Source organism: Entelurus aequoreus, linkage group LG08 (genome assembly GCF_033978785.1).
Source record: "Entelurus aequoreus isolate RoL-2023_Sb linkage group LG08, RoL_Eaeq_v1.1, whole genome shotgun sequence".
Classification (NCBI taxonomy): domain Eukaryota; kingdom Metazoa; phylum Chordata; class Actinopteri; order Syngnathiformes; family Syngnathidae; genus Entelurus; species Entelurus aequoreus.
In genome coordinates, this window is record NC_084738.1 from 44,356,176 (window position 1) to 44,604,563 (window position 248,388).

General features: G+C 40.9%; 17 protein-coding genes and 1 long non-coding RNA gene across 35 annotated transcripts in view; 9 read left to right on the forward strand and 9 right to left on the reverse strand.

The window, feature by feature from the left end:
- plekho1a (pleckstrin homology domain containing, family O member 1a) overlaps nt 1-2,626 on the forward strand; it is an 11,777-nt gene extending 9,151 nt beyond the window's left edge. The window contains exons 9-10 of one of the 2 annotated variants that reach the window (XM_062056549.1): nt 316-428; nt 502-2,626. In XM_062056549.1, coding sequence (XP_061912533.1) covers nt 316-428; nt 502-1,144 — 756 coding nt within the window. In that variant the 3' untranslated portion in view covers nt 1,145-2,626. The remainder of the gene's footprint in view (nt 1-315; nt 429-501) is intronic. The other variant, XM_062056550.1, reaches the window with a different exon arrangement.
- A 7,076-nt stretch (nt 2,627-9,702) lies between these two features.
- anp32e (acidic (leucine-rich) nuclear phosphoprotein 32 family, member E) lies at nt 9,703-18,796 on the reverse strand. Of its 2 annotated transcripts, none has more exons than XM_062056551.1 (7): nt 18,611-18,796; nt 15,603-15,752; nt 15,407-15,529; nt 11,730-11,895; nt 11,535-11,662; nt 11,005-11,050; nt 9,703-10,926 (listed from the first exon to the last, which is right to left on the reverse strand). In XM_062056551.1, the coding sequence occupies exons 1-7, from the start codon at nt 18,662-18,664 to the stop codon at nt 10,847-10,849; spliced, it is 747 nt and encodes a 248-aa protein (XP_061912535.1). In that variant the 5' UTR covers nt 18,665-18,796; the 3' UTR covers nt 9,703-10,846. The 2 variants fall into 2 exon arrangements, with proteins under 2 accessions (XP_061912535.1, XP_061912536.1); XM_062056552.1 differs by having other exon boundaries at nt 11,571-11,662; nt 18,611-18,795.
- A 569-nt stretch (nt 18,797-19,365) lies between these two features.
- On the reverse strand, nt 19,366-29,292 carry gabpb2a (GA binding protein transcription factor subunit beta 2a). Of its 4 annotated transcripts, none has more exons than XM_062056560.1 (8): nt 29,004-29,292; nt 25,298-25,405; nt 25,061-25,228; nt 24,765-24,959; nt 24,529-24,682; nt 24,281-24,454; nt 24,091-24,209; nt 19,366-20,679 (listed from the first exon to the last, which is right to left on the reverse strand). In XM_062056560.1, the coding sequence occupies exons 2-8, from the start codon at nt 25,403-25,405 to the stop codon at nt 20,353-20,355; spliced, it is 1,245 nt and encodes a 414-aa protein (XP_061912544.1). In that variant the 5' UTR covers nt 29,004-29,292; the 3' UTR covers nt 19,366-20,352. The 4 variants fall into 4 exon arrangements, with proteins under 4 accessions (XP_061912544.1, XP_061912545.1, XP_061912546.1 ...); XM_062056561.1 differs by lacking the exon at nt 29,004-29,292 and adding an exon at nt 28,823-28,841; XM_062056562.1 differs by lacking the exon at nt 29,004-29,292 and adding an exon at nt 28,631-28,746.
- A 655-nt stretch (nt 29,293-29,947) lies between these two features.
- On the reverse strand, nt 29,948-31,139 carry mllt11 (MLLT11 transcription factor 7 cofactor). Its single transcript, XM_062056566.1, has 3 exons — nt 30,991-31,139; nt 30,398-30,546; nt 29,948-30,311 (listed from the first exon to the last, which is right to left on the reverse strand). The coding sequence occupies exons 2-3, from the start codon at nt 30,539-30,541 to the stop codon at nt 30,219-30,221; spliced, it is 237 nt and encodes a 78-aa protein (XP_061912550.1). The 5' UTR covers nt 30,542-30,546; nt 30,991-31,139; the 3' UTR covers nt 29,948-30,218.
- Nucleotides 31,140-31,515: 376 nt separating this feature from the next.
- cdc42se1 (CDC42 small effector 1) lies at nt 31,516-36,248 on the forward strand. Its single transcript, XM_062056565.1, has 5 exons — nt 31,516-31,671; nt 32,628-32,782; nt 35,309-35,413; nt 35,483-35,554; nt 35,634-36,248. Exons 2-4 carry the CDS (start codon nt 32,648-32,650, stop codon nt 35,549-35,551), a joined length of 309 nt encoding a protein of 102 aa, XP_061912549.1. The 5' UTR covers nt 31,516-31,671; nt 32,628-32,647; the 3' UTR covers nt 35,552-35,554; nt 35,634-36,248.
- Nucleotides 36,104-44,457, reverse strand: LOC133655920 (bcl-2/adenovirus E1B 19 kDa-interacting protein 2-like protein). The gene is made up of 14 exons (XM_062056564.1): nt 44,443-44,457; nt 44,198-44,244; nt 40,258-40,303; nt 39,990-40,058; nt 39,852-39,926; nt 39,728-39,769; nt 39,565-39,651; nt 39,344-39,496; nt 39,069-39,278; nt 38,897-38,999; nt 37,943-38,074; nt 37,757-37,843; nt 37,590-37,688; nt 36,104-37,520 (listed from the first exon to the last, which is right to left on the reverse strand). The coding sequence occupies exons 3-14, from the start codon at nt 40,262-40,264 to the stop codon at nt 37,496-37,498; spliced, it is 1,089 nt and encodes a 362-aa protein (XP_061912548.1). The 5' UTR covers nt 40,265-40,303; nt 44,198-44,244; nt 44,443-44,457; the 3' UTR covers nt 36,104-37,495.
- A 6,019-nt stretch (nt 44,458-50,476) lies between these two features.
- mindy1 (MINDY lysine 48 deubiquitinase 1) lies at nt 50,477-55,596 on the forward strand. 6 transcript variants are annotated; one of them, XM_062056554.1, is made up of 12 exons: nt 50,477-50,606; nt 51,463-51,893; nt 51,967-52,209; nt 52,280-52,518; nt 52,582-52,639; nt 52,707-52,771; nt 52,850-53,008; nt 54,465-54,567; nt 54,637-54,779; nt 54,876-55,064; nt 55,133-55,261; nt 55,338-55,596. In XM_062056554.1, the coding sequence occupies exons 2-12, from the start codon at nt 51,668-51,670 to the stop codon at nt 55,413-55,415; spliced, it is 1,632 nt and encodes a 543-aa protein (XP_061912538.1). In that variant the 5' UTR covers nt 50,477-50,606; nt 51,463-51,667; the 3' UTR covers nt 55,416-55,596. The 6 variants fall into 6 exon arrangements, with proteins under 6 accessions (XP_061912538.1, XP_061912542.1, XP_061912540.1 ...); XM_062056558.1 differs by having other exon boundaries at nt 50,491-50,606; nt 51,521-51,893; XM_062056556.1 differs by having other exon boundaries at nt 50,508-50,606; nt 51,518-51,893.
- A 964-nt stretch (nt 55,597-56,560) lies between these two features.
- On the forward strand, nt 56,561-64,295 carry psmb4 (proteasome 20S subunit beta 4). The gene is made up of 8 exons (XM_062056567.1): nt 56,561-56,718; nt 57,145-57,271; nt 57,345-57,424; nt 57,498-57,644; nt 63,531-63,612; nt 63,679-63,795; nt 63,864-63,952; nt 64,180-64,295. Exons 1-8 carry the CDS (start codon nt 56,594-56,596, stop codon nt 64,190-64,192), a joined length of 780 nt encoding a protein of 259 aa, XP_061912551.1. The 5' UTR covers nt 56,561-56,593; the 3' UTR covers nt 64,193-64,295.
- Nucleotides 64,296-68,261: 3,966 nt separating this feature from the next.
- Nucleotides 68,262-77,254, forward strand: rfx5 (regulatory factor X, 5). Its single transcript, XM_062056573.1, is given in 12 exon segments — nt 68,262-68,522; nt 68,525-68,594; nt 69,637-69,670; nt 69,749-69,831; nt 69,905-70,025; nt 70,160-70,199; nt 70,202-70,274; nt 74,155-74,233; nt 74,395-74,593; nt 74,667-74,746; nt 74,817-74,939; nt 75,017-77,254. Coding segments are annotated over 12 exon segments (1,731 nt in total). The 5' UTR covers nt 68,262-68,473; the 3' UTR covers nt 75,797-77,254.
- Nucleotides 77,255-77,508: 254 nt separating this feature from the next.
- On the forward strand, nt 77,509-88,715 carry LOC133655926 (phosphatidylinositol 4-kinase beta-like). Its single transcript, XM_062056569.1, has 14 exons — nt 77,509-77,950; nt 78,400-78,862; nt 78,926-79,353; nt 79,426-79,851; nt 83,306-83,533; nt 83,591-83,821; nt 84,747-84,841; nt 84,908-85,012; nt 85,078-85,201; nt 85,275-85,388; nt 85,487-85,638; nt 85,716-85,848; nt 85,930-86,050; nt 87,544-88,715. Exons 2-14 carry the CDS (start codon nt 78,415-78,417, stop codon nt 87,723-87,725), a joined length of 2,787 nt encoding a protein of 928 aa, XP_061912553.1. The 5' UTR covers nt 77,509-77,950; nt 78,400-78,414; the 3' UTR covers nt 87,726-88,715.
- Nucleotides 87,926-95,181, reverse strand: LOC133655928 (tyrosyl-DNA phosphodiesterase 2-like). The gene is made up of 7 exons (XM_062056572.1): nt 94,903-95,181; nt 94,601-94,728; nt 94,327-94,473; nt 94,150-94,241; nt 93,963-94,081; nt 90,059-90,229; nt 87,926-89,982 (listed from the first exon to the last, which is right to left on the reverse strand). Exons 1-7 carry the CDS (start codon nt 95,032-95,034, stop codon nt 89,707-89,709), a joined length of 1,065 nt encoding a protein of 354 aa, XP_061912556.1. The 5' UTR covers nt 95,035-95,181; the 3' UTR covers nt 87,926-89,706.
- Nucleotides 95,182-95,233: 52 nt separating this feature from the next.
- Nucleotides 95,234-115,581, forward strand: LOC133655927 (acyl-coenzyme A thioesterase 13-like). Of its 2 annotated transcripts, XM_062056570.1 has the most exons (5): nt 96,205-96,270; nt 97,155-97,649; nt 97,844-99,153; nt 113,195-113,272; nt 114,381-115,581. In XM_062056570.1, the coding sequence occupies exons 2-5, from the start codon at nt 97,330-97,332 to the stop codon at nt 114,518-114,520; spliced, it is 1,848 nt and encodes a 615-aa protein (XP_061912554.1). In that variant the 5' UTR covers nt 96,205-96,270; nt 97,155-97,329; the 3' UTR covers nt 114,521-115,581. The 2 variants fall into 2 exon arrangements, with proteins under 2 accessions (XP_061912555.1, XP_061912554.1); XM_062056571.1 differs by lacking the exons at nt 96,205-96,270; nt 97,155-97,649; nt 97,844-99,153 and adding exons at nt 95,234-95,478; nt 95,558-95,699.
- LOC133655925 (uncharacterized) lies at nt 105,256-108,087 on the reverse strand. Its single transcript, XR_009827065.1, has 5 exons — nt 107,041-108,087; nt 106,302-106,850; nt 106,070-106,174; nt 105,905-105,977; nt 105,256-105,805 (listed from the first exon to the last, which is right to left on the reverse strand). It is a non-coding gene; the product is annotated as an uncharacterized LOC133655925 (long non-coding RNA).
- A 2,478-nt stretch (nt 115,582-118,059) lies between the features above and the next one.
- Nucleotides 118,060-126,070, reverse strand: LOC133655103 (tyrosyl-DNA phosphodiesterase 2-like). The gene is made up of 7 exons (XM_062055017.1): nt 125,551-126,070; nt 125,250-125,377; nt 124,976-125,122; nt 124,802-124,893; nt 124,615-124,733; nt 118,722-118,892; nt 118,060-118,645 (listed from the first exon to the last, which is right to left on the reverse strand). The coding sequence occupies exons 1-7, from the start codon at nt 125,680-125,682 to the stop codon at nt 118,370-118,372; spliced, it is 1,065 nt and encodes a 354-aa protein (XP_061911001.1). The 5' UTR covers nt 125,683-126,070; the 3' UTR covers nt 118,060-118,369.
- Nucleotides 126,071-130,479: 4,409 nt separating this feature from the next.
- Nucleotides 130,480-131,884, forward strand: acot13 (acyl-CoA thioesterase 13). The gene is made up of 3 exons (XM_062056588.1): nt 130,480-130,637; nt 130,717-130,901; nt 131,600-131,884. The coding sequence occupies exons 1-3, from the start codon at nt 130,554-130,556 to the stop codon at nt 131,757-131,759; spliced, it is 429 nt and encodes a 142-aa protein (XP_061912572.1). The 5' UTR covers nt 130,480-130,553; the 3' UTR covers nt 131,760-131,884.
- Nucleotides 131,872-137,772, reverse strand: lg08h6orf62 (linkage group 08 C6orf62 homolog). The gene is made up of 5 exons (XM_062056586.1): nt 136,366-137,772; nt 136,118-136,294; nt 135,919-136,044; nt 134,995-135,129; nt 131,872-132,845 (listed from the first exon to the last, which is right to left on the reverse strand). The coding sequence occupies exons 1-5, from the start codon at nt 136,492-136,494 to the stop codon at nt 132,720-132,722; spliced, it is 693 nt and encodes a 230-aa protein (XP_061912570.1). The 5' UTR covers nt 136,495-137,772; the 3' UTR covers nt 131,872-132,719.
- Nucleotides 137,773-137,779: 7 nt separating this feature from the next.
- Nucleotides 137,780-142,709, forward strand: gmnn (geminin DNA replication inhibitor). Of its 2 annotated transcripts, none has more exons than XM_062056583.1 (7): nt 137,780-137,921; nt 138,161-138,246; nt 141,552-141,656; nt 141,708-141,873; nt 141,934-142,016; nt 142,084-142,194; nt 142,403-142,709. In XM_062056583.1, the coding sequence occupies exons 2-7, from the start codon at nt 138,175-138,177 to the stop codon at nt 142,556-142,558; spliced, it is 693 nt and encodes a 230-aa protein (XP_061912567.1). In that variant the 5' UTR covers nt 137,780-137,921; nt 138,161-138,174; the 3' UTR covers nt 142,559-142,709. The 2 variants fall into 2 exon arrangements, with proteins under 2 accessions (XP_061912567.1, XP_061912568.1); XM_062056584.1 differs by having other exon boundaries at nt 137,785-137,921; nt 141,723-141,873.
- Nucleotides 142,710-144,168: 1,459 nt separating this feature from the next.
- ripor2 (RHO family interacting cell polarization regulator 2) lies at nt 144,169-243,019 on the reverse strand. 6 transcript variants are annotated; one of them, XM_062056575.1, is made up of 23 exons: nt 242,979-243,019; nt 174,899-175,022; nt 170,049-170,204; nt 169,896-169,974; nt 169,797-169,820; nt 169,473-169,526; nt 160,577-160,726; nt 160,309-160,372; nt 160,058-160,101; nt 158,661-158,786; nt 158,433-158,581; nt 156,540-156,669; nt 156,186-156,332; nt 155,304-156,011; nt 155,050-155,240; nt 151,536-151,698; nt 151,335-151,467; nt 150,381-150,533; nt 150,134-150,304; nt 147,008-147,210; nt 146,846-146,929; nt 146,629-146,719; nt 144,169-144,694 (listed from the first exon to the last, which is right to left on the reverse strand). In XM_062056575.1, the coding sequence occupies exons 1-23, from the start codon at nt 243,001-243,003 to the stop codon at nt 144,594-144,596; spliced, it is 3,270 nt and encodes a 1,089-aa protein (XP_061912559.1). In that variant the 5' UTR covers nt 243,004-243,019; the 3' UTR covers nt 144,169-144,593. The 6 variants fall into 6 exon arrangements, with proteins under 6 accessions (XP_061912559.1, XP_061912558.1, XP_061912563.1 ...); XM_062056574.1 differs by lacking the exon at nt 242,979-243,019 and adding an exon at nt 228,800-229,080; XM_062056579.1 differs by lacking the exon at nt 242,979-243,019 and adding an exon at nt 204,598-204,879.
- Nucleotides 243,020-248,388: the final 5,369 nt, after the last annotated feature.

Sequence of the window (248,388 nt, forward strand, 5' to 3'; positions counted from 1 at the left end):
GAGAAGGTGTGTCCAAACTTTTGGCCTGTACTGTATGTGTATATATATATATATATATATATATATATATATATATATATATATATTTGATGTGTGGGGGCCCTTTTGGATCCCCGAGACCTTTAGTCTGTTTTTTAAACGGTCATTGTTAAAAAAAAAAAGTATATATATCAAAAGCAATGTTGTTATGTTATATCTTTCTTGTTAAGGCCCCAATTACTTCACATCAAATATTCCATTTTGAAAGATGTTATAGGGAAAATAGTGCATATTTTGTTATTGCCATAAAGCAATTGTGTGCCTTTTGTCTGCCAGGAGCTGCAAAAGGCCAAAGCAGAGCGCGAGCGAGGAGGTAGCTGGTCTTTGGTAAAGAGTGTGGAGTCCCCTCGTCTTCATCACCTCAGGGGTGCAGACTCGCCTCATTCCAGGTTTGACTGTGTCTCATGACTTTATGGGTATGTGGGCGAGGACAGGCGTCCGACGTTGTTGCGTGTCCATCAGCAGGTCGTCGGGGTCGCCGCGGAGCAGGAGCAGCGATTCACCCCGACTCAGAGGGAGGGAGTGTCGGCGGTCCAAAGGCAGGAAGAACAGATGCAAGGGGGCTGACTCGTCTCGCTCCAGAGGGTCCAGCTCGCCCGCTAAAGCCATTGAGTCTCCTTGCCGGAAGGCTTCCCCCAAACCTAAAGAAGGCCCCAACATGGATGAGGCACCCAAGCTTCTGGAGTCTCCCACATGCGTCCCAAGCCCAGGGAGCATCGCAGCTGATTGGCCAGCCGAGTCGTCCTCACTCCACAGCGGCGATGAGTCGTCCTGTGCTAGTCAGCCAAACTCAGAGAGCACGTCTGAAACCCGGGACATGAGTCGACGCCTGTCCCCGCCGCCCTCCCTGCTGAAGGAGGAGGGGCTAGAGAGGAGGCGCGCTGAGGCGGAGCGCCTCCTGGTGGAGGCCATGTCGTCCTGGCAGGAGGCGCAAGAGGTGCTGCAGGAGGTGAAGGAGCTGCAGAGCCAGACGCTGCGACGCCAGCGCAGGAAGACCTACCAGAAGATGAACTCCATGCCCACGTCACCCGAGGTCACCCACGCGACCACGGTAGAAGCCAACGTAGCGACGCCGGACACGTCGCCCGAGGACGAGTCTCCCTAATCCCGACTTGAACATTTCACTGTTTGAGCACTGTGACGCTGAGCGCGGCTTTGAAGGCTGCAGAAGCACAACTGCACTTGTCTTTCTAGAAATTTCTAAACGTTTTTTCCAATTTTCTACTTGACTCAACAGGGAAGACAGGAAACGATGTCCTCCAATCGTCCACATGTTAGGACCATCAGGGAGATAAGCAATAACAGCAACATGTCTTCGTCAGTGTCATTCATTGGCTGTGTCTCAAATGGAACACTTCCGCCTGTACACTTCAATAAGTATGTACTTACTTCCTCAGGGCGCACATTTTGACAGTGTAGTGCTGTCCCAAATCCATCACTTACATTGCACACTTGATGGAAATAATGATTGCAATACTTACCTGCTACTTCTTCTCTCCTTTTCAATTGTGAATTGCAACCACTCGAGTTAGTCCCTCCACTTCTGCTATGTAGCCAAGACTAGTGAGTCTATTGAGTGCAGCATCCGGCGAGTACTCACCGTGCACTGCATTTTGCTGTACCTCACAGTGTGAACGCACTTATACACTTAAAAAACTAGGGCTGTGTTCAAAATCATGCACTTACACACTTACTAGCAGACCAAAATATGTATACTGTGTACTGACAGTGTAGTGCTGTTCCAAACCCATTACTCTTGTTGCGTACTTAGCAAAAATGACGATCGCAATATTTACCCCCTTCTCTCCTTTTTAATGGTGGATTGCAACCACTCTTGTTAGTACCTGCCAGTCCGCGACACAGTAACTATTGATGAGTGTCCAGCACTGTGCACTTAGACTGTTTTGAGTGCTCTATCCGGGTACTGACAGTGCCAAACAGTGCATTTTGCCAAAACACATTTTTGCACTTGATAAAATGAAATACTTCAATCACCGCACACTCACCATTTTGAGCGCAACATCCAGGTACTGACAGTGCACTGCATTTTTCCGTACTGTACGGAAGTGCGCCAATTGAGGCAGCCATTGTTTTGTTTACTACCTTCCTTCTTCTAAAGATCGACGATGTCACCAAAGACGTGCGAAGTTTCATCCCCAAATTTCAAAACTTGAATCGTGACTCTCCTGCCGAGCAACACAACAATGCAACCATCGTCAGTGACACGTCTTTATGCAAATACAAAACAATCAAATATCCAATAAAAAGCATTCAGACTAATAATGATATGCGGACGCCTTGGCTGAGGTCTTTTTCTCTTTCCTGTGCATCTTTTTCACCAACAACCAAAGCACACAACTTGTTAATAATATGGGATGTTACGAGGTATTAGCACTGATTTCTGATGTCAGCACCATTTCCTGTTCCTCGGTTGTGCGTGTGTGTGTGTGTGTGTGTGTTTGTGTGTGTGTGTGTGTGTGTGTGTGCAACATGAAAAAAATATCTTTGGTCTTTTTCTGTGAACAATATGGCTGCACGTGACTTCCTGTTTGGACGACATGCACAATAAATAACTCGCCAAACTGAACGAATGATTCCTTGCTTTAAAACACACACACGCATGCACGCGTGTGCAGGTCAGTGAGCAGAGTAGCAGATGTAGGCCAGACAAGCAACATCGCTCCATTACACCTCAAACACACTGTGTGTGTGTCATTATGTATGCATGTGTGCACATTTCTTGATGACTGAACTGTGTGTGCGTGGTAAAGGAGCCGTCAGGCCACTTCCCTTAATTCAGGAAGTGTTCGTCATGTGACCATCATACTGCTGTCAATCACAGCAAGTGTCAACACGTTACAAACAATGAGCAAATGCAGCGTTAAAAATAGCTGCTACATTAGCAGCGTTAGCGTGCACTAGCATGTGCGTGTTTACGGGGTCATGTTTTTAGTGAGATGAAGCAGTCATGTTCACATGAGAAAAGTCTAAATTATTCACACTGATTCTTTCCCTGCATGTGGCATCATCAGCACCATCACATATTTTATTTACACGCACACACACGCACGCACCTACATGTTCCAGGTCAGTGTTAAGAGTTTGTTCTCTCATTAGGCCAAGTATGTGTGTGTGTGTGTGTGTGTGTGTTGGGGGAGGGTTGTGTTGTTACATTGTGAGTCAAAGCCCTGCAGCATCTCTTCTAAACCTCTGCATCACTCTCCTTTTCTTCTGTGTGTGTGTGTGTGTTATTGTGTGTGTGTGTGTGTGTGTGTTGTTAGCTAGCTAGCAACAGAGCTAAAAAGACTTCCTGTTTGCTGTGAAGTCACTGTGATGTAATCAACACGATATGTGTCATACAAAACCTTTTAGGTGGGGGTTAAATCATTGGCATTGTTAGGCCTATTTTAGGGGGGCTCAAGCCCCCCTAAAATATTCTTAAACCCCCCTAAATAATTTGGTGTTAAAAAAAAATACAAAAAAACTCTTTTTTTTTTCTTTTTTTCCCTACAAATACATGCCGACATATTCATTATAAAGTGGCCTGATTATGAGTTCAAATAAATAATCATATAACCTGTCATTATTCACTCAGTTTCCCCTCACTTTATAGCGTAAGGTAGAGAGCCCCTTTAGTGAGTCGGTATCCAATCCATTCCACTTGTTCATATAGAAAATGCCCACATCACTCAAAATCCAGTCCGCATTTTCTCTGCGACCTTGCTTGCGGTCCTGCAGGTGTACGAAGCACATTAGCACACAGCACTGCAGAACAAGAATGTGAACGGATGCAAAATGGACGTAACAAACTTTTTCAAGAAAGTAAGTATTCATCACTGCCTGTAGTAAAATGTATTAGCTCCACTTTACACCAGGTCTGTGTTTGACAAAAAGTTACATTCTCGCTCTAAAACAATGCTGCTACTTAGTTAGCTAGTTAGCCTGAAATGCATCATGAAGGTCCTGGTTATTTATAAAGTTAAATGTGCACTCTTTTTTACCATTTGCTATCTTTGGGGTTACTTCCTTCTGGAGCATCAGCTGTGTTTCTCACTTTACACATGGAGGAGAACAGGAGCTGAGCTCATTCACGTATGACTATATCAGAGGTGTGGACTCGAGTCACATGACTTGGACTCGAGTCAGACTCGAGTCATGAATTTGATGACTTTGGACTCGACTTGACAAAATGTAAAGAGACTTGCAACTCGACTTAGACTTTAACATCAATGACTTGTGACTTCACTTGGACTTGAGCCTTTTGACTTGACATGACTTGCTACTTTCCCCAAAACCCAAAGATTAAAAAGTTATTTGGGAGCGCGCCGCTCCGTATTTTTCCTTTTCTTCGTCTGTGTCTATCAGCGTGTTGTTCCTGTCAGCTGGTGTGCGCTCAGTACAACAGCCAATCAAATTAGATCTACGCTATTTTCATCCCACAGCTCTCATCCAATCAAATTGCAGGACAACCAATGAAGAAGAATTGTCAAACAATGCGGCAGTGAGAAACAATTATGCCAAAGTTAATTTCGTTCGGGTATTAAAACTACAACTCGGTCAACAAAAAACGAATAGCCCTATGCAAATCATGCAGTTGGAATATTATAGACGGAGACGTAACAACTTCCCATTTCGTTCGACATTTGAAGATGCACAAAGAAGGGTAAGTTTTGAATGTAAGCTAACGTTTATTGGCTAAGTAACGTGACTTTTATTTGCTGTGTAGTTAAATCAGTGAGGCTGTAAACTCACTGCTAACGTTATAACCATAGACATCTTATAAGGGTACGCAGCATCGCGCGCTACTCCCTACAGGCGCAGACGAGACGCGGGGCCGCCATCTTGGAGTGGTGATCCGCTCCACTAGTGCAATTCATTTGGCAGGAGCAATGAACTGTCAGCGCATTTAATTCATTTTACCTCACTGAATACCACTGATTTTCACGCGCTTTTTTGTTATATGTGTAGCTATGATAAAGGACACATGTTTTGGCGTGTTTTATTATTCATAGTTTGCTTAACAGTAATATAATATTCTTATACGCTATAAGTGACCAGACGTCCGAGATCAAAACTGGGAATATAATCCCAGAGAAAGGGGAAAAAAACGGTCAGCTATTTTTAAATTGAAGAAATAATATGATTAGGTTATATATACATGCGTATATCCTACATAAACAATGTATGAATACATTAGATATCTATACATCTTATAGACTGTATCTCTGTTGCTGCAGCAGCAGAGAGTTTATTCTGTCTTGACACTTTGTATTGATATTTTGTATTACATTCTTCCCTTAAATGATCATGTTTACAGTCATTGTTTTATATGTATTTTTTATGTATGTCGCTTTGGATAAAAGCGTCTGCCAAATACTTCAACATAAACATATATAAACACCTGTAAGTCTTTATATCAGCTAAAACCACCAATCTGTTTCACTGGATTCAGAGTAAAACCAAATTCTGTCTTACCCAACAATGTTAGTATTTGAATATTGTTACTTGAAGACTTATTCCTGGTTACAATTATACTGTTAAGAAAGTATTGTCTTATATTTTGCCTAAAATGAGAATGCATCATAATCAGTGGCGGCTGGTGAATTTTGTTTTAGGTGGGGCTGAAAGTTTGTAAACCAAACCCATGTAGGGGGGTCATCCTCCCCCAGAAGATTTCTTTGTGATTTTCACATACAAATATTAAAGATCTTTGCTCCTTCTCAACTCTGTGGTAATATTATTTTCATAAAATACAACCAATAGTACATTAATGTTAAATCTTACCTGTGAAAAGTAATCACCCGATTTCTATTTTCAACAGTCCGCTCATTTGAGTTGGAAAACGCTGAACACCATCTTTGTTTTCTACCTGTCAACTGTCAGTTTAGGCTGCTCGCCGGCTCCTCATCACCACTTCAAGATGGCGGCCAAATTGCTCGTGTCACAGCAGCCAATGCTGCGTCTACTTATAAGATGTCTATGGTTATAACGTCATTGCAAACACGGCAATATGTTGCGTCCACTGCAGTTCGCTACCTTATTCATACTTTTTGTCAAGTGATTTTTTTAAGCAGGGTTGCATGAGGTACCTATACATAACGTTACGTTAGTCAATGTATCACACACAGTAACGTAACGTTAGACGGCGATCAGCAGCACCGCGTATTTTAGCCACCTACAAAAACACAAACATAGTCAAATAAAGGTCAGTTAAAATGTATACTATATTAAGAATATGTGAACGTATTGCATAGGGCCCTGACATCTAAAAAGTACAACTCTGTTCATTGTTTTGTTCATGTTTTTGTTATGTTTTTCATATGTACGCACACATCAACACACATACAGTATGAGATGAGATCAATGAGATAAGGTAAGAACAGGATAGAAACTGCTGTGGAACTACCGGTAGTTACAATGCAATGTGCCAAGGAAATACAATGTTAACACTTTTGTGCAAATAAGTACAGTTGCACTTGTTTTTTCAAATGTGTTTATTCTGTAAAGGAATGAGTTAAATGTTTAAAATGACTGGATAATAGTGCTATTATGAAGTGCAATGTCAGCACTATTTTTTTTCCTGCAATTTCAAATGCACTTGTTTTAATAAATAAATACAGCGTTTTAAAAGCATACACAATCTGTGTAAATATATTAGTCTGTGGTTAAAAGGACTTGAAAGGACTCGAAATTCAAAATGCAGGACTTGGGACTTGACTTGAGACTTTCCAGTCTTGACTTTGGACTTGACTCGGGACTTGCCTGTCTTGACTCGGGACTTGACTCGAGACTTGAGGGCAAAGACTTGAGACTTACTTGTGACTTGCAAAGCAATGACTTGGTCCCACCTCTGGACTATATATATATTTATATAAAAAAAAAACAGACACCATCTTTGTAGTAATTTTTCTCCTGCGTGGACTTCCGTCTTCCTTTACAATGAGTGAAGCTGCACGAAACCTTGTGTCTGCAATTGTAAATAATTTAGTTTTTAAGTTTTGTGTTTCTTGTAGAATCTATATAAAGTAATATACATAAGTCTATTGTTAAAATAATGAAAAAAACATCATTAAATATATTTGTTTTATTGTATTGTTACATTAATAGCTGTTGTATTATTGTAGGATGGCTTGTTAAACATTTCATAGGATTTTCAGAGGGAGGAAAAAACAAGACATTTAATATAAAATGTAAAATGAATAAATACATAAAAAGAAAAAGAAAAAAAATGGTTAAAAGCCATCGTCCCAGGGAGCATTTCATTTCGTCCCGTGCATTTTTTTTTACCGTCCCCGGGATGACGAGACTACGTTAATCTCAAGACCTGGAAGTTACATTTTATTGTTTGCATTATTTGTTTCAGCATTGCACTTTCAAGATGGTCCCTCAGCTCTTTGACAGCTTTGGCTCTTTTTCAGATCAGCAGACGGACTCTAAGTCTTTCTTATTTACAGTATATATAAACGTTTCTCATTTCTATTCAGACTTCCATATATATTTAATTTCCTTAACGGCTTGCCATAATATATATATATATATAAATATACTATATATAAGCCAAATTATCCCGATCCAGATATTACTTTAATTCAAGTAATTAAGTAATATTTCCAGGGCTTGAATTTACAACCATTTTAGTCACATATGTGCCCAAAATGTAATCTGTGCAACTTCAAAATATTTGGGAACAAACAATTATTGTATTGTGAGCTAAAGTCGTGGCATTAGCCTCTAATTTGTGAATTAATAACATAGAGGCTAATGCCATGACTTTCATTGTGTTTCAGTGTATCTTGAAGGATCATGCAAGTAATTGTTTCTTGTTGATGCTGTAAACTAAATGTCACTGTGCAAACCCATGTTTGTTGTTGTACTGAACACAGATTGAAAATAAACCGACTGAAATAATAATAATAACAATGAATAATTTCTAAGTCTTTGTTAGCCTTTTGTGAAGTTTTTTGCTCGTGCGCTACGTTCGCTCGCATCCTGTGCATCTCCTGGGGGATAAGCCCCCCCTGTCCTTAAAAGCTAGTGACGCCCCTGGGTTAAATATTGTAGGCAACACAAACGCACACGTGTACGGAACAAAAGTGAAAGGTCAGAGGTCAGTGACATGATAAAGGTCTTAGCCACACCTGCTCTTTGTGTTTCACTAAAAATGTGTGACTTGACCGACACCTGCTGGACAAAATGGGTGCAGCATAGAAGCTATCTGATCGATATCCTCAAATATATGTTTTTGTGTTTTTTCACTGTTGTGTGAAATAAAAGGGAATACATGTACGGTGTTAAACATGTTAAATTGTCTAAACTTTTCCATACATTGATAAATGGTCAGTTGTCTCTATTTTATCAGTATCAAGTATTGCCCGGCTTAACTACACCTACTGATTAGGGAGCGGTCAAAGTCCTGTCAATCAGTCACAGGCTAATTACCCTTGGCAAAGTTAATTAGCATTAGCATGAGAGCCGGGGGAGTCGAGAATGCTGCGTGTTGTTGCGCAACTACATGGACGTTACTTCATATACTGACCAAGTGTTCCCTCGCCACTACGATGGTATCCACCTGTTATGTGCCGGAAGCCCTAAACCTGTGGTTCTTAACCTTGTTGGAGGTACCAAACCCCACCAGTTTCATATGCGCATTCACCGAACCCTTCTTTAGTGAAAAATAAAATGCTTTTTTAAATTGTAATTCAAGACAAAGTTATATGTTTTTGGTAACACTTTAGTATGGGGAACATATTCTAAGTAACAAAGCCTTAATTTAGAGTTATTTGGACACTAGGGGAACATATTCTAAGTAATAAAGTCTTAATTTTGAGTTATTTGGTTAGGGTTAGGGGGTTAGGGTTATAATAAGGCCATGCCGAATAAGGCATTAATAAGTACTTAATAATGACTAGTTAAGAGCCAATATGTTAATAATTTGCATGTAAATAAGCAACTAATTAATAGTGAATATGTTCCCCATACTAAAGTGTTACCATGTTTTTTTATTGGTGCATAAAATGAACCGTGCATGAACATCACCTTGTTCAAGGAACAAAACCAACACAGTGCATAAACTCACAACAAATTACACACCTGCAAATCAGTGTGACTTCTGCTGTTGCCGCATCCGTAATACACAGATAGGGATAAGTTTGTATTTACACGATGAGTCGGGTGTGTCTTGACCTCCGCCGAACCCCTAGGGTTCGATCGAACCCAGGTTAAGAACCACTGCCCTAAACGAAGCCGCTTACAATCAGTGGCAAGGGGAACATCCTCATTGCTAAGCTGAAAGCAGGTAGCTTGACAACGCGCTACTAGCTGCCATACAAAATCGATGAAACTTCGGTTCCTACACGAGGGAAAAATAATGACAGTTAAAATGTCTATTAAACGCCAAAAATACTACATTACTTTTTTCCCCAACTACGAGGACACGAGTGACGCCGCCACTATCATCGTTAAGTGAATAACAACATTTGATGTTACAATTACAATCAACTGTTTAGGAAAGTCATGTTTATGAAAGGTTAATAGAAAGACCTAAAATGTGAACAATATTCATATAAATTGTAAAATAGCATCGCTACTTTATCAACATTCACCCACTGTGAGGTTATCGAGGGTTGACCATAGAAATGTCATTTGAACAAACATGGCAAAATGTTTTTCTTGAAAGTTCTTATTCAAATATTCAAATTTATTTGGACGTCAGTGTAAATGACAGGAAAGCAACAAGTTTACAGCATTTGAATCGCGGGAGAAGAACAAATGAAAACTAACTCATCCGTCACATCTGTAAAAATCTATAAATACTTCATCTCGTCAATTCTCTTAAAAATCTACTTTGCAGGATTAAAAGGTTCAATCGTCTTTGTGCCTGGCATCAGGTTCCACCCCCTCACCAATTATCCCGTCATGCTTTGCATAGCAATGACTGGACTCAACCTGATTACAATATTTTGTAACATATATATTACAATAATGTAGGGGGTGGAGCCTGAGCCAGCACAAGGGAAGTGTGACAGGCTAAACAACGCTAAATGCAAAAAAAAAACATCAAAAGTCCTAGAGCTGTAAAGTAAAACACACACTGGGAAAAACAACAACATGGTCGCTATGGTGACCTGAGCTAAAGCAGCTCTGCATAATTCTAAACGAGACGGGACAGGAATCATGTGATCATTTGGGCTAAAATGAAGGAAGATACTGATCCGATGAAAAAACAAACATGGCCCCCGATTGGGCGCTTGGAGTCCTGAAGGGGGCGCCCTCTTCCGCCAAAGACTTGATATGGCAGCAGAAAGAGGCGTCACATTCCAAGCTGAACATCGGGAAGACATGTCGACTGCCCGCTCAAGCTAGCCGCCATCTTGGATCTTTGGAAGTGGAAAGGTCGGGACAACCTCGTCCAGAAACATCAGCTGACTTTTGTGTTAAAAACAAACAAACAAAAAAGTCCAATTGAGATCCTAAAAATGTGTTTGGTTTAGTTTGTAAAAATAAAAAGACGATGACAGGAAGTGTTGACTTTGTGTCCATGGGAAGATCTCTGTCCTCCTTTCTAAACGGTTCCTCACGTCATCCATCTGATTCTGTTGAAGTTTGTCCCCCCCAAAAAAGAAAAACAAAAAAACAAAGAGAATACGCACCCCTGCATCGAAGCTCCGTGTAGACAAACAGGAAGCAGGTGGAAGGAGTGGGCGGGGTTAGAGAGCATGAAGATGTGATGCAGGAAGTGAGTTTCCTGGTTTGTTGTCTAGCTGGGGGACACACGGACACAAACAACACGAAGACGGCGGTGTAGCAACTAATCGTCCTCATCATCTTCCTCGCCCTCGTCGTCCACGTCTCGCTTCCTCTTCTGTCCCTGAACGTCCGCCTGCTCCTCTGCACATAGACAACATAATTGGTTGGACAGTGTTGACATGCATTCGCCTCTGAAAAGAACTGTGCTGCTTCACTCACCATCATCATCCTCCTCGCCGAAATCATCATCCTCGTCTTCTTCCTCCTAAGTGGAAGGAAGCACACCCTTTTAACATGCACACATGTGTACGTCCACTTTTAAAAAGATACAAAATAGGCACGCACACACTTATAAGACATACGCACACAACATGCACAAGCACGCAGACATTAAACATGCACAAAAACTTTGAACACCAAAGTACACAAACACACAGGGCTCTATGTGATAGGACAACACAAACAACCGTCAGCTCTACCAGGCCGACTCAGTTTACAGCACAGGAGTTGTCTGGGGGTCAGAGGTTGAAGGTCAGAGGCGGCCAGGGCTGCTCAACCTCGCCAAGGACAACCGAGCGAGCGAGCGGCAGAGAAGTGGACCCGATTGGTTGTCATAAGAGAGTGGATTACACCTGATTGACTCCTTCTCAGGAAATGTGTTTAATCGTCGTCTTCTCTGCCGACCGAGCGCAGGTGCACATCGGGAGGGGGCGGAGCTAACCCGTATGAGCCAAACCAGCGTTGCCCACCTGATCTCCCCGCTTCACATGAAAGCTCTTCCCCACCTCTCCCCCCTCTGAGCCATCCTCATCCTCGTCTTCGTCGTCGTCCTCATCATAGTCACCCGGCGGCCCCGCCCCATCCTCACCATCCTCGTCTAAACAAAAAAAGAGATTAGAGTGGAGTAGAGGGGAGGAGGAGCCGCAGCCGGCAATCCTCATCACCTTCGTCGTCATCTGCCTCCGAGTCTGGCGCCTCGTTGTCGTCCTGGTCGAAGCCGTCCAGGTAGGTGATCTGAGGCAGGAGCTCGAACACGCTGTCACGGTAGTCGTCCAACGACGTTATCTCGCAGTTCAGCAGGTCCAGACTTTGCAGGCTCTTCAAGTTTTGCTGCAATGTCCACAAAACTATAAATACGCCTTCGCAAGCATTTGCACGTGTATCGAATTAAATTTGTGCCTTAATTTTGGGTAGCAAAGGCACATTGAGAACATAATATATTTTGCAAGCACAGAATTCATTTTCAAAACATAATGCAACAAAAAAAAAGTATAAACTATAAATACATTTTGTGTTCAATAAATGTGTTTGCTATTATCTATATTAACATGCAATAATTACTGCCCTCTTGCAGTGTTATTTTTGTTGACTAAAAATTGTTGTCTTAGTCATTGTCAATGACCTATTTTCCCCTGACTAAATTAGAACGATAACAAGTTAAAACATTCAGAGGCAATGACGAAATTAATTGACAATTTAGTCGACGAATAAAATTGAGAAGAAAAAATTGACAAACGAAATCCAATGTAATTTTGTGTGGGACAAGTTAGGAATCTATCCAATCACAGTAACATGCAGGAGAGGGGCGGGTTTATATCACGACATGGCTTCAATCAAAACTACTAAGACACAGTGTTTGGATTTTTCACCGGGAAGCAAGACTATATTGTAGGGATGTAAAGATAAATAGTAATAATGATGACAGCGACAAAACTCCCAACGGTTAGTATTACGCTTTGAAATTAAAATGATGTAAAAACCGACAATGATAACTGAACTTTTATAAACTCACGGGCTACGGCGGACTTACTGGTGCCAGCTTGCTAGCTTAAATGCTAACATGAACTTAGACTTAAACTTCCTTTTTATTGTCATTCAAATTTGAACTTTACAGTAAAGTAAGAAAACAAGAGACATACGTAATTCCCTGTTAAAAACAACATACCCCATTCTAAACTTTTATAAACACATTACAGTCTGAGCAACTAACTTATTCAGTTGTGCACATTTAACCTACAAGCTGTGCTCTCTTAGCAAGAAATTATGATGATCGATCTTTCCTCAGAGGAAAAGACACGGAGGTGTTTTTATGGTGTGTTCAAGTACCGCTGAAAAGAGTAATACAGACAACGCCGATCCATAATTACAATAGATTTTAGATGTTACGCACTTTAAAAAATTTTTTAAATCTTAGAAAATGCTACTGTACAAACAAATACAGTACAACAAAAAGAGATTAGCTGTTAAAACAGATAAAACACTAAGACTAAAACTTCAGTGAAACAAATAGAAAAAACACTATTTAGCATTTTTTTGTAACAGTGTGTCTATGTATTGTAGTTATGCTTTGAGCACATACCACAATAATAATGATAATTGCAATAATTTTTGTCACAATAACTGTGATATGAAATTCTCATATTGTTACATCCCTATTCTGTATTGTTATACACATCCTTACAATATTTCTTCTACCTCTGAAAGATAGAGAAAACATACAAACACATTTTACCTTTGCAAGGTAGACAAAACACAAACAATGTGGCTTCATTTTCTCTGGTAAAAATACAATTAACTTAAAGCGTCTTCTGTAGGCTAATCATCAGGACATCTAGGCAACAGTAAGTAGGCCTTAACTAATATTTCCAAATGGCTCATACTGTACTGAATTACCGTTACTAGATAAGAAGCAAGACTGATTACTCTACAACTACTTTTGTTGTACGCATATGTGAGCTTGCCCGCCAAATTACAATAAAACTAGTTTGAAAACAATGCTAAATATCAGCTAAAACAATAACACACTAAGGTTTCGTGTAAAATGTACTTATGGAAGTATTCTTGGAGGGCAGGTCTTGTTGTTTTTTTAAATGCTCTGAAATAATAATTAATAAAAGTGCTTTCGAGACCACTTCAAAGATATGTTGTCCGTCCATCCACCCATCCATCCATTTTTTACCGCTTGTCCCTTTTGGTTGTCGCGGGGGGTGCTGGAGCCTATCTCAGCTGCATTCGGGTGGAAGGCAGTGTACAACTCGCCACCTCATCGCAGGGCCAACACAGATACCCGCTATACTTTATATTAGAGTCGTCCAAATGTACTGTCATTTTAGTAGACTAAAACTAAAATTAATTTGGATGATTAAAACTAAAATACATTTTTGTCATAAGACTAAAACTAAATTACCGGTAATAACAGCGGTCAAAATTAACATTGCTTTCTTGCATCCTCTTTCTCAACCTCTGGCAAACAGCATTAAATATGTGCTAAAAAGGCAACCAATCAGAACTGGAGAACTGTACGGTCTGATTGGCTGTTTGGTCTCCAATTAGATCGCTTCTTTCATTCTCCCAGGGGCATTGGTTTGCAGCTAATTACTTACATTAACTTTTATGGGTAACGTTTTATAATAATGAAGTTATTTTTGCACTTTTGTCTGCAATGATTAATTATTTCGATAAAATAAACTTTGATTTATATTATGTTGCTTTGCTTAATCGTTTAATGAGGATTGCAACAATTCATCTTTTAATTTGATTAATCTAATAGAAAAAGCTTCCATTTATATTCTGTTGCTCTGTTTAATCGTTCGAGTGTAACAAATAAACATTTTTTAGTATAGAAAACCTTAATACTGACAGTTTCCGCACAGCTTTTGCAACAGAGTGCACGAGAGGGGTGTGGTGTGTGGGTGCTGTGATCAGTTTGGCAGCAAAAAGTGAAAAAGGCTTTATTTTTATTAATGCACACATGTTGAAAGTGCAATTTCAATGTTGATTATGTGCATTTGTAAGAATAAAAATAATGAAGGTTATGACAAACAGACAAAAATAATTGTTATTTTCCTAAAATACGCAGTGTATTTTACCCTAACAAACAAATCAATGATTATTAAAATAATCAATAGCTGCAGCCATAAGTGTAACTAATAAAAATTTATCAAATACAGGTCGCATTAAGTGCCCAGAACTGTAAATACGCCGACAAGGTTTTCGCACTGCCATTGCAATAGAGCGCAAATGATGTGATTACTAACAGCAGATATATCTTTTTAATGTTATTCTTATTATAATGTTACATCTGTAATTTCAATGTTGATGGTTTGCATTTATTAAATTAAAAGAATTAAGGTTATTGTTAGTTGTGGTTTATTTAAACTATTTTCCCTAAAATACACATTCAGGCTAAAGTGTGTTTTATCTGATTACTTGGTAAATCGAACAAACTAATCGATAAATTAATCAATAGCGGCATCTTTAGTAACAAGCAATCTAATTGGAGACCAAACAGCCAATCAGAGCGCAGATTTATCCAGTTCTCTGATTGGTTGCCTTATTGGCACACATGTAATGCTGTGTGCCAACCCTAGCGAGCACAGAGCAGAAACCAGAGCAAGTGTAGGGGAAGAAAACCTCACGGTGCAGAGGCAGAGGAGGAGAGAGGCACGTACAGAAAGAAGTAATTTATGCACGGTAATATGGATATTAGCAAACATGCAAATACATTTTAGTGAAAATAAATGTATATCACTCAAACTATTATATTTGTTTTGCTTGAAATATAACATGTAAAATATATGTGTGCTCAAAAGGAAGGAACAAATATAAACTGTGCACTGACCAGCGCCTCCACGTTGCTCAGCTCCTTGATCTTGTTGTTGCTCAGGTTGAGGTAGACCAGGTTGGGACATTTCTCCGACAGAGTCTCGAAAGAACCCGACAGGTTGTTGTCGCTCAGCTCCAGCTGGAGAACATCGTCAAGACATTTGAACTCCACGGCAACATGAACAACATAAGACAACGAGAGAAGACGACACCTTGCGCAACTTGGGCAGCGTGGGCATCTTGGCCAGCGAGGAGAGGCCGACGTTGACCATGCTGAGAGCCTCCAGCTCTGTGAACTTGTCTGTGAGACCTTCCACTTCTCCACTCACTGATTGACAGCTGTCCACCACCATCTCAGCCACCTGACAAACAACAACTTCATGTGTGACGTCACTTTTAGTTAACATATAAAAACAAGTTTGGCTAAAAGAGGGATATTGTCGAAATTTGATTGATTGAAACTTTTATTAGTAGATTGCACAGTGAAGTACATATTCCGTACAATTGAACACTAAATGGTAACACCCGAATAAGTTTTTCAACTTGAGTCGGGGTCCACTTAAATTGATTCATGATATAGATATATACTATCAAATATATACTAACATCATAATACAGTCCAGTGTTTCCCATAAACTGCCAAGATACCTGTGGCGGTGGGGGCGTGGCTATGGGTGTGGTCACATGACATCATCGAGTAATTTGCATAATTTACTACAATGATATGATTTTCTCTAAAAAGGCTGAAAAATGTATACTTACTAATTAATAATAACAGTTTTGTTTTAAAAGTCCATCCATCCATCCATTTTACAATATAATTACAACACTTTATGTACATATTTATATACAGATTTGAACAATAAGTTATTCACTGAAATATATTTATTAATTGTGGTTCTTACAAAAAATATATCTTATAAAATATAAAAGCTAAAATGTCTCTTAAAGCTCTGCCCCTTTAATTAGTGCATACTAAATAATTTAACTTTAGCCTACTACTACAACCATGTTATTTACCAGCAACATAAAGTGAAACAGAGGCAGAGGTGTCCTGTCACAGTCAGTAACAAATAAACAGAAAACAGTAGTGGTCAAATACAAATAAGGCAACAAGAGAAGTATCCTACACTTCTCTTTTGTAAAGTAAATCTGAACAGCCTATATGGGCATCTACATCAACTATATGATTTGCCGGAGAAGCTGGACAGGACCAAAAAAATAAAAAAATATTATTATTATTTTTTTTAAATTTTATTTGTGGCGGACGTAATTCTTTCGTGGCGGGCCGCCACAAATAAATGAATGTGTGGGAAACACTGCAGTCATCACACTAGATAATCATCAGAGTATATACATTGAATTATTTACATTATTTACAATCCGGGGTGTCGGATATGGAGGGGGGGCGGGGAGGGGGGGTTAGGTTTGGTTGGTATCAACACTTCAGTCATCAACAATTGCATCATCAGAGAAATGGACATTGGAACAGTGTAGGACTGACTTGGTAGGACATGTACAGCAAGTAGTGGACATAGAGAGAGAGATCAGAAAGTATATGAAAAAGTGTCTACATTTGATTATTTACAATCCGAAGAAGTAGTATGAGGAAGGGAGGATGTTAGTTTAGGGTTGTAGTTGCCTGGAGGTGTTGTTTTAGTGCGGTTTTGAAGGAGGATATAGATGCCCTTTCTTTTACACCTGTTGGGAGCGTATTCCATATTGATGTGGCATAGAAAGAGAATGAGTTAAGACCTTTGTTAGTTCGGAATCTGGGTTTAACGTGGCTAGTGTAGCTCCCCCTGGTGTTGTGGTTATGGCGGTCATTTACGTTAAGGAAGTAGTTTGACATGTACTTCGGTATCAGGGAGGTGTAGCGGATTTTATAGACTAGGCTCAGTGCAAGTTGTTTTACTCTGTCCTCCACCCTGAGCCAGCCCACTTTGGAGAAGTGGGTAGGAGTGAGGTGGGATCTGGGGTGGAGGTCTACAAGTAATCTGACTAGCTTGTTCTGCGATGTTTGGAGTCTAGATTTGAGGGATTTGGAGGTGCTAGGGTACCAGGAGGTGCACGCGTAATCGAAGATGGTGCTTTTGTTGACCAGAGAGGAGATTCTGTAGAGGAATCTCGTTCGTTGGTTGACCTTTTTGATTACCTTGGTTGCCATTTTATCACAGGAAAGATCAGCCTCTAGAATGGAACCATGTTTATCATTTACTACGACGTTACAAATGGATGATTTAGCTGTGCAACTACTCCTCGGCGTGCGCGTACATCTGCTGTGCACGTGACATTGCAACTACTCCTCGGCGTGCGCGTGCATGTGCTGCCGGCGCCCCCCAATTGGTAAAACATGACACCCGCTGCTTTGTGTGCGCGCGCCACTGAAGGTTGGCTTATATAACCGCCACTGCACGCGCACACGCCCGCATAAAATGTCTGCCCCGTAAAAGAGGACGACTCCACGCCGAACCAGCAAGTGTTCTGCGTAGTATCAAAAGGTTCGGGTCGCTGACCAACCCGAACCAGCAGCGGTAGCAAAGCTTGGCGACGTCACAAGAGCGGCAGGCGAACGTGATAAAAAAGGCAGTTCTTCATCGGAAGTCAGGCGCGCTAATCCACCAAAGCGCCATTTTGATTCGCGTCCGCCCGAGGTGGTGTACTCGTTACTCGGTCGCGGCGTTACAGTCATGTATTTGTAAGGAAACCAAATCGAGCACGTCACGTCGTGCTCGCGTGTCACACGTCCCTAAAGGTCACGGATGTCCACTAAAGTGTGCCGGGTCGCGGTCCACCTCTGTGGACGTCAACGAGGGACAAAATGGTTCCGTCCGCTATGAAAATGTCGTCGTGCTTGTTCCGAGTTCGCGCGCAAAGAGAACGACGTTCATTTGGCGCAGTCAGAGGAAATGAAAAGTGAGACGATTCTAAAGTGTAGCGAAACATTCTTTCTTTAAGCGCCATCTGGTGCAAAATACTGTAGTCTAGTAATGGCTCCGCGGACGGGAATGCGCCGATGCCTCCATGTCCATCCGCGTTTGCCGCTTCAAGTCCGCCGTATTACTTGCAGAATGTTCGAGCAAACATGCTGGAAGTAACGTAAAGTTGGCGGGCAGAGTGCGGTCGGTGGGCGGGCTCCTAGTCTCAGGCTGGCCGTTCAGCTTGACCATCACATCCAGGACCACAACTCTTAACAAAAATTCGGATTACGCATGCTCACCTCCGCCGGGTTTCGGTTCCGCAACTCCAGGATGATCCTCTTCTTCATGTCCATCGTGAATTGTTAGTCAGCGGCGAGGCGGCAAAGTACAATAAAGTCCCCAGGACAAGAGCGCTGCTTGCTGGTCTCTTGATGGCTTCACTTTGCTCACTGATCCTCCATGATACCTCGCGCCCTGCCCCCTCTGCTGTGGCCCAGCCCTTTACGGCACGTGGTTGGCCGCGAGCTTCAGTTGAGCCGCTGATTGGACAGAGACTTGCCAGTCAAAGCTGAGCTGCCTTAATCCAAAAGCGCACCAACTGTCTGCGTAGACCTCGTTGGGAGCGGAGTTGTTTGCTTACAAAAACACCAATGCTGTATGAGATTTTGCGTCTTCGTTCAAGCCACTATAACGGACAATGTTTTCATTGACAATAACAGAGACAATCAATGACTAACGTCGACACTTTTGATATTAAACCTCACACATTGAAGTAGGCAGGACTAAAATGGCGACCGCTTGGCCTCCAGTTTCTGATTGAGCGAACAATCCATCAATCTAAAATGATGGTTGTACGGTAAACTGCGATACATGAATGGTATATCTTATGTTTAAATACTCAAGTGTTTATCCAACTCGAAGTGGTAAGATCATTAAAAGACATGTCACATCCAAAACTACACCACAGTGCTTTTTGCGTGGTGTTTGTGTTGACACAAGCCGAAATTTTAAAGACAATTTGCAGCATCCAAGGGTGTTATTAAAGAAGACAATGACGTTGACAAGTGTTTATATATCAGGTTAGCATTGCTATCATGGTGAAGCAGCCAGATACAGTTAAAAAAATACAACTTTTATATATACATAGAAAAAGGTTTGAGTTCATAAAAAACAACAGACTCAAATGCTGCCAAACAAAGAATTATGAAAATGGAATAAAGGAGGGAAGGCGCAGCAGGCATATCACAGGTAGTCCAGGAGGGACAAAACATTGCATTTAAATCAGTTAATTTTTCCTTCATGTACTTTTAAGCCTCAGTTTTTTTTCTCCGTCTTTTGTACATTTTGACACAAGTAAGACGACTTGAAGAATGGAGTTTGAAAACTGTAAAAGACACGTTGGAATGCAGATTTTTTTTTAAAATCATGATTGTTTTACAACAAATGTTCACTGATCAATTCAATGGACAAATTTTCAGTAACTGCTTAAATGTTCCTGCTGGTTTCCCCAAAGTTTCCAAATCTCCTTCCAAACAAAAACAATCAGTTCTGACATGGTGCAAATAACTGAAGGATTTAGGTTTGTTCCAGATTCACAGTTTTCTATCAGCATGTCAACAAAACGCAGAGTTGAGTGAGGTACTTTTATCCCAAAAGATTCCCATTGCAAAGTCCACGGTGACGCTTGGAATTCCCGCTTGACTTTTGGAAAACACAAAAAGGAACCAAAGTGGGCTTGTTCCATCCGCCAACACATTCAAAATTAATGATTTGAGTAATAGACAAGCGCTACCAAAGTACACGAAGCACAAGTGAGGTTAATGGAACAAGAAGTTTTGCAAGCATAGTGATATAAAGGTGTGAAACAGAAAGTTTAGCGCTAACTTAGCATGGATATTACTTCTGATGGACATGGCGGCGCCGAAAGGACGGCATCATGTCAGTCTGTCTTCACACCATCTTCCTGTTGTCGTCGTCCGTCTTTGACGCGTTTCGTTATCACTCGCCAGAAGCCTTTGTTCCCTTGTCGAACCTCCGTCTGTTACGAGCTGACCCCCGTGGGCTCTCCTCCAGTCTCCACCAGTGTCACCTGTCCCTCCTCCCCCTCCATGATGATACCCACCATCTCTCCCTCCTCCACCACACCCGCTGTTGCCGCTGTCGTTGTTGTCGTCGTGTCCTCCTCATCCTCACCGCCAACCACCTCCTCTGGGCTCACGGCCATGGCGGCAGTGCCATTGGCCTGGCTCTGGGACATTGCCTCCAACTTTACACGGTATTCCTCAGCCTCTTGCTCCTTGCGCAGCAGCTGCTGTCGATACTCCTGTGCCTTCCTGTTAGCCTCCTGCAACTGCCTCTGTAGCAGCTCCTACGTGCAACAATAGAACAACAAAATAATTCAAAAATAACCTGATGTGAAGAAAAATCAAGTAGTACACACACCCAGCCAATTGTGCCATGCTGAATTTGGGCGTGATTCCCCCCACCTCTCCTGGCACACGTTTATCCTTCAACGGCAGATTTGCTTGTCCTATCTTTTCTATTCTGGTGTTATACTGCAATTTTACTGACTTTGTGGATTGTATCCACTATTTTGGTAGAGGTTCTAATGGTAAAATCCCTCTGGTAATTGAGACACCCATAAAAGTGTCTATTTTTGACAAATGACTTGTACCCTTAAACCCATGTGAATTATTCACTCACAATACCATCCTGGTTTCAGCTTAAAATATACCCTCAAAGATCAATTATGTGCTGTCGTTGGGGTCCATTAAACCAGAACGCGCGTTAAATATAACTTACCCTTTTTACTTCAAATAATATCATAAAATGTTCTAAATGTATATGGTGAATACAGCAGTGGTTGGCAGACTTGCCAAGGCATCGTGGTTGAAGTTTGCGAGTTTCTGTCTTGTTAACAGTGAACAGTAACGTGACTCTGTCTTTAAATTGTTTGAATCTTTCTCTGCGTTGTGCTTTGTTCTTGCTAGAGTGTTGAGACTGCATAATTCTGTCTCATCGCAGTTGTACGGATGCATTTTTTATTAAGGGGACACGCGTCAATGATCCGCTTCAGAAACGACAACAAAAATGTCTGTTTTCTTCTTGACAGGCGGGGGGAAAAAAGAGCCCAGCAAAGCCGAACAGACGGAATCTTGAAAGTAAACAAACATTTGTACCATCTGCTTTACGTCACTGCTGGCAAACGGCAAGGTTTGATGACGATAACGATGATGATTGGTGACGTAAATGGTGGATTGTGCACCCACGTCACAAAATGGGTCAGGCACTATCCAGCAGTAGGTCGATACAGTGTTGATAGCCGATAATTTAGTGAAAAACAACACAGTTGACTCTGGTGGATGCAGAAACGGGCTAAAATCCGGGGTATGTGGCACGACCGCATTTTATAGAACATCGTTTTATATCACACTTATGTGTGGGTACGACTAGGGTTGGGTATCGAGTATCGAGTATCGATTGGAACCGGGACTAACTTTTCGATTCTCCCGGTATCGTTCAAAAGTTTAAATTTCGATTCCTATTTTCGATACCCAGTCCGCCGACCGGAAAAAATAAAAAAAAATAAAATAAAAATAAAATGTCCGCCGAACCGGAAGAAGAAGCCGCTGAGCACCAACGAAGAAGCGCCCACCGCCGGAAGTGTTAGCATAGCCAAGCGAGTCAGTCAAGCTCAAGCATGGATAGCGGGCGTCGGCGGTCGAAAGTGTGGCTTTACTTTACAAAAAAAAAATGAAATAACCGCGAAATAACAGAGCTCCATGTCCATCAAGAAACAAGTGGAGAGAGAGCTGCAGATGTACCAGGACGTTCCACCGATACTTATGTCTGACGACCCTGCTGCATGGTGGTGGTCCGGTGGAACCAACAAAAGACTTATCCTTTGCTGTCAGATCTAGCTTTGTCCTATTTATGCGTTCAAGCTTCTTCCACACCCAGCGAACGTGTATTTTCCACAGCAGGAGACACTATCTGTCCAGAACGCTCACGCATCCTGCCTGAGAAGGCGGATATGGTCATTTTCCTAAACAAGAACTGTCTCTGATTTTATACTGTACCTGCTGCTAATCTGGACTGGGTTTTGCAAGTTGTTTCTTATTGTTTATTTGCTTTTCTGCACCAGGTTAGCCCATCAGTGGGAGCACGGTAACATTTTTAAGTACCTGCAGCATCATACACTTGTGTGTGTAAATGTGTTTTCATGAGGTTTCCTGCAGCATCATACATTTGTGTGTGTAAATGTGTTTTCATGAGGTTTTCAAAAATAAAGCTCTCTTGAGGAAAGTGTACCCCTGGGAAAATGTATTCATAATTTATAATATTTATATTCAAGTTCATAGATTTGATATTTATATTCTAGTTGAAAACAGCCCTGTGAGGAATTTATAGTAAAGTTCATAAAAAATTAATAGAATTAAAATTGATGGAGAATGTCAGACTATTTCATTCAGAAAGACTGTAGGTTAGCTAGCTCATTTAAAATATCCTAAACTTTTTTTTGACCCTGCCTCTTAAAAGAATCGGAATCGAGAACCGTCAGGAACCGGAACCGGAACCGTTCGAATTCAAACGATACCCAACCCTAGGTACGACAACACAAAAGACGCTTTGTTTTATGAACACACCTGAGCCAGCAGAAGTACCTGTATTTCACATAATAGTTTGAAATATAAAAAAAGTATAGATACACACCACCTATGACAGATGGATTAATTAGGCTTTGGCAGTGAGAGAAAATTAAATATAAGTGTCACTTTTGCTTTGCCTCAAGAAACGCCAAACAAATTGGTACATCTCAACCGTTGACAATATCAGTAAAGCATACTCATATACAAATTGTGGGGTTGTTTATGTACAATTTACTTGTATAATTACGCAATATACATTATCGCTTCAGGGTGAATGAGATGTTTTCTGCTGGAAAAAAACTTGCATATTTTTAAAGAGTGAGAATGGTCAAATGTATACATTTGCTGGGTCACAAATGCTGAATCGTAAATGTATTCATTTTGTGCAACGGTCATTAATTACTTGCAAGAGGGATGATTACATTAATTAAATGAGACATCTTTACTATCAATATGGTGGTGGTTGAGCATATGTTGTATGAGTTTTGACTTTTGGATCATTTTCAGTCTTTATATTATTTTTATGATGTATTGTAAACCTGGATTATGTTTCTGTCAAGTCACTGCACTCGTCTATTGCCCTCTTAAATTTGTGTAGGTTTTTGTCAGGGACGAGTGCATAAAATTAGGCGCCATGTTTTCTAAGTCACCACAACCATACAACTCTAGTTGACCTTTCAGCTTGTTGGCTTCTTTTGTTGCTTCTGAACAATGATAACCAAAGCGAGAGATAGACTGGAGCTGGAACCAATCGATGGATTACAACAGTCAACTTTTACTGCAAATATTGAGATGAAATAGAGTATGTGAAGACAGTAAAAGTGGTCTGTACGTCTTCTAAACGAGTTGTATACACAAGAGATAAAACTTCACAATAATGGTAATTTTTCTGAAGGTGCACGTCAGTCTACGTAAAAGGGTTTGGAGAGCGAGGAGCGAGCCGGGGTAGCGTACACAGGAGTCATTCAATATGACGCATGCGTGCGTGGAATTGTGTCGGAAGACTATCTCTTCTCATCGTGTCAAAGGGGAGGACGTGTGACATGCCAAAGATGGCGGACTTCTTGCATAAAGTGGGCCCAAGTATGGTACGAGTGGCCTCACGTGAGTTTTCCCTATTCTTCACTCACCGTTTCTCCTGTGTCGTTGTGATTGTTAGCCACTTCCAACTTTCTCTTCCTGGAGGGTGGAGCCTGAGACTCCTCCGCCACCACCTCTTCAGTCACGGTGTTGGCGGGAACTGCCAGCACTACACACAGACACAGACACACACTTAACAAAGAGGAGAGGTAGTGTGTGTTGGATGGATACGCGTCATACTTTGCTGTCCATGCTGCATAGTGACAAAGAAAGGCTGCGACATCCCCCCCGTTGTTTGCAGATTGCCATGTTGGTCTGTTACAATGGTGATGACTCTCTGACCTCCTTCGTTGACAACGGTGGCATGCTGGATGTTGGAATCCAAAGCGTTGGCAGCCATCGCTTCCTCAGACTCTGCGTTAAGACAAAGACTAAAGTCACGCTCACGGCTAACTGCAGCTCAAGTGTGTGTGTGTGTGAGCACATACCTGTGCTGGCCTTGTTGAGCAAGTCGGCCAAATTGACCACGCCGCCCTGGATGGCAGGTATGCCCTGGATGATGAACTGCGGCTGGTTGGTGGTGTTGCCGGACTCCACATTCACACTCACCTGGTTCATGTTCACTTGGTTCTGCATGCCCTCCTGCACAAACACACAAGTGCATTTGAGAAAATGCTCAAATGCTACCGTCAGTGGTTAACGTTCTGCAAGGCGTTTTGCTCACCTGCAGAAGCAGCATCAATTCGGTGTTTTGGATATCGACGGCAATGTCGAATGGCGTCTTGTCGAACTTACTGAGCGCGTGCACATCAGCTCCGTGCTTGATGAGGGTCTCCACCACACTGTGATGTCCGTGCTGCGCCGCCCAGTGCAGCGCTGTCATCTTCAACATGTCTTTGGCGTTGATGTCTGCGCCACTCTGGAAGGATGCACGTAGTTGAAAAACCAGTGATACATCTTTTTTGAAAATGAACCCCCCAAGCTCCACTTAGGTCACGGGTCACGACAGCAGCGACTCACTCGGACCAGCAGCTCCACGATGATGGTGTGTCCCTCAGCTGCGGCCATGTGCAAAGGCGTCCTGTCCACCTTAGTGCGCGCATCGCGACTGACGCCAGCTCGCAGCAGGACATCCGCCGTGGAGTAATGGCCGTGTTGGGCGGCCAGGTGGAGGGGGGACGTCCCCAGCTGAGGGGCGGTCGTGTCGTTATGGTGGTGAACGTTAGGAGACGACTTGAAGTATCAACAGCGACTCACCCAGTCAGTAGTGAATGGAGCTCCATTGGCCATCAGGTTTCTGACCTCGTCATCCTGACCTTTCCGTGCCGCCTCCAGCAGACGCTTGCCCAGGTCCACCAACGACATCTGACACACACACGTACACTTTTATTTAACAGAGAACGCTTAGTGCGGTATTGGAAGTACAAAAACATTCCTGTGGATGTCATATGCCTCTGAAAAGAACTGTTTTTTAAAAACAAAATTGTACAAAGCACATGAATGATAACACTAAAGCCTTTCTTCCACTCATGGTTAAGGGTTAGGTGAAACTATTTATAGGCAAACAACTAATTTTAAGATGAAATAACAAAAGAAAGTACCCAAACGACCCTAATCAAAAGTTTACTTACCCCAGTGACATTGACCTGATAACATGCACAAAAGTTGACAAATAGGTTTTAATGGCTAATCAAGGTTACCGTCCTCACCTTTGGTCTATTTGTTTGTAATTAGTGTGTGTGTGTGTGTATGTAAAAAAAAAAGTGTCAGTAAGAATCTGGGCTTCTGACAGAGCCTTTTTCATCCAGTGCTGCACAGACATTTCTGGATTCTGAATCATGGGAAAAGGAAAATAATGATCAAAGGATCCATGACAAAAAGTAATTGAACTGCATAAAACAGGAAAGGGTTATAAAATATATCCAATGAATTGAGAATGCCAATCAGCAGTGTTTAAAAAGCTGATTAAGAATTGAAAAATGAGCGGTTCTGTGGAAACCAAACTACGGTCAGATAGACCAGCAAAGATTTCAGCAACAACTGCCAGAAAAATTGTTTGAGATGCAAAGAGAAATCCAAATAACTTCAGCTGAAATACAGGTCTCTCTGAAAAAGTGTAGTGTGGCTGTTTCAAGATGCACAATAAGGAGGCACTTGAGGAGAAACAAGCTGCATGGTCGAGTCGCCAGAAGAAAGTAGGGATGTTAACAATTAATCGATTTTCGATTAATTGCCGTTAAGAAATTACCCGATTAAAATTAACGATTTCAATTAATTGACAATTCCGTTCTGTCACGGTCGGTGCGGTGGTTTTCTGTGTGAAGGTAATGCTGAGTTTATACCTCGCTAGTCCACACGAGGGAGTTGTTGCTTATTGTACTTTTTCCAAGCAGCAACACCATCACGTGACCAGCCCTACATGTCCGCTGTACACATGAGAGTCCACATGCGAGAGAAGAAAAACAAACATGAAGCGACGCAAGAGAAGTGCTGTGTGGGAACATTTCACCCTAAAAGAGGACGATGCAACGTGCAAAATATGTAAGGCTGTTTTGAAGTACAACAATTCAACCAGTTCGTTAAATTACCACCTAAAAAGTTTACATGCCGCTGTGCTTGGAGGAGAGAGTGGAGGCGGAGCACGGCCAGGCCAGCCCTCCGTCGCCGAAGCGTTTTCCAAAAGAAAAGCGGTGTGTGATGACGCACGGGCAGAGGGCATCACCCAGAGGATTTGCAACATGGTTGAAAAGGATATGCTGCCTATAAGCATTGTGGATGGCAAGGGGTTTCGTGAGTTGATGAACTATTGTGAGCCAGACTACCAAATCCCTTCTCGAGAAACAATAACAACCCGCATAGAGGCTCGCTACAAAAGAAAGAAAGCCGAGCTGAAAGCACGACTGGCCAACACGCATGTAGCAATAACCACTGACTGTTGGACGTCAAATACAATACAGTGAGTGACATGTTTTTTCACTTCAGTTCTTGTCAGCCTCACCTGAGTCCAAAGGTGAAGTTCTGCAGCAGACTGCAACAGCCAACAGGCTTACTTATTTGCTGCCTGCTGTTACAATTTTCAGGGATGTCTTCCTTGTATTTTTTCAAGTTGACAGATAGGCATTAGGCACCTTTCCCAGTTCAAGAGGGATTATATAAAATAAAGCTAGCTATTATGGCTGCTGCCACTACCAAGTCTTGCATGTGTGACAAGACTAAAGTGCACTTTATATTATATTCCTCATGTTACAAAGATGACTTACTTTTGTATCAAATAAACATTTGATTAGGGAATACAATGTCCTTTGTATTTTATACCAGCAAAATTTTGATTTTGATTTTGTACCTTATTGAGGGGAAATCTCAGATGGGGGGAAAACGCCGCTTTATCAACTAATCGATGATCGATCGATAAGGTTATCAACTATCAATTAATGAAATAATCGATAATTTGCATCCCTAGAAGAAAGCCAATTCTGCACAAATGTCAAAGTATCCCGCTTACATTATGCCACACAGCACAGAGACAAACCTCAAAACTTCTGGAACAAAGTAATTTGAATATGATGAAAACAAACTTTTTACTTTTTGGCCACAACCATAAATGTTACATTTGGAGGGGAGTCAGCAAGGCCTATGATGAAAGGAACTGTGAAACACAGAGGTGGATCACTGATATGTTGGAGATGTGTGAGCTACAAAAGGCACAGGAAACTTTGCCAAAATGGATGGCAAGATGAATGCAGCATGTATTCAGAAAATACTGGAGAACAATTTGTGCATAGGACATTTTTGGTCATTTCAACATGACAATGATCTGAAACATAAGTGAAGGTTTTGGGGTGACCATCTCAATCTCTTGAACTCCATATCATTGAGCTACTCTGGGGATATCTCAAATGTGCAGTTCATGCAATACAATCCCAGAAATTACAGGAACTACAGGCTTTCTGTCAACATGAATGAGAAGCTTTGCCAGTTAAAAAAATTAAGAATCTCATCCACAACTACCACAAAAGACTTCAAGCTGTCTTTGATGTTAAAGGGCATTAACTGGGGTATGTAAACTTTTGATCAGGGTTGTTTGGGTATTTTCTTTTGTCATTTTAATTTAAAAGTAAAAACATTTGTTTGCCAACAAATAGCTCCACCCAACCATTACCATGAATGGAAGAAAGGCTGTTATCATTCATATTATTTAAAGAATTGCCAATAATCGTAAATTATCCGAGGGTATGTAAAGTTATGAGCACAACTGTTTATAACACACAAATCTACTAATAAAAACTAATTTTCCATAAACACCTGCCACTTTCGAGTAGCTGCTGGTTTGGAGTAAGACAATCTCACAGACATGAAATTGCAATGCTTCTTTAATCCCTAACGTTTCCCTGTATGAAATAGAGAATAAATAAATAAAAACGAACCAGGCTAATGCATTGGGAAAAAAACATACGCTTCGAACTTTGAATTCAAAAGTTAGCAACAGCTAGCGAGGAGAGTCGTCCGATAATGGAATCATATGGTTCCAAAGGGTGTGTTATTGCGAAAGACGAAGCTTTTCTCGCCGGACGGAGGAGCCATTTTACGCGCCTTGTGGACAGAAAAGAGTCCGCCATGTGCCACGTATCCCCTGCGCACTTAGCTTGTTTATAAATCACCAACATTGAATAATAGCGTGTCCACCAGCGCAAAATGTACGTGGCAAGACGGACAGGAAACCGTTTGATATAAAGTTGTTGGTTTTCCGGGGGAAGTCAGAGAGAAATTTCCTATTTTACACACCGAGAAAAAACTACTTCCACATCCGGTTAACTAGCTTTCTTCGAGCGCGCAACGTCGAGTCGCTTAGTGGACGTTTGTCTGACGAGGTTTTCAAGCGGTAAGATCGAATTGAGAGTCGGCTTTCGGCAAAAGGCAAACTAGAATGCGGTTTTATTCCGCAGGGGGAAGAGAAGTAACTTACCGCGTCCAGCTTGTTGGAAGCTAAAGACTGCTGCTGGGCTGCTAACGTTGGCAAGCTAGCTAGCAAGCTAAACGCCACACAAACTGCTCTGGGAAGGGCGGCTGTGTGTGCTTCCTTCCGTCTGTTTTTGCTGGGGAAAATTTGATCAAAAGCAATTATTAGTAGCGTTATTCATTGACTATATTCAAATGTTGGACATTAGGCGCCGCCGTCGCATGCTTGACTCCGCCAAATTGTTTTCTGGCCGAAGTAAGACGAAGTCGGGGTGGTACATGCCCGGATGTTGTGAGTGTTGCTTCCAAATTAAGAGTTGCTGAGCGACTTCTCTGTTCAAAGTTTGCGATGTGTAGTATAATTTAAAGCAACCACGTAGTGGCTACATCCTATATTGAAACGTAAACATTACATTAAACGTTGTTATTATTAAATAATACCGTGTGTCGACTGTAATTCTTGCAGTAGAACATTTTAATTTGAAATCCTCGACAAGGAAGTGTCAAAATTTAAACTAGCTGTTAGCGATTGGCCTTAGCATGCATAGTTAGCACGTGAAATACTTGACTTTTCAACTCTACAGAGTACCCGGTCTTTTCTGGGTATTGGACAATACAACCCGAGCTTAAACTGGTTTGAAGTTGGTTTTAAACTGTCGTTCTAGTGTTTATGGTGTAGCAATATGGCTGCTTTACGACGTCGGAGGTGAAAGTTAACCTCCGGGTGGGCGGGCTTTCTTTTGGAACCGAGGCTGACTGTGGATCAGTTTCTTCCGGGTCAACGAGAGTGCCTGGCGTTACGGCTGACCTCAGACCAGCAACTTTGGGGTGGAACCATCAAAGCAACATTGAAACACATAACTTCTGCTACTGATGACACCTAAATGCATTTCTGAATACAAATAAAGACGTTTAAAATGGAGTATGCAATGACCACCAGAAGAATTTTGAAATGAAAGAAAATATTTATTGTTGCCAGACTTTGGTACATTCCGTGTTTTTGTGTCCATTGGCTTCATGGTGAGGCCTGCTCATAGTGAAACACCAAATAAGCAGCTTGAAATAAATTAGACATACCAGCAACAAAGAGACACAAATATTGCAACTAGTTGCTCGTCATTCTTGATTTATAAAATATTAAGAATGTTGTGCAAATCAAGATCAACCTTTCTTAAGCGTGTGGTCACGTAGCATGCGAAAGCAAAACATGGCCAGTGGGATTTCACAGTAGCAGGTTGAGGTCGTCTAGCAGAGCATCCACGCTGGCGATGGGAGCCCTCCAGTAATTGAAGGATGAGAACTGGCTCAGCTCCTCCTGCACAGGCGAGAAGTAAACACCTTGACTGTGTGTGACCTTTGACGTCATCAGAACGCTTCTGTTTGAGCCTTGCTCACACGCACCTCATCTTCCGGCCCCATGCTGTTTTGGCCTCGGTGAGGACAGTTGAAGCCGACGTCCTCCAGCTCGTCCAGGTCAAGAGGCGGAATGGGCTGCCTCCAGAAAAGGAAGGACTCATATTGGCTGTTGGATTTCTCCATCATCATGCAATCTAAAGGACAAATAAATGTGTCAATACTGCAGACCTGCTCCCAAGTCAGTGTTCCCATTCTGCATACAGCTCATAGAGATGACACATTTCCACCATCGGTGTGTGTGTGTGTGTGTGTGTGTGTGTGTGTGTGTGTGTGTGTGTGTGTGTGTGTGTGTGTGTGTGTGTGTGTGTGTGTGTGTGTGTGTGTGTGTGTGTGTGTGTGAGGCTTGTACTACATTTAGGCGTTGGCCACTCAATTGGATGCCAAAGATCAGTCTAATTTGAAACATTTGATATTGGATTTATTTCCAATTCGAGACTCTAGATAACCAACTATATATAATCACACGATTTTTTCCCCCCGTGCTTATATTTTTTTAATTGTAAATAGTTCACAATGAATTCAACACATATGTCGCCAGGATGACACGAAATAGTACCCTGCCTAAAAATCCTCTTTACCTGTTTGAAGTGTGATAATACGAGCGATGTCTTTGTTCCTCCGCTGCTTTTATTTGCAGACGTTCGAAATAGATGCGGCAGGTTGATGAGATTGCCGTCAAGCACACTTGGACAAATATAACCACTTCCGCTTAAGAATTTCAGTACAAAAGACACGTCCGGATAAATACAAAGGCATAATTTTAAACCGTTCCTTCATACAATGACTGCAGAGGAACCAAACTAGTAAGAAAAAGATAGCAGTGAAAGGATTGTTCTTTGTTTATTTTTCGCCCTGTAATATAGCTTGTACTCTCATGTTGAACGACTCGATTGTTTCATGAAATGGAAACTCAATGCGTCACGTGTCGTCCTCACATGAGACACTGGTGCTTTTATTTGTATCTTTAATGCAATGACGATGTTTGGTTTATTTTCCCATGTCGTGAGGTGACGGGTATTTTTCAGTGGGACCGCTGCAGTGAGCACGCTGCGTCAACAGGGGGCGACGTTAGCCTATTTCACCCGCGCCGGTTGCTTGCCTCTGAGCTGGGAGGCGGGACTTCCTGTATGGAGCCGCGCCTTAAAAACGAAAAGACACTCACACACTCTCGTACTTGACAGTCTGTGAACACTCTTAGGACACTCTCAGTGGACACTACGCCCGGAAATACTTTTCCAGTTTGCCGCTTCTTGTGTCAGGTGACCTTTTCTTTCTCCTTCATTACTCTCCACGTAATGTACGTGTCAATGTAGCGAAAGACTTTAAAAAAAAAAAAAAATTTAATGAGCGTCATCACTTCGTTTGGTAGAACTCCGATATCAGTGTTGTCAGTCTATGTCTCTTGTGAGTGTAAAGGTTGTCTTTCTATGGCGGTTAGAAACTGTACTATTGTGTACTGAACGTCAAGATAATGAATTGAGGTAAAACAGAAGTAACGACCATATTTGGATGAGGGGGGCGGAGCTCCCGTGGTGCGAATTCATAACGGAGTCTTTCTTCACTACTGTCGTTGTTAGCCTCTTTGTAGTCTTCTTAGGTTAGCAACATGCTAAAATATTTCACAAGGTCAGATGTCCCAGACTGAAGAGTAATTGTTGCCATGGCGACGCACTTTCTACATGGCCACAGAATGTGAGTCAGCTACATGTCCACCTTTGACCCCGCCCGCTGTTTGTGGCGCAGTGGAGTGGATTTAACCTTAACACACACGTACTCATTTCAGTGACCAATAAAAAAAAAAAGTAAACATTCGCTGACTTGTCAATCAAACATCAGCAGAGCAGATGTTTTGTGAGTGAGCGGCATCAAGTAACTCCTTATTGACCCCTTTGCTTCCTGTTGTATGCAACATGTGACTGTGTGTTAGTCTGAAGACGACATACGCCACACGCACTTGTTCATCACATGACGAAGACATGGATCACATCCCTGCGGCGTTCGTGCCTGACATTCCTGTCGTCAAGCAAGAAGCTGCTTGTTCCTCACATTCCTGCTTTATCTTCAGCACTGGAGACAACCTGGCCTTAGATAGAGGTCAAAGGTTACACTCCTCCTGTAACAAGATGTGTTTGTGTGTTAATAAAATTATAGTGTGAGTCCTCTGTGGACAAATTACTTATTTTTCATACTCACTTTGTTGATTGTGTCGTTTCAGGCCTAATTTTTTTTGGCTGAATGCCCCAGGAGCGCATTCACACACAGGCTGCAGTTGTGTCCCCGGCCTGCAGGGCGGCAGCAGAGAGGCGGTGTGTTGGCATGAGTGACTTCTGGCACAAGATGGGATGCTGCGTGGTCGCCAAACCACCGCCGGTGAGACACGCACACACACCTTAGTGTCACCAATCTACTTTTAATGCTAATTGATATGTGAGTATTAGGCAGCAGTGAGGAAGCTTGTATTTTTAGTCTTCTCTTTGCTCTATTGTGCTGAAACAATAGACACACACACACTGACTTCACTCTCAGGAAGTTGAACTAACTTACCTTTTTTAGCATAGCAGCGGGGAAAACATTAACTGTTTCGGGAGTTTCTGCACATCCATGACGCTGGCAGACATGTTTGTTGACTTTTCTGGGTGATTGCTGATAACAAGACTTTTTAACTCTTGCATTCTGCAGCAAAACTAATGTTTGTCATTGCTGTCACTTTAGCTCCTGTTGCTAGCTTCAGTGGCAGTTTTGGCAGTTTTGTTGTGTGTCTTAACCACAATGTTGTCATGCGCTAAACTTTCTTTCGGTGGCTAACAACGTGGGGAAAATAATAATAAAAGGGTGTAGAATCCAAGTTAATACTGCCATGCTTTATTTTGAAGCGCATTTTGCACTGAACAGGAAGTTGTGTTAATATTTGAATGCTGTGTAACGTCATAGTAATTGTGATGCCGCACGCTACCAAGCAATAATGAGGAAGTTTGACAATAATGCCACATATGTCGACATACACGGAAAGATTTTGGTAGAAATGTAACAATTACAACACAGTGGACTAGGACTTGATGAGTTGTTTGGCATAGAATCAATAAAAAATTAACTGACTCACAAATGTGCCACCCAGTCAAGTACAACGTTTTTGATGAGCAGCACAGAGTCATACACAACATGTAAGCAAAAGTCTCACCAGGGCAAAGCAGATTGTTGTTCATGAATTCATTGCCATGGTAAGGACTAGGACTTGATGAGTTGTTTGGCATAGAATCAATAAAAAATTAACTGTGACTCACAAATGTGCCACCCAGTCAAGTACAACGTTTTTGATGAGCAGCACAGAGTCATACAGAACATGTAAGCAAAAGTCTCACCAGGGCAAAGCAGATTGTTGTTCATGAATTCATTGCCATGGTAACCACGTAATTACACGGTTATGTTAGTCCTGTCACTAAGAACCACCAATATTAACGTATATCGTATACACAAACGTATATTTATGTGCATAAGACACAGTTTTGTCCTTACTTATACACAGACTTTGTTTTTGTGTGATTACTCAAGCAACAGCAGCCACTTGAGTTTTTTGTAATGTGTAAAGAAAACGTAAAATGTTGCCTTAGTAGAAAAAGACATCCAGAGACTCAAATGAGGCCCAGATGGAGGCGAGCTCTCTTTCAGCCCACACGCTCTGACGTGTGGCCGTCGCCAAGCCAACATCTGATGTGATAACTGTCGGCCATGTTTGGAATGTTCTGTCCTGTAAAACACACATTTTTATTCTGCGAGAAAACGTTTAGAATGTTCCAAAATCTTCCACAGTGTTGTCATGTGTCCAGATGAGGTCACATCTGAAGGTGGAATAACGCTGTGGAACATAAGCCTCTTAAATCATTCCTAAATGTTACCATTGCAGCCAAGATGGTTTCTGGATGGGCACATGTTTCACCACTCCAGGATTACAAGACTTTGGGAACAAAATGGGGTTTTAATGAGGTTTTTGATGGATGCTGGCCAGAACTCAGTGTTTCCCAACACAACGCAGAGCAGCCACTTCTCTATTGACCATTTTAAAATGTGAAGTATTTACTGTTAAATAAGCACACCGTCCTACAAACTGTGTGTGTGTGTGTGTGTGTGTGTGTGGGTGGGGGAGTGGGTGTGGCCAGCCGGGAGACATAGTCTTCCCAACATGTCCTGGGTCTTCCCCGTGGCCTCCTACTGGTCGGACGTTCCCTAAACACCTCCCTAGGGAGGCGTTCGGGTGGCATCCTGACCAGATGCCTGAACCACCTCATCTGGCTTCTCTCGATGTAGAGGAGCAGCGGCTTTACTTTGAGCACCTCCCGGATGGCAGAGCTTCTCACCCTATCTCTAAGGGAGAGCCCCGCCACCCGGCAGAGGAAACTAATTTCGGCCGCTTGTACCCGTGATCTTGTCCTTTTGGTCATAACCCAAAGCTCATGACCATAGGTGAGGATGGGAACGTAGATCGACTGGTAAATAGAGAGCTTTGCCTTCCGGCTCAGCTCCTTCTTCATCACAACGGATCGATACAGCATCCGCATTACTGAAGACGCCGCACCGATCCGCCTGTCGATATCACGATCCACTCTTCCCTCACTCGTGAACAAGACTTCGAAGTACTTGAACTCCTCCACTTGGGGCAGGGTCAACTAAAAGTAAAACTACAATACAGTAAACCTACAAAGAAGTAAAACTACTACCCTGATGTAATAAAACCACTATAAGGTGTGTGCGCTACCATTTTGTATTTGTATCAATCATCATTATGATTATGTAGATGAGCAACAAGACTATGTGAACGTGTAGAAAACCATCAGGACTCCTTTTTAAGTTATTTGAGGCTCGTTGGAGCAGGACTAAATTACTATGCGTGTGTGTGTGTAGAAGAAGAGGAGAAGGAAGATTGATCGCAGTATGATCGGAGAACCAACCAACTTCATGCACCTGACACACATTGGCTCTGGAGAAATGGCAGACGGTCTACAGCCTGTAAGAATCCATCATTGACTGACTGACACAATCTTTAGTCCCACTCTAACTGTGTGTTTGTGTTTTCAGTCAGGCTCGGTTCAGGAGCAGATGAGGTCCAAAGGTCCAAACATGAACGGCAGGAACAGTCTCCTATAGCCGGTAAGCCTTCACGTTCAGTGTTTTTCTATTATGGAGAACTGGCCTAACACGATTATATTATTATTATATTTATTGACAGGACTGACACCACCTCCCTCTCCTCCGCCAGCGGTGGACCCTCGGAGTCCCGGTGTGACGTGCTGCTTTCGGGGCAGTCACAGGGGGGCCATTATGGCCGTGAGACAAGCAGGACTTCATGTCTCAGCGTGCCGTGCTCTACTTCCTGCTTCCATGACATGCCCTACATGTGAGCACTTCCACCACTAGAGGGCAGACAGGAAGAAGATTGAAGCGTGACGTCACTGGAGTCCACTTTACCCACAATGCCTTTTTTCTGCTGCTTGACACATGACAACTGTTGGTGGAAATGTTCATTCTTTCCTCCTTGTGCCAGGATGCACCCCGTTAGTCACATGACCTGGCAGCTCGGCGTCGCATCATTTCCTGTTGTTGGTTTTAACAATTAGCACTTTTTCAACTATATTTTTTACATCGAACATACAAAATGACAATTTAACTTTGGAGTCACTTTATTGATCGTGTCGTTTGTGCTCAAACAAAACAAATGTGTGTGAACTTTGACCGCCACAGAGACTGAACTTTACAGAACTACACTTCATATTTGCTTGCATAATGCCGTCCAAACACGTTAGCGCCACCCACTCGTTATGTAATAAATGTGATATTCCCTCCAGCTGTGTGCCTTTATTTTGAAAAGCAAACACGTGTGTGCCTTTTATGTCAAATGTGACTCGAAACATTAATGTGTGTGTGTGATTACGTCATGTTTTATGACTAACATCTGGACTCAGCAGAGCTGCTGTAATGTGAGACAGAGTTGTGTAAATACAGTTTATCGGGTAGGGACTTGGTTGAAGTTTTAAAGTGGGGGTGGAGTGTAACATCTTACGAAAACCTGAGTGCGTCTGTTGTCATGGAGAATGGGTGAGGCAAAAGCAATGGATGATGTGGTCGCTAGTGTGTGTGTACTACATCAAGTTTTATATTCAAGAAATGAGAACGACTTTACAATAAAACCATAAAAAAGTAAAATTACCCACTTACTGTAATAAAACCACAACAAAGACTACTCACCTAATGCAATAACTAACTTAAAAAAATAGGGGTTAGTGCGTGTGCCTCACAATACAAAGGTCTTGGGTTCGATCTCGGGGCTCGGGGTCTTTCTGTGTGGAGTTTGCATGTTCTCCCCGTGACTGTGTGAGTTCCCTCCGGGTACTCCAGCTTCCTCCCACCTCCAAAGACTTCCACCTGGGGATAGGTTGATTGGCAACACTAAATTTGGGCCTAGTGTGTGAATGTGAGTGTGAATATTGGGCGACATATCCAGGGTGTACCCCGCCTTACGCCCAAATGCAGCTGGGATTGGCTCCACCACCCCCAAGGGACAAGCGGTAGAAATTTTGGATGGATAAATAAAATAGGTAATTTAAAAAAAAAAAAAACTACCCGACTTTTGGTTTTAACATTAAACAAACAATTCAAACATCATTGAAATAAACTCGATACGCGGTTCTTGCTCGCTGTTTGTGGTGTAGCGTTAGTGTGAAGAAAAGACGGTTTGTATTCTGTGTTCCTGTTTATGGACTTTCCTCAGCAGACCTCACTTCCTTCCTGCCTGGCTCTTCCTGCACAGCCGTTGGAATCTCACACACACTTGGTGTTTTCCTGTGCTATGAATGGCTGCAGTGTTTCCTGCCTCATAATAAACATGATGGAGGTGTTGGCAGCTTGCACACTTTGCTCGCTTAAAGCGAGGAATAGTCTGTAAAACATTGTAACATATCCTCACCATATTGGTAATTACTAAGGCTGCACTTCACTGCCACGACACTTTTATTTGGAACATATTTCTAACACAAAACTGTCTTGATTAAGGTGACATTCTGTAAACACGACCACCATCTTGCCTTGGCTGTCTCAGCTGGATAAGCTGTGGTCATACCTGCAGGGAGACACCCTTCATCATTATCATCATCATCATCATCATCCTCACAGTGACATCATCACTCACAGTCTGACGCAGTCTGGAATCTGCACATGCTCAGTGGGGACCAAGGCGGCAAGATCCTGCAGGCTGCTGACGAACTGAAGCTTCCTGCTGAACTTTGAACTGAGGAAAAGGAGCGGGAGGAGGTCAAAGTTGGTCACAGTCCCCTGCTTTGAAGAGGGGGAGCGCACCTGATGAAGGGTTTGATGATGGTGATGAGCGCTTTGATGGACCAGGTAGGATGAACCACATACATGCCTTTTAGGTTCTTCCTTAACCTGCACACAAACACATGATGATGAAGTATGTCAAGTTTACCTCCCAGGTTGCTCTGACGCCCCCCTATGGACACACACTGACATGACACTAGAAAGCACCTCCATGCGATGGTGTGGTAACATTCCTTCAGCCAGCTGATCCCGGGAATTTTGTCTTTCTGTCCTCCAGCACAAAGATAAACTATCACATAGTTTTCGGCTACCATCAGGTCCAACGTTCCCACCAAGTACCTACAAAACATGCACGTGGATCATGCGTATGTGTGTGTGTGTGTGTGTGTTCTTGTATTTCTACCCTTCTTAAAACATCAACAAGGATAAGTACCTTCCATATGAGGACCAGTGAATAAGTTAGGACATAAATCATGGTCCCAATACGGAAAACCATTGCATCTAATAGAGAATGTCTCATTTTCACCCCTGGTGGTGAAATCTATCAAAATTAGGGTGGTCCCAAAAAGGAGGGATTTTTCAAATTGACGTATCCAGGGTGTACCCCGCCTTCCACCCGTGTGCAGCTGGGATAGGCTCCAGTGACCCCGAAAGGGACAAGCGGTTGAAAATGGATGGATGGATGGACTGTGTGTCGGTTTTAAAAGTGCTCCCCTCTGGTCAACATATGAAATAACAAGTGTGTGTAAAAATTTGAAGTGCTCCCCCCTCTGGCAAACATATGTAATAACAACTGTGTGTAAGACATTAAAATGAATTAATACAAATAAATAAATAAATAAATAAATATGTATATAGAGACATACTGTAATAACTTGAAGTGAATAATGAAGACTAAAAACCAATTACAAAAAAAAAAAAATTCACCAAAAGCTTACCGTTTTTATATTTGCATAGTATGTATATATTATTAATGTTGTAAATACAAATCTTTATATACCTAGAAAGGTTGGTCCTAAAGAGGTAGGCATTTTTCTGAGGTCTCAAGAAGGTAACAAATACAAATGTGTGTGTGTGTGTGTGTGTGTGTGTGTGTGTGTGTGTGTGTGTGTGTGTGTGTGTGTGTGTGTGTGTGTGTGTGTGTGTGAGAACATGACTGACCTGAACAGGTTGTCCATCACATACTGGTAGTTTTCCAGACCGTTCTCCGGCAAGTAACAGGAGGAAAACACAATGATGTCATTCATCCCGTCTCCATAGTAACCTGAGATGTTGGCAAAGGTGAAAGGTCACATCGGGTCTCTAAAGTATTGTGTGTGTGGGCCGGTCGTACCTCCATGTGACAGAATCTTGAGGAAAGGCTCCAGGACGCTCATGTTGACACGGCTCTCCTGAGGGGGCTCGTCCACGGTGAAAGCGCGCCACCTGGTGCCTTTGTTGTCCACCACATCCTCACGCTCCAGCGCTCCCAGTCCGCCCTGCTCGGAGTCCAGCAAGGACCCGGTATGAGAGGACGCCAACACACTGCCCCCCTGCACATACACTGAGAAAACACACAATGATGATGTCATCCTCGGTGACATCACACATGACCCTCTGACCCATCACCTTCCAGATCCAGGTCGTCGGTGGGGAAGCGGAGGGACTCGCTGTCTGACGGCGTCTCCATGGCGTCCAGGTCGAAGTCCAGCCCGCCATCATCTTGATCCCCAGGAGACGGCGAGAGGAACGCCGAGTGGAAGCCGCCAGACTCGCTGCGTCCTGAAGAAGACGAAGGTGTCAGTGGACAAACAAGACAAAGCCGCTGACCTTCATCATTGGGGCGTCACCTAAGGATACGCTGAGGGCCGGAGCTGCCAGGACTCTCTTCTTCTTCATGCCACAAGATATTGATATCGGCAGGGTGCTGGGACGCTCTGAGGACAGGAAGTAAGAAAATCAGACAGTTGAAAGCAAAAATAGACATTTGTCAAACGTGTTAAGAGGGTTTGCCTGCTGTCGCTCTGGATGACGTTTCCTCCCCAACTCCTCCTCCTTGAAGACCATGATGATGATAAGAGGAAGAAAAGGCGACATGTTGACATCTCACTGAGTCTTCATCACACTGTCTGCTCACCTGTGTCCTCTTCCTTCTTGTCTTCCTCCCGCTCCTCCTCTTCCTCCTTGTCTTCATCCCGCTCCTCCTTTTCCTCTTCACAACAATAAATCATGAAAGAGGTCAATCACCTTCACCTCTTGTCTGCGTGCTTCTAACCTGCTGAATCAGCGTCTCTTGTCTCCATGGCAACACTGCACCCCTGCACTGACGAGTCTTCCTCACGTTCTGTTTGATAGTCACTTCATTAGGTACACAGAAACTCGTCCTCATAACAAATCATATCAATTAAATTTAACCAAAGTGATACTTTGAACGCTATCATAAAAGTGTAATTGAACTACAATAAAGTACAAATAATATAATACAACTACAATACATACTGAAACTATATTAGGTAAAACCAAAATAAAGTAAAACTACCCACCTAGCATAACGAAATTACAATAGGCTCCAACTCCCGCCCTGCGACCCTGACAGGGATAAGCGGTAGAAAATGGATGGATGGAATACAATAAAACTACTTACCAAACATAATGAAATTACAATAATGTGAAACTGAAATAAAAGAAAACTTCTCACTTACCTCAATAAAACATCAAACTACAATAAAGTAAAACTACTCCCCTGGCACAATGAAACTACAATACAGTAAAACTACTTACCTAACATAATTAAACTACCATCGAGTAAAAATAAAATAAAGGAACACTCACCTAGCATAATTAAACTACAATTAAGTTAAAAACTACAAAAAAGTAAAACTACTCACCTGGTATAATGACTACAATACAGTAAAACTACTGAAGTAACATACTGAAATTACAAGTAAAACTAAGATACAGTAAAATTACTTATTGAACATAATGAAACGACAATAACTTAACAATGAAATAAAGGAAAACTTCTCACCAAGCTTAATCAAACTCCAATAAAGTTAAACTACTCACCTGGCGTAATGAAACTGCAATACAGTAAAACTATTTATCTAACATAATTAAACTGCAATATACTAAAATTAAAATAAATGAAAACTACTCACCTAGCATAATTAAACTACAATTAAGTGAAAGAATACAGTTAAGTAAAATTACTCACCTGGTATAATGACTACAATACTGTAAAACCACTTACCTAACACAATAAACCTATAATAAAGTACAACTGAAATAAAGAAAACTTCTCACCTAGCTTAATCAAACTACAATAAAGTAAAACTACTCACCTGGCATAGTGAAACTACAATACAGTAAAACTACCAATCTCACATAATGAAAGTACAACAGAGTAAAACTAAAATAAATGAAAACTACTCACCTAGCATAATTAAACTACAATTAAGTTAATATTTTAAATACATTAAATTACTCACTTGGCATAACGTACTACAACGCAGTAAAACTACTTAGACTTAGACTTTGACTTCCTTTTTAGTGTCATTCAAATTTCAACTTTACAGTACAGATAAGAACGAAATTTCGTTACATAAGCTTATGGTGGTGTAGGATAAAAAAGTAATAAGGTGCATATATAAATAAATAAATAGGTTACTGTACAGATAAATATATTGCACTTTTCCACATGCGTCCATGTTTATGGATGTATGTTATATTGTCTTTTTTATTCCTTACCTAACATATTGAAACTACTATAAACTTTTAAAAAAAAAGTTACAAAGTAAAACCACTCACCTAGCATAATGAAATTACAATACAGTATACTGTTTACTTAACATAATGAAACTACAACAAACTGAAAATACAATACAGTAAAACTAATTACCAAACATATTGAAATTACCGGTACAAGTAAAACTGAAAATACAGAAAAAAACGCTTAGTTCAGTTCAGTTCAGTTTCAGTTTATTTCGAACATGCATACGATACAACGTAATGCATAACATATTTCCAGTTGTTTCATTACAGCACGTCCGAAAAGGAGTAGGAAGAAGCCGAGCTTATTTAATCCTACCCCTTTTCATACCATAGCAATTTTATCCCATTTCCTTGTTCTCTGTAACAGAACAGTGAATAAATAAATAATATACCATAGTAAGTAAACAAATATTAAATACATGAATAATCTTTCTTTAAAACAACAACAACAAAAACAACAAAAATACAAAATAAAAAAAGGGTTCAAGATACTCATCATAATTATTGTTCTGTGTACTTTGTGAACACTTGTAGTTCGAACAGTCTCTAAAAGTAAAACATATTGGTGCTTTGTTTGACTTGTTTGGTTAATTCATTCCATAATTTAATTCCACATACGGATATGATAAAGGTTTTAAAAATTGTACTAGCATACAAATGTTTTAAATTAGATTTTCCTCTGAGGTTATATTTCTCCTCTTTTGTTGAGAAGAATTGTTGTACATTCTTGGGTAGCAGAGTCCAGTTTGCTTTATACATGCACCAAATCGTTGAATTTTAATATTTGTGTGTGTGATTCAATAAATAAAGGGTTTGTATGTTCTCTATATCCAACACTATGTATTATTTTGATAGATTTTTTTTTAACAACTTGAGGGTTCCCAGTTCAATCCCCACCTTCTACCAACCTAGTCACGTCCGTTGTGTCCTTGAGCAATACACTTCACCCTTGCTCCTGATGGGTCATGGTTAGGGCCTTGCATGGCAGCTCCCACCATCAGTGTGTGAATGTGTGTGTGAAAGGGGGAATGTGGAAATAGTGTCAAAGCGCTTTGAGTACCTTGAAGGTAGAAAAGCACTATACAAGTATAACCCATTTACCATTACCATTTACATGAGATTTCCAGTTAATTTTATCATCTATTATTACACATAAAAGTGTGTTTTATTTTATCCTTTCAATATCTACTCTGTCTATTTGTATTTGTGTTTGATTTTCTCTCCTACTGTTACCAAGTAGCGTTATTTTATTTTTTCTAAGATTCAAAGATAGTCTGTTTTTGTCAAAACATATTTTTAATTTGTTAATTTCTTCTGTTATTATTTGTATAAGCTTTTGTGTGTTCTCTCCTGAACAAAGCGCAGTTGTATAATCTGCAAATAATACTAACTTTAAGTCCTTTGTAACTTTACAAATGTCGTTTGTATAGAGATTGAACAATTTTGGTCCAAGTATTGATCACTGAGGTATGCCACAAAATATTTTCAGGTCTGTGGAAGTGTGTTCGCCTATCTTCATGTATTGCTTCCTGTTGGTTAAGTAGCTTCTAACCCAGTTCAAGACCAACCCTCTGATTCCATACCTTTCTAATTTGTTTATTAGGATGCTATGATTAAGTGTGTCTAATGCTTATATTAAATCCATAAACACTGCAGCAGCACATTCTTTGCTATCTTTTGCATTGGTACCTTACCTAACATAATGAAACTACAATAAAGTAAAACTAAATTACAAGTAAAACTTAAAATACAGACAAAAAAACTACTTACATAACATAATGAAACTACAATAAAGTGAAAGTACAATAGAGAAAAACTATTTACCTAATATATTGGAACTACAATAAAGCTCTCACCTCACGTAATGAAACTATACAATACTGTACAGTAAAACTACTCACCTAACATATTGAAATTACAAGAAAAACTAAAATATAGTAAAACTACTTACCTAACATAATGAAGCTACAATACAGTAAAACTACTTACCTAACATATTGAAATTATAAGTAATTCTAAAATATAGTAAAAACTACTTACCTAACATAATTAAACTACATCAAAAGGGAAACTACTAACCTGGCATTACAAAGTTATGCAGTACTCTATGGAAAAACTACTTATCTAACATAATGAAAGTATAATACAGAAAAACTATTTACCTAACATATTGATACTACAATAACGTGAAACTACAATACAGTAAAATTACTGGTTAGTTTATTGTACTAAGCATCTAGATCCTATCTCTAGTTATCGTCACACTCTTTACTCACTTCTACTTAATAAATATTAACACAAAAAAGGCCAAATAAAAAGCAAAATATAATTAATGTGTTATACTTGTATAGCGCTTTTCTACCTACAAGGTACTCAAGGTGCTTTGACACTATTCCCACATGGCAGGACCTGCCATGCAAGGCCCTAACCATGACCCATCAGGAGCAAGGGTGAAGTGTCTTTCTCAAGGACACAACAGACGTAACGAGGTTGGTAGGTGGGGATTGAACCAGGAACCTTCAGGTTGCTGGCACGGCCACTCTCCCAATCGCGCCACGCTGTCCCCCAATTGTTTGTTTGACGTGTTGCAGATCATTTGCTTGTCGTGCTGTAGACATTTTGTGCCGTTAAAAAAAGTAAAATCAGGCTGTATTTCTAAATAATTGCAATGTGTACCTAATGTAGTGTTTGGCGAGTGTGTTGTTGAGATACCTGCAGCAGTCCTTGATGTTGTAGTGACGGCTGACATGTTGGCTTCACTACACAAACAAACACAGACACAGAGTTGATGTTGTTAAAAAATATACACGGTATGTCGATAATAAGAGAATGTGTCTTGTTGAGGAATTGCACATCTGCGTCTTTTCAAGAGTTTTTTGCGGACAAGAACTTTGTTCGACATAAAAACCAACGATCACACAAAGTTTAACATTTTAAGAAGAATAAAAAACACTCACGGCAGCTCAGCGCTGGTCACCTCTCACACAGGAAACTGGCTGGCTCACCTGATGTGTCATCACTGTATGGGTGGACTCTGATGCCTCACCTGTGGGAGGGAGGGACTGGGGTGATTCCATGGCAACAAGACCAACCTAAAACATGTGTGTGTGTGTGTGTGTGTGTGTGTGTGTGTGTGTGTGTGTGTGTGTGTGTGTGTGTGTGTGTGTGTGTGTGTGTGTGTGTGTGTGTGTGTGTGTGTGTGTGTGTCAGTTGAACATGCTGAACAAGAGCAAACAAGTCAAAGTTATTCCGAGAAGGAACAAGATGGAAAAAAAGAGAAGTCAGGAGAAGACAAGAAGTCAACAGCAGCTGGTTTAAAGGTCAGCGTCATTAAAGGAGGAGCAGATCAAGTTTCAGCCTGCTTGTCTTATCAGAAGGTGTCTTGTTACTTGGGGGCGGAGCCTGTTAAAACCCGCCTTCAAAACGTCAACAGGTGTTGGCGTGCTAACAAACTACCATTGACCTGGATCAGAAAAACTTTGTACTTTGTCAATTTGCAGTATCATCCACCTCTTTGTGTTGGGAATATATAGTTTAAATAATGGTGACTATATACTCAAGGCTTTTGAAAAAAATTTTTTATAATGAAAACATTAATTGGTTCCTTCGATGTGAAAGAACAGCAACATCTGAACCTGTGTGAAGTTGGCCCCCATTTGTGCTGTAAACATTTTTGTTTGTGCCATTACGGTTTTTAAGTTATTCTGAAAAACATTTTCTGACTAGTGACATCATACTCCCCCCACTGCCTTGACAAAATCTCCCCAAACTTGTCCCATTCGCTTGTGCTGCAATTTTATTTCTTCCTAACTATATATAACTAATATATATTTCCATGCAGCCCCGTTCCACCTAGTACAGGGGTCGGCAACCCGCGGCTCCTGAGCCGCATGCAGCTCTTTGACCACTCTGATGCGGCTCAGCTGCATACTTGCCGACCCTCTCGGTTTTCCCAGTATACTTAACGACCCCCCCCCGCGCTAAAAGCAGTGCCAGCACGTCCCGAAATTTGAGAGTCTCCCGGAAAATTGAGAGGGTTGGCAAGAAAGACGCTATCAAGCGCCGTTCAATTAAAAGTCGCGGGCTGCACTAAGATTAAATTTCCACATAGAGATGCGTGCCGGTGCGTGTGTCAGAGACCCCTGGTTAACATAGCGCAAAGCAATTTAAGCTTTGTATGTGGTGTTTTTCATTTTAAATTTTCAAAATTTTTTTGTGGCTCCCATTGTTTTCTTTAATTTGTGAAACTTTCCAAAATGGCTCTTTGAGTGGTAAAGGTTGCCGACCCCTGACCTAGTAGAAACTTCCCCAAACTTTTCCCAACGCTTGTGCTGCAAAATATTTATGTCTATTATACTTTTTATGTTATTTACGTGTTATTATTCATAACCAACATTATTCAAATATCCCCAAACGCGTCCTATTCATTTGTACTACGTTTGTGCTACATTTTTGGATTTGTTTTTATTCATAACCAGCGAGCCAGGCCACTTTTGTCAAAATCTCCCTAAACTTGTCCAAAACGTTTGCTGCGACATTTGTATTTTGTTATGGGTATGGTTGTATAGTACAAACGAATGGCAGTGTTATTTTATTATTTGCAATTATAAGGGGTGCCAACTTCACACAGACAAGATCTAAAATGTAAAGAACCGTCCTTCACCGTAGAGTGGGAAGTTGTTGGGTGTTTTGCGACACGTGCGGCCTCTTTACGACAGCTGTCTTTTGAGAAGTCTGTTGAATGACCAGACGAAGGGAAATACTTTATAGAGTGATGGTGTTCATTCTCAACTCGCTGGTACAGCTGTCAGTCGTACTGGTTGATCTCACAGCATATATAGAAAAGAACCGGCTTGCGCATGCGCAGTACACAATAACAAATACGGTGGCTGCCAAGGTACAATATACTAAGAGAGCATTACGTGAATGCTCTACATCCCCCTTCTTTAGCTCAAAACACAAAGAACAAAACATTTCCTACGAACAACAATTTTCACAATACTCTCTGACAATGTTCCATTTTTTCTTTTTTCTTTTCTTTCAATACTCAGTCCTTGTATTTAGGGTTCGGCCTGACAGTGCGACCGAAACGTGTTGTGTATGGACTCTTACCAGAGTGTGTGGGCAGTGGAGATACAGGTACCTGGACTTGGGAAGGTTCAATGTCATGAGGGTCTTCAATGTCCAGAGGGTCTCCTCGTCCCTCATCATAGAGAGGAGGTGCTCCATAGACAGCTGGATTGAAGGGCTGCAAGTCGGCACTGTCAGGCTGATCTGGGGGTCGCTCGGCAACAGGCAACAGGTGTCTGCGATTTCTCCTGTAGTCCTTGCCTCCAGACTGGATGATGTAAGACCGTGGCTCTTCACAGATCTTTCCCACCGTGCCCATGCGATCGTACCCCCGGGGAGTCTGCATCCTGACGACTTCGCCCTCCTGCAGTGGTCGTAAAGGGCGGCTGGTCTTGTCAAAGCTCAGCTTCTGGGCGAGCCTCTTCTTCTGTAGCTGAGCTGTGACTAGTTGGGTGTTGAGAGGGGCTGGCTGCAGTAACTGTTTGCGGATGGGGAGGGTAGTGCGGGTCTGCCTTGACATTAGTCTCTGTGCAGGTGAGCCAAGCTGCGCGTCACGAGGGATATTCCTTAGGTTCAAAAGGTTGAGGAACGCATCTGTGCCGTCCCTCTTTGACTTCTCCATCAGTTGTTTAGCACTTTGCACTGCCCTTTCAGCCAAACCGTTGCATTGTGGGAACTCAGGGCTGCTGGTTACGTGATTTAAGTCCCACTGTGCAGCAAAATCTCTGAACTTCTGGCTCGTATACTGTCTGGCATTGTCTGAAATGAGAAGGTGGGGGGAGCCGTGTACAGAGAAGTGTCTTTTCAGCTTTGTGATGACTGTCGCTGATGTGATGTCCTTGAGAAGGTCGATCTCATACCAGCCAGAGTATGAGTCTACGAGCACCTGAAAATGCTTGCCATCCCATTCAAAGATGTCGGTTGCCACTATAGACCATGGTAAGTCAGGAACTGGATGTGGCTGCAGTGGTTCCTTCTGCTGATGGTGCCTCTGGCTGTTGCAAACAGAGCACGAGAGTACTGCTCTGTCAATGTCTCTGCTCATGTTGGGCCAAAACACTAGATCTCGGGCTCTACGTTTAGTGGACTCTGCTCCTGGGTGTCCTCTGTGCATAATGTCTGTGTAAACTGTCTGTAGTGACTGGGGAATGACAAGTTTGTGACCTTTCATGATGACCCCTTCCTCGATGATAAGTTTGTCTCTGAACGGGAAGAATCGACTGATGGACAGTGGTGCAGTGTGCTGTTTAGCAGGCCATCCGTGTCTGATAACGGAAGAGAGGGTCTGTAGTAGGTAGTCTTCTGCTGTGTGTTTCTTTAGTTCGTCTAGGCGGCTGGATGAGATTCGGCTGAATGACATCACTTCAAAGTCGTTTAACTCATTCACATGCTCAAGTGTGGACGCCCTGGGGGAGCGTGACAGAGTATCAGCCAGATACATCTGTTTCCCTTTTTTGTAAACCAGGTCAATGTTATATTTCTGCAGCTGCAGCATCATACGTTGAAGTCGTGCAGGCGCTGTGTGATGATTGTGACCAGAGGTTGGTGGTCAGTTTCAATGGTGACTGGCTTTCCGTAGACGTAATCATTAAATCGTGAACATGCAAACACAACTGCCAGAAGTTCTTTTTCAATTTGGGCATAGTGTGTCTCTGTTTGAGTCATTGTCCTTGACGCATAGGCAATTGGTCTGCCCCCTTATAGACACGCTGCCCCCAGCCCGTGTTGTGAAGCATCACATGTGAGCGTGACTGGTAGGTCGACGTTGTAGTACGACAGGACAGGCGGACTGGAAATACATTTTTTTAGTGTGTCATAGGCATCCTGGTGTTGCTTCAGTTAGCACCACATAGTGTCTTTGCGGGTCAGCTGATTCAGAGGGGAAGACAGCTCACTCAGATTTGGCACAAATTTTCCTAAGTAGTTGATCATGCCTAGAAATCGCTGTAGAGCCGTGATGTCTTCAGGAACAGGCATCTCTGTAATCGCTGTGGTCTTTTCAGGGTCCGCTTTCAGGCCCTCACTAGTGAACACATGGCCGACATAACTGACCTCTGTCAGGCGGAACTTGCATTTGAGGGGGTTTAACCTCAGATTAACCGTGCGTGCGCGGTCAAGCACCCTCTTCAGGTTTGCGTCGTGCTCTGCCTCAGTACGGCCTCCGACGATGATGTCGTCTACAATGATGGCACAGGGGTAACCAGCAAAAATCTGTTCCATTGTGCGCTGGAATACCTCGCTGGCTGAATTTATTCCAAACGGCATTCTGAGAAATCTGTAGCGTCCAAAGGGTGTGCTGAATGTGGTTAGCAGGGAAGACTTGTTATCCAAAGAGATCTGCCACAAAGAGCTTTTAGCGTCTAAAACGGAGAACAATGTTGCGTTCGCCATTTGTGATGCCACCTCCTCAACTGTACGCATCGGATGATGGGGGCGCTTTAAAGCTGTGTTGAGGTCTCTGGGATCAATGCAGATTCTTATATCCTTTGTCTGCTTCTTGTTTGTTGAATGACCAGACGGAGGGAAATACTTTATAGAGTGATGGTGTTTATTCTCAACTCGCTGGTACAGCTGTCAGTCGTACTGGTTGATCTCACAGCATATATAGAAAAGAACCGGCTTGCGCATGCGCAGTACACAATAACAAATACGGTGGCTGCCAAGGTACAATATACTAAGAGAGCATTACGTGAATGCTCTACAAAGTCCATCCATCCATTGATTGATTGCAACTTTTATTAGTAGATTGCAAAGAAAGAGAATACATTATATGAAACAGTACAGTTTACACAGTACAGTACATATTCCGTACAATTGACCACTAAATGGTAACACCCGAATACGTTTTTCAACTCGTCGGGGTCCACGTTAATCAATTCTTCTACCGCTCGTCCCTATCGGGGTCGCAGGGGATGACTGGAGCCTATCCCAGGGTCCTAGGGACGGGTACACCAACCTAACCCTCGCCAAACACAAGGATTTGGCGAGAGTCAGGTTAGGGTAGACCCTGGACAAGTCGCCACCTCATTGCAGGGATAAAACCATCTTATTTTAAAAAAAATAAAAAAAATTATGAAGCGTAAAGTGGTCACTAGCAACCTTGTTGTGCTAAAGTTTTTTCTTTTTTTTTTCTTTTTTTGCGTAAATTTTTTTATTTAACGACATTCAAACGCAAACAGTTGATTTGCATAAATTCTGTGTCCAAAAAAGGCTTTTGTGATAAAGACATAAATGAACCTCCATTGTTTGGAAAACATCTGCTGAATTGTCACTTATCTCTGCTGTGAACACATTCTCCACCTGTTTGGTCTGCTGTAGATGCTGAAAATAAACAATTTGCACAGTGCTTGGCTTCTCTTTAAACCAATTATTAATATTGTGCAAGAAGAACTGCCCTGCCTTTGCATGGAAATGAACACAGATATGTATTTTATTACTTATTTGACAGCAGCAGTGCACCCACTCGGCCGCTAAGGGACAGTATAACTGACCTGTCATCCGAAGAAGGCGGAAGTGTGTCCTACTTGTTTTATTTTATTTTATAAACCTTTATTTATAAACTGCAACATTTACAAACAATTGAGATATAATATTGCTGTGCTAAAGTCTGAATTGTCCTAACTTCAGTAGAACGTTACACAAACTACCTCAAACGCGCCAGTTTGTGACGTAGCTATGCTAAATAAAATGCCACTTCCTGTCGAGACCTTCACAATAATGTTATAATTAATCACATCATTCACCTGCTATGCTAATCTAATACCTAATATTACTAATGTGTTTAAGTGATATTATCTCGCTGACAGTCGGAGAAAACAACGCACTTCGTGTCGTGTCTGAGTTGCCCCATGCTGCTAAGTCAGACTCATGTCTTGACTTGAACTGTTTCCCGCTAATAAACCTAATTGATGTCCTTTTTAGTCCAAAAAAAATATTTATCACCTCGTGAGACTACAAGTTTGTCATCGACGATGCTTAAAGGGTTGACAGGGCTAGCTCCGCCCACCCGAGGAACTGTCAACAAACATCGAAGCGTGTCGGAAGTAAAAAGGTAATCTCAATCTAAATCTAAACATCGCTGCTCAGCTGTATTTAGATGTAACTAACTGAATTATTGACAGTGATCGTTAGCATGCCAGCGACGTTAAAGCTATTTCACGTGTGTCCTACTTTGAAGCGAAGCAAGCAAAAATAAACCTAAATGCTACTAATTTGCCTTTATGTTTAGAATACTATCATTTTGAATGTGAGTGTGTTTGGTTGTCACGTCGGGTTACCAACCAGGCGCGTTAGTTAGAGTAACGGGTCGTAATTTTGATGTTTTTATGTCTTTGAAGAAGCTAACTAGTTAGCCTTTGACGTTGAGACGTGATGACGTTACTGTCTGGTGGGGTAGGTGTGGCCTTGGCTGTAAACAGGAAGTGAACGCCAGCTCAGCAGCTAACCTGGCTAGCTTAGTTTGCTGTGTTAGCATGTAAAGCTAGTGCGGCTTGGCAAACTGGGGGGTTGTTGCCGGACAAAGCTGCTTATTGTTGAGCCGGGGTGGTGTCGACTGTCTTACCGAAGCCGCTTGGTTCTGTGAGGTTGGGACTTGCCAAGCAATGGCTCTGTTAAGTCATTAGCGGCTGACTTTGGTCTGGAGCAGCTTTGTTCCACTCAAAAGAGGTGACTTTCTTCGTCTGGGTGAAAAGTTCTCGGTAAGGACGTCATGGTTGTACAACATTGTTACCTAAAGTTTGGGTCTAGTTGTACCGGGAAAGTCTTGGGAAAGAAGCTTTCTCCTCCAGCTAGCAAAGTGCACCTTAGCAGAGCTTGCTAACAGTTTGTCATGGTCATAACTACATCCAAGATGTTTTTCAGTGAACAACATTACAAATGTCGGTTATTAATTAATGTTTTTTCTTAAGGACTGTGACGGCCGCAAGTGAAAGTTTTGAGTGTTCTTCATGAGTGTTCTGACAGAAGGCAGACGGGTGGAGATCGTCCGTGTGATGTTGGATCTTCATTTGTTGGCCTCAACATAAGTCCTGCTCACAAGTCTGAGGACTGAGTGGACAGTCTCATGAGACCGATTCCTGAGTAACTGCTCAACATCATTTTCGTCGTCCCAGCATGTCCCAGTCTGTCTCGTCCCCCGCTGCGACGCACGTTTCCACAGAACTTACTGTAACCACAACCACAGAAGGGTCAGAGGTCAAGGCACCCCTCACGAGCAGCGCCCCCGTCAGTATTCTACAGGAGGGGGCCGACCCAGTAGAGTTGACACAAAATAAACTGACACATGTCAACGACACGGAAGGAGATCTACAAGAGGTCGTGGCTACAGAAGGAGCGCTAGGTGAGAACAACTTGTTACAATGGTAACACCATCTTTGTCATGTTTCAGCGACAAACATATTGTCTGCCTGCAGGTCAGGACGCGGACGTGTTGGAAAGTTCTTCTGTGGCGACGGCCGACAGTTCAGATGAGCTGCGAGAGTCCAGCGACTCAGCATCCTTCTCCATTCCCAGTCTGGATATGTCCGACGGCCTGGCGGCTGCTGGAAACTGCCAGGAGGCGGACGACATCTTGTCCTCGTCCTACTCCGCCTTGGGGGCAGAGGGCTGCTCTCCGTCCAATGAGGTGGCCAGCCTGAAGGAGGACGAGCTGACAGGTGACAACATCATGGCAAAGATAATAAACAGTAGGCTTCCAGTTTGTGACTTTTTTCAACCTGTCCAAAGGGGGCACTGCCACCACGACGGCCCCTGCCACCACGACGGCCCCTGCCACCACGACGGCCCCTGCCGCCGCCACGGCCACTGCCACCGCCACGTCCTCAGAGACCAGCGCGTCTACACCGGCATATTACTTGGTGAAGTGGATCACGTGGAAGGAGAAAAAGACACCCATCATTACTCAGAGCGAGAACGGACCCTGCCCTCTGCTGGCCATAATGAACATTCTCTTCCTGCGTTGGAAGGTAACACAACACCACAAAAGCGATATTCTTTTTGTATAAGTGTGTGTGTGTCTTCGTGTGTAGGCCAAGCTTCCTGCTCACACTGAAGTGGTCACCACGGAAGACCTGATGGCTCACTTGGGTAATGTCATAGCCAATCAGCTGATGATGACACTGTAAGTCACCTCGCCTGTATGTACGCTTTGCAGGTGAGTGTGTGCTGTCAGTTACACCGAGAGAAAAGACACAAGGCGTGGAGCTCAACTTTCAACAAGTATGCACACATGCACGCACACACACGCTTTCTGCAAAAGATGTTCACAAAGTCAGTGTGTGTGTGTGTGTGTGTCAGAACATGAGTGACGCTATGGCAGTGCTGCCAAAACTGTCAACGGGTCTTGACGTGAACGTTCGCTTCACGGGCGTGACGGATTTCGAGTACACACCCGAGTGCATAGTGTTCGACCTGCTGGACATCCCACTGTACCACGGCTGGTTGGTGGATCCTCAGGTGACACGCCCACTGCCTGCCAATCATCCAGATCAGACTCACGTATAAAGAGGGTATGGCCAACTAAACAAGCGCCGTGACTGCTACCAAGGACGTATGCAGCTGTGCTCGGGATGCATGCAATTGCTGTCGTTATGACGTTAGTTTTTCCTGACAAAAAAAACCCCCATAATAATATGTCTATTTATAGTTTTAAACATACTGCAGCTCATAAACTTCGAATAAAACCTGATTTTTTTTTCGTGAAGGTCTAATTTTGCAGCCGTACTTGACGCACTCTGCTGCTACATTCCTGCAGTGTTTCGTGACCAGCAGGAAGTCTCACACACAACCGACGGTGCAATAAACGCAGACAAAATACACAGAACGACTTTAAAAAAAATTATTACCCTTATTTTGCCAAAATCTTCACTAGCTTTTGACCAACAATCACAGAGAAATTGTGACTTTTGTGTGAAGTTTGTCAACTATGGTGGCTGCCTCCAAAGTATTTGTGATCGCTGTATATATCACGCATTATGTATTATTCTAACTGATATTTATTTTCCGTAACATGCTCAGTGAATAAGTGTACTTTTGTAGTTATTTGCCAATATTTCTGCACAATACCTCAAGATCGGGTAACACTAACGAGCAGCACTGAATATGGAGTGATTTTAAGTCCATAACATATTTTGCTTTATTGATTATGAACATATTTTTTGCCAATTTATCTTGTACATTTATTCATGAGATTTCCAGATAATTCTATCTCAGGGTGTATGTACCCCGCCTACTGCCCGAATGCAGCTGAGATAGGCTCCAGCACCCCCCGCAACCCCAAAAAGGGACAAGCGGTAGAAAATTGATGGATGGATTATTACACCCAAAATGTGGTCTCTTATACTCTTTCAATGGCCGTTTATTTGTGTTTGACTTTCTCTTCTACTGTTACCAAATTGCAGTATTTTAGTTTTACTGAGATTTAAAAATAGTTTATATTTGTCAAACAATTTAATTTGTTAATTTCCTCTGTTATTATTTGTATTAGCTTCTGTGTGTTCTCTCTTACACAAAACCGTCGTATAGTGTGTTCACCTGGCACAAGACGCTGTAATTGGTGGCTCTCCAGTGTTGTTCGCGGACCTTCACTTCCCATATGTCGTCTTTCTTGGTTGTGGGGATAACAATGTAAAACTTTCCACAATTCTCGTGGGTGGAGCAGCCCCATGCTGCACAACAAGGCATTTATACATGTCGAAAAACTTGTAAAGCGCTGCAAACACATACAATCAGCTCAAAGTTAGTAGCATTCATGGCACCCTGTAGTCACATGAGTGCCTTTTGACCAATCATTGAGGAGATCGTTTGAAACCAAGTTGGCTATACTGTCTTTATACTTGACTCTGATCCAGATGACTTGTGAGCGCCCCCATTACGGCAGCCTTGAGTACTGTCTGTGTGTGTGTGTGTGTAGAGTCCAGAGATGGCCTCAGCTGTGGGAAAACTGAGTTACAACCAGCTGGTGGAGAAGATCATTGACTATAAACACTCGAGTGACAGCAGTCAAGTCAGCGAAGGTCTAACACTCACACCTGCTCAGGTTGTGGTTTTCAGTCGCTGTTTTCATGCCGTGTGCGCGTGTGCAGGGCTAGCGGCAGAGCACTTCCTGGAGACGACGGCGACGCAGCTGTCTTATCATGGCCTGTGTGAGCTCAATGCAGTGGCCAAAGAAGGAGAGATGTGCGTCTTCTTCAGGAATAACCACTTCAGTACTATGATCAAACACAAGGTGGGACAGACACAGACATACACACACACACACACACACACACACACACCCACAGAGTAAATTGACGTGCATGCTGTCATCCTGCTGCACCCCCAGGGTCACTTATACCTGTTGGTGACGGATCAGGGCTTCCTGCGGGAGGAGACCTTGGTGTGGGAGTCTCTGCACAATGTCGAAGGAGACGGAAACTTCTGTGACTCACACTTCCGGCTGTGTCATCCCCCTCAGAGAGGTTCGCCACCCGCCAAGCTGCCGCCATGTGACCAGCAGAGGCAGATTGACCAGGTGCCATGTCGGCAGGACTCCTGTGAGGTCTTTTTTAATGGCGGTTTCTAACTGTGTGTGTGTGTTAGGACTACCTAGTGGCCGTGTCTCTGCAGCAAGAAGGCGGGGCTTCAGGGCCCCTAAGTGACCTGGAGTTGGCCCGGCAGCTCCAGCAGGAAGAGTATCAGCAGCAAGGCCCCCAACAGGCAGCCCCTCAGGTAACTACGGCAACAATTGGCTGAAATATAAAAAGTCAGACTTCGTCGCCATGCTGACATTCTGTTGTGCTTGTAGGTCAGCGGTCAGGCAGCGTCACAGCCAGGAGGGGCCAGGAGAAGAGAGAAAGACTCCTCTGACTGTGTCCTCCTGTAATTTTACATCCTCCTCGTCATCATACACACTGATGCCAAACCTTAGTGCTTTTTTTCATAACGACTCCGTTAATGAGATAATCCTCTCTTTGTTACATCATCATCATCATCATCGTCCAGTGTTGGTGAAGATAACAATTCATGTCATTTCAAGGCGTCCAATAAAAGAGTTTGAATAAAGTGTTTGTGATGAATGCTTGTGGTGAAAATCACCATGGCAACCCACACAATGACAAATAGCAGTTAAGCAGAAATGGGTTTAGCTTCTCGGATTAGATTTTTTAGATACCTTTTATTTTTTAATCTTTTATTCGTACTGTATGTTATTTTAGTTACGTGCTTTGTTTTGTTGTATGCGCTATTTAAGTAAAAGTGCCTTGGGTGTGGCCTTAGGTAATTTCAGGTTCTAATAGCAGCAATTCCATTTGCAGTATACTAAACAAGACCGTAGTGGCAAAAGCAGGTATATATTAAATTTAATGATAACGTAAGAATTAGAAAACCGTTCTAAAAATACTAAAACATTTATGAGACAAAAGCTAAATCTATCATACATCTTGCATACATGTTATACTTGTATCTCTATGTATGGAGTTTAATTGTTTTTTTATCAGCTTTTTTTGGACATTGAATTTATGTAACTGATTTTTTTTTGCGCTTTAATTTTTGATGCATTCATTGAATAAATGTTCTTAAGCTAAATTTGTATTTAAAATCATAGTGTTTTAAAATTCAGTGTGTAAAAATTCAGTGTAGAAATATTGTCACATTCTCAATATGTGTGTCACGGAACTACACATTTCACATCTCGTTGGCTGGTTCTGAGGCAGAATTGATTGCTTTCAGTCCGACTTTACTGGAAGCAACACATTTTTCTGCACTGGCTTACACAGTTTGAAACAATATTTTACCAAACTGAATTTTTAAACACACAAAAGTTTGCGCACACATTTTTATTCAATTAATTTGTTGTTGTAAAAAATGTAATTTACAAAATTCAATTACAAAAAAATTCAGTTACACAAATTCAGTGCAAAAAGACATTAAACCTTCATAATTTACGACACAAACTGCACATAATTAATAGCTGTAGCTTCATTCTAACAGTAGACGGCGACACTGAGTCGTCTTAAAACCAACAAAATGGAGCCATGACGTCACTTCCGGAAAACATTCAACATGGACGGCAGCAGTTTAAGGCTAAATCTTTGGGAGAATGGACCAAAACCGGGCCAGTTTTATTCCTTCCCTGGCAGCAGCAGCATTGGACCGGGCGCAGGATGTGGTCCCGTTCGACACACATTGTGAGTGCTTCTGAATTCGCCCTCTCTTGTCGCCTTTGGGGCGCAATTTTAGTTCCCAGTTTCAGTTCGAGCGCCGCTGCTGTATCATCATGAAGTGACGCGGCTAACTGCTGCTAAGCTAACTGCTAATTTTCAGCTCATGGAAGACTCTACATCAAATTTTTAAGTCTCTAAAACGATACATTTGTTGTGTAGAACTTCAATATTAAAATAAAGGAATCTTTAAAATATTAATTATGTATTCTGTAATTTCTGTGCTATGGATTAGCCAGCTAATGTTAAATAGACTACAAAGTTACATTTACACAGAGGCCAGTGTCTTTTAATGTATGATTTGAAACTTAATAATGTATATTATAACCAATTTGAGTTGGGTATGTTCCTACTTGGTGGTACAGCTGGAAGACAATATTTCTTTCTCCCCAGGACCCCCATGGTTACTGGAACGTCAGTTTTAGGACTGAAGTTCAAAGGTGGTGTAATCCTGGCTGCTGACATGCTGGGGTCGTATGGGTCATTGGCAAGATTCCGCAACATTTCCCGCCTCATGAAGGTGAAAGTCTCGAGATGTGTGGCGTTGGTGTGGACGGCGACGGACGCGTCAGCTTGTGTGTTTGGTGTTTCAGGTGAACAACAGCACCATCCTGGGCGCTTCAGGAGACTACGCCGACTACCAGCACCTCAAGCATATCATTGAGCAGATGGTGTAAGCGTGGCAAATCCTGAAAGTTGAGCGAGCAAAGTCACAAAAGTGGTAATGCTGTTTTTCCTGAAAACAGCATTGACGAGGAGCTGCTGGGGGACGGTCACAGCTACAGTCCCAAGGCGGTCCACTCCTGGCTCACCAGAGTCATGTACAACCGCCGCAGCAAGATGAACCCTTTGTGGAACACTGTGGTCATCGGCGGCTTCTACAACGGGGAGAGGTGATCCAAATGAGCCCTGACGTTTTTTTATTTTGATAAGAGTCTTGGTTTCCAGTAATCAATTTGCCTTCAAGAAAGTCAACTTAGTTGTATTTACTTTATAGCGTGTGGCCTGCCATCGATGCTCAATTTACATTTCGAGACATGCATATGAACCAAGCTGTAGCAACATTGTTATTGTAAGAACTACTTTTCCAGGGCTGTATGCTTAGCTTTTTCACTTGTAGCACCGGTGCTACTAAATGAAAAAAAATTGTAGCACAAAAAACATTTAGTAGCATTATAAAATGTCTTCAATATCACCATTTCATTATTAACACTCAAACAAGGTACACATGTGCACTCATACATATAAACACAATGCTATCATAAGGCCTACTGTATTGTTCAGTTAAACGAAGAACATCTCTAAACTGTGATAGCACTCTTGGTAACACAAGTGTAGGGCTGGGTGATATAAATCTTAACTCCTATCCCGATAAAGCCCATAAATCAACCCATAAATGGAAATATCCGTTGACATAACTAAATATCTCCACCATGCCTTGATTAACAAAATTTGGGGACTGATGGGGATCCCATATTCACAAAAACAGGTACCAACAATTAAGAAAAGTAGGTTTTATATAATAGGATCCCAACTTAAGAGGGGTTTTGAAATAATAAAAAAGAAAAAGCCTTGAAAATAATAAAATAAAACTCAAATATAATCTCCACTATTCTTTAAAAACATTTAGCTATGCTCAATTATTCAGCTAACAAAAATGTAAAATAACAAAATGTAAAATAAAGTGCCTTGGTGTGAGAGGACATGTTTAAACATCAGCAGCAACATGAAAATAATTGACCTTTTAACAATGGTGTTTTCATAGGTAAAGATTATTATAGGATACACACACAAAGATGTTAGCCAGTAACACCAACAGGCCTACTGCTTCATGATGCTGTGTGACAGGTTGTGTTCTAAAAACTACAGTTACTCATTACTTCAACAAAAATGTGATTGAATTACTCTTTAATAAATGTAATTAATTACTATGGAAAGTAAGTATTGCGTTACTTAAAAAACTTTAAATATCTGGCATTATGCGGTCATATGACAGACTGCAGACACTGTCTTATAAAAGGCAGTGTCTGTTGCCTAGTTGCGTGAGACGTCAGCGAGTCCAGCTTGAGATGTTAGCTTAGCAGGTTGGCAGCTGCAGTTTGTTGGCTCTGGTGGCAGCTCTTTTTAATCTTTCACTGGTTTGTGTTACCTCTGCTTAGTACCGATAAATAGATTAAATGTGCTTTCATTGCTGTATGTTCTTGTCAACAAACGGGGTATTATTTGAATGGCAAGTTTGTCACTTCTATCATTGATTTGTTGTTCAATATACCTTCGACCGACGTAGTTACTAGCGCGCAGTGCAGTTTGTTTGTGCCAAGATATTCTTTCTTCCGTGTTGGGAAGGCCAAGTCCGCCTGAGTGCGTGAACTCGGAGGAGTGGGGCTGCCCGCTCTGCATGGCGCAGGAGGAAGCGACACACACAGCTCTGTGCGCACACAGTGATCAGTACTTCCTCGTCAAAGACTATTCCATTTGGTTATGGTCATGAGTTTATTTCAAACATGCTATACAGGTGATAAGGCTAGACAGTTAATCAAATTTTAATATTCATTTCGATTATGGCTTTATCACGATCATGAAAATATAATAATCGAAAAAAAACTATTCATGGACCGCGCCACGTGCATGCAAATTCCGGAGATTGTGACGGTGAAACAGATGTGGAGCGAATTATTGAAAACAGAGCACTTCTATTAGGAGTTTGGGATCTCCATAGTTGAGACACTGCTAGTATGCCTAATCACTAAATTCAACAAAAAAAGGGAAGTCAATGAATTGATTTCCGCATTTACATTACCGCTGACGGAGTCACATATTTGACCAATGAAACGAAATCCGCTGTTCAACGCAGAATATCCGGGAAATGTACATAAATGTACCGTAAGTGAAATGCTGTCATTGTGAGGAGAATACAAATTTGTTGGGGAAAATAACGCTCATTTATTCCCGACACACAAAACCGCCTCATCTTGAACTAAACAATGTGGAGACGGCCCCTTGAAACAGCGAGTAAACTAAGAAGCTAAAGCTAGCAAGAACAATCACAACACAACACATCTAATCTGCTCGTATTATTGTGAACAACATCATCGATGTAAGATCAATTTACAAATGGCAGTCGCAACTTGAGAGGTGCGCTTTATTTTTTTTACAACTTCAAATTGTCTCCTTACTTGTAAAGTTGACAACAGCACAGCACAATTTCTCCCTTCACAATAATTGCGGGGTCGGACCGCACTAACAAAATAAGTACTTTACACAAGCATAATGTACTTAAAACACTTATTGACTACGTTTACACTGCAGGTCAAAGTGGCCCAAGTGGGATTTTTTTTTTAGAGCTGAGTTTTATCTAGCTCACTGTTTACGCTGCAAGTAAAATGTGATTTTTATCAGACTCCAGTGTAAACGCGTACAGACCCCAATGCGCCCTCGACGTCACTTGCATGCATACTTCAATAAAGTGAAAACAAAGGAAGTTGATCGAGAGGAAGTCACTACTACTACAAAATAAAATAAAAGTCGCAACACCTTAAAAATGAGTGGGTTTTTTTTAAGGTGAATGAAAGTAATATAATGTATAAAGTGTAATATATTTGGGAGGGTTGTTATCGTTTTATGGCTGTCAAGTAGAGGAGACAGACGTCAGCTTGGATCTACGGGAGCTTTATTTTTCAACTCACATGTAAGTCTTTTAACAATCGCTATTCCCTCGGAATCAAAATATATATTTATTTATTACATAGTCTATTATTTGCGCACTATTGACTAGTGATGCACCGAAAATTTGGTCGTTTTAAACAGAAACTGAAATTTGATGAAATATTTATTTTCGCTGGCGACTGCGTCTTTCTGGCGCACACGAATGACATAGCTCGCTGACGAAAAACATCACATTCAGGTCGCACTCAGGTTGCATTGCGTTTAGACTGAAGTCACATTTGAAAAGATCAGATTCCAATCGGATTCAGTACTACCTCCTGATGTGGCCTGAATCTGATGCCAAAAGATCAGGTTTGAAGCACTTTGGAGCGTTTAGCAAAAAAAATCAGATGTGTCACTTGAGGGCAAAAAAATCAAATTTAATGTGCAGTGTAACCGGGGCCATTGATACATTTACACAATTATGCTTTGACCTAAAATACTGGTCAAAATTGTCCAAAGCTGTAATGCACCAATAAATGTGGGGATTTTTGCATTTGATGTGTATTAAAGTGCTCTCTGTGTATTAAATATAATTTGACACAAAAGCACACACTCTATGGTGGTAAAATAAGTGTAAAAGGTAAAAAACTGAATTTAAAATACTTTAAACGGAAAAACGAAATATTATTTTTATATTGCTATTTATATTTATTATTACTGCTATTATTTTACTTGCTGTGGTTTATTCGTTATTAATTTATATCCGTTTTTTTAAACAAAGTTGAGTTTTGGCGGTACAATACTCATATTTTCAAATTAATGAATAATGGTGTTATTAATTGTGATTACAATATCAATCCAAATAATCGTGACTAATATTTTTGCCATAATTGTTGAGCCCTACGATGAGAGCAGACATTGTAAGTCACTGTTATTTGCTGTTATTTTGAAGCGTTTAGCAATAGTGCTACATGAAGTCATCTGACAGTGGTAGCAGACACAGAAAGTACTCTCTGTTGTTTACAATGCATAGCAATGAACGCTACCGTTGCTATAGTTACGGTAACACTTACAATGACCAAAATGCTATATGACATACCTGCATAATGTACAGAAAACGGTGTTGGTTTATAGGGCTTCATAAACTGAATAGATGGTGTCCCGATTACCTGCATTGTTAACCGCCTCTTACTAGCAGGATTTACTATTTAAAATGCACAGATAATGTTCTTAATAGGGAAATACATTAATGACACTTGCATTCATGTTACCACTTAAGCTATCTAGCGCTTGCTTGCTTCTCCAGTTAATTAGCAGTATAACCATCTCTGCAATTTTATCAGTTTTATCAATCACATTTTTATCATTTTAATTTAAAGCAGTAATACTAACCGTCAATAGTTTACCGTGGTTTATCACCTTGTTACATGCCTAGTTGACATAAAATGTGAGACCAAAGGGATCATTTCTATGAAAAATTAGTTCCCCAATGTCAGTGGTTCTTAATTATTTTCTGTCACACCCCCCTAAGGGACAACGTGATTTTCACGCCTCCGCTGAAGTTAATGTTTATTACTCTCTGTATATGAACCTCACAGCGTTGGGTGCCCGCCCCGCTAAGAAGCACTGCATTAAACGGGCTGTTTGGAACTTGCTCACAGTGAAATTTTTCTAGAGCAGATAATTTTTTCACACCCCCTCTAAAGAGAATGTTTTTGTACATGTCAAGATATAGGCTATTGCCTCTCATGCCACACCCCACTTGTTACTCCCTCCGAGGTATTAATCAATGCTCAAGTTGTTCGTTTTTCTCACACAGACATTTATTTCAGCCACGCCTTCTTCTCGTAACAACGATGCCAACACAATGCCAAAATAATGCCGTCAGAACTAATAAATAAGAAAAACAGAACTTACAATTAGTCTGACATCCAATAACATAAAACACATTGATTTCACATACATATCAGAAAGAATCATGCCTCATTGGCCTCACAAACTCAGAGGGAATAAAGTTTCTTTTCAAGCCGAGACTCCATTAACCTCTTCCATCATATGTTTGCTGTCTCTTGCTGCTTATTCCGTCACATATTAATTGTCCCCCCAACAATGTCACCAAACCGGAACAAAAAATATGTTCCTCTCCAATTTACATGGGTTTTGTAACAAAAATAAAGTTAACATATTTAAATTACCAAAGAAAATACATTTTAATCACATTATATGTAAATATGAACTTATTTATACATTGTATTTATTTATTCTAACCAACAATGAAATTATATAACATATATACAATGTGCTTCTGTCAGCAGCTACACTACTAATTGAGAAACACTGCCATACATTAATTTACTTGTGACGGCCTGCCATTCCCCCTTGCTCATAAACACATTGTAATGGGGCTGTCTGTAAATGTAGCTTGTCACAACTCTGTATGCATCGTAACGCTGCTTATTCACACACATCATATGTAGCTGGTCTGCCAGAGAATAAGAAGACACAGCAGGAGGAATCTGGGGTAGCACACTTAGTCGGTATGGTCTTTTTGGATAATTTTGGGGACTCTAACATGAACGAGCAGTGAGACAAAAGATAATTTGTCATTCTAAAAATATTGTACCGGTTATTTGCTAATATTTTGGGTTTTTTCCCACAGCGTCCACAGAAATTACACACTGATCACAGCCAATTAGTTAAATTAGATGATAATGTAATTAGTATTAAATTGCAAGTTTTTATTTTTGACTAAGTAGATTACTGTGAAGTCTTTTTAATGCTTTCTATAATGAACATTTGAAGTGAAGTGAATTACATTTATATAGCGCTTTTTCTCAAGTGACTCAAAGCGCTTTACATTGCGAAACCCAATATCTAAGTTACATTTAAACCAGTGTGGGTGGCACTGGGAGCAGGTGGGTGAAGTGTCTTGCCCAAGGACACGACGGCAGTGACTAGGATGGCGGAAGCGGGGATCGAACCTGCAACCCTCAAGTTGCTGGCACGGCCGCTCTACCAACCGAGCTATACCGCCCCATTTAAAAAATGTTTTACTGGTGGAGCGAATGAAAAACAGTTTTCTTTAGTAATTGATGTATTCGTCATCAGTCGACTATTTTGTCTTTTCATAGTTTCCTTGGTTTCGTGGACAAGCTGGGCGTGGCCTACGAGGCCCCCATGGTGGCAACTGGCTTTGGTGCCTACTTGGCTCAGGTGAATAATCCATCCTCCAAAAGACAATTTTTTTGCTCCGTTAACATCTGACATATTTGTGTGTAGCCTCTAATGAGGGAGGCGATTGAGAACAAGGGCGAGCTGAGCAAACAGGAAGCACGGGAGCTGGTGGAGCGCTGCCTCAAAGTGCTCTACTACAGAGATGCTCGCTCCTACAACAAGGTGAGAAACACACACAAGTACTGTCAAAGTATTTTGTCAGCAAAATAAACATTTTCAAACTTTTCCAGTATGAAATTGCCATAGTAACAGAGGAGGGTGTCGAGATCATTGGACCGTTGTCTTCTGAAACCAACTGGGACATTGCTCACATGGTCAGGTAGGGATAAAGTTCACTCGGTCATTACTTAGTAAAACGTGCTATGTAAAAGCACATAAGACATTACATAAGGCTTCTTTTAATCCATCCATTCCTCAAAAAGTGATATGTCCTAAACTTTTTAGCTACTTTTTTAAAATTATATATATATTTGACGGTTATATACATTTTTTTTTACATTTTAAATGTATTGTAATTTAAAGTGTGCTTCTTCTGTTTGTCTGCAGTGGCTTTGAATGAACACAAGGGGGAGGCAGACGTCAAGTTTCTCATGCTACTGTTTTGTCTCAGAGAAAGATTCTTGTCACTTTTGTATTGTTGAAAATAAATGTGTGAAATGAAACACGGTATTGTTTTTGGAAAGATGTGTGTATGAATAAAGATTCAGTAGCATGTTATATGTATCAAATAAAACAATGTTTTATGCATTATATTATCATTACTAAATTATTAACATTATTATTTTTCATTGTTCTTGGTGTTTGTTGCAGGCCAGGCTGTTGCTATGCAGAATTCGCCAGATAAAATCACCTGTTTCGTAACTGGGCAGACCACAATGTTAGGCCCAATCAAAATAATCCCCGTCAGAAAAACATTTGCCATCAACGAATGGAGTCGAGCTGGATTTTGGTATCCGGGTAGGTTAGCGACAGCCCACCAATGGGAAAAGACGTCTTCTTTGTAGTCAGGCAGACATAACCAAGTCGGCCAATCACAAAAAAATCTCAAAGGCTTTTTTGCTGTATCTTGGCTCAGGTACTTTCCTTTTCTTTTTAAAAACTCTAATTCTAATACGAGTGACCGACCCTATTGTAATTTAACAACACAAATCATTGCCTATGGCTGGAGGTTATTTCTCAAGTAAAATAGGGTATAAAAACAAGTGTATTGGTTGTTTCGTTGCGTGCTAGCTTATGCTAACTGATATAATCGAGCTAGGCTAGTTAGCTCCTCGTTCCTATCGTCGTCGTCAGTCTGTAATAATGCTGCCCCTACTAAAATGTCAAATATGTAACCAGTTTGCGAGGCGTAAATGCGTCACGTCGGTCACAGAGACACACCGGAGTAACGCCTATGCTAGCATGTGGCGGCGGTATGCCCTCTTAGCCGCTTAGCCCCGCGCTAACTTTGCTCGTTTGGTCAAAAGGCGACACATGGCACCGGCACCTCGGAGCTCACACTCAGGGAACATGAGCACCGTTGCTCACTATAATAATAGTGTCTAAACATGCGGGGGCTGTGTGTGCGCCCGGCGGAGGCGGCTCGGTCGGCACAAGACCGCAGCTCCGCTCGGAGCCGTAAAAGAGGTTCACCAATGCCGCCATATGTCAGCGGACGGCGGCCTTTTGGCGGTTCACTTGGGAAGTCCTCTCGTTTCCTTTTCCTAATCCAAGATGAAAGATGGTGACATTTATTGTCATGTCATTATTTTTTATTTGACGCCAGGTGTCATTTAATGTGCTCTCCAAAAGTGTATTCAATTGATCAAATAGGTTCTATTAAAAAGGCAAGTTATTTTTTAAAGTTTGGACATTTTAACTAATTGGTGTCCAAAGTTAGCCCCAGGCGCCGTCTTTGGACCGCAACTCACTTTTCATTGGCCCTTATACGCACACAAGACAAATGCAAGATTAAAAACAACTGCATAAGCAAAATGCTAACACTTGACGGAAGTTTGTGATTTAGACTAGGGATGTCCTATAATGGCTTTTTTGCCGATATCCGATATTGTCCAACTCTTAATTACAGATTCTTATATCAACCGATACCGATATATACAGTCGTGGAATTAACACATTATTATGCCTAATTTTGTTGTGATGCCACGCTGGATGCTTTAAATAATGTAACAAGGTTTTCCAAAATAAATCAACTCAAGTTATGGAAAAAAATGCCAACATGGCACTGCCATATTTATTATTGAAGTCACAAAGTGCATTATTTTTTTAAACATGCCTCAAAACAGCAGCTTGGAATTTGGGACATGCTCTCCCTGAGGAGAGCATTGAGGAGGTTGAGGTGGGCGGGGTTGGTGGGGGGATAGCGGGGGATGTATATTGTAGCGTCCCGGAAGAGTTAGTGCTGCAAGGGGTTCTGGGTATTTGTTCTGTTGTGTTCATGTTGTGTTACGGTGCAGATGTTCTCCCGAAATGTGTTTGTCATTCTTGTTTGGTGTGGGTTAACAGTGTGGCGCATATTTGTAACAGTGTTAAAGTTGTTTATTACGGCTACCCTCAGTGTGACCTGTAGGCTGTTGACCAAGTATGCCTTGCTATTAACTTGTGTGTGTGAAAAGCCGTAGATATTATGTGACTGGGCCGGCACGCAAAGGCAGTGCCTTAAGGCACGCCCCCAATATTGTTGGCTGGGTGGAAGTCGGGAGAAATTAGGGAGAATGGTTGCCCAGGGAGATTTTCGGGAGGGCACTGAAATTCGGGAGTCTCCCGGGAAAATGCGGAGGGTTGGCAAGTATGACTGGTAGACGTCAACTGCTCTGTACTTCTCCCTACGTCCCGTCGTACCACTCCGTACAGCGGTGTTTAAAAAGTCATACATTTTACTTTTTGAAACCGATACCGATAATTTACAATATTACTTTTTAAAGCATATTAATCGGCCAATATTATCGGACATCTCTAATTTAGACTTGAAAAATATCCGTCTTTGACATGAGCCGGATGAAAAGGTACATTTTTTTGTATTTGTTTGGTAAACACTTACAATAGCTATGCTAATCTGTTGCTCTAAACAATTAGAAAATATTATAGCCGACATTGATAATAATGTTCCTTTTCATTCCCCATCTTTTTTTAAGTCGGCCAACTTTCTTCAGGGCTCATGTCTTTAAAGGCAACTGCACTTTTTGGGAAATTTGCCTATAGTTCACAATTCATTATGAAAGACAAGGACGACAAAAGTTGTGTTTTTTTTGTTCGCTTTCTAACATATGAAAATTGGTTCAATCTTGGTGGCGAGCAATGCAGCTAATGGGAGCAATCAATTCTACCACTAAATCATTTTGAATGCATTAAAAACAGTCAACAATACTTTTTTTTTACATTTCTTAACCTGTATAACAGCCAACTGTAGCAACATTGTTATTGTCAGAGCGAACACTGAGGAACTCTTTTTCTAGCATACTAACACATCGGCGTGTCACGATATTAGCCATAAAAGCTAACTATGGCAAGAGATAAGCTAGCTTCTACGTCAGCACGAAACATGTTTGAGTTTGCAATGCACAACTGCGATAGGACACCAGTCTGTACTGACTGAAAAACATGAACAATCACATAACAGTATTTGTAAAATATTAGCCCACATTTCATGTTTGTACACAGAGAGCCAGAGAGCCTATGTACTGTAGTTGTAATAACACGCATGATGTGCTGCGATTATCATGATCAACATTTACAGTGTAACTCACTCGATGGACAGTTGTTCATCTGATCTGGCCGGGGACATTTCCTGTTGATTTTGGATAAGCAATCAATTTATGTAGAAATAACATGGCTTCAAGTTCCACATTTTGCAGCTTTGTTTCACTTTCACTGTTTCGGCTTCTCTCTGCTCCAACGTCTCACTCTTCCTTTGCACTGCCTTCTAGAAGCAGTAGTTCATCCTCCATAAATCCATATTCAAAAGTATAAGGTTGTCAATCTTAATTTGTCCAAAAATAGTAATCTTTTTTGTTTGTTACCAAGTCTGCTATGATTAGAAAACACACGTGCGTTTTGTATCCGGAAGTAGGAACACACATTTGTTGCTGGAAGTCAGACATGCGCTGCTGTGGAAACGAAACAAAATGAGCAGAATAATTAGTTTCGGCAATGATTAAAATTACCAAAATAGGGTAAATATTGTACATATTACATATTGTTACGAATGTGTCTGTTACTACATTATATATAAACTTGCAGTGTGTACACAAAATGTTGATGAAGGGTTTTTATGTTGTTTTTAGAGGGCTTTAAAGACTACAACGGTTACTCCCATAAGCCACATCTTCCAAGCGTTTTTTATCATCTTATCACCCCCAAAAAAAGACGTGTGTTCTTGTCTTTCAAAATGATTGTGAACGATAGGCAAAACAAGGACGGACATGTTTTGGTTGAGATAGCTTAGCGCAGTGGTTCTCAAACTTTTTTCACCAAGTACCACCTCAGAAAACACTTGGCTCTCAAAGTACCACCATATTGATCAACAGTGAAATACGGTAACATACTAGGCCTAAGTATTAATTAAATAAAACAAGGCAGAGATTTAATTTAACAAATAGTGTTAATTATTTGGCAACTGTGACATTACACACAGTTTGAACAGTAAGTCTTTGAATATTTAAAACTGAAACACTAACCACTCAATGAAGTGATTCTTTAGATAGAGCCTACGTTGCACTAGTTGTACCCGTACCACAGTTTGAGAATCACTGGCTTAGGATATATTGACCTACATTGAATTGGTTTTTAGCATCTTTAATCTCCTCAGATGGTGCTTGTGAGCACTGGTTAGCGTTTCCACATGTTGGAGGAGCAGCTGCACCCGAGTGGAGATGCCTCCCTGCAGGAGAGGCAGGTCTGGAGGTGGTGGAGGGCGAGACGGAGCCCAGCATGCTGTTGCAGAAGCTCAAGACCAACATCTCGTACGTTATGTTCCTTGGTATTCAAACTATTAGAACTCTAAGATCCGGGCCCATGGCTTTTTGTGACCCTAAACGAGATATTGTTTGTGGTCTCATTTTAGTCCACTAGTGTAACACGCTAAGGGCTGACTGCAGCCTAGCGAGCATTGTAACACAGTCGTCAAAGTTTGCGGCTTGTAAAGGTGACTGTGGGTGTTGAGGGTTTACTGTATTACTCTGGGTGACCAGAAGTACATTTGGCTATGGAAGTGTGTGCCTGAAAGACACAACACCACCAAAACTGCAGTTCAAATGTGTTTATAATTAAATATTGTGAAATAATGTTTTATTGATATTTTACATGTTATGTAAATATTTGTATTTACTATAAATAATTACATATGAGCAATAAACCACACTGTGACAACTACAATTCAGTTTAATCCAATGTCTTCAATAGTCATGTGTTCATATTTCAGATAATGTCCAAAGTTTATATAAAAAGGTAAAAAAAATGTTTGATAGGTCCAAAGGGGGAAAGAAAAGTGTTTATTATCTCTGACTTCATTTAAGTCAATTCAAAACTGCTATGCCGCTTCAGCATTAATTTAAAAAGTAAACAAACATAAAAGTGGGGAAAAAACTGTGAAAAAACATATTTTCTTTAGACATTATATTTTTTAGGGACAAGGTACAATGTAATTGTAAATAAGACAGTCGTTTTAGAAATATGGCCCGTAAATCTGTCACTATGACGGGGGGTTTGAAGTTATGAGCTTTTGAAACGACGTTTAGCAGAAACAAAATATAACTATATCAATTAAACAATTCAGTCCATCATAGTAGAACAAGCAAACATGATTATTTTGATGATAAGATAGTGACGTGACCTGTTGTCGTAACCACGTGGTCCCTCCTGGTGGTATTGGCACTGAACAGTTGTATAGTCTTATGCAAGAATCCAGAGCCATTTGCTGTTAGAAGTAAAATAAAGAGATGTATACAACAGAACATGTTTTTTTCCAATACTGTTAATAAAAAATGTCCCTTCTCTGTGCGGCAGCAAGAGTGTTCAGACTAAAGTGGACCAGATTCTGGTAAGACTTGTCTAATTCCTGATCTGCGAGGTTGAAAGTCAAACCTCACCTCAGCGTCTTTGTCTTCTGCTTTGACAGCAAGATGTTCAACGTTTCTCCGACAATGACAAGCTGTACCTGTACCTCCAGCTGCCCTCGGGACTTGGTGCCGGCGACAAAAGGTCTGCTGCTTGCCTTGTCAGACACCCAAAGAAGTCATTTTCTGACTCTGTGTGTGTGTGTGTGTGTGTGTAGCGGAGGTGACTGTTCATTCACCACATCAGAGCAACTTCACACCTGCAACTGGATCCGTAGCCACCTGGAGGAGCATTCGGACACCTGCCTGCCCAAACAGGACGTCTACGAGACTTACAAGTGAGCACACACACACACACACACACACACACACACACACACACACACACACACACACACACACACACACACACACACACACACACACACACATGCCCGCAGCCACTCACCATACTGTCTGTGTCCTGTCCAGGCCGCTACTGTGACAACCTGCAACATCACCCGCTGAGCGCGGCCACTTTGGGAAGATCATCCGAGACATTTTCCCCAACATCAAGGCCCGAAGGCTCGGCGGAAGAGGACAGTCCAAATATCCTGTCTAGTGTTGCCATGGAGACTAGCCTAAGACATTAGCTGGCGTCGTTTAGATAGATAGGTCTTTATTGTCATTGCACAAGTACAACGAAACTTTGTTTTCAGCACAAACCCATTCAAGATTAGACAAACAAACAGTGTACAGGGTTACAGAACAGGAACGCTGATGCGGTCGCCACAAGCCGCCCCGTAAAAGATGAGGAAAAAGGTAAAACGCTGGGGAAGGATGAGTAAAAAAATACAATCTAGACTGGGCTCCTAAGGGGGCCCAGTCTGCAGTGGGAAAAAACCTCCATAGCAAAGCACATATACATATTACAACGTACATCCCGAGATATCTAGCAACAGAGGGAAGGGGCGGAGTAATGGTGGTACGCTGCAGCTTTCTGCGCTGACCATCCTTCCATCACCCCTATGGGATTTGCGTCGAGGGCGTTGGGTTGGGAGGGGGGGGGGGGGGGGGTGTATGTGTGGCGTATATTTTTGTGGATGCATGTTGTTTGTATGTAAGCCTACAGTGTGTCTCTGTTCCGCGGCCTTGATCTTGTGCAGCCGATAAGTCCAAAGTCAACAACAACAGGTGTATGTCCATGAGAGACAAAAAGGGAGTTTGTTGTGTCTTCGCTGCACTGTCCTTCGGGAGAGTCCCGAAGCCAGGGAAACAATACAAGTTAGAATGTTTTGTATGCGAGTGAAAATGAAAATTTTCTTTTCACTCTAAATTGTCTATGAGTGGTCCTCAAAAATCCCGCCAGGCAGACAGTCCGATGTTATCCAAATCACAAGAATGTCCACAGTTCTTCCCGCATCCTCCAATCATTCGTGGCAGCTTTGGGGTACTTTGTAGACTGCCAGAAACTTCCAATTTGTGGACAAACCAGAGCAACGCTTACTCCATGCAGCAGATGTCCTGTTGTCATAATTCCGAATAGGTAGATATCTTCACGTCCTCGACAGAAAAGGGTCGCCAGGCACGCGGCACTCCTTCTCCCAAGAGTCCGTCGCGTGTCCAGCAACAACCGCTCCGTCACGACAAACAGGTTCCCCCAAACCCAAGATCTTGTCAATTTCGTTGAGGCCAGTTAAATAGTTCCAATGTTCAGATTTGGAGAGCAGTGCAAAAAGAGGCAACAAGAAAGTTAAGACAAGACAAAGAAGCAAGTAGGAGAGATAAGGGAGAAGAAAGGGGAGCGTCCACCCTCGATGAGTGCTAGCGAGAAAGCTTTTTGCCCTCTTCTTTTGCCCTCTTCTTTAGACTCTTTCTAACCGGGTGGGCTTTCGTACTTGCTCGTAGTGTGTTCATACTGATAAGTACAGCAAAATGCAGTGCACTCCCATTACCACGAAGTTGTCTTCAAAACTAAGGATGTTCCAAGCGGTTTTATGCTTCTGATCCTCATACCGATTATCTATGAGTGATATCATAGGCTGACACCCATAGAGATCACATGTATTAACTTCAAATGTTTCTATTTATGGTGAGTGCCATTGCAGTTTAACAATATCAACACAATATTTAAAATAGTTCCCTATTCTCTTTTATTACAAACAATTGTTTGAGTATAACAAAGTCAATAGTACACGATAACATACAAAACCAAAAACAAAACAAAATTTATTTTTTTTTTAAATAGCGACCTAATCACTCTAGTATCAATCATATACTGATACCTTGGTATCAACATCACTAATTTATGGATCGATCCACCCTCCTCTGACATGTGCTATAGTGAGAGTATGGCCAACTAAACGAGAGGCACCACTCTAACACGGCACAAAAAAACGTTAAAAAAAAAAGTACACACAACGACCAAAAAAATAACTTATTACCCTCATTTTGTCAAAATCTTCATTAGCTTTGGACCAACAATCACAGAGAAATTGTGATTTTTGTGTGAAGTATGTCAGCTGTGGTGGCTGCCTCCAACGTATTTGTGCTTTTCCTGTGCTTTTAGACTCGGACAAACTTTATTGATCCACTATCGTCTATTATTACACCCTAAATGTGGTTTATTTTACTCTTTCAATGTCCATCTATTTGTAGTTGTGTTTGATTTTCTCTTCTGCTGTTAGACAATAGCATTATTATAGTTTTACTGAGATATTTTCGTCAAAACATCTCTTTAATTTGTTAATTTCTTCTGTTATTTGTGTTCTCTACTGAACAAAACGCAGACATTTTGTTGTGTGTTCAACTGGCACAAGACGCAGTAATCTGTAGCTTTGCAGTGTTGTTCGTGAACCTTCACTTCCCATACTCGTCTTTTTTCCGTGTTGCGAAGATGCGATGTAAAAGCTTTCCGCATTTCTGGCGGGTGGTGCTGCCCCATGCTGCACAACAGGGCATTTATACACGCCATAAAACGGACGAGAAACTGCTGCAAATTCATCGCATCAGCCAAATTTGGTAGCAGTCATGGCGTCTGAAACCAGGTTGTCCATATTCTCTTTATACGTGACTCTGAGGTGGTGTACTGACAGCTCCAATGCGGACGCACCAATAGTTGCTGTTATATTATCCTCTCTAAAGACTCATATTTTGTCAATTTCCTGCTAACATCTGCTTAGTTTCTGCTACAACACGGTTCCATCTACACTTCTTAAACTTTACTAAGCACTTATTCCTCTGTGTTGTTTAAAGCTATCTTATGGGCCAGCTTAGCCATTAGCATGCCTGCTCCTGGCTTGTGCTCAGTGTGTAACATGTTTCGGCTCGTCCTCCAGTGATAATGATACTAAATAGGGTACTAAGAAATCCAGTTTACTTGCCGTAATGGAGGTGAAGTGAATTATATTTATATAGCGCTTTTCTCTAGTGATTGAAAGCGCTTTTACATAGTGAAACCCAATATCTAAGTTACATTTAAACCAGTGTGGGTGACACTGGGAGCAGGTGGGTAAAGTGTCTTGCCCAAGGACACAACGGCAGTGACTAGGATGGCGGAAGCGGGGATCGAACCTGGAACCCTCAAGTTGCTGGCACGGCCACTCTACCAACCTAGCTATACCGCCGATTATTATTAGCTTAAGGGAACGACTCTTCCCGGTGTATGGAGACACATACCAGTAATTATCTGCTAGCCGCTTGTCAGCCGGGGGATTAAAAATAGGTATATTGTCAGCCAGAGGGGATTGGCGTTTGTAATCGGCATTAAAAAGCATTGACAGGCAACGGCGATCACATACTTTTTCAAGAAAAACTGGCTGATCGATCTGTACATCCTACTCAAAAAAGCGTGCAGCGTTAGACACCTGGCACCCTTAATAGTTGCCATTTTTGCTACAAGGCGGAAGGGGAGGGGCTAACGAGGGTGGTTTTAATTCACCATTAATACGGAGAGAAGAAAAAGTGAATCAATCGTGTGATGGTCATTTGCGGTAAGTGCACTGTGTCCTAATGAATCTGGAACAGCATTGCAGTTGCTGTCAGTTTGCACACTCCAGAACTAAGTACACAGTGTGCATAGTACACTTATTGAAGTGTAGTCACATAAGTATTTTATTTGACATAGAGTCATTACATCACAGAGTTAGTAAACGAGCTAGCCATACAACGCGTTACGCTCCGTTTTAGTGTTAAGTTAAAGTACCAATGATTGTCACACACACACTAGGTGCGGCGGAATCATTCTCTGCATTTGACCCATCACCCTTGATCACCCCCTGGGAGGTGAGGGGAGCACAGAGCAGCAGCGGTGGCCGCGCCCGGGAATCATTTTTGGTGATTTAACCCCCAATTCCAAACCTTGATGCTGAGTGCCAAGCAGGGAGGTAATGGGTCCCATTTTTATAGTCTTTGGTATGACTCGGCCGGGGTTTATTGTTAACGATGCTCAGGTCATGTGACGTTGATTCCATAACTGGTCGGCTGACACATACTGTTACAGCGGCATCAGGAGGAAGATGGTTCTCAACATGCCCCTGCTTCCCAACCTGGACCTGAAGAATGACCCGGTCTGCACACGCACACACACACACACGCACACGCACACACACACACACACACACACACACACACACACACACACACACACACACACACACACACACACACACAAGTACCCATGCTCACACACAAATCATGTTTTGCTGAAGCACCTCCTCTTCCTCTTTAGGCAGAGCTGACTGAGCTAGTGCAAACATACAAGCAGGAAGTGACGGACGCGGCGTGCAAGCTCATCTGTGATTGGGCACAGAAGATCCTGAAGCGTTCGTTCGACACGGTGGTGGAGATCGCTCACTACCTCATGGATGAGCACCTCGTCAACCCTCGCTGCAGCCAGGCGGAGCTGGTGGCGTCGGCAACGCTCGCTGGTTTGTCTTTTACATCTTCTCATGTCGTTTCCAAGTGGTCGCCATGGTGACCCTGTGTGTGTGTGCGCTGCAGGAGGTCCCGCCAAGCCTCATAAGGTCATCAAGAGAACGCCGTTGGCGCCCAAATGTGACAGCGACGCTGCTGACCACAAGGTGCTTCCCTTTGGGCCTTTCGCCACCATCATTTCCTGTCACTGCCGCTCATTACTTCCTGTTTCCATAGAGGGACGGTGGAGACACCGCCTCCTCGTTGGCTGGGAAGATTCCGGCCAGTGACAAGGGGCCATCCAAAGGGCTGTCGCAGGAAGCTCCGCCCTCTCCTGCTGCCTCCTCTCTGCGTCCTGCGGTAGGTCACCTGTTGTCAATCAATCCCTGTTTCTAGTGGCTGGCCTATTTGACGGGAGTTCTTACGACGTGATGCAGGTTGAGGCCTACATGAAGCAGTTACCCAGAATCCTCCCCCGGAGCTCCATCCCGGAGAAGGGCCAGCTAATGATCGTTCCTCAGGGCTGTTTGTCCTATGAGACTCGAGAGAGTGCCAACAAGCGCCCCCTAGAGGTGACATCAGGCACTTCATTCGGCGGATCCGGTGGCTTGGCAGCGCCCCCGGTGAAACGGAAACGAGGAAGACCGAGAAAACCTCGACCTGAAGACAGTTTGCCTAAACACTCCCTCCCCCCACAGCCTCCTCCGCCACCCGCAGCCCCACCCCACAGCCCCGTCATTGCCTCAGTGAAGGGCGGCGTCATCCATAAGGCTTCCTCTGCGCCCGTGTCACAGTCCGTGTTGGAGCTAGTGATCCAGGAGCCACCGGGCCTGGTTCTGAGCCCGGTTCCGATCACGTCAGACACCAGCCCAAGGCTGGTCGAGCACCGGGGCGTGGTGGTGCAGTGCCAAGCGGGCGGAAATTCCGAGCCGGACCGCCACACCCGCCCGCTGCTGCTGTTTCAGAGTCCAGGCAATGCTGGCTGGGAGACGGCGACTGCCGGGCGCACGCGTACTATGGTGGAGGTGATTCAGAAGACACCAAGACCCAACAACAACAACAGCGGCACTACACTACCTCCTCCCAGGCTGCAGCAGGAGCGTGGGGAAGTGGAAATTACGCTCACTCCGGTGGAGGTCAGCGTCCCACCGCCTGACCGTCCTTCCGCTTCCGTCAAACAGCAGCAGAAACAGGAAGAGGAGGGGCCTTCTCCTTAGTTTTGATCTCACCAAGCACCATCCCCTTCCCTATTGGTGGAAATCCCAGATTGGCCAAGCCAGTCGAGGAGGATGAATGAAGCCAGGCCTCGCTGACGGTCCATCAGCTTCCATTGCACTCAACACGCACTGTGAATCCCCCACCCCCGAACTACCCCCCGCCCCCACCCTCACCAAACTTACGCCATCGCACAGCCGTCCATTCGGAAAAAAAGAGTTCAGTATTGATGGACTTATTTTGGTACTACGGGTCAGAACCTTGTTAAGGTTCTTTGTTGCTAACCTCTCTGAGCAGAACTCAGCCTTGTCAATCAGCTGCTTTCTGTGTGAGTGTGTGTCTGTGTTTGTGTCAAAGACAACATCGCGCCCCTCCCAACTCCATCAAGCCTAAATGAACGTGCACTTACTGTATGATGTCATCCCCGCTGATGACAGACAGAAAAAAGACAAAGCACAAAGCAAATGTTCCAATGCAGTAAATGAATGTTTATTAGCCCGCTAGCTCATGCTTTGTTTGCACTAACACAACTACATCAGTGATTATAATTATTAGCGTTATTAGAAAAAGGAGGAGGACCTCTGAAGGAGGCGGAGTTTCAACTCTGTTCACTTCGCCGCTGGTGCTACGATCCTTGGGGCCGCCATGGACCTTTGTCGTTTTACAGACTGTGTGTGTGTGTGTGTGTGTGTGTGTGTGTGTGTGTGTGTGTGTGTGTCACATGACCTGAAACCCTTTGTCCCCTTTGCAACCTCACTGCTTTTCGCAGGAACTGGAAGTTAAGACTCCTTACTTCCTGCCGTGAAAGTCAGAGCTCAAGCGGGAACCTATGAAAATATGACCGGAGCTTACACCAGGATGCACTGTGGGGTTCTGTTGTTCTGCTAGTGTTTAAAAGAGTGGCTACATAAAATGACGATTGGATAACGGGACACTTTGGTCCTGCATTGTGGCGGAAGACGATGACAAGGTTCAGGCGGGTCACCGGGTCAGATAATCAAAGACAAATCGGGTAGCACACACACTTGTAGTATTGCACTTTCACACGACGGAAAGGACAACACTTTTCACCATCCTGGTCCATCGCGGCTTGTTAGGAAGCGGCAGTCCACTAAACGGTTCTGTTGTGGTTGTGACGTCCCAAACATTTCACGTCACAGTAGACAACAGGAAGTCTATTTGTGGAGTGAATCAATGTTTTTTAAATGAAATGCTTCTTCTGTGTATTTGTGCGTGCTTTTGTTGCTATGACGACACTCAGAGTGTCCTGCATGGTTTTCCTGTAAAGGTTTTGTATTTTTAAATTCCCGCTTTGTGTTTATTGTTCGCACTTTATTCTTGAAATGTTTTGTTGACGTCGGTCCAAGTGTAGAAAAAAAAGAAGAAGAGAATAATCAGCGGAAAGCACCTTTAATTTCCCTACGCGTCCAATTTTTTGTTTGTTTGTTGTGAAGAGAGACAGAAAGTGACACACTCATGTGAGTCACAATGGATCTATTTTCCTACACCGCCTGATGGGAATAAAACGTGATGTTAACGAGCTGCTGCTTTTCTTCTATTTCAACATTTGATTCCTAACTGCTGGTCTTCTTTGCAGGATGATCTCATTTCAACTTTAACTGACTGGGGTACGAAGTCAGTGGGCGTGTATATTTCTGTGTTTTGGTCCGAACGGAAGACTTGACCAAAAAAATCCGCAGCATCAACAATCAGCAATCTTCACACAATTTTCCTGCGGAACTTGTACAGCCGCTTTTTCAAAGTAACGCACCTGTAGCCAAATACATTGAGATAATTGAAGAAAGCGTCCCTAATGTGACAATGGGTTTATATTTTAAGTATTAAAAAAGACAAAAATCAAAGAACATCTGTTGATGTGGACGTAGATATCAAATTAACTAATCCTGTCGGCTTTTATTATGTAAAGTGCACCCGGAAGTGTCCATTTTGTTGTTTGGGTGAAGGGGACTTGATCTTGCGTCACTGCTGCCATAAAGCTCAGCGGTCAGGCCACAGACCAGAACCAGAAGCGTACCAAATGGAACAGTTTCTACTCTGAAAGCTCAACTGGAAACTGGACTACAAGCTGGACTCCAGAAAAAGACTGAAGGCAGACGTGCGCGAGCCTTTGACGGCGGCAAAATCTCGGGCACCCGGTAAGTCCCGCCGCCCCCCCTCCTCCTCTCCGCTCGCGTTTGTTCTCGTTATTCTACGTGACCCCTCCATCTTTGTCTTCATCGCAGCGGATCATCCGTCGACACAGGTCGCTTGCAAACAGTTGTCAATCCGTCACGTCATAAGAAAACGAATCCCAATGTTTATTATTGTGATGTAAACGTCACAGCCTGACGTAGGCTCTGACGTAACAAAAAATCACGTGTCCGCATTTGTGTATGTACGCTTTTTAATGTGTTGATGTTGCGTTTGGGAGCGCGCTTCTCACCTGTGACACGTCACGTTTTCGTGACACGTCACGTTTTCGTGACGTCATATTCTCATGTCTGTATGTGATGAGGATTGACCCCGCCCACTCCACTCATTTTTGTCAGGCGAAAGGGATGATGACGTCATTGGAGTCACGTGTGTCCTGTTTTTTTTTTTGCAGACCTTCTTTTCCACAATGGCTGACACCGAAGTTTCTTTCTCCCCAGCCGTGCGCCTGCTGCACCTAAGCCCCGCCCACACTGCCGAGGCCCCTCCTTCTGCCTCCTCTTCCTCCCCCACTACCTTCTCCTGCCCCTCCTCTCCCTCCAGCGCCTCCTCATCGTCGTCCTCGTGTTCTTCTGACAGCTCCTCTGACGGCCCAGGTCGCCGTCGTCACCGCCACAATCAGCTCCGACCCCAGCTGCCGCTGCCCCCGCCCCCTCGAGATGAGCGGCCATCCTCGCCGAGCGCCAGCCCCCGCAGCTCCAGCCCCAGCGGGAGCATCGGGAGCACCGGTAGCCTCAGCAGTGCCAGCGAGGGCACAGCTAGCGGCGACATCGCAGCCAGCAATGACGTTACGGCCAACGGGCCGAGTTCGTTGGCGGACCAGGCTATCTCTGAGAGCGCCATGGAGGCGGAGCAAGGTAAGGTCGACACTAAAAGAAGGAATGGCAGCCATTTTGAAAGTCACTGTTTTGCTCCTGCAGTCATCGACCCCGAAGTGGCGCTGAAGGCATGTCAGGAAGTTCTTCTCAAGGTCAAACTACAAAGTCAGGAGGGGGCCGAGCCCCTCGCTCTGGACGAGCGGCGGCACATCTGTGCCGACAACGCCTCGATCAAAGAAGAAGACGAGGATGAAGAGGCGGATGGGCGTGGCTGCTGCCAGCAAGAGGCGCCTCCGACGTCGTCCTCATCCAAACAGTCGTGGCTGCTGCGGTTGTTCGAGTCCAAGCTCTTTGACGTTTCCATGGCGATGGCGTACCTGTACAAGTCCAAGGAGCCCGGCGTGCAGGCGTACATCGGGAACCGCCTCTTCAGTTTCGCCGACAGCGAGGTGGACTTTTACCTGCCGCAGCTGCTCAGCATGTACGTGCACATGGACGCAGAGGTGGGCGACGCCATCCGACCTTACCTGGTGAGTCCGCCTCCGCCGCCGCCGCCTCGCACTGACGTCGCCGTATTCTGACGCGTGATTTTGCGCCACAAGGTGCATCGCTGCAGCGGCAGCATCGTCTTCTCGCTGCTGTGCGCCTGGTTGCTCGGCGCCTACTCGTCGGACATGCACATCTCCACGCAGCGGCACTCCCGGGGGGCCAAACTCCGAAAGCTAATCCTGTCTGATGAACTCAGACCCGCCGGCGCCGCCCCTTCACGGACGCTTTCGGCCTCTGACTGCCCGGCGACCTCACCGTCCTACCGCCGTGCTCACCGGCGCCATCACGGCAGTGACGCAAGCGTCCCAGACCGCCCATTTGATGGGTCTTTCGTTCCAGGAGGGGCGGACTTCGCTCTGTCCCCCTCAAGAAGGACGCACCAGAGGTCCAAATCAGACGCCACCATGGCGAGCGGCGGGCCGGGCTGCGGCCTCCGAAGGACGGGGAGTAACCCCAAAGTGGAGGCTGTCCATGAAGAGGTGAGTGCGGCCATCTTTGTTGTTATTAGTTAGTCCTTCACAGTAGTTCAGGTGTAGGGCAATTATAACACACAGCCTGCTGTAGTCTGCATAACAAATGATTATGCATACACTATACTAATGTATATTCATTTGAATGAATCCAAATTAAAATAAAGCCACAAGTCATACAATATTCTACAAAACCCAAAACCAGTGAAGATGGTACGTTCTATAATTTGTAAATAAAAACAGAATACAATGATTTGCAAATCCTTTTCAACTTTAATTGAATTGAATAGACTGCAAAGACAAGATATTTAATGTTCGAAGTTTCGAACTGAGAAACTTAATTTTTTTTTTGCAAATAATCATTAACTTAGAATTTAATGGCAGCAACACATTGCAAAAAAGTTGTCACTGGGGCATTTTTACCATTGTGTCACATGGCCTTTCCTTTTAACAACACTCAGTAAATGTTTGGGAACTGAGGACACCAATTTTTGAAGCTTTTCAGGTGGAATTATTTCCCATTCTTGCTTGATGTACAGCTTAAGTTGTTCAACAGTCCGGGGGTCTCCGTTGTGGTATTTTAGGCTTCATAATGCGCCACACATTTTCAATGGGCATGTGAAATGTGCATTTCCGACGAGTAGTCGCCGAGCAACCAGGCGCACAGCAGCGAGAAGCCGCTGCTGCCGCTGCAGCGATGCACTCTTTTACTATGAAGCCACAGGTCAGATAATGACCGGACAGTAACACGTGGCTTGGCATTGTCTTGCTGAAATAAGCAGGGGCGTCAGTGATAACGTTGCTTGGATGGCAACATATGTTGCTCCAAAACCTGTATGTACCTTTCAGCATTTATGGTGCCTTCACAGATGTGTAAGTTACCCATGTCTTGGGCACTAATACACCCCCATACCATCACAGATGCTGGCTTTTGAACTTTGCGCCTAGAACAATCCGAATGTTTTTTTTCCTCTTTGGTCCGGAGGACACGACGTCCACAGTTTCCAAAAAACAATTTGAAATGTGGACTTGTCAGACCACAGAACACTTTTCCACTTTGCATCAGTCCATCTTAGATGAGCTCGGGCCCAGCGAAGCCGGTGGCGTTTCTGGGTGTTGTTGATAAATGGCTTTCGCTTTGCATAGTATAATTTTAACTTGCACTTACAGATGTAGCGACAAACTGTAGTTACTGACAGTAGTTTTCTGAAGTGTTCCTGAGCCCATGTGGTGATATCCTTTACACACTGATGTCGCTTTTTGAAGCAGTACCACCTGAGGGATCGAAGGTCCGTAATATCATCGCTTATGTGCAGTGATTTCTCCAGATTCTCTGAACCTTTTGATGATATTACCGTAGATGGTGAAATCCCTAAATTCCTTGCAAAAGCTGGTTGAGAAATGTTATTCTTAAACAATTTGCTCAGGCCATTTGTTCACAAAGTGGTGACCCTCGCCCCATCCTTGTTTGTGAATGACTGAGCATTTCATGGAAGCTGCTTTTATACCCAATCATTAGCATGAGCTAATATTTGCAAAAAATAACATTTTCCAGTTCGAACATCAAGTATCTTGTCTTTGCAGTCTATTCAATTGAATATAGGTTGAAAAGGATTTGCAAATCATTGTATTCTGTTTTTATTTATGATTTACACAACGTGCCCACTTCACTGATTTTGGGTTTTGTAATTTGATAAATTCAATAACCCCCTTGGCCCCTTTATAAAAAAATAGTTTGGTCCACACCGCGGTTCGTTCTTCCCACCATGGTTCTTCCTCATCGCAATTAAGTGAGTGCGAGCAAACTCCAGCAGGGTTAGGATGCCCCCCAAAGAGAACAAGTCACATCAGAAAATAGTTTGGAAGGAGGCCAGGAGTAGGAGCGACACAGCAGGGGTCCAGGACATTAAAAACTTTCTTTCTAAAAGGTAAGCCCAACTTTCCGGTGGAAGCTTGCGCATCTACGCTCTGCCCAGGAGTCCTCTACGCACAGCAAAGAATAAGCAGCGCATAAAATCAAATGTAATCGGAACTCTAAACAAAATAAACTCATAATATATTCTGTAGGACTTTGCAATGCAACAATGTGAGTGACGGCTGACAACAAGCGGCCACAACAGATGTTCGTCAACACTGTTCAATTATTGTAACGTCTGTGGAGACACAGAATTCCAAAGATCCTTTTTATTGAACACAACTGTTTATATTTGGCCGTAACTACCCCAAAAGCATTAGTAAAAAACTTATATCTAGCAAAACTGGTCATTGGCTGTCGTACAAATCAGGCCAAAACCAACTCTGTCATTTGTCATATGCTGCTGGCACTAGATATGATGCGTTCAAGGCCACAAAAAAAGTCGTACAACTCCAACAATATGACAACCGCTTATTCTTCTGTCTTAGTTAATGGATATTAATAATTCAATGGTTACTAAGTAATAGTTATGAGTTATGTTATCATGATTTGTTCAATGTGGTCTTGTAAAATGTGTTATTAGTGGGACATTTGAATAGCCTGAATACCAAAAAATTTAATATTCAAAGATTTGATGTTTGTTTTTGTATCAATATAGAATAAATGACACCATAATAGCGCACAACAACAAAGTAAAAAATATTTTTTGGGACTGTTTTACACTGACTTTCACATTATACCTGTGACTTTTGCAGATGCAGAAAAGGCGTTTAGCAAACTGAAACTAGTTAAGAACTATTTCAGATCCACAACAAGCCAAGAGGCTAAATAGTCTTGCTGGACTTACAATTGAAAGTCAGCTAAGCCGACAATTGGACTTTGAAGACCTCATCAGCAAATTTGCTAACAAAAAGGTCGGCGTTGGGCTTTTTTTGGGATGAGACTTACAGTAAACAAACAAACCAATGTCAACTTTATTGAAATAAGATGAGGCGTGTTGTTGTTTTTGATATTTGTTTTGTAACAAGTTCGTATTCAATGTTGTCTTTACTTGCACATGTAAGTTAAATGCTACATTTTTACCTGTGGACTATCTTGAGCCAGGACACTTGTTTTTTTGCATATTAGTGCTTAGTTGTTAAATACAATAACTCAAATCACTACCCGTGGGAAGTTCACTATATTGAAATCTACCGATATCACTGGTGGTTTGTTGTGTGGGCACTTTCTGTCGCACGCTTGTTCACAACGTGGAGGTTTTTACGGAACGTTTGAAAGTCATAATATGTTGACATGTGACAACGCTGGCCATGTCAAAGTTCATTGGTCCGAGCAATGTGGAATGTAGGTCACACAAACATCTTCCCTTCCCTCCTCCAAAGTGATTCCATGTGTCCGCTTGCAGCCTGGGAACATTGCGGCTGAATTGTAGAGCCCTCTGGTGGCTGATGAGTGAACCGCAGCTCCATCTGTCCCCGGCCATGTGACATGCAGTTAAAGATGTGACCGAGGGTTGCTATGATATGCTGTGATGCTTGTGGTCCTCAGCTGGAGCGTCTGCGTCCGCAGCGTGACTTGGTGAAGTCGCTGCTGGCCATCGGGAAGCGTCTGGCCACGCTGCCCACCAAAGAGCAAAAGACGCAGCGGCTGATCTCAGAGTTGTCGCTGCTCAACCACAAGCTGCCGGCCCGAGTGTGGCTGCCCACCGCCGACTTCCAGCACCACGTGGTCCGCATCCCGCACACGCAGGCCGTGGTGCTCAACTCCAAAGACAAGGTGAGCACACCGCCTGCTGGCTCCTCCGTACTGGACTATAACGTTTGGTTCATGCAGGCGCCATACATCATCTACGTGGAGGTCCTGCAGTGCGAGAGCTTCGAGACCTCCCCTGTTCCCATCCGGATCCCAGAGGCGCGGATCCGCTCGGCCCGCTCTGCCGACAACCTCGACTGTGGCGCCGCCGTGACGTCGGAGCAGCGGACGACGAGTTTTTCCACCGTCAACAACTACGACAACGACGACGAGGCTTGGGCCACCGATGACATCGGGCAGCTGCAGGTGGAGGTGAGCGGCACGTCACGCTAACGAGGGTGCTGATGTAGGTGCTACTAGGGATGTCTGATAATGGCTTTTTTGCCGATATCCGATATTGTCCAACTCTTAATTACTAGAGATGTCCGATAATGGATTTTTTGCCGATATCCGATATTGTCCAACTCTTAATTACCGATTCCGATATCAACCAATACCGATACATACAGTCGTGGAATTCACACATGATTATGCCTAATTTTGTTGTGATGCCCCGCTGGATGCATTAAATAATGTAACAAGGTTTTCCAAAAATAAATCAACTCAAGTTATGGAAAAAAGTGCCAACATGGCACTGCCATTTTTATTATTGAAGTCACAAAGTTCATTATTTTTTTTAACATGCCCAAAACAGCAGCTTGGAATTTGGGACATGCTCTCCCTGAGAGAGCATGAGGAGGTTGAGGTGGGGGGGGGTGTATATAGTAGCGTCCCGGAAGAGTTAGTGCTGCAAGGGGTTCTGGGTATTTGTTCTGTTGTGTTTATGCTGTCTAACGGTGCGGATGTTCTCCCGAAATGTGTTTGTCATTCTTGTTTGGTGTGGGTTCACAGTGTGGCGCATATTTGTAACAGTGCTAAAGTTGTTTATACGGTCACCCTCAGTGTGACCTGTATGGCTGTTGACCAAGTATGCATTGCCTTCACTTGCGTGTGTGAAAAGCCGTAGATATTATGTGATTGGGCCGGCACGCAAAGGCAGTGCCTTCAAGGTTTATTGGCGCTCTGTACTTCTCCCTACGTCCGTGTACCACTCCGTACAGCGGCGTTTTAAAAAGTCCTACATTTTATTTTTGAAACCGATACCGATAATTTCCGATATTACATTTTAAAGCATTTATCGGACGATAATATCGGACATCTCTAGTGCTAACGTTTGCATGGTGTGGCCGAGGCGCAGACGAGCAGCAGTGACAACATCAGCCAGTTCTCCGTGGACAGCATCACCAGCCTGGAGAGCAGGGAGATGGTCTTCATCGCGGCTGGAGACATCAGGTTTGTTTACCTGCCGCGCTTTTATTTTGACTTCCTCGTCAACTTCCTGTCCTTTTCCCTCCTCAGACGCCGCCTGTCGGAGAACTTGGCGCACACGCCCACCACGTTTAGGAGGGACCCCGAGGACCCGTCAGCTGTGGCCCTCAAAGAACCCTGGGAGGAAAAAGTCAGGTAGGCCACGCCTCGCCGAGCCATGTTGTCTGGAGTAAACCAGGTGTGCGTGGGACATGTTGCAGGCGTATCCGAGAAGCGTCTCCGTATGGTCACCTGCCCAACTGGCGTCTTCTGTCCGTCATCGTCAAGTGTGGCGACGACCTGAGACAGGAACTGCTGGCCTATCAGGTCCTGACGCAGCTGCAGGTACCGCAGACTCTTGAGTTCAAGATGTCACGTGGCCGTTAGCGTGTTAGCATTTAGCCTCTGGTGTTTTCAGTCCATCTGGCAGCAGGAGAGAATTCCTCTGTGGATCAAACCTTACAAGATCCTTGTGATGTCGTCGGACAGCGGCATGATCGAGCCCGTCCTCAACGCCGTGTCCCTTCATCAGGTACGCTGGCACACACCTGGCAAGGTCACATGATGGCCGACCAGACGCCTCTCGCAGACGAGGACAGAAAAAGATGGCGCTTGTTTTCCCCGTCTCAGGTCCGTAAGCAGAGTCAGCTCTCGCTACTCCAATACTTCCTGCAGGAGCACGGCAGCCCCACCACGGAGGAGTTCCTCACGGCTCAGAGGAATTTTGTCCAGAGCTGTGCTGGATACAGCCTCATCTGCTACCTGCTGCAGGTCAAAGACAGGTCCGACGCTAAGCTTACTGTTGTTTCCATGACAACCTTTCTACAGAGGCCAGGTTAACTTGTCCGCTCCCTCCCAGGCACAATGGGAACATCCTGCTGGACTCGGAAGGTCACATCATTCACATTGACTTTGGCTTCATCTTGTCCAGTTCTCCTCGCAATCTCGGCTTCGAGACGTCCGCCTTCAAGCTCACCTCCGAGTTTGTCGACGTGAGTGCGCCTCGGTTTTGGTTTGGTTTGGGGAGCGCCGTGGTTGATGGCGGTTTTCTAAGAGGTGAGGCGTGCGTGCAGGTGATGGGGGGCCTGGAAGGAGACATGTTCCTCTACTACAAGATGTTGATACTGCAAGGACTGATCGCTGCCAGGAAGTACATGGACAAGGTGCTGCACATTGTGGAGATCATGCAGCAAGGTACACACAACACCCGAGTACACCTTCTACTTCAGCTACTCTATGTAGTATATTGCAGTTACTTTGTCCTGTGTACCTCGTTACATACTAGATCAAACCTACTAGGGAACATTGTACCCACTACCAAGTAACTACATAGTACTTCCATACATACCACACAGGAGCAGTTTGGCGTGCGTGCGTACTATTAAGTAACTACTGCTGTATTGTGTAATAGGTAAATAGTGCATACATACTATGGCATAGGACAATTACACAGCAGTAGTAATGTGTAGAGTAGTACACACTTAATGGAGTACACTCTATATTATATACACAGCCTGCACAATATAGTGTCAACTTTAGTAGGCACTAAAGTTTTGAAGTATGCTCTTCATTGCTTGCTCTAAATAGTATGCACAATGTAGTGTGCATTTAGTAGTATGCGCTTGGTAATAAGTGCTTTTGTAGTGTGCACTGCATTGTGTATAATTCCACAGTATGCACTTTGTAGTAGTGTGCACCGCAGAGTGTACAATTTAAATTACACGCCACAGAGTGTGCACTTACGCATTTGGTAATAAGGACTTTGAAGTTAGTACTACATAGTGTAAGCGTTGTACAATTTATAGTCCGCACAATGTAGTGTACACTTAATAGTATGCATGTATTAGTGGGCACTTCATAGTTTGCACTTAGAAGTAAGGACTTTGTAGTATGTACACTTACAGTATACACTATGTCGTGTGCAATTAATAGTACACACATATTAGTAAGCACTTGTATGTCCTACATAGTGTACACTTAATAGCATGAATACTATGCGTGTCACACACCGTAATGAACACTTGGTAGTGTGCACATTGTAGTACACTATGTAGTAAGTACTTGATGGTACACATACTATTTTATATGTCATACTACAAAGTGGTAGTAGTGTATCCATCCATTTTCTACCGCTTATTCCCTTCGGGGTCGCTGGAGCCTATCTCAGCTACAATCGGGCGGGAGGCGGGGTACACCCTGGACAAGTCGCCACCTCATCACAGGGCCAACACAGATAGACAAACAATATTCACACTCACATTCACACACTAGGGCCAATTTAGTGTTGCCAATCAACCTATCCCCAGGTGCATGTCTTTGGAGGTGGGAGGAAGCCGGAGTACCCGGAGGGAACCCACGCAGTCACGGGGAGAACATGCAAACTCCACACAGAAAGATCCCGAGGCCGGGATTGAACTCACGACTACTCAGGACCTTCGTATTGTGAGGCAGACGCACTAACCCCTCTGCCACCGTGCTGCCCGGTAGTAGTGTAGACACTACTAAATTAGAATGTGTGTAAGCACAGTAGTACTATTAGTAGTGCGTACAAGTATTATATTTTGTAAGAAAACCTTTCTTTCTCACATGAAAATGTTCTTTTAAATTTGTCAGTCTTTTACCGCGTTCAGCGCGGAAACAAGAAGGTGTCTGGTAATTGATGGTTGTTTTTTGGCCGTGACCTTCAGGTTCCCAGCTGGCCTGCTTCCACGGTTCCGGAACCATCCGAGGCCTGAAGGAGCGTTTCCATATGAGCCTGACCGAGGAGCAGCTGCAGGTTCTGGTGGAGCAGCTGGTAGACGGCTCCATGCGCTCCATCACCACTAAACTCTACGACTCCTTCCAGTACGTCACAAACGGCATCATGTGACCAGACGCTGAGTCAGCTGTTCTTTTGTTTTCGTTCTTAAGCACATAAACACTCCATGTGAAGCACACGCGACAAATGCTGAATGTTTTCCCCATGATGTGGGCTGAACACTAACATGCTATCATTAGCACGCATCCACGCGTGTTGATGGCGTGGAAAAGATGACTGATGTGTTGCAAATGACACATTTGTGCTAGAAATTGTGTCAATCCACATTTATTGAAATGTAGAACGATGCTTTAACGTCGCTGAGACTTGATGGAACATTCCAGCTAACAGAGCGTTGTTTGAGCCCCCAACGTTGGCGCGCTGTGATTGGTCGACACATACCTTGCCGGTGATTGACTGCAGCCAATCAGGACATTTCTGATTATGTGAACAAAATGGAAGCTAACCTAGCGTCAGTACAGCCTTCAAGCAGGTACTTACTAGTATGTATACACCTGCTTACATAATGCTAGTTACATACTTACCTACTAATGAACAAAGTACGTACTACCAAATATTACTACCACAGTAGTACTACTCAGTAATTACAGTCCTACTACACAATAATATGTTAGTACGACACAGCAGTAGTTTAGTAGTGCGTGCGTACTAAGTACAACACAATCATAGTTTAGTAGTGCGTACTACTAACTACTGAGTAGTTGTTTAATAGTGCATACATAGTACTACTAAACAGTAGTTTAGGAACGTGTACGTAAAATTTACTATGCTGAGTAACTAAAGTAGTACACACTATGTAATACGCAGTGTACTTAATTGTACTCTGTGGTTGACTGCAGCCAATCGGGTTTCTGATTGTGTACTTGAACTTTGTATGACAACGAAGATCTAAATAAGCATCAAAGCAGCCTTGAAAATGTTGTAATGTACAGTCTATATTTATATTTAACACAACCAATGCATTCAGATTGTACTAACCAGCTAACTTGTTTTTGTTTTCGTACACACAACTTCAAACTGGAATAAACTCTCTTGATTGATGGACTGTTGACACTTTTTGAACTAAAATGATGGGCGATATATTCCACAGACCAGGTGGAACACAAAAATAAAACATTCTAAAATACTAATTAACGTCAAAGAAGTATGTTTATATATATGTAACATTGTTTACTGCAAATCTATACTTTATTTGAAAATACTTTTTGGTGCTTGGTTCCACTAGTGTGCTTTGAATTCAACCTAATAATTGAAACGGTAACATTTATCAATTGGCTTATTAGCATTTTTTGTTCATGTCAAAGTAGCGCATACGTACTATTCAGTTATTTAGTACTACTACACAATAGTATGTTAGTGCATTCATACCACACTACACATATTAGTATACGACACAGGACTACTGTACTACAGTTGTGCGTACGTATAACTAAGCACTAACGTTTCGTAGTTAAATCGTGCATGTATACTAAAACATAAGACTATTACATTTTAGTAGTAATTTGCACTTGGTGTGGGATAGGCTCCAGCCCCCTACGACCACGAAAGAGGTAGTAAGTGGTAGAGAATGATGGATGGATAGTACTAACTTAATCGAGTACATTTCGCAGTATGTACATAGTCTGCACTTGATACTACGCACTATGTAGTGTGCACTTAATAGTAGGCCCTTGGTAGTATGCACCTTGTGTGCGTTTTACTAGTGAGCGTTCCTTAGGGGTCCACTAAATAGCGTACAATTTAATAGTATGCACTTGGTAGTAAGTGTTTTTTAGTGTACAATTTAACAGTATGCACTCACTTGGTAATAAGCGCTTAGCAGTGTGCACTACATTGTGTAAAATTTTATCAGTATGCACTTTGTAGTGTGCACTGCGTAGTGTACAATTTATCACTATGCACTTGGTTGTAGGCACAGTACAGTCTATTATACTGCACTGTATATTAACACTGTTTAATATTGCATACATTTATTAATTATATCTTAAGACGTTCTTTAAAACAAAAGCATTATGTAAAAATTAAAAGGTGATCATGTGAAGCTACAGTAGATGCCCCAGTGGTCGCTGGTGAAGCGGCCGCAGTCCAGCTTCTCCATACCCACCAGAGCCATGTGGTCAGGGGCCAAGCTGGGAACTCCATCGCGGGATGCCGGGCGCAGGTAGATGCGGTCGAAGCGGCACCGGCTGACATACGGGACGCTTTTGTTGCTGTTGGCCTTGGTGTCCCACGTGTAGCGACAGTGCGCCTGCTTGCCTAGGCGCTCCCACACGTCGCACACGCCAGCGGGCAGGCCCACCTTAGCCACCTGGAGGCAGGGCAGAGCAAGGGATGGTTAATTTAAATCCATGTGGACCACACTGCAGAGTAGAGGAGACACGAACCTCCGTGTCCCTGAGGTTTGTATCCCCGCCAAAGAGGACAGTAACGTCGTCGGGCGCCTCCCTCATCCTGCGCATCACCTCCCTGAGTTGTTTCATCCGCTCGCTTGCCTGGCCCTTGCAACTCTCCAGATGAGACGTCATCAGGCACAGCTTGCTGCCTTTGAAGCTCACCTGGTGACCAAGCAGGAGTTGTTATTGTGGCGACAACCAAAGTTGTAGCACAAAATTCTGACACAAGACTCTAATCACCAAACCCACTCTAAACCCAACGTTGTTGCCCCATAGACTCACACTTGACATGTTTACAAATAATTATTGCATGGATTTGGTTAAACAAGCTTTTTAAAACAAGGAAAAAGGTTTTAGACTTTTTAGATGTGATGAACATTTATAGAACATATCTAGATTAACTCCCTGAATAATTTGGTTTTGTTTAACAAAAACAAAAAAAGTGGCAACAAGCAAAAACGTGGCCAGAATATGAATTTAAATCATTATATAACCTGTGATTATTCACTTAAATATGATTACAAATCTGACAAGTTTTCCTTTACTTCAGGGTGTAAAATAGAGATTATCTGACTAATGTAGGATGTCATCTGTGGATAATAGGAATCATGGTAGTACATTATTATTAATATAGTATTTTTTGTGCATTTCCCGGGGGTCAAATTTTTTCAAGCTTTGATGATGTTATGACGTCTGTTTTGAGAGAAGCGTTTGAAGCTAGTTCCCTATGCAGATGGCACAAACCATTTCGTATTTTTGATAGAAGATGTTGTGGTTTTAGACATTTTTAATTTGATTCAAGCAACCTTATTGTTGAATTTCCAAGGGTATATTATTGTTATGACATTGTTTCTAACTTACATTTTCAACCTTTGTGCAACTTTAAGATTGACTAAACACACTTTGTCACGAGCTGGATAGCAGATAGGCGGCGTGACCCAAAGATGCAGCAGACAGGAAGCAGACGGTGAGTAAAATAATATTCTTAAATATAAACAAAAGAAAACGCACTCATGAGGGAGTGGGAGTACACATAACTAGGAGTGGAAAAAAGAACAAAAGAAGGCGAGTGCAGCTAATAAATGCACAAGATACAGAACTTCCATTTGGAGGAAAATAAACTGAGCAGAGCAATGATCAGATGGCACCGGACTGAAATAAGAGACTGATTGGCAACCGGGCACAGGTGTGTCCCGTTTGCCAATTAGGGACAGGTGTGGGCCCCAGCACTCAGTGGCCAGACAGGGGAAATGAAACTACAAAACAAGAGTACTGGACAGGAACTTGAACACCACACAAAACAGGAAAAAACAACTGGAAAAGAGTCACAAAAGTGTGGCGCACTTACTCTTAAGAACCAAAAGGGACCCGCTCATAAAAGTGTCATAAGTCAGCAATACATTTGTTTTAATTTCAACGCTTCAAATGTTTTAACAACTTCAGATTGGCAACACTAAATTGGCCCTGGTGTGTGAATGTGAGTGTGAATGTTGTCTGTCTATCTGTGTTGGCCCTGTGATGAGGTGGCGACTTGTCCAGTGTATACCCCGCCTTCCGCCCGAATGCAGCTGAGATAGGCTCCAGCACCCCCCGCGACCCCAAAAGGGACAAGCGGTAGGAATTGGATGGATGGATGGAGATCTGACAATTGATATAATTTTTGTTTTATGGCCTGTTTGTCAATGCAATATTTCTAAAAAGAAGGTTGTCGAGTGGAATATTTGAGGTTGGGTAATTACAGCTTTGAATGAGTCAATAATTCATGAAAACAATGATTTTGATACAGTAGACAAAAATACTATTTTACAGTGCCTACTGAGGTAGGCAGTACTTGGTTGAGTTTATTAAGTTCACACATATTTTATATATATCTGCCATCTTATAGAACTGCCCAAGATCATTTTCATTGCATTTCAGCATTTAATAGCAGTTTAACTTGTTTACACTTGTCAAAGCTCTGGTGATTATGCTCATGGTTTTCTGGCGGCATCTGGTGGTTAAGGGGCACATACCAAAACAATATTTTTTGTATTTCAATTCGGCAAGAATGAGATTAATTCGGTTTTCATGGAAAAAGCATTGTAATATACCAGGAATATACCGACTCATTAAGTATGCAAAGCTCAAAGCGGTGGTCAAGCGAATGTCTGTTGTCTGTGATCACTTCGTTAAAGGTTTGTTTGATATACTTTTTAACGTTTAGTATTTCCCATATAAGAATTATTTTCATATTATTTGTATTTTATCTTGTTTCAGGCTTCTTATAACTCATTATTGCTACGAGTGTTTCGTAAACCAGCAACTCGGTAAGTGTAAATAAAAGAAAGCAAATGTGAGCGACACCTAAACGAGTTCAGCTTTTACCAAAAGGCAGCAAGCATAAATGAAGCTTTTAACACATACACGTTGAGATCTACATGTATTTTGATAAAGACGGGGGAAACCACGCGTGCAACAACAAAAAAGCCAACATGGCCGTGTAGTTAATGAGCTAAATCACATCTCCGTCTTCTTTCACAACCATTCAGATTGTTAGTGGTGTCTCTGATTATCTTAATGAGCGGTTAACATGATGGGAAAATCAAAAAAATCGAATTGAGGCTATCGAGTGTTACTCACAGTTTGTTTACAAGGACACGTCCTGGCAAGACGCAAAGTTAAATCATGAAATGCAACCTTCCCTGAGCAAAAACGATGCATTATTTTTCCGGGAGTCTTGATACCAATCCTTGAATCACCAACACACAAAGAATTTGTAGACCTACGTGCTTTTTCAAGCTGTCATCCGTTTTGTCGTGTAGAATGATGTCTGGAGCACCAGATAATTTGACATGTCTGGTAACGCGACCGACGGATAATCCTTGAGATCACTTCACAGATATTTTTTTGATAATGTATAGGGATCGATTCTATTGCATAGTTTGCTTTTTTGCTCATATCAGCTTTTAGTGGTTGGATCTGGGCACCTTGCATACTCAGATAGTCCGCACACTGGTTTGCTTGACCACCACTTCATTCACAAGAAGTAAACGTCTCAGAAAAAGTCACATGACTGAATACAACCTGGGGCCCGAAAGAGGTCTTAGGTGAAAGTGTATACTTTGTTTGTTAAATCTATCTAGTCATATAACATAAAGAATACATGTACAGTGGAACCTTGATTTACAAACCCCTCTTTGAGAACTTTGATTGACAAACTTTTAGATCAAGCCAAATATATCTGTGTAAGAACGCTTAACTTCAGGCGCCTGCAGGCAAAAAAGGCAGGGCACAACATTGCTGCGAAGGCGTAGACTTGCACTTTCTGCATAGGAGGAGTCATGTCATAGTCACATATCAGCATGTGTGCCTTTTTCTTTTTTGTTAACTCAATAAGAGTCCCAAAAACTGAACAGACCAACGTGGAAAGACGGAGCGAATCGAGTAAAAAAAATGAAATGACTATTTCCAAGGAGTACATTATTGGCTGTCACAAGCATGACCAAATCACAGTCAGCAACCACATGATGTTTTAATTGTGATGAGAACAGTCTTTTCTGGAAAAATGTGCCAGAGCAGACTTATAATATAGTGGTGGGAAATACAGTATCTCTCCTCTGTAGAGCACTTTATATTGTGTTCAAAGTGTACAAACCTTCACTAAAATAAGGACTTGTCGAGGCTTGAACACATTGTTTGATTACATTGTTTCTTATGGAGAAATTTGCTTCACAACACAAACTTTTCGATTGACAACCCCTGTTCAACAACCAATTAGGTTCGTAAGTAGTTCCACTGTAACGCCTGTTTTGGGCCGTAGGGTTGCACAGCAAAGAAAATCTTCAAACTTTACAAAAGCCCTGTGCTTGGCGCTCCGGTACGACAACACAAAAGACGCTTTGTTTTATGAACACACCTGAGCCACCAGAAGATTCCTCATCATCTGAGTGGTGGGGTAGGCCACAATCTCACTCTCCACCAGTTTGACTCGCGCCTTCTTTAGCATCATGCCACAGAAGTAGCCGTCTTCGTTTCCTGGTGAAGCAGGATGCGCTCGTAAAAAGCCACGCTCACAAGCTTTACGATCGCCTTATAAGACCTACCTTCAATGATAAGGTAGCTGACAGCCCGTTTCTTTAGATACTGGACATACGAGGGGATGAGCTCTTGCAGGAAGACCACGTCGGGTGTGTATCTGCACAGACGGTGGTGGTGGCCCTGTAATTGTTTGGTTTTCATGGAAATGAAAACCAAACAATTACAGCACAAACATGTATTACAGGGCTAAGTAGGAGCACAAGCCCCTGGCGCGGTCCCCCAGATTCTCCATGTCCAGTCCGTCCACGTTCCAAGAGATGAGCGACAGCCCGGCATCTTTCTCGGGGGACTTGCATGACGAGCCGGGACTGTCTCCAGTTAGGTCTATTCTGTGGGGGTCAGTCACGCAAATTAATTGCAGGGTTGTCAAAAAATATTCAAGCTAACATAGCAGCACGTACTAAACTATTGCTTGACAGGCTTACACTATAATGAAGCAAGTCTAGAAGTCTTTACCTCTCTGTTGGAGCTTTTTCCTCCACTTTCTGTCTCTTGGTTGCAGGCTCACCAGTCTCCTTATCTGAAGAACACTCTGCCTCAAACGCTTTCTCCAGGTCAGCCTCAAAGAATGAGTTTATTGCTCTCTATGGAGGACAGCCATGTTTACATTCGACAAAGATAATCACTGCATACTCTTTACTGTTCTCTAGTGTTACAAAAAGACCGATGGAAAGCATGTATGAAACAAATTAAACCTCCATCTTGATGTTCCAGTGAAAATAAGTCAGTGTTAGAAGTAGTTTGTCCTGTTTTAGTACCTCCATGTCCCACTCATTCTCAGTCAGGTAGCACTGAGCCACGGCACTGTCGGTCCCCGCAATTCCGGCAAACTCTTCGCAGAGACGAGTTCGGCTTTCTTGCAAATCCCCTGCGTCGGATGTTGTTGCCATTATGATAACAAAAAAAACCTCCAATAAAGGTTGTATTTTGGTAAAAAGATAAGATGTCCCGACACTGGAATTGTTATCCCGCTGTTTCTGTTGGCAGGTGTGCACCGGCGAAATGCTTCCGCATGTTTCTTATTCCGGGTTTCCACGTCACAATTTATTAACTTCAAATTACAACTTAGGTTTTAATAGTTTAATGTAGTGGTTGAATAGCAAACATGATTTGATTTTATTTACAGATTTTAGTTTGCGCATATCACTATAGGTATGATTGTGTTTGCGTTTCAGTTCGGCCGTTTTAGTGCAACGGAACAACTTCCGGTTCATAATTTTGACATTTAGATAGTTTAGAATTGTATCAACAGGGCGTCAGTCTCTTTAAACACGTTAAAGCAAATGATGCGAATTATGGCAGAATTTTCAGGCTTCGACAGAGTCATGAGCAAGGCGAGTGTGGGATTGGTGCGGTTTCTGGTTTAGCTTGTTGCTCGAAGCGGCGTCTCTATCGTATCTTGCCACTTTTCAGGTGGACGTTCTCGCTGCCACGCCGGGCAAAGTAGTGTGTGAGCTGCGGGTGGAAGAGGAGCACACCAACCGGTTAGGGACGATACACGGCGGTCTGACAGCTACTCTGGGGGACGTCATCTCCACCCTGGCCATCATGAACAGTGAGAGGGGAGGAAGTTGCTTTACCTATTAGAAAAAACTGGATGTGAATATCTTGATGTGTGTAACATATAGAGACCTTTGAACACTTGCCTAAAATAAGCGGACATACAAAAAATGAATATCTATGCAGAATATTCTCATTTACTTTGTAGTTGCTTTGCCAGGGATTGTCATAAACACACACATCATGGCTTTTTGGAAAGATGAGGCTGTGCTGAATCCAGTGATACCAAATATATGAATATAGCATGTATAGTCAGTGTGTTACATCACTAAGTGTATGAGGTCTCCCAAATGAAAGAAAGTGAAACATTGACACATGGTTGTGATTAATCCAGCAATGCCAAATATGTAAATAGTATGCATTATCATTTATCACTAAATATATAAACTGTCCCAAATAAAAGAATATGTTGCATTGCATAACAATGTATTGTACTGTACCGTTTGACATCACCGGGGGATGGGGCACACAGCTCATACTCAACATAATCAAGTCTCCACAGCCCATTATCAATGGTGACAAGAATGTTGACCGATTCAATGTTACTGCAAAGTAAGTCACTAGAGGTAAGCGCTACTCTTTATTTATGATGCATTAAATAATAGTATATTTCACATGACACCATATACAGTTAATATGGAAAAATAAATAAATAATATAAAATATATTTGTGGGAAGGCGAGTACTAGACCAGAACCTCTGACAGCTATTACAACTGGTACAGGCGCGAGTACCAGAGACAAGGTCCTTCATGCAGCTTCTGAAAGGCTTGATGAAGATGTACATCTTCGGCTGCTTTCATACCCTGATCTCTTTGCATATGATGCCAAATATCATAGAAGCTGCCTTGGACACTACATCTCTGAACAAAATATAACAGCTGCCAGACGGAGAAAAGAATCAGAGAAGCAGACCAATGTCTATGACAAAGCCTTTATTAAGCTCACTGAAGACATAGATAAAACAGTATTGTCTAAAGATATGAAAGTCAGGACTCTAAATTCTTTGACTGATAGTTATGACATACTGAAGACTCTTTCTCAGCAAGAAGATGGCACAGTGGTCCAACACCAGAAATATGCATCCTGGAAACTAAGGAGAGGCTGATACAGTATTACAAAGACAGGCTGGTATTTGTCCCACGTCCTGGAAAGTCAGATCTGGTGTGCTCTGAAAGTATGCCCGTAGGTTATGCAGTGAGAGAAGCTGCTGAACTCACAGAAAAGACGGAAGACTGGGAGACAACACTTCCACAGACAAGTCAGAGTCTTTCTGATACCCAAATATTAGACAAGGCTGTTGACATATTGAGGAAAAGCATGGAGCAGGTTGAACATGACCGTCAATCATATGTTGGCAGTGATCGTCTATCACGTCTGCAATGCAGCAAGTATGTACCCAACATCCTGTATGACTTTGTTAACTGGTGTGTTGATTCACGTGCCCACAGAGATTACCAAACATGTGATGAGGACCCAGCTTCGAAGGACAGTCTCTGTGTGATCGCAATCTGCCATGATCTTATTGCACAGAGCTGTCACATCCATACGCCAATCACACTGGGACTTGCCATTCTGATTCATCATGAGTTTGGTAGTAAGACACTTATTGATGAGCTCAGTGCAATGGGGCACTGTGTTTCCTACACAGAGGTTAGGCACTTCCTCACATCTGTGGCAGCAGACCAGATATCAAGAACAAAGAGTGGTGTCTACATCCCAACTGGTCTCACTGGAGTCGCTGAACATGGCATTGTTGATGCAGCCATCGACAACTTTGATCAAAATGAAGACACTCTGGATGGGAAGCATACAACCCACGCTATGGCTTCTGTTGTGTTCCGAAGAGGCCATGTCTCCACAGCAGATAAATGCCTGGCACGGGTTCCAGAGAGGTCCCTCACTACCTTAAACACATTCGACATGGATGGAGATAGACTTTACAGGTAAATTTTGTGCATTCTTTTTTCTCTGAAATCTGATTTCATGTCATGGTATTTACTCAGTCACATAAGCTGCACAAATTAATGGGTTAGCAGAGTATGAATGCATGTTGTGAGGTTTTACAGTGTTGTGATTTGATATTTAATACATATGATCACAAGTTTATCCTCTCATTTCAATTGTATTGTGACTACAGATACATCAAATCTACAAAGCGACCAGAACCACCTGAGCTTCCCCAACCTGAGTTACTGCACGCAAACACAACAGTCTCCAAAGCAGCTGATGACAGAGATCTGGTATGGAAGCTGGCCCGAAACGTAAGGGAGAATCAGCAGCAGGTCCCTGCATGGTCTGCATTCAATGTCTTCATGTCAGACACTGCTTGTTCAGTAGCCAGTGTACTCTACATGCCCTTCATAAGAGAATCACCTTCAGAATTGTCCACCATCTATACATCTATGGTACGACTTGTACAGCTTGCTGCAGAACTGGGACAGCTCCATATTCTTGTGACTGCAGACCTGGCCATTTACAGTAAAGCACAACAGATCTTGTGGAGCAAACCACCGCTCTTAAATGGAAAGATCACAATGAGACTGGGAGGTATGCATATCACGATGGCTTACCTTGCAAGCATTGGCAAGCTCTATGGCGATGGTGGACTGTTTGACATACTAACAGAGACAGATGTGTATGCAGAGGGAACAGCACGACAGTTGCTTCAAGGGAAACAGCTGGCAAGAGGAGTAAGGAGCATAAAGCTAGCCTCTGAGGCCCTGTTCAGGCTCTTCTGGAAAGCCATGCAATCATGGCTTAAAAAACAAGGCCAATGTGCAATGACTAAAGCACAAGAGCAACTCCTAAAAGATGTGCAGCATGCATTTGAGGGTAATGACAAGGCCACTGCTCAACAGCTCATCAATGAGGTGAAGACTGAACTCCCTGAGATCCAGAATAGAATCCAGATGTTCACAAATGAGGGAGTTAAGCAATCAGCAACCTTTGGGTACTGGTTAACATTCCTAAATGGTGCTGATCTGTTGCTAAGGATGCTTCGTTCAGAGCGTGAAGCTGACTTTCAACTTCACCTGAATTGCATGTGTGAGGTTATGCCTTGGTTCAGAGCTGCTGGAAGGACCAATTATGCCAAGTACACGCCAGTCTATGTTGCAGAAATGAAATCCCTTGAACAGGAACAACCAGAAGCATACACATTCATGCAACAGGGGGGATTTGTTGTTCGCCGGTCTGAGGATCGAAGCTTCAACTGTGTGGCTACTGATCAGGCACTGGAGCAAACCATCAACCGAGAAGGCAAGAGTCAGGGTGGAGTTGTTGGCTTCACACTACGGAAGGGAGCTCTCACAAGATGGCTAATGACAAGACATGTGACCACAGCATATGTAGATGGCATGAAAGATCATCCAAACTACAATCCTGTCACCTGTCTCCTTTGTGTGCTATTGCTGAGCTGTGTGCCTCATCCCCCGGTGATGTCAAACGGTACAGTACAATATATTGTTATGCAATGCAACATATTCTTTTATTTGGGACAGTTTATATATTTAGTGATGAATGATTATGCATAATATTTACATATTTGGCATTGCTGGATTCATCACAACCATGTGTCAATGTTTCACTCTCTTTCATTTGGGAGACCTCATACACTTAGTGATGTAACACACTGACTATACATGCTATATTCATATATTTGGTATCACTGGATTCAGCACAGCACCATCTTTCCAAAAAGCCATGATGTGTGTGTTTATGACAATCCCTGGCAAAGCAAATACAAAGTAAATGAGAATATTCTGCATAGATATTCATTTTTTGTATGTCCGCTTATTTTAGGCAAGTGTTCAAAGGTCTCTATATGTTACACACATCAAGATATTCACATCCAGTTTTTTCTAATAGGTAAAGCAACTTCCTGACCACAATTATGTCAAGTTTCAAAGCTGTCAGAGCTTGTGTTATTAATCTACATGAGTTTATATGGCTTAACTCCCATACGGCCAGGCTGTATTTTTGTTCTTTTTTAAGTTTGGGGTGTATGACAATATGTATCAATTTAACAATGTTTGCAGTAAAATATTTTAACCTAAGAACCCATTTCATATATGGGAGACCTTAGAGATGAGGAAAAACATTGTTAGATTTTGTTCTACCTCCGGTAGGGGTATCTCAAATTTTGAGGGGCATTGTCACTGGCCTATAGACACAGACGGGAGCGGCGCGCTCCCAAATAACTTTTTAATCTTTGGGTTTTGGGGAAAGTAGCAAGTCATGTCAAGTCAAAAGGCTCAAGTCCAAGTGAAGTCACAAGTCATTGATGTTAAAGTCTAAGTCGAGTTGCAAGTCTCTTTACATTTTGTCAAGTCGAGTCCAAAGTCATCAAATTCATGACTCGAGTCTGACTCGAGTCCAAGTCATGTGACTCGAGTCCACACCTGGTATTTATTCATCGTCAAAGGAACAACATGGACAAAAGCATGCACAGGTGTTAGTGTATACAAATAAGCAAGTAAGATGAGCTGAGATTTTACCTGAATGGTGCCCCAAGGTGGTAAGAACTATAAAAAAGGTAAAAGTACAGGTCATAATAGTCAGAACTTCAGCTCAATCGTAAAGTAGGGTTTGAAATTATGGGTGTAGTGTATACAAAGATCAGTCCCTACCTTGTGTAACTCTCTGCATGTTTAATGCAGGTGCTGGTGAAGGCATATGAATACGTCCTTCCCCATGGTGAGGTGCTAAGGGAGATACATTGGTATTAAATGGTTGTGATCTGTTAACCATGGTTACTGGATGCTGAGATATTATTTCGGAGATCAGTCTTTACCTAGAAAGTTATCTCCAGTTGAGGAGTCGAGTTGACAAGTACTCATGACTCTTGCTGGCACTCGGCGAGACGGTGGAGCTGGGAGAAGGGATACAAGGAGAGGGGAATATCTTTAACACTAAGAATGTTAACCATATCTTTAATATTAATGTGGTGGTTTCATTTTTTTCGATGTTAAGAGATTATTCCTTACAATGCCTGTGCAATTGGCTTGCCAACCCCAGAGATGCGAGGTCACCATTTCCCGGGTCTTCTTCGCTATCATCCGAGTCCCCGAGACGATGGCTGTTGGGTAACCATATCATTAGGATTATTGTAATACCAAAATTGCCAAATATACATATAGTACAAGCATCTTTGGTCTATTTTTGAATGCTACCGGAAATAACCTTCCTATTACTGTAGAAACATGACAAAAACAAGACGGAACACACTTACACTGGCTTCCTGTTCCTTTTTTCTGGCAGCTCCTCATTCTCTGCCTCAGATTGCAAATCCCAACTCCATGTTCCTCAGTAATGTGACACAGAAGGAAATAGTTACAATCGTGAAAAATGTTTAAATCTAAGACTTCAACTGATTGTAAGAAATTACCAATGCAATAGATAGTAAATAATGTGCGGCAGCAGTTTTTATGGATCCAACTAAAGCATTTGACACAATTAATCACAATATTTTAATCAAAAAACTAGAACGATATGGCATCAGAGGGTTAGTCTTAAACTGGATAAGAAGTTATCTAACGAACAGGAAACAATACGTGAAGCTAGGCGAACACACGTCTACAACGCTAAATATATCCTGTGGTGTACCTCAGGGATCAATATTAGGACCTAAATTATTCAATGTCTATATAAATGACATTTGTAAATTTACAAAAGATTTAAAGTTAGTATTATTTGCGGATGATACAACGTTTTGTTCAGGAGAGAACACACAGAAGATAATACAAATAATAACAGAAGAAATTAACAAATTAAAAAGATGGTTTGACAAAAACAGACTATCTTTATCGTATTATTATAAGGACTCTAACCTCAGAATTAAAAATACGAACGGACTTTGACCAACAACTTTATCGTATTATTAATAAGGACTCCAACCTCAGAATTAAAAATACGAACGGACTTTAACCAACAACTTTATCGTATTATTAATAAGGACTCCAACCTCAGAATTAAAAATACGAACGGACTTTAACCAAGAACTTTACCGTATTATTCAGAAGGACTTTAACCTTGCGAATTTTAATATACGGATGGACTTTAACCAATAACTTTATCAGGCACAGATGAAAGATTCAAGACACAATGACATGAGTTGACCACTATGTACAACTATTATGTAAAATGGCGGACAGGGCAAAAATGCAATCAATCTATCAAAATCACCACTCTGTGCCTGGGATTACAAAACAGTGTTTGACTTACAGACTTCAGGACAGACTCCTAACGCAGATTTTATCTAAAAAGAAAGGTTCTGCTTACCTTGAATTGGCCAATTGAGTCTGTCCAGAAGATTGCAAGAAGTCATCAATCAACAGCGTGCCATCCCGGACGAGCCCCCAAATTGTTGCGTTGACCAGCATTCCTCCAATGGGGAATTCAAATTGCTAGTCTCTCCCAGATTCTTTTTATGGCAATACGCTGATGTTTATATTCAATCTCCAGGCAATAGTTGGTATTTTGTAGTTTATTCTCAAAGCTTAGAGGACAAACTGAGACCAATCCAGCACCCAAGCGTTCCCTAGCCCGGTCCAGATCGGTCTACCAAAACCCCGGAACTCCTGTCTACTTCCTCCTTCTCCTGTCCCCCCCACCTGCTGTTTCCCCAGTCTAGCTGTGCTCCGTATCTTAGGAATGTAATGGCAGTCTCAACAAAGACAGCGCTCTGACTCTAACCAAGGACACTCGAATCCAAGCACTTTGTACCACACGAGACATTAGCTGATGTAAATATGACTATAGGAGTTTTTAGAAAGAAGTAACACTTAAATATGGATATGCTTCCAACACCGGCCAGTTTGCTTTTTAGCTTAATGGTTAGGTTGCCAAACCATGAGGTGATCCCGTATCTAATGATGCTCTCTACAATGGCACGGTAGAAAATCATCATGATGTTGGTGCTTACGCCATACAATCTTAATCTTCGCAAAAAATATAGCCTCTGTTGCAGTCTATTGCACAGTTTGTCAATATGTGTCTTCCAGCAGAGAAGATTATCAATATGAATCCCTAAATATTTATATGAGGATACCTGGGTGATTTCCTGATTTTTGATGACCACTGGCTCATGGTCAGTCACTTTCCTCGGATCCAAAACCATTTCCTGTGTCTTGGTCACATTTAAAATAAGATGGTTGGTATCACACCACCTAATAAATAGGTCTATCTCGTCTTGGTACACAGAGGGGTCCGTATCCTTGTGTAGAAGGCTTAGGAGCACGGTATCGTCCGCAAATTTCACCATATAATTGTTAGGGTGCACAGTCCTACAATCATTGGTGTACAATGTAAACAGTGTTGGTGATACAACGCAACCCTGTGGGACGCTTGTGTTGCAGTGTTTGGTGTCTGACAGTGTTCTGTTGACCTTCACTTGCTGTGTTCTGTTTGTTAAAAAAGAGTGGAACCATTTGATCAAGGTGGAGTTTACACCCATGTCTTTGAGCTTCTCCAAGAGTATGTGAATTTGCACTGTATTAAAAGCTGAGCTAAAATCAACAAATAAAATTCTAGCATAAGCTTTTGTGTTCTCAAGGTGCTTGGAGATAAAGTGCAAGGTGCAAAGGATTGCATCATCAGTACTGCATTCCTGCTTGTACGCAAACTGGTACACATCTAACTTTGGCTTGACATCCTTCATGAGCAGTGACACAACACATTTTTCAAAACATTTCATAACAATCGAAGTGAGAGCTACGGGACGAAAGTCGTTGTTTACTGTGACACCGGGCTTTTTAGGCACTGGAGTTATAATTGACTTCTTCCACAGAGCTGGAACAGTGTGAGTGTTAAGTGACTATTGGAATATTGGACACCATGCTGTAGTTAGTTCCTCTGCACAGCTTTTGAGCAAAAAAGCTGGGAGGCCGTCAGGGCTTGCAGCCTTGCCCGTACGTACTCTACTAAAGAGACGGCGGATGCTGGTCGGGTCGACTTCCAGGCAGCAAGTGTCATCAGTGTCTGGCAGGGACTGCAAAACACTATCACACTCCTGAGAGAAGTTTTGATGGTCGAATCTCAAATAAAAGTCATTTAGCTCATTTGATTTTTGCTGCTCATCCAGGGTGATGATTTGTTTCTTTGCAGGGTTCATATTAGTGACTGATTTCATTGTGTCCCAAAGTTTTTTTGTATTTGACATTTGGAGATGATGTTCCATTGTTTGCCTATGTTGTTCTCTTGCATTAGTGAGAAGTTGTTTGAGTTCTTTTTGGACAACTGACAGTCCTGCTCAGTCTTTACTTCTAAAGGCCTGCTTTTTCCTATTTATGCAGTCTTTTATTTCTTTTGTTACATAGGGTTTGTTATTGGGATATACTACAATGTTTTTCTTGGGTACCACATTGCCAACACAAAACTCAATGTAGTCCGTTATAGTTACTGTAGCCTCATCTAGTCCTAGTGCATGGAACAGGGACCAGTTTGTGCACATGAAACACCCCTTCAGTGTCTCAATAGCATCGTCTGACCACACATTAATTGTCTTATGCTCAGGTTTAATTGATTTAAAAACAGATTTATATGTGGGTATTAGATGTATGGTGTTGTGATCCGAGTTGGAAAGGGGGGGCTTTGGTTTTGCTGAATATCCCCCCTTTATATTGCCATAGCATTTATATAGAATCTTGTCATTTCTTGTGTCACATTTTACAAATTGTTCAAAGCCCGGCAAGGCAGTCTCCAGTTTACAATGGTTAAAGTCACCCAAAAAGAAAACAGGAGCTCCGGGTGTGCGCTGCAGCTGTTCATGTGCGCACTCTGCTATGCTCGCAGCAGCTCTGCCTGCGTTGCCGCTGGGTGGGACATAAACAGCGGCTATGATGATGTTGCCAAACTCCCTAGGCAGGTAGTAAGGTCTCATTGATAAACACAGCAGTTCTACGTCACATTGAGCTGTTTACACCACTTGTCACTCACGTACACGCCGCCCCCGCCCCCTTTTCTCTTCCCGGAAGCGTCAGAGCGGTCAGCTCGTACGAGGGAGAATCCATCTAGGTCAAGCAGAGAATCCGGGACGCCTTGGTGAAGCCACGTCTCGGTGAACACCATGATGTTGGTTTCCCGGTATTCAAAGCAGCTCTTTAGGTTGACCCGAAGCTCATCCAGCTTTGGTGCCAGCGATTGCACGTTGCTGAGTATTATTGACGGCAGCGGTGGTCTGTTGATTCGCCGGCGGAGGCGTTCTCGGACACCTCCCCGTCTGCCTCGCTTGCGTTGTGGCCGTCTGCCGGTGTGTGTCGCTCGGATGACTGCCGGTAGATGTTCCGGTGGTGTGGATTGGCGTGGTGTGGGTCGGAGGCCCAGGTAACAAGGGAACGTTATGTGAACGTTAGGAGAACGTTGTGGCATTGTTCTGGGAACGTTCGTTTATAACGTTCAAATAACGTTTGGTTGTGGAGTTCTTGCTTGGTTAGCAGAACGTTAGCCAAGAACGTTTGGCTAGAACGTTTAGGGAACTGTTTAGGAACATGCTATTTACATCTGTTTTTATGCTATATTGTCAGGAATAACACTCAAACAGAAATTTCAACAGAATTAATTATTTATTTGTGATAGTGATTTCAACAGAAATAATTCTTTATCAGTGATATAATACAAAAATGGGGACGGCGTGGCGAAGTTGGTAGAGTGGCCGTGCCAGCAATCGGAGGGTTGATGGTTACTGGGGTTCAATCCCCACCTTCTTCCATCCTAGGCACGTCCGTTGTGTCCTTGGGCAAGACACTTCACCCTTGCTCCTGATGGGTGCTGGTAGCGCCTTGCATGGCAGCTCCCTCCATCAGTGTGTGAATGTGTGTGTGAATGGGTGAATGTGGGAATACTGTCAATTGCGCTTAGAAATATACTTGTATAGCGCTTTTCTACCTTCAAGGTACTCAAAGCGCTTTGACATACAACCCATTTATCATTTATCATTTATAAATGGAATGGAATGCAGTGGTCTTGGTCGTGCGCGTCAGTGTATCCTGCCCCTTCTTGGTTCTCTTCCTGGAAGTAAATCCATCCATCCATCCATCCATCTTCTTCCGCTTATCCGAGGTTGGGTCGCGGGGGCAGCAGCCCAAGCAGGGAAACCCAAATCCTGGAAGTAAATAATTATCACAAATACAACAAAGACAGCACTTGAATGTAGATTAATTGAATTTAATTAAAACATTGGCATAATTACTTTATCATTTACCTCTCATCTCACTCTGTTCTTTTGCTTGTTTCTTTTTCCTTTTTTGTCCTCCCTCTTAATTCCTCCTCTTCTCCTGCAAGTAGTTATAATTGCAAATTCAAAAGACATGCAGTGGAACTTCAATAAAATGGAATTCAAAATTGGGATATCTTCTCTTCTCCGTACCTCAAATTTTGAACCTCCCTTTCGAAAAGTGGCCAGTTTCAGGACCTCTCCAAGCTCACAATCCACTTCAGCTGTGGTCGTCTGCTTGTAAACACCCCTGCATGCCTTTGCAATCACCAGCACAATTTAGAATTCCCTTTAGAATAAATACTGTAATAATAACAGCTAGATCGACCTTGTGAGCATACATGCAACATATGTTCAAAGATGCAAACCTATTATTAACACTTACTATTTATTATTCTGTAAAGGGGCAAGTCCTCAAACGCCACTTTTCCTGACTTTCCACGGAGGCCAAGCTGCTCCAGGACTTTGTTCGTGGCAATTTTCCTCAGCATTGTCCTCACCGTGTCTGCCAAATTCGGAACGTTCAGGCAGCATTCAAACCATATCACTGACGGGGCAAATTATTGTTTAACTAAACTACAAATAAATCCACCCTTCTTCAGAAGTCATTCGTTGGTATTTGGTCAGTTTGGAAACTTTATAACAGCCAACCTGCACGAGAAATGTATGCTTGTTAGCGCCGGCGCGCATTTATACACAACGCTAAAACCGTAAAATGGTCTGAAATGAATCATGTAGGTTGGAAATTGTTATACAAAAACGTGCTTCGTATTTCACTCTTTCTATACTTACTTGTGATAAATGGATGGCGCACCAAATTGCTTTAAAATCGGGATTCTGGAAGTAGTTAGCCTTCGTCCTTCTTTGTCTCACGGAGCAGCTTCAATTGTGCATGCGGCAGGCAAATTATATTTGGTATATAGATGAGAACGTTCTTAGAACATATAAAAAAAAAACATATTTTTTAATATGTTCCAAGACCGTTCTTAGAACGTTCTTAGAACATATCAAAAACTTAATTTTTGAATGTTCCAAGAACGTTCTTAGAACGTTCTTAGAACGTTCTCATCTTGCATAACCAAAAGAGAACCATAAGGGAACGTTACGTTAACGTTAGGTGTTACCTGGGGGGACAGTAAGGCATCTCTGGAGTAGACGCGACATCCATGTTCCCATTGCACGTTCGTTGCAAGACAAAAAATTACACGTTCGCTGATAAAAAAAGAGGATCAGCAGTACGATATAAAAACTTGCTTCCATTGTTAGGGCTCGTGCTACAAACAATTGGTAGTTCAGACGGCCGAGTTCTTTGTATGTCGAATGTCAATTTATGCCGTGATCAGTTTCACGTAAAGTCACAAGCACCAAAGCATGTTTTTAAAAACGAATAAACAAAACGAACATGATGGTACGAACACTTAAAAAACACACTTAAAAAACACATAAAAGCAACAAGCACAAGCTCTGGTCGCTGCAGTGCTGCGCCCTCAGGTGCAGCACTGCAGCACCTAATGTTGGATATAGAGAACATACAAATCCTTTATTTATTGAATCAAAGATACTGAAATTCCACGACATAGTGAATTTGCAAACAGCTAAAATTATAAACAAAGCAAACTATAACCTGCTACCCAAGAATATACAACAATTCTTTTTAAAAAAAGAGGAGAAATATAATCTTTGAGAGAAATGTAATTTAAAACATTTGTACGCACGTACAACACTTAAGACCTTCAGTATATCAGTATGTGGAATTAAATTATGGAATGGATTAAGCAAAGAAATCAAACAATGTACTAATATGATCAATTATTTATGCTTACATGTGGAAATAATAATAATAATAGTAAATAAAATAATAATAATAAAAAAAGGTAAATAAAGCATAAAATAGTCTCTAATAAATTAATTAAATAAAAAACAGTATATAAAATATATACATCAGCAAATAACAAAAATATAGATCAAGAAAAATGATCCTTAATATGTGCAGCAATTTTTCCCACTCACATCACCTCATTTTATATTTTTTTCTACAATTAACACATAATAGACATACCTTTTTTTTTTTGTAATGGAAACAAAAACAACAGGGCGTCACACACAGCTAGTCCACAGTAAACAGGATCTCGAGCTCCACTAAAGAATAAAGAAAGAAATAATACACACTCATATAAATAGCAAAGAACGGCTGTTTCCACTCCATTAACGTTACGTTGTTGACTAACGAAGTAACGTTAGCGACCTGGGCCTAAACAACACTGACAATAAAGTAATGCGCTTTCGTTTCAACTAGTTGGAAATATGTGGAATATCGTAGCATGTAACCTACACACATTCACAGCGTCTAACAAAAGATAGCCCAAGTTAACTGTATTGAACTTTTGAAACGTTCATTTACTACGTTACTCACCGGCTTCACGCGGGAAACTTTCAAATTCTGGAGTCGGGGTCCCCCGGAACACAAAACACAGATAAAAGACAATTTTACAATAGCACGGCGAAAAAATGACCGTCGTTGTGTGGGTTTTTTGACGAATAACACTCTTTTTCCACTTTTCTTCGGTCCCGCCTCGATCACCTCCCGCGTGCAGCCATTTTGAATTTTCTGGATACGTGATGTCAGACGCACGTCCCCATGCAAAGCATTCTGGGAGGCGGCGTTGGGAGTGAACAAGTGCATGGAAACTTGCGTCGCATCAAGAAAAATACACAGCAAATAAACTTTACTTAACTACCATAACATATTCTGCCGAAATTGCTATTCCATTTTAAATAAAATAGCCTTTTTTTACAGAATATAAAGTTTTACTGCTAGTCCCAGAGGTGGGACCAAGTCATTGCTTTGCAAGTCACAAGTAAGTCTCAAGTCTTTGCCCTCAAGTCTCGAGTCAAGTCCCGAGTCAAGACAGGCAAGTCCCGAGTCAAGTCCAAAGTCAAGACTGGAAAGTCTCAAGTCAAGTCCCAAGTCCTGCATTTTGAATTTCGAGTCCTTTCAAGTCCTTTTAACCACAGACTAATATATTTACACAGATTGTGTATGCTTTTAAAATGCTGTATTTATTTATTAAAACAAGTGCATTTGAAATTGCAGGAAAAAAAATAGTGCTGACATTGCACTTCATAATAGCACTATTATCCAGTCATTTTAAACATTTAACTCATTCCTTTACAGAATAAACACATTTGAAAAAACAAGTGCAACTGTACTTATTTGCACAAAAGTGTTAACATTGTATTTCCTTGGCACATTGCATTGTAACTACCGGTAGTTCCACAGCAGTTTCTATCCTGTTCTTACCTTATCTCATTGATCTCATCTCATACTGTATGTGTGTTGATGTGTGCGTACATATGAAAAACATAACAAAAACATGAACAAAACAATGAACAGAGTTGTACTTTTTAGATGTCAGGGCCCTATGCAATACGTTCACATATTCTTAATATAGTATACATTTTAACTGACCTTTATTTGACTATGTTTGTGTTTTTGTAGGTGGCTAAAATACGCGGTGCTGCTGATCTCCGTCTAACGTTACGTTACTGTGTGTGATACATTGACTAACGTAACGTTATGTATAGGTACCTCATGCAACCCTGCTTAAAAAAAATCACTTGACAAAAAGTATGAATAAGGTAGCGAACTGCAGTGGACGCAACATATTGCCGTGTTTGCAATGACGTTATAACCATAGACATCTTATAAGTAGACGCAGCATTGGCTGCTGTGACACGAGCAATTTGGCCGCCATCTTGAAGTGGTGATGAGGAGCCGGCGAGCAGCCTAAACTGACAGTTGACAGGTAGAAAACAAAGATGGTGTTCAGCGTTTTCCAACTCAAATGAGCGGACTGTTGAAAATAGAAATCGGGTGATTACTTTTCACAGGTAAGATTTAACATTAATGTACTATTGGTTGTATTTTATGAAAATAATATTACCACAGAGTTGAGAAGGAGCAAAGATCTTTAATATTTGTATGTGAAAATCACAAATAAATCTTCTGGGGGAGGATGACCCCCCTACATGGGTTTGGTTTACAAACTTTCAGCCCCACCTAAAACAAAATTCACCAGCCGCCACTGATTATGATGCATTCTCATTTTAGGCAAAATATAAGACAATACTTTCTTAACAGTATAATTGTAACCAGGAATAAGTCTTCAAGTAACAATATTCAAATACTAACATTGTTGGGTAAGACAGAATTTGGTTTTACTCTGAATCCAGTGAAACAGATTGGTGGTTTTAGCTGATATAAAGACTTACAGGTGTTTATATATGTTTATGTTGAAGTATTTGGCAGACGCTTTTATCCAAAGCGACATACATAAAAAATACATATAAAACAATGACTGTAAACATGATCATTTAAGGGAAGAATGTAATACAAAATATCAATACAAAGTGTCAAGACAGAATAAACTCTGCTGCTGCAGCAACAGAGATACAGTCTATAAGATATATAGATATCTAATGTATTCATACATTGTTTATGTAGGATATACGCATGTATATATAACCTAATCATATTATTTCTTCAATTTAAAAATAGCTGACCGTTTTTTTCCCCTTTCTCTGGGATTATATTCCCAGTTTTGATCTCGGACGTCTGGTCACTTATAGCGTATAAGAATATTATATTACTGTTAAGCAAACTATGAATAATAAAACACGCCAAAACATGTGTCCTTTATCATAGCTACACATATAACAAAAAAGCGCGTGAAAATCAGTGGTATTCAGTGAGGTAAAATGAATTAAATGCGCTGACAGTTCATTGCTCCTGCCAAATGAATTGCACTAGTGGAGCGGATCACCACTCCAAGATGGCGGCCCCGCGTCTCGTCTGCGCCTGTAGGCAGTAGCGCGCGATGCTGCGTACCCTTATAAGATGTTTATGGTTATAACGTTAGCAGTGAGTTTACAGCCTCACTGATTTAACTACACAGCAAATAAAAGTCACGTTACTTAGCCAATAAACGTTAGCTTACATTCAAAACTTACCCTTCTTTGTGCATCTTCAAATGTCGAACGAAATTGGAAGTTGTTACGTCTCCGTCTATAATATTCCAACTGCATGATTTGCATAGGGCTATTCGTTTTTTGTTGACCGAGTCGTAGTTTTAATACCCGAACGAAATTAACTTTGGCATAATTGTTTCTCTCTGCCGCATTGTTTGACAATTCTTCTTCATTGGTTGTCCTGCAATTTGATTGGATGAGAGCTGTGGGATGAAAATAGCGTAGATCTCATTTGATTGGCTGTTGTACTGAGCGCACACCAGCTGACAGGAACAACACGCTGATAGACACAGACAAAGAAAAGGAAAAATACGGAGCGGCGCGCTCCCAAATAACTTTTTAATCTTTGGGTTTTGGGGAAAGTAGCAAGTCATGTCAAGTCAAAAGGCTCAAGTCCAAGTGAAGTCACAAGTCATTGATGTTAAAGTCTAAGTCGAGTTGCAAGTCTCTTTACATTTTGTCAAGTCGAGTCCAAAGTCATCAAATTCATGACTCGAGTCTGACTCGAGTCCAAGTCATGTGACTCGAGTCCACACCTCTGGCTAGTCCTAATATCAAACAACGTCATTACAATCATACATAAATGATGATGGAAACACAAAGGCCGATCTTTACTGTGAATGTAGCAATAAATCAATAAATCTATACTTACGTTCGTGTTTCAGCAAAGAAAGTCCAGAAATGATCATCTTGGCTCATGCGCGTACACACTAGTAGGCGCGTCCACGTCTGCGGGTGCAGACATTGGTCGGCTCAGCGCGCGTAGGCGGAGCCTATAACTCTAGGCGGCGCGCGCCGGTTTAGTTTGCGCTTCCGCGTACGCGAATCAGACACGGGTCTGCTCAGGATCCGCTGTCTGACCGTACAATTTTCAGAGGCGGAGCTGTATCCTCTAGGCGGAGCCAAAACGAATGTGACAGTAACGCGGGTTGGGCGACTTGAAGGCGGATCCGTATTGCAGTCTTCTGCTGTGTGGGTGGTATCTCAACTTAAGAGGTGTGTGTATCAGCATCAAGGGTTGGAATTGGGGGTTAAATCACCAAAAATGATTCTCGGGCGCGGAGCCGCTGCTGCCCACTGCTCCCCTCACCTCCCAGGGGGTGAGCAAGGGGATGAGTCAAATGCAGAGGACAAATTTCACCACACCTAGTGTGTGTGACAATCATTGGTACTTTAACTTAACTTTAACTTTACACATACAAACTGTAGCACACACAAAAGCACATTTAATAAAAAAAAAACGTTATTATGGTCTTACCTTTACTTATACTTTTGAACAAAAGCATCGATAACTTGTTGATAGAAGTCTTCCTTATCTTTCTTCAGTTTTAAAAGTCTCTCTGTCTCGATGGAGATCTTCCTTTAATTATTACCTCCTGCTTCGATTGAAAGTCCAGTTTAGAAAACTGTTTTATTTTAGATATGTAATCCTTCATGTTAAAAGTTCAGGCGAGAGGAAAAAATAAACGATCGCTGCTAACTGTTGCTGCTTGTTGTCACTTCTTCTGCAGCCGAGTAGTCGCAAAAATGATCTCTGGGATCACTACCGCCCTCTACCACCAGAAGGCGGGATTACTGCGAGCCTCACCCAGTGCGTCTTCGCAGCCGTTTTATGATTGCTCAGCACAAGAAATACGTTACACACATACAGTTGTTGACAAAATACACTGTACATTATATTCCTCAGCTAACTAAACTATGGAAATTTATAATATAATTCATATAGCAATACGGTCTCACTGCACAGCAGGCCAGCAGTTAGCCGAGTCATTGCGCAATCCATGGCGAGGCTCAACTGGCTGGTGACTCACCACAAGTCTCTTCTCAGTATTTGAACGGAAAATGTGAAAATTCAGCGATTTTGAATAAAAATAATCTAAAACTGGTGAAGTTAAATGGAAAATAACTTTATAGTATAATCACTGGATACATTTAACAATTCAAAACAGCAGCTTGGAATTTGGGACATGCTCTCCCTGAGAGAGCATGAGGAGGTTGGGGAGGGTAGCGGGGGGGTGTATATAGTAGCGTCCCGGAAGAGTTAGCGCTGCAAGGGGTTCTGGGTATTTGTTCTGTTGTGTTTATGTTGTGTTACGGTGCGGATGTTCTCCCGAAATGTGTTTGTCATTCTTGTTTGGTGTGGGTTCACAGTGTGGCGCATATTTGTAACAGTGTTAAAGTTGTTTATACGGCCACCCTCAGTGTGGCCGTATAAACTTGTTGATAGAAGTCTTCCTTATCTTTCTTCAGTTTTAAAAGTCTCTCTGTCTCGATGGAGATCTCCGTATGGTCACCTGGTGCTGCACATTGTGGAGATCATGCAGCAAGGTACACACAACACCCGAGTACACCTTCTACTTCAGCTACTCTATGTAGTACATTGCAGTTACTTTTTCCTGTGTACCTCGTTACATACTAGACCAAACCTACTAGGGAACATCGTACCCACTACCAAGTAACTACATAGTACTTCCATACATACTACACAGGAGCAGTTTGGCGTGCGTACGTACTATTAAGTAACTACTGCTGTATTGTGTAATAGGTAAATAGTGCATACATACTATGGCATAGGACAATTACACATCAGTATTAATATGTAGAGTAGTACACACTTCATGGAGTACACTCTATAGTATATACACAGCCTGTCAACTTTAGTAGGCACTAAATTTTTGAATAATGCTCTTCATTGTGTGCTCTAAATAGTATGCACATTGTAGTGGGCATTTAGTAGTATGCACTACTTGGTAATAAGTGCTTTTATAGTGTGCACTGCATTGTTTATAATTCCATAGTATGCACTTTGTAGTAGTGTGCACTGCAGAGTGTACAATTTCAATTACACACCACGGAGTGTGCACTTACGCATTTGGTAATAAGGACTTTGAAGTTAGTACTACATAGTGTAAGCGTTGTACAATTTATAGTCCGCACAATGTAGTGTACACTTAATAGTTCGCATGTATTAGTGGGCACTTTATAGTTTGCACTTGGTAGTAAGGACTTTGTAGTATGTACACTTATAGTATACACTATGTCGTGTGCAATTAATAGTACACACATTGTAAGCACTTGTATGTCTTACATAGTACACATTACATAGTGTACACTTAATAACATGAATACTATGCATGTCACACACCGTAATGAACACTTGGTAGTGTGCACATTGTAGTACACTATGTAGTAAGTACTTGATGGTACACATACTATTTTATGTCATACTACAAAGTGGTAGTAGTGTAGACACTACTAAATTAGAATGTGTGTAAGCACCGTAGTACTATTAGTAGTGCGTACATAAGTATTATATTTTGTAGGAAATCCTTTTTTTCTCACATGAAAATGTTCTTTTAAATTTGTCAGTCTTCTTTTACGCGGAAACAAGAAGGTGTCTGGTAATTGATGGTTGTTTTTTGGCCGTGACCTTCAGGTTCCCAGCTGGCCTGCTTCCACGGTTTCGGAACCATCCGCAGCCTGAAGGAGCGTTTCCATATGAGCCTGACCGAGGAGCAGCTGCAGGTTCTGGTGGAGCAGCTGGTAGACGGCTCCATGCGCTCCATCAACCCCTAAACTTTACGACTCCTTCCAGTACGTCACAAACGGCATCATGTGACCAGACGCTGAGTCAGCTGTTCTTTTGTTTTCGTTCTTAAGCACATAAACACTCCATGTGAAGCACACGCGACAAATGCTGAATGTTTTCCCCATGATGTGGGCTGAACACTAACATGCTATCATTAGCACGCATCCACGCGTGTTGATGGCGTGGAAAAGATGACTGATGTGTTGTAAATGACACATTTGTGCTAGAAATTGCGTCAATTCACATTTATTGAAATGTAGAACGATGCTTTAACGTCGCTGAGACTTGATGGAACATTCCAGCTAACAGAGCGTTGTTTGAGCCCCCGACGTTGGCGCGCTGTGGTTGGTCGACACATACCTTGCCGGTGATTGACTGCAGCCAATCAACACATTTCTGATTATGTGAACAAAATGGAAGCTAACCTAGCGTCAGTAAAGCCTTCAAGCAGGTACTTATTAGTATGTATACACCTGCTTACATAATGCTAGTTACATACTTACCTACTAATGAACAAAGTACGTACTACCAAATATTACTACCACAGTAGTACTACTCAGTAATTACATAGTCCTACTACACAATAATATGTTAGTACGACACAGCAGTAGTTTAGTAGTGCGTGCGTACTAAGTACAACACAATCATAGTTTAGTAGTGCGTTCTACTAACTACTGAGTAGTTGTTTAATAGTGCATACATAGTACTACTAAACAGTAGTTTAGGAGCGTGTACGTAAAATGTACTATGCTGAGTAACTCAAGTAGTACACACTATGTAATACGCAGTGTACTACATAAGGTGTACTTAATTGTACTCTGTGGTTGACTGCAGCCAATCGGGTTTCTGATTGTGTACTTGAACTTTGTATGACAACGAAGTGGTTAACTTCCACTAAATATACAAATCTAAATAAGCATCAAAGCAGCCTTGAAGATGTTATAATGTACAGTCTATATTTATATTTAACACAACCAATGCATTTAGATTGTACTAACCAGCTAACTTGTTTTTGTTTTCGTACACACAACTTCAAACTGGAATAAACTCTCTTGATTGATGGACTGTTGACACTTTCTGAACTACAAACCCCGTTTCCATATGAGTTGGGAAATTGTGTTAGATGTAAATATAGACGGAATACAATGATTTGCAAATCATTTTCAACCCATATTCAGTTGAATATGCTACAAAGACAGCATATTTGATGTTCAAACTGATAAACATTTTTTTTGTTGCAAATAATCATTAACTTTAGAATTTGATGCCAGCAACACGTGACAAAGAAGATGGGAAAGGTGGCAATAAATACTGATAAAGTTGAGGATATAAACATTTTTTTTGTTGCAAATAATCATTAACTTTAGAATTTGATGCCAGCAACACGTGACAAAGAAGTTGGGAAAGGTGGCAATAAATACTGATAAAGTTGAGGAATGCTCATCAAACACTTATTTGGAACATCCCACAGGTGAACAGGCAAATTGGGAACAGGTGGGTGTCATGATTGGGTATAAAAGTAGATTCCATGAAATGCTCAGTCATTCACAAACAAGGATGGGGCGAGGGTCACCACTTTGTCAACAAATGCATGAGCAAATTGTTGAACAGTTTAAGAAAAACCTTTCTCAACCAGCTATTGCAAGGAATTTAGGGATTTCACCATCTATGGTCCGTAATATCATCAAAGGGTTCAGAGAATCTGGAGAAATCACTGCACGTAAGCAGCTAAGCCCGTGACCTTCGATCCCTCAGGCTGTACTGCATCAACAAGTGACATCAGTGTGTAAAGGATATCACCACATGGGCTCAGGAACACTTCAAAAGCCCACTGTCAGTAACTACAGTTGGTCGCTACATCTGTAAGTGCAAGTTAAAACTCTCCTATGCAAGGCGAAAACCGTTTATCAACAACACCCAGAAACGCCGTCGGCTTCGCTGGGCCTGAGCTCATCTAAGATGGACTGATACAAAGTGGAAAAGTGTTCTGTGGTCTGACGAGTCCACATTTCAAAAAAATTTTGGAAACGGTGGACGTTGTGTCCTCCGGACCAAAGAGGAAAAGAACCATCCGGATTGTTATAAGCGCAAAGTTGAAAAGCCAGCATCTGTGATGGTATGGGGGTGTATTAGTGCCCAAGACATGGGTAACTTACACATCTGTGAAGGCGCCATTAATGCTGAAAGGTACATACAAGTTTTGGAGCAACATATGTTGCCATCCAAGCAACGTTACCATGGACGTCTCTGCTTATTTCAGCAAGACAATGCCAAGCCACGTGTTACATCAACGTGGCTTCAGAGTAAAAGAGTGCGGGTACTAGACTGGCCTGCCTGTAGTCCAGACCTGTCTCCCATTGAAAATGTGTGGTGCATTATGAAGCCTAAAATACCACAACGGAGACCCCGGACTGTTGAACAACTTAAGCTGTACATCAAGCAAGAATGGGAAAGAATTCCACCTGAGAAGCTTAAAAAATGTGTCTCCTCAGTTCCCAAACGTTTACTGAGTGTTGTTAAAAGGAAAGGCCATGTAACACAGTGGCGAACATGCCCTTTCCCAACTACTTTGGCACGTGTTGCAGCCATGAAATTCAAAGTTAATTATTTGCAAAAAAAAAAAAAGTTTATGAGTTTGAACATCAAATATCTTGTCTTTGTAGTGCATTCAATTGAATATGGGTTGAAAAGGATTTGCAAATCATTGTATTCAGTTTATATTTACATCTAACACAATTTCCCAACTCATATTGAAACGGGGTTTGTAAAATGATGGGTGATATATTCCAGAGACCAGGTGGAACACAAAAATAAAACATTCTAAAATACTAATTAACGTCAAAAAAAGTATGTATATACCGTATATATACATATGTAACATTGTTTACTGTAAATCTATACTTTATTTGAAAATACTTTTTGGTGCTTGGTTCCACTAGTGTGCTTTGAATTCAACCTAATAATTGAAACGGTAACATTTATTGATTGGCTTATTAGCATTTTTTGTCCATGTCAAAAAAGTAGCGCATACGTACTACTCAGTTATTTAGTACTACTACACAATAGTATTTTAGTGCATTCGTACCACACTACACATATTAGTATACTACACAGGCGTACTGTACTACAGTTGTGCGTACGTATAACTAAGCACTAACGTTTCGTAGTTAAATCGTGCATATGTACTAAAACATAAGACTATTACATTTTAGTAGTAATTTGCACTTGGTGTGGGATAGGCTCCAGCACCCTGAATGAATATTATCAACAACAGTATCAATATTAGTTACAATTTCAACATAGCAGTGATTAAAAATCCCTCATTGACATTATCATTAGACATTTATAAAAAAAAAGAAGAAAGAACAATAGTGTCACAGTGGCTTACACTTGCATCGCATCTCATAAGCTTGACAACACACTGTGTCCAATATTTTCACAAAGATAAAATAAGTCATATTTTTGGTTCCTTTAATAGTTAAAACAAATTGACATTATTGCAATCAGTTGATAAAACATTGTCCTTTACAATTATAAAAGCTTCTTACAAAAATATACTACTCTGCTTGCATGTCAGCACACTGGGGTAGATCCTACTGAAATCCTATGTATTGAATGAATAGAGAATCGTTTTGAATCGGGAAAATATCGTTTTTGAATCAAGAATCGCGTTGAATCGAAAAAAATTGATTTTTGAATCGAATCGTGACCCCAAGAATCGATATTGAATCGAATCGTGGGACACCCAAAGATTCGCAGCCCTAGTGCATACATTTATTAATTATATCTTAAGACGTTCTTTAAAACAAAAGCATTATGTAAAAATTAAAAGGTGATCATGTGAAGCTACAGTAGATGCCCCAGTGGTCGCTGGTGAAGCGGCCGCAGTCCAGCTTCTCCATACCCACCAGAGCCATGTGGTCAGGGGCCAAGCTGGGAACTCCATCGCGGGATGCCGGGCGCAGGTAGATGCGGTCGAAGCGGCACCGGGCGACATACGGGGCGTTTTTGTTGCTGTTGGCCTTGGTGTCCCACGTGTAGCGACAGTGCGCCTGCTTGCCTAGGCGCTCCCACACGTCGCACACGCCAGCGGGCAGGCCCACCTTAGCCACCTGGAGGCAGGGCAGAGCAAGGGACGGTTAATTTAAATCCATGTGGACCACACTGCAGAGTAGAGGAGACACGAACCTCCGTGTCCCTGAGGTTTGTATCCCCGCCACAGAGGACAGTAACGTCGTCGGGCGCCTCCCTCATCCTGCGCATTACCTCCCTGAGTTGTTTCATCCGCTCGCTTGCCTGGCCCTTGCAACTCTCCAGATGAGACGTCATCAGGCACAGCTTGCTGCCTTTGAAGCTCACCTGGTGACCAAGCAGGAGTTGTTATTGTGGCGACAACCAAAGTTGTAGCACCAAATTCTGACACAAGACTCTAATCACCAAACCCACTCTAAGCTAGGGCTGCAACAACTAATCAATTAAATCTATTAAAATCGATTATAAAAATAGTTGGCGATTAATTTAGTCATCGATTCGTTGGATCTATGCTATGCGCGGAGGCAATTTTTTAATTTATTTTTAATAAACCTTTATTTATAAACTGCAACATGTACAAAGAGCTGAGAAACAATAATCAAAATAAGTATGGTGACAGTATGCTGTTTTTTTTCTCAATAAAATACTGGAAAGGATAGAAATGTAGTTTGTCTCTTTTATCTGATTATTAATCGATTAATCGAAGTAATAATCAACAGATTAATCGATTATCAAATTAATCGTTAGTTGCAGCCCTACTCTAAACCCAACGTTGTTGCCCCATAGACTCACACTTGACATGTTTACAAATAATTATTGCATGGATTTGGTTCAACAAACTTTTTAAAACAAGGAAAAAAGGTTTTATACTTTTTAGATGTGATGAACATTTATAGAACGTATCTGGATGAACTCCCTGAATAATTTGGTTTTGTTCAACAAAAACAAAAAAAGTGCCAACAAGCAAACAAGTGGCCAGAATATGAATTTAAATCATTATATAACCTGTGATTATTCACTTAAATGATAAATGGGTTGTACTTGTATAGCGCTTTTCTACTTTCAAGGTACTCAAAGCGCTTTGACAGTATTTCCACATTTACCCACTCACACACTGATGGCGGGAGCTGCCATGCAAGGCGCTAACCAGCAGCCATCAGAGGCAAAGGGTGAAGTGTCTTGCCCAAGGACACAACGGACGTGACTAGGAAGGTAGAAGGTGGGAATTGAACCCCAGTAACCAGCAGCACTCCGATTGCTGGCACAGCCACTCTACCAACTTCGCCACTTAAATATGATTACAAATCTGACAAGTTTTCCTTTACTTCAGGGTGTACAATAGAGATTATCTGACTAATGTAGGATGTCATCTGTGGATAATAGGAATCATGGTAATACATTATTATTAATATAGTATTTTTTGTGCATTTCCCGGGGGTCAAATTTTTTTCAAGCTTTGATGATGTTATGACGTCTGTTTTGAGAGAAGCGTTTGAAGATTAAGATTAAGATTAAAGTACCAATGATTGTCACACACACACTAGATGTGGTGAAATTTGTCCTCTGCATTTGACCCATCCCCTTGGGGAGCAGTGGGCAGCAGCGGCGCCGCGCCCGGGAATCATTTTGGTGATTTAACCCCCAACTCCAACCCTTGATGCTGAGTGTCAAGCAGGGAGGTAATGGGTCCCATTTTTATAGTCTTTGGTATGACTCGGCTGGGATTTGAACTCCAACCTACCGATCTCAGGGCGGACACTCTAACCACTAGGCCACTGAGATGGATCTAGTTCCCTATGCAGATGGCACGAACCATTTCGTATTTTTGATAGAGGATGTTGTAGTTTTAGACGTTCTTAATTTGATTCAAGCAACCTTATTGTTGAATTTCCAAGGGTATTTTATTGTTATGACATTGTTTCTAACTTACATTTTCAACCTTTGAGATTGACTAAACACACTTTGTCACGAGCTGGATTGTAGCTTAGCAGCGTGACCCCAAGATGCAGCAGACAGGAAGCCGACGGTGAGTAAAATAATATTCTTTAATATAAACAAAATAAAACGCACTCATGAGGGAGTGGGAGTACACATAACTAGGAGTGGGAAAAAGAACAAAAGAAGGCGAGTGCAGCTAATATATGCACAAGATACAGAACTTCCTTTTGGAGGAAAATAAACTGAGCAGAGCAATGATCAGATGGCACCGGACTGAAATAGGAGACTGATTGCCAACCGGGCACAGGTGTGTCCCGTTTGCCAATTAGGGACAGGTGTGGGCGCCAGCACTCAGTGGCCAGACAGGGGAAGTGAAACTACAAAATAACAGGAACAGGAACACCACACAAAACAGGAAAAAACAACTCGAAGAGTCACAAAAGTGTGGCACACTTACTCTTAAGAACCAAAAGGGACCCGCTCATAAAAGTGTCATAAGTCAGCAGTACATCTTTTTTTATTTCAACGCTTGAAATGTTTTCACAACTTCAGATCTGACAATTGATATAATTTTTTTAATGTTTTATGGCCTGTTTGTCAATGCAATATTTCTAAAAAGAAGGTTGCCGAGTGGAATATTTGAGGTTGGGTAATTACAGCTTTGAATGAGTCAATAATTCATGAAAACAATGATTTTGATACAGTAAACGAAAATACTATTTTACATTGCCTACTGAGGTAGGCAGTACTTGGTTGAGTTTATTAAGTTCACACAAATATTTTATATATATCTGCCATCTTATATAACTGCCCAAGATCATTTTCATTGCATTTCAGAGTTTAATAGCAGTTTAACTTGTTTACACTTGTCAAAGCTCTGGTGATTATGCTCATGGTTTTCTGGCGCTATCTGGTGGTTAAGGGGCACATACCAAAACAATATTTTTTGTATTTCAATTCGGAAAGAATGAGATTAATTCGGTTTTCATGGAAAAAGCATTGTAATATACCAGGAATATACCGACTAATTAAATATGCAAGGCTCAAAGCGGTGGTCAAGCGAGTGTCTGTTGTCTGTGATCACTTCGTTAAAGGTTTGTTTGATATACTTTTTAACGTTTAGTATTTCCCATATAAGAATTATATTCATATTATTTGTATTTTATCTTGTTTCAGACTTCTTATAACTCATTATTGCTACGAGTGTTTCGTAAACCAGCAACTCGGTAAGTGTAAATAAAAGAAAGCAAATGTGAGCGACACCTAAACGAGTTCAGCTTTTACCAAAAGGCAGCAAGCATAAATGAAGCTTTTAACACATACACGTTGGGATCTACATGTATTTTGATAAAGACGGGGAAACCACGCGTGCAACAACAAAAAGCCAACATGGCCGTGTAGTTAATGAGCTGAATCACATCTCCGTCTTCTTTCACAACCATTCAGATTGTTAGTGGTGTCTGATTATCTTAAAGGCCTACTGAAATGAATTTTTTTTATTTAAACGGGGATAGCAGATCCATTCTATGTGTCATACTTGATCATTTTGCGATATTGCCATATTTTTGCTGAAAGGATTTAGTATAGAACAACGTCGATAAAGTTCGCAACTTTTGGTCTCTGATAAAAAAAAAACCTTGCCCCTACCGGAAGTAGCGTGACGTTGTCAGTTGTTCACTCCCTCATATTTTCCTATTGTTTTCAACGCAGCTAGAGCTATTCGGACCATTACCCCATTAATTTGAGCGAGGATGAAAGATTCGTGGACGAGGAACGTTAGAGTGACGGACTAGAATGCAGTGAAATACATATTTTTTTTCGCTCTGACCGTAACTTAGGTACAAGCTGGCTCATTGGATTCCACACTCTCTCCTTTTTCTATTGTGGATCACGGATTTGTATTTTAAACCACCTCGGATACTATATCCTCTTGAAAATGAGAGTCGAGAACGCGAAATGGACATTCAGTGCCTTTTATCTCCACGACAATACATCGGCGAAACGCTTTAGCTACGAGCTAACGTGATAGCATCGTGCTTTAACTGCATATAGAAACAAAAAAAATAAACCCCTGACTGGAAGGATAGATAGAAAATCAACAATACTATTAAACCGTGGACATGTAAATACACGGTTAATGCTTTCCAGGCTGGCGAAGGTTAACAATGCTGTGCTAACGACGCCATTAAAGCCTACTTAGCAACCGGACCTCACAGAGCTATGCTAAAAACATTAGCTCTCCACCTACGCCAGCCAGCCTTCATCTGCTCATCAACACCCATGCTCACCTGCATTCCAGCGATCGACGGAAGGACGAAGGACTTCACCCGATGCGTTTGGCGGCCCGGAGACGTAGGAAGTCAAGGTGAGGTCGCCGGCTAGCGCGTCTGCTCTCCAACAAAGTATTCCGGGTGTGTTGCTGTAGTCCGCTGCTAATACAACGATCCCACCTACAACTTTCTTCTTTCCAGCCTTCATTGTTCATTAAACAAATTGCAAAAGATGTCCAGAATACTGTGGAATTATGAAATGAAAACAGAGCTTTTTGTAGAGGATTCTACGCGGTACCATAACTTCCGTTTAACTGACTACGTCACGCGCATACGTCATCATACCGCGACGTTTCAGTCGGATATTTCCCGGGAAATTTAAAATTGCACTTTATAAGTTAACCCGGCCGTATTGGCATGTGTTGCAATGTTAAGATTTCATCATTGATATATAAACTATCAGACTGCGTGGTCGGTAGTAGTGGGTTTCAGTAGGCCTTTAATGAGCGGTTAACATGATGGGAAAATCAAAAAAATCGAATTGAGGCTATCGAGTGTTACTCACAGTTTGTTTACAAGGACACGTCCTGGCAAGACGCAAAGTTAAATCATGAAATGCAACCTTCCCTGAGCAAAAACGATGCATTATTTTTCCGGGAGTCTTGATACCAATCCTTGAATCACCAACACACAAAGAATTTGTAGACCTACGTGCTTTTTCAAGCTGTCATCCGTTTTGTCGTGTAGAATGATGTCTGGAGCACCAGATAATTTGACATGTCTGGTAACGCGACCGACGGATAATCCTTGAGATCACTTCACAGATATTTTTTTTATAATGTATAGGGATCGATTCTATTGCATAGTTTGCTTTTTTGCTCATATCAGCTTTTAGTGGTTGGATCTGGGCACCTTGCATACTCAGATAGTCCGCACACTGGTTTGCTTGACCACCACTTCATTCACAAGAAGTAAACGTCTCAGAAAAAGTCACCTGACTGAATACAACCTGGGGCCCGAAAGAGGTCTTACGTGAAAGTGTATACTTTGTTTGTTAAATCTATCTAGTCATATAACATAAAGAATACATGTACAGTGGAACCTTGATTTACAAACCCCTCTTTGAGAACTTTGATTGACAAACTTTTAGATCAAGCCAAATATATCTGTGTAAGAATGCTTTACTTCAGGCGCCTGCACGCAAAAAAGGCAGGGCACAACATTGCTGCGAAGGCGTAGACTTGCACTTTCTGCATAGGAGGAGTCATGTCATAGTCACATATCAGCATGTGTGCCTTTTTCTTTTTTGTTAACTCAATAAGAGTCCCAAAAACTGAACAGACCAACGTGGAAAGACAGAGCGAATCGAGTAAAAAAAATGAAATGACTATTTCCAATGAGTACATTAATGGCTGTCACAAGCATGACCAAATCACAGTCAGCAACCACATCATGTTTTAATTGTGATGAGAACAGTCTTTTCTGGAAAAATGTGCCAGAGCAGACTTATAATATAGCGTTGGGAAATACGGTATCTCTCCTCTGTAGAGCACTTTATATTGTGTTCAAAGTGTACAAACCTTCACTAAAATAAGGACTTGTCGAGGCTGGAACCCATTGTTTGATTACATTGTTTCTTATGGAGAAATTTGCTTCACAACGCAAACTTTTCGATTGACAACCCCTGTTCAACAACCAATTAGGTTCGTAAATAGTTCCACTGTAATGCCTGTTTTGGGCCCTAGAGTTGCACAGCAAAGAAAATCTTCAAACTTTACAAAATCCCTGTGCTTGGCGCTCCGGTATGACAACACAAAAGACGCTTTGTTTTATGAACACACCTGAGCCACCAGAAGATTCCTCATCATCCGAGTGGTGGGGTAGGCCACGATCTCACTCTCCACCAGTTTGACTCGCGCCTTCTTCAGCATCATGCCACAGAAGTAGCCGTCTTCGTTTCCTGGTGAAGCAGGATACGCTCGTAAAAAGTCACGCTCACAAGCTTTACCATCGCCTTATAAGACCTACCTTCAAAGATAAGGTAGCTGACGGCCCGTTTCTTTAGATACTGGACATACGGGGGGATGAGCTCCTGCAGGAAAACCACGTCGGGGGTGTATCTGCACAGACGGTGGTGGTGGTGGGGCTGGGGGTGTTAACTCGTAATGAAAACCAAACAATTACAGCGCAAACATGTCTTACAGGGCTAAGTAGGAGCACAAGCCCCTGGCGCGGTCCGCCAGATTCTCCGTGTCCAGTCCGTCCACGTTCCAAGAGATGAGCGACAGCCCAGCGTCTTTCTCGGGGGACTTGCATGACGAGCCGGGACTGTCTCCAGTTAGGTCTATTCTGTAGGGGTCAGTCACGCCAATTAATTGCAGGGTTGACAAAAAATATTCAAGCTAACATAGCAGCACGTACTAAACTATTGCCTGACAGGCTTACACTATAATGAAGCAAGTCTAGAAGTCTTTACCTCTCTGTTGGAGCTTTTTCTTCCACTTTCTGTCTCAGGATTGTAGGCTCACCAGTCTCCTTTTCCAAAGAACACTCTGCCTCAAACGCTTTCTCCAGGTCAGCCTCGAAGAATGAGTTTATTGCTCTCTATGGAGGACAGCCATGTTTACATTCGACAAAGATAATCACTACATACTCTTTACTGTTCTCTAGTGTTACAAAAAGACCGATGGGAAGCATGTATGAAACAAATAAACCTCCATCTTGATGTTCCAGCGAAAATAAGTCAGTATTAGAAGTAGTTTGTCCTGTTTTAGTACCTTCATGTCCCACTCATTCTCAGTCAGGTAGCACTGAGCCACGGCACTGTCGGTCCCCGCAATGCCGGCAAACTCTTCGCAGAGACAAGTTCGGCTTTCTTGCAAATCCCCTGCGTCGGATGTTGTAGCCATTATAATAACAAAAAACCCTCCAATAAAAGTTTTATTAGAGTTCAAATATAAGATGTCTCGACACTGGAATTGTTATCCCGCTGTTTCTGTTGGCAGGCCGAAATGCTTCCGCATGTTTTTAATTCCGGGTTTCCACGTCACAACTTATCAACTTTAAATTATACGGTTGTAAAAATTGTGAATGATCCACTTGACACTCCTGTGGGGAAACTTTGCTTTGATCAGAAAAATAACAGAAAAATCCGCAGCTTATTCCAAAATGATTGTGTGTCTGTCTCCTATGTAATTGCGCTCTGGAATAATATTGTGAATGACATCTGCTGGGTCAAAACATGGTCCCTTCCTAACAGGTATTTACTTACCAACAAAGTCAAAAAGATATCTTTTAAAATCATTCATCGTTATTACCCTGTAAAGACTGTGATGTTTGGATACAAGAAGGACATTGATGTTACCTGCACCTTATGTAACATGCATCCAGAGACTGTTTACTAGGGCTGTGAATCTTTTGGTGTCCCACGATTCGATTCAAAATCGATTCTTGGGGCCACGATTCGATTCAAAATCGATGTTTTTTTTTTTCAATTAAAAATGATTCTCGATTCAAAAACGATTTTTTTTTTTTTTTTAATGAAAACAATACACAACAATACCATAATAATGCAATACAATTTCAAAACCAGACCCGACCCAGCAACATTCAGAATAGCAATAAACAGAGCAATTGAGAGCAATTGAGGACACACAAACATGACACGGAACAATCTAAAAGTAGTGAGACAAGAATGAATATTATCAACAACAGTATCAATATTAGTAACAATTTCAACATAGCAGTGATTAAAAATCCCTCATTGATATTATCATTACAAACATTAATTAAAAAAAAAATTAAAAAAATGAACAATAGTGACACAGTGGCTTACACTTGCATCGCATCTCATAAACTTGACAACACATTGTGTCCAATATTTTCCACAATGATATAATAAGTCATATTTTGGTTCATTTAATAGTTAAAACAAATTTAAATAATGGATCCCATATTCCAATATATGACTCATTATTATCTCAACTAAATGCAGTTTTTCTACTGATATCATCTCCATAGCTTGTGTGTACCAGTCAGTATGAGTTGGACTATCAACATCTATCCATTTTTTTAATATTACCCTTTTTGTTATTATGCATATTGAAAGAAATGCATTTTTACTCTTTGACGGCGTGGCGAAGTTGGTACAGTGGCCGTGCCAGCAATCGGAGGGTTGCTGGTTACTGGGGTTCAATCCCCACCTTCTACCATCCTAGTCACGTCCGTTGTGTCCTTGGGCAAGACACTTCACCCTTGATCCTGATGGGTGCTGGTAGCGCCTTGCATGGCAGCTCCCTCCATCAGTGTGTGAATGTGTGTGTGAATGGGTGAATGTGGAAATACTGTCAAAGCGCTTTGAGTACCTTGAAGGTAGAAAAGTGCTATACAAGTATAACCCATTTATCATTTATCGTTATGATGACACGTTACTAAATTGATGGAGATCCCCAAGAATACAAGTTTGCAGTGTCATTGGGATATTTATATTAAGTACTATGATTGCTTCTTTTGTTGTTTTCAACCATAACTCTTTTATTCTCTGACATTCCCACAATAAATTAACAAGAGTTGCCTCGGCTGCCCGACACTTCATACATAACTTGCTATCTACTACACCAATTTTAAACAGCTCAGAAGATGTAAAATACAATCTATTCAATATCTTAAATTGAGTTAGCTTATCTTTAAAGCTTCTAAAGGGCTTATTGGCATTTTTCCAAATATCATTCCATGATATGTCTCTTTCATCTAAAATGTTTAAGTCCATCATCCATTTCCGAACACATGCATCATTTGCATTTCTAGTGTGGTGTTCATTTATTATTCCATAAAATAGTTTAATTATTTTCTTAAATGTATCTTGATTAACAAGTGCATCTTCCAGTTCATGGCTATTTAAAGACATACTTTCAGAGGATATGTATTTATTTACAGCGTGTTTTAAAGAGATACAATTTAAAAAATGATTTCTGGGTACATTATATTGATTAACTAAATTATTGAACGGTTTAAAAGAGTTTTTATTAATAATATGATGAAGTTTAGTAATACCTCTGTCTTTCCATGTTGTCCATTTAACCACATTTTTATTAATTATGATATTAGGATTGTACCAAAGTGGTTGATTTACAGATGTCATTTACTTGGTTCCTAGTATTTTCTGACATAGTTTTAGAATGTTAAAGGTGGCTTCCATTGGGCTCTGCCTCAATTCATTAGGTATTTTTTAAATATAATATAAACTCCCCACATCAATGTCCAAATTCATTAACATGTTTTTTTGTTTGTTGATCTAGTCCTTATCTGCAGAAGAATGAAATAAGTGGCTTACTTGTTCACAACCGAAGGAGATGTAATTATGTAAGAAGTTTGGTAATTGTAGTCCTCCTTTATCTTGTGTACATGACAACCTTAAGTATGAACAACTGGCCTTCTTTCCACACCATATAAAATGTGATATCATTGTATGTATTTTCTTAAACCAATGTTTATTAATTAGGACAGGCATCATTTTCAGTATATAATTAACTGCTGGCAGTATACTCATTTTTACTATGTTCACCCGACCCCAAAGTGATATTTGGAGACGTGACCAGCATTCCATTTTGAATTCTATCTTAATTTTTAAATGTTTAAGATTTAGATCTCTGCTTGTATAAAGGTTTGGTGTAATGTGTAGTCCTAGATATATGATTTCTGCCTCTTTCCATTTAATTTTGGAGTTCTGAACTTGTGATTTCTTGCAGTGTTTATTAAGTGGTAATATTTCACATTTGTCCCAATTGACTTCATACCCTGATAAACAGCCATATTCAGTGATGACATTATTGATATAGTGAAGAGAGGAGTTAACATGTGACAGGTAGAGAATTATGTCGTCACAATACATCCATAGCTTATTATACTGAGAGCCAATTTTTATACCATGAATATTATTTTCACTTCTTATTTTTGCAGCTAAGGGTTCAATAACCAAATTAAATAATAATCCAGATGTAGGACATCCTTGTTTTACTCCTCTTTTTAACGAAAATGGTTCTGAAATATGATTATTGGTTTTGACTGATGCCATGGGCCTTGTATAAAGCATCTTAATCCATTGTATAAAATTATCTCCAAATCCAATTTTACGTAATGTGCAAAACATAAATGAGCAGTTTATGCGGTCGAATGCCTTCTCCGAATCAACAGTACATACTGCTGTGGGACAAAGGAGACTTCTAGCACAGTAAATAACATTAAACAATTTCCTTGTATTGTCGGAAGATTGTCGACCTTCCATGAAGCCAGTTTCGTCAGTATTAATTAATTTTCCAATTACATTTGATAATCGTGTGGCTAAGATTTTTTCCCCGATTCAAAAGGATTCCCTATTCATTCAATACATAGGATTTCAGTAGGATCTACCCCAGTGTGCTGACATGCAAGCAGAGTAGTAGATTTTTGTAAAAAGCTTTTATACTTGTAAAGGACAATGTTTTATCAACTGATTGCAATAATGTAAATTTGTTTTAACTATTAAATGAACCAAAAAGATGACTTATTTTATCTATGTGAAAATATTGGACACAGTGTGTTGTCAAGCTTATGAGATGCGATGCAAGTGTAAGCCACTGTGACACTATTGTTCTTTTTTAATTTTTTTTTTATAAATGTCTAATGATAATGTCAATGAGGGAATCTTAATAACTGCTATGTTGAAATTGTAACTAATATTGATACTGTTGTTGATAATATTAATTTTTGTTTCACTACTTTTGGTTTGTTCTGTGTCGTGTTTGTGTCTCCTCTCAATTGCTCTGTTTATTGCAGTTCTGAGTGTTGCTGGGTCGGGTTTGGTTTTGGAATTGGATTGCATTGTTATGGTATTGCTGTGTATTGTTTTGTTGGATTGATTAATTAAAAAATAAATAAATAAATAATAAAAAATAAATAAATAAATCGATTTTTTAAAAATGGGAATCGATTCTGAATCGCACAACGTGAGAATCACGATTCGAATTCGAATCGATTTTTTCCCACACCCCTACTGTTTAATTACCACCTGTTTTGGACTTGTGAAAGCACTCGATCACTATGGCAGGGCATCTGTCGCTTCATCCTGGACAATATTCTTGAAAAATTTGTGCTTTGTTTTAAAAATGTGATATTTGGTTTTACACTATATGAACAAAAATTTGAAAAGGAATTTTACCTTTGCAACCTCATTATACTATTGGCTAAGTTTTATATTCATAAATGTAAGTTTCTCAATACCTGACCTGTCTTTTGTGCCTTTAAAAAAGAACTATAACTCTACATTAAGACACTCTCTACCTCTAACAACCAAAAAGCTGTGAAAACGATGATGCTGTTTTCCAAATTCAAGTTATTTACTGAAATTGAGTGAGCCTACTTTGCACTTATTTATATATATGTTTTTTTGCATTCTATTTTAGTTACTTTGAATTTATAACCCCCTGGCGCTGCTTTGTACTCTTTTTGTACTGTTTTGTACTATTTTTGTACTTATTTTGATTGTTTCTTGTCTGTTTGTAAATGTTGAAATTTATAAATAAAAGTTTAAAAAAAAAATAAAATAAAATAAAAAAAACTACGGTTTTAATAGTTTAATGCAGTGGTTGAATAGCAAACATGTTTTGATTATATTCACAGATTTTAGTTCGCGCATATCACTATAGGTATGATTGTGTTTGCGTTTCAGTTCGGCCGTTTTAGTGCAACGGAACAACTTCCGGTTTATAATTTTGACATTGAGGAAGTTTACAATTGTATCATCATGGCGTCAGTCTCTTTAAACACGTTAAAGCAAATGATGCGAATCATGGCAGAATGTTCAGGCTTCGACAGAGTCATGAGCAAGGCGAGTGTGGGATTGGTGCGGTTTCTGGTTTAGCTTGTTGCTCAAAGCGGCGTCTCTATCTTATCTTGCCACTTTTCAGGTGGACGTTCTCGCTGCCACGCCGGGCAAAGTAGTGTGTGAGCTGCGGGTGGAAGAGGAGCACACCAACCGGTTAGGGACGATGCACGGCGGTCTGACAGCTACTCTGGTGGACGTCATCTCCACCCTGGCCATCATGAACAGTGAGAGGGGAGCACCGGGGGTGAGCGTCGACATGAACATTACGTGAGTTTATGTAGATTATGCATGGTTTTTTTTATACACTGAATTGTTGTGACGTTCAACTTAACAGGGACACTGGTCTGTGTCAAGGATAAGATCAGAGTGGAGGTTCTGGTTTTGTGAGGCAGAACAACCGCCCAAAAGTATAATAGTCACTTTTAAAATGAGAACAGTGGTATCTCAATTTAAGAGGTGTGTGTATGTGTATAGAAAACATGACCGAGTGTTTCGCCGACTTGGAAATGCCATATGAGCGTATCACTGCTAGTCTGCGCCATACTGAGGCAGAATAAGTCCCAACTCCAGCAAAGTATTTAAAAATATATCTAAACAGCAGACATTTATCCATGAAAATATGAAAAAGCTGAGTGACGCAGGTGGAAGGAGATACCATGGAAGTCCACTCTCCAAGGTAAATGGAGATTATTACATCATAAAACAAATCGTTTTCAGTAGTACATTCTATTGCATTTTTATCAAGTTTTTTTCGTTTTAAAATTCTGTTTTGGGGGGGCCAAGCACCAATTTGATTTCAATGGAGACATTGATTTGAGATACAACTGTTTTGAGTTAAGAGCTGTCATAGAACCATGAGTTGAGGTATTACTGTCGATTACAAATGAGTTTCTTTTTTACTTAAACGGTATAAAAAGTTAACATTATAAGATGAAATCTAAAATATAGATGTCTTTTTTTCACAGATACATGAACGCAGCAAAGATCGGAGAAGATGTTCTCATTACCGCTGAGGTTCTAAAGCAAGGGCGCACACTGGCCTTTGCCACTGTGGATTTAACCAACAAGGTCACTGGGAAGCTGATCGCACAAGGAAGACACACCAAACACCTCGGCAGCAGCTGAACACGCTCCGTTTTAACTCACAATAAACATGTAAATAGTTAAAACAACATTCTAAGAAAGTCACCCACCCGATCATTCACACACATGCAATAAAAAAAAGTGGACAACAATGTTGAGTTCAAATTTTGCACTGTATTTGTATATGCTCAGCAGTATTGATCAGAACAGAAAAACAAGTTATTTGCTTCAAACCTTCAACTGGACACTTGAGTGAACAAGAAAAAAATGCACTATTTTATAGTCTTTGACAAGCAATCCCCAATTTGATCAAATTATCAGTGAAATCAATGTGAATGTTAAGTACATTTTATTAGTAAGTAGAAGTGATTGACTTTTACCACCATCTCTAAAAAGAATCAAACATCAGTAGCTTCAGCGATTAATGTTTTGCATCCAGCAGAGAACTAAAGAAGCAGTAACTACGCTATGATGTGGCAGAATATTGTTCATGGCTGCTTCAACGCCTTCCTTGGTCAAAAATTGTGCAAAGTTGTTCCGGTAATAGCCCACCCCCATTAGTCTGCGCAACTGACAAACAAAAAGAAAACTTCCACACTCTTCCCTTAAAACAAGGATAAAGAACACGTCCACCATTGTGTGATTCCTGTTTGGATGCAACATAAAGAGTTCCTGCCATGGACAATGATGCCTGCTGCTGAGAAGAACCACTCCAAATCAATGTTCGTGCAGGTTCACAGAAAATAATGAATGGATGTTGAAGCGGGATGAAGGGAGGGCTCAAACTGAACAAAAAGGGGTGGAGGGGTCAATCCAAACATTGCAGAGGAGAAGGAACAACAAGGTGGGGAGAATGAAGGAGGGTAACCAAAATTAAAAGATCCAAGCACGAGTTCAATCTTTACACAGGTGAGGAAGAGTGCTTCTGAAGGCAGGAGGGAGGGAAAAAGTGAGGGAGGGGGTGGCTAAGGGCGTATCCCCCAGGCCCCCACATGGGAAGCCTTAGTCAGGCATATAAGGTCGAAGGTGATCCTCGATGTCTCCCGCGCCCCAGCAGGTAAGCTGGTCCTGGGGCAGGTACAGGCACAGACTGCACAACTTGAACACCGTGGCCTTGGTTTTAGGAGTCTGGGGAAAGTCAACAAGACAGTTGGTTTTTTTCAGGGGCGGGAGGGTACAGTAAAGGGGTGCAACGATACGAGTATTCGAAACAGGGTTTCTACAGGCATAATTGAATGTTTTTAATGCCACTCAAAATACATTTAATGCCATTTCCTTCTGCAGATTATTATATATAGTCAAAAGCTTACAACTGTCTGTATAGACAAAATTGTAAGCATTTGACGACGGTAATATTTAGTAGTTGTAAAATTCACATTAACTGTGACTCTATTGAATTAGAATTAGCTCACAAGACTGTCTCATCTGAAAACTTATTTGTATTTTATTTTTCTTCCAGTAGCAGAGACCGACAGTTGTGGCAGTGACCGCAAAAGTTGCGTTGTTGGTCACACCAAAAGAAATTTGACATTGTTAACTGCTGCCTGCCCTTATTGGCCGACTTGTGATTAGTTAATAGCATATGTGATTTCACTGTATTGCTGCACATTGAGCAAATTTTTGAGATTATTTTGCACAAGCTGCGGGGAAGGCCTCTCTGGGTTTACCATCAACAAGCTTTAAACAGGTTTTGAAAAGTTAGCCAGCCAGCCAGCCTCTTTTGTATTTACATGTATGTATTTTCTGGCTTTAAACAAAGCATCAGCATGTTCACAGGATGTAGAACACTTATTTAAGGGGATATTTATTTATTTATTTTGCCTATCATTCACAATCCTTATGTAAGACAAGAACACATGTCATAAATGTTAGCAAAATCCCAACTATCCTATTTCTAACAATGGAGGCAGTGGGAGCGCCTCTATTCCGCCCACAAAACCCCAAAATAAGAATGTTGATCAATATAATATACCCAGAAGTTATTTTTAAATGCTGTCTTTTTAAAACATGCTGTAAAAATGCATATCCCCTGAAAATATGATTTATAATAGCCACAAAATAGAGGATACATTTCTTTAATCTGGATAAAATTAAAACATTTGGTAAAGGCTTCATGAAATAATAAACATCAAGCTAGTGATGCAAATAATGCATGTGTTCGGAAATGGATGACTGATTTACACATTTAAGAAAAAGACAAATGATATTTGCATCTTTTAGATTCATCAAAAATAAGCTGAGTAAATTAAACATCTTGAATAATTGTATTTCACACCCTCTCAGTTGTTTAAATGGGTACAGTAGATAGCAAGTTATGTATAAAGTGTCAGGCAGCTAATTTACTGTGTGTGTGTCATACTAGAGACAACTGAAATAAAGGAGTCGCATTGGAACAAGCTCAGCTTCCTCAAACATGACATGGTGTCACAATTAAGGACTACAGGCCTACAGTGACCAAATCATGGCAAAGTTTGGACCTCGAAGCCGTTTCATTTTGCCGTATTGAGGCAGCGCTTTTCACGCTTCCGGACCGGACCTCTTGTATCCAGTTTGAACGCCGTAGCCGAAGAAAAGAAACACAGACGTAGCAAAGTATTGATGACGGAAAAGTTATGGAGTTCATTTTCATTTACTGCTCGACTGATTGACTTTTAAAGCCTTTAATTTTAACGAAATTAATGTAATGATTTTAATGCCCCGTGGAAACCCTGTGTAAATCAGATTTTTTTGGGAGTACAGTGCAGAGGTCTAACGATTTCCCACACGGCACACGTTCAGCATATAAAAGTCTAACTTAGTTAAAAAACTTATTCGGGTGTTACCATTAGTGGTCAATTGTACGGAATATGTACTTCACTGTGCAACCTACTAATAAAAGTCTCAATCAATCAATCAAAAAACAGTCTTGTGCAAATAAATTAAATACAGTGCAGCCCAGATTTTGGCATACAGGAGTCATGGCTAGTGATAGTGCAAAGGAAAAGCCATTGCTTGAAAACCCTTTTGTTTGATAGCACTTTGTTTTGGGCTAAAACAAGTGGATAAGATTAAAGCAGTGTGACACCATTGTTCAAGGGTGTTGAAGAACAGGGCCACAAGCTGAAACAATCAATGCTGCTAACAGTTTTTGTTTTATTCTAAAAATTATTGAAGAAGTTTACGCCAAAGCCATGTTTTGTATTGGTTCTCTTACTGTACCATAAATGAACCGTGATCAAAAGTACCGTTACACCACTTGCACACTACACATTTGTGAAGTGAAGTTGTTGGTCCTCACCTGGAGGTGGTGTCGATCCATGAAGAGGAACACAGACTGGGTGGGATTGTTCATGACCATTCCAGCCTTGTCTTTACGAGCCATTGCATGCAAGCACTGCTTTTCGTAGTCGCCATGGTGAAATTCAAACTTGGCCTGGAAACATGCAATACAAAAATATTTAAGACATGATTTACAAACACACATAAACATGGAAATAACATTAGGTACACTTGCACATTTTAATGACATTGAATAAAATACACATTTTACTTAAAAAATGAATTTTAGGTTTTTAAATATACAACAAGTAAAATTATGAATGTTTTGGCTTATTTTTGTAGAAAGTATTTTTGATTAAAGTACATCCTAAATTATGTAATTAAATTAAATACTAGTAATATTTGTTTTCTCATGTCTGATTGCATTTTCTGTTATATTTGTCTTCACTTAGGTAAAAAGTAAAATTCTGTTTTCAAAATATTTTTTGCTGGAAATTGTCAATTAGTGTTAAAGAATTGTATTGTCAAAAAATAGAGATATTAGGACTTTTTTCTTGGGGGAAAATGGCAAAGTTTTTCTAGTTAGTTTTTTCCCCTTCTCATAATTGACTGTACATTTGTAAAAAAAAAAAGGCCTTTATAAAATTACAAAAGTAATCAAGAAATATGAACTATGTATGAAAATTACTCAATTAAAACTTTAAATCTGTATTTTTCAAGAGATGTTTTACAAGATTACAGCTCTATTAGTCATATTATACATATTATATTACCATTAGTTTTTTCTCCAATAAATTTGCCAAAAACAATGACTATATTGCAATGACATTCCTGTGGTATATCTATTTTCTTTTTAGTTTACAGGCCCTAAAACTGACAGCCTGTCATTAGAAAGCATGTGTACCTTATGTGTCTTTTTATAACTGCAATGAGAGTGGCTTACCTGAACAGGCCTGAAGGGTTCATCATCAGCTCCCTTCCATCTAGAGAAGAGTAAACAGACAATCTTCTCAATGTCGTTGCGCGGCCAAAGGATGAAGTCCATCTCCTGCGTGCAGCCTATCACATCCTGCGAGGGGAGAACACAAAAGCGATGCGTTAGATGACTTCCGCCAAACAGCAGTCCATGGCGTGCTGCCTACCCTTCGCATGGACTGGTATCGTGGGGCGTGGAGTTGCACCACATCTTTCTGCAGGAGCTCTATGGAACTCTCTAGGGAGAAGTTGGACTCCCGGACGCCTCGTAGAATGTTCTCCTCGTAGTTGTTGGTCATTACTGGCAACACTTCAGCGACCTCAAAGAGCGCCGACTTCTTTTTCTGCGGGGACAAAGACAAGTGAATATTTATACTCGTAACAGGAAGTTAGCATTATTTTGGAGCAGGCAAACCTTTTCCTTAAAAACAAAGGCTACATAAATCTTGAAGTCGAACTGATCGGCCAAAGATTCCCTTTTCTTCCGCAGCTGAGCGCGGAGACGAGTTCTTGTTTGGTTTCTTCGCGTGGTCGGATCCCCCATGGTTGGACTGTGATGGCAACAACGTCTCTTGTGCAGAATACGTTTGATCACTCGCTCTACTTAATGTGTGTATTTAGACTACGGAGAGCTTGCCGGCCTCTGAGGTAACAACACAACTCTGAAAAAGCCACTAACTACAAACTGAAAAGGTCATCAAACTCAGAACTAAGTCATTTTTGCAACAAAGGGGCAGTGTTTGGAAGGTTGGGGTGTTAGATGAAGACTACATCTCCTTGTTAGTTTTTCACAAATCCATGTTGCTTTTAAAGCCTAATAAGGTTGACATCAACCAGCCATTACCGGGTTAGTGAGTAAAATAGCAACTCAAAATGTGGCTTGACTATTTTCCTGTGAAAGATAAGACCGAAATTAACAACAGAGACCCATATCTAGTGAAATTGAGGACTACAAGGCTGATAATTGGGTCGTCTCAAAGTCCCTCATCCATGGCTGAATGTGTACTTCTCCGATAGAGACAGACGAGCAGGTTGCCAGATGTTGGCACTGTGAAACATGGAAGAAGGCTCAGTACCAAAGCAACGTGACATTTCCCTGGCCTTCATTTGGCACACGGCCTGCTGCTGGTTGTCATGCTGTATTTTTAGCACACTTGCTAGGCCGAGCTAGCAAGCTAACCTTTTCCCACTTCCGACACTAGCCAGCGACAAAAAGCTACATCTTATCTTTCAGGCTGTTGGCTCGACCAGGGGCGTCCGTGTGAGAGAGAGGCCTCGCTCGCCTTTACATTTCTTTCATCTTCCGTTCGCGTTGTTCTCGCCCAGGCCCAGCGTGACTGTTGTGTGATATGCTAACACCCGCAGGCTATGCTAAGCTAATTAGCCGCGCCAGAGCTCAACATTTTAGCTAGCGTCGTCGACAACAACCTGCTGGGAACAATTAACCGCCTCGTTAACAACAGCCAACTCGACAAAGCGAAACAAAAAATGCCCCTTTTAGCTTTTCCTTCAACTTCTGGAAGTTTCTCTGATCTTTTTCCTCCGTCGTCACAAGCTCGCCCTGCCGCATGCCATGTCAAGATAAATCGACAATCCAGCTGGAGTCCCCCGTTCTTTCAGTCGACGAGCGGCGTGATCTGTCTCCCGGCGGCGGGCCCATATTTCACTTGACGGCGTTGTCGTCCAACGTTTTTTTGTCCCCCTTCGCGTTCTGTGCGTTCAGTCGGTTGTTTTTAAGGCGAGGAGCAGCTAATAATGGCGAATGCACACAAAACAACAAGCTCGTTGCTCCAAAATGGCCGACCAAGCGGAAGAGGATCGTGACGTAGGAGTGACACGTGACCAAAATAAGAGGCGATAATTCACAAGTCACGTGACGACGAAGGGCGTATTTAATGTGACTGGCGGGAGACGGTGAAGCAGTTGTGTACTTGCCCTACTTCCGGTGTCGTGTTCGGACTTTAACTACTGGTAGGTCGACGAAGTTTGATCTAAATTGCATTTTTACCAATAATTTAACAGCACTTGTGTGGACAAGTTAACTTGTTGAAGCCTATGTTTGTTCGTTTTAACTCTGCGCTACTTTTGTTTGGCCGTCATAGTTAGCTTGCTAATAACCCTGTCTGTTTTACATTCTAGTGCGTTTTAGACGTCATTTTTTAAAGCTGTTCTATGCATTTGACGCGCTTTATTGTGCTTCTTATCACCAGGCTTGTGGAAAAAAATGAGTTTCGGTGGCAAAGTGAGACAACACGACCCGGCGAGGTCCGACGAAAACGCCAAAGTGAGCGTAAAGGTGAGCAACACGCTTAAAACTAGTGATGGGTTGATGAGGCGTCATGAAGCGTTTCGACACATTGCAAAACTGTTGTCGAATGGGTGAATGTGGAAAATAGTGTCAAAGCGCTTTGAGTTCCTTAGAAAGGTAGAAAAGCGCTATACAAGTACAACCCATTTACCATTTACTGTATTGATACTGTGTCGATACTGTGTCACTAAATACTGACATCTGCTTGATTGATTTATTGAATCTTTTATTAGTAGATTGCACAGTGAAGTACATATTCCGTACAATTGACCACTAAATGGTAACACCCGAATACGTTTTTCAACTTGTTTAAGTCGGGGTCCACTTAAATTGATTCATGATACAGATATATATACTATTTTCAAAATACAGTCATCACACAAGATAATCATCAGAGTATATGCGATTAATTATTTACAATCCGGGGTGTGGGATATGGGGGGGAGGGGGGGTGTTTAGGATTGGTTGGTATCAACACTTCAGTCATCAACAATTGCATCATCAGATGAATCAATTTAAGTGGACCCCGACTTAAACAAGTTGAAAAACTTATTCGGGTGTTACCATTTAGTGGTCAATTGTACGGAATATGTACTTCACTGTGCAATCTACTAATAAAAGTCTCAATCAATCAGAGAAATGGACATTGAAACAGTGTAGGACTGACTTTGTAGGATATGTACAGCAAGTAGTGGACACAGAGAGAGAGATCAGAAAGTATAAGAAAAAGTGTCTACATTTGATAATTTACATTTGATTATTTACAATCCGAATAGGTATGATGTAGAAGGGAGGGTGTTAGTTTAGGGTTGAACTATAAAAATGGGACCAGTTTCCCTCCCTGCTTGGCACTCAGCATCAAGGGTTGGAGTTGGGGGTTAATTTAACCCCAAGGGGATGGGTCAAATGCAGAGGACAAATTTCACCACATCTAGTGTGTGTGTGACAATCATTGGTACTTTAATCTTAAGTTGTCTGGAGGTATTGTTTTGAAGGAGGATAGAGATGCCCTTTCTTTTACACCTGTTGGGAGTGCATTCCACATTGATGTGGCATAGAAAGAGAATGAGTTAAGACCTTTGTTAGATCGGAATCTGGGTTTTACGTGGTTGCTGGACATTAAAAATCCCTACAGGCAACCTATGGACCGACTCAACTGACACTGATTTTTTGACCTAGTATATACAATAGTATAAACCAAGTCATTGTATTTCATTTAGGATTATTTCGTATCTTCATTTAAATAAAAAATATATTTGTATCTTTTTTAGATACAGTCAATAAATGTGAACATGTATCATAACATGGAAATCTAGGAGAACGTGTTGTGAATGAAGATGCTTGTGGACTGGGAATTTATTTGTAATTTTTTTACACATTTTTACAAAAAAACCCCAGTTTTTCCAACGTATTACATTTTAGATGATTTCTCTTCTTAGTTATTATTTCTCCGGCTGTAGAAAAGACCCGCTCACAGGGCACGGAGGAGGCGTCAGTGCGACACAGTTCACGTATCGTCACATGACCGAAACGGCTTATGATCGGTCATGTGACTTTCTAAAAGCGGTACGCGCACCGACACAGGGTTTTGCTCTATGAGCTCGACGCATGCGCCGATGCATCGGTGTTGCCGGACCCATCACTACTTAAAACCAACATTAACCGTAACAATGGCGTCAGATGTCACTCTTGCATATTTTTTTACTTTAAACATGTAAACGTGCGTAACGTGTGTTTTTGTTAGACAAAAATATGAACGTGAAAAATGTCAATCTCCTAACTTCATAGGGCCCTCTGTTCTCTATGAATGAGTTTCAAAATTACGTCACTGCAGCTGATTGATCATTTAAGTAATTCAACTTGTCTTTGACATTTGCATCTAAAACCACCTACAAAATATGTTATATCGTTGAGCCAAACATCTACAGAGTGTAATGGAGTTTGACCGCCTCCATTTTCCCACGGCTGTCTAAGGCTATGTCTACACTAAGCCCGATAACCCCTTAAACGAACAATATTAATTAGCCTAAGCATTGTGTCAGCCACACTAAACCATCGTTTAAGATAACCCTCCCTTGGAGATTTTTTTTACACGGGTAAGTGCGCCGTCTATTTCTTGAATCTCCGGCTCTTAGCTTTGCATGGACACATTGACTGAGTTTGGAAAGGAAGTGACATCAAAAAGAACGCGCCACAGCCAGCTTCATAACAACCCGTTCGGTAACTCGGCGGCAACCACTAGAAAGATGGAGGCAAGTCATCCAGACATGCCTGCGTTTCTCCTTCTTGTACATGTACAGACGTTTGTAGAAATCAAAACATGAATACCTTAAGAGAAGGAAACGCGCGATTGCAGCTATTTCGGATACAACATGTCTCAGACGGCAACATAGCAATGTTGAGCGGCGGTTTTGGATAAGCCCTGGAAGAACGGCAGCCTGGTGGGATGTTTGTCAAGGAGTGTGTTGTGTCAGAGGAATGGCAAGAGAACTTTCGAATGTCCAGGTCAGCTGTGATTCTTCTTAGTGGAAAAACTTCATCCATTTTTTGAAGGCGAGACAACGACAATGCGGGCTCCCGTGGACAAGGGCAGACTACGGAAAATAGTGAATACATTTGGACTGGCAAAGCAGACTATTACTAATTATTGTCCGCGATGTATGTCGAGCGATTACTCGTCTAGTTTTGTACTCCATAACTATTGTGAAGCCATGAAGTGGTTGTGGCCGTCAAGTACGCCCTCCAATTTCAGCCTACAAGCACAGTGTCCTGTTGTTGGTTGCTGTAAAATGTTTATCACATTGTTTACTTTCACACCTCCATTAAAGATATGATTCATGTTTGATGGTTTAGGTGGGATTCACTACAATAGCCTAACAGCTGCTGATGGTGAGGCACGCAAGGTTTACTGTTAAAATAAATGTGGCAATAGTCTAACTTGAAACTGTAAGAATACACTTCCAGGTCAGAGATGACTGACGCGTGCATTTTTTTCCACACATGCGTACTAGGTCGTGTTGCGCCAAGGGAGGTGTGTGGACACGGATAAGGTTAGGTGGGATTTACTCTGGATAACCTTATCCGGCTTAGTGTATAAGGGGCCTAAGAAGTCTTGTTCACATACTCTTGTTTTATATGTATGTATGTATATACTGTGTGTGTGTGTATATATATATATATATGCTGAAAATGTTAATTTCCCCTCGGGGATTAATAAAGTATTTCTGATTCTGATTGTTGCACTTAATCATCGCCTACATGGTGACTGTTTAACCCTTTAACTTTGTCCACAGAGCATCTTCTTCTCCCAATCCCCAAAGACTATGTGCTCTTCCAGGCCGATGCTGCAGGTCCTCCAACCCTCAGCTGTCAACAGACAATTGGGGAAGTCAAGTCAGGTGTGTAGCAACTGGAAATTGGTTTGGTTTTGTAGGGTTTTCAAATTTTAGTTTTGTTTTCTGAAGGCTGGAAAAAGCATCCCTAAGCGCAAACAGTGGAACGCGGAGCAAAGCAGAGGCCTGAAGAGAGTGAAGGTGGAAGTCAAATCAACACAAACTGATGTTTCCACTTTGAAGGATGACTTGGCCAGTGACGCGTATGAGCTTATGGTGAAAGGTGAGCGGCTGTGACTGATGATGCACCTTTTCTCTTGCTTACCATATGTTCATTTTCTAGAAACTCCGCCTCTCGCCTACTGGAAAGAGGTGGCGGAGGAGCGTCGCAAAGCCTTGTTCGATGTTCTACAGGAGAACGAGAAGGTGAGTTCATCGCTGACCTTTGCAGTACCTAATTGCTCTAACATTACTTTTATCCTTTTTTCACTAGTTGCACAAGGACATTGAGGCCAAAGATGAGCAGATAGCTCAGCTGAAGGGTGAGAATGACGAACTGCAAGAGCTGGCTGAGCATGTTCAGTACATGGCTGACATGATTGAGGTATAAATCTGGTTTTAGTATTTTTCAGATTTTAAATTGGTCTAAAAGGTCCCATTGGAATGTTTAAAATCTAGCCTCTATGCTGGAATGTATACAGGTTTAAAGCACTTCTTGGAACGCGTCCTTGTCTGTACCTTTTTTAAATGAGCTGCTATTGTACACTTAATCTACTTTTGGACATAATTAAGATATCATACAATCCATACAGAGGCTGACTGGCAAGAGTCCCAACAACCTGGAGGAAATGAGGGGACTGGCTCTTGGTCAAGAAACAGCCGATGAAGTGAATGAAGAGTCTGATTGCAGTGACACAGAAAAGGAGCAAACTTCAGACCAGGACAAAAGAGACAAAGAGCAGGATTGACTAAAGACACTACTGTAAGGATTCTTGATTCTATAAGTAAATTCTGTTTTTGAACATAAAGGCAGGCCTTTGACAGATTTATGATCCTAACCCCCACCTTGCACACTTTGAATCATATTCCAAATAAACCAAGTTGTAAATTGTTGTATAACAGACTATTTGTCCGGACTGAATTGCATCCTGCAAGACCTCACTTGATGCTTTTATTTTTTCTTAAAGCTCGTTGAATGCTCCCTGCCCCTCCTTTTTTTTAAATTTAATTTTTCCAGACTCAACATTTTATTTACCTTCACTCTGAAACTGATGTGTGTGTGTGTACTGTATTTTTATTAAACATTTTACAACTATTTTGTGGCTTTATTTATTCAGTGATAAACTATCCAGTGAGGGCCATGATTCAATGTGGTCATTTTCCTTTGTGATGTTCAATGTGGCCATTTTCCTTTTTAAAAGTAAGCTGCGTTTTGTTTCCAGGATTTTGTGGCCACAAAGACGTTTCTCGCTGTAAATTATCCTTGGGTTGGGTTTTGGCCCCACCTGCATTGGTTATGGCTTTTGACTTTTGGTTTTAGAGGTGTACAGTGTGACATTTAAGGGGCATCACAAAAATAAGGGAGAAAGATTTGCATTGTGTACCATCGATGCTACCACCACTAAATTTACTATTGGTCCAATGTAAACATTTGCAGATATGCAATGTTTAGGATTTGTTCACAAAATCAGCCAGTTTGTTTAAATATGCAAAAATAAACTTTATTGCAACTTTTTAAATGAGCAGAACAAGTTCTCCTGCATTTACAGTCGAGTCAATACCACAGATTGAGCAAAATCAATAGTTAAAACTTCTTTAAATCAAAGATGAAGTTAAAGGACAGCCAACTATGCTTTCATAACACTGGTAAACTGCAATTTATTTAAAATGAAAGCTCACTTTAAACAGTTTTTTTCACATGTGGGGAAAAAAGTTAAAACCTTACCATATTTGTACTGAAGGTGTAAAAAAAAAAAAGTAAGTGATTCACTTGCACACATTTACAGGTTATACAAAAGGGCAAATTCTATTACATAAAAATAGTTTTCACTTCATATGGCTTTTGAAGCTGAGCAGTAAGTTTTTTAATTGTGCTTTGAAAGGCTTTAATTGTATTCTGGCCAAAATGTGGTAAAAATATATTTGCCTTAAACTCAAAATGTTTTGCCTTTGGTTATAGTATGTTAATGCAGTATTAAAGTAAATCTAAATTCAGGGACTATAATCTATTTGCTTTCCCCCCAAAAAATGACTCATTAATTCAAACTTCAAATTAAAGTTAAGCATGAGTGACATCACATTGTAACAATAGAGAGACCCTTTTTTTAACATTTAGAATATTAAAAAAACCCCGCTGAGAACATAAATATACAACCCATAAACAAAGTCCTGCGATGTATACAGTATAACGCAGGACAATATCATTAGAATGATATGAATAATAAATAAGATCTCAGTAGTACAATTAAAAAGTTGAGAATTTTAGGATGCCAAGCGCAGAACGACAAACATCCCCTTCTCAATTATTTTTCAAAGTAAAGTGAAAAAAACCAATTGAAGCCACGCCTCTTTTAGGACGGTCGATGTAAAAAAAAAAAAAAAACGCCTACTCACATTTTCACCTTATCAACTTTTGTGAGGAAACCTGCCTGACATGAATCATTACTATGTACATACAAAATTGCACTTGGAAAAACTGCACGTCCTCTCTTAGCCTCCCTGAAACACGACGACACACACGGTGGCCATCCCGGAACATTCTAGAAGTTGTAGAACACGGAACAAAGCGGCACATGAGACTGGCTGAGTATTTTACAAGTGCAAAAAAGAAATTAAGCTTTCACAGTAAAAAGGTTATTGAAGTGAAGGAGTGAACAAGCATGTGTGATTCCAGTTAAAACCCCCAAAAATGACAGGCAGTGTGTGTGTGTGTGTGTGTGTTCCCTGTCGGTGAGACCGCTAGCAGGTTTCCATAGTTTAGTTTTTTTCATGTGACACGTTGGCTCAGAAGGCAGTAGTGACAGCGTTTCCTCGCCGGGTGCCCAAACATATCATTTCGCCCGGCACCGTGTCCAACTGCTCGTAGGCCAGACGCCCCTCCTCACCTGCCAAAACACACACATGTTCACTTTGTCACTCATATATATATATATATATATATATATATATATATATATATATATATATATATATATATATATATATATATATATATATATATATATATATATATATATATATATATATATATATATATATATATATATATATATATATATATATAGACAGATAGATATGGCACAAATTTTTTTAACAAGCGATTAACGCAAACACTTTCTTTTTGACCCTCGAGCCGTGCCGTAGAGAAGAGGCGACATCCCTGCAGCAAACACCTGCTGCGCGCATCGTTCTAGAGGTGGGTGGTGCTTCACTTCCGTGTTCAGATTACGGTTAAGGTGCACTGATAACATAACATTTAGATTGTTAAAGTGACTGATTTAGTAAGTAAGAAGACATAAAAGTTCAACAGAAATGAAAGACGGTCGGCAGGATGTTGAAAGGAGACTATATTTATTGCAAACAGTCGATCCGACATCAAAACATGTCAAGACAATATCTCAAACCAATCACACACTTTTCCGGCTTCAAAATAAACACAAATACATCCGGTTGACCTACGTTTAGGGTTTCTCCTTAATGTACGGCTTCATAACAAAGTAAAGGAATATAATATAGCGTCCATAAGAAAACAAACAAAGTCTGACACCCTTTTTTAAAACCACTGTCAGTAACTACAGTTGGTCGCTACATCTGTAAGTGCAAGTTAAAACTCTACTATGCAAAGCGAAAGCCATTTATCAACAACACCCAGAAACGGGTCCGAGCTCATCTAAGATGGACTGATGCAAAGTGGAAAACTGTTCTGTGGTCTGACGAGTCCACATTTCAAATTACTTTTGGAAACTGTGGACGTCGTGTCCTCCGGACCAAAGAGGAAAAGAACCATCCGGATTGTTATAGGCCCAAAGTTGAAAAGCCAGCATCTGTGATGATATGGAGGGTGTATTAGTGCCCAAGGCATGGGTAATTTACACACCTGTGAAGGCACCATTAATGCTGAAAGGTACATACAGGTTTTGGAGCAACATATGTTGCCATCCAAGCAGCGTTATCATGGACGCCCCTGCTTATTTCAGCAAGACAATGCCAAGCCACGTGTTACAACAGCGTGGCTTCATAGTAAAAGAGTGCGGGTACTAGACTGGCCTGCCTGTAGTCCAGACCTGTCTCCCATTGAAAATGTGTGGCGCATTATGAAGCGTAAAATACGACAATGGAGATCCCGGACTGTTGAACAACTTAGGCTGTACATCAAGCAAGAATGGAAAATAATTACACCTGCAAAGCATAAAAAATTGGTCTCCTCAGTTCCCAAATGTTTACTGAGTGTTGTTAAAAGGAAAGGCCATGTAACACAGTGGTAAAAATGCCCCTGTGCCAACTTTTTTGCAATGTGTTGCTGCGATTACATTCTAAGTTAATGATTATTGGCAAAAAAAAAATTACGTTTCTCAGTTCGAACATTAAATATCTTGTCCCCAGCGACTCCGAACGGGACAAGCAGTATAAAATGGATGGATGTATGTATGAATAAATGTGCTGGTTAACTTGTTTTTACACTTTAAAGACAATTCAGAATATTTAAAAACATTTTTACATTCTATTGTTAATATTAGTGGTTAACTTCCTTTTTACTCTGCAACTTTAAACATGCTGTTATTGAAGGTATTATGATGGTCACAGTTTGACTCTGGAACGGATCAATTCAAGTGAAAACACCCTTGCACAAGTATCAAGCGGCATGTTATATAATTGTATCTATTAATTTTTATTTAAGTATCTTTTTTAGTGTTTTCTTTCTTTTTTATTGTTTTTTTTTTACATTAGAGTTTAAAGACGCGTTGCATTGTGAGAAAAAGACTACTAAAGTATTTTCTTAAATATTTCTATGAACTTCGTAATCATGGATGACACTCACCGAACGTGAGCAGCGTTTCTATGGCAACGTGCCGCAGCTCCTCGTCAGCAGAGTCACAGAGCGCGACCACTGCTCGAATACTCTCCACAGCCTACACACGCAAAGTATAGGATGCACATTAGTTACAAGCTGATTTGTAAACAAATACACTCACAGGCCATATAATTAGGTACACCTACACTCTAACAAGATCTCAAAATATTAGGGAACAGCTGACCTGCAGGCAGCTGAGCGCCGCACATGCCGCCCTCTGGCTCTGAACGCCCGCCTCCGACAGTGCCCGAGTGTAGTACTCCACCGCCTGTTGTCAGACAAACACGGTAACGTCTCACATCAATAAACAATCTTTGTGCATACCGCACGCCGCTCAGCCACTCACTTTGTTCCTAAAGTGTCCGTGCAGCGTAGCGGAGCTGAGGTAGTCGGCCGCCGCCTTGTTGAGACGGGGGTCCTCGGCGGTGAGCAGCGACGCCAACGTCCTCAGGGTGCTGATTTGGGGCCACAGGGAGGACGGCGGCGTCTCCTCGAGCATGGACGCAGACCGGGAGGCGTCTCCGCTGCATAGGACCTCCGCAAATGTCTCTGTTTAAAATGAAATACTTAATGAGGAGGATAGCGTATTTACTGTTGCCACGGTAACCACAGTTGTGTCTGAATGTGTGGAACACTTTCCTCTGTCTGCAATGTTAACTGTGGAGTAAATAAATATATTCTCATGGAAAGAATATTTCAAGCCAATCGGAAACAGGAAGAAAGCAATTAAAGGACAACCTGTCCATTGCTGGTGGTGGGGTCATGTTAATTTGCATAATTCGCAGCAGAGAAGAATAATGTTGTGGGGGACAAATAGTAAAATAACGTTGAAAGCACAAGAATGTAGCGACCTTTTGTCATTTTTTTCTCAAAATGTCATCAAACAACTGTAGTTTGAGATGGTGGAGGGGCCCACAGTGGCACCCGCTTCTCGTTGAGAAAAGCGATTGAGTGCCTTCATGTCAGAGTCTGCATCAGGAAGCCCACAATTTTCTGTCATCGATAATGTTTCTCGTCGGGCGTTTAGTTTTTGCGCATTCTTCTGCAGTCCTTGAACGCACCACAGTTATGTGCAATGCTAACACACCCACTGTTGTTGTTTTATTATCCTCTCTCTACTCTTATTAATCTACGTGTTCATTTCCTGTTAATAACTGCTTACTTTCTGCTGTAAGGCACTTGCATATACACTTCTTAAACTTCACTTATTTCTTGGTGTTGTTTCAAGCTAGCTTAGTGGTAAGCCTAGCTATTAGCATGCCCGCTCCTGGCTTGCTCTCGGTGTGTAAAATGTTTAGCCTCAACCTTCAGTGATAATGGTACTCGATAATGATACTTAAACTAAGTACAAACCCCGTTTCCATATGAGTTGGGAAATTGTGTTAGATGTAAATATAAACGGAATACAATGATTTGCAAATCCTTTTCAACCCATATTCAATTGAACGCACTACAAAGACAATATATTTGATGTTCAAACTCATAAACTTTATTTATTTTTTGCTAATAATAATGAACTTATTAACTAATTAACTTGGGATCCCCCGGGAGGAGCTGGACGAAGTGGCTGGGGAGAGGAAAGTCTGGGCTTCCCTGCTTAGGCTGCTGCCCCCGCGACCCGACCTCGGATAAGCGGAAGAAGATGGATGGATGGATGGAATAATTAACTTAGAATTTCATGGCTGCCACACGTGCCAAAGTAGTTGGGAAAGGGCATGTTCACCACTGTGTTACATGGCCTTTCCTTTGAACAACACTCAGTAAACGTTTGGGAACTGAGGAGACACATTTTTCAAGCTTCTCAGGTGGAATTATTTCCCATTCTTGCTTGATGTGCAGCTTAAGTTGTTCAACAGTCTGGGGGTCTCCGTTGTGGTAATTTAGGGTTCATCATGCGCCACACATTTTCAAAGAGAGACAGGTCTGGACTACAGGCAGGCCAGTCTAGTACCCGCACTCTTTTACTATGAAGCCACGTTGATGTAACACGTGGCTTGGCATTGTCTTGCTGAAATAAGCAGGGGCGTCCATGGTAATGTTGCTTGGATGGCAACATATGCTGCTCCAAAACCTGTATGTACCTTTCAGCATTAATGGCGCCTTCACAGATGTGTAAGTTACCCATGTCTTGGGCACTAATACACCCCCATACCATCACAGATGCTGGCTTTTCAACTTTGCGCCTATAACAATCCGGATGGTTCTTTTCCTCTTTGGTCCGGAGGACACAACCTCCACAGTTTCCAAAAACAATTTGAAATATGGACTCGTCAGACCACAGAACACTTTTCCACTTTGTATCAGTCCATCTTGGATGAGCTCAGGCCAAGCAAAGCCGACTGCATTTCAGGGTGTTGTTGATAAACGGTTTTCGCCTTGCATAGGAGAGTTTTAACTTGCACTTACAGATGTAGCGACCAACTGTAGTTACTGACAGTGGGCTTTTGAAGTGTTCCTGAGCCCATGTGGTGATATCCTTTACACACTGATGTCGCTTGTTGATGCAGTACAGCCTGAGGGATCGAAGGTCACGGGCTTAGCTGCTTACGTGCAGTGATTTCTCCAGATTCTCTGAACCCTTTGATGATATTACGGACCGTAGATGGTGAAATCCCTAAATTCCTTGCTGGTTGAGAAAGGTTTTTCTTAAACTGTTCAACAATTTGCTCATGCATTTGTTGACAAAGTGGTGACCCTCGCCCCATCCTTGTTTGTGAATGGCATTTAATGGAATCTACTTTTATACCCAATCATGGCACCCACCTGTTCCCAATTTGCCTGTTCACATGTGGGATGTTCCAAATAAGTGTTTGATGAGCATTCCTCAACTTTATCAGTAGTTATTGCCACCTTTCCCAACTTCTTTGTCACGTGTTGCTGGCATCAAATTCTAAAGTTAATGATTATTTGCAAAAAAAAAAAAGTTTATCAGTTTGAATATAAAATATGTTGTCTTTGTAGCATATTCAACTGAATATGGGTTGAAAATTATTTGCAAATCATTGTATTCCGTTTATATTTACATCTAACACAATTTCCCAACTCATATGGAAACGGGGTTTGTATATGCGCACGCACGCACGCACGCACGCACACACACACAAACACACACACACACGTAAACAGAGGGACAATCGAGAGAGACCGCGGCAGACTTTGTACTGTATTTGTCGAGTTTCCTCGCCTTATTCAGACAAGCCATCACCTTCATTCAGTCGTGATTGGATTATTTGTGCAGCCGTCAGTACAATGGTGTACACTGTATGCTTTTTGCAGGTACGTTAGTTTTTTCATCATTTGCAACATCAACCACACAAATAGCAGGAGTCTACAGTACATAAAATAACCATACAATTTAAATCTGTGTATAAACAAATATGAAACCATATTCAAGTAGTGGTGGTACTTGCAGTACACATTTTGAGGACCATCACAGTAGTCGGTGTCCTGCATCCCCACCATGATTGCTTACCCTCGCAGGCCAGGTGGAGCAGGTGTGCCCCCATGTCTCCAACTTCATGTTCCACCACGTAACTGTGGAACTGAAAGACGGTGATGACGTCCTGACAGAGAGTGGCGGCGGGACTTTTGGAGTCCACAAGGTCGCTGCGGTCCACCATGTCGCCTACCACCAAAGAGATGACTGCGGAGTAGGAAGAGACACACGGGTTACAGTTACTCACAACTTTGCGTCAAGTTGAAGGAGCGACAATACAAACCTGCGTTACAACGGAGTTCCTGCAGCGTCTGCGTGTAGCGCTGAGTCATGCGGGTCAACATTCGGTCAAGTGTGGTGTGGAAGAGTCCGGCAGACCCGCTGCACTCAGACCACAGAGACATCAAAGCCTCGCGCTCTGCTAGGCCCGGCAGGACTGACATGGACACAATAAAACATCAGTCATCATATGATGTATCCATTAAAGAACTATTAAGTACACATTAAAACAGAGGTCTTCAACAGGGGATCCACAACACCCAGGGAGTCCGCAGAGGTACTTCAGAGGGCCGTGTAATTTTTGGTTGATTTAAAGAAAATATATATATTTTTAATGTATACCTGTAATTTTTTCACAATTGTTATGTCTTTGTGTGTTTTTAAGTCCAATTAACATTGAGCCAACACGAGGTAATGTAGTTCAATGTAAAAATATAAAAACACATAACATGAAAAAATTATTATGTTTTATACAGTACATGTTGGCCTCCATTTAAAAAAAATTTTTTTTTTCATGTCTCCCTGTAATTTTTTCACAATTGTTATGTCTTTAAGTCCACATGAACATTGAGCCAACACGCGGTAATGTAATTCCATGTGAATAGATTAAAACACATAACATGAAAAAATTATTCTGTTATATACAGTACATGTTAGCGTTTAAGATAGCTAGCAATTGGCAGATTAGTTGCCAGTTAACGATGCCAGCTGGCGATTAAAGCGCTAGTTGCTAGCTAGCTATTAGCAGCACAAAACTGTTATTTGAATATCGTTAGTATTGCACAATAACATGGTACCTTAAGGACCAGTTTAATGCAAAATACAATCATAATTTTATACAAAATATATAAGTAGGTAGTTCCTGCTCTTTCTCCCCATCAGTGTAGGCCTGGAAAACGTTGAAGACCTCTGCATTAAAAAGTACTAGGTATGCATTAGTGCTAGTTCTGACACCCACCATCAGCCGCTGAGGTCACCGCCCCCTCTCTGTCCACAATGACCTCCGCCAGCTCCTCGAGAAGCTGAGTCTGAGCGGACAGCTTGAGGAGAACGCCACGCCGCCGCCACGTGCTCACCGCTCCCGTCAGCAGCTGTCATTCACGTGCCAATTAGCGTCCATGTATGTTTACTAGGAGGTTACTGGTGAGGTCTTTTCTACCTGGATCAGGTGGTTGCAGTACTGCAGGTGGATGACTACTGCCACATCCAGGTTCTCGTTGCCCATGCTGAGCGGCAGGGGGCTTCCCGCCACGCTGTTGCCCACTCCGGTGTCCTCGGTCAGGGCTTCGCTCAGGTGGCCCCGTGCTTCTGGATGCTGGCCACTAGAGGGCAGCCGAACATGATAGGAAAAAGTATGTAATAGTTCACATAAAACAACATAACACAAAGAGGTAAACGTTAGTAAAACTAGCATAGCTATGAGAGCTACATGCTAACATTACAATCACATTTAAACAGCGACATCACGCTAGAATGTGGCCAGAAAATCTAAATCAAAGCAGATGCTGAACTCCATGCTATAGTTTTAAGATGTTTAGCGAAGCCTGATGCTTGTTGTCCTCCATCAAGTGTTAACACAGTAAGAGTGCTCCAAAAAATAATATTTAATTGTGATTAATCACAATTTGTTTTTAAAGTTAACTAAAGTTAATTGCAGATAGATAGATAATTTTCAAGTTTTTATTACTATAACTGGACAATTAGTTTGCTTTAACGAAATTTGTTTTAAACATTGTGGTTTTTTTTAAACAGCTCAACACAAAAAGGACATTAAACACACTTTTAATGACAATTAAAAAAATTAACTGTTGGTCCACATTTTGTGTTTTGTAGGAATACAGAATTTGTATTCCTGCTGTAGGAGCACTTGCATTCAGACGTTAAGACCTACACTTCCATGTTTAGATACCAGTTTCACGCATTAATAACACACAATGTGGATCGTTACGATCATGCTGTGATTGTCAAAGATGTTTGGAAATGTAATCTGTAATATTTCTACCTGAATAAATGCTTCTGATATTTTTATACATTACATGTTGTACAAGTTAATGGTCTTCATATTGCTGCATGACAATCACTTAACCTTCTGTATTTATTATAAATTCAGCCTATTTAACATTTTTTTACTGAGGAGTTATTTATTGTTTTATATGTTATAAAATAATTTATGCAATATTTCAGCCAGCCAGAAATATTCCCACCATATTCTTCAACTGATGTACTAGAATTCATTTAGGTGCAAATATCACAGATTACTTTACAAAACATCTTTGACAAAGCATGATTGTAATCTAACACATTTTATACATTTGAATTTTGTTAATGGACTTAAACCAGATGTAAAACTTAGCGCTTATTTTTGAAGCCAGTTAAGTGTGATTGGTTTGAGAAGGTGTCTTGACATGTTTTGAAGACGGACCTTACTGTTTGCAATAGTTCCCTTTCGACTCAATAGAAAGTTCCCTTTCGACTTCCGGCCTGCCGTCTTTAATTTCTGTTTAGCTTTCAAGCCACATTACTAAAGCAGTCACAATAACAATCTACATTTAATCTCATCAATGTACCTTTACTGTGACCTAATCATGGAAATGAAGCACCCACCACTTTTTTAAACGACACGCACAGCAGGCATTTGGTCCAGTGTAGCCGGCTCACGGCAATAAATAGTCTTCTCTTGTCGAGAATATAACTTTTTATGGGTTTGGACCTGATATTTCCATAATGTACCCCTTTCTTTGTCCATTTTTGATCGCTATTTTTTTGCTTGTGGCTAATCAGTAACGAGTGAACACAGCCAATTCCCTCCCGCTGTGGAACATCCCAAGGGTCAAAAAGGACGCATGTGCGTTAATGACATGTAAAAAAAAAAAGAGTGCCGTTAAAGAAACTTATAGTTAACACGTTATCACGTTAACTTTGACAGCCCTAATTTATATTCAATAAATATATGAATATTATTAATAGTAATAGCATTAATTAATAGCTCTGTGTATTAGGGATGTAAATCTTACAATAACTCATGATTCGATTTCATGCTTGGGGTGACATTTTGTTTCACTATTACCTCTAGGATTTGAACCAATTGTAACATTATATATTTTTGGCATAAAAAGGATAAAACCTTTTCAAAACAGGTGACAGGTTACACAAGCTCCTCTTGGCTGCTGACATATGCGCACAGAAAGTAAAGCATTTGAAAAAAAAAGGATTCCTGAAAAACATTTTTAAAAATAATTTTAAAAGAATAATTAAGAAAATATTTTTGTAATTGATAATAAATATATAAATGGGTTATACTTGTATAGCGCTTTTCTACCTTCAAGCGCTTTGACAGTATTTCCACATTCACCCATTCACACACACATTCACACACTGATGGAGGGAGCTGCCATGCAAGGCGCTAACCAGCAGCCATCAGGAGCAAGGGTGAAGTGTCTTGCCCAAGGACACAACGGACGTGACTAGGATGGTAGAAGGTGGGGATTGAACCCCAGTAACCAGCAACCCTCCGATTGCTGGCACGGCCACTCTACCAACTTCGCCACGCCGTCCCTTGTACCAAAATATATATTGCAAGAATTTGATCTGAATCGAGTCGTCTCCCCAAGAATTGGAATCAAATTGTGATTTGTTGTAAGATTCCTATCCCTAATACATTATTGATTAATGCTATCATTAATAATAATTAGAGATGTCCGATAATATCGGACTGTCGATAAATGCTTTAAAATGTAATATCGGAAATTATCGGTATCGGTTTCAAAATTATTGGTATCGGTTTCAAAAAGTAAAATTTATGACTTTTTAAAACGCCGCTGTGTACACGGACGTAGGGAGAAGTACAGAGCGGCAGTAAACCTTAAAGGCACTGCCTTTGCGTGCCAGCCCAATCACATAATATATACTGCTTTTCACACACACACAAGTGAATGCAACGCATACTTGGTCAACAGCCATACAGGTCACACTGAGGGTAGCGTATAAACAACTTTAACACTGTTACAAATATGCGCCACACTGTGAACCCACACCAAACAAGAATGACAAACACATTTCGGGAGAACATCGCACCGTAACACAACATAAATACAACAGAACACATACCCAGAACCCCTTGCAGCACTAACTCTTCCGGGACGCTACGATATACACCCCCCGCTACCCCCCCCCACACCTCAACCCCGCCCACCTCAACCTCCTCATGCTCTCTCTGGGAGAGCATGTCCCAAATTCCAAGCTGCTGTTTTGAGGCATGTTAAAAATAATAATGCAGTTTGTGACTTCAATAATAAAAATATGGCTGTGCCATGTTGGCATTTTTTTTCCATAACTTGAGTTGATTCATTTTGGAAAATCTTGTTACATTCTTTAATGCATCCAGCGGGGCATCACAACAAAATTAGGCATAATAATGTGTTAATTCCACGACTGTATATATCGGTATCTGTTGATATCGGTTTCGGTAACTAAGAGTTGGACAATATCGGAATATCAGCAAAAAAGCCATTATCTCTTATTATTATTATCTCTAATAATAATATTTATATTTTAATTTAATAAAATGTCAGATTCTAGATTTCTAAGAGGATAATGGATAATCTTATAATAAATAAGTATAAATAAGGAACTTAAAGGAGATTTCCTGTTAGCTATTCAAATCTAAAACTCACCCGATTCTCTCGCCGTCGGGATCAAAGATTGGTGACCTCTGCGACGGCATGCTGAGGATGGCGGCAGCAGCGTCGTCTCCGGTGTCTTCGTCGTCAAAGTCTGACGTGTTGAGGAAATCGAAGCTCTCCAATGCACTCTCCACCGTTAGGCTGAGGCTGGACGAGCGACTTCTGTGACCCGGTAGGCGACACTGAACACAAGAGAGCGAAGATATAGAAAATTGCTTTAACTGTAGACCCGTTTGTTCTTTTACCTTCAGGAGGTCCTCGAGTCGCATGACTTCCTGTTCCAGGTCCTGCAGCTCCCTGCAGCGATGTGTCAGCGCCTCCAGTGTCATCAGCAGCCCGTGGATGGCGTCCTCCAGGCTGCTCTCCAGAAAGGCCCTGCTTCCCTCTCCAGCCCAGCTCGGGCTTCCCACGCTCTCAGAGAAGTTGCTGCCGCCGCCCTGCATTTCTGAAGATGTTAGACGCTTCACCAGCTGCCGTGTCAGGTTGCCGCACTCCTCAGTGTCTAGCTCCACCGGCTTTAGCTCGTCTGCATGGTCCAAAAAGACGTCCTCCGGCGCCACTGTTGACAAAAGCCCGTCTGAGCACGAGGAAGGAGCGTCTGAGCCGCGGTTAGAGCCGCTGGAGTTGCGTTGGGACTCGGTGCGTTCCCACTCGGAGTCCTCGGCCGCCTCGTCGCTGGCCAGGCTGGCGCTTCCTCTGCTGCCCGTCTCACCGTCCTCCTCATCCTCCTCCGCGATGGAGCCCTCTCTGGCCGCAAGGAGCCTGGAGGGGGAGGTGTTCGTTTCGGGGGGAGTGACAGTGATTTCGGGGTTGGACTGGGCCGGGGAGTGGGAACTGGGCGCTGGACTCGGGCTGGGCGTGGACGTTGAGGTGTCGGAGAAGGTGAACGAGAGCCGTTTGCACTCGGCCATGCCGCAGCCGCCATTTTCAAAGACGTCATCTGGTAGAGTCGACTGGAAAGGACAAAGACTTTGTTTGAAAAGATGAAAGTGAAAGATGAAGCGTGCAGACACAAAAACAAACAAAAAAGACAGCGGCGGGGGTGACTTTCTGTCTTGGAAGCGGGGATGTGGGCACACAGGAGCGGGGTGTTAGGTGTGGGGGGGAAGGGTGCCTCACACACTCACATAGACCTCCAGACTGGATTTGGGTCTAGGCCGCAGCGAGGCCAGGTCCCCAAAGGAGCGAGTGCGCCTGAGCTTCTCGAGCAAGGCGTCTCTGATCATGTGCAGGAAGGACAGACGCTGGCGCTCCACGGGATAGGGCCGCCACTTCTTTACATGACGCACGTGCAGGGAATTAGGAGAAGCAGGGGGAGTGGACGCACATTTAAAGTGACATACAAAGTGGGGAGGGGGAGGTTCATGTGGAAATGCGGAAAGGGGTAGTGGGTTAGTTCGGGGGGAAAATGTTAAATACATTTGTGTTCAAACAACGACATTTAAAGCTAACAGACTTCCAGAAAACCCTGGAAGACTCACAAAGAAGGAGGCATCCTGGAAGGTGGGGGTCTCCGGTGTGCCCTGGCTGTAAACAGACACCCGCCTCTGCAGCGCTGTGGCTTTGCTCACGTTGCCCGACGACAGTGTAAGGTCCTCCACGTCGAAGGGGCTGCAAAGGGGGAACCAACATAGGGTAAAACCGATTTGCTATTGGGTGTAATGACTCAAATCTAACCACCAGAGGGCAGTGAAACATTATCAATGTACACTTGGACAGTTCACAATCGTAAATGAAGTGTACTTGTATAGCCCTTTTCTATCTTCAAGGTACTCAAAGAGCTTTGACATGACACTATTTCCACATTCACCCATTCACATACACATTCACACACTGATAGCGGAGCTGCCATGCAAGGCCCTAACCATGACCCATCAGGAGCAAGAGTGAAGTGTCTTGCATAACGGACGTGGCTAGGATGGCATAAACTAGGGATCGAATCAGGAACTCTCAAGTCAAACTAACACCCTCCCCGGATTGCTAATAATCAAATGTAAACAATCAAATGCAGATACTTTTTCTTTTTCTTATGCCTTCTGATCTCTCTCTCTCTCTCTATGTCCACTACTTGATGTCCATATCCCCCCCCACACCCCTGATTGTAAATAATGTAAATAATTCAATGTGATTATCTTGTGTGATGACTGTATTATGATGATAGTATATATGATAGTATATATCTGTATCATGAATCAATTTAAGTGGACCCCGACTTAAACAAGTTGAAAAACTTATTCGGGTGTTACCATTTAGTGGTCAATTGTACGGAATATGTACTTCACTGTGCAACCTACTAATAAAAGTCTCAATCAATCAATCAATGCTGGCACGGCCGCTCTACCAACTGAGCCACGCAGTCATGAGGTGGGATGCTGACCACTCATGATACTTAAAATGCAATTATACTGCCATTTTGTGGAGGTAATCAAAAACTACATCAGGAGGTTGCTTACAGCCACAGCTGGTAATGTTTTTTGACCCTGTGCTAATTAGCAACCATGGGTGGATTTGACTAGCGAGACCGCACACTCGGCGGTAATGGAAAAGGGTTGTTAATTGGAGTATTTACGTTTTGTATTTAATGGCGTTTATGGTTGTAATAATCAACTTTATTATTTAGCTACATGAAAGGGTCAAAATACAGTGGAATCTCGATTTACAAACCCCTCATTGTGTAAACTTTTTGATCTACGTACCACGGGACAGAATAAAATTATATGCTGTGGTATGGACATTTCATCCACCCATTGTTTGCCTCACAATGTAGCCATTTTGAGCCCGGCAGCACATCCATTGTGGGTTGGCTGATCAATCTCTGGTGCTCATTCAGTCAGCAAAGCAGTTAGCAGCTGTCGTTAGCTATTGTGCTGATTGCTACTTAGTGTGCTTTTCAGAATGTTTTTAAAGTCTTTTGCTATCTTGTGAGTCCAAAGAAAGCAATGGACAAGCGAGGGAGTGTAGTGTTGTCGACACTGCCCTCTCCCGTCCACCTCCCTTCCGCTGCACGCCAAGAAGATTAACCGACAAGGTAAAGTGGATTCAACTTTTAATTCCTAATCATTCTAGCGACATGGCTAGCGACTGAGTGCACCACAGGGCTAGTGACAGTGTGTGTGTGAGCATGCGTGTGTGTCGGCAGGGCGGCTGAAAATGAGGACAGTTCAGCTAATTGTTGTTTCTTTGGCTTTGCTATTAAATAGAATGATACAATATACAAACCTTTCTATTTACAAACCCTGTTCAAGAACCAATTAACTCCGTAAATCTAGGTTCTCCTGTATTAGAAACACATCCTCGTATGAAGCAGCACATTTCTACACAACTGTAATCTAGAATTCGATCCTATTGGAAGGCGCCAAGGGGCTATTACTTACTACCACGTGACCTCCAGGTTGAGCTTAATGGTCCCAAGGTCGTTGACGTCCACCGCCACTACCTGAGGCATGGCGGTGAAGAGCTCCTTGGTCTCGCAGATGACGCTGCCCACCAACAGGTGAGTAGCCAGGCCCTTCAGCTCGGTCACCTGCATCGCGTCCAAGCACATTATTGTGAACACACTCACAATAAAAAACACGCTGCATCAATGTCAGATGAGTGCTTACCTTGATGTTAATGAGGTCAGTGATGAGCGGCATGAAGGCCATCTCGTCCCCGTCCCAGCTCTGTCTGGAGTTCACCTCGATGCGGCCCTTTAGCTTCCACCTCTGGCGACCGTACCGCATGAATATCTGAAGACAACCAAAAGATACATTGGAATAATAAAACATGCGTGATATTATAAATTAATATAATTCCTGGTAATTAGCACAAATAAAAATATACCAGTCTCATTATATTACAGTAGTATTTCCGTTTTCATACATACAAATGTATTTGGCATTGCCAAGATTGTTTTAAGAGATGAGTTCCACTGTGTATTCTCTGTGGATTTTTAGGAAGAAGGGGCAAACAGACAAACTGCAGGTGCGTCGTGTTGTGCTGTAAAGGTTGTCTCGCACATGCGTGTGATCCATCATTTGATGCAAACAAAGTTGCGTTAGCAAACAGATGTTCTTGGATATAAAACAAGTACCGGCACTTTGATAAATCTAATGAGAAACATTACTGAATTTAAGAAAGAAGTAGTAGCAAAGTACGGTAATGGCATCATTTGTTATGTATATACATCTTGTATTATTTACTGAATTTAAAACTATAATTATTATCTAAAAAGGGTCATTTTCAGAATGAATTTATCCATCCATCCCAAAATATTGAAAAAACAATTTAACTTAATTTGTACAATATAGACTTAAAGGAGGTTTCCTGGTTTGTTAGAAATGTATGTATGGTGACATTCTGGTAAAGTAAAAATTATTATTGCAAAATTACCAACAACTCTTGTGCAATTTTTTTTTTTCCCTTGTGAAAATTATGATTTTTATATTGTAAAATTGCAACGTTTTCCTGTAATATTATGACTTAAATTTTTTTTTTTTGTTAAACTATGCCTTTTTCTTATACAATGTACATTTTCCCAGTAAAATTATAACTTATTTCTTCAGAATTTGCAAATTTTAAATTGCAAATAATGCCTTTTATCATGTAAAATTGCAATTTTTCTTGTAAAATTCTGACTTTTTAAATTGTGCATTATTCCTTTTTTCCTGTAAAATTGCAGTTTGAAAATTGGTACTTATTTTTATAATTTCACACCTGTTTAGAAGTTAATATATTGGCAAAATTCTAAATTTGCTACGTAAAATGGTGGATGTTAATTAGATTTATGTTGTTTTTCATGGAAAAAAAAAAGTTTAGTTTTCAAACACTACAGTTTTCAACGGAGCCTTTGAAACAGATCAGTAATGAAAACCAAGGTACCGCTGTAATTTTAAATAATTTCCACCTTCCACTGCCATATCTGACCCTTTTTTCAGCTAGATATTTCTAATCAAAAAATATAATTATAAATTATATATATATATATATATATATATATGAATTAACTCCAATGACTTGCCTCATACTGGTCTCCCGGACACAGCCTAGCAAAGCCTGCCAAACCTGTCAAGAATGAGGAAAAAACACAGCTTTTATTTTATTGTATTATTATTTTATTACAGGAGCGTGGAAGAGGAAGCAGGACACTCATGTACAGGTCCACTTTCATTTTTACAGGATGCCGAGAATATAAAAAAAGACAACCTGGACCTGTTCTCAAAAGTACATGAAATTAAATACATATAAAAACATCAAAATCAACAATCTCACCTTTCATTTTGATGTGAAACTCTCCAAGCAGGTTCTCCAGATCACTCTCAAAGGCGCTCATGTTCTGGGAAGGACGAGACAGGTTACATGACCGCTGTGTGAAGGAGGCTGTTTTTCTTGAAATACACTACATATCAATTCATAGCATTGGATTGCATTGCATTGGTTTAAAATATTAAAAAACTCCCCTGGAATGACTTTCTACACAATGTCTGTGTATCTAACATGATGTTTAATTCTGCATTACATTTATTTGGAAAATGTGTACCTCTGTGTACTCTTTATAGCGTCGGTTAACCTCAGCGATGCTCTCCTTGGTTCCCTTGGTGGAAGGGGAGGATGTGAAGGCCTGCTTCATGCGGCTGGCGCCATCCCTCAGGCGACTCTGGATGCAGAAGGCCTCATAGAGCTCATCCACCTGCACGAGAACATAATTATGGTGTGCCGTTAGTTTAGTTTTAGTGCCTAAAAGAGTTGCAGGAGGAGAACAATCAGTTTTCAACATTGATGTTGGCACTCTGTGTGGGCTTCAGGAGGGTGAATAAGAGAAAGTGGGTCATTCTCCCGCTTTAAACACCTTGATGTTCTAGTGTGAAGATTCATTTGTACAGGAAAAAGTGAGGGCAAACATGCTTTTTTCACAGAGATTAAATAACTATGGAGCGCCGATCACCAGGTCTCCTTTCGTAACTGTGATGCTTTTATCTAGGTGAACCTGATAAACCTGCGAGTCAGCGCTTATATAAACACCCTCGTAGTCCCCCCACCCGGACACCACACACACTATTTCAGCCAGCTGGGCCCATGCCCGTCTGCGGCATGTCATGTGTGTGCAGCAGCTGGGCCGGGCTACAAAACACTGCAAACCACAATAGTTATTGCGAGCCGAGGGAGCGAGGACCTCAATGCGTTAAACGAAAGCAAACTTTTTGACAAAAACCAAAAGAGCAGGCTCGTACAAAATTTTGAATTTAATTCAGAATGTCTCCTAGTCTATAAAATCCGCTACACCTCCCTGATACCGAAGTACATGTCAAACTACTTCCTTAACGTAAATGACCGCCATAACCACAACACCAGGGGGTGCTCCACTAACCACGTTAAACCCAGATTCCGAACTAACAAAGGTCTTAACTCATTCTCTTTCTATGCCACATCAATGTGGAATGCGCTCCCAACAGGTATAAAAGACAGGGCATCTCTATCCTCCTTCAAAACCGCAATAAAAGTTCACCTCCAGGCAGCTACAACCCTAAACTAACACCCTCCCCGGATTGCTAATAATCAAATGTAAACAATCAAATGCAGTTACTTTTTCTTTTTCTTATGCCTTCTGATCTCTCTCTCTCTCTCTCTCTCTCTCTCTCTATGTCCACTACTTGATGTCCATATCCCCCCCCCCCCCACACCCCTGATTGTAAATAATGTAAATAATTCAATGTGATTATCTTGTGTGATGACTGTATTATGATGATAGTATATATGATAGTATATATCTGTATCATGAATCAATTTAAGTGGACCCCGACTTAAACAAGTTGAAAAACTTATTCGGGTGTTACCATTTAGTGGTCAATTGTACGGAATATGTACTTCACTGTGCAACCTACTAATAAAAGTCTCAATCAATCAATCAATCGTAATTTCATGTTCTAGTCCATGAATTTGCATTGAAGTTGTAAATATAAGTAGAATGGCAATTGTAATTCCTATTCATCATTTTGGTGTATACCAGAATCATGCTTTACAGTAGCCCTAGATGTCTGCTTTACATATTTCATAGGAAAATTACTATAAACCTTATATACATAAATTCATTTATTACTGCAAATATTTTTCACCGATAATTAAGAACAAAAGCATCTTCTATAAAACATATAATCTAATAAGCATTCATAAAAATAAACTTGTAGTTAGCACCAATTTTATAGGTGTAAAACGACAAGTCATGGATATTGTTAGTCGTCGCTATCTTGCTGGCATGCTAACTGTTAGTATGTTAGCAATTTAGCCTAATAAAAAAAAAAATTTAAGTCATGAATATTATTTAACGCCATCTTGATGGCATACCAGCTGTTAGCAGTTTATCCAATTACCTGTATAAAACTAATTGTCATGGATACTGTTACTTAATGTTATATTGCTGGCCTGCTAAATGTTAGCTTATTAACAGTTTAGCCAATTTTACAGCTATAGAGTAAAATAAAAGTCATGGATATTGTTACTTCGACTACTGGAATGTCAACTGTTAGCGTTTTTGCCAATTTTGTAGGTGTAAAACTAAAAGTCAAGGATATTGTTACTTGCCGCTATCTTGCTGGCATGCTAACTGTTCATATGTTAGCAATTTAGCCTAATAAAAAAAGAATTAAGTCTTGTATATTATTATTTAACGCCATCTGATGGCATACCAGCTGTTAGCAGGTTAGCCGAATGTATAGGTATAAAACTAACAGCTGTGGATATTGTTACTTTGCACTATCTTGCTGGCATGCCAACTGTTAGCATGTTAATCGTTTAGCCCATTTTCGAGTTTTAAACCTAAAGTCATTGATATTGTTACTTCAGGCTATCTTACTGGCATGTTAACTGTTAGCATGTTGACAGTTTAGCCAATTTTACCTGTATAAAACTAAATGTCATGGATACTGTTATTTAATGTTATATATTGCTGGCCTGCTAAATGTTAGCATATTAACAGTTTAGCCAATTTTACAGCTATAGAGTAAAATAAAAGTCATGGATATTGTTACTACCACTACTGGAATGTCAACTGTTAGCGTTTTAGCCAATTTTATAGGTATAAATCTAAAAATCATGGATATTGTTACTTGGCAATCTTGCTGGCATGCTAACTGTTGGTATGTTAGCAATTTAGCCTTTAAAAAAAATGGCGGCTGCATCCTTCATAGTGCCGATTTGTGGGATGCTGACATTATACCAAGTCTGTCCCAATTCGAAAAAGTTCCAGTGTCTGTCGAATCCGGCCGACAAATGTGTCCTTTTCTGTGTGTGCATCCGTGTACACTTTATGTCCTTTTATATCCAGATATCTTTTGGGCACTCAACTTAGAAAATTCTTTTCAACATGGTGCGATATGCGGAGTGGAAAGAGCGACTTTAAAATGTAAATATAGCTTTATTTATTCATTTAAAACATCTTCAAGCAGAAGTGTCAAGTTGGGGTGACAGTAGTGATATACATTTGGGTTAAAATACGAGACTTTGACTATCCTAATGTTGAGTCATCTCCGTGCTCTTCGCTTCCGTTTTTACCCCGAGGGAGAGCCATGTATCCTGTCATTGCAGACAGCATCGTGCCCACAGCTTTTTTTTAAACGCAGGAAGTCTGACAGCTTTTAATTAACTTTTTTAGACCGCAAGAAGTTGACTTAATTATGTTTAATTAATGTGTGGCCGGAATGATAAAGCATTGTAAATGTGTGCACCAATGTACCAATATTAGGTATTGCTATTTTTGTGTACATTTGCATGTTATTTGAAAATGTTTTCTCTATAAATAATTGTGATCTTGTGTTCAACTTTTCTGGGTGTTTTTGCTGTGCAGAACAATCAAGGAGGACATGGATATATAAAAATAAATCCATCATTACCTAATAATTATGAATTACAGCTTGAAAATGCTTGTCAACACATGACACATCTCCATGACAACCATCTCCCATGATCGGTCAGCTCTAACCGCAGGAAAATCAGATGCCGGCTGAGCCGGTAGCTCTTAGCCTCCATTTCTGAAATAAGGCAAAGGACCAAGCAAACACAAAAAACGATTCAACATTTTTCTCTTAAGTTCGCCATTATTCAACCTCTCGGGACTCAGCTGCAGATACATGTGACGTAATTGTAAGTGCAGGGACAACTGAAGTGTTCCATAGGTTAGACCGTCCCAATTCATATCGCTCTGGCCGCTGCTGGAGGACTCATGCCAGGACTCACACTTCGTCGACCGCATGGACTGAGTCCATGGAAGGATGCAGCTCCCGAATTGAGACACAGCTAAAGTCATGAATATTGTTATTTAACGCCATCTTGCTGGCATACCAACTGTTAGCATGTTAGCAGTTTAGCCAATTTTATAGGTATAAAACTAAACGTCATGGATACAGGCCTGCCAAGAATCAAGCTTTGAGTGTAATAGTCACACAATTTAACCCTTTCTCACGCCACATTTGACATACATTATATTACCAAGTGGATCATGAGATCTACAGGCGGATCGGTGCGGCGTCTTCAGTAATGCGGACGCTGTATCGATCCGTTGTGGTGAAGAAGGAGCTGAGCCGGAAGGCAAAGCTCTCAATTTACCAGTCGATCTACGTTCCCATCCTCACCTATGGTCATGAGCTTTGGGTTATGACCGAAAGGACAAGATCACGGGTACAAGCGGCCGAAATGAGCTTCCTCCGCCGGGTGGCGGGGCTCTCCCTTAGAGAGAGGGTGAGAAGCTCTGCCATCCGGGAAGAGCTCAAAGTAAAGCCGCTGCTCCTCCACATCGAGAGGAGCCAGATGAGGTGGTTCGGGCATCTGGTCAGGATGCCACCCGAACGCCTCCCTAGGGAGGTGTTTCGGGCACGTCCGACCGGTAGGAGGCCACAGGGAAGACCCAGGACACGTTGGGAAGACTATCTTTCCCGGCTGGCCTGGGAATGCCTCAGGATCCCCCGGGAGGAGCTGGACGAAGTGGCTGGGGAGAGGGAAGTCTGGGTTCCCCTGCTTAGGCTGCTGCCCCCGCGACCCGACCTCGGATAAGCGGAAGAAAATGGATGGATGGATGGATGGAATTTATGTTTCATTTTTGTAAATAAATGAGGATAAATAAAGGAGGGTTAGGTTTTTGCGATGTTTTAGAACTAGCTAGTTCAAGTGTTAGTCCATTTCCACAAAAAACTACCAACTATAACATCTTCAGGTGAAAGTTCAGAGTACACTACATAGATCCAACTAGCAGAGGCGTTTTTGCTTCCGTCCCACATCTAAATAAGCAAAAAGAAAATGAAGAGAAGGAATTTGTTTATGGGACCCCTTCTTAGTTCTTTTTTTAAATGATTATTATTAGTGTTTTCAAAAGATGTGTGCCCTTCTCTGCCAAATAAATCACTCCATTTCTCATAGAATTTTTTCAAAATATTTACAAGTGCGGTGTCATCTATTTTCAGCAACGAGCCGCAAAGAACAAGAGGACGATTCATGGGCTGTACAAAGCATTTCAGTGTTTATTTTTTATTTTTTTAACAGCACCTTGTAGACCACACCTGCAGCAGCCTATTTTTGAATCTCTCATCAGACGTCTTCCTTGACTGCTCTCATCATCCTGTCTCTAAGGACCAGTGCCCACTGCTCCCATGCTTCCTAGACCCGCCCTGACCCAGTTCCACGCATGGCTACAAGCCCTGAGGGAGGCACGTGCACACCCCAAATCTGCACCCTTCCTTCCTGCATGCATGTGTTTGTTTTGGAAGGCGGCCCTCTTCGACAGCTCGTACAAGAATATAAAAGGGCCGCTAATGTCAGTCCTTATAGCGCCACAGGAGCTTCAAGAGTTGGCCTGTTGGTAACCACGGCAACCCTCTGAACAGCACAAGCCCACGTTTCTTATTGCCTTCTGTACGTCTGATTGGAGGACATAGTGACACCGAGGACATGACTACAAAGGGGTTCCAGGAAGAGACATGTTGCGGCCTTGAAGAGCATTATTACTGTGGTGGATAAAACCCAACCTGCAAACTCCTGAGGGGACGTGTTCACTTCCTACGACAGATCTCAAGGAACCTGGCAGTACTAACTCTTCTTACTTCAACGTGGTACAAACAAAGTGATATGTGACAAACACACTTGGCATGTTAGAATAACTACATATACAAGGGTACAATATGTTGTTATATAAAAAATACACCACGTGATCTGATGGGATTTCAAACAAGAGCTGCAAAATCCATGCACTTGGGTACAATTTAAAAAAGGTCCCCTATGATGCAAAAGTGCCTTTTTGATGAAGTGGTGATGAACAGTAATACATTGTATTACTGTATGTATATACATACATACATACATACATACATACATATATATATACATATATATATACATACATATATATATATATATATATATATATATATATATATATATATATATATATATATATATATATATATATATATATATATATATATATATATATATATATATATATACACACACACAATGTATTACTGTTCATCATATATATATATATATATATATATACACACACACACACACACACACATACATATAGGGTTTCCCTTTAATGTAATTGAATGTGGTGCACCGTCACAGCATTTTTATTACCGCCACACCGTGAAAATAAAGGCTTTTATTTTTTTTACTTGAAAATTAATTTATGTTATATAATATATTGTAGACCCCAGAAGACATCTCACAAAGTCCGACGCTACTTTTAACTTCTATAACCAATCTTATAACAAACAACGGCACAATTCCAACCGGTTTTACCTCCCGTGCAAACACTTTCGTCTCGTTAGTCTGCGCTTCCCTGGACACACAACAACATTTTCTTATTTCCCGCCAATCCCCTTTCAGACAGGGACGGTGTGTTTGCAAACGTGGGAAAACCGGACATCAAATCCAAACCACACAAACATTAAACATTAACACTCGCTGGTCATTACAGTATGAATTGACATATATAGCCTATCATTTGCGCACTATTGACAAGCGATGTATCGAAAACATGACCACCGAAAAAAGACTGAAAACCGTGCTACCGAAACCGGATTCAAACAAAATGCACGCCCTGGAGAGTTGTCAGCATGTCTGCGATGTGGACGTGATTTTTATATATATTGCAGATATACCCGCGGACAGCCATCTACAAAATGTGCAACACAGCGCGAAGCAAGTGTGACGTCATGCTCGCTTCAGCTCTCTTCTCTAGTCGGGTACGTCGAGGGACAGAAGTAGATTCTCTAAACACAAGTACATTCTATAATAACACCAGAAGAATATACTAGATATGTCCAGCGACCCCCCCGCGGCCCCAAAAGGGACAAGCGGTAGAAAATGGATGGATGGATGGATGTTGCTAGTTGTTTTAAATTAATAAAATAGTCATTAAAAGTCTGTAAACACTTGAAAAAATCTCAACACGGTACATTGTACAAAAAGCAGCAACTATTTAAAATATGGCAAAAACTATTTAAAACATTATTTAAAACATTTTGTTAATACTAGTAAATAAAAACAGATTTGTTTTAAATGTATGTATACATTTTTGGAGCCTTTTTAAAGAATCATAGCAAAATCATCATAGCAAAATATTAGGGCTGTGAATCTTTGGGTGTCCCACGATTCGATTCAATATCGATTCTTGGGGTCACGATTCGATTCAAAATCGATTTTTTTTTTCAATTCGACATGATTCTCGATTCAAAAACGATTTTTCCCCGATTAAAAACGATTCTCTATTCATTCAATACATAGGATTTCAGCAGGATCTACCCCAGTCTGCTGACATGCAAGCAGAGTAGTAGATTTTTGTAAAAAGATTTTATAATTGTAAAGGACAATGTTTTATCAACTGATTGCAATAATGTACATTTGTTTTAACTATTAAATGAACCAAAAATGACACAGTGTCTTGTCAAGCTTATGAGATGCGATGCAAGTGTAAGCCACCGTGACACTATTGTTCATATATTTTTATTCTTATAAATATCTAACGATGATGTCAATGAGGGATTTTTAATCACTGCTAATATTGATACTGTTGTTGATAATATTCATTTTTGTTTCACTACTTTTGGTTTGTTCTGTGTCGTGTTTGTGTCTCCTCTCAATTGCTCTGTTTATTGCAGTTCTGAGTGTTGCTGGGTCGGGTTTGGTTTGGGAATTGGATTGCATTGTTATGGTATTGCTGTGTATTGTTTTGTTGGATTGATTAATTTAAAAAAAATTAAATTAAATTTAAAAAAAATAAAACATTTGATTTTTTAAAAATGAGAATCGATTCTGAATCGCACAACGTGAGAATCGCGATTCGAATTCGAATCGATTTTTCCCCACACCCCTACAAAATATGCAAATACTCGCCCATACCACGACCCCACCACCACTGGTATCTAGGCAGTTTAGGGGAAACCCTATATATACACACAAACAAACTAATATACTATATATATATATATATATATATATATATATATATATATATATATATATATATATATATATATATATATATATATATATATATATATATATATATATATATATATATATATATATATATATATATATATATATATATATCTCCTGTTTAACAACACCAAATGTAAGAATTCTATCATCTCCCTCAAATGCTATGAGGAAAGAGGCGTTCAAACAGTGCCGCTTGACTGCTTACTTTTTCTCAGGCTTTGCTACACATCTTAAAACAAAGCTTGCTGGCATGCTAACTAGCATATTAGCCAATTGTATAGTTATTAAACTAAAAGTCATGGATTTTTCTACTTGGCGCTTACTTGCTGTCATGCAATCTGTTAGCATTTCAGCAGTTAAGCCAATTTATAGGTGCTAATCTGCTGGCATGCCAACAGTTAGCATGTTAGCCAATTTTATAGGTATGAAACTAAAGGTCAGGGGTATTGTTACTTCACACTATTTAGCTGGAATGTTAACACTGAGAATGTTTTATAGGTATACAGCTAAAACTGTTAGCATTATTAGTTTAGCCAATTTTATATGTATAGGAATAAAGTCATGGATATTGTTACTTGATGCTTTCTTGCCGGCAGGCAAATTGTTAGTATATACGGTAAGCATTTTAGCCAATTATATAGGTATAAAAATAAAAGTAATGGCCATTGTTACTTGGCACTAGCTTGCTAGCATTCCAACTGTTAGCAGTTTGGTCAATGTTTTAGGTATAAAACTAAAAATCATGGATATTGTTACTTGGCGTTATCTTGCTGGCATGTCAATTGTTAGCGGTTTAGACAATTTTATAGATATAAAAACTAAAAGTCATGGATATTTTTACTTTCAAATTATGGAAAATTGTGGAAAAATACTTTAAAACGCGATAAAATAGTAATCTTATAAGCATTCTTTGTTATATACAGTGTGTTCCATGGTGCACTTACCTTGCTCATGTGAAACTCCAGGCGTCTCATATACCTCTCGATGGCTTTGATTTGCTGCAGACAGATGACGTCCATTAAGAACACACATAATACATATAGTTATAAAACATAACAATCAGCATGGCTCCGAAATGTGACATCACCAGGTCAAGTTTGACCAAGCTTCTGTGTCAAAGTAGTATTTACACCAGTTAAATACATGTCATTTTGCAAAATGACTGGTTAGGTGCGCTTCTTAGTGAAAATATACTTGTTTTATAATCCTGCCCACTCAATTTTCACACACTTGCATCACCTCGAACTACTTAGAGTCTACCTGCTTACCTTGTCAAGATCATACAGCACTCCCTGCAGAGGTACAAAGACAGAATTAATACACAAGTTAATCCTGTTGCTCATACAGTATGTACTCATGTTCCTCACCAGGCGCGAGTTCCTCTTCATGTCCTTCATCAGAGACGTCAGCTTCTCCAACTCTGTTTGGTGAACCGCCAGATATTCACTGTGAGGAACATACAAAACTATTCAACTAAGCTACCGCAATATTAGGTACAGCTAAAGTGTCCAAGTACTCACTGCAGGCCTTGTTTGAGCGAGATGTAGACCTCCTCCAATCTTTTCGGCTGAGGCTCCCTGGAGCTGCTGCCCCCCTTGTGACCAGACAGATGGGGCTTTTTGGGTTTAGACTGAGGCTTCTTCTGCGCCACGGAGTTGCCCATGAAGGAGTTACACCTATGCACACACACATTTAAACACAGTGCTGTTTCCATCAGTGCATTTGATAGACACAACTACAGTAGGCTCCAGCACCCCCGTGACCCCGAAAGAGATAAGCGGTACAAAATGGATGGATGGATGAAACTACAGTACAATCATTTCCGACCCAAATGCAAGTATTATTGCTTTTGTGTGGATTTGAGACACAGTAATGATGAGGTATGCCAGTGTTTCCCATACATCTATTTACTTAATGAATAGATTTGACACTACCCGTTTGCCCCTGCTGATAAACACATTATAATGGGACTGGCTGTGAATGTAGCTTGTCGTACTGCGTACAGGAGTTTGTAACATTGTAATTCTGCTTCTTTAAAACAAATCAAACTTTATTTAAATAGCACTTTTCATACACAGGCAAGTGGCAAACACAAACTGCAACTCAAAGGGCCAGAGGATATTAGGATCCGCGAGGGTTGATACGGTAAAAGCAGGTCGGATAGATAACAGGGCGCAAGGCCATCAAGATATCTGAAAACTAATAATATAACTTTAAAATCGACGCTGAGGCGCCTCTGACGCTCCTGGTCTACCAGAGAATAAAATGAGGCCGCAGGAGGGATCAGTGTTGACAACTTGGGAACTTTGTCACTATATTTGAGTTTTCCCGCAAAAGACTCTGATGTAGCGACTTGTATGGTCTTATAGCTGTACCTCAACTTGAGAGTGCCACAACTTAAGAGTGTTTTGAGAAGAGAGCTGTCTCTCAGCTATTTGCTGCGCTTTAAATTGCAAGCAAACATTTGAGTTACAAGCATTCCCGCCATTAGTTGGTGTAGCAAATGTCACAGTGAACCCCGTAAGATCCGCCCAAAACATCTGGTCTAACTCGCTAGCATAAGCTTTTAGCTAGGGAACAATATAACTTTGTCTTCCAACCATGGGAAGGAAAAAAGCTGGTGTGAAGTATAGTGGTGGGAAGAAGAAGCAGATGATATTCATTTAATTAAAAAATAAATCATCAAAAACATGATAGAGCGTGTCGCCAACTTGACGCTCCTGCTGCCAGCCAAGAATGTTAAAATAATATCTAATCGGCGGACATTTATTAATGAAAATATGGAAAAGCTGCTGATGGTGTGTTTGATAGAAAAGGCAGCGGGAAGGAGATACCGTAGAAGTTCGCTCTCCAAAGTAAATGTTGTACATTATTATTACATTACTACATAAAACTACTGTAGTTGTTAGTATTACATTCCATTGTATTGTTTTGTTTTTATAAAATAAAAACTATTTATCATCAAATACATTCTATTGTATTGTTTTCATACAATATAAACACTATTTCTCATCAATTGTGCGGTTTGGGGGGGCCCAAGTCACGGTTAAATTGATTTATATTCATTTCAATGGAGGATTTGAGATTCAAGTGTTTTGAGTTAAGAGCTCTGTCAAAGAACCAAAAAGCTCTTAAGTTGAGGTAATATTGTAGTATTTCTCAAACATATTTTTTGCTCACTCCATAAAAATTACGTGCGTCATATGGTCAATAATGCAAATTAAACTATGACATAATTTGGTGGTTAAACTTATTTATAAAAGGGAGAAAATTATTTACAAAAAAAATTATTCTCTGCTAATAGTAAAATTGTGTAGGTGTACCTAATATTGTGTCCAGTGAGTGGCTGAACATGAATTCATCACACTTGAAGAACTTCTTGTGCACAAGCGTTCTAAACAAACAAACGTATCTTCTGCTGAAGTGAACAAATAAAAAACAAGAGTAGATCACAATGAGGTGATGGCACTCTTGGCGAACCGTGGCATGCAATCGTTCATTTATCAGTTTGCTCGCCACTGACCGACACTGTGACAAAAATCCCACCACAGTCAATGGAATTTAAATATTAACATTGGAAACAATGCTAACAGAAAAATGCACTGTACAATCCTATATATCCGTGTGGGTTTTTGTGTACTTAGTGAACTTTTTCTGCAGGCCATCATTTCATTTTAGGTCACCCTCATCTACGGCCCACCCCCTCATTTCAGTTTCTCCCACTAAGCTGACATTTCCGTAAGCGTGATAAAAAATGCCTATCCAGCAGAAGGCAAGGCAACGATGAGCCCCAAACTAGTTGGAACGTGGCAGGGTGGACGACGCAGCGACGCGACTGCAACAAATGTAGGGCAGCCTGGAGGTTCGAGCAGGCTCGAGTCGTGTATCTTGGCACGCACACACACACACGCACTCACGCGCGCGCGCACGCGCACACACACACACACACACACACACACACACACACACACACACACACACACACACACACACACACACACACACACACACACACACACACACACACACACACACACACACACACACACACACACACACACACACACACACACACTTCAGTTCAAAAGGCAGTGTCTGTGAGCAATATGCAGACATGCCTAAATGCACATGACACATGGCCACACGCGTGCACGCCAACACATCAGACCCCAGCAATTCTCTTACGTTAAACATGAGCTGCCTTCAAGAGTCCACGGCCTAATAACCACAGCTTTAGGACACAAACGTTGCGTTCTTGTTCAACTATTATTATTATACTTGCCAATTTACTGTTAATAGCTGGGACGGCGTGGCGAAGTTGGTAGAGTGGCTGTGCCAGCAATCGGAGTGTTGCTGGTTACTGGGGTTCAATCCCCACCTTCTATCATCCTAGTCACGTCCGTTGTGTCCTTGGGCAAGACACTTCACCCTTGCTCCTGATGGGTGCTGGTAGCGCCTTGCATGGCAGCTCCCTCCATCAGTGTGTGAATGTGTGTGTGAATGGGTGAATGTGGAAATACTGTCAAAGCGCTTTGAGTACCTTGAAGGTAGAAAAGCGCTATACAAGTGTAACCCATTTATCATTTATTTATCATTTACTTTCTGTTTTAACATGTTTCCACACTTATTTTTCTGTTGTTTGGCTACTTTCCATTAGTTTTGGGTGATACTACAAATTTGGTTATCAGAAGGCAAAGCTCTCAATTTACCGGTCGATCTACGTTCCCATCCTCACCTATGGTCATGAGCTTTGGGTTATGACCGAAAGGACAAGATCACGGGTAAAAGCGGCCGAAATTAGTTTCCTCCGCCGGGTGGCGGGGCTCTCCCTTAGAGATAGGGTGAGAAGCTCTGTCTTCCGGGAGGAGATCAAACTAAAGCCGCAGCTCCTCCACATCGAGAGGAGCCAGATGAGGTGGTTCGGGCATCTGGTCAGGATGCCACCCGAACGCCTCCTTAGGGAGGTGTTTCGGGCACGTCCGACCGGTAGGAGGCCACGGGGAAGACCCAGGAAACGTTGGGAAGACTATGTATCCCCTATGTCTCCCGGCTGGCCTGGGAACGCCTCGGGATCCCCCAGGAGGAGCTGGACGAAATGGCTGGGGAGAGGGAAGTCCTGCTTAGGCTGCTGCCCCCGCAACCCGACCTCGGATAAGCGGAAGAAGATGGATGGATGGATGGATCCAATAACAAGCAGGCACAGGGGCAGTAGTAGTCAAACTCATGTTCATACCTTAAAATTATAGGATCATTAAATGATTCCATCTTGAAAAACTAATCTGACAGAAACACGGGATGGCGCTGTAACAATATCAATAAATATCTACAATTTTCATTTTGTCCATTTTATTACATACAGCCTTTATAATAAAGTCAATAGTACAAAATCAATGGAAAAACTATGGGCCCCTATTTCCCACATTTGTAAACAATAACAAAACCGAGGAAAAAAAGGATTTTGAGATAATAAAAAATATCACTCTAATCACTGTAGTATCGACCATATAATGATTGTTACTGTCAATATTTGTATTGATCCACCCACTCCTAGCCCACAAGAGCGCTTGCTTAGCAGTTAGCTATACATATACTCTCGTCCTCCAGTGATAATGTTACGTGTAAGAAACTTACTTCATTTTCCGCCATGGAGGCGAGAATTGTTGTTTAGAAAACTGCACTGTGGAGGCACATTAGTCGCTAGCGAGGACATTACATTCCGATGAGGACACGTCATTATCAAGATATGACGATAGTAAAGATTGACCGATAATTAGCTCAGATATTTGTCATTTTGACATAGATCGGTATCGGCCTTTTTTAATTTTTCATATTGAAAATACATAGTAATATTCACTACTATTTTTTACAATTTCTATAATTTTAAATGTAACAATCATCAAACAAACGCCTTTTTTAATTTAACGGGCTCATTTAAAACTGGTTATTTTGACTCAGATGCAGCCACACCTTTCTGCCTTAAGCATTGTCCCGCCCTGATTGGCTACACAAACTAAGTAAGGGTAAAAGGCAGGGCCAATCAGAACCCGAGGTCTTTTGCAGGGTTCTCACTTACTGTAAATGTATATCGGCACCAAATATTGTGTTTGGCCTCCTTCCCTACTAATAATCGGTATTGGCCCTGAAAAAAACATATAGGTCGATGGTATCATCCCTGCCCCTGACGGAGCCCTCATAGTTAGCCTCAGTTAACCTCATAGTTTTCCTGCCGGTACATGACTGCAAGGCTCACCCTATTAAAAGTACCCCTAATCAATCAATCATGTGACTGACGTCTAAACTTAGCATTGACATGTAGTGTCATTCCTTCCTGCACCATCGGTATCCCAACCGGCCTTGGACTGAATCTTACCGCGACCGCCGCTCTTGCAGCGTGCTGAAGCCGGCGAACGACTGACTCCGGATGATGCCGTTGGGGCCTCCCGGCGAGTGCGTCCCGGCGGCCGCCATGATCTCCGGGATGCGTGACGACACACCTGCAGGGAGAGGAAGACAGAGAAAGAGGAGATGTTGATGTGTGGACCAGCAACATTGGACAGGCCTCGACTCGCCAACCTTTTTAGCAAACATACGAGCTCTTTCATGCAGGTGTCAGGAAACTTGATGCTTGCTACTTTCGTCAGGTGCGATGTGGACTTTGTGCATATTTGCAGGCTGAGGTAAGAGGTGAGACTTGCACGTAAGATTGATGGCTGAGGTGCAATGCTCTGCCACCAAACCAAAGATGTATCAGTGACCTCATCTGCTACGAATAAAGACACATTCCGTATTCAGCAGCAGACTGTCAGACATCAGACGGTTGAAAAAAAATAGCAGCATGAATGCAACATGAAGGCGCTCGGGGAATATGTTAAAAATAGACAAGAGGAGTTTGAACGATCAGGTTTCCGTCTAGGAGGTCTTCGAAAATGTGCTTCTTGAGGAACAGACATGTGATCACTTTTTCATGCATATTTCCCTGATGTAAAAATACCCGCTGATGCCGACTTGTTTAATGGAGGGTAGGGTTGCGTGATAGGCAATGTAAATTTGGCCGACGATAGAGCTTGTAATACTATAATGATAACGCTGATGATACATACTAGCTGTGTCCCACTAATTTGACAGCGACATGCGAACGTAGGCGTCCTCAACAAAGGTAGCGTCCTTGCTAGCGGCTGATGTCCCTCCACAGTGCAGCTTCTAAATAACATATCGTGGCCTTAATGGCGGCAACTAAACAGTGTTTCTTATAAGTAGCATTATCACTAAAGGACTGGGGGACAAGGAAAAGCTAAGTATGCTACAGTACACACTGTAGGACGATATACATATGCATAGCTAACCACTAAGCTAGAGAACTTGAATGTAAACAGGGTGTGGGCAGATTAATGCAAAGACCAACAGTAACGATACAAAGTAGGGATGTGCCGATGGATCTGCCACTGATCAGTATTGGCCAAATTTCTTAAAAAAGTATGTGATTGCCTATTAATGCCGATCACAAAGGCTGTGTTAGATGTAAATATAAACGGAATACAATGATTTGCAAATCCTTTTCAACCCATATTCAGTTGAATGCATTACAAAGACAACATATTTGATGTTCAAGCTCATAAACTTTTTTTTTTTGCAAATAATAATTAACTCAGAATTTGAAGCCAGCACCACATGACAAAGAAGTTGGGAAAGGGCATGTTCACCACTGTGTTACGTGGCCTTTCCTTTTAACAACACTCAGTAAACGTTTGGGAACTGAGGAGACACATTTTTTTAAGCTTCTCAGGTGGAATTCTTTCCCATTCTTGCTTGATGTACAGCTTAAGTTGTTAAACAGTCCGGGGGTCACCGTTGTGGTATATTTTAGGCTTCATAATGCGCCACACATTTTCAATGGGAGGCAGGTCTGGACTACAGGCAGGCCAGTCTAGTACCCGCACTCTTTTACTATGAAGCCACGTTGATGTAACACGTGGCTTGGCATTGTCTTGCTGAAATAAGCAGGGGCGTCCATGGTAACGTTGCTTGGATGGCAACATATGTTGCTCCAAAACTTGTATGTACCTTTCAGCATTAATGGCGCCTTCACAGATGTGTAAGTTACCCATGTCTTGGGCACTAACACACCCCCATACCATCACAGATGCTGGCTTTTCAACTTTGCGCCTGTAACAATCCGGATGGTTCTTTTCCTCTTTGGTCCGGAGGACACAATGTCCACAGTTTTCAAAAACAATTTGAAATGTAGACTCGTCAGACCACAGAACACTTTTCCACTTTGTATCAGTCCATCGTAGATGAGCTCAGGCCCAGCGAAGCCGACTGCGTTTCTGGGTGTTGTTGATCAACGGTTTTCGCCTTGCATAGGAGAGTTTTAACTTGCACTTACAGATGTAGCGACCAACTGTAGTTACTGACAGTGGGTTTCTGAAGTGTTCCTGAGCCCATGTGGTGATATCCTTTACACACTGATGTTGCTTGTTGATGCAGTACAGCCTGAGGGATTCAAGGTCACGGGCTTAGCTGCTTACGTGCAGTGATTTCTCCAGATTCTCTGAACCCTTTGATGATATTACGGACCGTAGATGGTGAAATCCCTAAATTCCTTGCAATAGCTGGTTGAGAAAGGTTTTTCTTAAACTGTTCAACAATTTGCTCACGCATTTGTTGACAAAGTGGTGACCCTCGCCCCATCCTTGTTTGTGAATGACTGAGCATTTCATGGAATCTACTTTTATACCCAATCATGGCACCCACCTGTTCCCAATTTGCCTGTTCACATGTGGGATGTTCCAAATAAGTGTTTGATGAGCATTCCTCAACTTTATCAGTATTTATTGCCACCTTTCCCAACTTCTTTGTCACGTGTTGCTGGCATCAAATTCTAAAGTTAATGATTATTTGCCAAAAAAAAAAAGTTTATCAGTTTGAACATCAAATATGTTGTCTTTGTAGCATATTCAACTGAATATGGGTTGAAAATTATTTGCAAATCATTGTATTCCGTTTATATTTATATCTAACACAATTTCCCAACTCATATGGAAACGGGGTTTGTACAAACAGAATAACACTTGGGCATGTAACTTTGTATCTGTCATGTCTCCTCTTAGCACAGAAGCGTTTAGTGCAGACATGCCTTCAGGGTAGACATGTTTGTCAAATCTAATTAATAAGCAAGCCCCCTACTCTCAGCTAAAACCCTTAGAAGCGTGTCCAAACACAGGTGACATGAAGAACATTGTTGCTGTCCCCGTCAGCAAAATGCCTCTCTTGTTCATATGGGCGTCCTTACATCTGCCTGTGCTGGTCTCATGCCGTCATACAAAGCCCACAACATACACACCGCCAACGTCAGCCCCTGTGTCAGAAGGTACCAGCAACCTGATAGCATCTCCCTTGGTACACACAAAGAGAGGGCAGAGAACCTTATTTTTCAGCCAGGAAAGGGACAATGGGCCAATGAGACGGACCAATACTGTCCTGGCTAATAATAGCAGACCACAAGGACTGTGATGGAGGTGACTCAGTGAATGAATCACAAGGACCTGTGGTTCAGCTGCAGCATAAACAACCGTATATCTGCTCAGATATATAGGTAAATATTGTCCATATTCGCTTTAAAACAGGGGTGTCAAACTCTTTTTAGATTGGGGGCCACATGGAGAAAAATCTGCTCTCAAGTGGGCCGGACTGGTAAAATCATGACACGATAACTTAAAAATAAAGACAACTTCAGATTGTTTTCTTTGTTTAAAAATGAATGTGTTTTTTTTACACTTACATGTTGCGGTTAATAGTATTCTATTTGTATTTGTCGTTATTTATACTTTCTGAATAAATGATGTGATAATGTTCATCAGTCAACTCATTGGTGTCAATGTTCAATCTATCAGGACAAAAAAATATCAAAATGAAATTACAGGATTTTATTTATGTATAGGGATGATACTCAAAACCGGTTTTCCCGGTTGTTCGATAAGAAAAGAACAGAGTCCTCGGACTCGAATCCCTTTTTGAGAACCGGTACCCGTTATCGAGACCACTATAGTAAAGAAAAAGAGTTGGTTCTTTATTCGACTCCCTCGGAACGAATCCCATCCCGACCAGAAATGCCCCTTGAGACATCACAAGAATTTACGTCACGTAGCTCAGTCATTAGGCGCAGATAGGGAAAGCAGGAAAAACAATGGAATAATAAAGTTCAAAACAAAAAGGTATAATCCAATGAATAACTTTACTGAGAGATTTGAGCAGGGTACAAACACATGACGAACACTTTTACGACCAACCGGAAACATAGCAACCAGGCTAGCAACGCACCTCCTTTACGGCAGCTGTCACAACGTTCTTAAAGCAACCGCAGCACATACATATATATACAACATATATGACATCTCCCTTTTTTAACTTTTGTTTTTCTTTCCTTGTAAACAAAACAAAATCAAACTGTATATGTGTTGTCTGTCTAATTATAAATAATGCAGACGAGGCGTGTTGGCTGAGTTCTTGACGTTTACTTTCACAGGTGACGACATGCAACAACACTTTTCGGGTCTACCGCGCATGCTCGTCACTCCCGTTGCATGCTGGGTAGTGTAGTTGTTATATTCCCTAGCTCATAACATCACATCTTTCCCCCTATAAAGAAATATTTGAACTCAATAAAGTGTATTTCTTTTTTTAGCTTTAACTTTTCATTTTTTAGCATTGTAACCACATTTGCAAACAACTTTTCTCTTCATAGAATTTTCTTTCAATAAAGAAATCAAGTGCAAAAATGTCAAAGCATCATAACAAACAGTTATGTCAAATAGCAGCAGAAGTGCACTTTTTGGAGAGCTGTATTATTTTCAGTTTTGTGCCCAAGGGACTGATTTTATTTAACACTATAGTATTATTTATACACATATAGTGATCACAGAGACAGGTTGTTTTTGTGTTACTGTATATATTTGTTTTTCTGAAAAATCCCACTTAATATACTTTGGGTAACAACAGTCAATATTTATTTTTTTTATTTTATTTTTTTAGGTGGGTAACAGTCAATATTTATTTATTTATTAGATTATTTTTTTTTCTTATATAATAAAAGTGAGCTTTTGTTAAACCAAATATTGTGTGTTTTTTTTTCATATACAACAACCTATCTGGACTCGATAAGAGAATCGATAAGGACTCGGTTCGATAAGAGGATTCAATAATAGGCTCGAACTCGATAATTTCTTATCAAACATCATCCCTATTTATGTAGTTTGCTCATTTTCCTCGACTGATGTACTGACATCATGTGGTTTATTTTGTACATATGTGGCATCATCTACAAAGATACAAAGAATTGCTATTGCAACATCTAGTGGACACATTTAGAACAGCAGTTTCTTTCATTCAAAAAATTTTGGCTCATTTTTATACTTAGCAAACTCATCCCACGGGACCTGTTTGCGGGCCTGATCCGGCCCTGGGGCCGTACGATTGACACCCCTGCTTTAAAGAGTACTATGATCCGTGTAATATACCGCCAAGGTGCAAAACATTTCTAAACTATTCTGCAGCTCACTTTTGTTTTTCCAGTCGTTGTTTCGTACTCAAAAGTGGGTGTCGTGCTAACTCGACAAAAATAATTCCACCAAATAATTCAATATCACAAAGGGAACACTAATTGGCTATGATAGCGACTGGCCGCTTAGATTCAAACGTCACCCGTTTGTACATAAGTGTCTTGATAATGAAACTAACAGTACTCAAACGTCTTAAATAAACCTCTGTATTCTGCTAACTAACCATCAGTCAGCTGCGTACGTGGGAGCTTGATCATTTTGTTTTTCTTCAGCAAAATAGGGTGGCCTTACATTTGTGCTGTTAAAATGTGAGTTTATGTTAGCTATGCTAACATACATGTTAGCTATGCTAACATACAAAGCTATGCTAGTGTTGCTAATGTTTGTGTCCTCCTGTCTCTCTCATTAATGTTATGTTGTAGTATATAATTAGGGATGTATTGATTTGAAAATTTAATTTCACGGATAGTGTGACCAAACATATCAGGTTATCATTACTATAGCGGTATTGTTGAATATCTGGCCTCGGTTCGTGCCGTATTACTCCAACTATAGGTTGATCACTCTGTACTAAACGAGCAAACAATGCAGGTTAAGTTTTCACAATTGAATAGCTTGTCAGACAGCAATGTGTTTATACACATTTAGATTGGGTTATTGGGAATTCATGTTAGCTTTTAAGATAGCTAGCGAGGTAGCCGATCCATGAGTTTATCAAAGCGTGGTCATCTATGGAGGTTAATTTGTGTCTTTATTTGATGTAACTGAATTTGTTGTGTTTGAATATTGTGAACATAATTTTTGCAGTCAAATTTCATTAAATAAAAATTTGTGAGCAAAATGTGTGTTTAAACAAACTACCTGTTTGCTACTTTGCAAGACCCACGCCATGTGACTGCACCTGGACACCACATATGCTGGTTCTGAGACACCTAATTGCTTCAGTCTTAACTTGCCCTAATGGGTCTTGAATTTTTTAGTGCACTGAATTTTGTTGAACAAAATTATTTATGAATGGATTTTTAATTTAATAGAATTTAAATTGTGAAACATTGTATTTTTTACAAACTGAATTTTAAAAACACAAGCATTTTCACTCTTACTAATGACTTTGTCAGCATAAACTGAAAAAATTACGTTACATACATTCAGTGTAGAAAAACGCTATAATAATTAAGGCTGCAGCTAACGATTATTTTTCTATCGATTAATCTATAGATTATTTTTTCGATTAATCGGTTAATCTATAGATTATTTTTTTCGATTAATCTATAGATTTTTTTTCCTTTTACCGATTATTTTTTTTTATTCAAAATGAAGATGAAAAAATAAATGTAGGCCCGTTTTTTCAAAAGGCATGGCTTTTATTTACAAAAAAAAAGAAGTATGGCCACTCAGTCAACATTGACAACAACATGACTAAATATTCTGTAACAATGTAAACATTTAAAACTTTTAACATTTAACAAAATTAAAAGTAGCTTATTTGCTTTTTAATGTGCAAATATAAAAGTCAACATCCAGTGCAAATCTTAATATTCTGCAATAGTATAAGCATTTCAAAAGTAAAAGTATTGCTTATTTTGCTTTAAAATGTGCAAAAATAAAGATAAACATCCAATACAAAAAAGTGCAAAACGAAATATTCTGTAACAACAGTGTAAACATTTCAACAAAAGTGAAAGTATTGCTTATTTGCTAAAATGTGCAAAAATAAAGATAAACATCCAATACAAAAAAGTGCCAATCTAAATATTCTGGAGCACTGTAAACATTAAGTATTGCTTTTAAAATGTGCAAAATAAACATCCAGTCCAACACAGTACACAATAACCAATTCTACTCATTCCAGTGAGTGTCTAACAGTTGTAATGAAGAAAGGTTAGCATGTCTACATGTTTTGGTTCTTTTCTTGTTTACAATATTCCCAGCAGCTGAAAATAGGCGCTCAGAAGGGGTCGATGTGGCTGGAACTGAGAGCTAATTAGCCTTCACCTCAAGCCAGGATTGCGAGTGAGCTGAGCTGCAGTTTAAGTTTCTAGAAGGTCAACGGGCTCATAGTGATGTTACTAGTAGTTGACTGGGAGGTGTTTATTATCATTTGGGGAGAGTCCGCTGCCTGATGCTCACCTGCTAAACACCTATCTGCTCCACGCTGAAGTGCTGACTACATGCGCTCTGAATACACACTGCTGATTGGCTGATAATGCTTCGTGTGTACCAATCAGATGGTTGTGTGGGTGGGACAATGCTGCGTGTGTACCAATCAGATGGTTGTGTGGGTGGGACAATGCTGCGTGCTGAGACAGAGGCAGACGGAGCAAAGCAGCTTGTTAAGACATTAGCTTTAGCTTAGAAACTCGTTCGGTACACCCCCGTACCGAATCGAAAGCCCCGTACCGAAACGGTTCAATACAAAACACGTACCGTTACACCCCTAGCAGATACAAATGACACATTCATGTTTTTGTGTAATGATGACAACGTATGCTCGCGCGGACGATTGACTAGTTGATGGTTTTCTTTTCAAATGTTCGTTCATAGCCGTTGTGCTGCTATGATAGGCCATTTCCGCTCGACACAGTGTGCATACAACAACATTATTAGGCCGTTTATTGAAATACTCCCACACTTTTGACCACTTTTGGCATGCTTTTCCCCCTTCGCTCGCACCGTCTTCTTTGATCGTCTGCTGTGCGCTTCGCCATGACGGTAGTGTGACGTCATTATGCGACGCGTCGACGCACAAAAACGGCGTCGACGTATTTACGTAACCGATGACGTCGACGCGTCGTTTCAGCCTTAATAATAATATATCAGTATATATTATATACTGTATATTTAATATGTAAATATTACATATATGTTATATTTTATATTGCTACTATGGTACATTTTTAGTCTACTTTATACCTGCATTATCCTTTCCATCCTTACCCTTTCCATCCTTTGTAACTGAGCTACTGTGTGGAAAAATTTCCCTTGTGGATCAAAAAAGTTTGTCTATAAGTCTAAATCTAAAACCATAACAATATTATCAAAGTACGCACGTTTTTTTGATAATTTTGATGTAAAAGGGTAATACTATACGATTGCTAAAACTATACAAATACTGCTATTGCTAATAAGGTAAACATTTGGGAGTTCTACCGTGGTTTTGTCATTAATACAGTTCATCGTTAAATCAGCTACATTAAACAAGTGCAGAGTTACAGTGTACATTAAAAAAGTGGATGAAGTGATTGGAATCGAAAACAGACTTAGACAACAGCTCATTAGCATTAAAGCTACAGACACAAAATGTTACGTGTTCTCAGTAAAGCTTACTAAAAACATTTTTAAAACGTTCTAAATTCAAGCATTAAAGATAGATTTTGGACAACAGACTAAAACACTTTGAAAGTGCTACTGAAAAATAATAAAACAATGGGGCTTTTAACACAAATACGTATAAAATGCAGCAATCAAACATGCATAATTTGATTCTGATTTAAAAGCAGAGAAACTCAGTCTTCGTCCTCAATTCTCTTGATCAGCATCACAAACAAAGATGGCGTCCAGGCCAGAGAGCGACAATCCCGACCCGCAGTTCGCTCACGTTCGCCGTTCCCATCGAGTGCCAGCCTTTTCATGCACTGAATGAGTCTGCCAGTCAGGCCATTCAGGCCTTTTTCTCCTCTAACGCTCACACACAATAATGTCCCCAAACGCCCTTGGACAAGGTGTGGACTCGTTTTTTTGGGGTGCGGGGCGGAATAATAAGTGACTGTGAGATTGTTTTCACACGGGGAAATGAAAGAAAGCGTAGCAGATAGGTGGTTAGGGATTGCTGCCCTTTAAAACTAAAAATGACAAGGTAAAAACCAGGAAGTGTTGCTATCTCAGTACTTTACCTGTCAATAACGCCATACGCTCAGCTGTTATTGTTCTATATCAAACTTTCAGACAGTGTGTTAAATACACATCAAATGGATAAAAGCAATGTAGTTTAGGTCAATTTTCGCCAAAGTGCGGCCTGGGAGGAATTTGTGGCCCGCAGCCAATTTTTTTAACGCCCCACAGCACAATTTGAAAATATTACAAAAAAACCCTTCAAAAAGTAGAATGAAAGAGCAAACGGGTGCAACGAGAAATGTTGCAATATTGACACTAATTACACAAAGCTGCCATGTAAGCATTTTTTTTACTTAAAAACTGTCATTTATCAAAAAATTATAAATACTTATAATTGATAAATCAATCTGAAGTTGATATATAGAGAATTAGGCGTTGGACTTAAAAATAATATATTTTGATGTCTGACTTATCTTTAACACTTTTATGATTGGGGGTCTTTTGGATCCGCGAGACCTTTAGTCAGATTTTTTTTAAACTGATGTTATGAATATTTTTTAATTTAATGCTCTAATTACTTCACATTAAATATTCCATTTTGAACATTTTTGGGGGAGAAGTAGAGGTGGGAATCTTTGGGTGCCTCACGATTCGATTACGATTACAGTTCAGGACCTTCGATTCGATTAAAAATCGATTATTGATGCATCTTTAACTTATGTTTATTGATGCAGTTTTACATTTCCTTTCGTTTTATAAATAAATAAGCGTTTATCACTTTCAAATTTAAAAAACCAATTCATTTAGAAAAAAAACAGTTACATTAAAGGCCTACTGAAATGAAATTTTCTTATTTAAACGGGGATAGCAGATCCATTCTATGTGTCATACTTGATCATTTCGCGATATTGCCATATTTTTGCTGAAAGGATTTAGTAGAGAACATCGACGATAAAGTTTTGGTCGCTGATAAAAAAAGCCTTGTAAGCATTTAGCTTACAAGCGTGACGTCACAGGTTGAAGGGCTCCTCACATTTGCACAATGTTTACACCAGCAGCCAGAGCGATTCGGACCGAGAAAGCGACGATTACCCCATTAATTTGAGCCAGGATGAAAGATTTGTGGATGAGGAACGTGAGAGTGAAGGATTAGAGTGCAGTGCAGGATGTATATTTTTTCGCTCTGACCGTAACTTAGATACAAGCTGGCTCATTGGATTCCACACTCTCTCCTTTTTCTATTGTGGATCACGGATTTGTATTTTAAACCACCTCGGATACTATATCCTCTTGAAAATGAGAGTCGAGAACGCGAAATGGACATTCACAGTGACTTTTATCTCCACGACAATACATCGGCGAAGCACTTTAGCTACGGAGCTAACGTGATAGCATTGTGCTTAACTGCATATAGAAACAGACGGAATAAGCCCCTGACTGGAAGGATAGACAGAAGATCAACAATACTACCAAACTCTGGACCTGTAACCACACGGTTAATGCTGTACCGCCTGGCGAAGCCTAGCAAAGCTGTTGCTAACGACGCCATTGAAGCTAACTTAGCTACGGGACCTCGACTGAGCTATGCTAAAAACTTTAGCTCTCCACCTACGCCAGCCCTCATCACCACCCGTGCTCACCTGCGTTCCAGCGATCGACGGCGCGACGAAGGACTTCACCCGATCATCGATGCGGTCGGCGGCCCGGAGACGGAGGAAGTCAAGGTGAGGACAGCGGCGCGGCGGCGGGCGTTGTAGCTTTCGACGACACCCCGGCCGCCATCAGAGTCGGCAAGAAACATATTTCCCCAAAGATACGTACGTGACATGCATATAGCGCCACGCACGTACGGGCTAGCGATCAAATGTTTGGAAGCCAAAGCTGTACTCACGGTAGCGCGTCTGCTATCCAACTCAAAGTCCTCCTGGTTGTGTTGCTGTAAATAGCCGCTAATACACCGATCCCACCTACAGCTTTCTTCTTTGCAGTCTCCATTGTTAATTGAACAAATTGCAAAAGAATCACCAACACAGATGTCCAGAATACTGTGGAATTTAGCAATGAAAACAGACGATTTAAGCTGGCGACCGTGCTATTCCAAAATGTCTCCTTCAACCCTTGACGTCACGCGCAAACGTCATCATACCTAGACGTTTTCAGCCGGAAGTTTCCCGGGAAATTTAAAATTGCACTTTATAAGTTAACCCGGCCGTATTGGCATGTGTTGCAATGTTAAGATATCATCATTGATATATAAACTATCAGACTGCGTGGTCGGTAGTAGTGGGTTTTAGTAGGCCTTTAATTCCCACATTTATTAAATTAATGAAAATGTGTGCAAAACTGGACCATAAGCGTCCTAAAATAAAGGAGCTGGTCGGCTCTCTCTGTGAGGTGGCTTGCTGCAGTCAGTCAAATTTTAGAACTGTCTGCATTACTTTATTTACAATGAATAAATCGATAATCGACTCTATAATAGGCCATGTCCGATGTCCGAATTGCAATGCATCTAAAAATCAATTATTTCCCCAACTAGTTGTGTTTTTTTGTTTAAAAAAAGAGGGTTTTGACAAAAAGAGCATAAAACATAAAAAATAAAAAACTTAATGTCAACGGATAGATTTGAGTTGATCTATGGTTGTTTAAGCGTAGAAACTAAACCAAATGTTAACACATGACTTCTTTTTTTTAACACTTTAACACCCTTTTGGGTCCCCAGGACCTTTAACACTCACCAAAATTGAAGGAAGCCCTAATGGTTACAATAAATATTGTATTGGCTTTGAAAATGAAAAATATTAAAATGGCCCCCGCATGCTATCATTTTTGAGTGTGTGGCCCCAGTGGAAAAAGTTTGGACACCCCTAATATATGCCTTCAAATTGTCTTGATATAATAATATGTGCATTATTATAGCTGGTAAAGCAAATTAGTTAACATCTCATAATATATCACATTAATAATTAATACATTTTATTTTCACAATTTGCACAGGGCCAATAAAAAACAACCTGCCAGGGCCACACTGCAGACACAAACACACACTTGAGTCGCTTTTGTGACTTTGTCCAACATAAAAATGTCCAAACACTGCTCACATCCCTCAAGCTGCACAAACTGAAACACACCCAAGTAGTGGTGACTTTGTGTGTGTGCGTGTGTGTCTGCATCAGCCTCAACTTCTATATGCTGGTATAAATTTGTCTCGCCACGGCAACAGCAGACAAAAATGGGATGATGTGGTAGGTTATGTAAAAGAACAGTTAGCAACCACACACACACGACCGCACACACACAGAGACATCCACATTTGTGCTGCAAATAAAACTCTGCTGGAACGTGTTCATGTTCAATTCAGCCTAATTAAGTTGTAAAGATGGCCACTAACATCACACTTAATGCCTTCACTAAGTGATTATATAATTTTGCATAGTGTAGTCATAAAAAACAAAAGTAGCCTATTCTGAAAACAAATAAAATGACATTATTTCTGTATGTGGTCGGTGATTAAGCAGCATTTCGCTCCCAGCAGCATGTCTGCATGTGAGATTGGAACACTTTTTAGTAACACAACAACCACCCTCCCGACCAATTTACCAGTTTTCCCATCATCGAACCTCACTTGAAAGCACCATGACATCGCTGCAACATGCTGTGAACATACAACGCGAAAGCTGTCAAAAGAGACGTCAGCGTTCTTCCAGGTGCCAACAATGGCTCTTTGTGTCACAATTCCCGAAGGAAGACAAATGTTTGTTTAGCGAGACATACACGCTGAAGACAAAAGTAAGTGATGACATGTGTCACAGGTCAAACACAATTACACAATGTCGCTAACAGGCCCCTTTTGCAGTCTCTTTGCTAAACTAAAGCGCTATCGGGTAGTCTGTTATCAGCTACCAGAAAGACATAAGGGGATATGTGGTATTGCTTAGCTGCTAATATGCTTGCTTTGCAAATTAAACTAGCATAATTTGGAGATGCATGCTTTTCCCCGACATATTTGTCGCAGCCCCTATGGTTGTGTTCAAAATGCTTTTGAAGTCATCCGAGCATGTACAGTACAGGCCAAAAGTTTCTCATTCAATGGGTTTTTGTTGTTTTCAGGACTATTTACATTGTAGATTGTCACTGAAGGCATCAAAATTATGATTGAACACATGTGGAGTTATAAACTTAACAAAAAAAAGGTGAAATAACTGAAAACATGTTTTGTATTTTAGTTTCTTCAAAATAGCCACCCTTTGCTCTGATTACTGTTTTGCACACTCTTGACATTCTCTCGATGAGCTTCAAGAGGTAGTCACCTGAAAGGGTTTTCACTTCACAGGTGTCATAATTTCGAGGCCTTCAGTGACAATCTACAATGTAAATAGTTAGGAAATTAAAGAAAACACATTGAAATGAGAATGTGTGTCCTAACTTTTGGCCTGTACCGTATGTTATATAGATATCAAATTAATGAATAATAGTGTTATTAATCATGATTACAAAATTGATACAAATAATTGTGACTATTATTTTGGCCATAATCGCCCAGCCTTATCAAACATTACTTTTTTAATTTGTGTTAAAAAAAAAAAAAAGTAGGGGTGCTTTTTTTGACAATTGTTTACCCTTGTGTGTGCAGCGCCTCAAAAGTAGATGAGTTAGCTTACAAAAACAAAAACTATCAGTCAAGTTGCTCACCATAACAGCTAACATTAGCTTGTTGACTGAAAGAGAACTCCTTAAAAACATCATCTTACAGTTCTAGTTACTGCCATAACATAGCTTTTAAGATATAGCACCCATGTATGATGTATAAAACAAAACTATAAAACAATGTCAAATTGCTAATATTTTTAAACAAAACAGGAAAACTAATTGTGTGCCAAAAAAAAAAACATGGAAAAATTAGGGCTGTCAAACGATTAAAATATCTAAATCGTGATAGTCACATTTTGTCCATAGTTAACTCGAAATTAATCACGATTAATTGCAAAGTTGTTTACCTCTTATAAGTGTACCTCATTAAATTCTACATCCAACATGGTACTGGAGAATTTATTTGATTCATGCAAATGTTTATTAAACATTTTTAACAGCTTAACACAAAATGGACACAAACAGACACACTCACTCAAACATTTTCCTCCTAGGGTCTAATCCAGTCTTTTAGTTCTCTCTCTTTCTTCCATTTTTTTGGATTATGTTTTTCCCACTAATTCTTTGTCTGTATCATCACTTGTTTTTTGGTCAGTCTTTGGCTCCTACGTTGTTGTACATGCATTATATGCATGACTGTGTTTGGTATCTCGCCAAGTCTACCGAAGACATGATAACCAGGAAACTTGTGGAAAAGGACAAACTAACTAACTCTGTCGTCATGTTTTTGCTTTATTTAGGAGACAGAGAAGCAAGCCCAAATAAGCAACCACACATTCAAAAACTAGCCTTAAAAGGCAACCACATGTTCAAAAACAAGTCCAAAAAAACCTCAACCCATGTATCACAAACTTCAAAGTGACTTTAGAAAAAAAAAAATCTGCTTGTAATACATGAACACCGGTGATAACTCAACTCATAGCGACAGTGGATGGTAATAACTTTGGTGTTGTGGAGAGAGTGACCCTGCCAGGACTTTGAAGCTAAACTTGCCATCAATAGGTTGGCGTCGATCCGGCTCGTTTAACTATGCGAGGCTCGAAGTGGTGGGCCAGCGAGCGTCTGTTGTCATAGCGTTCTGGGCGGCATTTTGCCTTTCTCGAAGAAAAATGCCCTATTCCGTATTTTTCGCACTATAAGTCGCAGTTTTTTTCATAGTTTGGCCGGCGGGGGGTGTGACTTATACTCAGGAGCGACTTATGTGTGAAATTATTAACACATTACCGTAAAATATCAAATAATATTTTTTAGCTCATTCACGTAAGAGACTAGACCAGGGGTCGGCAACCTTTACCACTCAAAGAGCCATTTTGACCAGTTTCACAAATTAAAGAAAACAATGGGAGCCACAAAACTCTTTTGAAATCCATCCATCCATCCATTTTCTACCGCTTATTCCCTTCGGGGTCGCGGGGAGCGCTGGAGCCTATCTCAGCTACAATCGGGCGGAAGGCGGGGTACACCCTGGACAAGTCGCCACCTCATCGCAGGGCCAACAAATGAAATAACACTGCATACAAAGACTTTTTTTGCTTTGTGCTATGTATAAACCAGGGGTTTCAAACACGCAGCCCGCATTTTAATATGAAAATGTTATGTTTGTGCGGACCACAAGTTTTATATGAATGGCGCTTGACCGCGTCATACTTGCCAACCCTCCCAATTTTACCGGGAGATCCCCGAAATTTAAGTGTACTTTTCTCTCAATTGTCTGCTGATTTTCGACCAAACAACAATAATAGCGCCCTCTACAACCAGCATTGACAACGTGCCAGTCCAGGTACATGTTGTATGCAGCTCCTGCTTGCACACATATGTGACAGCAAGGCATACTTGGTCCACAGCCATACAGGTTACACTGACGGTGGAGTTATAAACAACTTTAACACTCTTACTAATATACGCCACACTGTGAACCCACACCAAACAAGAATGACAAACACATTTCAAGAGAACATCCGCACTGTAACACAACAGAACAAATACCCAGAATCCCATGCATCCCTAACTCTTCCGGGCTACATTATACACCCCCACTACCACCAAACCCCACCCACCTCAACCGACGCACGGAGGGAGGCGGGGGGGTGGAGGGGGCTGATGTGTGGGGGGCAGGGTTGGGGGGTGATGTGTAGGTGCAGGGTTGGGGGGGGGGGGTTTGGTGGTAGCGGGGGTCTATAATGTAGCCCGAAAGAGTTAGGGATGCATGGGATTCTGGGTATTTGTTCTGTTGTGTTTATGTTGTGTTACAGTGCGGATGTTCTCCCGAAATGTGTTTGTCATTCTTGTTTGGTGTGGGTTCACAGTGTGGCGCATATTAGTAAGAGTGTTAAAGTTGTTTATATCGACACCGTCAGTGTAACCTGTATGGCTGTGGAACAAGTATGCCTTGCTGTCACTTAAGTGTGCAAGCAGAAGCTGCATACAACATGTACCTGGACTGGCACGTTGATTCTGTTGACTGTAGAAGGCGTCAAATGCTGTGTCATCCCAGTATCACCTCATTATAGTTGACAGGCTGAAAATCAGGGAATAATTGCCCCGGGAGATTACAGGGAGAGGCACTCAAAACCGGAAGTCTCCCGGGTAAATCGGGAGGGTCGACAAGTATACAGTTGTGCTGCATCAGAGTGGTCAAAGAGCTGCATGCGGCTCCGGAGCCGCGGGTTGCCGACCCCTGGACTAGCCGTATAAGATTTCATCGGATTTAGCGATTAGGAATGACAGATTGTTTGGTAAACGTATAGCATGTTCTATATGTTATAGTTATTTGAATGACTCTTACCATAATATGTTACGTTAACATACCAGGCACGTTCTCAGTTGGTTATTTATGAGTCATATAACGTACACTTATTCAGCCTGTTGTTCACTATTCTTATTAATTTTAAATTGCCTTTCAAATGTCTATTCTTGGTGTTGGGTTTTATCAAACAAATTTCCCCCAAAAATGCGACTTATACACCAGTGCGACTTATATATGTTTTGTTCCTTCTTTATTATGCATTTTCGGCAGGTGCGACTTATACTCCGAAAAATACGGTACTTGCGTTGTTTTAGGCTGTTGTTGGAACTGTTCAAATCACTAAAAGGATAATAAAAAACATTCAGAGTTCCTTGAGAGGTAATCAAGAAATGTGAAAGAGTACAATATTTCACGAAAGAAGACGAAAAAAGGAGCGAGCAGAAGGCACAGTCGAAGAACGCAGGAGTTTGCAGTGATCCCTTCGTTACAGGTTTGTTTAATATACGTTTAATGTTTAGTATTTTCCATTAAAGTATTATCTTGATATTATTTGTATTTCTTAAAACACATTTTTGCTGAGAGTGTTTCGTATAGCAGCAACTCGGCGAGTCTAAAAAAAAGAAAGCAAATGTGAGCAAAACTTAAAAGAGTTAAGCTTTTACCAAAGGCAGCAATCATAAATGAAGCTTTCAGCACATACCCAATATTGGCATCTATTGTTATATTTTGATAGAAATGGGGGAAACCATGCTACTAGTAAACGACGCTTACAACAAAAATGAAAAAGCGACCGCAATTGCTGTGGGCGTGAAGTTAAATCATGAAACTCAACCTTACCCGAGCAAAAACGATGCTTGATTATCGGGGAGAGTCTTCATACCTATTTCCTTGACCCAGCCGCACAAGTTTTCATCTGTTTTGTCATATAAACCGACGGATAATCCTTGAGATCACTTGTCAAATATTTTCTTGATAACGTATATGGATGGATCTATTATATTGCATAATTTGCTCGTATCTGCTTTTTGTGGTAAGATCTATGCCCTTTACTCAGATAGGTCACACTCTGTTTGCTGCAAAGTAGCCATGTTGGTGGGTTATTCACCCCTTTGTTCACTTCCGTTCAAAGGTCATATGTTCGAATACAACCTATATACACCTTTTTCTTTGTCCATTTCTGCTCTCTACTCGTTCCTGTTAGTCTAATTTAATATCTACTGGAGCGTTGCTGCTTTTCCACTGCTATATTACGGACTGTGGGTCACACGAAAAATTGTGCCGTTAAAAGGAAACTTTCGTTAACTTGTCATTATCATTAACTTTGACAGCCCGAGAATAAAAGTAAAATCAATCCCAAAGCTACATGTTCCTGACCCAAACTATTCTGATATTCTCCTGACCAAACAAAAATCAGCTGACTTGTCACATGATTTAAGGAAATGTCCTCAATATTCTTAACTAGGTTTGTTTATCTTCACCTCACTTTTCTACGTGGAGATAATTCCCCCGCTGCTGCAATAGTCGCTTGTTTTTAATTATAGGCCATCGTGGCGCTGATGGGGCCGGCGCGGTATTAAGTGCAGGAATACGCGTTGGCATTTAAAGCGCGCAGCAGATGACCAGATTAACCGAGGCGTGTCCAGACTGAAGTTACATTCTGGCAGCTGCTGCTGACATTTCCTGGCAGCGTTTAATCACGTGCAGCCGAATGCACGATACCGATGCATGTCTGCAAAGATGGACGTTTATTACATCTATGCACATTGAGACAGCAGAACATGTATAGCTGGCAGATGGCTAAAAGTAATTACACGCTGTCAAATTGTTTAAAAAAAAAAAAAAAGGCGTGAGGATGTGGTCAGCATGAGAACCGGCTTTTGATTTGTGGCCTAAAAGCCGGCTCGGATGGAAAGATCAGCAACACCAATGCTGGAATGCAGCCACTACGCAAACATTAGGATCAGCTCCGTTGTTTCAGCTCCATTTGGTATTTTTAGCAAGAAAAGACAACATTCTTTTCACTGATAGCGGCCTCTGAACAAGCGCTTAGGACAGCCATGGGAAACAAGCCGGGATGCCAAAAAACATTTAAAGAAACACACACTTTCCTTACATTGAGTCAGTCAAAAAGACTGTTGGCTAAAGGTGCTTAAATCCAACACGGTTTCTGGTCATCTTCACCAAAAACAGATTAAACCTGGGTGGTATGTGGCAACACCCACTTCCTGTTGAAAAACTAATGACAGGAGGAGCAAATTACAGAGCTCTAGGGAAAAAAAAGTGTCTGGGTGAGATCAAGACACGAAACCAAGACAGTTGCTCAATAACCTACATACAACATGCCAGAAATATCAAGGACATAGTTACCAATAGTCACCACTTCAAAGAAACATACTCAGACTGACGCCATGTTTGCAGAAGCATGTTTGTTTTGTTTGTTTTTTAAACGTAAACTTTTCAATGCAGTCTGTTTTTCTATTATTCCTTTTTTCTGAATTTATCATTATTGTCATTGTGTCCTTTCCAAAAACTGCTTTCTTCTGGGTGACATCAAGATGTGACAAGAAGCCAGAAAGAGTCTGCAGGAACAAGACCATTAACGGTTGCCGGCAGGGATGCATGGAAACATGCCAGGAATGTTTACGACATGTGTGCCAATTATGAGTAAATCTGCTATAACTGATGCCTTGTTCGGAGGAATGTGGTTATTTTTAAAAACTTATATTTTTCAATGTTATTTTTCATCCAAACTGTGATGAATATTTTTAACGAATAGGAAATATTCCTACAAATCCTCTTTATCTCAAGCTATCTTTTTTGTCATCATGGCTTTTTCGAAAACTGTTCCTACTGGTTTTTGATTAGCCGATTGTTTTTGTTTTGTATTTAAAAATATTTTCTGCCAGAACGCGTCAGCTCAAACATTAAAGCACTGATGTTGTCTTATCCAGCTGCAGCAAAATAGCAAAAACAGACAGATTACCAGATTAGGCCCCCCGCTCAAACGCTTACATGTAGCAAGCTGCTATGGTCCAGAGGTGCGCCTAAAGGATCATTTGACACATGACGTCTGGCGTGGGGGGCTTGGGCCATGCATGTACAGTGACCACCCCATACTGTAACATGGACTGAAGGATTAACAAGGAACACCTCCATCATGCACACGACTGTATATGAATGCTGTATTGTAATGCTTAGAGATAACAGGGGCAGGGGGGGAGGGGTTCAAATGCTGTTCACCACCCTTTCCCCGTTGGAAAATTATCTGTGGCCAAACAGAAGGGGAGGAGCTGCAGACAGAGGTAAATAAGTATGGAAAGAATGGGGGAATAGAATGCAAGAGATTGGATGAGCACCCAAGTGTGCTCCTTTATAATTATAAGTCCATTTGCCATAAGGATGCATGCAATATTCACTACAAAATGAAGATACAGGATGCGTGTCAAAATGTTTACTAGATCTATAATGGGGTTTAACAATGACCGTTAAAATCCCCCCACACAAGTTTGGAGTAATTAGACAGATTATTATTATTCCTTTTAAACAGAAAGTAATGAAAAATATTTCTACGCAGCTGTCAAAAAAGAACAAAAATAAAGCGTACAGAACATCAGTAAGTGAATTTGGAGTGAATGAATGATGGGTTCTCAGATCTGAAGTGCTTTTAGTCTCTAGAAAAAGGCTATATAAATCGTATTCATTTTTATTCGCAGTTGATATTACACACACATTCTCAATCGATTTAAAATGTTCAAGAATCGATGTTTAAAAAAATGTTTTTAGGCCAGTTCTGCACCTACTCACGTTTATATGTAATAGCCAAAGTTTTTTTTTTTTTTTTTTTTTAATTTCAAACAACATTTAAAAAAAAAACACAAGATACACTTACCATTAGTGCATCAACCCAAGAAAACCCTCCCTCCCCCATTCACACTCATCCACACTCATTTACACAAAAGGAGCTGTCTCTTTCTGTTATTAAAAAAAACAACAACTTCTGGTTCCTACAGTATAGAACAATACAGTCTGCAAGGGATACAGTCATTCGAGCACACATGATTGTGTGTGGTGCTGGTCCACTAACATTTTCACTAATAACCAAAGTTAACTTTTAGATCCTGTATTGAAAAGGTTCTGTTAAATTTCTTACACAAAATGAGAAAATTGGTTTAAATGGACTAATCGTATGCAAATTATTTAACTGATTCTGAATCGAATAGTCACCCCAAGAATCGGAATTTATTGTGAATTGTTGTAAGATTCACATCCCTAATATATACAGTGCAGTGTGTAGCGCTGTTAATTGTTATTTTTTAACTATATTTGCTGAAATTCCATTAACATTATTGAAATGTTGGTGCAGACCCAAGATTTTTTTTAAAATTAATTACAGAAAAACTAACACCCAGGGACGATTGTGGACATAAGTTCTCTTTTTTAAACTTATTTTGTCTGGAATAGAGTAGCATGGTCTTAAGCCTAAAACCTAAACCAGGTATATTCAACTGGCGCCAAGTTCAGTTCAAAACTTGGGATACAAACATGTTTGCAGCCAATTCCTAAAAACACTAGTGCTCCTGTTGTATAGAGGAACTTGGACCACTGTAATCACATTAGCAGATCCTCGCATTGACATTTTAACCTTGCTCGCTAACATAGAACACTGGGGTCCTGACTTATGATCTACATACTGTAACTGAGGCGTTCGTCAATGCACCCCTTTAAGTCCTGTCCCTTTTGGCATTACACATTTTTTTGGTAAAGAGATTTATGTAGCTAAGGTTTTGCTGTAACTTGTTTGCTACAGATGCAGTCAGTAGTCATTTAGTCATATTCCTAAGTTGTACTGGTGGTGTTCCTCAAGGTTCCATTTGATGTCCTTTTTTTTCTCCACAAGTTCAGTTAAAAAAAAACTTGAGATGCATTTTTGCAGCAGATTCTTAAAAACAGTAAAGCGCTGTAAGAGAGATCTTTGACTAGCTTTTTACAGAATATTCTTAAATCAGCAGAGCGCTCCTGTAACTCTGTCAAAATAAATAGACCAAAGTCAAATGTCTACAGTAGAGGATGCTGGTTCTCGGTAATATACAAAAGAAGAAGTCCTGCCCCATGGTCCTTAGCGTTCCACAAATTTGGCTCCCTAACCAATTTAGTTGAGTGTCCCTGATATGAACAAGGAAGAGGAATACTGATAAAAGTCATAAACCTGATTGACAAACGACACAATCTATCACATATTCAGTAAATTAACTTCCTGTTCATGACAACTATATTAAAATGTATTTATTTGTTCATTTATTGTTGTTGTGTTTAAGATCAAAAAGGAAGTGAACAATTGTGTAAGAAATTATTTCCAGACAGGGAAGAAGGGGTAGGATTAAATAAGCTCTGATTCTTCTACTCCTTTTCAGGTATTTTAGAATGTAAAACATGTTGGAAACATCACTATGGTATTTTTTTTTTATTACTATTTGTTGTTGTTATTGTTTTGGTTTCCTTTTTTTTCCTTCTTTTTTTAACATGTCCGAAATTCATATTTACAATACAATATTTACAAAACACATTAGTTGCTGAGCTAGGAGGAAGCTTTCTACTCAATTGAGAAAATAAATACTTAAGCATTTAGACCAGTGGTTCACAAACTTTTTTAAATAAAACTCCCTCCCCAAATTATTTTGCTTTTCAAGTACCCCATATAGCTTTGAACTTGTGACTTGTACTCAAATAAAATGTTAAGTAAATTTGTATTCATACGATTATTTCATATATATTTCACCCACATTTCTAAATCAAAAGTATTTTCATTTGTAAAAATGTCCTGGCGCCCGTGTACTCGTACAAGTTTGAGAATCAACCATTTTGACAAATTCACTATGATAAATCTAATACCATGTCCGATTTTTAACGATGTCACTAATAGAGGTGGGGATCTTTAGGCACCTCACGAATCGATTACGATTACGATTCAGGAGCTATAATTCGATTAAAAATCAATTATTGATGCATCTTTAATTTATGTATATTGATGCAGTTTGACATTTATTTCCATGTCACTAAATAAGCATTTATCACTTGCAACTTTAAAAAAACAGTGCATTTATAATAAGAAACAGTTAAATTATTTGCCACATTTATTAAATGAATGAAACTGTGTGCAAAACCAGAACATAGGTACCCAATAATAAAGGAGCTGGTCAGATCTCTAGGTGAGGTGGCTCGCTGCAGTCAGCTAAATTTGAGAACTTTCTGCATTACTTTATTTACAATCAATAAAACGGTTATTGATTATTACGTTTACTAATCGATTTTATAATCGTTTATGTCCGAATAGCGATGCATCTAAAAATCGATCACTTCACCCACCTCTAGTCAATAACCACCAACAAGAAAAACCCATAACCTAACGTGTCTTGTCGGACCAGTCCCTTGAGAACTGGACCGGCCTGTGTTACGGCCATTATGCAGGCAAGGTGGGCTAAGACCAACCACCTATAGACTCATTGCGATGGTAATAGTACACCCTCCCTTCCCAATCCCCCTGCAGCCAGGCCTGCCCTGGTCAAATCCTCCACATAGCACTTAACCCAACAACAACAAAAGCAAAAAACATGCCACCAACACCCTCCTGATTGAGGAAGCACTGATTACAGGGTGTGACAAGCCGGGACAAGCCAGACTCATCTTTGGGAGATAACCTCTGGTGTCACTTAACCATTTGCAGGATGTAATTTAACAAATAAATCTCTGTCCACAGCCAACAGAATGATGAAAATAAATGAAATCTCATTATTATTACTACAAGCACAGACAGGAAGTAGTACGTGTTAGGTGGTGTGATTACATAAAAGTAAATACCGTGACCAATTTTCAATAAACTTTAGAAGAAACCATTAGAATTTCACGGCGTAGTCAGGAAGGTGTTGTGATAAAAATGTCAATTGCTAAGAAAAGCAGCAGTTTTTCTTTTATATACTCTTACATTAGCCATAATATGACAGGTATTGCATATTAAGAATAATTTTAGTCGGATAAGCACTTTACAAGTGCTTATGAAATAACTATCAGCTGTTAGAATATTTTTTTTAAAGAAGGCACACCTCAAACAAGAATGCAGGGTCTGAAATGTTTTAGACCCTCTTCTCCACCAACACCACCTCCTTAAACAAAAATGTGCAAACAGATGGACAGACACGAGGGGAAGCAGGAAACGATGTGCAGAATTGCAAGTCTGCAAGTGGGATGTTCCTGCGGGCGGTGAGAAGGTCAAGGAGGGGGAGAGGTGTGCTGTGCTTTTCCCCTTTGGTTGTACATGATGTTAACATCTAGTCAGTTAAAGGTCTATTACGGAAAAGTGACTTCTTAATTATGCTTTAATAGTGATGTGTGCCACTAGAACTAGAAACACTCCCTCAATGGTTTGTTCCACTTTAGAGAAAAGGCGGGCTTCGCTACACATCTTAAAATACAGTTACCGACGTAGGAGCTGTGAATTTCATCATTTTGTTTTTCTTCAGCAAATACGCTAACCAAGCATGATGTTGCTGTTTAAATGTGTGCGGAATGTTAGAATTTAGCTCACAGAGCTATGCTAGTGTTGTTATCGTACATGTCCTTCTGTCCCTTAATGTTACATTGTTCAACTTTTATGTGATATACAGTGCGGTGAGTTGGGTGTGAGTGAAGGTAATCACGCAATGCTAACATTTGCGTAATTGGCCATGACGCATTTTCAAAAAGTGACTAAAAACCATGAAAAGCAAAACAAAACTTGATAAAAACTATTTTGTGTCGCTTCTTTTAAAGAACTGTCTGAGAGCACCAGCACCTGGTGTTCGTTGAGAAGAGCAACACGGCATTCCAAAATCCACAACTGAGTTTAAAAAAAAAAAAAAAGTATCTGGAAGTATCTGATTGGCAACACACTAAATTGGCCCTAGTGTGTGAATGGGAGTGTGAATGTTGTCTGTCTATTTGTGTTGGCCCTGCGATGAGGTGGCGACTTGTCCAGGGTGTACCCCGCCTTCCGCCCGATTGTAGCTGAGATAGGCTCCAGCGCCCCCCGCCACCCCGAAGGGAATAAGCGGTAGAAAATGGATGGATGGATGGCATTTAAAAATGAGTTGATTATGATGATGTGCTGTTCTGTTCTTACATTTTGTTTTCTAATTACCTTTCTGAGTCTCATTTTAAAGTATTTTATAGTGGACTTTGAATGCAGTTGCAGTTCCAAGAAGTTAGATGGCAGTAATGTATAGACTACAATATGTTGCTTAGCGAGGAAGTTATCTTTACAATTAAGTTTAATGTGCCAGTCTAGTCGTTTGTTGCATCATACAAAGTGTTTATCCTGTAAGTACTGTACCTATTACACACTAGCTGTTTGATTGCAACGTGCATCATAGTAGTAGTTTTGATTACCAAAATTTGGAGGCGTTGAAATTCACCACATAAAATCGCTAATGCTAATCAGTAGCTTGTCAACGGCAAATCCAATATAAATCAACACCAAAAGGAAAAGTAGACCATTACTTTATGTTTGAGTGTTTTCTGTCAGGCATACTTGCTTTGTTTGCAGTGAAAATTGCAACATTACCTGGGTAATGTTCACCTTAACAACAAACTGGACTGGACCAATTTAAAAGCTGTCTACAAGTAGGGTCAAAGTTGTCTACACCTCTTGAGAAGACTGAGGTCCTTCGGGGTGTGCGGGTCACTGCTGCGCACCTTTTATGACACTGTCGTTTGGTGGGGCGGGGGAAGTATGGTCAGAGACAGGAACAGACTTACAAAACTGATTAAGAGAGCTCACTCCGTCCTAGGCTGCCCACTAGACAACATTGAGGAAGTGGCTGACAGAAGAATGCTGACCAAGTTGACATCCGTAACGTCCAATCCCTCTCACCCCATGCACAACACTTTGGAGACCCTAAGCAGCTCCTTCAGCGTCAGACTGTTACATCCACAGTGCAAGAAAGAGCGCTACTGCAGATCCTTTCTGCCCACAGCCAAAAGACTTTACAACGCACTTTTGATTACTGTGATGTTTTTCTTTCATGGTGTGCAATACGGATGTCAGTTTTTTTGTTGTATTTTATCTTCTATCTATACATATTAGTGAGCAATATGTAGTATTTATTAAAAAAAATGTGTTTTTCATTATGCTTTACTTCTGTTACTATATGTAAAAACCTGCACTGTAACAATGTGATTTCCCCATTGTGGGATAAATAAATAAATAAAAGTCTATCCTAGAGGCAGTTTGGCTGAATCCAATCAGAGTGCTGCTTGAGTGCTTGTTTCAACGCCAAGTGCCTGAGTTTGCAACCGGACTTGAGGTCAAAAGCAACAAAAGGTATTGAAATATGGCGATACCCAGTAGTACAGACGAAATTTGGTCGGTGCCTATTAATGCACCAAATTCAGTACTCAGGCTGGAGCGGTTTTGTTGATAGTATCGTAAATGGTGTGGTATTACGGTTTCAAAATCTTTGCAATATTGCCGTGATGCGTGACGGTATCATACAAAAACTTGAGTGTAGTTTTTATCTGGCACTTTTGCTTTGGCGGGTCTCAAAATAAACTACATCTCCCAGAATCCTTTGCGCAGCAGAGTAATCAATGTGGGGGCATAAAGCACCGTAAAGGAGAGAGAGAGAAAGGAAGCAGAATGTGAAGTGTTTTTCACTTTGTAGTCGATAAGATAAAATAAGGGTTTGAGTTGTGTAAACAAACCCTGGCGAAAACATAACCTCTGTGGCAGAGGTAAAGCACGCCACATTCGTCTGGAATCTTCCAAGCAAAACAGACTCGGTTAATGCGCACCGTGCCGAGGAAAAGCAACTGCTGCACACATAAGCTAGCATCACCCGCAAAAGACGAAGCCAGCCAAGCTAAACATCAATGTGTGAGGTATTTACATTATTGAAATTTCAAATGTGAGTTACATTTTCTGAGAAACTGCATTTTCCAAAAGGGATATAAAAATTTCCACTGTAGAGGATTCAGAAAGTAATAATTGAGAGACAGTGGGTGTTCCCGCACAATTCTTTGCACTTAAAAACACGTGTTTATAGCAATAAATATGATTGATTGATTGAAACTTTTATTAGTGGATTGCACGGTACAGTACATATTCTGTACAATTGACCACTAAATGGCAACACCCAAATAAGTTTTTCAACTTGATTAAGTCAGGGTCCACGTAAATCAATTCATGGTAGATTAGAACATGATTACAACATTTTAGCTAATCTGTGTTCAATTACAGTAAGTGTGTCCATAAAACATATTTGCCACTTCATGTTACACACTGTGGCATTTTTAAGTCTTTTTTTGGACATATATCACAATAATATCATACCGTGGCCTCAATACCGTGATAATATCGTACCGTGAGACTTTGATATTGTTACATCCCTATTTGGTACCCATCCCAAACAGTATGTATGAAAAACGTGGACAGTGCACAATGGTACACGCATGAACAAACACAGCTCATTAACATTAAAGTTACAGGCACACACAAAATGTGTTCCCAGTAGGGCTCACTAAAAGCACTTGCTTAAATTCCAGCATCAAGGCTAGATTTTGGACAATAGTGGAACCTCTGACGCGTATTTAAAATTGTTGAAAAATACAAGACGGTGGGATCTTTAAGACTACAACAGCTCCAGCCAAATTCACTCATACCACACACACACACAATTCACAGTTGTGTTAAAGCCACTTTCATGAGAAGAATCCCACCCCCCACCCCCCACTACACAACCTCCAAAAAAGCAGCCTGAATTTCCTCCAAGCCAGGCGGGCATAATTCCTTTAATGAGACTTTGGTGAAAGGAGTGGAAATGAGCATGTGTGCTTGATGCAAGGCATGAAAAGCCGTCTGGAAGAACGGAGGGTGGGGAGGAGGGGATATGCACTGAGAAGGTGCTGGGGTGAGTCTGGGAATATTTTGCATCCCTGCAGTCCCGTCTTGGCTTGAACGCAGCTGCCCGCGTCCCTGCTTCAAACCGCTTCACCGCAGCCCAAACAGACTGGCAGCGTCGCAAAGCAGAGCCGCTTAACCATATCAAAGCTACACTGGGGGAAAAAAAGCATTTAGTCTTGAATATTTTTTCTTCTGCAGCACATAATGCCATCAGGTTGCACTGTGCCGCACCCGAAGATGCTTGGACCAACTTTAAGAGGACTGTCAAAGAATTTGAACACATGTCCAAATTCACTTTCTTTCTAAGGATGTTTACTTAGAGCGCCTGGCAGGTGGAGACGTCGAATGGGTAAATGTGGAAATACTGTCAAAGCGCTTTGAGTACCTTGAAGGTAGAAAAGCGCTATACAAGTATAACCCATTTATCATTTATCATTATCCTGATAGAGCGGTCGGGCTTACCGCTTATCTCCTCTGCAGGCGGGCGCATCCACTGTGTGTGGTACCACAGCACGGCAAGAAACCTTTGACCCTTCCCTAACACCTTTTCCAACACAATAGCCAAAATCCCTCAGCGTCCACTTTGTTTGCATGTGTTTATTCTCCTAATGGCACCAATAACAAAGAGCCACAAGCAATTAAAAGCAGCATTTAACACAACCCACACGTAAATCCAGCATCATGCATGTGAAAAGGCATGACAGGTTGTAAATAACCTGTGTGATACTCAAACAAGAGCCCTGTTTGCCAGCACAGACCTCCTCCAGGGCCTCAACAACCAACATCTATCCATCCTCCTCATTAGGGTCATAGGTGAGCTGGCGCTTATCCTAGCTGACATTTTGGACCAAAGGACTGGTTGCCAATCAATCACTAGGCAAATGTAAACAAACTACCATTTGGACAGTTTAGAGCAGGGGTCTGGAACCTTTTTGGCTGAGAGAGCCATGAAAGCCAAATATTTTACAATGTATTTTCATGAGAGCCATATAATATTCTTTAACACTGACTACAACTAAATGTGTGCATTTTTAAGTAAGACCAACATTTTTAGAATATTATACATCTTATTCTTTTTATTAATATTGTAATTCTGAAGCTAACCAATAATAAATAAAATACTTCTTACCATTAGTGCGACTTCTTGAACAGGTGCGGTAGAAAACGGATGGATGGATTAAAATGCATGAGAATGTTTTATATTTTGAACGTTATTTTTAAGACTGTGATTACCAGCGCAATTATTCATTACTTATCGTTTTAAGCAATGTCAGCTAAGATTTACCAGAGAGCCAGATGCAGTCATCAAAAGAGCCACATCTGGATCGAGAGCCATAGGTTCCCTACCCCAAAGCAGGGGTGCTCACGTTGCAGCTCGGTCACCATTTGCGGCCCTCTTGCTTGTTTTTAGTGAGCGGCAGATTATTCTAAACATCAAATTTAACAAGGCAACTAAAAAAAATGGGAGAACAAGAAGAAAAAGATTGACTGTAAAGAGAAAATGTTGATAATTCCCGATGTCATCTATACATAAAGTTTGAGCATGTCTAAGGTGGATTGGTTTTAGCTCATGAACAAAATCTAAAATATTAAAATGGCCCCCACGGGTTCTTTGATTTTTCAGTGTGCAGTGGACAAAGTGTCCATTTAGCCAAACATTTATGTTTTTTAGGGCATGGGAGGAAGCAAATTCCATAGCAATTCAAATCTGGAGCTTGCTCACAACCTAAATATTGCCCCAAATTAACAAAATATCAACAGCTGCTCAACAAGATAACCTGACCTGATGATATAAATCCATGAACATGTTAAATCAATGTATTATTGTGTTAAATTCAAATGACAATAACCTGACATATACAGTTGTATTTAGAATAATATTTAACACGTTTTTGTGTGTGGATTCTTACCAAAACTTTATGGGAACATTCTAATAGCAATATAGTTTAAAAACAGACCGGAAGTTAGCTTGGCACAAATAAACAGGCCAAACACACTGACAAATTGACTCAGATGACATATTTGCTGGAAGTATCGGTAACCCTCTCAAAAACAAACGCGTAGACACGCACACACCATGACCTCACTCCACTTGTAGTTTGATATCGGTGATGTTATGCTAAGAAACTATTTAAAAAGGATCAAAAAGCGAAATTACCAGATGACAAGAGGAGCATGATTCATAAGGGACGCGTGTGGCCTTGAACGCACCACATCTCGTCAGACAACATGTGAAATTGCCCTTTCTCCTTGTGTCCCTGAAAGCCGCCGTTGGTCCACTGACCCACTGCCACAAGAGACAAACTCCCTCGCGTCTTATCCCCCCTCCCCCCAAGTTGTGTTTTTAAACTCACCTTTAATGGATTTATTTTCCTTTTAATCACTCAAAGTAGCTTCTTTGCGGCGTTTTTAGCGCTCGTCTACCTGCTCCCCTCCATCCATCCATCAATCCGACCATTCATTCATACGTCAAGAGTAGCTGGTGTTCTCCCGGCAAACAAAAAAACAGGAACAATCGCTAAAACAAAATAAAACTGATTCAATTTCATAGAAATCGGCGATAGTGGCGTTCGAGCGTCGGTCGTGCAGAGCAAACGGTGAAAGACACCCACTCCCACACATTCCAGTTTGTGTTCGCTTCGCTCCTCCTGGGAAACCGCCAGCCAATAGGAAGGCGAGGATGTCACCGAGAAGGCGGGACTTGACTGGTGGGAATGAAACAGGCTTCATACACTTGCACCTGCGTCAAAAAAAATTAGGATATCAACTCAAATTGGGGTCATATGAACATAATGCCAAATGTTAGATGCAGCTTTTTATGGAGTGGGGCAGGAGGATACAAATATTAGCAACATTAGCATAGCTATGTTCTAACATTAAACTCATATTTTGCCAGCAGCATGCTAGATAATTGGCAATAATTCAGGCTTTATTTTAAGATGTGGAGCAAAGCCTGTTGTACTGCGTGAAGTGGTGGCTGATTACCTAAATAGAACACGTCAATCAATGTGAAGATCAATTAACTTTGTAACATTAGATACAGTCTAATTAGGTCTAGTCTAGGGGTCTTTAACAGGTGTCCGCAGAGGTACTGCAGTGGGCCATAACATTGTTGGTAGATTTTAAAAATGTATTTTTATATCGCCTCCGCCTCTCGCAAATATTCCACAAATATAAATGTATTTACAAACACACTGTCATGTACTTAAATATGAATAAATGATTACATTAATATATGTTAGCATTTAAGAAAGGAAGCGATTTATGCTCTAGTTGCCAGCTAACAATTGGCACGCTAGTTGGAAGCTAGCGATTAGCACTCTAATTGCCAGGTAGCGATTAGCGCACTAGTGGTCAGCTAGTGATTAGTACTCTAGTTGCCAGCTAGCGATCAGCACATTAGTTGTCAGCTAGCTAATGATTAGGGCTGTAGTTTCCAGCTCACGGTTAGTGCTGTACACACTGAAAAATGTTGGGTTAAAAAATAACCCAATTTTAACCCAACTGCTGGTTTAGAAAAGGACGAACCACTTATTTGAGTTATTTGAACTCAACATTTCGCATACATTTTTTCAATCCAACTTTTGCGTTGAATTATTTAACCAAAAAGTTGAGTTATGATAACTTAATGTTGGGTTATTCCCAACCAAAGTATTGGGTTGAAATATTTTAACCCAAAAGTTGAGTTATGCTAACTCAATGTTGGTTGATTCATAACCCAACTATTGGGTTGAATTTATTTAACACAAAAGCTGAGTTATGCTCACTACAATGTTGGGTTATTCCAAACCCAACTATTGGGTTGCGCAATTTAGCACTCCTTGACCCAATAGTTGGTTAAAAATTATAAATGTTACTGCTGGTTTGTCCTACTCCTTCCCAACTACTGATCAAAATTATTTTTATTCTATTAAAATATACTCAAAAGCAAGATATGAGTTATATGTTTTTGCAATAATTGCCATGTATGGTCATAGTAGTTCTATACAGCATGCTCAAATATTTTCATGTACATAAGATATGTGATTGTAAATAATGTAATATGAGATTAATCCTTAATAAAATTCCCTTCAAGAAAAAAGTACCTATTTAATAAAAAAAAAGCATTTTACACAAAAATGCGTTACTCATTTAAAAACAACCCAAAAGTGGTTCATAGTTTTGAAAACCCAGAAATTGAGTTAAAATAATACCCTCATAACCCTAAAAATGGATTGCTCTTCATAAAAATATCTCCAAAATTTAACCCAAAACTCGCAACTCATAAATTGGATTATCAAAATAACCCAGCATTTTTTAGTGTAGTTGTCAGCTAGCGATTGGTGCGCTAATTGGTAGCTAGTGATTAGCAATCGAATTGCCAGGTAGTGATTAGCGCGTTAGTTGTCAGCCAGTGATTGTTTCTGTTAGTTTCCAGCTAGCGATTAATGTGCTAGTTTCCAGATAGCGATTAGAGCGCTAGTTGCCAGTTAGCTGTTAACGGCACAATACTGTTATTTGAATATCGTTAGCATTGCACAATAACAAGGTACCTTTATGAAGAATGAGCATTATCAAAAATGCATACTTTTTGGAAAGCAGCTACTGTATTATCTGCTCACACACCCAGCAAGGCCCCAGGCATGAACTGGTCTGATGCACGTGCACACCTGATTCCCTGTCTGTGCACCAGACTAAGCAGCTGTCACCTTCCGAGTCAGTCTGAAGTCGTTTGTTTTTACATGTATATAATAATACACCCCAAACTTGCTTGTCATGTTAACATACTGGATCAATGATGGCGTGAGGAAACACAGGTGCAAATAAAAGGACTTTTATCAGATGAATAGTGACTCCTGCCATCATAATTGCCCTCCATAAGTGGACGCGTAGTCCGTGAAAATCTGATTCCTTCCGAGAAGCAACGGGAGCAGAAAATGGTTTGTCTCTTTTAATCTATCACTTGGCATTAGGAAAAGGCAGGAAGGGCTTCCGTAATGACTCTGCAGCGGGCGACATAATTAATCTTAATGCAGGAGTCACCTCTGATCCTTCTTTTCCGTTCCGGTTGTTTCTCTTGTTAAAAAAAAACCCACCATGAGGAAGTTACTCATCTTTCTAAAAACACAACTAGGCCACCATTAGATAAGACATAAAAAAGGTTTGTGGCAAATCTCCAACTTATGGGGAATTTAAGGGTACTGAGCCGCCAGATCCAGCAGATGGCGCTGTGGTGAAAAAAGCTTTCAATTAGGGATGTCCGATAATATCGGACTGCCGATATTATCGGCCGATAAATGCTTTGAAATGTAATATCGGAAATAATCGGTATCGGTTTCAAAAAGTAAAATTTATGACTTTTTAAAACGCTGCTGTGTACACGGACGTAGGGAGAAGTACAGAGCACCAATAAACCTTAAAGGCATTTCCTTTGCGTGCCGGCCCAGTCACATAATATCTACGGCTTTTCACACACACAAGTGAATGCAAAGCATACTTGGTCAACAGCCCTACAGGTCACACTGAGGGTGGCTGTACAAACAACTTTAACACTGTTACAAATATGCGCCACACTGTGAATCCACACCAAACAAGAATGACAAACACATTTCGGGAGAACATCCGCACCGTAACACAACATAAACACAACAGAACAAATACCCACAACCCCTTGCAGCACTAACTCTTCCGGGACGCTACAATAAACCCCCCGCGCTACCCCCTAGCCCCCCACCTCAACCCCACCCACCTCAACCTCCTCATGCTCTCTCAGGGAGAGCATGTCCCAAATTCCAAGCTGCTGTTTTGAGGCATGTTAAAAAAAATAATGCACTTTGTGACTTCAATAATAAATATGGCTGTGCCATGTTGGCATTTTTTTTCCATAACTTTAATTGATTTATTTTGGAAAACCTTGTTACATTGTTTAATGCATCCAGTGGGGCATCACAACAAAATTAGGCATAATAATGTGTTAATTCCACGACTGTATATATCGGTATCGGTTGATATAAGAATCGGTAATTAAGAGTTGGACAATATTGGAATATTGAATATCGGCAAAAAAGCCATTATCGGACATCTTTAGTTAAATCCTATATGTAAGATTGACTTGAAATTTCTCCCACAACTCAATGCGCTTTGCAAAACCCGCACGGCAACTTTCACGTGCTTTGCCGAATCGCCCCGAAATTTGCCGCGTACCTTTCGGGGGATCGACAAGCACACAACTAATTGTCTATAAGTCAATAATCATGATACAACTTTGAGGATATCACATGTATGCTAGCATGTCTTACAAAGCATTTTTGACCACAACCCACAGGGGGCGCCACTCAAGGTCATTTACAGTCAAGTTGCCAAGGAAACAGCATTGCTAATACTACTGGAATATGCAAATTTTAATTAAAAAACAGGCATGGCAATCTCCTGCCTAGGAACAAGTAGAGCACATTAGACCTACTACGCCTACAAATACAACTGATGAACACTACTTTGATGAACAATTGCAGTGAAGTTGGTCAATTGCATGAAAAGAGAACCTATGAGGAGCAACAAACTGTCATCTTCAGCCTTCTCAGCTGCTGTTCTGTCCTGTAATTATAGCTGTCATCTTCGGCCCCTGTCTGGAAGCTATATTTACACACACAAACACACACACACGCGTCCGAGCAAGCACTGTAACATAAAGTCAGATCGTGAAAATCGCACTTATTCCCTCATTAGTAATCTCATTTGAATTGAGTGGACTACGGCAGGCAGAGAAAGCGAGGGCAGGAAGGACAAGGCCAAAGGACGCACAGGCACAGCTGATAGTGTTAAAGCACCAAAATATTAGAAGGGAAATGCTGAGCACTGCCATTTCTCAGGTTACCCGCCATGTTTTGTTTGACCCATTGGCAGGCAGAGAGGAGAGAGAGAGAGAGACAGAGAGAGAGAGAGAGAGAGAGAGAGAGAGAGAGAGAGAGAGAGAGAGAGAGAGAGAGAGGTGTCCTGGAGTAAAAGTCAAACTAGCATTGGCCTTGTCAGCTTCATGCTAGGTTTTGTTTCCTGCAATGTGTCCATGTTGTGTGCAAAACAGGCCTCACAGCGACACGGGCTCCATGTTATGAGGTCTGCGTAATGACAGGTTGTTTAAGATTAAGATTAAAGTACCAATGATTGTCACACACACACTAGATGTGGTGAAATTTGTCCTCTGCATTTGTCCCATCCCCTTGGGGAGCAGTGGGCAGCAGCGGCGCCGCGCCCGGGAATCATTTTGGTGATTTAACCCCCAACTCCAACCCTTTGTTGCTGAGTGCCAAGCAGGGAGGTTATGGGTCCCATTTTTATAGTCTTTGGTATGACTCGTTGTTGATGCATGTTCCTCCCCAGAGGCCTGTGGGAACGTCGCAGAATGCGGGCATCATTCCTCCGTCCTATATATGTGAGGTATTATGCTTATTTGTCTACCCTATCGAGAATGTCTTTGACGAGGCTACAAAATGTGATACATTTTTGTTTTTACCGTCAATGTTATTTGCTTGATCTATGCTTCGGCTTTGGCTTGGAATGCATACCCTTTAAAAGTGTGCCGTTTTACGCTGAAGTGAATTTTTTATTATTTTACAACCGTTACAATCTAAAATCAACAATCATATCCCTCATTTTATTGCTCTACTTTTGAGACAAGAGGCACTCGAAGGCTCACTTTTGGAAAATCTCCTTCCCCAGGCTTCACTACACATCTCAAAATAAAGCCCGAAGCTCTGCCAACTACCTGTGAGACAGGTACAGACGTGAAATGAATTGATTAACGTGGACAAGTTGAAAAACTTATTCGGGTGTTACCATTTAGTGGTCAATTGTACGGAATATATACTGTGCAATCTACTAATAAAAGTTTCAATCAATCAATCAAAAAGCTGTAGGTTTAATCGTTTTCTTCAGCGAATAGGCTAACCTAGCATTATGTTAAAATGTCAGTGTAATGTTAGCATTGTAGCTAACATAGCACGTTTTACAGACACTTGTGTCCTCCTGTGCCACTTCTCAATGTTACGTATTTGAATGTTGGGATGGGTACTAAATTCAGTACTTCTATAGGCACCGGCCAAATTTCTTTGGTACTAATGGGTATCAATTCACGTAAAATCAAACGTTGCCATATTTTGGTGCTCATGATGTCACGTAAGGTTGCAGACTAAACACTTGGCGAGGAAACAAACAAGCAGCACTCAGAGCGGACTCAGCCAAACTGCCTTTTTTAATGTTGAAAATTTAAACGCCATCAAAGCAAGTATGGCTGATAGAAAATGCTTCAATGTAAAATGCAGTAGCTAGATGCTCATTGGCTTTGCCATATACATGCTACTTATTAGCATTAAGGATTTTACACGGCCATTTCAACACTTCCAATTTTTGTCATGTAAATTACAACTAAGATACATCTTACAATCAAACAGCAAGTGTCTAATAAGTACAATACTTCCAGTATAAACACTTTGCAGGGCACATTTAGCTTAATGGCAAAAACTACTTTCTAGCTAGGCAATACGACGTAGTCTATACACTACTGCCGTCTAATGTCTTGGAATTGCAACAGCATGCAATGTTTACCATATAATACTTGCAAATGAGACTCGAAATGTAATAAGAAAACAATATATACAGTGGCAACTGGACCTTAGAGTTATAATCAGCTTATTAAAAAAAATTTTTTTTTCAAACAATTACCATTCAAAAACACACACAAAAGGACCGAAAATGAGTACAGTTGAGTATTAGCATCGTATCGGTTTAAATGTGAAAGGTACTCATCATAAGTTGTAAGTGGTATATGACACATTTACATTAGACAGTGCAGAATTTTAAGTGTGTATGTCAAAAGTAGAGATGTCCGATAATATCGGCCGATAAATGCTTTAACACGTAATATCGGAAATTATCGGTATCGGTTTCAAAAAGTAAAATTAATGACTTTTTAAAACGCCGCTGTACGGAGCGGTACATATCAGGTAAAAGACGGACGTCTAGTATATATATATATATATAGTATTTTTTAAAAATTAAATCAACATAAAAAACACAAGATACACTTACAATTAGTGCACCAACCCAAAAAACCTCCCTCCCCCATTAACACTCATTCACACAAAAGGGTTGTTTCATTCTGTTATTAATATTCTGGTTCCTACATTATACATCAATATGTATCAATACAGTCTGCAAGGGATACAGTCCATAAGCACACATGATTGTGCGTGCTGCTGGTCCACTAATAGTACTAACCTTTAAGAGTTAATTTTACTCATTTTCATTAATTACTAGTTTCTATATAACTGTTTTTATATTGTTTTACTTTCTTTTTTATTCAAGAAAATGTTTTTAATTTATCTTATTTTATTTTAATACATTTTTAAAAAAAGGACCTTATCTTCACCATACCTGGTTGTCCAAATTAGGCATAATAATGTGTTAATTCCACGACTGTATATATCGGTATCAGTTGATATCGGTATCGGTAATTAAGAGTTGGACAATATCGGAGTATCGGATATCGGCAAAAAGCCATTATCGGAAATCCCTAGTCAAAAGTAATGCTTCTTTAAAGTGCAGACAAACAGCTCATTTGCATTAAAGCTACAGACACATAAAACAGTGTCTTTCCAAAGTAGAGCTTAAAGGCCTACTGAAATTAATTTTTTTTAATTTAAATGGGAATAGCAGATCCATTCTATGTGTCATACTTGATCATTTCGCGATATTGCCATATTTTTGCTGAAAGGATTTAGTAGAGAAAATCAAAGATAAAGTTCGCAACTTTTGCTCGCTGATAAAAAAAGCCTTGCCTGTACCGGAAGTAGCATGACGTCACAGGAGGTAATATTCCTCACAATTTTCCTTTGTTTACAATGGAGCAAGAGAGATTCAGAGCGACAAAGCGACGATTACCCCATTAATTTGAGCGAGGATGAAAGATTCGTGGATTAGGAACGTTAGAGTGAAGAACTAGACGCAGTGCAGGACGTATCTTTTTTCGCTCTGACCGTAACTTAGGTACAAGCTGGCTCATTGGATTCCACACTCTCTCCTTTTTCTATTGTGGATCACGGATTTGTATTTTAAACCACCTCGGATACTATATCCTCTTGAAAATGAGAGTCGAGCACGCGAAATGGACATTCACAGTGACTTTTATCTCCACTACAATACATCGGTGACACACTTAGCTACTGAGCTAATGTGATAGCATCGTTCTCAAATGCAGATAGAAACAAAATACATAAATCCCTGACTGGAAGGATAGACAGAAGATCAACAATACTATTAAACCATGTACATGTAACTACACGGTTAATAATTCTCAGCCTGGTAAAGCTTAACAATGCTGTTGCTAACGACGCTAAGGCTAACTTAGCAACTTAGCAACCGGACCTCACAGAGCTATGATAAAAACATTAGCGCTCCACCTACGCCAGCCAGCCCTCATCTGCTCCTCAACAGCCGTGCCCACCTGCGTTCCAGCGATCGACGGCGCGACGAAGGACTTCATCCGTGGGTTTGGCGGCTAGCATCGGCTAGGCATCTGCTATCCAAGTAAGTAGTCCTTGTTGTGTTGCTACAGCCAGCCGCTAATACACCGATCCCTCCATTGTTCATTAAACAAATTGCAAAAGATTCACCATCACAGATGTCCAGAATACTGTGGAATTATGAAATGAAAATAGAGCTTTTTCTACGGGCTCCGAATACTTCCCTTGCCCTCGTGACGTCACACGCATACGTCAGCATAATAAAACGTTTTTAACCGGAGGTGTGGCGGGAAATTTAAAATTGCACTTCATAAGTTAACCCGACCGTATTGGCATGTGTTGCAATGTTAAGATTTCATCATTGATATATAAACTATCAGACTGTGTGGTCGGTAGTAGTGGGTTTCAGTAGGCCTTTAAATTAGGGCTTACAAAAAAATACTTTGAAACGGTCTAAATGCTAGCATCAAAGCTAGTTTTGGAAACTTCCATTACGCTATTGTGGAACCTCTGAATGTGAACTGAACTGAACAGCATCATACTGAGAAGTTTCTAATATTGTGACCCTTAATGTAGTCCAAAAAAAAACATGAAATGATAATAGCAACAGTGTTTTGTGGGGAAAAGTAGGTCAGTGAGTACTACTGTCACAAGCCATGAAGAAGATGTGCGCTAACATGCTTGCTACAGGCTACACTAGTAGGTCCACTACCAACATGGAGCACATACAGACACACACACACACACACACACACACACACACACACACACACACACACACACACACACACACACACACACACACACACACACACACACACACACACACACACACACACACATGCACACACACACACTGCCACAAAGTCATTTTAGTTCGCCTAATTCTGGTAACTTCCATCACCTGAATGTAAAAGATGATTGACAGTAGGGGGTTGAGGGGTATCGGTCAGAACGTGATGCGTATCAAGTCAAGTGGACGGCCATGATAATCCTCGCTTGATGGACAAACTAAGGGATGCCACAGGGACACTTCATTAGCATAATGAGTTTGTGTGTTTTTAAATGTTGTCCTATATTAAAAAATATATATTTTAGTCACAAAAACTGCATTTTTGGCGCAACTTTCCAAGACTGGTGATATTAACATTCTAAATACTACATATGAACAACCAATGATTTTATTATGCTGTGTTTTTGACATTTGGCTGATCAACTATTTGCTCCTTTGTTAATCTCTTTAATTAATATAATTTATCTTTGAAATATAATTATAAAAAACATACAGTGGTACATCAACTTAAGAGTGCCCCAATGCCAATAGTTGCCGTAACGCAGTGGTTCTCAAACATTTTTTTGTCATCCCCCACTTTGGACAAGGGGGAGTTTTCAAGCCCCACCTGCCCCCATCGCCCCAACAGAACGCTAATGCCAAGCTTAACATTTTCAAATTTATTGAACATCAAGTTGATGTTATAACATCAAATTTTATACATTCAAACTCAATAACATAAAATAACATCAAGTTCAATAATAAATAAAATACTTTGCAGCTGTGGTATAACTTGCATCAAGTTCAATATCAAATAAAATAACTTGCATCAAGTTCAATAATAAATAAAACAAAAGTGTTATAACTTGCATCAAGTTTAATAATAAATCAAAACAAGTGTTATAACTTGCATCAAGTTCAATAATAAATCAAAAAAAGTGTTATAACTTGCATCAAGTTAAATAATAAATCAAATAAAAGTGTTATAACTTGCATCAAGTTCAATAATAAATCAAACAACTTGCATCAAGTTCAATAATAAATAAAAATAAAAGTGCCACTTTGCAATCTTTGCAAAAAAAAAAGGAGGAGCTATATGCATTTGGCAAGACAGGGCAAGTGAACATGAGTTTTACAGTACTCCAGCATTAGTGGCTGCAATGAGCCTGTTTTGCACTGCACAGCTTTTCAAATCGGGGTTGCAGGCTTGACACTGCCACTGTTAAAACCTCATTGAGTTCGGGGCTGAGCTGCCTTGACGCGAGTGCTTCCCGGTGAATGACACAGTGTGTCCAATGCGCATTTGGCGCAACCCTCTTTATTAGAGCCTGCAGCCCGTTTCTTGACTTTGCCATGGTCTGTGCGCCATCAGAGCAAAAGCCCACACAGTTTTCCCATTTAAGGTCGTGTTCTTTGAGGAAACTGCCCATTATCTTGAACAGCTCATCAGCAGTGGCTCTATTTTTTATGTATTTGCAAAACAGCAAATCCTCGCACAGTGACTCGCCATTCACAAAGCTTCCGCTTAGCCCCGCCCCCATTAGTTACTGTTGCTATGTCTGTCAAACTTTCGCTCCTACCTAGAAATGTAAAGCCTACAGGAAAAATAAGTAATTTACATTTATTTATATAGTGGATTTCACAGACAGAATCACAAAGTGATTTACAGTGTGTATAGAAAATGAAAGCATAGTAAAAAAAATAATCTAAGAATATAATTTAAAAAAAAAAAAAAAATTAAAGTGAAATTTCCTCCCGTTCCTCGCGCCCCACCTGTCATGTCTCTATTCCCCACCAGTGGGGCGCGCCCCACACTTTGAGAAACGCTGCCGTAACGAATGCCACAGTCAACCCGATTAAGACATCTGCTCCTATTGGCTCGCATTAGCATGACATCCCTTTGTTTCTCCAACCATGGGAAGGAAGAAAGTGAGAAGAAGAAGTGGATGATATTCATTCAAGTAAAAAAAAAAAAAAATCATCAAAGTCATGACAGAGCGTGTAGCAGATTTGACGAAACGATTCGAAGGTATCTCTGCTAGACTGCGACTTACTGAAAACGAATGTGTCTAATACAGTACCAGCCAAAGATGTCAAAATAATACATAAATAGCGGACATTTAATCATTAAAATATGGGAAAGCTGCTGATGTGTCAGAGAAGCAACTGCAAAGAGATACCGTAGACGTCCACTCACCGAAGTAAATGCCAGGGCTGCACGATTAATTGACATCGAATCGACATCAACGTTTTAATTAATGCAATAATGTAACTGCAAGAGGTTAAGGGTTTTTTTTTCTCTCCGCCGTCACCGCCATTTGAGTGATAGACATGTTCGCTAATCAGAATTGTTGAGCCTCACTTTTATTCGTCTCTTGCTCCAAACAGGGAGAAAGAAGTCTCACTCTGTGCATCGATCTCAGCACCTGAGCGCCTTTATTTAACAGTAGAATTAACTGAATGCAGACATCCACAATTTTTGTCTTGACGGGCCGAGTGCAAGACCGCCAGCTTTACAAACACAGGAAGCGCAGGCAGAGAGCTTTGCGACACGCCAGTGACAAGTGCCGCAAAGTAACAAAAATTAGGATGAAAAAAAGATATCCCGTTGTGGTTATATTTCAGCTTCAATTTGGATGGGCATCATACCCCCAATAACACGGAAGAATGAGCGAGAATGGCGTGATCACTTGATGGTAACAAAAAACAACCTCTGACCTTGTTTTTCCAACTGGAAAAAAAATGCACTTTAAGATGTTTAATACTTATTTACAAACCCCGTTTCCATATGAGATGGGAAATTGTGTTAGATGTAAATATAAACGGAATACAATGATTTGCAAATCCTTTTCAACCCATATTCAATAGAATGCACTACAAAGACAAGATATTTGATGTTCAAACTCATAAACTTTTTTTTTTTTTTGCAAATAATAATTAACTTAGAATTTCATGGCTGCAACATGTGCAAAAGTAGTTGGGAAAGGGCATGTTCACCACTGTGTTACATGGCCTTTCCTTTTAACAACACTCAGTAAACGTTTGGGAACTGAGGAGACACATTTTTTAAGCTTCTCAGGTGAAATTATTTCCCATTCTTGCTTGATGTACAGCTTAAGTTGTTCAACAGTCCGGGGGTCTCCGTTGTGGTATTTTAGGCTTCATAATGCGCCACACATTTTCAATGGGAGACAGGTCTGGACTACAGGCAGGCCAGTCTAGTACCCGCACTCTTTTACTATGAAGCCACGTTGATGTAACAGGTGGCTTGGCATTGTCTTGCTGAAATAAGCAGGGGCGTCCATGGTAACGTTGCTTGGATGGCAACATATGTTGCTCCAAAACTTGTATGTACCTTTCAGCATTAATGGCGCCTTCACAGATGTGTAAGTTACCCATGCCTTGGGCACTAATACACCCCCATACCATCACAGATGCTGGCTTTTCAACTTTGCGCCTATAACAATCCGGATGGTTCTTTTCCTCTTTGGTCCGGAGGACACGACGTCCACAGTTTCCAAAAACAATTTCAAATGTGGACTCGTCAGACCACAGAACACTTTTCCTTTTTGTATCAGTCCATCTTAGATGAGCTCAGGCCCAGCGAAGCCGACGGCGTTTCTGGGTGTTGTTGATAAACGGTTTTCGCCTTGCATAGGAGAGTTTTAACTTGTACGTACAGATGTAGCGACCAACTGTAGTTACTGACAGTGGGTTTCTGAAGTGTTCCTGAGCCCATGTGGTGATATCCTTTGCACACTGATGTCGCTTGTTGATGCAGTACAGCCTGAGGGATCGAAGGTCACGGGCTTAGCTGCTTACGTGCAGTGATTTCTCCAGATTCTCTGAACCCTTTGATGATATTACGGACCGTAGATGGTGAAATCCCTAAATTCCTTGCAATAGCTGGTTGAGAAAGGTTTTTCTTAAACTGTTCAACAATTTGCTCACACATTTGTTGACAAAGTGGTGACCCTCGCCCCATCCTTGTTTGTGAATGACTGAGCATTTCATAGAATCTACTTTTATACCCAATCATGGCACCCACCTGTTCCCAATTTGCCTGTTCACCTGTGGGATGTTCCAAATAAGGGTTTGATGAGCATTCGTCAACTTTATCAGTATTTATTGCCACCTTTCCCAAATTCTTTGACACGTGTTGCTGGCTTCAAATTCTAAAGTTAATGATCATTTGCAAAAAAAAAAAAAGTTTATCAGTTTGAACATCAAATATGTTGTCTTTGTAGCATATTCAACGGAATATGGGTTGAAAATTATTTGCAAATCATTGTATTCCGTTTATATTTACATCTAACACAATTTCCCAACTCATATGGAAACGGGGTTTGTAAGTAAAATTTCTGCTTACAGAAATAAGTATTTTATTTTGTATTTATTTATCTATTTAAGATAACTAAAACTTATTTACCTTCCAATTACAGTACAGTGATAAAGACTTCTACAGTAATGAGAGATAAAAGTTTACACCCTTTTAAATAGCTACTTGCATTATTATATATATTATGTGAATGTTGTCTGTCTGTCTGTCTGTGTTGGCCCTGTGATGAGGTGGCGACTTGTCCAGGGTGTACCCCGCCTTCTGCCCGAATGCAGCTGGGATAGGCTCTAGCACCCCCGAGAGGGACAAGCGGTAGAAATGGATGGATGGATATGGGTATCTACATCAACAATATGATTTGCCTGAGTAGCTGGACAGGACAAAAAATATATATGCCAAGTTTTGCCTATTTCAGCTTGGTTTACCAAAATATTGGTTATTGCATATGTTAACTTTTGTTTGTCTTTATAGTCAAGTGATATTTAATGAGTGACTTCACTAGTCTACACAATGATTCTCCCTTGGCCTTTTTCAGGAAATAACTTTCTTCCGGCTTCTGATTGGCTAATTGTGTTTACAGTCAGGGGGTTATAGCAGAAGAGTTAAGAGTTCAGCAAAATATCTTTTAAGACATATTTTGGCTAAATGGCGGTTATAGTGCCACCTGCTGCTGTGGCTCGCACTTGACAACCTGCCAATGCATTTTTACAGGGATAGAAAATGAAAATGCCGGCCTGCAACAAACACCAGCATTCCTCAAAATGATGGTTGTCGCAGGCTGTGGCCTGTTAGAATGTGGCCCATAAACAGTAGAGACAAGCCCTTCGGCATCGAAAACCCTTCATCACGGCGGTTACGTCATGTCGTAAGTACCCGTCATCGCATAATTCCTTTGCCCTCTGGGTTTTTGGGATCTAAAAGCATCTAGCTTGCAGCTCAACGGGAGCCAAACAAGTGTCTGGGCCAGAAGGAATGTTGAAGAAGGCAAACAAACGAGCGCAGCAATTAGCGCTTTTGTCAGGTAATTGGGCAGGGAGGCGACAGAGGAGCATCCTATTGCAGACCCCAACAAAGGAAGCAAGTCAAAGCAAATTGTCGCTGAAAATGGAGTCAAACCCAGCATAAAGAAGCTCTCTTCATGCTTAAAGCACTTAATATTTAGAAACAAAACACGGCGCCATCGCTCTTATGAGGTCTTAATACTGCCACTTCCTGGTGGGACAAACTATTAACTGTTTGCTAGCAACCAAACACACAGGAGCTTTTAAATAACTTTAAAAGGGGAAGCTGTTTCTAAAGAGGTCATTGTGTTTTGTTGTCAAGGAGGCGGCGCCAGTGCACTGATGACTTTTTAACTCTTTTCCCCCAGGGATTGGTCTCAGGAAAATGTTGAAAGAAGCATTTAAGTGTCCATAAATTGATCAATTTAGGTCAAAATGGCTGAAAATAGATGTTTGAAAGCAGCCTCAGACTTCTGTTTGCTAACATGTTTTAAATGGGCTCCAAATTAAACAAAATCCTTTATGACACAGTGTTAAAAAACACAAACTTAACATCAAAAATGTGACTTTGAACCCTTGTGTGGTGTTCGGGTCTGTGGGACCCGTTTTCATTTTTTATTAAAAGAAAAATTATACAATTAATTTTTCAAACTGAGACTCACTGACTTTGGCTCATTTTCTGTGAAGAACATATAACACACACCATACACCCCCTCTACACATTTCTATTACATATAAGATGTCCGGGTCCATTGGACCCGGGGCTAATAGAAGTGTGGAAATTGATGTTCTGTGTACCACACACACACACACACACACACACACACACACACACACACACACACACACACACACACACACACACACACACACACACACACACACACACACACACACACACACACACACACACACACACACACACACACACACACACACACACACACACACAGCAGGCCTAGACAGGAGGAGGACAGAGTGTAGGTACACAGAACATCAGAGGGTCAAATGTGCGAAAAAATGAGAGCAGACAGTGTTGACAAACAATGTTGCAACCTTGTGTGGGAACCGCAGGTGCAGAAACACAAAAGAAGAATCCCTGTGGGATGCAGAAACTGGCAGAGAAATTTTCCGTGCAACTTTCATATTGTTGTTACTCAGCCAGCGTTTGTGGGTCTGATGGACACGTTGCATTTTGTGGCTTTTAATGCCTCACAATCAAACACTTTTATGTTAAAATACTGAACAGATGTTTACCTTATCCCAATAAACATCTGTTCAGTATTTTAACATAAAAGTGTTTGATTGTGAGGCATTAAAAGCCACAAAATGCAACGTGTCCATCAGACCCACAGACGCTGGCTGAGTAACAACAATATGAACATTAAAACAAGGGTTAAGTAAAAAAATATTCCTCGTAAAACAGTAGCAAGCAACCTTTGCCTAGTGTGATGCTAATAAGCTAACTTAGCATTAACCGAGGCTGCTGTGGCAGGGGTTCTTAACCTTTTTGACGTTGGGACCCAACTTTTCCAATGCAGAGGGGCCCGGTACCCACTCAAATATTAACGCTGATTTATTAATCTCACTCCTTATTTAAATGGTATTCAATAATTACAAACGCACATAAACAAGGAAATAACATGAGGTACACCTGCACATTTTATTGACATTGAATAAAATACAAATTTTACTTAGAAAATGAATTTTAGGTTTTTAAATATACAACAAGTAACTTTATGAATGTTTTGGCTTATTTTTGTATTAAGTATTTTTGATAAAAGTACATCTTAAATTATTTCTAAATAATTGAATTGAATTAAATGCTAGTAATAATTTTTTTGTCATGTCTGATTGCATTTTCTGTTATATCTGTCTTGACTTAGGTAAAAAGTACTATATTTAACCTACTTACAGTTAAACAGGAGATCTTTTCAAATATTATGAAATCATGTGTTAATCACAACGATTAGGTTTAGGCTTAGGTCAGGCTGATTACGAAAATAAATACTAACCAGATATACGGCAAAATAAAAAGCACTTATACAAACTGATGAAAAAAATATATTAAGGGCCAAAATAAATACATTCTTAAGAAACTTCTCTACGACTTTAGCTCCAGACTTCTTCTGTTTGTTTGATATTGTCATTACTGCTACAAGTGGTGGAAAAGTGTATTACAATTGAAGTAAAGTGAAGAATTATACTTATGTAGCGATTTTTCTCTAGACACTCAAAGCACTTTACATAGTGAAACCCATTATCTACATCTTTAAGCTACATTTTAAACCAGCGTGGGTGGCACTGGGAGGAGGTGGGTAAAGTGTCTTGCCCAAGGACACAACGACAGTGACTAAGATGGCGGAAGCGGGGACTGAACCTGGAACCCTCAAGCTTCTGGCACGGCCGCTCTACCAACCGAGCCACCCCTGAGAACTGCTGCGGCCCATACGGACCACAGCTGAGAAACATATTTGTTGGCTGCCGTATAGAACATGCAATGATTATGGAGGCTTTTGTGGCTTATTTAAAGCTCTTTACAGGTGCAATAGATTGACCATTAACTGCATTGTTGGCCACATCTTCCATACATCCATCCATTTTCTACCGCTTATCCCTTTCTGGAGCCTATCTCAGCTACAATCTTACTGGCGTTTATTTACGATTTACAATGCATTAAAAAAAAGAGTGTCGTTTTATAGGGCTTGCGAATGATAGGCAAAATTTCAAATAAGTGCAGTTCCCCTTTAAGGGTTTTTGAAATTCATTTGCAACTACAGGAATAACATTTTTGTCATTTAAGTGTGTTTGCAGGTGCAAAATTTGCACAATCTATTGATTTTACAAGCTACTGTTGAATGAAGTGCTCTCCCTATGTGGGTGTTATTGAAATACAGGCTAGTGGTTTTAATTAGCTGTGGACAACAGGTCTGTTAGTACAGTGTTTTTCAACCTTTTTTGAGCCAAGGCACATTTTTGTCTTTGAAAAAATGTGGAGGCACACCACCAGCAGAAAACCTAAAAACATTAAACTCAGTAGCTGATATTGACAATAAAAAGTTGTTCTCGCAAGTTTTGGATAATAATTCAAACCATAACCTACCGTGCATGACTATAGCTCTTGTCTCAAAGTACTGTCACAACACGCTGTGACTTATTTTTTTTTTTTTTTGGTGTCTTCCTGTGTGTGGTGTTTTAGTTTTTGTCTTGCGCTCTTATTTTGGTGTCTTTTCCTGTTTTGTTGGTATTTTCCTGTAGAAGTTTCATGTCTTCTGTACATTGTTGATTGTCATGTCATGTTCGGATGTAATTTGTGGACGCCGTCTGCTCCACACGCTGCAAGTCTTTGCTGTCGTCCAGCATTCTGTTTTTGTTTACTTTGCAACAGTTTTAGTTTCGTTTTGCACAGCCTTCTTCTTTGTTTATTTTTGCTATAAGCATTAGACGCCTTTTTACTTGCACGCTGTCGTCTGCATATTGTGATCACAATAAACCATGTTTCCGCCATCTACAAAGCAATTAGCTACCGGCTGCCACCTACTGATATGGAAGAGTATTACACGGTTACTCTGCCGAGCTCTAGACAGCACCGACACTCAACAACGGCACATTTGCACATTATAATTACTAAAATAAATACAAACCCCGTTTCCATATGAGTTGGGAAATTGTGTTAGATGTAAATATAAACGGAATACAATGATTTGCAAATCATTTTCAACCCATATTCAGTTGAATATGCTACAAAGACAACATATTTGATGTTCAAACTGATAAACTTTTTTTTTTTTTCAAATAATAATTAACTTTAGAATTTGATGCCAGCAACACGTGACAAAGAAGTTGGGAAAGGTGGCAATAAATACTGATAAAGTTGAGGAATGCTCATCAAACACTTATTTGGAACATCCCACAGGTGAACAGGCAAATTGGGAACAGGTGGGTGCCATGATTGGGTATAAAAGTAGATTCCATGAAATGCTCAGTCATTCACAAACAAGGATGGGGCGAGGGTCACCACTTTGTCAACAAATGCGTGAGCAAATTGTTGAACAGTTTAAGAAAAACCTTTCTCAACCAGCTATTGCAAGGAATTTAGAGATTTCACCATCTACGGTCCGTAATATCATCAAAGGGTTCAGAGAATCTGGAGAAATCACTGCACGTAAGCAGCTAAGCCCGTGACCTTCCATCCCTCAGGCTGTACTGCATCAACAAGCGACATCAGTGTGTAAAGGATATCACCACATGGGCTCAGGAACACTTCAGAAACCCACTGTCAGTAACTACAGTTGGTCGCTACATCTGTAAGTGCAAGTTAAAACTCTCCTATGCAAAGCGAAAACTGTTTACCAACAACACCCAGAAACGCCTTCAGCTTCGCTGGGCCTGAGCTCATCTAAAATGGACTGATACAAAGTGGAAAAGTTTTCTGTGGTCTGACGAGTCCACATTTCAATTTGTTTTTGGAAACTGTGGACGTCGTGTCCTCCGCATCAAAGAGGAAAAGAACCATTCGGATTGTTATAGGCTCAAAGTTGAAAAGCCAGCATCTGTGATGGTATGGGGGTGTATTAGTGCCCAAGACATGGATAACTTACACATCCGTGAAGGCGCCATTAATGCTGAAAGGTACATACAGGTTTTGGAGCAACATATGTTGCCATCCAAGCAACGTTACCATGGACGCCCCTGCTTATTTCAGCAAGACAATGCCAAGCCACGTGTTACATCAACGTGGCTTTATATTAAAAGAGTGCGGGTACTAGACTGGCCTGCCTGTAGTCCAGACCTGTCTCCCATTGAAAATGTGTGGCGCATTATGAAGCCTAAAATACCACAACGGAGACCCCCGGACTGTTGAACAACTTAAGCTGCACATCAAGCAAGAATGGGAAAGAATTCCACCTGAGAAGCTTAAAAAATGTGTCTCCTCAGTTCCCAAACGTTTACTGAGTGTTGTTAAAAAGAAAGGCCATGTAACACAGTGGTGAACATGCCCTTTCCCAACTACTTTGGCACGTGTTGCAGCCATGAAATTCTAAGTTGATTATTATTTGCAACAAAAAAAAAAAATTATGAGTTTGAACATCAAAAATCTTGTCTTTGTAGTGCATTCAATTGAATATGGGTTGAAAATGATTTGCAAATCATTGTATTCCGTTTATATTTACATCTAACACAATTTCCCAGCTCATATGGAAAGGGGGTTTGTATTAGTAGGCGAAATTACATATTCACCCACGGCACACCAGACTCTATCTCACGGCACACTAGTGTGCAGCGGCACAGTGGTTGAAAAACACTGTGTTAGTAGTTTTTGACATTCATTTGCAACTGCAGGAGTAACATATTTGTCATGTAACTGTGTTTGCATGTGCAAAATTTGAGATTTTTCAAGCTGTCTTTGAATGCAGTGCCTTTTTTGTGACAGGGAGTTCCTGTTAGACAAGCAAGGGGTTTCAACAAGGAGTTAGAAGTTGGTGTGTACACCAAATCTGATAAGGTTTTTTGTGCAGAACACCGCCTATCGATTTTTTTTCAGTGTGTGTTCTTGACAAAGACACTCATGATTAGAAATTAACCTGTTTTGTGAATGTGCGTGATACAAGTCAGAGTTTTCAAATCAGTTCCTTGAAAGCATTTTGTCAACATTGTTGCAAAATAAATGCTGTGGGTGTTCTTCTACCAGAGTGACATCTTCGATGAGTCTGTTGTTTGAAAACGTTGCAACCTTCACTCACTACAGTCTGCATGCAGTCGTCTTGGAAGGGAAAGCTGACATTAGCCCGAGTCTGTTTGCTGCAACCTGACTGATTATTTATAGGCGCAACCAAAAAGGGAGCACGCGGCCTGCTTGCTTGCGTAACCATCCCGGCCGTTTTTAAAAACCAAAATATCCGTCACGCGTGCTCACACCTCCGCCTGTCATATGTAAAACACTTTTGAAACTCTTTCAGTGTATACATTTGGTGTGACGAGGTCCACTCAAGCGTTCGCGCCAAGAATTGTTCGTAATTTTTCCATCTCCGAAGGCACGTGCACAACACACAACCACACACATTCATACATACACACACACACGTCTCCAATTCCTAGCGTAGCGTGAGGATATTCCCAGATATTATTGCATCATTTGGCGTGTAATGTATGTTAATGCCTGCCCGTGACCCACTTCTGACTGAGCTACAGTAGGACGCCGCACGTAACGTGACGCTCCCTTTGAAGAGCGAGAACTCTAAGCATGCGACCGATGATGCTCCACGATGGGGGTCGGCCGCCCGGTGGGGGCTTCACAGGGTTTTATTCTTAGAGGCATCGGCTCAAGGCGGCACAATGCCGAGCGGGATGGGATTTTCCTCTCTAATGAGCTTTTGGATGCGTGTTACGTGATGAATATTCAATCAATTATGATCAAATGTAAATTTACTATCACTGACCTATATTCTCTGTAAATAATATTTTGTCTGGTGGACGGCTGTATTTTTACCTTTACTTTATTCCATCATTTCCTTTTTTGGGAGGTCAAGGGGGTAGATGAAGTCATCATCTAATTAGCGGTCAAGTGAATACAATTAGCCGTTAATTAATTATGATCTGTAAATAATCGAATTCTTTTTTTAAATCCCATCCCAGAGATCAATACTGAGACCAAAATTGTTCAATCTTTATATAAACGACATTTGTAAAGTTACAAAGGACTTAATGTTCGTACTATTTGCAGATGACACGACAGTGTGTTTGACCGTCAGGTATTTTTGATAATTTTCGTAATTTTTCACATTCCCCGCTTCCCTGTGCGTTATTCCTGGGTGTATTTTTTAAATTTTCCTAATTTTGGCTCTTCCCGGGACTCATGGAACTCATGACAATATTCGTCATTTTTCACATTTTGGGCTATTTTTGCCTTTTTCTTCCCCGCTTTCCTGTGCGTCATTCCTGGGTTTATTTCTTTACATTTAGGTCATTTTGGCTCTTCATGGAACTTATGGAATTTAAACCCTGGTAGGTATTTTTGATAATTCTAGGCATTTTTCACATTTTGCGCTGTTTTTGCTTCCCTGTGCGTCATTCCGCTGTGTATTTTTGACATTTTGGCCCCTAACGGCCACTCATAACAATGTGTTCAGGAGAAGAAGCTAATACGAATGTTAACAGAATTTAATGATCTCAAAAAAACTAAAATAATGCTCTTCGGTAACTGGAGAAGGTAACGTCAAATACAAATACAAATAGACGGAGTAGATATTGAAAAGGTAAAATAAAACGTATTTTCTGACGTTGATCTCGAGATTATTGTGTTAAAAGTAAACAGTAAAAATACAAACAATTATAATTTATTTTTTTACCCTTTAATGAGTAGGACCCTTTTGGATTCCCTACAATTTTAGTGTGCTTAGTTTTTAAGTGTCATTGCTGAAAAATTAATAATGAATTAAAATCAATGGTGTTATGACTTATTGACCTTTTTCAGGCTCCAATTATTATATGATCTCAAATATCCTACTTAAAAATTTTATTGGGTGAAAATATTGCATATTTTGTGTTTTTTTCATTTAAAAAAAGGGTTTTCTTTGACAAAAAGAGCATACAATTTAAATCTTTAAAATTTTTTATATTGACTGATAGACCTAATGTTGATCTAGAGATTTAAAAACTTGAATAATAACACAAATAATAATACTGAATAATGACACATTTTTTATATTTTTTGGACCAAAACCCTTTGGGGTCCCCAGGATCAAGCCTGAGTGGAAGCCTAAATGTATATTTTTTATACATATATTGTATTGGTTTTTAAAATAAATAATATCAAAATGGCCCCTGCTAGCTTTGATTTTTCAATGTGCGGCCCTCAGTGGACACCCCTGTTCAACGGTGTTTTTGCAGTCCAGTAAAACTGCTTCCGGGTAAACTTGTTATAAGCCCCACCCACAGGCACCCACCACTCACACTAAATCACTGCCTTTAGTTTGAAACGGTAAAAAAAAAGAAGCGAAACCGAAAAAAAAGAAACAAAATCGTAAAAAAGAGAAGCGATCATAAAAACCCTTGAAACACACAAAAACAATAAAAGTGTACAAAAATATGAATATTGGAATCGAAAACACCAAAAACACTGTTTTTTAAATGTTTGTATTTATTTGTTGCCAAAACTTGTTTCATGTCAATGTCAATTATTTTTTTAGATATCAAATCTTACTGGCAGTGTTCTGGCTCCATTCAGAACCTTCTACTATTCAAGTGAGAGGCATGATCTACAGGCTAGTACTAACTTTTACCAACTCAGAGGAGGGAATGCAGCAGCTCACTGGCTCAGTATGTCAAGAGCTGCAGTGGCTAGTAACCTCTGTAAACAAAACGCCTCTTAAAAGTAGTTCCTCAGCGTTAGCTCTTGCAATAACAATGTTGCTAATACTTGATTAATATGCAGGTCCATCCCATCCATCCATTTTCTACCGCTTGTCCCTTTTTGGGGTCGTGGGGGGTGCTGGAGCCTATCTCAGCTGCATTCGGGCGGAAGGCGGGGTGCACCCTGGACAAGTCGCCACCTCATCACAGGGCCAACACAGATAGACAGACAACATTCACACTCACATTCACACACTAGGGCCAATTTAGTGTTGCCAATCAACCTATCCCCAGGTGCATGTCTTTATCAATATGCAGGGGACGACATGTAAATGGATTGTTGGTGTTTTTTGGATTTGATTTTTTTAAAGAGCTTCATAAGCGGAATAGATCAAATCACTATTAACTACATTGTTAGTCACCTCTTATTAGTGTTTTTGTGATTTAGAATACACAAACAAGAGAAAACATCTGAGCTTGTCCTTACATAGGGATTTGTGAATGATGGGCAAAATTCCAAAAAAAAAAGTGCAGCTCCTCTAACTACTGTACACAACACTACTGTCAAGAACTCCCATGAAAAGGCAGGTCATTAAAAATAGATTGAAAAATCTCTGCACATTTTGCGCCGGCAAACACAGTTACATGGCAAAAATGTTACAGCTGCAGTTGCAAAGGAACGTCAAAAACCTTTAACAGACCTGTTGTGTCCAACTCTACTTAAAGCCACGAGCCTGTGTTACAGAAACACCCAAATAGTGAAATCACTGCATTCAAAAGAGCTTACAAAATCAACAGATTCAGTTACATGACAAAAATGCTACTCCTGCAGTTCCAAATGAATGCCAAAAAACGCTTAACAAACATTTAGTACACAACTCTACTTCAAACCTAGCCTGTACAGTATTACAACATTGCCATGCACAGTGAAGGAACTGCATTGAGAAATGCATACATTCTACATGTTTTGTTCATGCCAAGACCCATTGATGACAAAAAACCTGAAGAAACTGGGTGCACACACCAAAACTGCCTTGTATTACATAAACATGCAAGCGCAAGCACAAAACAGGTTGAGAAATCAATACATTCTGCACTAAGCCCTCCTTCAGAGGCAAATATAGTGCCAGAAAAACTGCGTGTGCACACCTAACTCTGTCTCTTGTTTAAAAACAATGGCTTGTCTGATAAAAACACCCACATAGTGGCAAACATTGCTAGCAAAATAGGTTGGAAAATAATATTCATTAATGCCTTAATGAACTCCTGGCACCAACACCCACTGGATTACAAAATGGGTTCAAAAATCAACTTTGCACAAACCACTTCTTTAAAGACCGATAAATGACAAAAAGAATAAAGAAGCTGGAGTGTATTACATAAACATCCATGTACTGTATTCCAAAATAGGTTGAGAAATCGATCAAATCACTCCTGCGAAATAAATCTACTTGTAAAGACCACAAACATCCATTTCCTAAAACTCAGTTATAAACATTGCTTCGCTGCGTGCAAAGTGGAGGAACCAATGAAACTCTCAGCGCCATGAGACCCCAAAGCTGGCACCCTAATCAAACGGCAGCATCGCAGCCCTACCGTCCTCGTAGAAGACGTCCTCCGCCTCCTCGCGCATCATCTCATCCAGAACATCCTCGGCAGCCATCGTTCTCCTCCTGCCTTCTAACTGTGCTGGGATGTGAAATGAAATCAAGTCCGGGCCAGGCCTCTACGGCTCTGGGCGACAGGATGACGAGCGACAGGATGGTCGCTCCAGTTGAAAGACCAGCACAGCGCTCACAACGTGTGTGTGTACTTCCATGCAACGACCTTCGCTAAGTTTCAGCAACAGGGCTGATTTCGTAACATCCTGTGCAAAGCTGAAGTGAGAGTGTTGCTGCCTGGAGAGCACTTGTATGAGTAAGTGTGTGTGTGTGTGTGTGTGTGTGTGTGTGTGTGTGTGTGTGTGTGTAGTACAGGGAGGGTCAGTGCAGTGTGTATGTGTGTCCATGTACTGTACTGTACTGTAGTGTTGTGTTGTGTTGTGTGAGTCACTAAATGGAGAGGCTGGTGATTATCAGCAATATTTTGTTGCTGTATTTTCACACATGCAGCACTGCTGTGAAAGTGTGTGTGTGTGTGTGTGTGTGTGTGTGTGTGTGTGTGTGTGTGTGTGTGTGTGTGTGTGTCTAAGTGCATTTATCTTTGACGTGTCATTCCTTCACAGCTCGCCTGCAATCTACACACTGTTTTTTTTCCATTTGGCCCATATCGAAGGCCTCAGTAGTGTTGCTAATAATATCATGTGGTCTCCATGGTGCCACCTACAGTGCACACAATTCTGAACACACACACGCTTTTACCAGACACAACATTAGGTACACCTATAAGAGGAGAGTTATTTTTATCTAACTTTCAGGTAATGTCCGAAATGGGATAAAGAACAGGTCAATACATTTTGGGGTTGATCCGGATCCATTCTAGTATATTAGCTTACGATTACATTACCAGCTTCAACTTCTGTGTGTGTGGGTGTATGCTCAGTAGCAGCCCCGACTCCACACACAGAGACAAAGAGAAAGAATGATTGACAAGAGGGTACACTCCATTTATTTAATTCAACTGTATATAGCGCAAAAAGTTCCAGTCCGGATAACCGTTTGGACTTTTTTTTTTTTTTTACTATTGGGAGGTAGGGCCTGGCAGAGTTTTGCACTTAACAAGTGTTTTTCTAGTTTACATTATTAATATTTTTTCAGACGGTCATACTCATTTTTTTTCATTTCTAATTTGTTAAAATCATCTATTCATTTTTTTTTTTTTTTACATATTTGTTCATAGCGGTTGCTGGATTATTAACCTCAGTACTGGTGATGTCCCGATCCAAGTTTTTAGCCTCCAGATCTGTTCCAATATCTGGGCCTCAGATCTCATCCGATTTCAAGTCTCGATCCGATGCATTTACAATCGATAATAAAAGTGAAAATGTTTTATTGCAAGTAACTAAAGTGAATACAATAACACATTTTTATAAAGTTCATCTAATAAAATGTGATGGTATTTTCGTATATCAACGCGCTACATTTACTCCGTTACATCTACTTGAGTAACTTTTGGGATAAATTGTACTTCTAAGAGTAGTTTTAATACAACATACTTTTACGGTGGCCGAAATGATTTCTCAGTCTTGAACGGAGAAGTTAAACAGGACAATACTGCCATCTAATGGATAGATAATTCAAGTATTTCTTATATAAAATACATATATATATATAGCTAGAATTCACTGAAAGTCAAGTTTTTCATACAACCCACGCCCCCAACCACGCGCCCCCCCCCCTTACCCCCCACCTCCCGATATTGGAGGTCTCAAGGTTGGCAAGTATGCATGCATACAAACACCAATCAGAAGTGCACAGTGTGTTCCCAGGTGCAGCTCACACCTAACAGAGGTTATGGTTTGCGTAAAGGCTAACTTGTTATTTTCCTTTGTAATCTCTGCCTACTGAGCCTATGGTGCTGTTAAGTTATTGTGGCTCAATTTACCTTAATTTTATTTTATTTTAATGTATTATTATTTAATATATTATTGTTTTAGTTGGTTAAGAGATATTCCTGGCTCTGAATTTGTTCATTGCTATTTTTATGTTTTTGTGCATTATTTGTTGCCGTCATCATTAAACGAACAGGTACTCATCAGTTACTCAGTACATGAGTAGTTTTTTCACAACATACTTTTTACTTTTACTCAAGTAAATATTTGGGTGACTACTTCTTACTTTTACTTGGGTAATAAAACTCTAAAGTAACAGTACTCTTACTTGAGTACAATTTCTGCCTACTCTACCCACCTCTGCAAATGATGTACAGTACAATGTTTTTTTAAACAAAATAAAGTGGCGAGTGCACAATAACTAAACAAAATGAAAAAGTACTATTAGCTCCTATTTAAACCATTTGAGTGATGCTCTCAAGGTCTTCCTGTATGCAGACACGTACTCCCTGAGTTTGTAAAAAATAACAAAACACGACCAAAAAATGTTTTTGTAATTATAAGAAAAAGAAAAATAGCTATGTAATCACTTTAGTATCGTTTATATACTTACAATATACTAGGTATCGATAACCTCTACTTTAAGCTTTAGCTTCTTGTGGCGTCCTGCTTGGTGTGTGTGGCAGCACGTAGCATGCTTAACCATTATTTTTTCCTCCAGTGATAATGTTACTTGGAAAAAATTTAGTTGGGTGAGGATTAGTATATTAGAAGTGGCCTCGCACTATGAATAGACGACATGTTTGTTGCCGTTTGCTCCTGAATCGGTGCCGGTGTTCTGGCAAAACATGCACCCTCCTGGAATTCAGACAACTCCTGCATGTGTGTAACAAGGAATTGCTCTGGTTGCAATCACGTGACCTAGACTGGCACTTTGGGGTTTCAGAGTTCCATTAGGCCATGGGTGTCAAACTCTGGCCCGCGGGCCAAATTTCACTTGGCCCTTGAGGCGATATCAAATTAACATTAAAGCTGGCCCGCCGATCCTCCCGGGAGTTTTCCAAACGCCAGCCAGCCAGCCAGCCAGCCAGCCAGCCAGCCAGCCAGCCAGCCCGAGTGCTGGCCCAGTCACATAACATGTGCGGCTTCTGCAAGCACACACATTAGAATGCAACGCATACTACATCAACAGCGATACAGGTTACACTGAGGGTAGCTGAATAAAAAACTTTAACACTAGAAATATACGCCACACTGTGAATCTAGCATCCCGGAAGAGTTAGTGCTGCAAAGGACTCTGGGTATTTGTTCTGTTGTGTTATGTTGTGTTACGGTGCGGATGTTCTCCCGAAATGTGTTTGTCATTCTTGTTTGGTGTGGATTCACAGTGTGGCGTGTATTTCTAACAGTATTAAAGTTTTTTATACTGGCACCCTCAGTGTAACCTGTATTGCTGTTGATGAAGTATGCGTTGCATTCGCTCGTGTGTGCGTACAAAAGCCGCACATATCTTGTGACTGGGTCTGAACGATGTTAGAATGGATGAAAAGCGGACGTGACGATAGCTCGTAGAGTACGTTAAAGGTTAATTTGTTCAACCTTGGCCCGCGGCTTTGTTCGGTTTTAAATTTTGTCCCACTCTATATTTGAGTTTGACACCCCTGCATTAGGCTATTGATTTTTATACCTGCATAAGTGCAGATTTGGGCGTATTTTGAAAGATTTGGAGGCGATCATGAAAAAAATATTTAAAATAGGATGGAATGGATTTATACACTCTTAAGAAAATTATTTTTTGAAAGATTTAAAACAGGGCTATTAACTACATAATGAAGTGGGCCACGGTTTCAAGAACCCTAAGTTTCAGGGGCCAAACATCTACATTTGAGTTTGAGTTTGAGTTTATTTCGAACATGCAAGCATACAACATGATACATCACAATTTCCAGTTTCTCTTTTCAACATGTTCGAAAAGGAGTAGGAAGAAGCAGAGTTTATTTAATCCTACCCCTTTTCTTTTACATAACAGTTGCTAAAACGTTTGTTCACTTCCTGTTCTCAATTTATTCACAATATACTCCATGAGTAATCACAATAAAAATAAATAAATAAATAATTGGTGAAGTAAGTTATATTTTATATGATGAGAAAAGTAAGATTATTTTGAGAATGAAAGAATGGATGCATTAGTACATTGTTTGATTGCTTTGCTTAATCCATTCCATAATTGAATTCCACATACTGATATACTGAAGGTCTTAAGTGTTGTACGTACATAAAAATGTTTTAAATTACATTTTTCTCTAAGATTATATTTCTCCTCTTTTTTTGAGAAGAATTGTTTTATATTCTTGGGTAGCAGATTATAGTTTGCTTTGTGTATAATTTAATCTGTTTGCAAAAATTTGGATGTTCTTTAGAAAGTGCCTCCGCAGGTTATATTCCTTTGAGATTGCTTTTACTTATTTACGAAGTAACCACATCAGCTTTGACACTGCACTGTCAATAAATTCATTATTCTGCTCTCGCTACTTGTTTCCAGCGTGTGAGGCTAGACAGATAGTTAACATCATCAATCAATCAATCAATCAATGTTTATTTATATAGCCCTAAATCACAAGTGTCTCAAAGGGCTGCACAAGCCACAACGACATCCTCGGTACAGAGCCCACATATCATGAAAAAACAGAAAAGAGTGTTGATGGTTGATTTTCCTTCTTTTGAATTATTTTTCTTCCTCAGTTTTATTTCTTTATGTGTCTTCCTTTATTTAGGTTTGTAAGACTGAAAATATAAACATTACAGAAGTACAATGTCCATTGTGTATGTTACATAAATAAAATAGAAGGTTTAGTGTTAATACACACAGCAAACATTGCACACATGTGGTTTAACACAATTGAACCTAAAGTGTAGTTTCAATGCCCTGTGCTGGTCAAATTTAGCGCTACATTTATTTAACCAGTTTTGATTGCCAGAGTTAAGCAGTCAAAAACAACACAACCACGACCAGTATGAATTTCAATACAATCATACTTTGTTGTCCAGTCGCTGTTAAAAGTAAAATTATTGCAATTTATTAAGATTTTTTTAAGCGTCGATAGTGCCATCTTCTTCTACTTACCCATTGTCACTTCATCGTCACACATATGCTTTGCTGTTGCGCCCTGCACGGTGGCGGCAGTACTGCATCAAAGAGCAACCCTGTTTTGAACGGTTTCATCAAGCCTATTTGGGTGTTGTTCTGCGGGCCAAATTAAAAGCTTTGGTGGGCCGGATGTGGCCCATGGGCCGCTAGTTGAGTAGGGCTTTTTTTAAACCATTCATCATTACGCTACGACCTCACTTCATTTGACACTCACGTGGATTTAAAGAAATAAAGATTGGAGGCACATCATGTCTTTACATCTGAAGGAGTCCACAAATTAAGCAATAATCCGTGAAAGACAAAATTTGACTTATTCATGCAAAGCTAAATACCGTTTTTGATTGAAATAATAAGTGCCGTGCTGCTGTGATCATGACGCTAATGAGAAAAAGGATACGTTTGTTTGCAGTTGATTTCCTGCTACAAATATTAGTCTTATCTACAATTCATGTCTGCAGTTGTTTTATGATGTGAAGTATATTTTGTCTCATTATTTAGCTGTAAATGTTCCTGTTGTTCAGCAATGTTTGCTAGCGATATCATGATTCAGTATATGCTGTTGAGCCTATGAGAGATTTTATACATCTTGTTTTTTATTACTATTAAGGATATTTTCTTGATGCTAACGATTAGCACCAAAGACGCTATAATGTGGTCATCCATGTCGGATAAAGCACTTGGCTTTCCTGCACAACAACTAAGCCAGTGGTTCTTAACCTTGTTGGAGGTACCGAACCCCACCGGTTTCATATGCGCGTTCACCGAACCCTTCTTTAGTGAAAAATTTTTAAAAAATGTTTCCCTTCAAATTCAAGACAAAGTTATGTTTTTTTTACTGGTGCACAAAATGAACCGTGGATGAACATCCCCTTGTCCAAAGAACAAAACCAACACAGTGCATGAACTCACAACAAATTACACACCTGCAAATCAGTGTGACTTCTGCTGTTGCCTTTCAGAGCCCAGTTCAGATATGCGTGGCTTCACCTTGGCAAGTGCCACTCTCATGTCATTTTCACAGCAAAGTCTGTTCCTTTTCTTCGTTTTCCACCCAGACATACAATACTAGTACACAGCTCATGAAAAACACATTTTTTGTCATTGTAAGTGGGCCAAAACACTTTATTTGAAAATAATCTCATGGAAATGACTGCTGTCATTTGATTGTAATAATAAAACATCCATCCACCCATCAATTTTCTACCGCTTGTCCCTTTCGGAGTCGCGGGGGTGGTGCTGGAGCCTCTCTCAGCTTGTTATTTAGTCAGGTTTGAGACAGGTGTGCTGCTGGTGTGACGTAGCTCACATGGTGCTCCACTGTATGCTCAAGGAGTTTTTGCGTTTGCTCACGCATATGGAAAATTAGAGGAAACATTGTTTGGGATATCCATAATACGACGATAGGGAGACGTTTTTATTTACACGATGAGTCGGGTGTGTCTTGACCTCCGCGACGGAGGCTCTGCCGAACCCCTGAGACCGACTCACCGAACCCCTAGGGCAGGGGTCGGCAACCCGCGGCTCTAGAGCCGCATGCGGCTCTTTAGCGCCGCCCTAGTGGCTCTCTGGAGATTTTTCAAAAATGTATGAAGAATGGAAAAAGATGAGGGGAAAAAAAAATCAATTTTTTTGTTTTAGTATGGTTTCTGTAGGAGGACAAACATGACACAAACCTCCCTAATTGTTATAAATCACACTGTTTAAATTAAACATGCTTCACTGATTCGAGTACTTGGCGAGCGCCCTTTTGTCCTACTTATTTTGGCGGTCCTTGAACTCACCGTATAGTTGGTTTACATGTATAACTTTCTCCGACTTTCTAGGACGTGCTTTATGCCACTTTTTCTGTCTCATTTTTGTCCACCACACTTTTAACGTTGTGCGTGAATGCACAAAGGTGAGTTTTGTTGATGTTATTGACTTGTGTGGAGTGCTAATCAGACATATTTGGTCACTGCATGACTGCAAGCTAATCGATGCTAACATGCTATTTAGGCTAGCGATATGTACATATTGCATCATTATGCCTCATTTGTAGGTATATTTGAGGTCATTTAGTTTCCTTTAAGTCCTCTTAATTACATTTATATCTCATGACACATGTAATATGGCTTTTAATTTTTGCGGCTCCAGACAGATTTGTTTTTGTATTTTTGCTCCAATATGGCTCTTTCAACATTTTGGGTTGCCGACCCCTGCCCTAGGGTTCGATTGAACCCAGGTTAAGAACCACTGAACTAAGCTTTTAGTTTTGGTTATGAAAATCGACAATGAAAATACAATGGATTGGACCAACAATCACAATATTTATTACTAGGACTTAACATGACGTTAGTTTATTTGCACAACCAGATCTTTGTAGTAATTTATATTTAGGCATTAAACCACAAAAGAACACAAATTAATGCGATCTCTTGTCATTTCTGTATGTTTAGTTCTGCTCTCAAACACTGCTAATTTAGTCGAGAATAAACTTGATTGCATCACAGAAAGTTTCTCAAACAAATCAAATGTTCAAACATTTTACAAAGTGATCACTGCAGACACGAGCATGGTCCGATTGTATTCCATGTGATGATGAAAGTAGTATTTTAAAGAGCCATTTAAACGTACTTCCCTAACTTTATTACCTTTATTAACCACTTATTTCGGGACTCTATGGAAGTAATTTTTGATCTCTCTATTTGAACGACTGGAACACCCAAGAACAGAACAGCAATACGGCATTTTCTGCTGAAACCCTGCACTCACTTTCACTGGTTTTTAATACTACGCTCAAGCTGCTTGACCATCATGTGAATTCAGCCGCAAAAAACAACAACGGCTGTAACGTCATATGCAACCCATCAATATGGAAATGTAATTGTCTCCCTAAGTGTGCCTCCCTTTTAAAGAAATCTTTAATGTGAGTACAATAGCCACGCAAACACTGGGACACAGCTGTATTAAATATCAGTCGATCGCCGATCAGTTAAAAAAGGTAAAAACTGCCCCCTGAGCCAATCTCATCAACTCATATATTACAATATTTTCAGTTGGTCAAAGTCCTTTTTGTATGTTTTCTTCTTCTCTAAAATATGTTTCAGATTTTCTATTTTCTTGTATATATTCTTTATTTCTTATATAACTGTTAAGATTTTTTTTTAAAAGAAAGAAATATGGGTGCAATAAGCGTTACACTAATTGAGATGTTAATTTGCATCTTAAAAACTCTGCCTCTCAAAACGGCTTGTTTCCAGAAGGAGCCAAAAAGTGACTTGGAAAAATGCTTTCTCAGAGCATTCAATCGGTCGCAACTGGACGGTTTGGTTTGTCTTAGAAGACATTTCGCCTTTCATCAGTTCGTGCTCACAGACCTAAGTCTCACTAGTCAGATGTAGTCTGATACAATGACCTGAATGAGAACACCCATAGACACTGAGAGATATGTCTTTACAGCAAAATCAATGCAGAATTTGGACCAAAGAAGCATCATTACCAAAGAAGCATCATTACATGTTATACAGACCAAAAGGAAGTGTTTTAAAAATAGGCAAAAAACATAATATGACCCCTTTCAAAATGCGCAAGTGTCTTAATGCAGACACAGGTTATTTTCAAAGTGTGTTCTCAGTGCTGTTTCCGGACTCACATCCTATTTGTCAAACGGAAATAGAAAGTAGGCCTGCAGTCAATTCATTATCACTTTTCCTTAAGACTTTATCTCCCCGCTTTGCTCCAAGGACAAACTCATTTTCACCCAGGCCAGTCCCCAAAGAACGCACGCACAATTCTCATGGACACGTTCCACAATGTTCTTCCAGCAGGAAGTACATGACGGTGACTAAAGATTCTTGCAGCAACATTAAAAGCAGAATAACTTTCCCATCACAAAAAGGGGAAATTGCACAAAGAGACAAAATGGTGCAGTCTGACTGATCTCAAGCCAAAACAGGTTTAACTTGAAGCACACACAGGAAGCAAAGTGCGACACAACCCAATGTAGCAATGCCATGCAGCGACATCCCACTCTCATCTGTTTTTTAACATGATTAGCACAATTGCAATACAGTCGTTAACAAATGTGTTCTGTTCGCCATTTTCTTCAAACAGGGCAAGAAAAGGAGGTGGGAGTATTGGGGAGGCGGGGCCTCACGTTTGTCCTGCTGCATGTCAATGACAGGGTGTATTGTTGTCATCCACGGGGTAGCCACGTGGCCCTCCTCCTCTCTCCATTAGCAGCGCCACGGAAAAGGCGGAAGCATGCTGATGGGATGCACAGCAAAAAATAACCGCTCAAAGTGCTCGCTACTGGTCGGCCGTTGCAAAGAGAAAAGCAAGCTCAAACAATGGAGCGTTACTTTTTTGGCACGTGAATGAAGCCAGATGACACCCAGAGGAGGAACATGGTGGTCTGACGCCATGTTTAGTCCCACTGAGGCCCCTATATAGCAGTTAGCAAAATTGACTGTATGCAATATTTGTGGGGCCCTTTATGGGTTGTCCTTCAAATAGTCAGGAAGACATGGCAGCCATGTTTTTTAACCGACCTTGTTCCGATTTTACACACACGCGTTTGTCAATCCCCTAAAGGTGTGTACCATCCATCTTCTTCCGCTTATCCGAGGTCGGGTCGCGGGGGCAGCAGCCTAAGCAGGGAAACCCAGACTTCCCTCTCCCCAGCCACTTCGTCCAGCTCTTCCCGGGGGATCCCGAGGCGTTCCCAGGCCAGCCGGGAGACATAGTCTTCCCAACGTGTCCTGGGTCTTCCCCGTGGCCTCCTACCGGTCGGACGTGCCCTAAACACCTCCCTAGGGAGGCGTTCGGGTGGCATCCTGACCAGATGCCCGAACCACCACATCTGGCTCCTCTCGATGTGGAGGAGCAGCGGCTTTACTTTGAGCTCCCCCCGGATGGCAGAGCTTCTCACCCTATCTCTAAGGGAGAGCCCCGCCACCCGGCGGAGGAAACTCATTTCGGCCGCTTGTACCCGTGATCTTGTCCTTTCGGTCATAACCCAAAGCTCATGACCATAGGTGAGGATGGGAACGTAGATCGACCGGTAAATTGAGAGCTTTGCCTTCCGGCTCAGCTCCTTCTTCACCACAACGGATCGATACAGAGTCCGCATTACTGAAGACGCCGCACCGATCCGCCTGTCGATCTCACGATCCACTCTTCCCTCACTCGTGAACAAGACTCCGAGGTACTTGAACTCCTCCACTTGGAGCAGGGTCTCCTCCGCAACCCGTATATGGCACTCCACCCTTTTCCGGACGAGAACCATGGACTCGGACTTGGAGGTGCTGATTCTCATCCCAGTCGCTTCACACTCAGCTGCGAACCAATCCAGCGAGAGCTGAAGATCCTGGCCAGATGAAGCCATCAGGACCACATCATCTGCAAAAAGCAGAGACCTAATCCTGCAGCCACCAAACCAGATCCCCTCAACGCCTAGACTGCGCCTAGAAATTCTGTCCATAAAAGTTATGAACTGAATCGGTGACAAACGGCAGCCTTGGCGGAGTCCAACCCTCACTGGAAACGTGTCCGACTTACTGCCGGCAATGCGGACCAAACTCTGGCACTGATCATACAGGGAGCGGACCGCCACAATCAGACAGTCCGATACCCCATACTCTCTGAGCACTCCCCACAGGACTTCCCAAGGGACACGGTCGAATGCCTTCTCCAAGTCCACAAAACACATGTAGATTGGTTGGGCAAACTCCCATGCACCCTCAAGGACCCTGCCGAGAGTATAGAGCTGGTCCACAGTTCCACGACCAGGACGAAAACCACACTGTTCCTCCTGAATCCGAGGTTCAACTATCCGGCGTAGCCTCCTCTCCAGCACACCTGAATAGACCTTACCGGGAAGGCTGAGGAGTGTGATCCCCCGATAGTTGGAACACACCCTCCGGTTCCCCTTCTTAAAGAGAGGAACCATCACCCCGGTCTGCCAATCCAGAGGTACCGCCCCCGATGTCCACGCGATGCTGCAGAGTCTTGTCAACCAAGACAGCCCCACAGCATCCAGAGCCTTAAGGAACTCCGGGCGGATCTCATCCACCCCCGGGGCCTTGCCACCGAGGAGCTTTTTAACTACCTCAGCAACCTCAGCCCCAGAAATAGGAGAGCCCACCACAGATTCCCCAGGCACTGCTTCCTCATAGGAAGACGTGTTGGTGGGATTGAGGAGGTCTTCGAAGTATTCCCTCCACCGATCCACAACATCCGCAGTCGAGGTCAGCAGAACACCATCCAGGTGTGTACCAAATTTTGTAATTAAGCCTAACACCATAAAGTTACAGTAGGTGTTTTTGTAGTGTTACTCTTACGTCAGAGCTGCTGATAGCCGAAGAGGATAAGATTTGGTTGCTTCAACAAAGCTGCAGGTGGCCATTCATCCTTCTGTTTTCTACTACTTGTCCCTTTTGGGGTCGCGGGGGGTGCTGGAGCCTATCTCATCTGCATTCGGGCGGTAGGCGGGGTACACCCTGGACAAGTCGCCACCTCATCACAGGTCCAACACAGATAGACAACTTTCACACATATCAAAACAACACTAAATTAAAGTGCATTTTTTGTACAGAACGCCACTACAATAGTTTTAAACAAATAAAGTGCACTTTTGTGCATGATGTCACACAAGATATTTCAATAACTGTCAAATAAAAATGAGCTGCATAATAGGAAATCAAATAGTGTATTTCCTTCGCAATGTGGTAGGTTCCTACGGACGTTATCTCCTTCTGTTGTTGACTATTAGTTTCATACGGTGTTGATCTGGAAATGGTTGCCTCGGCATTTTGTTGGTGTGGCACTGAACGGAGATGTTGACATGCAGAGTTTCAAACACTCTTCATTCTCTAGCGGGTGACTTTTCAAATTATGCTACAAATTAGCAGTAATTCTACTTTTTGTAGCAACACTTTTGCCCCACACTTGACAAATTACGGTTGTCTGTTCCACATATTCCCACTTGAAGCCAAACCACCGCCAGACTATGGACCGGTGCTGTTTTTCTTGGGAATTAATTCTTCCTTCATTTGTTACCAGATTCGCACCTTTTTCTCTCGTATTACCACTCGCACCACAGCTAACGTTACCCATGACGCTACCTCTCTGCTCCGCGAGGGCGTATACGTATGTGACGTATGTAAGAAGGTGCGCTTGTTTTAAGTCTCTGTGAGAAGGAGAGACTAGAAAGAGTGAGAAACGCCTGTAGTGTAATGCCCGCCGCTAAAAGCAACTGCGTGAGAACGTATACTCGAATATCACGATAGTAATTTTCTATATCGCACAGAGACAAACCCGCGATATATCGCCCAGCCCTAGTTAAAAGTCAATTAACAAAAAACAAACAAACAAGGCGGCATTGCTGAGGCAGAGTGTCAAGCTGAAAGGAACAAACGTTTACATTAAGAGCATCTGACAAACGCCGATATCGCCAGGAAAACAGTAAAGATGACATCCCCTGTACTACACAACTCACACAGATTTGATGCAGCTTGAAGCATTATTAGTAGGGCTGCAAATATTTGGGCACTACACAATTCTAGGGGGTTACAATTCAATTCAGAATCGATTCTTGATTCAAAATCAATGCTTTTTAATAACATTGGGTGCCAGTTCTATGACTAACTACATTCCTCCATAAAATAGATACACAGCTGTGATAAATTTCTATATTACGTAAAAGAAAACTGGTTGTTAAATAAAATTATACCCAAACATTTACTAAAGTCAATAACAAATAAGGCAACAAAAGAAGTGTCACACGCTTCTCTTTTCTAAAATAAATATGTACAGCAGATACAGTATGGTGCTTCAACATCAACAATGTGATTTGCCTGAGAGGCTGGACAGGATAAATTAAAAAAATATAATAATAATATATATATATATATATATATATATATATATATATATATATATATATATATATATATATATATAATATATATATATAATATATATATATATATATATATATATATATATATATATATATATATATTCCATGAATTAAGTAACATATTTCATATTCACTTATCATCACCAATAAGTTATTGCTTATAATACTTATACATTTGGCAATTCAGTAAAAACTTTAACTTCATTATTTGCATATTTATCCTGAATGTTTTTGATTTACTTGTTCTTATTTAATGTCACTACTTATTCATTATCAACAATGTTGCTTTTATGACAGTTTATCTTATTCTTATCCTTAGTTTTACATTTGTACTCCTATTTGTTTAGCTGTAAGCCTTTAACCTATTGTTTTTTCAACTCCTCTTTGCTTATCGACAATTTTTTTCTAACACTTTCCTTACATGAATAAGTTAAGAAAAAATTTGGTGTTAATGATTGATCAGTGATAGATATGAAGAAGGGGTAGAATTAAAAACATTCTGCTTCTTCCTACTTCTTTTCAGACATGTTGAATTGTACAAACGTATCAATGCAATTTTCCTTAATCTAACTCATTAAACATGTCAGAAAAATAAACCATACCATACCATAATTTTGTTCATCTCACGTTTGCGCTGTATATTAAAAAAAAAAATCCATTGCACCGCCATTGGCCGCCTTTTTTAGTCACTGTTCATGCTGTCATTGGGCAGTCTACATGTCAATCATTAGAAAGGGCATGATTCCACTCTCCATTTAGACATAAAAACAAAGAGTTGTTTGCTAATGTTAAAATAAACCTATATGTCTCAAGTAATCACTAAAGAAAACATGGCGGATGAAAAACAAACAAGCCCAAAACTTCTCACTTGCCAAAGTCTAGCCAACTTTTTTTGCTGCCTCTAAAGCCTTTCCTGAGCTCTTTCTTCAGCAATAGCAGTGACCCGATGAGATGATTGTGAAGGGTTGCCTAGTTACCCCTAGCAACAGTAATCAGGGCATTGCATGGTAAATCCGATTTGCCACGCCACTCTATTTGCTCGTTTGCGATACATGTGTGTGTGTGTGTGTGTGTGTGTGGATGGGGGACTAGTATAATGTCCCCCATGCGAACCAGCTAGGAGCTGCTTTGTAATGAATTAGATTATATTAGAAAATAAAACAAGTAATACAAAGTTAGAAGAAAGCATTAGTGGTCATTACTGATAGGCATAAACAGGTCAAATACAAATACATACTGTTGCAGTAGCCGTATCTTTTCATCCATATATGGTTGTACGTCTTGACCCTGCGCTCCATGATGCCGAAGAGCAAAGCCGACAGACTCTCTCCTCACAACAATTTTTCATCCTTTTCCCCCCTTCCCTGTCACTTGTAGTTGCTATTGTCTTTTTTTCCCCTTCCCTACACAATTGCCTGTCTGTCCAGAGGGCATAGAGGGCAGAGGAGGACATGAGACAATGGCGACTGGCACAGTGGCGGCCTCCCACTTCCTCCCTCTACACCTGGATTACTTATTGTGGTCAAATGCATTAAAGAAATAAATAAAAATGCTCATACATTTCACGTCATATTGTCATTGGATTATACACGCAACTTATTGGCTTATTTTAAGTGTTTTATCATCACAAAACTGGTAGGAAAAAGAGATGGAGTTAAATATAGGACAGAGACATGTACCTGTGTGTGAGCAGACGCAACATTGGCTTTGACTTTGTGGCTTATTTGCAATATTTGTGTTTATTTCTGCTATCAAATATGGCAGTTATCATTAATAACAGGTGGGAGGAGTGATGGCATTAACAGTAGGACAAAAACATGTACCATTGCATGAGCAGGTGTAATATGGGCTTTGAGTTTGTGACTTATTTAAAATATTTATTTAAAATAGTTTATTTTTGCTACCATATATGACAGTTAACTTGTGAGAGGAGTGATGGCATTAACTATACAACAGCTACATGAAAACCGTGCTTGAGCAAAAGTATAATTGGTTTTGGCTTTTTGGCTTATTTGAAGTTTTTATTTCTGCTAATAAATGTGATGGTTATAATCACTAACTGTTGGAAGAAATGATACATAAAACCGTACAGGAGCAAATGTACAATGGGCTTTTGAATTTGTGGCTTATATTTTTTTATTTGTGCTATGAAAGGTGGACCTTTGCTTGAGCAGGCGTCACATGGGCTTTGACATTGTAGCGTATTTGATTGATTTCTTTAATTCTGCTATGAATGGTGATGGGTATAATCAACAACTGGTAGGACGAGCACCCTCCACGACCACAAAATGGACAAGTGGTAGAAGATGGCTGGATGGTAGGACAAGTGATGGCTTTAACTCAGGGGTGTCCAGAGTGCGGCCCGGGGGCCATTTGCAGCCCGCAGGTAATTTTTTAACGGCCCCATGGCACTTTCTAAAAATACGATGAAAAAAAAAAAAAAAACATAAAAAGTGGTATAAAAGAGCAAACAGGTGAAATGTAACAAAAAAATGTTGCATTATTTACTCTAATAACACAAAGCTGCCATGCAGGCTGTTTCTTTCTTTAAAAAATAATAATGAATCAAAATCAATGTCATTATGAATTATTGACCTATTCAAGGCTCCATTTACTTCACATTAAATATTCCACTTTGAGATATTTTGGGGGGAAATGTTGCATATTTTTTGGTTGCCATTTAAAAAAACACGTTTTTTAAAGAAGGGCCTAAAACGAACAAACAAAAAACATAAACAACAATAAAACTTATAATTGACGGATAGATCTGAAGTTGATCTTGAGACTATTGTGGTAAAAGTTTAAAAAAATGTTGGATTAATTTTTTTAAACTTTACTGAGCAGTATCCTTTTGGATCCCCAATAATTTTAGTGGGACTTTTTTTTTTAAGTGTTATTGCTCAAAAAAATAATGAATTAAGATCAATGTTGTTATGAGTTATTGACCTTTTTAAGACTCCAATTATTATATAATCTCAAATATTCCACTTTAAAATTTTATTGGGGGAAAATATTGCATATTTTGTGTTTTTTTCCATAAAAAAACCCGGTTTTCCTTGACAAAAATGGCATACAACTTAAATCTTTGAAAGCGTTTTATTGACAGATAGACCTAATGTTGATCTAGAGATTTAAACCTTGAATAATAATAATAATAATAATAATAATACTAAATAATGACACATTTGTAATATTTTTTTTGACCAAAACCTTTTGGGGTCCCTGGCATCAAGTCTGAGTGGAGGCCTAAATGTATCTTTTTTTACACATATATTGTATTGGTTTTTAAAATAAAAAATATCAAAATGACCCCCGCTTGCTTTGATTTTTCAGTGTGCGGCCCTCAGTGGAAAAAGTTTGGACACCCCTGCTTTAACTAAACGACAGATACATGAAACTGTGCATGGGAAAACGTAACATGGGCTTTGAATTTATGGCTTATTTAAAGTGGTTTTGTTGAGGTGTGGCCATTATCATTAATAACTGGTGGGTGAGTAATGGCGTTACTATAGGAAAGACACATGTACCTGTGCTTGAGCAGATGTCCCATGGGCTTCGACTTTGTGATTACACCCATACACAAGACACATGCAGATGTGTGTTGCTACTAAAGCAGGGTAGTGCAAACAATCGTGCAACTTCCTGTCCCACGCCCAACCGACACATGCCATCACCTGACAGCTGGAAAATGAGGAAGTTCACTTCCACAAGCAGAAGCACACAAGTGATTTATGCAAACTACTGCAGGTTGTTGGCGGCGGTGCTCCCTCTTTGAGACAACGTTGTAGTGAAGTACACTGGCATACGTTAAGGATCCCACATTGAGCAGGTGGGGGCGGTGTGGTGATGAACAGAGCTCAAGAGAGGGCATTAAGGGAGGGGCCACCTTCTGAGAAACAGGAGGGTGTGGATATGTAAGGAAGTAGGCAAGAAAGGTTGGGCAATGGTGTGTGTAGTACACGAGTGTTGCACAAAGCAGCCTTACAGGAAGCGAAGGGCAGGCTTGTGTCTGAGCACATACACACAAATGGCGACTCGTGTGACTTTTTCCTGCCCCGATGATCACAACAAGTGTAGTGACAGCTCATCATCACGCATGACGGCACCTCAAAATCTTAGTTTTGCCTACATATCTATGTAGATGTGTGTCTGTGTGCACCATCTGCCCTCACTGCACATCTGTCCTTCTCATCCCTGGAGTAGCTGGATGCACTCCATCCATATACTGAATGACCCACTTTGATCTCAGTCAGCATCTTGTGGGAGCTCCGGTTCAAGTGAGCACACTGGACACTTCCATAGTACAGTGCAATCTGGTACTCACAGCGCTTCACTTTTCCCACATTTTTTTATGTTAGTCCTTTTCCAAAATGGAATACATTTATGTTTGTCCTCAAAATTCTACAGACTGTACCAAATATAGACTACAAGATTATTATTTTTTTAATTTCGCAAATTTATTCAAACCAAAAATATTACAAGTACATAAGTATTCGTAGCATTTTCTCAAGACTTTGTTGATGCACCTTACAGCCTCAAGTCTTTTTGAATACGATGCCACAAGCTTGGCACATCTATCATTGGGCGGTTTCGCCCATTCCTCTCAAGCTCCATCCAGTCCGATGGGAAGCGCTGGTTTTCATCCACGATGTATCTGTACATTGCTGCATGTGCAGGTATTTAACCAAAAAAGGGGCTTTTCTTAAGTAATTTTTTGTTTTTAACATTTGAACAGCTATGGTCGGTTTTATTTTCTGAAATGAAACATCAGGTCCATATAAAGTCCTGAAGTAAACACATCAAAAACAGAAAAAATATATGTGCAATAAGTCTAATGTTGAACTTGTAGCTCTTTCTTCTTTTTCACATACCGTTAATATCAAATAAATATAACAGAACCACACTGCAAAAACTGAAATCTAAGTAAGATTAAATATCTCAAAAAGGGGTGATATTTGCTTATTTTCTGTCTGATAAGATAATTCTTCTCACTAAGCAGATTTTATGTTAGAGTATTTTACTTGTTTTAAGGGTTTTGGTCCTAAATGATCTCAGTAAGATATACTTGAGTTGTTGCTGAGATTTTATGACCTATATTTACCTACTCAGTGGCCGAGTGGTTAGAGTGTCCGCCCTGAGATCGGTAGGTTGTGAGTTCAAACCCCGGCCAAGTCATACCAAAGACTATAAAAATGGGACCCATTACCTCCCTGCTTGGCACTCAGCATCAAGGGTTGGAATTGGGGGTTAAATCACCAAAAATGATTCCCGGGCGCGGCCACCGCTGCTGCCCACTGCTCCCCTCACCTCCCAGGGGGTGAACAAGGGGATGGGTCAAATGCAGAGGACAAATTTCACCATACCTAGTGTGTGTGTGACAATCATTGGTACTTTAACTTTAAATTGAGTAAAACATGCTTGAATCTAGAATATCAACTGATGCAAAGCTGTGTCATCAACACTCAAGTATAAAACGGCTTTTTTAAAGTAATAATTTCTTATTTCAAGCATGAAAAAAAAAATCATGACTTTGACACAATTGTGTCTCATATTAAAACAGATGACAGCCAAATGGACTTTGTTGTTTTATTTTCAATGAAGCAATAGAAAATACGTACTCCTATAGTAGTACAGTTGTTATTAGTAAGAATATACTTATTTTAAGGTATTTTGGGGTTCATTGAAGTTAGCTAATTTTACTTGTTTTGGAAAGTCTTGACAAGCCAAATTTTCTTGTTCTATTGGCAGATAATTTTGCTTAGTTCAAATAAAATACCCCTAATTTTTGTATATATTTTTTTCTTGTTTTTGAACACTGACATTTTGCAGTGCATCAGTCACAGTGCTAGCATATGTAAGCAATATTGGTTTAAAATAACAGATTAAACAAATAAATATCTATCTGAATTACAACTTGCAACTGACCAGGGTCAGTGGTGTGCCGTCAGGGCCAGCAAGGCCTTCTCTGCTGGCCTAACATAACAAGAAATCATGATCATAATTAAAGATAAAATTAGTTTTTAATTTACTTTCCCTAAATATCTGAAATTACTCATATTCTCTTCATGTCATATTTCGCTCGTGCCAGTGCTGTTGTTTTTAGTTTTAGTTTGTATCCAATCAGAATTCAGCTAGCTTATGCCATGCTGTACCAAATCTGCCCAGAATCAACAATGCGGTGGACATAGATTTGATAGACAATTGCAATAGCCAATCAGATCACGTGTTGTTGTCAGTAAGGCATTCCAGATGGCCTCACGTTCAACGAGATGTTTACGCGTCCTGTGATTGGATACTCATCGGGACCGTTAGTGGATGAATTTGAGAACACAGAGTTGAGAGACAGTTGTGATAGTCAACCAGATCACAAGTTGTTGACAGTAGTCTCTCTAAGTAGCCTAATGTTAACGAGACTGTGATTGGATACTCACTTGTCATTCCAAAGGGAGTATTCAATCACTCGTTGCAACTTAGCAGGAAGTGTTGACCCACAAAGAAGGAGAACGGAATGTTGATTAGGTGGCAGATATATATTGTGATGTAACATAAGAACTCTTTTACACAGCATGCCACAGTAGTGAAGAGCATGCACAGTAGCCCTGTTTAGGTTGTTGAACGTAGACATGCCGGCAGCTTGATGTTTTTGA

Excerpts from the sequence above, each read along its gene's own strand:
- anp32e (XM_062056551.1), bottom strand. The coding sequence starts at position 18,664 with ATGGACATGAAGAAGAGGATCATCCTGGAGTTGCGGAACCGAAACCCG. Across the intron at positions 11,663-11,729 it reads GGAGGCAGATGACGACGAAG|ACGAGGATGGTGAGGATGGG; the intron begins GTGATGAGGATT and ends TTTTTTGTTTAG. Across the intron at positions 11,051-11,534 it reads ATGTGAAGCGGGGAGATCAG|GAGGAAGAAGACGAGGATGA; the intron begins GTGGGCAACGCT and ends CCTTCCACTTAG.
- gabpb2a (XM_062056560.1), bottom strand. The coding sequence starts at position 25,405 with ATGTCGTTGGTGGACCTGGGCAAGCGTCTGCTGGAGGCGGCACGGAAA. Across the intron at positions 24,960-25,060 it reads TCGTGGAGCTGCTGGTCCGA|AGTGGCGCAGACATCAACGC; the intron begins GTGAGTCGCTGC and ends GCATCCTTCCAG. Across the intron at positions 24,683-24,764 it reads AATTGATGCTGCTTCTGCAG|GAGGGCATGCAGAACCAAGT; the intron begins GTGAGCAAAACG and ends GTGTTTGTGCAG.
- mllt11 (XM_062056566.1), bottom strand. The coding sequence starts at position 30,541 with ATGATGATGGAGAAATCCAACAGCCAATATGAGTCCTTCCTTTTCTGG. Across the intron at positions 30,312-30,397 it reads GCATGGGGCCGGAAGATGAG|GAGGAGCTGAGCCAGTTCTC; the intron begins GTGCGTGTGAGC and ends TCGCCTGTGCAG.
- cdc42se1 (XM_062056565.1), top strand. The coding sequence starts at position 32,648 with ATGCCCCAGGAGCGCATTCACACACAGGCTGCAGTTGTGTCCCCGGCC. Across the intron at positions 32,783-35,308 it reads TGGTCGCCAAACCACCGCCG|AAGAAGAGGAGAAGGAAGAT; the intron begins GTGAGACACGCA and ends GTGTGTGTGTAG. Across the intron at positions 35,414-35,482 it reads TGGCAGACGGTCTACAGCCT|TCAGGCTCGGTTCAGGAGCA; the intron begins GTAAGAATCCAT and ends TTGTGTTTTCAG.
- LOC133655920 (XM_062056564.1), bottom strand. Across the intron at positions 39,652-39,727 it reads GTCATCCAGAGCGACAGCAG|AGCGTCCCAGCACCCTGCCG; the intron begins GCAAACCCTCTT and ends TCCTGTCCTCAG. Across the intron at positions 37,521-37,589 it reads ATTCCAGACTGCGTCAGACT|GTATGACCACAGCTTATCCA; the intron begins GTGAGTGATGAT and ends GTCTCCCTGCAG.
- mindy1 (XM_062056554.1), top strand. The coding sequence starts at position 51,668 with ATGTCCCAGTCTGTCTCGTCCCCCGCTGCGACGCACGTTTCCACAGAA. Across the intron at positions 51,894-51,966 it reads GGCTACAGAAGGAGCGCTAG|GTCAGGACGCGGACGTGTTG; the intron begins GTGAGAACAACT and ends GTCTGCCTGCAG. Across the intron at positions 52,519-52,581 it reads TTCTCTTCCTGCGTTGGAAG|GCCAAGCTTCCTGCTCACAC; the intron begins GTAACACAACAC and ends CTTCGTGTGTAG.
- psmb4 (XM_062056567.1), top strand. The coding sequence starts at position 56,594 with ATGGACGGCAGCAGTTTAAGGCTAAATCTTTGGGAGAATGGACCAAAA. Across the intron at positions 56,719-57,144 it reads GGTCCCGTTCGACACACATT|GACCCCCATGGTTACTGGAA; the intron begins GTGAGTGCTTCT and ends CTTTCTCCCCAG. Across the intron at positions 63,613-63,678 it reads TTGGTGCCTACTTGGCTCAG|CCTCTAATGAGGGAGGCGAT; the intron begins GTGAATAATCCA and ends ATTTGTGTGTAG.
- LOC133655926 (XM_062056569.1), top strand. The coding sequence starts at position 78,415 with ATGGCTGACACCGAAGTTTCTTTCTCCCCAGCCGTGCGCCTGCTGCAC. Across the intron at positions 85,639-85,715 it reads CTGCTGCAGGTCAAAGACAG|GCACAATGGGAACATCCTGC; the intron begins GTCCGACGCTAA and ends GCTCCCTCCCAG. Across the intron at positions 86,051-87,543 it reads TGTGGAGATCATGCAGCAAG|GTTCCCAGCTGGCCTGCTTC; the intron begins GTACACACAACA and ends CGTGACCTTCAG.
- LOC133655928 (XM_062056572.1), bottom strand. The coding sequence starts at position 95,034 with ATGGCAACAACATCCGACGCAGGGGATTTGCAAGAAAGCCGAACTCGT. Across the intron at positions 94,729-94,902 it reads AGAATGAGTGGGACATGGAG|AGAGCAATAAACTCATTCTT; the intron begins GTACTAAAACAG and ends TGTCCTCCATAG. Across the intron at positions 90,230-93,962 it reads GGAATCTTCTGGTGGCTCAG|GTGAGCTTCAAAGGCAGCAA; the intron begins GTGTGTTCATAA and ends CTTGGTCACCAG.
- LOC133655927 (XM_062056570.1), top strand. The coding sequence starts at position 97,330 with ATGGGGCACTGTGTTTCCTACACAGAGGTTAGGCACTTCCTCACATCT. Across the intron at positions 97,650-97,843 it reads GATGGAGATAGACTTTACAG|ATACATCAAATCTACAAAGC; the intron begins GTAAATTTTGTG and ends TTGTGACTACAG. Across the intron at positions 113,273-114,380 it reads TGTGGAGATCATGCAGCAAG|GTTCCCAGCTGGCCTGCTTC; the intron begins GTACACACAACA and ends CGTGACCTTCAG.
- LOC133655103 (XM_062055017.1), bottom strand. The coding sequence starts at position 125,682 with ATGGCTACAACATCCGACGCAGGGGATTTGCAAGAAAGCCGAACTTGT. Across the intron at positions 118,893-124,614 it reads GGAATCTTCTGGTGGCTCAG|GTGAGCTTCAAAGGCAGCAA; the intron begins GTGTGTTCATAA and ends CTTGGTCACCAG. Across the intron at positions 118,646-118,721 it reads CAAACCTCAGGGACACGGAG|GTGGCTAAGGTGGGCCTGCC; the intron begins GTTCGTGTCTCC and ends CCCTGCCTCCAG.
- acot13 (XM_062056588.1), top strand. The coding sequence starts at position 130,554 with ATGGCGTCAGTCTCTTTAAACACGTTAAAGCAAATGATGCGAATCATG. Across the intron at positions 130,638-130,716 it reads TCGACAGAGTCATGAGCAAG|GTGGACGTTCTCGCTGCCAC; the intron begins GCGAGTGTGGGA and ends GCCACTTTTCAG. Across the intron at positions 130,902-131,599 it reads AGCGTCGACATGAACATTAC|ATACATGAACGCAGCAAAGA; the intron begins GTGAGTTTATGT and ends TTTTTTTCACAG.
- lg08h6orf62 (XM_062056586.1), bottom strand. The coding sequence starts at position 136,494 with ATGGGGGATCCGACCACGCGAAGAAACCAAACAAGAACTCGTCTCCGC. Across the intron at positions 135,130-135,918 it reads AACCCTTCAGGCCTGTTCAG|GCCAAGTTTGAATTTCACCA; the intron begins GTAAGCCACTCT and ends GCATGTTTCCAG. Across the intron at positions 132,846-134,994 it reads TGGATCGACACCACCTCCAG|ACTCCTAAAACCAAGGCCAC; the intron begins GTGAGGACCAAC and ends GACTTTCCCCAG.
- gmnn (XM_062056583.1), top strand. The coding sequence starts at position 138,175 with ATGAGTTTCGGTGGCAAAGTGAGACAACACGACCCGGCGAGGTCCGAC. Across the intron at positions 141,874-141,933 it reads GTATGAGCTTATGGTGAAAG|AAACTCCGCCTCTCGCCTAC; the intron begins GTGAGCGGCTGT and ends TTCATTTTCTAG. Across the intron at positions 142,195-142,402 it reads ACATGGCTGACATGATTGAG|AGGCTGACTGGCAAGAGTCC; the intron begins GTATAAATCTGG and ends CAATCCATACAG.
- ripor2 (XM_062056574.1), bottom strand. The coding sequence starts at position 228,866 with ATGGCTGCCGAGGATGTTCTGGATGAGATGATGCGCGAGGAGGCGGAG. Across the intron at positions 151,468-151,535 it reads ACTGCAACCACCTGATCCAG|CTGCTGACGGGAGCGGTGAG; the intron begins GTAGAAAAGACC and ends CGTGAATGACAG. Across the intron at positions 150,534-151,334 it reads GGTGACCTCAGCGGCTGATG|TCCTGCCGGGCCTAGCAGAG; the intron begins GTGGGTGTCAGA and ends TGTCCATGTCAG.